Below are 288,358 nucleotides of genomic sequence, written 5' to 3' on the forward strand. Positions count from 1 at the left end.
TTTTTAAGACTAAAAATAACAGAATTTGACAGGCATAAAATAGCATTGTAGCACCAACAAGATGATTCCCAAAGAGCTTCTTGATAAAAACTTGACATATCTCATCATGGGTGTGCAGTAGAGGACAAAAGAAGAAGTGGCAGGCCTAAGATTCTACAGCATCTGAGAGTCATGGCATTAAGAATCGGGAAAAATCTCAGCAAAGAATATATATAAACAAGAGGTCTTAGCAGAGAGTGTCTACAGATGTGGTGAAGGGTCTGTCTGCATTTCAGTCAGTGATTTTGAGGGGATCTTTTAAAATTTACAGAATTATTAATGCGGAAAAATACAATCAGATTTTGAGCCACCATGCAGATCCAGACAGTACAAAGTAAACCCATAGACCACTGACCCCACCACATGCTGTTGAGAATCATTCCTCTAGAAAAAGTAAAAACAGGCAAACAGGCTGAACTGCACACCTGAGCAAGTCAAGTCAGCATCAGACACGAGTTAGAGGCAACCACATTTTTACTCTCTAGCTTTTAATTGTGACTGAGTTTTGTTTTGTTCTTTGTGTGTGTTTGATCTACTTTTTTACTATGTACAGCACTTTGGCCAACCTGTGTTCTTTTTAAATGTGCTGATTGATTGATTGATTGATTGATTGATTGATTGATTGATTGAACCATAAGATAGCTGTGGTTGATCTGCCCCCAAAAAAGTATTATTCCAAAGTATAACATGTACCTTGACCAGAGATGGGGCACAGTAGCATCTTTATGCATGGGATGGTCCAGCTTAAGACTTTAATTTGTGGCATTTCTGAATTTGAATGCATGTTTTTCCAGTAAAAGCACCAGCAGATGAACCTGACTGTACTATTTGAAATGTTGAAGCCTTAAGTTTGGCATTTTTGTCTGTTTCTCCCAGCAGTCTTTCCAAACAACCCATATTCGTTCAGACCTTTTCTAGTTTAACTGGGGCCCTCAGAAGCTGAGAGGTAGCTCTTAGGTATTTTGCAGTTTTTCTAAGCATTGCACAATCTTACCTTGGGTTGGATTTGCAAGAATGTCCACTTCTGGAAAGATTATTGCCCTGTATTTAGACACACCTGAATACACCAGCTGCTACTTTTCCTCTTAAAGTGAGGATGTGCTTAATTTTTCTAATGTTATTTTAGTAAGGACTATATATACACTGTAACCTTGGGATGCATTGCACACAAACAGATGCTAACATAGTTCGTGAAACTAACAGTTATTGAGTTGATTTTATTCACTGAGAAAACTTCATTAAGTTAACCAGACAAGCATAAAAAGATGCCGTGGCAAATCAGGGCTAACGAGACAAGGGAAACAAAACCAGATACATTAACATGAGACACGGACTTTCAAAGTAAAACAGGAAACATAACCCAGAGACGTGGACTTGACAAGGGGACACAGCAGACAGGGGAGACAGAGCAACTAAGAAACACAGACAGAAACCAGAACATTAATAAAGAAACCAAAAGACTAGAAACAATAAATAATGGCAGAATCAAAGTACAATAGTAAAGAAAACTCAAAACTCTGGGTCAGCGACCCAGGTCTCCTAACGACTGGTGACCGAGGCTACCAACAACTGCAAGGAGGCTTTGCAAGCAATTTCACCCTAGCAACCGCCAATAAACGTCACTGACGGGTATCTATGCCTGTGTGATAGGGCCCAAGTTAAAACCTGGGTAATTTATTTTTAACAATTCATTTTAAAAGTTACTTAATAACTACAGATATACTATACATCTCTGAAACTTGTGAGTGTTTTATAGGGGCTGAAGCTATTCAACTCTTGAGCCAGATAAGAGTGCTGTTCTTGCTAGAAGTAATTATATTACTGCTTATTGGAGAGGAATAACGTCACAATTTTTGCACACTGTCAACACGTTATTCTTCATTTGATGCATAATTAGCTGCCGAAGCTTGCAGGCGTGCCTCCTCTCAGTCACACGGTGTCCTTCCTCTGTTAGTAATACTGTGGGGAATTGGTGGAAATTTAATTTTCAACTTGAGTGCATTTGCAGTAACTAACTGGTGTGCACTCCCCTCCTCACACAGTCAGCTCACTGTCAGTGTGTGTACACAAAGCAGGACTCTTCATAGACATAACACTTGATAGCTCTGTTGAATTGTCATTAACAATATGATAGTGGATCTAAAAAAAGAGAAGAACTGACTGAAGTACTGCTGCTGTGGCATTTCTCACAACTTCAGAGACCTGCCTAATTAATATGGTGTGTTTCTTAACCTAGTCCACTTAGAAAACTCTAAAGAACTGCTCTCTTAATAGGCCTGACTCACTCTTCTACGCTGCTTTGCTTCCCAGCATGTGTCTTGTCACATGTGCTGGCCCAGATAGGCAGTTTACAGCTCAAATGCTGCTTATTTACTATGGCCTCTTAGAAGTGACACAGTGATGCTTTTTGAAGTTTCTCCCTGTATTTTTGTCTTTCATTCTATTGCTAATGCATTGCTCTACAGAATTTTGTACAAAAAAGTATTGGACTATAGTTGGTTATAAGAAAAAATTAAGCTCTCTTTAATTATGTGAGAAAGAATAGTTAGTTTGACAAGTTGGCCTGTGATGTGAACCGTTTCCTCCCATGAATTAATTGCTATTGGCTGAAAGCAGTGACCCACACCAAAATGGTCTGCTCCCTGAGCAAAGGGCATCTAACAAGGTGACCCTGACTCCAGGCTTCGCTTTGTGTTCATTTTCCCTTCACTACTACTCACCATGACATTTTTCTGGTGGCTGTGGAGGTCAGTCATGCATGACACAAGATGATTTCCTAATGAAAATAACCAATAGAAGCTGGGTAAAACATAAAGGCCTTGATTAGTATTTGGTGCAAAACTGGTCATCCACCACATGATTAGAACTCCATCCACTAACTGAACTATTCGTACAGCACAAATTAAGATGTATCAGACCAGGCTGGTACATTTGTCCAGTCTTCCATTATCTGGTGTTGCTGACTTTATAGCAACTGTACCTTCAGTTTCCTGTTCATATCTGACAGGAGTGGCACCTGCTGCTGTTGCCTACCTCCTTAAGGGTTAAATGTGTTGTACATCCAGGTAGGCTCATTGGCATCAATTGACTGTAATGAGTGTAGCCTTTCTGTCAGCATAAATGTGTCTCACCATTCCTCTTTCACCTCCACCACCAACAAAGAGAACCACCACTCAGTGGATATTAATCTGTAAGCCTTAAGTCCACTAAATGCATGCTGATTGGCTGTTTAAATATTTGCTGCCACAAGTAATTAATAAACTGTCTGGTGCAAGCATATTTCATTTAAAACATTTTTAACTCATTGCAATTATCTGAGATCTGTAGTTACTTTAAATGATTAGTTCAAGTACAAAACTTCTGCATTAGATTACCCAAACAGCACAGAGACCGTTTAACTGTGCTTACACTCATTCTCATGGACACAGGTGTATAAAAATCAAGCAAACTGTTTAGCAAATATCTGTGAAAGAACGGGTCGCTGTCAGGAACTCAGTGAATTCCAGTGTTATAGGATGCCACCTGTGCAACAAGTCCATTCATGACTTCTTTTGGACTCCCAAATTTGTGGGAACAGTGTGGGGCTGGCCCCTTCCTATTCCAATATGTTCCTAATACACATCAGTGTAAAAAGCAAATGTCCTTAAAGACATGGATAAGAGAGTTTGGTGTGATGTGGAAGAACTTGACTGGTCTGCACAGAGTCCTTGTCCTAAATCCGATACAGAATAACTTTGGGGATGAATTAGAGCAGAGACTGTAAGCCAGGCTTTTTTTGTCCTCATAACTTCATTATTTAAAGTTTCTGGATGCCTTCTTGACCTCATTAATAGGCTTCTGGATGAATGGTCAAAGATTCCCACAAACACACTCCTAAACCTTGTGGAAAGCTTTCCCAGAATACTAGAACCTGTTATAGCTACAAAGGGTGGCTGGCATCATGCTAAACATTATGGATTAACAATGGGACTCAAATTCTGCCACAAGCACACTTAAAATATAGAACTTGGGCTATTACTCGAATCTAGAGGAAGATAGTACAAAAGCACTGTCATAGCCTGGCTGTAGTGCAGCTTTATAATATATTTATTAATGCTAATTAGATGACATCATTATCAGAGGCAGAATTTGTAATTGTGTCCAAAGTGCAGCCTGATATTAACCTCTCAGACTAAACATTGTTCCCAAATGCTAACTGTGAAGGCTTCATCAGGAGGAGAAATGCCATCAACTTCTCAAGGTCACCTGGTAGAGCAGCGCAGGAACGCACCCCATGGCCATCAGACTGCAAATTGCCACGAAAAGTCTCCTGTCCGCATAGCAAGGCTTCCTAATGGGCTGTTTAATGAGACCATCAAATGCAAATGGGACCTTAGTTGTGAGTCTTGAGCACCCAGGCAAAGCATTCTGCTTGAGAGTGTGTGGGGGTGAATATTCCACCTCTGCAATTTTCCATTCAGCTAGTAGACATAACACTTGGCTCCAGAGTGATTACTGTGGGAAGCACAGACTGGTGTTATTGCACAATGATAAGCACTGCTGTCACAGTAATCATAAAGGAAGACTCAAATCCCAGCTGATCAATAGCTAGCATCTTTCTCAGTAGCCTATTTGCGAGAGTGTGTGTGTGTTGACTCTCATTTGTAATATTTAGCAGTGCTAATTCTTGACACAGTAATCCACCATCTGCTCACAGTCTGTTTAGAGTCAGCCTTCTATTTTTCTTACCTGGGGAAAAAATGCCTCATCGAGTCTGTATAGATAACCTCCCCACTGGAAGCTTTGCCAGGCCAGAAGCGCTTGTTCACTTCCATCATGTATGAAGACACAGACATGTATATTAATTTATTATGTTAATTATTTTTATGTTCATTATATCACTGTATATAGTGAGAGATGGCAACAACTGCTGTTCATAAAAATCAAACAAATAAAATAAAAGTTTGATTTTATTAATCTGCTGAGATGATGGTCTGTACTTGTCATGATGCCTTAGACCATGGGGGCCCCGGCAGTACCCATCTAGTACTGAAGGTTGCCTCTTGGTGTACTGGCATGCTAACACTTGCTTATTAACCCAATGTTCAATTCCATTAAATAACATTTTATCTATACAGCACCAAATCACAACAACAATTGGCTCAATGACCTTTATATTGTAAGGTAGACCCTACAATAATACATACAGAGAAAAACCCAACAATCATATGACCCCCTATGAGCAAGCACTTTGGCGACAGTGGGAAGGAAAAACTCCCTTTTAACAGGAAGAAACCTCCAGCAGAACCAGGCTCAGGGAGGGGCGGGGCCATCTGCTGTGATTGGTTGGGGGGAGAGAAGGAAGACAGGATAAAGACATGCCGTGGAAGCATACACGTGTACAGATGATAAAGCTCAGAAGATCTCTTGACGTTAGGTAAATGGGTAAAATAACACAATAACAGCTATATCCATTAAATATCGAAGCAATATTATCTTAACCTGACTTGTTATCAGCATTGCTGCTAATAATGACCTCTTATTACTTATTTAGGTCGCTCTAAATGAACAGCAGCTAATGGTTAAAACACAACTCTACTTTACAAATAACTGTGGGCAAATAAACTGATATAAAATGTATGCATTTCCAACATTTCTCCACAGTTTGTAACTATAAGCCAAAAATTGACTTTGTATGCCATGTTTCTGTCTGTATATCGACGTCTTGGCAAGTAGTGAACAAAAATGAGGTATTTGAATTAGGTTTGTACCCAGAAAACAACCTTAACTGCATGTTAATTATTGTTACCATGGCATCAAGGTAAGCTAAGTCCAACATGTTTTAGTGCATTTTCACAATTATAATTTCAGGACGTTTCAGGATACAAACCCTGACACAGGGTTATGCACAGGTCAGTCTTGGTAAACAGAACTTATTTTTAGATGTTGTAATTCTCAGTTTCAATGGTTCTTGGTCTGCAGGATGGAACTGATGACACCACTGTCATCGAGTGCAAAGATGTCACTCGACGTCTTCATGGATGCTGTAAGGAGAGATGGCCTTCGACGAGGCATATTTAAATATTAATGGCAATTAAAAGCTCCCTTTTCCCCAGCTTTCAACGTCCTCTCTTTCCCACAGCAATAATAGATATTACTGGCCTGGTGAAAACCTGTTATTTGCTGAATGAACAAGCAGGAGGTAATGAAGATGGTGCTATGTTATCAGCCTATATCAGCAGCCCTATAGTTCATTAATGGATGCTAAAAAAACAAAAAAAACAAATGGACTCTTGGAAAAATGAAATAGATTTTCTATATAATATCTGGACAAAGTATCTGCAAACTTATTCAGATGGATACCAAAAACCACAAGGCACAGCCAAGCTGACTGAACACTTATCTCATTAAGATGAGTGACAAGCATCCACCACAAGAATTCCACCCACTAAGGGCAGGAAAGGTTGAATTGTAGGACATGCAGATTTTTTATTATATTAAGGTTTGCCTTGAAAACTACATATTGAAATATGTAGATATGGCCAAAGTTGAACTTTTAAAAGCTTCATAGACAACAAATTAACTTCATTTTATTCTTAGTAATTAACTTTATTTGGTTCATTAATGGAGATTAAGACTCAACCTTACAAGTTTAACAATGGAATTGTGCCTGAACTAAAAAACCAACAAAGAAACTTACACACAGATCAGAGTGTGACCACAGGGTGCAGAGGCTCACCTAAAAGGCAACGAGCACATCTCCCCCAAATCCAAAATCTCAACAATAGCAGGGTGGTATCACAGTCTAAAACCTAAAAACGACATAATTTGGTAGTGTTATAATAAGCCAAGAGGTCACCAAAGTCAGAGATAGTTCATCTCAGGACTTCACTAAGTTCTAGAGCTATTAGGACTAGTGATAAAGTGAGTGACAAACTCACTCACTATGTTGGGGTGGGGGTGGATGAATGGGTCAACAAAACATTGAACTTCAACAGAGAAGGTGTTTGGTCTCCCATTTAATCATGAAAGCCTGTAACCTTAACCACATCGTGGTAAATATGACAACACGTGTTCAGTATCTTAACCCAAACCTTGACTGATCCTTCATTTTCTTCCATTTATTTAGGGTTATAAATTGAACAGGTGGAACATATGCCAGCTATCATGAGGCGAAAGGCAGGGTAAACCCTCAACAGGTCAGGAGTCTGTGACAAGCAGGCAACCAGTCACACGTTTATATCTATGGTCAATTTAAACTCCAATTAACCAAACTTTGATCTTTCCTTCATCAGTAACCAGGTTGCTTTTGTGCCTACAGTACTGTGCAAAACTGGACCCATCCCTCATTTTTTGATATTTTGCTAGGAAATGGGAAATACAGGGAGTGCAGAATTATTAGGCAAATGAGTATTTTGTCCACATCATCCTCTTCATGCATGTTGTCTTACTCCAAGCTGTATAGGCTAGAAAGCCTACTACCAATTAAGCATATTAGGTGATGTGCATCTCTGTAATGAGAAGGGGTGTGGTCTAATGACATCAATACCCTATATCAGGTGTGCATAATTATTAGGCAACTTCCTTTCCTTTGGCAAAATGGGTCAAAAGAAGGACTTGACAGGCTCAGAAAAGTCAAAAATAGTGAGATATCTTGCAGAGGGATGCAGCAGTCTCAAAATTGCAAAGCTTCTGAAGCGTGATCATCGAACAATCAAGCGTTTCATTCAAAATAGTCAACAGGGTCGCAAGAAGCGTGTGGAAAAACCAAGGCGCAAAATAAGTGCCCATGAACTGAGAAAAGTCAAGCATGCAGCTGCCAAGATGCCACTTGCCACCAGTTTGGCCATATTTCAGAGCTGCAACATCACTGGAGTGCCCAAAAGCACAAGGTGTGCAATACTCAGAGACATGGCCAAGGTAAGAAAGGCTGAAAGACGACCACCACTGAACAAGACACACAAGCTGAAACATCAAGACTGGGCCAAGAAATATCTCAAGACTGGTTTTTCTAAGGTTTTATGGACTGATGAAATGAGAGTGAGTCTTGATGGGCCAGATGGATGGGCCCGTGGCTGGATTGGTAAAGGGCAGAGAGCTCCAGTCCCACTCAGACGCCAGCAAGGTGGAGGTGGAGTACTGGTTTGGGCTGGTATCATCAAAGATGAGCTTGTGGGGCCTTTTCGGGTTGAGGATGGAGTCAAGCTCAACTCCCAGTCCTACTGCCAGTTTCTGGAAGACACCTTCTTCAAGCAGTGGTACAGGAAGAAGTCTGCATCCTTCAAGAAAAACATGATTTTCATGCAGGACAATGCTCCATCACACGCGTCCAAGTACTCCACAGCGTGGCTGCAAGAAAGGGTATAAAAGAAGAAAAACTAATGACATGGCCTCCTTGTTCACCTGATCTGAACCCCATTGAGAACCTGTGGTCCATCATCAAATGTGAGATTTACAAGGAGGGAAAACAGTACACCTCTCTGAACAGTGTCTGGGAGGCTGTGGTTGCTGCTGCACGCAATGTTGATGGTGAACAGATCAAAACACTGACAGAATCCATGGATGGCAGGCTTTTGAGTGTCCTTGCAAAGAAAGGTGGCTATATTGGTCGCTGATTTGTTTTTGTTTTGTTTTTGAATGTCAGAAATGTATATTTGTGAATGTGGAGATGTTATATTGGTTTCACTGGTAAGAATAAATAATTGAAATGGGTATATATTTGTTTTTTGTTAAGTTGCCTAATAATTATGCACAGTAATAGTCACCTGCACACACAGATATCCCCCTAAAATAGCTAAAACTACAAACAAACTAAAAACTACTTCCAAAAACATTCAGCTTTGATATTAATGAGTTTTTTGGGTTCATTGAGAACATGGTTGTTGTTCAATAATAACATTATTCCTCAAAAATACAACTTGCCTAATAATTCTGCACTCCCTGTAGGTGGACCTATTTATTGAAACATGTTCAAACATACATGCAAACACAGATTATCAAGCAGAAACTTCATTTAGCAGTTACTTTTCTCGGCTCCCCTAATCACAAACAGGTAGGTCTGCATGTTTCATCTGGCTGCACTTACCCTTCATGGCACAACCCCAAAGTCAACATTTGGTTTGACCACCTTTATTCTTCAACACAGCCTGAACTCTCTTAAGCAAGTAACGTGTAATTCTGTCTTGACTTTACAAAACTCTTCTTTGGATGTTGGCTTTGGTTCTGTTACCTCACAAGATGATCCAATCCTGTTTCAGTAATGTTGAGCCCCGGTCTCTGGGGTGGCCAATCCATGACCGATGTTCCATTATCCAAGTATGTGTTTACTCCATTGCCAGTGTGTTTGGAATCATTGTCAAGCCATGGACAAACAGACACTTTCCAGATGGTATTCCACAGTGGATCAAAATCTGACTGTACTCTGTGTTCCCAACTCTATTTAGAAAGGCAGCCCCAAACCATGATAGAGCCTCTACCATGCTTTACACACAGCTGTAGACTCTAACTGTTGTACCTCTCTTCAGACCTCCTCTGTACATATTGATGATAATTTAAACCAAAAAGTTACATTTGGATTGATCACTTTCTGTTACCACTGATTTTTAGTCCAGTTGCCTTTCTTAACAATTGCTTCTTGACAGCTACTTGACCACTGAGACCATCACTGATGTGGCTTTAGCAAAAAGCAGATGGATGAGTGGAAGGGCCAGAATCATCTCTTAGGTCCTGTGTCAGGTCTTTGCTGTTTTTTTCCTATTTCTCTCAGATATTGTTCTTCTGCTATAGATGTTTTATTACAGCTATCTGTTCTTCACACTGAAGACTGTGTTGACATACATTAGGTTTTCAAATAAATACTATTTAGTGGCTGTCAGACTGTGGTATCGTTGGCATATTTTATAGATACAATGAAAGAAATGGGAAACATTAGAAATTCTATTTATTTATTTATTTATTTATTGGCAGGCTGCTAGTAACAATGTTCCTAAAGATAGTAGACAGAACATTGGTCCATCCCTTGATTAAGGTGCCCTTTTAAATACTTGAATCAAGGTGGAGGGGTGGTCTTAAACCAAGTAAAGAAGGTGTTTAGCTTCTCAGTGAGTTTGAGGCTGCTTTGGAGGATGCATGGCTTTGGCCTTTGCAGTTGGTGAATGCTTGGATGCCACTCCACACTTGGTGGGGGTTGTTATCAGTGAAGAACCCCCCTGTCCTCCTCCTGTAGGCTTCCTTTGCCTGTTTAATGCCCTCCTCAGGTTGGTTCTGGAAGTGCTATACAGAGAAGTACAGTGTTTTTGCAAATAAATGTGGCATGACTCAAAACTTGCACAGTAATGTGCTAGATGAATTATAGCCACATCATTCTCCAATAGTCTTATTTTGCAGGTACGGACACACAGTCGTTCATGATTACCTAATTCTGATTGATGCACAGAGGTATGAGAGTTATAAAGTGAGTGAAAACACTGAGTAGAGCCTTAAACTAGCCCATTAACAACTTAGTTCTGTTTTTTTTCTCTTCTTTGGTCAACCAGGCTGCCCACATCTTTACAAGACAGTTTTAATTCCTCTACAAATGCTCCTATAGGACAACCTTAGTCCTCACCTTGCTCATACTGCATCAATAAGACAAAGCCGAACCCTGGGGATGAGTTTTACCTTCTCACTCACTGCTCTGCCCCTTCTCCAAATGGCTCTGCTGACAGGACTTGTGATGGGTATAATCCACTGATCTCTTGACAGACTGGATCCTGGCCTGCTCTCCCCATCTACCACCACAGAGCACAATGGGAATTTCAGTTTGATCTGCCAGCCGAGATTTTCATCACAAACCAGCGCTATAAAAACCACCTTGACTTGTGGCAACAGAGGAGCTCAATCACTACTTGTTAGATTTTCTGTCTCGGCTTCTACTTGTCCCGTGGTGATTTACAGCTGGGCTTAAGCTCACATTATGAGGAACGTGGCACATCCCTCAGAGGACGGCAGGTTAAAGTTATGATGCTGCATCAGAATCAAGCATTATCATGAAATATCACATCTTGAGTTCAACACATGCGGCGGCACACACCGCAGCTGAATTGGAAGATCTGGTGGTGACATCTGGGTATCCTGTAAACACACACATAGTCAGCAAATAAGAAGAAAAATAGATCGAGCTTGGCAGGAGATATAGAAGAGAGAGAAGCAACTGGCAGGTGCATGCCATCCGGAGCTTACACAAGAAGCTTGATAAATACTTAACTAGCTTGTAGCACATGGCATAAACCCCTGTTGGGTAACAATCAGTGAATAAGGCACGGGAGGCTGACAGCATGGTGCAGGTCAGGGACGAGGAAGAGGGGGTAATGTTCTGAGAGGTTACATCTACTGTGTCACATCCTCTGCCTGTTTGTGTCTGTGCAGAGCTTCCAGCTGTGATCTTCAGGACATTATTCTGATGTTGCATCACAGCCTCATGCCTGCACCACGATAATCACCAGATTCTCTGCAGCAGCACAAACAAACCTAACAGGTACAGAAACTAAATAAGAAAAGCCACATGTAATGATCATGTAATGTCCACTTAAAACCAAATTCCCAAAAGTATCTATCTATCTATCTATCTATCTATCTATCTATCTATCTATCTATCTATCTATCTATCTATCTATCTATCTATCTATCTATCTATCTATCTATCTATCTATCTATCTATCTATCTATCTATCTATCTATCTATCTATCTATCTATCTATCTATCTATCTATCTATCTGATCATGAGGCCTGTTGGAAATCACACATCACTCATGTGAGGGGAAAGTTAGCTCGGGGCATTGCTGTCTTGGGGAAAGCAAAACAATTCCTGGATAGCAAAACATTGTACATGTGATATTGTGCTTTACTATTACCATACATGAGTTATTGTGTAGAGGTTTGGGGAAATACATATAAAAGTAATATTCAGACTATAATCATAATGCAGAAAAGGGCTATTAGACTAATAAATCAGGAGGGGTATAGGACTCACACAAATGCACTCTTTCTTAAGACGCAAGCTACAAAATTCCAGGATCTGGTGAAGTTTAAAACAGTGCAAATAATATATAAGGCAAGGAAAGGGATGCTCCCAATCGAAATAAGTAAATGGTTCTTAGAGTGAGAAGGGTGGTATAATTTAAGAGTGAAGTGGAATTTAAAACTACAAAGAGTAAGAACAACATTGAAAAGGATGTCTGTTTCAATAGCGGGAGTTAAATTCTGGAACGAGTTAGAAGAAGAAATAAAGGTCAGTAGTGATATAAACTAGTTTAAAATAAAACTCAAAAAAGAAATTTCAAATAAGTATAAGAATGAAGAAAATGCAATTAACGCAACACAGCAGTCAAAGTGATGTTTATTTTCTTTTGCAAATCAGTAAATCAAACATATTTTTATTTGAATATGAGGAAATATTTTTGTGATGTTATGTTCTAAGTTGAAACCATTGTTTTAGTTTTGTTGTTCAAATTTAGATGATGAGGAAATAATTAAGATGTAAACAGGAAGTAGGGCTAAACACTTCTGCCTTTTCAAACAACTGCATGGAATGATATTATGAAATGTTGGTGAACGTATATGTTTGAGATAAAAATGAACTCTGTCAGGGGCTGGATCTGTGACCCAGTGTTTTGTGTTATTTTGTGTTGTTGATCTCTTGTGTTAATATTATGTTAAAATCATGTGCTAGTATTCTTATTCCTATTATTAGTTTGTCTTGGCTGAGTTTTAGACTGGTTTGTTTTTTCTATGCTTCCTCATCTATATAGGTTCCCCTTGTGCCGCTCTCCTGTGTCCCTCTGTCTCTTGTGTCAAGCTTGCGTGTCCCAGTTCATGTCTCTTCATGTTTCCTGTTTTATTTTGAAAGTCTTGTTTCTATGTTCTTTGTGCTTAGTTTTACTTTTCCCTGTGACGTCATGATTATTTGTGTCAGCTGTGTTTTCCCAGGTGTTTCCACTTCCCTTATTACCCTTCGGTGTATTTAAGTCCTCTGTCTTCCTCTGTTCAGTGTTGGTCTGTCTGCTTATCTCAGGTCACAGTAGGTTTCAGGATTGTTTTCATGCGTTTGTTCAAGTGTCATGGTCCTGGGCCATGGTGGCCCAGTATTCTTAGTTTTCATGTATTTGTGTATTGTTCCTTATTTAGGCCATGCTTCCTGGGTTTCTCTGTTACGTTGTTCCTTGTGTGTTTTCCCCTTGTGACTCTTACCCCCTGTGTGCCCCTCTGTGTATATGTGAGCCCTCGTCTCTCCTTGTGTTTTATTCCATGTTTTCCCCAGCCCGTTATGTCTGTGTTCTCCCCGTGCTCTCTCCTCCTGTCTGAACCTGTGTACTTCCTGTTTTACTTTGACAGTCTCCCGTCAGTGTTGCATTTACTCCTGCCGTGTCTTGTTATGATTATAAGTGTCACCTGTGTTCCCCGTGTGTTCCCACTTCCCTCGTTAACCCTCTGTGTATTTATGTCTGCGTCTCCCTCAGTTCGGTGTCGTGTTCTCCCTCATGACTGTGTGCCCCTCCGTGTGTTTCCTCGTAAGTCAGTTCCTTAGTACATCCCAGTTTAGTTTCATGTTATTTTGTATCGCTGTCATCTTTTGTCAGCAATAAAGCTGTATTTTGAGTTCAGTCCTGTTTTCCCGTGAGTTTGCGTTTGGGTCCTATTTCCTGCCTGCCACACAGCCTGATCATGACATCAAGTCCTTGTTCATATTTCGAATCACAGTTTTCATAGGTGCCCGTTCAGATTGACATCACGGTCATGTCAATGTGTTCATGTTGAGTTTAGTTTATCCCAGTTCAGGTTTTAGTCTTGCCTTTGCTTTAAACTTCAGTTCATCTTTCTAGTGTCTGCTTTTGGGTCTGTATCACAAACACACCGGTGTACCCCACCGTGACAAATTCAGTCTATGATCTATATTTCTTGTGTATACTACTGCTTCCAAGGAAACTGACTTTCTTGTGTTTCATGTTTACAGTGGTGTTGAGCAATAGTTCTCCAGGCTTTTATTGGCTTCTTTTTCACTCATTTTCAGTGAAAAAGTGTTTGTTTGTGTGCTTGTTTACTAAAGTGCTTAACACTGACATATGAATCATTGAAGCATTAAAAAAAATCCACTTAACTAAAATGATAAACCAGTGTTATATCTACATGCACTACAAGGATGACAGCTTAACACAGAAACAAATTGTGTCACAAAACACATCTTTTGGTTGTTGTTTTGTGGTTTTTGTTTAGCTGAATCTATAACAAATGCTGAGGGTAACACAGTTTGACAGGCAACTAACGTTTTTGCACCAACGGTGTTATTCATACATTATTGTTGTTGTATAAAGCACTTCGAATGCTCAGAGTAGAAAAGCGTTACATAAGAACTGGTCCTTTTACCACTTTTCTCCCCAAAAGCGTCTTATAACCCCACTGAGACACCGAAATAGCAGTAAAGATAATGACTAACTGATGAACATAGTCTAACATTTAGCAGCTAAAGACCTAAATTCTTTCAGGGGTTAAAAGGAAATAAAATATTGATCTACCTAGAAGCCTTACCTTCTGTATACTACATCTCCAGCACTGAAATATATGCAGAAAGTTAACAATTACTGAATGAATAATAAAGAAATTAGCATTTAATTAGAATCTGTTGTTGGCAACAGGTAATAAACTTCACAGTATAGGTCAGAGCTGTAGTACATTTGATGATTGTACCGGACACAAGTGCAAGAAATGCTGATGTTGCTTTGTTCCTGCCTAACGATAATAAGCAAATGTTGGCTGATATTATCTGCTAACACTGTACCAGTTTGATCTCACTGCTCTTTTGTGCATACTGGCATGACTTTATCAGACACTAGATGCCATTATGTCCAATGTTTCCAATCCAATGTTTCTGAGTTTATAAGAAAGAAAAATTGACTAATGGCAACAGAAAAAATCCCTTTTTTTTCACTGTCATCTCTACAAAAACACAGCTTTCATAATCATCAAAGGACTGCGCTCTTTGCAGGCAGGTTTGACAACACTTAAAAATAGCTCTTCAGTGAAATGAAAAAGCCTCTCTTCCAGAGCTCTGGTTTGTGCCATGAAGCTCCTCTGTAATCCCATTCACCACTGTCACTACAATAAGTTGCCACCATCATCGCTGGCCAGCGAAATAAGAGGCCGGCGTCACTCCTGTAAGCCCTGCTCCACTGACATTAATCTGTGAAGCCGACAAGGATGACTGAGAATATTAAAATGACCTTATGGATGTTGCTATTTTAAAATGTCAAGCTATGATTGAAGTGTGTGTGCGCGTGTGTGTGTGCGCGCGCATATGCATATTATGTACTTGAGAAGGGTTTAAGCCATTTCAGCTCGGTTATTTTCAGCTGCAGTGTGAAGACAGACAAACCAGTAAGAAGAAAACATGATTGATTTGAAAAGCAATGGAGGGTGTGGTGACTGATACTTGCTAAAAGCCCTCATATATCAGTGTAAATAATAAAAGAAGACAGTAAAGCGAAGAATCATTTGATGATGGCAAAATGTATCTGGCATTTTTAACAAGAACATGAAAATACTTTGGACAAAAATCTAAATATTTTTTAACTCTTATATAAACATTAAAAGTTCTGCCTCTTTACTTCTTCAAAAGCAGTGTTTCAGTAAAAACCTTGAAGCCGGAAGTCATTTTTGAATCTACCTCCATGCATTATTCATGGCCTGGCTGCTGCCATTGGACTGCTCGTGTGCCATGGCCTATTTAGAGCCACTCGTGAATCCATTAGCCGTGAACGGTGAAGTGCCAAGGCTCATCTATAAGCCGCCTCACAGGCACATGAATCCATTCATAGCCTCTTACACAATAACAACAATGAAGAACAGCTGGGCTTTTTTTAACCTGGCTGTGGCTGATTAATGGATCGTGTAATTATAGTGTTGATAAAAATATAAGCAAAACTCATACCAAGATTAGATCATTACATTTGGATTGCTTTTTAACAAGCAATAACCTCAGGATGAAGAAAACGTCAGTGAAACTGTAGTTCCTCAACAATTAAAACAAAACTGACACAAAAAATATAAAATTTATGCTAAAGTTTGTCCCCACAGCCAAGATGTTAAAATAATCTTTACAGTAAAAGAACAACAAAAAAAACAAAACAAAATATGCAATCTGATACAAAACCTAAAAAATCTATTTTCCCCTTCTTACAAACTGTATGTAAAATTAAGTGTAGCTGCTGCTTTTAGTCACACGTCAGCTACCCAGAACTAGCGCTACTTGATACCATCTTATCCAAATATAGTCACATTTGGTTATAAAAAACAAACAAGCAAGAAAAATAACCCCAAAAAACGATGGCAGCTCCCAAAGCAGCAAGCTGAACAATAGTAGTAGTAGTAGTAGTAGTAGTGTATATACATAGATATATATGTGTGTGTGTGTGTGTGTAAATTTCCCACTCGCCCTGTGGACGCTCGTTATCCTTCAAGCGTGTGCACTACCAGAAGCCTAATTTTATGCATACACTACCAGTCAAAAGTTTGGACACACATTCTCATTTAATGGCTTTTCTTTATTTTCATGATTATTTACATTGCAGATTCTCATTGCAATTCTTCAAAACTATGAGCAGATATGAAAGTATGTAGTAAGCAAAAAAGTGTGAAATCACGCAAAACATTTTTATATTGATATCTGTATCACACAAAGACACCTCAGGTGGAACCAAAGATCTCAAATTTGGACTCATCAGACCAAAGCACAGATTTCCACCGATCTAAACAAATCTCTTCTGCTTGTTGCTTTTCCTTAGTATTTAGCAGCTATTTGACCATGAAGACCACATTCGTCTCCTCTGAACAGTTGGTGTAGAGATGTGTCTGCTACTGGAACTGTGTGTGGCATTTATCTGGACTCTAATCTGAGGTGCAGATATGGAAAGATGGAGCGCCCCTTCCAGTTCGGGAACTAATTGCTATCCAAAGCGGAAAAGTTAAAGTATATTGAGGTCTTGTTCAAGGAATGAGGGGAAAGTGAAAAAAGAGTTTGACAGATAGAACCTGCCATTTCTGAGGCTGGTGACTTGGATGAATTTATCCTCAGCAGGAAAGGTCGACTCTTGGTCGTCCTTTCCTGGAACGGTCCTCGTGTGAGCCAGTTTGATGGTTTTTGCAACTTCACATGAGGACACGTTCAAAGTTGTAGCAATTTTCCGACTGACTGACCTTCAGTTCTTAAAGTAATGATGGACTGTCGTTTGTCTTGACTTAGCTGACTGGTTCTAGGTCATCATATGAATTCTAACAGTTGTCAAATAGGACTGTCAGCTGTTTACCAACCTGACTTCTGCACAACACAACTGATGGTCCCAACCCCATTAAGAAGACAAGAAATGCCACAAATGAACCCTGACAGGTGACTACAACATGAAGCTCATTGAGAGAAGGCCGAAGGTTTGCAGCACTATCAACAAAGCAAAGAGTCGCTACCTTGTGGAATCTAAAATATAAGACTTAGAGTTATTTATGAATTTGTTTTTGCTACATAATTCCATATATCTTGCTTTATATATTTGATGATATATTGTTAGCGAATTGTAAATATTCTAACTACAATTCTTGAGCCCAGAAGGAGCGGAAAAAATGAAGATATCCATGCAGTGCAGCACAAAATCAGGACAAGTTTTGTTTTCATCTGGTCCAGTTTGTCTTGTTAATCAGTGGAGGAAGATTTGTTTTTCTTCTTCTGCAGCAGAAAATCCAATCTCTGCATGCTACTACTGCACTACTACTACATTAATACTGGGATGTTAACTTGTTAGCAAGCATTTAGCTGTACCTAATACTACACACAATTCTGTCACAATAGAAGGAACAGAAATATATCCAAACATTCTGACTTGGAAGTCAATTTTACCCTCTTTAGAAACGTTAAGCCAAATAAAATACACAGCAACACTGTATCCGTCTACGGCTTTTCCACTGATCTTATGTGATGTTATGTGTGTTGTGTGAGTTGGATGGGCCTCTGAGGAAGCGAGGGACCACTGGATTCTAATCCTCATGTTCAATGAAAAGCGCTTCATCGGCTGGTTCGGGCAGAGCGATGTCATTGTCAGTGGCATGTGGGTTGTGGTTGGTTGGGAGAGAGTATTCTCACGCTACATCCAGAGCTGCTGCTGAACACTGCAAACATGCAGGCCGTTGTGTGCGCCATCAGGCTAAGTAAAGTACACAAAAAGGCTCCTGAAAAAGGATCTGAAAAATGCATAAGTATAGGTGCAATTTTTGAATCAACACAAAAAAGAATAAACTTCAAGGCAAAGTATAAAGCTGTGTAATGCAGGAAGTGAGTGAGGTCAGTGTCAAACAGGGAAAAATGAGTCGCTGTTTTCACACAGATGGCACAGCTGCCCACCAAGGCCTTTTCTTTTATGAAAAACATCACTTATCGTTTCAGAGATAACACCTGAGAGCACATTTATCACTGTTATTACTGCTACAAACAAAGGCTAATGATGTTCTCTGATATATTCAACGTTCAACAAAGCAGCTTGCAACATGTGCTCTCACTGACACGTGATGCCCATGGTTTGTTTTTCACTTTTAGCCATCACTGTGGTGTAAATATTGTACGAAATGGCAGTGAGTGGTGGAGGCTGTTGTGCTTACATGTCCACAATGACCGATTCAGACTGGCCTAAAGTACAGAATTCTTGTGGACTACATTTTTGACCTGAGAAAGACCAGGATCCTGTGTCTGCTTTTTTGAGGATAGTGTGGTTCTGTTGGGTTCATCTAGCCACAATGTCCAGCTGCGTGAGAAGTGTTTGGGATAAGAATTAGTACCTGGCTTGGAGATAGCGAGAGAAGCTGCGTCATTTATAAGGAACTCAGAGTCATTCCTCCACATCCAAGGTAGGTAGTTCAGGCATCTTACTTGGATGCCTTCTGGGACCTCCTAGGGTGAGGTGTTTCAGGGATGTCCTACCAGGAGAAAGTCCAGGTCAGACCCAAGCCACACTGGAAAGATTATATCTCTTGACTAGTGTTACGCCCCTCTGCAGCCCCTAATCTCCTCAGTGTGTTCAGATGGTGCTAATTGATCACACCTAGTCAGGTGTGGATAAAAGCATACCTGAAGCAGGCTTTCAAGAAGGCTCGCTGGTCTTTGCCTTGGTGGGACCAGCCATTTTAGCCAACCTGCTATGCATTTTAAGATAAAACCTCTTCTCACAGATACGCTGGTATTCGTCTCCTTATTTGTGTTGCAGCTTTTGAGCCGGGTTGTAACAACTAGCTTGGAAATGCTTAAGTGTTCCCCCAGAAGAGACTGATGAGGTGGCCTGCGTTTCTGCTTAGACTGCTGCTCCCGCAAACTAGACCCAGATAAACAGCAGCAGATGGATGAAAGTGTATTATAGTGTCCTTTAAAAGAAATCTTTTGGGATAAAATGATTCTTCTTCCCTGTATATGTACTATACACAGCAGTAATATGTGGTGCTGATATTTCAGTAATGCGAAGTTGTTAAATTTATTTTTGCAGCCTTTAAGCCAAGCACCTACATATTCAGCTGCTAACGATGGATTTGTATCTGTTTCCACAACACCCACCACGTTAAAAATAGTTCCTGCTATTCCAAACCAACACTTCTTTTTTCCCTTCTTTTAGAGTTGCTGTTATCTTTCCCTCAACCTGTGAGATAAGTGCCCATCATCAGTCACCACATACTGCATAGCGTACCACCCAAACGAGACACACGGATAGTTTAGGGGTCTGGAACTTCTCTCTATTGTATCGACACCCACCTTCTGAAACTCTCTGCCCTCCACTGCCTAAAAAAGGCTAAAATTAATCAAAAATAATATTCAGATTCTTAAATTCTAACACTGATACTGCTGAAACATGCTGCTGTTTGCTGCAGGACTGTAGAAGCGTCTGGAGCTTTGGTAATGAAAAGCTTCCCTGGTCCACAAGCTCTCAGGAGTGTCCTCTCCCAACCTTTCCTCCCACATGGATTTCCTCCACTCTGACTGAGTCATCCTGCCATTGAGCTTACAGTGTTCCACCTACAATGGCAGATCTCTATATCTTTTTAATGCAAGTAACAAACATACACTCATTCAACTGAGAATTCTGCAAAGAAAACTGTTTAAAATGGTGGAAAAATGTATAGGTTCTTGTTAATCAAGGTAACAGATGCCATAACTGTGCATAGTGCATATGTGCATAGTCAACCACCAAAGGCCCATTTTGAGCCAGGAAAAGCCTGAACACGATGTGTTGGGAAATGACCACCAGGAAACACAAAAAGACCAAAAGAGATTCACAACCTTTCAAGTGCATGCTGTGATTAATCTGCACAGATCCTATCAGCTTTTTCATCACGAGATGTAATCACAAACCTAGACTTTAAACATGGGAATCTATGCAGACTCACTTGGTTTTGGCCTTCTTGAAATCAGAACTGGATTGGCTGGATGATCCTGCGAGCCTGTGCTCTGAGGGAAGTGGTGCAAAGTACAGAAAATACAGTGGGGTTAGTTTAACTGGTAATTTTGAGTTGTGCATAAGTGTGAATGTGGGTGCGAGTGGTTGTCTGTCTCTCTGTAGACCTGCGACAGACTGGTAACCTGTCCCGGGTGTACCCCACCTCTCACCCTATGGAAGCTGCAAAAATTGCATTTGTTGAACCCACTTCTAATGTAATCCAAATTTTAATCAAAGAAAAGTTAACTGAACACTTGTGTCTTACACCTGGGACATTCCTGGTGTAGCACTGTCTGGCTCCTTGCTGTCAGCACCTCCCTCATGGACACCTGTACAGTAGTTTCATGGAATTCTACCACCTGCATTGTGCCTGTCGTTAACAGGCACAAAAAAACACCATTCTTGCAACAAGTCCACGTCTTTAGCAGTCTTTTCTCTCCTTGTATCAAACATGAAGTAATAATGATTTCACAGTCTGACAGGTGGCACCTCGCTGTTGAATATCTTAGACAGGAGAGTAGACTGAAAAGCTCACACCATCTTCTTCTTTCACAGGTTGTCAGCTTGGTGAGAAAAAGAAAGGTGGTTATGTAAACATAACTCTGTTAGTAACCATGGCACCTGGGAAATAACACTGTGCACAGAAAATATGCTCTGTGTGTATGATATGTGATATTTTTCATTCTGAAGCCAGCCAAAGCAGAACCTAAATATAAAAACATAGATACTCCATACACAGACATTGTAGTGGAATCTGGATTACATAACCGATCATAGTTCATGTTTCCGTTAAATAGACTCAAATGAAAGGAAAACACATGTTGTATATGAAGGCGTCAATTACTTTGTAGCTACTATGAGGATATTAAATACTATGAGGAGTACTACACTGCATTTCTACTGACATTTCTGCTAAAACAAGATGTTTTGCCAGTGTAGTGGGTCAGACAAAACCTTTAAGTTAAAACTTTAACTTTATTGTGTTGTGTTGAAGTAAATTAATTCCAAAGAACAAGAAATACTTGAAACAATTACTTGAAAAGTAAGTACTTGAAAAGATTATCCATGTAATTATTAAATAAAAAGCTAAGTTTAGCATTTCATGCAAGGCACACAGCTCTGGCTGTGAGCACAGAAACCCAACCCACCTGTTGTTTAAATCTTCTGTTTCCGAGGAGTGACTTAAGCCAACTTTCGTATTAGATGAAAGTTGGCTTAAGTCAGCAATTAATTCCTCAGGCAAAACTCACCCACAGTTTGCATGGGAGACGCTAACTTGTTGGCACACTCTCCAAGCTGTAGTGAAATTTGTAAAAGTGTGACAAAAACAGAAATCGAGCAAGTTCGCCTTCAAAGTAAAGCTTGTGCCTTACCATTACAACCAAAACATTTCAAAAGGTACAAGCTTTATTTTGAAGGTTCCCTGTTTCTGGTTTATGCCACACTTTTCACAGTTTCAGTACCAATTGGGGATTAATTAGTGAGTATCTGCAGACAATTCATTGTCTTGCATGCATTCTGCTGGTGACCAAAGGAATCACAAGGAAGTTTTCTGTGCACCACTGTATACTTTTTTGGAACCAATTTCATCCAAGCAAATGGAAGTCTCAGTTAACTGCAGGTTTCCCCAATCTTATAAAAAGTACATTTGCATAATGATTGAAACTAGCACTGCTGAAGGAACAGTGTACTGGGAGGTCAGTTCCTTGATCATTAATATGCAAATTCTCTGAAAACGCTACATCCAGATGAACAGAATCAACTTTTGAGCATTTACTTACCTGGATGATTGAGCGTGCATCAAGACGTTTGTAAGGAAGCTGGAGCATCCAAAGGAAACTCTCGCAGAATGGCCACAGGCAAAGAGGAGGTTAGAACCCAGAAGCTTCACATGCCAAGGTCACAGTGCTAACCCCTGCACCACTGTGCTGGTCCAGTTTAAGTTTATATAATATGGATTATTTTCAATGGTACATAATGAAGAGAATAAAAAGTTCAGACCTCTAAAGTTGACCACCTGCAGTTCTTTCAAACTTCCCAGGACTGAGTGTTTAAAAGATAGGTCATGAAAGAACACTTTGATATTTTCACCACCCCGCTGAGGATTCCTTAAAAAGATCAATACCACTCTAGAAAAAAAGTAGAAAGACAGGGTATGTTAGCATAAAAAGCATAATGGAGTAGCCTGGCCTTATTACCACATTAGTGAACATTTACATTGTACAAAATGCCAGTATGTGATTTTGTCCCCACAGCATTTCTTAGCTGATGACAAACAGTCATTTTTAGTGTTAGTGTTAGTGTGTGAGTTATACACAGAAGACTCAGTGTTTGAAATAGCGAGTTTAAAGGTGCTAGCAGGTGTACTGTTGATCTATGGAAAAGCCAAGCTAGCTGTTCCTAGCTAGCTCCGTTTATTATGCTAAGATAAGCTAAGATAATTACCTTAAAGATCCATCTCTTTGTGCTTAGATGGGAGAGCAATCTTTTCATCTAACTTACTGCAAGAAATGTAATCACATTGTTTTTTACAAAAGGAACTTAAATATTGCTAGCCTAACAATGTTTGACACCAAACTAAACACACAGATAGATGCACCGATACTTAATGATAACATGCTGTGTAATGTCTGGACAGCAGTGACAGATGTAGCTTAGAAATTTCCTTTTAGGGTCAGCCTAAACTTTATATGAGCATATGCAAACGATAACATACATCATATATTCCTGTATTTATAGCAACACAGTTGGCCCCTAAATTGGTCCAAAATGTGAGCATGCAAGAAAGGACTGTCTGGGTCGGGACAGAGCGTAACCAAACCGAGCCGAGACCAACCAGGGTATCCGATAAGGTGGCGAGGAGTCAGCATATTGTCAGCCACACAGACAGGCAGGCTGGCAACCAGAGAAGGCTGCGCTTCAAAATCTCTGAGTCATCGCCTGGCCTCCTTTGATTGCCACCCCATACACACACAGACACACACACTTCCAAACAGTACCACCACCTCCCCTCCTCCCGATCCCTCTCTGTTGTGTCAGCCATCAGTCTCACTGACAGCGCATGCAGATAGAGCTGTTAGGAGTCAGGCAGCAGCCATGAACATCAGCTAACTGGGAGAAGATTTCAGCGCGCATGAGTAGAGGAGAGGAACAGAGACAACTCTGACAGTTCAGGCAGTTCATTAGCAAGTGCAGAGTGGGCACGAGGTGAGAGGTTTGAAAGGGCACAGCAGGGATTTAACGGGCGCAAGCGTGTAGTGATCTTTATATCCTTGGTCATATGAGAGAACAGCACTCTGCAGAGAAAAGAAAGTCCAAAAGTACAGTGGAAAAATACTTGAAGCTGAATGGGAATCAGAATATTGGTGAAAAAGAGCAAGCTGACCTTTCTGTCATTAAGTAGTTCTCGACAGGTCTGCATTAAGAAATGATATGGGAGATACAAATCTGAGCAGATTCCACTTTTCTCACAGGCTGGGGCAGAAACGATGTGCAAACCCACACAAAATATGTCAACAACTCAAACACAGACGAAATCACCAGCGACGTGAAAGCGATTGGTCTATTTATAGCAGCATGCTCCATTAATGCAGCCACTGACTGCCAGCCAGGAGAAAGACGAGATAAAGAGGGAGAAAAGAAAGTGTTTACTTGGGCTAAGATTTCCCCTGTGAGAGAGTCAGACTCATATTTGTATAAGGCAAGAACCTCCAGCTTACATACCATGGAATACTTTTTATCACAGGAAATTACACATATTCTAGTTGTCAAAAGGAATGTTGCAGACGATGACAAAGCATTTGATTTTAGTGTTGTGTGACATTATGTTGCATTATGGGAATTGTCGGAGCCAGTGTTTTGGGGGGGGGAAACGAAATTCAGGATATCGTGATCTCTAATGATTTGATTTCTGACACTTTTTTTACTCCAATGAGCTTCATTCCAAATGTGTTTGCAGACAGTAGCAAAGTAATCTTTCTTTTCACTCATCACAGTCACATGTTTAATATTAGACAAACGCGACACGAGTAAATGATGTTTTCAAACTATCCAAATCTGCCCGGCGCTGTGTGAAAAAGCAATTGAGCATCTGTGTCTTTATGCATTCTCCAGCATCCTCAGAGGTTAAAATTCACCAGCCAGGCAAAATCCCATCCCGGTTGTGGACATGCAGATCAGGTGTAACACACCGTCCAAGGCCTCTGCTAAAATGCTGGAGCAGTGAAACCCAATCTGAGCAAACTGTGCAGCGTTGATGATCTCTGCCTTTACGCCAACATTAGGTCAGCTTTTGTTCTTATGCAAAGCTAAATGATGGAAACCTGAGAAAGGAGCCAGGAGTCTATTAATGAAACAGAGAGGATGACGATGTATGCAAAGATTTTGTCTTCGGTGATGTTTCTGTTTCAGCACAGGAATGACAGATGTAGTTCACGACACAATAATTATGGATTCCCTGTCGAAATGGAAGTAAAATGTCAGTTTCCAAATAGATGGCCGTTTGGCAGTGCTAGCAGCATTGATCTAGGCCTGATTAAATTCTAATAACTTGGGCATCCCTTCACTTCTTAACCATCACAACCAACAGGTCAATGCTGAACGTTTAGAGACCTATAACTTGATGGATTAGCACAGAATTAAATTCATTTTTACGCACTAATGCCCAAGACCATGGAGTTGGTGATGGGTTATAAATTTACTTCAGCTTTTTAAAGAAGTACATTGACCAGGGTTCCTGTGTCGCTGACCCAGTGTTTTCAGTTTAGTCATGTTCAGTTTATTTCTCACTCATTCACATTTCCTGTTTTGCTGTTCCAGTTGCTTCCATGTGTCATTTCATGTCAAGTTCAGCTGTTCACTCACTGGTCTCTAAACACCAATCATTCTGTGTATTTAAGTTCCTCGGTTTCATCAGTTCATTGTCTTGTCATTGATGTCGTTGTTGCCGTCGTCTCTCCTGCATGTGTGCTCTCAGTTCATTGTGTCATTATAATAAATTAAATAATGTTACATTGAAGTGTAATGAATGAATGATAATCAAATACTGTAATGCAGGTAAGTAATTTATTTATATAGCACATTTCAAATAGAACAGTCACAGTGTTTCGCATTATAAAATAAGATTTTAAGCAATTAAAAAAGTTTAAATATAATCTTACATATGAATCTGCGTAATATCTATATCATTCTTTGCCATTTCTCACCAGTGTATTTACTGTGTGTACTATTTCCATCATCTGCTATTTTGCAGACAAACTTTTTTTGTGAGCAGCGTAATGTTTTGCAGCTTCACAGCAGCTGGTGTGTGTTCATCAGCAGCCCTGTGCCAAGCAGAAACGTCTGAGTAACTTATTAGCCCGACAGCTTTCTCAGCTACTGTCAGTCCAACACGTCCCTTTCAGCAGGATAAACCTCGTCTGTGCTTTGGAGCAGACGGTCCTCAGGTGATGCATATGTTTCGCCAAACATTGTACAGTGTTGCCAGATGTCAAAGAATACATTGCATTTTGCAGGTTTAACAAACCTTTTTATTAGGTGGTGTGAGCTTAGTATGTTTTTTATGCTGCATAAAGTAAGAAATCCCAGGAAGGGTTTTGCTCGAGAGTATACTTTGTGTTCAGGGAGGGAGAGGGGAGACAGAGAGGAAGGCAGCTGTACTTACAGGGGTTCCCCAAAGCAATTCCTCTTTCTAAAAATAGCTGCAGCTCTGCCAACCTGGACAAGAGGGGGGAAATCATCATCCGAAGCATGCATTCAAATGAGAGAGAGAGGGGCAGAAGCAGGACCTGAACTCAGCTTTCATAATATTTGTCAATGAAAAATGTATATATAATATTAATCTACAAAAAAGTTCTACAAAAATGACTTTCAAATATACATATATATATATATTTTTTATATATATGTATATATATTTGGAATGTCACATTTTCTTATCTTTGCCCCAGATGTTACAGGAGGAGATGTGAAAGCTGGGATGGAGCATACAGAGGTGGTGTTATGGACAGCACTGCCTCTAGTTGCCTAGGTCACTCATGTATTCATCTGTGTGCTGTCAAGGCACGCAGGGTAAAGAAAAAAAAGAAAGAAGGAAAAAATCATAATAAAAAGACGACTAAACGCTCCACTAATCCGGCCGTGAATGAGAGCGGCTCGCTGCAGCAGTTCTTTTATGCTCTGTCGACAGCACAGGGGGATAAACACAACGCTGAGCCAGCACCCATCGCAACCTCACCAACCCCGCTGCACTGCAAACACTGCAGATTACCTCATTTTATGTCTGTTAACCCATTTAAGCCTACTGACTAGTACAGCTGCCAAAGTGGGCAGAGGGGGCTCGGGTGATGGAAAACACCCTCTGGCGGCCATGCTTGATGTCTCCCACTGCTCACCGCTTTTATTTTAGCCGTTTACACTAACTGCCTGTGTGCTGTGATACAGAGCACATCTTGTTCCAGAATGACATGAGAAAGCTGCATAAAGACTACAACTACAACTTTTTAATACTATTATTTGTGGTGTTCTTGTATTTTGAATTCTTAGTTAACTCATGAGCTTTGAGTTTCTGTTGGTTCCAGTATTATTTTTGAATTGTGCTTCTATTAGGCTTCTGCTCTTACTATTATATTATATAGATTTTTGAAATACAGTATTGGGGCAAAGACGTCTTGCTCTTTATTCCACAACACTCCAGTCGCTTATCAGCTAGCTACTAAGCTTCTTTTCATTTCTAATTTGCACTGATACTATTTGCTGAACAGGTATTTAGAGAGTTTCTACCTCCGTGCTTGACTGTGTTGTACTGTGTCATTCTCAGCATTTTTCTTCCTCCAAACAGGAGGAGTTGCTGACATCAAAGACCTCAAATTTAGTTTCATTTGACCAGAACAGATCAACGCCTTCCCTGAATCATTAAATGCTTACTGTCAAACTTAAGATGGGCTTGTAGATGGGTCTTTTTGAGCATGAGGACCGTGCAGTCCAATGCGGTGAAATGTGTTACCAATGTGGTTCCATCTGCCATCAGATCATTAACCATTTCCTCCTATGTAGTTCTCATGATCTTTCTCACCTCACGAGAGAAGATCTTGCATGTTGCTCCATACCAAGAGCATGATTTCTAAATAATTGTACCAGCAGTTGTGACCTTCTCACCAATAATCTTGCTTGGTCATGTAGCCCATTCTAGCCTTGTGCAGGTCTGCAGTCTTGTCCCTGTTGTCCATGGACAGCTCTTTGGTCTTGTCCTGTGGTGTGGAGAGTCTACAGTGGGAGAAATAGATTCTGTTGACAGGTTTGATTTAAATACATAATGGGCTGAGATCAGGAATGTCTGTAATTGATTGACGGGTTGATTGTCATCAGTAGTTCTTTCTCAGTGGCGTGTCCAACCAGACTGGCCACCCCAGGTGCCACCCCGAAGCTAAAACAATAAAATTCAATCAAATATCAAATGTACGATCATGTTTTCACAGCGATGCTCAGATATCCGAGTGTAAGTGAATGCAGCATCGGCTTCTGCACTATGAGCATCACCTTAGCAAAGGTAGGAGAGCCAAGCACGAAAGACGGTGTTCTGGGAATCCATCCTACCTGGCAAACCATCCTACCTGTGGTTTCTGCGCATGCGCACAACACGAAATTCAGTGGCAAACCATCCTACCTTTGTGAATATTAGCTAGAAAAATACTCTGACGGGTAAAATTAACTGTCAAACCATCCTACCTTTGTGAATGTCACCTACAAGCAAACTTAAACGGCTAAAATTTATTGGCAAATCGTCCTACTTTTGTTAATCTGAGCTAGAAGCATACTTTAATAGCTACATTTAAGTGGCGAACCATCCTACCTTTGTGAATATGAGCTACAAGCATACTTTAACAGCTAAAATTCAGTGGCAAATCATCCTACCTTTGTTAATAACAGCTAGACACATACTCTGACGGGTAAAATTAAGTGCCAAACCATCCTGGCTGTATGAATATGAGCTACAAGTATACTCTGATGGGCAAAGTTAGGTGACAAACCGTCATACCTCCTTAGTTGAGTTATAAGATATAATCTAAGTCGTAACATTGCTGTATGGAGCTGCAGATTTGGTTGCAGGTTAACATAGCTGGACTGACCATCGGGCATACCGGTGGGCTGATGACTTTTTTTTTTTTGTAACGGCATGAACAATGAGAGGTGGTGGATTGGCCAGATGCAGGTTGATGTGTAAAAATAACTCAGTTGTTTGGTGGTGGCTGTGGCGGACCACCAGTCCGAGTGTCAGGTGAACTGAACTTCAGGTAAGAAGTTATGACCTGCAGTCTATCTGGGTCAGATATAAACCAAGTTTAGGTGGAGTTTATTTTCATGTTGCTGACTTTTTACAGTCAGTTACAACAACTCGTACTGCTACTAGCTAGCATGACGGAGTTTCTATACAGCTGGGTGGTGCTATGACGTTACTGATAGTGAACTTTATTCATAAGGTTAGTTAGTAGAGCTGCCAACGGCTCCTTAAAAATGGAATGGTCCCTCATTCAGAGAAAATAGGACTTCAGCTACAATGAAAAAGACACAAAGCTGGATTTATTCTGTCGTTACGCTTCAGCTGCTTCTTCTCTCATTCTCTCCCCCTCTATCTCCTGTTGCTACTTCAATCATGAAACTGATCAGTGATCAGCTGATCGGCTTTTCTCTCTTGTTTGTTTATCACCTACTTTAGCCCTGCAGGTTAATACTGGCAGTGTCACCATGCCAGCTGACTGGATTTCATCATCAGCCAGTGTTGTTCTTTATACATCAATATTACCAAAGTTTACCATAAGGCAGCATAGAAAGTATTTACTTTTCTTTCAGGTTTCATTCAAATGTTAGTCTTTTCATTTGTTTCCCCACTTTTTTCCTGTTTCAAAATCAAACACCAGTTTGTGAGAAGATTATCTTCTTTTTTAAATAGGCAGATAAAGTTAACATAATAGTAAACACTGACAAAGCACTGATTGTATCTCTTGTACTTTATCAACGCAGTGTCTAAAAACTTTGCACCGTAGTGGTTAAAATCTCATTCTAATACGAGTTAAAAGCGCATTTGGTTATCAGGTTTATAGGATTATTGAATTATGGTTAACGGTTGGTAGATTTTTTTTTTTAACATTATCTGCCAATTACATCTGCCACCCTTCTCCAAATCTGTGCCCCTACCTGGCCCCCCCAACAAAAATTTTCTAGACACACCACTGTTCTTTCTAGGTTAAAATACTGGGTTCTCATACTTAATGAGATGCAAATCAACATCTGACTTTTATGCAATGTGTTTTTTCAGATTGTTGGACCCCAGTAGGACCCCAGTAACCCTATCCTGGGCGGGGTGAACTGCTCCTTTGGTGTTCTACTCATTGGGGTATTCTGAATCGCTCTTTGTCTGTTCCCTCACTCAGGACCAGTTTGCCATGGGAAACCCTACACGAGACAACGTAACCAATGGAATTCCTGGGACAAGAAAACCCTTTCACCACGATAAGGAAGCGAATTGCAGAGGGGATGAGTCGGGCATCTCACAAGGATGCCTCCTGGGTGAGGTGTTCTGGGCATGTCCCACTGGGAGGAGGCCCAAGGCCTCCTCCCAGTGGCAGTCTAGCCACTGGGAGGAGGCAGTCTAGCTCAGACCCAGGACACATGGAGAGATTATATCTCTCGGCTGTTCTGGAAATTACTTAGTGTTCCCCAAACTGGAGGAAGTGGCTTTGCAGAGGGAGGTCTGGGCTTCTGTTCTCTTAGGCTGCTGCCCCCGCGACCCGGCCCCGGAAAAGCTGAAGAAGATGGATGGATGGATTTCTTTGTAAGTAAGAAAATTTACACATTCATTACAGCATCAATTAATTCTTTTCCCCGCTGTACCTATTTTAGTGGTATTCTAATCTCAATCCAGCTAGCCAGCATTTGTACCTGACCTGTTTCACAGCACTTAGCAATGCAAAATATTACTGTTGAGTCACTCTCAGCAGCATCAGTCTGACAGCCAGTTGCCAGGAAAATGCCAAAGGGGAGGATTCTGTGCAAAGGACAAGGATGATGACTACACAAAGGCAGATTGCATAATGATAAAACAAACACAAGTTGTTTCCATTATTATTTATCACATCCCCCTCTTTCCACTTTGTTCTTTTCCCTGCTTCTGATATCACTTTACTATTTAATCACTCCTTTTTTTCCCTCCTTCTCTTTTTTGTCCTTTTGTCCTGCTCCACCTCTTACCTCTCACTCTCAAACAGGTGATGCCAAAGCATCATAATGCACGTGCTTTTTAAGACTCTTTATGCCCTCCTTCCTTTCCGATTACTCCTTCTGTTAGGTCATTTGTTCTTTCCCACGATCTTCCTTACTTTCTCTTTGTTGCTTTTACCCCTCATCTCCTTTAAACAATTATTTTTACTGCTGTCCTCCTTGCTTCTTTTCCGCCTGCAATCATTATCTGCCCTTTCTTATTCCCTCCTCTCTTATTCCTCTGAGCCTCCAAGGAAAGCACCCAGTTGCCAGAATGATGTATCCTAGCAACAGTGACATCCCACCCATTCAGCATCAAGATGAGACGAATTTAATTTTTGGATGAAGAGGGAAGAGATTGTGATTGGACAGAGTGGAAAGGAGAGTAGAGGAGGGGGGTGAAGGGATACCCATCAGCTGATAATGGATCAGCTTTTAATGTCAGTACCCCATCTTCAATCTTAGCATTCAACAGCACTGCATGGGTGGCAGCTTTACTCAGATGCTTTCATTAAACCTAGTCCATGAATCCCTTGTTCAGTATTTTGCATAAGACAGTAACCACTAAGCAAAGAAATAATTAGCTCAGAAGCATAATACCCAAAGATACTTTTTGTTTGTTTGGTTTTGCATGAACAGGAACTCCTACTGGCAAATAAACAGCTCTTTCCAAAGATGCTGAAAAGAAATTCTCACTAGCTTGAATGAGCATTAAAAATGTCCCCTGGTTGGGAAGAAAACAGAAAGGCTGTGCTAATAGAGACTGAAAGCAGTGGTGGTTCCTTACTCTAGGACTACTCTGTAGTCCAGATGTCAGTGTACTGGTAAAAGTAAAATCCATTTGAAGAAGGTCAGCAGCTTGTTTGTACATATGTGATTGTCAGTTTGTTCAATCCTAGAACAAAGAACTCTCCTTAAAAATATACAGTATATCAAACTTAACACAACATAAACATGAGCAGCAGAACTTTAGTTAGTGGTGAAGGAGGGCTTTCCTTGTTTTCCCATATAAAAAATATAGTTGGTAGGATCCAAAGACCGCTACAATGCTTATTCTCTTTTTTATTTCAATTGCTAGACTCGTAAATGTATTTTGATACATGAAAAGGATAAGCGGAAGCGAATGGATGGATGGATGGATGGATGGATATTGATATTATCCAGACACATAAAGGATTTATGCATTTAAAAAACAAAAGCAAGGTCTCCCTCACAAAGCACTGGATCATCAGTGTCTGGTGTGAGTTAGTTATAACTGTCTATCTGCTCTCAGACATGGGCTTTTGGGCGACCGTGGCTCAGGGGGTTGGGAATCGCATCTGTAACCGGAAGGTCGCCGGTTCGATCCCTGGGCTCTCCGTCCTGGTCGTTGTGTCCTTGGGCAAGATACTTTACCCTACTTGCCTACTGGTGTTGGCCAGAGGGGCCGATGGCGCGATATGGCAGCCTCGCCTCTGTCAGTCTGCCCCAGGGCAGCTGTGGCTACAACTGTAGCTGCCTCCACCAGTGTGTGAATGCGAGAGTGAATGAATAGTGGTGTTGTAAAGCGCTTTGGGTGCCTTGAAAAGCGCTATATAAATTCAATCCATTATTATTATTATTTTGGGTCCTGTTGAGAACTTTGAAAATGGTAAATGGACTAGTTCTTATATAGCGCTTTTCCACTCTTCTGAGCACTCAAAGCGCTTTACACAACTTGTGCATTCACCCATTCACACCCATTCGCACAAGCACAACTGACATTCACACACACATTCATACACATTCAATTTCGGGTTAGTATCTTGCCCAAGGATATTTGGCACGCAGACTAGGGGAAGCCGGGAATCGAACCACCAACCTTCCGATCAGTAGATGACCTGCTCTACCACCTGAGCTACAGCCACCCAAGAAAGCACAAGAAGAAAAGTAAGAAGCACATCCCATCTTTGCTTTGAAAGATGAGGTAAAGAAGAAACTTAAGAATTTGAGGAGAAAACCGTTAAAATTCAGTAGATCCTGAAGAGAAGAGAAGAGAAGAGAAGAGAAGAGAAGAGAAGAGAAGAGAAGAGTGTTCTGGAGGTACTTCCTAGAATATATAAACACAGTGTGCAGAAGGTAAATTTTTAAGGTAAATTGTAAATGGACTGTTACTTATATAATGCCTTTTTGCTCTAACAGAGCATGCAAAGTGCTTTTCCCCACTAGCCTCGTACAACCAAACACACACACACACATTTATGCAGGTGCTTGTTTCTACCCCTCAGCCCCTTGTCTAACATTTGTGCACAGATTCACACTCCGACTCTGGGTTTAGTATCTTGCCCAAGGATACTATGGCATGCAGCTAGAAGACTCAATCCACTGACAGAAGGTAAAACAGGCTGACACTGGCTCTTTTGTTGCATGTAAAAAACATAACTCCTCTAATTATCTCTGCCAATAACAATACATAGCTGGCTAATGTGTCGATCTCTTGAAGGACAGATCAAGATGCCAGAAATAATTACTTTGATAGTATTCAATATAACTTGATCAAATACGCCAAGAGGAGAGCCTTATTATGTAAAAAGTGAAGATACTGGTTGTGGTCTAATCTTGAGTCGTATTGTATCATTATATCAAGAAGCCTGTAGCTTTGTTCCACAACAGGAAGTTAGCATGGTGCTAGTAAAGCTTGGACACAAGCCTCTGATTTTAAAAGGGTGCGTCTGTTTTGCATATGTTAACAGGGAGATTGGGCTGGACAGCTGAGCATTGCAGTGAAGACTGAAGGCAGGAGGAGGGGAGCTGTGACACTGAAATGCCAAAGCCATGAATGAATGAAAGAGCTAAAGATTAGGGAAACAGTACAGATTCCATCTTCAGCTTAATATAGGTTCATATATAATATATATTGTAGAACTGATCTCAACCAGGGTTTTTTTTTTTTTTTGTTTCATTGCCTGATTTTGACCCAAAACATTTGATTGTTTGGTTGCTTCGTTTATTGTCTCGTTCTCTATATTCTTGTCTTTTGGGTAAGAAGACAACTCAAAATCTACAGCTAGGGGTGAGAAACTCCTGGTGCTGGCAGCAGGGCTGTTATGTAATTCATCTGAAATAATATTATTCACATTGTGTCAAAGAGCACTATGTCTTTAAAATGATGACAGTTTACCTGCAGTGAGAGGCGGAGCTTCACTGGAAAGAAGGAAACATGAGAACATGACTGAAGGAAAAATGAAAGTAAACACAAGACTCATCTGAACCCAAGGTGAGGCTGATTCTTACAACTCTCTGAAAAACTTCCAGTAAAGTGTCGCTGACACGACTAAATCTTCGACAAGTACGCGCAAGTAGAGATTTCTTTTAATCCAAAGAGCTGTTTAAACAGCCAGCATTCACACATATTCAGCATATTACAAGATGTGAATCTGTCTCCTGAATAGTTTTGCTTTTAAATAATTTCCCCCAGGGATCAATAAAGTATTCTGATTCTGATTCTGATTTCATTCTTAATTCAAAGAAATAAACTCATAGAATTCTTTGAAAATTATTCAACAAAATGTTGGTGCATACTTTAAAACGTTTTAAATTTACTGCTGCCAGTCACACTTTCACTTTTGCTCTCAGCGTGACACCATGGCAACCAGCTATCTGTCTGAAGATCAGTTTCTGTGCTCCATCTGTCTGGAGGTCTTCACTGATCCAGTCACCATCCCGTGTGGACACAACTTCTGCAAGACCTGCATCACAGAAAACTGGAATATTAGTCTCTGCTGTCAGTGTCCACTGTGTGTTAAGGTTTTCCACAGCAGACCAGAGCTGTGCGTCAACACCATCTTATCTGAGATGGTGGATATGTTCAAACAGTCCACCGTAAAGAAAAATGGCAGAGCAGAGGAACAGCAAGCCGAATCAGGAGAAGTTTCATGTGAGGTGTGCAGTGAAACCAAGATGAAGGCTGTGAAGTCCTGCCTGCAGTGTCTGACTTCCTACTGTAGGACTCACCTGGAGCCTCATCGCAGAGTCACAGGCCTGAAAAGGCATCAGCTGATTGATCCTGTAAAGAACCTTGAAGACAGAATGTGTAAGGAGCATAACAGACCTTTAGAGCTCTTCTGCAAGACTGACCGGATGCCAGTGTGTGAATTTTGCAAGCAGTCCAATCACAAGGGACATCTCACCATTCCTTTGAAAACAGAATATGAGCAAAAGAAGGCCGAAGTGGAAGCAAGAGAGGGTAAAATTCATCAGATGATCAGAGAAAGACAAAAGAAAATAAACAACTTCAGAGAATTGTTAACATGCAGCAAGGAAGCTGCAGAGAGAGAGAAAACAGTAAGTGAGCAAATATTTGACAGTCTGATCAAGCGTATAGAAGAAAGTCGGAATCAGCTCGATGGTGTGATCGAAGGGATGCAGAAAACAACAGAGAGCCAGGCTCAAGGCTTCATCAAAGAGCTGGAGAAAGAAGTGTCTGAGCTGAGGATGAACATCTCTGAGCTGGAGCAGCTCTCACACACTGGAGACCACCTCCAGTTTCTCCAGAGTTTACCATCCCTGAACCCTGTTCCACCCACCAAAGACTGGACCGAGGTCACAGTTCACTCGTCATACGAGGGGACTGTGAAGAAAGCTGTTGCTCAGCTGGAGCAGACACTCAGTAAAGAGATGAAGAAGCTGCACGATGATGTGGAGCTGAAGAGGGTTCAGCAGTACGCAGTGGATGTGACTCTGGATCCCGACACAGCACATCCTAACCTCGTCCTGTCCGATGATGGGAAACAAGTATCTAGTTGTAACAAAAGGCAGAATTTCCCCGAGACCCCCAAGAGATGCATTTATTATGCAAATGTTCTGGGAAAGCAGGGGTTTTCCTCAGGAAGATTTTACTATGAAGTTCAGGTCAATGAAAAAACTCAGTGGGATTTAGGAGTGGCCAACGAGTCAATAAACAGGAAAGAGAAAAAGCCACTGTGTCCCAAAAATGGCTACTGGACCATTCGGCTGAGAAATGGAAATCAGTACAAAGCTGTTGTTGGCCCCTCAATCTGTCTCAGTCTGCAAGCAGAACCACAGAAAGTGGGCGTGTTTGTGGACTATGAAGAGGGTCTGGTGTCTTTTTATGATGTAGGAGCAGCAGCTCTCATCTACTCCTTTACTGGCTGTAACTTCACTGAGAAACTCTACCCATTATTCAGTCCTTGTTTTGATGAAGGTGGTGCAAACTCCACCCCTCTGATTATCTCTTCTGTTCTTCCAAAACATTAGACGCAGTATTTATTTCTTTTTAGACAAACTACTGGTCAAAATATGTTCGTATGGCAAAAGAAGTCTGTGTGAATGAAATGACTTGGTGTGGTGGTGGGAATGTTGTGTTTGCTTCAGTGGAGTGGGCAACTTTAAATTCTGTGTTCTGTGTTTGTTTTAAAGCTGAAGCTGAACTCTTAAGTTCTGTACTAACTTATTTGTTTTCATATATTTTTGTTCAATAAATTATTCAAATATACAGTTTGCTTATCCTTGTCAGTATGCAGTATTTCAACTCAAAATGGGGAAAAGAAAAATCAACTTGTAGATCAGACAATTGAAGACACGAGAAAAGAAAAGTGTCATGGTCCGTTGGAGTGTCTGGAGGTTTTCCATCTGTGGCTGCGGGTCCTCCCCTTTTGGATGGGACCTCCCCTGCCTCACCTGCAATCCAATCTGCAAGCAATCAGCGGGAGAGCGATTTAAACCTGTGCAACCTGCCTTTCCTCGCCAGTTTATTATGCTCACTAAGGCAGTTTTAAGTTAGCACTCATAAGCCGGGAGGTCTCTTTAGCCTGGAGGCTGTAGTATCCATGTTTTCCAAGAGCAATTTTACATTTGAATTACTCTGAGCACATAACGATTTTTCACTTTGCCTCAGTCCATTTTTAAATTAACTCTGACCCAGTTAAGACATCCTACATTTTTTACCCAAATCATAAAATATGTTTCATAAAATGTGAGAATGTCTCAGTTTAAGCTTTTGATATGATTTCTATGTTGTACTTTGAAAACAAATGTTTTATAAAATCAGTGCATTCTTCTTTTATTTACATTTGACATTGCCTCCCAGCATTTTCTCACTTAGGTCTCTAACGCGATGCTTGGAAGGAAAAGTTATCTGCAACTTAGTCTATCAGTCTGGGAAGGTTTTAAAGCCATTTCCTTATAATTTAAAGTCCATCATACAGGGACAAAGATACAAGTGGAGAAGCATGTTAAATGTTAGAACTGACAACAAAATACATCTTCATACCTCCACAGGTATGTTATGTGGACCAAATGCCTTTTTCTCTAGATCCTCTATATAGCTGTTCTCACTTCCTCCTTCTAATTTCCTGCACTTCCTGATTCACCATCCTCCATCTGTCCTCTCATTTTCATCTTTTACCAGCCTCTCAAAGTACTCCTCCCACCTTCCCAGCACACACTCTCCACTCGTTAGTGCATTTCCATCTCCATCCTTGATCATCCTAACCTGCTGGACATCCTTTCCAGCCTGATCTCTATCAATGCAAGTCCCGTTCTCCTCCCTTATGGTCCAGCCTCACATATAACTCGCTTTTCTTTGCCTCCTCTCTTTGCAGAACACCTAGCCTTCCAGTACTCCCCTCTATCCTTTCCCATCTCTTTGCTTATCCTTCATATTCTTTGGCAACCTCTTTCTTTGAATGCTTTTCTGTTCTTCCCCATTGCCCCACCATGTCTCCTTGCCTTCTTTCCTATGTCCAGAGGATACATCTTGGCAGTTTACCTCTCACCTTTGTGAGGAGATTTAAATCTTCATTCCTTTTTAAAATCTGAACTCCTTTTAGTCCCGGTTTCTTAGTGACTCCCTGCTTCACTCTGACCTCCCTCCTTCCCTTCATCGACTGATCAGTGATGATGCAAAAGAACAGAGCAGAGCAGCACAGGTACAGGTTGGGGATTGATATCAGATGTTTTGCAGTTATCTGAGAGGGACAGGAAGGACAGCCCTTCTCTGTCAACCCTCACCAACGTCCTTGGAAGAGGAAATGATAGAACGGATGACTACTCAATGGAAGCGTGCAACTTGGAAGTCACTTTCAAAGATGAGGCATCTTTTTAATGAACTAAAATAAGTAGCAATCTCACACACCATTACAGAAACTTGCAAAAAGGCTTAATATAAAGCTGCTGCGTTATTCACAAGCTGTCATCACAGGAAGCAGATCTGCGTTTTGGTTTGGCAGCTGACGCAAACCCCAATGATGCGCTTCATCTCTCAGAAATGAACCGAGGACCTTTCGCTTGTTAGGCGAACGTGTAAACCACTACAGTAAAAACCCAAAACACTGCAATGAAATGACTGTTATATGTTTATGTGCCCTGTGACACATGTAGTGGCATACAGGTGCAATAGTGTAATCATCGTGATTCATTTGTTATAGCCGTGGCTTATGTTCTTTGTGATGAAATGAAACAGCCCGGTGTCAGTTCATACCTTAAAACTACTGTTGGGTAGGTGGGGTGGTTGGCTTAGGGGTTGGAGTTATGCTGGAAGGCTTTACACTGCCCTCTAATGGAAGTCCAGCTGACTTACACTGAACTAAATGCTTTCAAATCACTCATGGTAGTTTTATCAGCTGAAATATAAACCTGTGCAGACAAATCAAATAACCAGGGGATGATTTAAAAATGGGAATAAACAGAATGAATGAGGGCTGCATTCACAAATATTTATTCGTAATATTTGGACATTGTTGTCCTCGGGTGTGTGGATGAAAGGAGCATGACAGCTGAAATGACAGACTTTATCGGGCTTGTCCAGACTGGAGTCACTCAGTCCATCATGACCATATAAAAATACATGTAAACCAGTCCTCTTTGGGTTTTTTTTGCTTTGCTGATGTTATTTCGATTATTTTCTCTAAGCTAGCCGCTCAGCATCGGCCTGCATTTGGACGTCTTTGACCACACCTTCACTTCGGAGCGTTCTACATGACACATTATTCCCATCGTGAACTTCTATGCAGTAACCAAAACACACACAACATGTGATGATCTCATTAAATTCAGTATAAACACGTAAACGTCACAACATTTGGTTTTGATAATAATGTGTCTTTGCAGCAAATACAAACACCTTACGTCACTTGTCCATTTGTCTTTATTTTGTGTTATGTTACATGTGAACATAAACTTCCAAGAAGTTATAGTTGCCATGGAGACACAGTAAATATATTCAGGTACTCGGATATGAAAAAAAAACAAAACAACCCAAAGTGTGTGAGTATTCGGGGTGAGGAACAGTGGGAGCTGACCATGTGTACGCTGATGTAACGAAGAGTAAAAAACCAACTGTGTGTGAATTTAAAATCAATCAAAAAAAACAAAAACATCATAGAACAAGGAAGAAGAACAGTGACCTAAAGCTATGAGCAAGAAAAAAAGGTAAACATGAATCCAAATATAAAAGAGGAATAAATAAAATGTATTAATTTACAGACACGGCGACAACAACTGACAGCACAGATGTTTATTTCCCTCTGAATTTGGTGCGTTACAGAGCGAGAGAGACGAGGACGACAGTGAAGAGGAGGGCTCTCGCTCCCTCGCTCCCTCTCTCTCCTGTGGCAGGAATCGGCATCCGGAAACTGAAAGGGTGCGTTTCTATGGCAACGCTTCAGGAGGGGAGGCAGGAGAAGCCAGGTGGGGTGGCGACCTGTGGAGCTCATTTCTAAGGCTAAGTATGGCACATTCACTCAAACAACAGAGTCCCATTTCACCCCAACTGCACCGCTCCCTTCATTATTACATCACCTTAAAGGGGACCTATTACACCTCCTCCCAATAACAGAGGCTCATTTTAAACACGACCAATGTTTACGTAAGTGTGAGTCCACAGCTCAGACTTGAGACTGCTCTGAACACTCCCAAGTTTTCTTGAGGAGGAGGTGGGGCTTACAAACACAATGTTAGTCTGTAGAAGACAGGCGTAGCCAATCAGAATTAAATGGATGTTCAGGGAAAGTCCCAAGAGCTAAAACCAGCAGTTTCACACACACAGCAGGAAGTGAGGGACAGAGTTAAGTAGGAATTATGAAATAATTCCATTAATAATTACTAAATGTAACTATAAAATACCAGAATAGGTCCCCTTTAATACTCTGGCTATATCTGTGCCCCTTCCCCCCCAAAAAAACCCCCCACTGCTTATCCTCTTTTACCTCCACTGCCTACACTTAATCCCCCCTCCACAGTCCCACTCTAAAAGGCACTGGTATATACTTATTTCTCCAAACTCTAACATCTAGATTCTCGATTTAAGATGAGCGATTGAGGCAATGACGATGCACAAAAACACAGATACGCACACGGGCCAGCCGGGTAACTCGGGGGGGGGGGGGGGGGGGGGGGGGGGGGTAGCTGGCTCTTGCCAATGCTACCATTCCTTCTTCATACCTGTGTGGGAGTTACAAAGTTTAAATCGCTTAACAGTCTGCTGACGGCGGAGGCAATCAAATATGTAAACTTCAACAAGGCTAACATCATGACAGGCGAAGAGATTTACAAAATGTTCAGCTATGGTCCACAAAGCGGTCTGGATCTTTCTGAATGGCCTAGACTGGTCTTACTTACTAGCACCTGATACGCTGTTTGTCAGAAGGTCAGGTAGCAGGGTTCTTCATCCTCGAATCAATCACATATGACTACACCACTGCTACTGCTAGCAGATTGCTGGGAGTTGTTTTTATGTGCGGTAATGCTAAACGCAGTCCTCACAGGGCTGTAACTTTTTAAACTGTAAAGCTGGATGAGTGCGGGGGTCATTCGAACCATCTCTGAGACTAATTTCAGCATCCGCACGTCCAAAGACAAAGGCAACAGACTAGAACCGCAATGTAACTTCTACACCTCTGTAACATCGAGGTCCCTGGGATCCTTTTCGCTCTCTCTTTTTTTTAAATGGGAGTTCTAATTGTGCATCCCAATATTAACTTCTTTTTTGTATCGACCTACATGCCTGTGTATCTACAGAGCAGTGGAGAGACTGACACACAAGGTTAAAAGCAATGGTTTGTGCACAGAGCGAGTGTCTGTATTGCAAACCTCGGTGTTGAAATGCCGTCAGATATTTACACAGTGAAAAGGATCGACTCCTACGCTACACACTGAGCTTGGCTGGTACTTGCGTACGTTTGGAATGGTTTACTATGAAGACGGTTTAGGAGTCTACATCCTCCTCTTACTAGTAACTTACTAAAGAGTCTACTGTAGTTGTCCTGGTTAGTATTTGGGGCTCAAAAGCACTGGAACGAGGTGACTGATGTTCTCAACTGGACTCGTCATGAAGGCGCTGCACGAAGTGGCAACTTTGCTCAACTGTAGCCTGATCTGGAGGCTGTATTCACATATAGAGACCATTAGGCCAGCTCATGTATGCAATTTTAATATTTTCTCTGAAGGAGTAGTCCCAGCTCAGTTTGGGAAATATACCCGCTCAGTTTTTTGCTGTATGTTAGATAAGAAGATCAAATACCACCAAAGGGGGCTCTAAAGAGCTGACCAGCTCTTTGAAGGCTGGTGGATTATTACCAATTCTGAGCCACAGAAGGGAACCGCTCAGGTCCCCTGCTGGTTTTATGGACTCTTATACACTTTGGTTTTTGTGCAAAAGCAATAAGATAAAACATGTTGACTAGTGGGCTTTTCTGGTCAGACCCACGCTAGCTCTTTTTACCAAGCAGCTGCTGGCCAATCCCGTCGCTTATCTCGGCAAAGAAAGTCAAGTTAATTCCTGCGCTCTTCCATTGAGAGGAGCGACTACATCATTCAGCCTGGCTGACTCATTAGAGTTGCTAAATCCAGCTTCTTACAGTGAGCTCTCAGATAAAAACATGTCACCTGCTTTTACCTGAAATCTAGGGCAGTGATCACTGAAACGGCCAAAAGAAATGCATCTTTTTTTCCTCCTGTTGATGAGAAAGAAGTGTAAAAGCATTTTCATGTCCACAGATAAAAAGTGTATAAATCATACAAACATCTGACATTTCCAGTGCATTTGTGCCTTAAAACAAAATACAAAATACATAGGGCTAGTGTCCTAACCTTGCTCCTGTCTGTACATGCTACCTACAGTATACAATGACATTGTGTCAAATGTCTGACTTTTCTTTTAAACACTGACTTTGTATGCAAAATGTGGAGTTTTATTATACAGCAGAAATTATAGCTTTAATTCCTTACGACAATGTCCCTTGTGAGTTTTCTGTCGCAGTTGCCACTTCCGCGTGTGGAATCTCCAGCCGTTACAATAAAAAAAGTCCCACAGACTGGACTGCGTCCCCCAGCCCCGTCACCCTCATCGCTAGTTTTCTGCTCTGAGCAGACATCAACTCACAAAGGATACGCGAAGTGAAGACGCAAAAGAATAAAAACAAAAACATTAAAATCAGAGATCTATTTGTCCTCTGTTACGATCTGAGTTGTGGTCCTTGATTGTGTGGTAAACGATTACCTGTTTGAGGTGAAATGTGAACCGACAGAGTGATTTCACTCCATCAGAAAAACAAACAAACAACAGGTTAAAAATGGCTGCTGTCTCTGCCGCTTACATCAAGGCAAATCAACACGCCTCCAGGTGGCAGTCAACATTTATTCACACCAAACTCTCGCCTTTGACTTCTCCTTACCGCTGCTCCTCTCCACTTTGAAATCTGAGGATCTCTCCAGATTTTCCAAAAGACTGGTTCCAAATAAATATGTTTTTAAAAAGTCTCTCTTTGTGTTGAAGAGTCTGCTTTTCTGGATACATGTAAGTGAGTCTAATAAAGACAGAGGAGAAGAGAGTTGGAGAGGACTGTTGAAGTCACTAACTGTGAGAGGTCAAAGTCTGAGTCCGCCCCCATGAAGCTCAGAGGGCGTGTTTGTGTGAGGACATCACTGTCTCTGGGGGTATGGCTGCTACTTGAAGATGTAGTTGATCAGGACCTGAAGGAAGATGAGAAAAATGATGATGATGTAGTCACGCTGCTGGAGGAAGGAGCTGCCCTCCACCCGACTCGCGGCACGACTCCGCAGCACGGTGATGGTCCTGCAAACACACAGATGCTACGTGTGAGTGCTAAAAGGTCCAGCGTATTACCACAGTCGCCTCACAGTGTGACTTATACTTCCCACCTGTTAATGTCCTCCTGCGTCTGCTTTATGGATTCAATGGCACTTTGAAGTTCGCTGAGGTCTGCTCCTTTTTTCCTCAGCCGATTGTTATGCTTGCTTTTGTGTCCTGCGATAAAGTAGAGCAAAACAAGTTTAAAACCATAGACGCATGGGCACTTACATAATGCAGATGTATGTATTTAAGTCAGACTGCTTCTAAGCATTTGTATACATGAGTCATATGATTCATGGGTGTGTCACAAAGTCTAATTTCTCATCAGTAGCAACATCTACATATGCAAAGCTGTTGTCATCAAGAGCCTTTATTACCTGTATCACAAATTCCTCATCTAACAAGAGCAACAACAGACATTTAGATGAATAAATTCACAGCTGTAGGTATAAATTTTGTCAATGAACATTGTTGACTGACTATATTGACTGTTCAGCCTGCGTATGTGCGTATTGAGATGTGAGTTTTAGTGTGTGTGGCTCACGTTCGCTGCCGGATGAGTCCTGGTGGTCGGGTTCAGGTGAGGAGCAGCCGCTCTCTGGACTCTTGGGCTTGTCACTCTTGTGTTTCCTCTTTGGCACCGTTACCTGTCGGCACATGTGTGGATAAATACACAAGCGTGTCAGAAAAGAAGGCAAATTTCAGCATCTTGGACTGACAAATCCAAAATAAACACGCAGACAAACATGCTATTTAGTGTTGATGCAAACGGCGGTTGTGCGAGGCATGCTGTTAGGCTAATTTCAACTGGTCAACAAAAAACACATACTCAGCATCCCAAATGAACAAACCTGCCTTGAGCTTGTTTATTCAAATCATTTCTTCCACAGATGTTTAACTCTGCCAGGTAAAGATCTGGGCCATAGAAAAGCATGTCAAAGTTTGCCTAACAGAAGCGTGACTGACTCCAACCGGGGGACAGCGTCAGCCCTGTTGGACAACATTTGGCAACAGTTAAGCAAAAGCCTGAAAGCACTGATGGTGACTGATTTATCCACCAGGGACAAACTTCAGATCCTGGCAGGTGGTTACTCTGAACACATGTGGATGCAAAGAGGCCAGACTGACTGGTCCACAGAAACCTTTAGCCTCTTCTTACGACTAACTAGCGAATTTAAGAGTCCAACAAACACTGCACAAAAACAGAATGGAGTTGGGTGAGGAAGGCGTGACGATCAGGATTAGACTGATGAGGGTGAAATGGTTCTTGCTTTTGGGTGTAATGTAGGAAATGACCACTTTCACGTTTTGCAAATTTTAGAAAACTAAAAAAGTTTTTTCTCCTTTTATCTCTGTTTTGGTCTCCTCCACATCCTAAAATAAATAATTAGCCACGAATTATTACGTTAAGTTAAATGAGATTCTAACTTTTTGAGTGTTATTTGGTGCTGATAGGCTGTGCACAACGTAGCTATCAGGAGAAGTAGCCACCTACTGAAACAAAACAAAGAGCTAAATAACAGTAAAAGTTCCAGTCTGAGCTCCAGCAGTGATGTTTTGTTCATGTGGAAGAATTTTGCTGCTTTCTGTTGAACTTTTTAATACTATTCTGAAATTTCACAACGTGTGGAAGAGCCTGCAGCCAAACAATGTTTCCAAATACTGCTCGTGCACTCCTTCATGCTGAACAATGCTCGTCTCTTCAGAGTGAACAAAGGAAGAATGCCTTGTCATCCATTTACTACAGCATGCAGTCTGACAAGACCTTCCGTCGCATTGAGAGCGAACAGCAAGAAAGGTAAAAATAAAGGTGGTGGCACTAAGAAAAAAAACATCACAATAAAGTGGAGCAGAAGCGACGATGGTGGTGGCAGCACCGCGAAGACAACACAGAGAAGTCACAATGAAGGTGGTGCACAGGGTGCTTTGAGATGCATGGATGGAAGATGGCTGAGACGGCGAGATGCATTGCTTCACAGCGGTTTTCGATTTGGACAACCTACCTGGCATTTGCAATTGTCCCTCCGCGGCCCCTGGTTACTCAGACTAATAAGACTGCCAGAACGTACCATAGGGGTGCGGTGTCGGACCTTGGTCTGGATACAGCCATCTTTCTCGAACTGGATCAGGTCATTGAGTGGATCCCAAGGCCTTGTGCTGAGGAAGAAAAGGATGATAGAGACGAAGAAACACAGTAAGGATGAAAAAGAAGAGGGACAAATATAACTTTTCTGATATAAATACCGCTCACAGTTTTTCTCTTTCTCATCTAGCATACTGTATCTTACACACAAAAACATTCTCATTATAACAGTAAATAACTGTAAACTGGACATCATCTATGCATATAGGGGATCACCACTAGATGGCACCCTGCCACACTAAAAAATTCTGAGACTGAGGCAAAAAATAAAATGTGCCTTTAGAGGGAAATCTATTTAAAACCAGCTGACTGCAAATACGCTTGTAAAAGACTTCCGGAAGTGACGTCCAGTGCATGCAAATTCTGTCTCCAATGACGCCAGCAGAAGGTGAACACATCAGAACACAAGCTTAACTGTTTTTTGTCATTTTTACTACAGTTTCACCAGCTCTGCTTTGTCGGTATCTCCCAGCAGAGACATACATGAAGCTCATACCTCAGCGCTTTCTTATCTCCATTAAACACACAGTTGAATTTAATGTGATTTCAAACCACACCCGCTTACGAGCAACAGAGGAGTCACTCACTCGGCATATTTGTAATGCCACTCTCCGGTGATGGGGTCCTGCTCGAACAGGGCAGGACTCCACTCCTCACATTTGGCTTTCCGCTCACGCGCCGACTTCCTCTGAGCTTCCTCCAGTATGAACTTCTCATTGGTGGCTTCGGTCTGGTCCTTGTTGTTGATGGCTCGTGTCACGTGTTGCCACAGTCTGCCGGATTGAGAAGGAAAAACAAAGCATTAATGAAAGACTAAAAGATAAGACTCTTTGTTTCAATCAGGACCACTACAGCTGAAACAAAGCTACAGTTCCATGTGCAGTAACATGGATTTGGCTATGTAGCTCTGATCCAGAAGCAGCAGCAATACTCCGGCAAAAGGGGTTGCAAAGTGGTTTGCAGAAGCATCAAACCTTTGCACAATGTAGTAAGTGCATTTCAGATAATCTATTACATTTGACAGTCAATACTCTGATAATAGTCGAATCAAAGCTCACCTTTCTGACTCAGACTCTCCCTGCTCCTCTAGTGGGACGGTGCAACGAGTCAGTCGGCTCTGCCTCAGCTCCGTCGTGGGGTTCCAGAAAGTGTCCACTATCCCAGTCTTCTTATCATTAATGAAGATCTCACTATCCTGAGGGGGAAAGTACAAAAATAGCTTTTAACATGGTAGTTTTGAAACATTACCCAACTAACAAAGGGAAGGTTTTACTAAGAAGTTAATTTTTTCTGTGGGTATAAAGTCGTGTCTAGTTTGATAAAATCTGCCAGCTTTTCTTAAACCAGAAGAAAACACAGCAACTTGTATTACTGGTTATATATTTCATTTCTGTATAAGGAATTAATATTAGCAAAATGTCAACACATCAATCCAATAATGATTTTAAAGACACAATACAAAATATATACAGATACATGTTGTATCTGTGTTTTTTATGAAACAGGCAGTGATTACAGGAACACAGACACACGTCTTACCCAGTGTCCTTCTAGTGTAGCTAACACCTCCTTTCCCAGCTTGATCTTTCCAGAGATTTGATTAACACAGTCACTGCTGCCCAGGAAAGGCTGCAGGAAAAACGGAAACAACAGGGCGGGAAATGGAGGAATGAGAAGGAAGAGGAGGCAGAGAGGAAGGGATGGGAGAGGAGAGAGGAGAAGAAATAGGAAAGGATATAAAGCAGTTTACTTGCTGCAGTTACTGTACGAGAAAAAGATCCTGTGACTTACTATTACTCAGAGAATTTACTAATACGACCGCTTTTCATTGAAGACCAATTAAAAGAAAACAATATTGTAGAAACTGCCAATGGCAATCGCTTACATGTTTAAGGTACCAGAAGGTACACACAACCCAAGGTTCTGTTTGCCTACTTTAGGGATATAAAACTGAGGGGCAGCAATTACTAAATAAATGGATTTCTTAAACTTTTACTATCTTTACAAATTCGCTACCCTGTTTGCTTTATCATAAAAGTACCTGTCGCTAGTTGGTAAATGATGATGGAGCGAGGCGTGGTTGGAGGGGGTGGGATGTTTTTTCAGGAAGGGTGGAGGAGATATTCAGAAAAATCATGTGAGTCTGAGTTTTTTTCAAAGTCTTAAACAGCTACTACAAAATCTAGGACTTCACAAGCCTAAAGGCCTCCCCTTACACACTATTTACTACTATTAAATAAGTACTTTAGTTAAGTATTTTTTAAGTTTTTTAAACTACAGAACAAAGCCATACCTTCAGTTTGAACTCCAGCTGTGCACTGTAGCCTGTTTTCTCACAAGCAATGGTGACATGACCACCCAGCTCCAGAGTCATGGTTCCATATAGGATACCTAGCAGATTGTTTTTATAAAAGAACGCACAGGTTACAGGTAAACTCAAACATATCTAAAATAGATCAGCACCTACAAAGCAAAGTTAATTTGGCAGGTTTTTGCAAGCTAATGTGGTAAATGGACTGATTCTTATATAGCGCCTTTCTACTCTCCCGGAGTACTCAAAGCGCTCTATACAACACGCCACATTCACCCAGTCACACCCATTCTCACAAGCACTACCTCTATACTGAGCGCTTTCTAACTACACTCACACACATTCATACTCCGATGGATGCATCGGAGAGCAACTTGGAGTTAGTATCTTGCCCAAGGATACTTGGCATGCTGGAGGAGCCTGGGATCGAACCTCCAACCTTCCGATCAGCAGGTGACCTGCTCTACCTCCTGAGCTACAGCCACCCCTGTGCTTTGGATGTCCAACAGAACAGTGATGTTACAGCACTGTTCACACAGCATGAGTGACATGTGAAAGGAAAAGGATTCATTCGAACCTTTACAGTGAGCATAGGGCATGTTCATCACATAGTCCTCCCCTCGGTTGAGAAAAGTGAGGCGAGCCTCCCCGTCCAGTATAGCCGACAGCGAGTTTCCTAAAACAATGAAACAGTACTGATAGTCAAAAGTAGATAATAGACCAAAGAGCTAAAATGTCAAAGTAATATTAGAGCAGCACTAAACAGTGAGTGTGCTGTGCGTGTTTGTACCATAGAACTTGGACTTGGCGAGGATGCTTCCACTGAGGCAGAATCCGTCCTTCCTGTTACTGACATAGAAGGCCGATACTGGAGGGTGATGAGATACCTATAAAATAAATAATGTAAACTGTCAGTCATCGATTTACCCTGTCAACATTATCTGATATGTACTCCTCATATAGCCAAATTCAGTGTAACAGATGAACCTATCAGGCAGCTCTCGGTAGCAGTATTGTTGTTACCTGTTCTGCCATGTAGAAGGTCTTGCTATTGGTCTTCTGATGGAGCCACATGCAGCGGAACGTCTCTCCAATAATGGGATTGTAGGGCTTCTTCAACCCCTGTGAATTCAAAAGCACCATAAAACATGATTTTAGGGTCATGTACATACAAAACATGTGACCAACAGCTGACGCAGAAAAGCTATGCTGACCTTTGGCTTTTTGTAAAATCCAGAGATGTACCACTTTACCACCTTCTTCATCCGGTTATAGGCATTCTCTTCAATTGCAGCCCTGAGAATGAAGCAAAAGCTTGAACTGATGCTCCTCCATTACACAAACACTCTTTTTTCTCTCTTTTGAAAGTCAAAGCCAGGCCAACTTGTTTACAGTCTAATGCCACTATCTGCAGGCTGAAGTCCGATTACCATTGATTCACATCAAATTACTCCCAATTGATAAGCCTGTTTCACAAAGGTCAAGGTAAATGGAATGTCTTACTCTGACAGGAAGTCTGCATGGAAGTAGTAATCAGAGAGTTTGTCCAGAAAGGATCTTGGCTCCAGGATAAAAGTGGGTAACACAACCTTGGACAGGTCCATGCCAGGTCGAACCTGCTTCAGCAGGGTCCAGATCAGAGACTTGTTCTCCTCTGATACGGTTTCTGTCTGAGCAGCTTCACCAGCCTGAGGACACAGTCAGAAAACAGCAGACAGGTTAAGTAATTGCACGTGTCCTGTTGTAACATATATGACAGATTGACACTTGTCACTTTTTTTTTTTTAACTTTTGTTAACGCTACTTTCAAATTTTATGCATGTCCACAAGCTTCAAAGTTCACATGGCTTTTTGTGCAAATGGTGCTTTCATTAGCTCGAGTGTAAACATTTTGCTTCAGTCAGTGTTTAATTATTGAGTTGTCTCGTTTAGATTTCATCAGGACGGAAATCTGTGTTTTCACTCTCACACTTATCCTCACATCCCTCGCAGACACCCACGCACACTGCGATCAAAGCTCGTCCATGTTACAGGCTGAATAGCCCTGCAGAGGAACATGCTAATTTCTCCTCATTATGTGAGAAACTTTATTAAAAACAAGCCTTCAGATGAAGTTTTAAAGATGAAAATTGCTGCTACAAATCCTAGGAGATTGTATCCTAGTGGTACAATCACATCTCATCTGCAATGCTTTTTCTTGTTGACGTTCAAAGGAGAGCAAAATTGCAGCCTCCCACCCCCACCCCCTGTTCCATACCTCTCCTAACTCTTCCTGGGACTGTTCCAGGTATGGGGTTTCACGCAGATGCTCATTTGGGTCCAGGTCAATGTACGAGTCGTCCTGACGCTCTGATGTGTCGCTGTCACTCTCCTCACTTTTCTCCAGCCCCTCTGGATCTGACTCCTCGTGGTCCTGCTCTCCTTCCCGATCTGACTTGTCTGAGTACAGGTCCGGGTCTTTCAAATGGTCGCTGTCATTGAACCTGTAAGAAGCAGGGGAATATCATAGAAAGAATTTTTAAATCCATAAAATCAGTAATAGCTGAGCTCTACAATCTAATGTAAATGACATTTCCTACTCACTGGAAACCGTGTATGTTGTGGGCTCTGAGGAGGCTGTAGAAATTAATGGAGTGTTCCCCACCAGTGCCTACAGTGCTCATGTCATCCTTCCCCTCACGGATCATGGTCCTCTTCAGCAGGCTGGAGCACTTCAGGGCCAGCTCCAAGGCATCCATCCAGCATCGGCCTGGAAACAGGAATTAAGCTGATAAACAAGACGCAGAAACCATTTTGTGAATTATTGTTTTCATGAAATCTATTCATGGTGAATCACAACAGCCCCTCACCACACATCAGAATCAACTCTGGGTGAGTTAAAAAGCTTTTTCACTTTGGAAGTCTTCCTAAAACAGGAGTTATTTCAGCACCATGGAGAGGGACCGAGTGGATGATGGAGAGGCTGGAATGGATGTTTCAGCACCACGGACAGAGACACAGAGGACACGCTTGCTGTGTCTCCGAACAGCCTTCGATTTATCACAAAGTCTCCTTTTGTTTCATTTTCTCACATTTACACAGACATAAACTGAGATTCACATATACACACATCCGCCCTCATAACAAACAGCCATTCCAGCCTTTCCACATCCCACCTTATTCAACGTTCAACCCGCAGTTAAAGTCTCCTATGTTGGCATTAAAGCAAACAGAGCATTTAACCATATTTCTTATTGCTTCTTTATCACTACCTGGAAACTACATTACAAATTATTCTAACAGCCTGATTCAGATAATAAAGGTTAATGTACCTTTGATTAGATTGTGGCCAGAAACGCTAACGTTGTTAGGCCACGATTGCCTGGTTCCTGTTTAAAGTGGGCCCATTATGCTTTTCCTTTCTGTCACATGTACACACATTTAAATGTTGTTTTATGTTAAACTTTTTAAATAACAAAGTGAGTGTATGTACAAGAAATCACTGTAAGCTGAAAAGAGTAAAAGGAATAAAATTCTGTCTACCAGCACATAAGCCTTTCCCACCTTTTGTTCAAATGTTCTATTTTAAGAACAAAACAATGACGAAAGATCACAGGACTCGAAGGCAAACAGCTACAGATGCTTGTTTCAGACAGAGGCACCTTGACCCAATATAAGATAAATAATGATTCATTTGCACTGTGAGTCATACACATCTACTGTAGTTAAGACAAAAAGAAATATGAGGCTGGAAATGAGCAGAACAGGTCTCCTTTATCAGCGTGCCGGAGACAAAACATAGCAGATGGTTTATAAAACAAAGATGATCAGTGCCTCTTCCAATGAAGGCCACTCACTGTCAGATCATCTGCTATTCATCTGATACTAATACAGCTTTGTTAATGCCAATATTATGCAAATTGATAGTTTATCTCAATCAGTCAGTGTAAGCGGCTGCTGACAAAAGTCAGAGAAATGGCTTTAAATGACAGCCTGTCTCCTACCATCAGACTCAGAGGCAGCACGGAAAATGAGGTGGCTGCTGGGTAACGGCTGCGTGATGGAGCCAACTGCTTCTCCTTTAGGACCCTGATAACAATAAGACACAAAGAAAGGACGGGAATGCACGTTAAAAACATTCACCTAGTTACTCAGTTTCTTGATCTGTGTTTTACTTCTTCTTTTAAAAAGTCTTTCATTGTGATTTCTTTATTTTATCTCAAGTTTTTTATATTTTCTCTTTTCGTTTTACATCATTTCATGCGCAAACAGAAACAATCCAGCATTACAGATATGTAATTATGCAAATGAGAGAGCATAGAGGGCACAGAAACAGAGCCGGTGAAGTGCTTATTTCAATAGTGGAGAGCAGGAACGCTGTAATGCAAAACAAACTGGTAATTTTGATTCAAGGTTTTGTTTTTTTTATAATACAAACAAACGAAAAATGAGGCTTGAAATGCAAGGTCAGCGATGAATACTAAATTACTGGAGTGGACCGAAAGCAGGGCGAGCTGAAAACGGGGACAATGGAAAATGAGAACTGCCAAAACTGAAATAGGCTGGCTGGAGGTATAATTTTCTCTGTGTGTGTCCTAAATGAAACAAAGACATGGCTTTCATTATACAGTTAACATCCACATCTGCTTCGCTATTGTAACTGCAGGGGACAAATGAGTGTTTTTAACTGAAGGGCCCTTTCAGTCCTAATTACGTGTAAGAGTTTATTCTGCTTTGCTCATCGATGGACAGCAAGCAAAACTCTGTCTGCATAATGAACCAGTCTGGCTTTGCATTCATGATTACACTGTTATAAACAATGCGAAACAATTTCTAAGAAAATTAAGCCAAAACCAGCAGACACTGGTTTAAAAACACAAGTGTGCTGTAGTGGCACTGCTGTGGTACCACTTTCTAAGGTAAAATGATCATACGCCTGCTGTTTGACATGATAGAAAGTAGCTTATGAACTCGCTAGATGCCTGAAAATACCAGCAATTGATGACTAGCAAACAAACACATGCAGGCTTCTATGTAAAAATATATATTGAGAAAAATCATGTCATAATCAAATGCTATATGTCAACTGTTTTCATGGTGATTTTTTCATTGAGTACACGAATCCCTGTAGACCTCCATATGAAGTAGAATGCAGTCTAAGAGATGATTCCAAACGGAGCCATTTTTGAGCAAATAACTGTTTTGTAGCGTTTTTGTTAACTGTGCACTTGCTGCATACTTTAAACTAATTGTTACAATGTGTTTAACAGTGAACATGCGCTGTCAGTCTTGCCTGCTGCACAATAACATTCAATATTTAGTGTTTACTATTATTTACACTTAGCTAGATTATTGTGATGGTGTTGCGTTTATTATGTTGCTCTCTTAGTTATTTGTTAGTTTTCTAAAAAGGTGTCTGAAAATCATAATTTAATTAAAAAGATGCTACATTAGGATCATTTACATAACTGACTTAATGCTTTTTAAAGGTCCACTCTGACCTTGACAGCCCAGATGGACTGCTCCAGGGGGTGAAAGAGTTTGAAGCAGAAGCCGTCTTTCTTGGAGGGCCTCTCGATGAGCTCGCAGGCATTGAGCAGCACCGTTCCCACCCACTGCCCGTTTTTGTGAGTTTTGTAGATGAGCAGGACGCCCGGCTTCAGCACACACCACAGCTTGGTCCAGCTTTTCAGAGTGCCACGGATCTGCAGACAGTTGCAGGAAAAAGTCAGGTACTCAAAAACGCTACCAAAACCTGAAGGGATTCTTTTATTCTTTGTCTTACTGTTACAGCTGGGAACACTATTTTTCCTAATGCAAAAGTAATGTTATATTTTATGCCGGCCTAAGGGCAAGTTGTCAATGCAAATATATAGAGCACAAGGCAGACACTGAATGTGGGATGTGCCACCTTTAGCCAGTCGGCCATGACGATGACAGAAGGATCAGTGATGGTGCTGAGCAGCTCCTTGGTTGCCCTCTTCTTTTCTTCCCTGTAGTTCTTCTTCTGCACCTACAGGGAACGCAGAGGGCGGGACAATGCAAAGACATCATTATGTGGACATGGCTTCCCACTGAATTCCATTTGGCAACAAAAACTATGAGTGAAATCACACTCCTCTGTGTCCCTGTCACATTAACACCAGGGTGCTGTTCGACTGTCGAGTACACTCTTTTACATTTAATGGCTCCCTTTAAGCCTGCACATGTGCATGACACCAGTGCACCACAGGTTTAAAAATCTGTGTTTTCTATACATCATCAGGTAGAGTGTGGCCCAACATACACAACTTCCCGAAAGAAAACATTTGTACCGACTGGATTTTGATTAAAACAAACAAACCCCCCAAAAATGAAATTGATTAGAAATATTTGTCGGAAAGAAATCAATTATTAGGATCTAAAGCATCATCTTAAAAGACTGATTCTAATTAGACTGTATTTTTCCAATTAAATTAGTGCTGCAGTACACTACTGAGTAAAGAAAAAAAGACCAAGCACACATACTTTGCAATATGTTCTCACAAAATTCAGTTCCAAGCAATAATTCCTAAAGCACTTTTGCAAAAGCAATGTTTTTATGATTAAAGAAGCAATCCGTCTGACTAATGTCTACAGCTCAGCTTACAGGGAAGTAATCCGTTTCCAGAAATGAAAGCTACTACAGGTCTTTAAAGGTAGAGTTTGAGTTGCATCCACTCCATTTTCCAGTGTTGTGCTATAATCCTGTGGATAACTGATATTCTGTGTGCCAGAACAGTCAGCTGATCTCAACCGTATTGGCCTGTTGTGAGTACAGCTGTAACCTCCTAGGACCTGGCGTCCACATATGTGGACATCACATTTTTGGGTTATTTAGACCAAAATACTCAATTTTGCTCTACAAGGGCCTGATATCCACTCACGAGGACATTATGCTGCTACTGTTCTATTGAAATTTCAAACGAATATGTGGCTCTCATTATTGTTAGAAACAAAAATTAGGTAAAAAAAATAACTAAATAAAAAATCTGGTAAATCTTTATTTTTACATTCATCAGGTCCCAATCAGCCCAAATATGAAAGAGAAATTAAAAATGCATGCCGTGGAAGAGTTCGGGTCTTAGGAGGTTAAAGTGTGGAAAAAGCGCACATCAAATTAATGCAAGCTGTGGGAGCTGAAACGCATTTATATTCGGAGGTCTGCAAGACTGTGCCTGCGGCAGGTGGACTAAAGTAAAGTTTGAAGGACAAAATCATCACCTCTGAGTTTTTTTCAACATGTTTGACTACACTGTGTCCTACTCACTCTAACATTTGTTACATGAAGAAAAGTATGAGCTTTTAACGAAAAACATGACCTCTAATGGCACGCAGTTTGAATACAAACACTTTAAATCGTCATGTTGACAAGCATCAGTGATTGAGCTATATGTAACACTCTCCATGAAAGAGCCTCATTAAGACTCGTTATGCCTGCCCTTAGAATTAAGCGTCTGGATACGCAAGACTTAAGCCGCTTTGAGCTCACTTACCTTGAGGGACTCCTTTTTGGTGAGCTTCCCCCCAGACGCCGACACATCCTTGTCTGAACCATTGTACAGCTTTGTTTCAGACTGAGAACACAGGAGAGAAAAGGCAGATCTTGGAGATGTCACATCAAGATCTTTATTCTTCATTTTTATACTCAAATGAGAAAAATCTGTTCTTAAGCCACATGTTTGTTCATTCTAACGGTTAACACACCCTTGAAAGGTTGGAGACTTCCAGTGGGGTCACCTTAAAGACCCTTAGTAATACTAATGCTGGTAATCTGGGAATTTCTGTTCCAGGCAACTAAAAGAAAAATCGGTAAAATGCCTAATGTAGTCTGTAAAGTGCAAACGTAAATGTCAGCAAAGTTTTGCCTCTTAATGACAAATTGGTTACCTGAAATCACACAACCAACACAGTCTACTAAAACACGGGGACATTATTTGAGGTTAGCAGATCTTTTTCCGACCAAGCTCATGCGTTTCCATGGTAGAACCCAACTTAGCTCTGCTACTAGGACAAAGCTTAAAATTGCTGGTGTGTCTCTGCCAGATCCCGTCACATGCCAGCCGGAGCGACCTATAGTGGCCACATAGGTGTGTGTGTGTGAGCTATTTAAAGCTGTAAACACACACACAAGCAGTGTAGGTGACAGGATGGAGGTTACGTGATAGTAAGCAACAAAGCTAAAACCCTCCTTCCAAATCTTTTGTACTTTTCACAAACGTTCAGATTTATTTTGCTGAGAGTACGACTCCTGTGAGGACTGCTGTAAACCACAGCTTGGGCTTGATTCTGCATCTGAACTAGTCATCTAAGATGTCATCTGGATGTTTTTAATACACACACACATTATTTTAACTCTTGTTTTCCTCCTGGCAAGCCTCTGTGAGAGATTCTTTTAATCTCTAAATTAACCATCATGCATGGATCATCATCTCTTCATACTTCATGAAAACAATTTCATAGTGTCTGTGCAGTGACTCAGAGGAAGTCTCGAGACACCCACGTTTGCACTGACATATTTGATGAGGACCTCGACAGATAAACTAGACGAGCCTCCACGCTGAGCTCGCTTGAAAGACGGGTCGAGTCCGAATTTTAGTTGATAAATGTTTGATGTTTAGCAGCGTATGCGATGTATGATTCATCTCAATGTAGGCTCTCTCACGCCTTAGGCTAGACTCGGAAAAGGAAAGGAGATGTGCAGTAATTCCCTTATTCTCTGGTCTCATTACACACTGAAGCAACCCATCATTCCTTCTTAGCCTTTACGGTGCATCAGCTCAGTGGAGTGAGTTTTCTTACCTTGCTCTTAGATATGGAATGAGAGTCCTCTTTCAAAGGCAGTGGCAAGAGGTCCTCCTTCCCTCTCTCAAAACCTGTAACCATAAAGAAAGTCCTAAGTTCATCTGGTTCCAGCAGCACCTCCTTATTCTCTATTCCTGTTATTTTAAAACACTATCCAGGTGCACGAACCGTGGGCAGGTATGCTTGATTGCTGTCATATGAATGAATACTGAAGACTTCTCCAAATCTTATAAGGGGCTTCAGATTCCCAAAAAAGAACCAATCTAATAGTAAATACTACCAATGCCTATCAAATCACTTTCATACACATGATATCAAAATGACAAAGTCAGAATTATAGCCATGATGATGTTGTGATACAGAAATTCTGTCACAGACTTGCAGTCGGTCATCAACAATACGTCCAGTTCCAGTTGGCTTCACTCTGTATGGCATTTTCCAAATCTGTCATGTATGTTGTGCTGGTTCTTTCGGAGCATTGTTGGTGCAGCTATCTAACAAATAATATCACTTTCTTAGTGGTTAATATTCTAACAGTGTGTTCAATAAGTCTGTGCTTCAGTTCTGCTGAGTGCAGTTTTAGTGTTTTATGTGTATAATATTAGAGTTTGACAGTACTGACCGCGATTTGCCTAAAAGTCCAAAATTTTGGAAATCTGTTTATGTGTAGTTATCCATCAGCTGGTGGATTATGGCATTCAAAAGATGTCACGACAACAGGACAAGCTGCACTCTGGTGGACAAACTATGCAACGTCAACATTGATAACATGGAAGGCTGATTCTCCCATCCTCTTCATTTACCAGCAAATAATAAGTCTATAATATCAGCCCGCTGATAAATGTGTTGGACTCTACTTAGTACAAATTAACAGTTGTTTGTGTCTCACACTGCATGTCTACAGTTTACGGATGATTATAACCTGGCACTCAGCCCTCTCATCCCAGTATGGTCACTACTGGCTCCAAAGAAACAACATGACAGCAGACAAAACGCTAACAGTGAAAATAAGCTAAACAAGCTGTCGTAAAACACTGTGAGTAACACAAATCTCTAAATACACTGATAGAAATAAGTTTGGTTCAACTAATCGCTGGACGAATCAATTTAGAGCCTGTATGTTCAGACAAAGTACTGATATCGAGTGTGTTAATGACGTATCACAATAAGAGGCATTAATCTTTATCCTCTATCCAGAATGTGCTTCTTATTCAAAAACAGACGTTTAAAGTATTTGTTACACTGCTTGTTTTAGAAATCCTAACTAACCAACAAACTTGTCTTAGCTAATAATTATGAGTTGCAGCTCTTTTTGCTCTCTTTTCCAGTTTTGTGACATGGTGACGATTTCAAGTCCAAATGTCTGCCTTCCTAACTGGAATCCCATTACATAATGTCACAGGAGCACACTGTCCTTTGAAGCCACTGGAGGAAAGCCAGAGAAGCTGGATGGCAACAAGCTAGCACCGGTGACAAGAGCTTAATCTGAACTGAGCTCAAATCTGCAATAAATTAGTTGCTGAAAGGAGCTAAAAGGAGGTTCCCCGTTTCAGTCTCAGACAGTGTAGCTTTGAAAAGTGGACACAGAAAAAGTAGTAAGTTGTTGAAAGGAATGTGAGTTCACTACAGAGCTAGTGTGTCTTAAACCTACGCAGAAGGAAATTTTCTGTTTTTTATTTCAGCTCTGCTTTAGCATTTCTAATCCTAATTACTGAGCCAGCTTCTAAACAATAAGCCAAACCTCATCAACAGATTCCCCACTAAGATCACTGCAGTGTGTGGCACACGAGGTCTCAAGGTGACAGTGAGCCTGTAAATATTTTATGCTTTCCTATCTTCAGGTCATCAGTATTCAGCTGTGAGAAGGAACAACTGCAGAGCTTCATTTCTAAGTGAGACATTCATCATGTGAACAGAAGTCAGATTCTATTTGAGCATCCATTCCCTTTAATAAAAAAAAAAAGTGGGCGCGTGTCTTGCTGCAGCGAAACAGGACTGTATTCTTACTGCATGCCTCATAAGGTTTTTGTCAAACCTACTTTTTATCAGCCAGCTTTATTTGCTCTGTGTCTTCCATTTCCAGTAAAGCTTTTTAGCAGCTGCTTCCATGCTGCTGGTGCTTTTACGTGGACATAGAATACTCATGACAGCAGCAGCAGGCAAACTCCAAACCAGCATGTACCTTGAGATGGAACGTGCAGGAGTGCCTTTGTGTCTTGGGGGTGGGGAAGGGGGGTCTACTTAGAAATGTATGGCTTGGAAGGCTTTTTCTCAAACAATACATTCAGGGTACGGAAAAGGGTACATCCACAGGTCAACAAGCATGCTGCTTGTGTAAGATTAATTCAGAATCAGCAATCACAAGCAAAATTTCCCTGCATAAATCATATCCATTCAACTTGATCTCCAGTTTTCTCCTGCATTAGACATCCAGACTGAGAACCTGCAAACCTGACAGGTTGTACTTGCCTTCTCTCTCAGCCTGCGGACATGAACTGAAAACTAAACTACAAACATAAATCTTTTAGCTTATTTGTTTCGATCGGTGCAGTACCAGCAGAAGATGCGGCTGAGAGGAAAGTGGAAGATGATGAAAGAATGATAAAAGGGATTCAAACAGTGAAGTTTGAATGAGGATGTTAGTCACTCAATTTGCAATCACTGATGAACAGAATCACCGTGGGCCACTGGGATGAAGTGCCTAATTTCAATTTAAGACACCTTAATGTGCCACTTCTCCACTCACACAACTGCGTCACCATGGAGCAGCAGCAAACAGAAAGCAGAGAGGATGATTTCATTGTATTACGGCAGCTTATTTAACGATTGTGACTAAAGACTAGGGCTGCTCGATTATGGCAAAAATGATAATCACGATTATTTTCACTGAAATTGAGATCACGATTATTTGACGATATTTATTTAACCCTTTAAGACCTACTATAGAACCAAGTCCACCAGAGCTTATATTATTTTTATTTATTTTTTTTACATGCTGTAGTGCCATTTGTGGGAGCATTTCAAGTTGCTATACATCAATACAACTGTTATAGCCCATATTTTAATAATATGTATGCATTAAGTCCATAGTAATTACATAAATTGCAAAAAAGTGCAATAAACTAAAAAAAATTGAAAATCGCTTTTGTTTTGTTTACATATATTTCTACTTGGAGAAATTTAAGAGGTTTATCCCTCAAAACTTTAAATACAATAAAGTTGCAAAAAATAGTTTCCCACCACAGGAAATTTATTTTGAGTGTCTTCATAGTTTTATTTTGGAGATACAGCAATTTTTATATACTCCAGGAAAAACAAAAAACAATCCTATGATGCAAATTTGCAAAGAAAACAGCATGTGCATCATTTCACTGTGGGAAGTGTTACGAACAGCTGATAGGAACGGCAAAGCCTGTTTCTGGAATATTATGTTTTTGTTCCTGCAAGCGCTTTTTATGCAATTTTTGCAAAGCTATATGTGGAACGAAACCGTGACCGAGGACAAGCTGATGGCATCAGATGTAAGTACAACTCCTCCGGTTTCATATGCAAAACAAATTATTGCGCTAGCTTACACGGTTCAGGTTCTACAGGGATTTAAAAATAGTTACGCAAAACGGAGCGTGCTGCTCTGACCGGCTTTAAAGGGTTAACAATGACTTTAAAAAATAATATAAAATAGTGTGCAACACCACTGAAGTTTGTTTCTTTTAAACTCTTTTCAACCAACGGCAGTCACTCTCCTCTCCAAATAACTATAGCTTTCCGAGCTTCCCTCGGGTCCTCTTAATCAGCGGTCTCCACCCTTTTTTGCGCCACGGACCGGTTTATGCCCGACAATATTTTCACGGACCGGCCTTTAAGGTGTCGCGGATAAATGAGGGAGGGGCTAATAATCGGCTCAGTCATTTTTAATGATCGTTGAAAGCCCAGATCGTAATCGTGATTAAAATTCGATTAATTGAGCAGCCCTACTAAAGACAAATTAAATATTAGAGGGAAATGTGTGAAGTTTACTCCATTTTTACCTGAAAATCAGACTTTCATTTTTGAAACTTGACACTTTGAGTTAAAAAAGCAAAGATCAGCCGGAAAACAGTTGACATGCTTGTTACCATGTCACAAATGTGACAGTGACACTGCTGACAGTCACTGTCTAATGACTAAGGTTAGAGTTCCTCTTCCAGGCAGAGACTTGAGAGACTGCCCATCTGCTAATGAGCTCATGTAAAATCAACACCTTCCAGTGTTTGTGTGTTTCTTCATTAATGTCATATCATGAAGGCACGGAGCGTTGTCTGTGACATGTCCTCTGCTTTTAATCTAGACAATCTCAGAAATAGAAATTCACCCTTGGGGGAAAGGTTTTAGCCTTTTTAAAATAAACTCAGATGAGCTTTATTTTAATATAAGACACTGCAAGAAGAAAAACCTCATGATAGTCAAAACTTTTTCAAGCAGATTGCTTCAAAAGAGCTCATAAACAAAACGACTACAAATGAGAAACATGTAGAATTGATTACAGAAGTGAGATGCAAAGACAATAACATGGGAATCCCTGTTATGTATGTGGCTGGAAATCAGTGACTGTGTGTTTGTGTGTCTGGCTGAGAGTGTTGGAGACTAACACACCACTGCAGACTGAAAGGAGCTCCAAAGATCTCAGTGTGCATCAAACATCATAGACTGAAGAGATAAAGAGACAGAGCGAGTGAGAGAAAAGGGAATTAAACAGCAAAGAGACAGAAAGAGCTGCATCCTGCTAAATCCAAAGCCTTTACACTTTTCTAAAATCCCTCACTGAATGAAATGAGACTGCATCATTAGAAGCACAGTGTACGTCAGACAGCAGACGCATTAGTAAAGGGTGAGCACGACAAAAACACAGTACTTTAACCTCCCTGGTTTTGTAGTTTGCTGCTTAAATGAGGCGTTACATCAGCATTCTTTGATATCCTCCAACCTATAAAAAGTCACTAGGAATTTGACATAAGCAAACCACTCATTTTCAACTTACATCCATAGAGATACAGGTCTGGACCTGAAAGGTCCCTTCACTTCTAAGAATCATCTGCAGTGTTGGTATTCAGCACCTCAACTTGGAGCTACACCTCTGTTTAATGCAACCCTGAAGCTGCTTCTCCCACCAGAAGATGTTTTTATTGCAAGCACTTGGATTCCTACAACGTCACATTCATTAAATCAAGTTCATTTAAAGCTCATAAAACCAGATTGATCCAGGGAGTTAATCAATGCAGTCTCTAGGTTTCTTCAAAATCGGCTTACGCGCAGCTTTCTATGATGCTGCTCTATTATTCTGGTAGGAAATATGAACGCTGCCATGGCAACAGGTGAGCTAAGAACAACAAATCGAGGGGGGGGGGAGAGAGCCTGTGAGCAGAGTGATTTTTCAATTTCAGGGAAGCAAACTGCCTGAGTGTTTGCTACTGTGGGAAACCTGCCATAGCAACAGCATCTCTATGGTACTGGTGACACATCATAAAAATTGAAAGACGTCTGGTTCACTGAAAGGGAAAGAAACACCAGCTGGAAAAAGTCATGGATACTGTTTTAGTGTAATTTAGTATGCGTGGACAAATCTGTAGAGTAGCTCAAAGCAGTGCATGAATTCACGTAACTGGCAAGGTGCTTTCAGCTGCTCCCTTATTTCCCAAGGGGTCACCACAGCAGATGGATGCACAACTTTGATTTGGCACAGATTTTACTTCCTGACGCAACACTCCCATTTGTCCGAGCTTGGGACTGGGACTAGGAGCACACTAAGGTTGTGACCTCTTGATTTCTTTCCTGATCTTAGACATGTAAGGCAAATGTGTTAACCACTACAAATTTAATTTCAAATGCTCTCTGTTCCTCCACAAAGACGTTTTTGCTGCATGTAGCTGCAATTGCTTTGCGAGGAGAGGTGAGGATGATATGCAGAACCAGCTAGCGTGGATTTGAATCACTCGATGCGTGCATTCATTCAGGTTGTGTTTGATGTTGACAGAAACTGTTTTATTCCCACAGTTACTGGACCACAGATGACATTGTTCAAATGTTTTCTTAGGCCAGGTCATCTTTCCCGTGACAACTGAACTAATCCCTTCATGTTTCGAAAGGAACTCCCGTTTAAACTAAAACAAATCGGCATAACTATGCATAGACACTGTAATGTGCCACTTCCTCTTGATAATCTAAAAAGAGTATCCTATCCACCATACAATGTGCTAGGTCATGCTGACCTGAAGATGAGCAGGGACTATCTAATTATGGACCGCAGGCATCCAGCTTTTTCCACTCTCTTATTAGTTTTGCCAAAGCCAAGTTTCAACCTCTAAATCAATTTCCGCTGCACTCAATCTCTGACTACTGAGGAACTAAGGGCGTGCTCTCTCACTTAGTGATGGGCTGATGAACAATACAACGTTTCAATACAAGGTTAGAGCATTAGGTGCAGCTGAGCCCAGGTTTCTTTTAAATCTCCAGGCCTGGTTGGTGGCCTTCAAACCTGCTTATTATGCAGCCTTAGCTTACCACTGCAAAAGCAGGCACATAAACCTCTGATCCACAGTGCTGTACTTTTATCCTGATGTGAGGAGACAACAGCATATTATCTTTTAAAAAAGGTTGGTATTTCAAACAGGATGTGTATGGATGACAGAGAGGGCATTAGGCTGGTTGTATTACCACAGCTGCTGTTTTTTGTCTTGGTCTATTTATATTTCACCTGAGCTTATGTACACTGGCAGATGCTGGTACTGTTCCCCAGACCGCAGGTAATGACATTTTGGCTCGTCAGCTGATAAAGTGGGAGGAAGGTTTAGGCAGATCCAAATGTGGAACTCAGGATGGTGTCACGACTTCTAGTTTTATTTTTACTTTTTTATTTTATTTATTTTTGGGTTTTTTTTCGAGGCTTCCAAAACAACCAGTGGATATCTGACCCAAGATTTCCTGTTCCACCCACTAGCCATCGTTTACAAATAGAGATACATTAAGGAAGATAAGAAAAGTTGAAGGTTTTCTCTTAGTCACTATTCAGAGAGTTTACCTTCAGTTTCAATGAATCTATCGCCCCTTTTTAAGGTTGTGTTCTTTTCTGCTTCTAGGAAACTTCCAGAGTGTTTTTATGCTTGCCATGCATGCTGGGTTCCTCCCAGTCTGCCTCTTTCATTTTGTTTCAATTAGTGGAAGAGGACACAAAATTACAAGTATTCTCCGGATCTTCGTCCTCGCCTCAGGCACTGTGGACACCTCCACTTATAACTGCTGCTTGGTGACTCTGCCTTCATCAGCACTGATTGCCTTCAGAGTTTTGGGACAGCAGCTAACTATTTGTTTTAGCACCTGTTGTGTCTCACAAACACAAGTGTAAAGACAAAGCAGAGAAGAAAAATCTTCTATTTGACAGATTGAAACAAAGAAAGAATATTCATTAGTAATTTCGCCCTTATCGGTTTTGTTAAACAAAGTGTTTGTCATTGAAGTGGTACGGCTGCTCCTAGTAATGAAAATACAGAGCCCCAACCTCAAAAGGAAGTGAAAAGACTAAAAACACCAAGTCAGCTGGCAAGCATGTATTTCAGTGTACAAGGAATAACACACAACAAGGAAAAGTGTCTCAGAGGGTCATGTCAACTGGCAACTGGAGGAATGTGGGTGTAAAAAACAAAACAAAAAAAACATGTAGATATATTAAGAGATTGTCAAAAACACAGAAAATGAATGAGTCTACCCGTCTGCACCACATGTCTCCTGCAGCAGAATGTCTAAAATAAAGATGAATGGAGCTAAGGCTGGGAGCTGACTGTGAGAAACAGAGTATGACTCAGACGATGTCTCGTAGCTCCAAATATACACGTAGCTGCAGAAGCTGCTGTTTTAAAGGGGAAAGAAGCAGACGCAGAGCCACCCGAGGAGAGCAAGACCACCACTGTGACCATGGTACTGACATGGCTCAAAGTGCTGAACTGCGAGAGCTGCACACTAAAAAAAAACAGTAGAGGACTGAGGTCGTTGTGAAAGTCTGAATCACAGTATGATGCTGAAAAGAGTTTGTGCACAGTAGGGCCGGGCTATATCGTACCGTTCACGGTAATACCGGTGTAATTTTGGGCAACGATAGGAAAATGAAATATCGCGATAGAATATGTGCAGTGCCTATGTTTACATACGCACATGGCGGCGACTGAGAAGAGCGAAAGCGGATCGTTGAATGAAACAGATGAATCAGAACTGGTTTGTAAAAATGCTGCAGCTTCAGTGGTGTGGAACTGGTTTAGCTTTCGTCCATCAGATACACAACAAAGCACTATTTTTGGTAGCGCATGCTAGTGGGCCGTCGTTATTACCGTGTTGTTTGGAAAATACAGCACACTTCAAATCAATCCTTTGATTTTTCTGAAAGTCGACAGAGCCCCTTATAATCCCGTGTGCCTTATGTATGAACTCTGGTTGTGTTACTGACCTCGAAATGATTTTATGTACACGGCGCTCGAAAATCTGTCAAATGTTTCAGTACGACTTTGCTAAGCTACGAAGCCGCACCGCTTGATGGATTGTTGGAGCATTACGGCTATCATAGGCGGAGCCTCGCAGAGTGATACGTACTGTGCTTCAACATAATGTTACCGTATTGTGTGTGTAGAACCTCTTTTTAAGTTTTGTGGATATTATACAAGGTTATGCTGAGGATATGTCGGCCAGTTTCCACTGGGAATGCCTTTTGGTTAAACTGTCAGCGAGGAATTTGCATTTGCACTGTTACGTGTTTATATAACTTTAATGCACATAAAAAACAGCTGCTTGTTTCAGTGAAAATACATTGATGGGGTTTTTTGCACTAATAAAGTTGTGGAGTTGTAAAGTATTTTGTCTAGCGTCAATTATATCATCAGTTATATCGTCATCGCAAATTTTCAAATGTATATAGTGATAAATATTTTTGGTCATATCGCCCTGCTCTAGTGCACAGTCAGCCTTTCCTGGATTCATAAAGGTTAAAACGGTTACTTGTGAAAGTGGAACAGAGGACGTTCACTCTCTGAAAGCTCTTGCGCCTGCCAGCTGTCTGCCTCCAGGTTTACATCATTTTCAGCAGGATAAACAAAAGGAAGTGAACACAAAACTGATTTAATCCTAAATGTTCTCTGGGATTAAGTGTACTTTCAAAAATAAGGATTATCACTGCACTCTAATAGAGGTATCACAGGAACCCGCGTAAAGCTAAACCAGTTGAAGGGAAGGCTATCTCCTGACTCTGTAAATGGTTGTGTGTGTGGCTCTGAAAGAGGGGAGAGCAGGAAAAGTCCTCTAAGACAAGCATCATCTCTCAACAATGACCAAGCAAAAAAGAAATGCATACGTAGGATAAAGCCCAGTGCTGCACTCTTCAAAGAGAAACAATGCCTGTTGCGTTGCCTCTAATCTTTTGACAGCTCTGTTGTTGACAGCAACAGTGTCCTCTGCTCTCGTTGCTAGTTGATTCAATGTGCCTCAGAGCTGAGGCAAGTTTAAGTTACAACCAATCAAAGTGAGTGGCATGGTGTTTGATAATGACTTATCTTTCAACTTTGTAATCCCCTGCTTTGAACATGAAGCAGAATGATTTGAGTCTTCATATGTTTCAATTCATGTATTTGCTGAATGTTAAAAATGACTTTTTCACTGAGTCAACTGACACACTTATGCAGTGATTGTCTGGGTGTGAGAATAAAAGCAGTCGACACTATAAATGCCTTTGAGGAAAACCTAAAAGCATCAAATAATGTACCCATTTTAAGAATTCTGGTGTTTTACCCCATCCAAAAGTTTGTCTCTGCCTTCACACGTATCCCTTCGAAACACCTACAAACAAATCCTTCTATGATGCAGTCGACAGAATCGGTTCCTTTCATGAATACATCCCATTGCACAGAATTTAAGGTGGTTCTCGAAACTCTCAGGACCACAGTAAACCAATACCAACAGTACAACTACTGTATTTAGGACACAAGGCCAAAAAGTAGCAGAGGTCAGAAGTCAATCATCTGCAAACCTACTAATAAGCCTGCATCACTTCCCAGCGTTGAGCTTTGCGAGACGTTCCACGCCATTGTGCACCCACCTGGCAGCGAGATGGGTGACAGCTCGTTATAGCCCCCGAACGAGGCATTGCGGATGAGTTTGCGTCCGTCCGGGTGTGGAGGTCGAAGCGATGCCGTCCCGCCGCACGTGGAGAAACGGCGACGACTAAGCAGGCCTTCCTCCTTCATCATGGGGCCAGCAGGAGCTCCCCCGACGGGAGGGGAGGAGTGAGGGGTGGGTAAGGAAAACTTAAAGGTGGAAGGTCGAAGGGTATCGGGATACAATCCGATCTTCCCCACACAGCTAGTGTGCAAGCGAATATCCCAACCAGCAACACATACACACACAAACAGAAACACAGAGCGGTTCAGATAGCAGGCATTGGACCGGTGCAGTCGCTGCTTTCCTTTACGCTTCCTTCAGCCGACTGCTTTCTTCCTCCCTCTCTCTCTCTGCCTCCCTCTCTCTCACTCAATCTGTGCCCTGTGAGTGTGTATGAAAGCAGCAGCCTGTAAGTACTTAATAACGAATAAGCTGAGCCCCTCCCACTCCCTCTCCTCGGGATGGGTAGGGGAGCCGCATCTTAGCTTGAAAACAGCCCTTATGTTCCGCATCTCATCTTTCACTTCAGCTCAATCTCTTGCTGCGTCTCTTAGTCATTATTTCAGATTCAAAGGGACACTTCACCGCTTTTCAACCTTACTCTGGATTAGTCACTGGGGTGGCATGTCTCTGACGTCTACCATACTTATTATTGTCAAAATATTTCTCCAGCTGAATTTAGTGTCGTCGTTCAATCCTTTGACATCAGCAGATGACGGTAAATTACAGGAAGAAATATGAGGATAAGGATCCCTTCATGCCCTCACAACAACTAAGGAAGACACAGAAACAAATTAAAGGGATTAAAAATAAATGTAGTTAACATGGCAAATAATAGACTTTTATAAGGCACAGATGCCAGATGATAAGCTCAACCTCTTACCAATACTCCTGGCTAACACAGCAAAGTAGAAAGTCTTGCTGTGGAAGCAGCTGTGGCATCACTGCTGTTAGCCAGCATGACAGCCACTGCGAATGAAAAGGTGGGATTGCCAGATAATAGTTTGATTCATCTACTCTGCCAGCACTGAGGCAGGGTTGGGAAAATATTTAAACTGTTGAGTGTTTATGTTTGCCAAATTCTGAGAAGGTCAAAGCTGCATTAAAACATTTAACAGTAATTTAGAAAATTAGGGTATAAACATAGGACTCATATTCAGCTTCAGTCCATTATAAACGTATTACATGATTGCCACGTGGTCAGCAGACATCTTAGTCTGAACGTTAGAAAGTAAGAAATCAATCAGTAGCTGTTGTTTTTTCAGCAAATGTCGATTAGCCAGTTATCAAAGTTTTAATTTTTGATTTTCCTTTTGCACTGAAGCAAGTTTTGTTCACAAATGTATAAGGTCTAGAGTTTGTTCATGACCTTCAGAATAAAAAGTAAAAAAATGATGACCACGTTACTTAATCAAACTCTCCTGAAGCTGCTGCAGAGTCAGTGGCTTCTAGGATGGTTTTTTTCACCATTGCCCTTTTCTGTTTACATTTAATATGATGGGCAAATGTGAATCCAAAAAATATCTTCTTTGTTAATACTGTGATTATTCAGGCTGAATAATCATTATTCAGATGTTCTAATTCACTAACTGACCTAGCTGTGTTCCCCCCCCCCCGATCCATGGGGGGGCTAACGATTACTAAGTCACTCAGGGTACAACAGTGATGTTTTAATCACTCAGTTCTTGGTTGTTTTGATGGAGACACATGCTGAACCATTCTTTGAATGCTCCGCTATGCTGGTCTTCAAAGATTAGTAAAAGAATATTCAATTCCCTTCTCCATAGCCATCAGAGAAGAGGCAGTGTTAGACTGAAGATGGGAACGGTGATAATTCAGTCCAGCATCGAGCTAATGACTTCAAATTACTCGAAGCATTCACAGCAGTAAGCAGGCAGGGTTAATAAGAGCATGTCTGTACAGTCGATGTACACAGTGTTGTCCGGATTTGTTTAGTATGACTGAGTCAGAAAAGCTTCCTCGCTGGCTGCTGCTGCTTTAAATGGCCAAATTAATTTGCAGTGAAATGTCCCTTTTTCATTCCCTATTCTGTCTGACAACACAAATAACTACAGCTTGTAAACCATACCTGCTATGCTATAACGAGTCATCAGATTGCAAATATGCACACACACACACACACACACACACACACACACCAGATGCTCTGAGGACAGAAGGAAGTTTGTTGTCACACCACTGCTCAGACCACCCTTTTATTCCCACATTGCACAGGGAAATAAGAAAGCCTGTCAGCACTGCCGGGTTAAGCTTTAGTGTTCAAAGGCACAGAAGGCTCCGGGCTGCAGCGCGGCCACTGAATGCCGCATTGAAACATGTGCTTCTCCTGGACACAGGTACAGTAAATAGAGCTAAAACCAGGTGCATTGTCTGTGCCTGTAGGTGACACTGACTGTGAAGTGCTTTGTTGGCACACATCTGTGACACACTGAGCACTTTCTATAAATGGTACCTCTGCACCATGAATCTAGCTGACCTCTGGTCTCGTCTGAAATCCGACAGAAGCTGATACATGTGGATTATTTTAGATTTAGTTCTCTTATACACGCAGTGAATGTGTTCAGGATTTTTTAAAGGATAAACTTTTTAGGTTCAAAGCTGAAGGCCAATGAAAGATAAGTGTCATCAGTATGGTTCATATAAACACAGTCACTGATAACTCGTTTATTTATGTAAGAGCGAAGGAACACATTTGGCCTGAGTCTTAGATTTGAAACCCAACACTGAAGAACATTATCAGCTCTTGTTCCTTGCAGTCTTCTGCCACCTTTAATCTCACCCGTCCTATTCATTCTTTCATTCTAGACCTTTGCAAGGAATCTAGAAATCTGCTGGCATCTCGCAAAGCCTTGCCTGCCAGCTGTCCATGGACATTTCAGCCGAGATAACTTGTGAAGTACTTGTGAGTGTAATCCCTTCCAAAACATCTGTCCCCAACGTAGCTAATCAATCTACAGCTGATAAATGTGAGCGCTGCCTGCCTCAACCGTGCTTTAATTAATACAGCTAATTAGATGGTCTGCGTGTATAATTCACATCCTAGACCTCATTAACCTGCTTGCAGAGGAGGAAATGCCCATTTTGGTTACTCCAAAGGCATTCTGAGTCACATGATAGTCTTTTTCTAAATTTAGTCATCATCTGGGTCATTTTCCCAACTATATCCAGGCTACCCAGGGCGGACTCTTCATACATTCAAAAGAAAAGAACAAAAGCCCCACCTTTAATTAACAAGATGTTTCTGTTTTATAATCACATGACAGCCTGGGCTATTAGCTAACAGAAGCTTTTCAGTAATTTTACACATTTGTTTCTTATAATTTAAGCCTGACACTACACTTCTGTTTCCTTAAATATCTAACGGATTAAATGTGTATTTAAACTTCTTTATGTCTGTGAAGGTTCTCAGTCATCCAGGTCATCGTAGTCAAAGGAGCTTGGAAAGACTTCTTTAAGTTGCTTGAAGACGTTTCACCTCTCATCCGAGAAGCTTCTTCAGTTCTAAGGTCAAATGGTGGAGAGTCCCAGATATAAACCTAGTGGGAGTTTCCCCCCACAGAGGGACAAAAGGACCCCCTGATGATCCTCTAATCGCCTGAGCCAAGGTGTGAAACTGGGTGTGGGTCCCAATCAGCCAGAGTTTCGGGTGTGTTCATTGTGAAACCTGGCCCCACCTTATCATGTGAATTCCTGAGGTCAGATGGCCCAGGATGTGAGTGGGCGTTAAGGCGTCTGGGGAGGGAACTCAAAACTGGATTATACATGGCAGACAGTTGGTGTCGTAAACCACCGCCTCTGTTCAAAGATGGTTGCTCACAGTGGACATAGATGCTTCTTTCACTCCTCTTTCAAACCATCTGTCCTCTCTGTCCAAAATGTGAACATTGGCATCCTCGAAACAGTGACCTTTGACCTTAAGATGCAGATGGACTGCTGAGTCTTGTCCTGTGGAGGTGGCTCTTCTGTGTTGTGCCATGCGCTTGTGAAGTGGCTGTTTGGTCTCTCCAATGTAGAGGTCTGAGCATTCCTCGCTGCACTGTACAGCATACACCACATTGTTAAGTTTGTGTTTTGGCGTTTTGTCTTCTAAACTTCTTTACACTGACAAAGAGGAGTTTCACTGGTAAGGCCTACTCACACTTTTGCACTGAGGTGACAGCTGCTTTTGAGTTAGTGCTATACAAGTGACACTGAATTGAATGAAGATCAAAGTGTTCATGACACTGTACGTGGCCCACAACGTAAAATCGGTATGATGTCCTTGTTCTGTTTCGTCATCAGGAGAACTGAACATAAACCGTCTTGAAAGCCACTGAATGCTGCTTTAAATTTGGAGATAAGGATCCAGTGCAACCAATACAACCATGTATGTGACATTTACTTAAAAAAAAACAGAAAAGATATTCTTGTCACGCTCTGGGATGTTTTTGATGATTACTTGGCACGTTATGATAGGCCATCATTGAGGCACAACTTTACATTTGATCAATACTGTTTCTATTAGCTGCACATGAACTTCAGCTGAAGATGGTGAATATTCTGCATTGTGATGATAGCAATAGCACACCACTGTTAGCATGTCAGCTCGAGATGTTCCTATGGCTAAATACGGCCTCAAAGAGCCACTAAGACTCTTAGTCTTATTTGTCCAGAGCAAAGTTGCTATTACATTAAGTTGATCTGACCACTGTTGATGCTTTACATGGTGTCACGGTTCAAAACAAAGCAAAGTTCATTAACTCTCCTGTTATTCTTCACTATGTTTGCAATAAATACAGCTGTTTGTTGAGTTATTGAAAAAATAAAAGTCAGAAGTTATTATCATGTTTTGTAGTCAATCACAAAAGTGAACAAAAACCTATTGATAGAATAGTAAGACTCAAACACCTTCAAGAGTCACACGCAGTAAAACGTCTATAGTCTTAGACCCTGTAAGCCTGAGATTAGCTGTGGAGCACGGAGGCTTTTTAAATCATTCTTCTGCTGTACTCCTCCTTCCTACAGTAAATCAAACAACATGCATATCTCTTGTTTCAGTCCACATTCATACTCTGATGAGTAAAAGTGGTTTTATGTTGGTGTGAGCTCCCTTCTGTCCTCGTGAGAGCAACCTTACATGGAGTATATAAGCACAAAAGCACACAAGACAGCACAAATCACTAAACAGGCTAGCGCTGGAAGTCAGGTGAGTGGCTTCAAACTACATTACTCTTCTGCCTTCACTGTCTCCAATTCCACCAAGCACTACTTCAACTGCTGTGACAGCTTGTACTACTTAATACTATACCTTGGACTCCTTAAGGTTAAGTCTTAAAAGAAAATGTTCCAACGTTAAGTACTGCCGGCAGTTTAAGATCCCAAATCATGCTTTACACCCAAGTCATGTCAGTCCAGACAAGCCTTCAGCCGTCCGAGCAGAGCTCAGGCTGCAAGCAGACATATTCTCCATCATGTCTTCGTGTCCTCCAGCTCTCTACAGACAAACCTTGGTCAAACTCGCTCAGTGCTCTTGCCTTTCAGGGTCAGGCACTCATTGGATGAGAGCGTAGGCGGAAGAAGGGACACTGGATTGGCAGTGGCTGTTAACCCTGTCTGACGCCATAATCCCTGCGGCTGAGCTTAAATCCGCACCGACTCCACCTGCTCTGGCACTGTAGCTTAACTTCCTGCCTTTCCTCTTTTTTCCTTCTTCTACAATTCCTCTTCATTTCTTTATCAAATCTTTATCAAATTCTCTCACCATCTTATCCTCTTCATTATCCGCCCCCTCGTATGATTCACACATGCATCTCTTTCAAACTTTCCCAGTAGCAGTCTGGCAAGAGGAGCAAGTGAAAGTGGCTGTGTGAAGTTTCCTTTAGTGATGAGTTTATTTCTTTAGGGAACACACCGAGTTTGTGCGCCTGTTTTTATGCTCTGTCTCTCACTAATTAAACTAAATAATCCAAACAGCACACAGAGTCATGAAAGCAATCTGAACTAAACACAAAATTAAAACTTGCAGGTATAGTTGGATTTTTTGTCCATCTTTCTTCGATCAACAAGATTGTTGAGGTGACCCTGAATCCTCCCTTAGTTATGCTGCAATAGGTGGAGGCTGCTGAGGGATTCCCATGATGCATTGAGTGTTTCTTCTTCAGTCACCTTTCTCACTCACTATGTGTTAAGAGACCTCTGCACTGAATCACACTTGTTATTAACCTCTGTCTCTCTTCCACAGCATGTCTTTATCCTGTGTTCCTTCTCTCACCCCAACCAATCACAGCAGATGGCCCCGCCCCTCCCTGAGCCTGGTTCTGCTGGAGGTTTCTTCCTGTTAAAAGGGAGTTTTTCCTTCCCACTGTCGCCAAAGTGCTTGCTCATAGGGGGTCATATGATTGTTGGGTTTTTCTCTATTTGTAGTGTTGTAGGGTCTACATCACAATATAAAGTGTCTTAAGGCGACTGTTGTTGTGATTTGGTGCTGTGTAAATAAAATTGAACTGAACTGACTTGAAAGATTATTACAGTACATTACAATCTATAAAGTCAAAAATCATCCTTTGAAAATTCAAAATTTTAGAATTCATATTTAGAGAGCACACATGATAGTTTATGGGAAAATCCCACTTTCAAAGTGAGCTGAAACTATCCAATCAGTGATAGGAAATACATACTCTAGGTGGTAAATCAAACATCTAGTCACTTTTTCTGCAGATGCTGCAGTAATCTGGTTACCCCCAACCGTTCTAGCAGTAATTAGATTTCCAAAAAGTCAATTTTGCAGTCAAATTGGATTCCCTTTGTGTAGAAATGTAAATACACTACATGCTCACGCATATATTTGGATCAATTCATGCATCTACAACTAAATGTGGGGATAGCCGTTTAAGCACTGATCTCCCCAGCCACCCGCTCCAACACCTCCATGGGGACACCATTATGTTCCCAGATATAATCCCTCCAGTGTGTCCAGCATCTGTCCCAGGCAGGACAGAAATGCAGAACTGCGTGATCAATTACAATACAATACACTTAATTAACTTCAATGATGAAAGGTTGACAAAAGCAATGAGGAGGAGGAGCAGAAGACAGCAAAGAAGATGTAGAAGAAGATTATTGACTAGGTTGTAGCATCTAAGCAATGTATGAGGACCAATTTAATCTAGACATTCTCTGCTTTCAGATAATGTGGATATGCATGGACTGCTTTCAGTGCTGCATATCTACAGTTTTAGTAAGGAAATCAACTTCAGTGTCAAACTGACCCAATTGTTTTCAGGATCTTCACCAGTGATGAAAATCAAGCCTCAAGCTCCATACCAGAGATCTGAAAGTGGTGCATCACATCAGGAGATCAAGCACATAAGCTTTCGACAACAGAGGGGACTTCAACTAAAAACTAGAAGCCACACTGAAACGCTGAAACTTCCAGGAGTATGCAAGGAGGTGCTTTTGTGCACATTTCTTTATAAAAACAATCAAATGGTTGCTAATGAGGTCAGAATCTGCTATGAGGAAGATAAGAGGGATTTCATCCATCATGAACATGTAAACATGGAGCTTTAAGCTCTAGCCTTTTAAAACGATTACTATGTATGCAAATGTATCACGAGGGTTAGTCAGCACATCGCAGCTGGGGTACAATCAAATGTGATTATGTTTCAACACAAGTTGTTATCCTCCAGAAATCCTGCTCTGCAGCAGCGACACACCAACACAGCAATTCAAAATCACATTCCATCTTCACACCTTAGATGTGAATGTTCTCACAACTCCTGCAGAATATTCTTCCAGAAAGATCTGTACCACAGCAGCAGTCGTGCCCTCGTGTATGGGGTGGATTCATTCGTGAACTCCAATATTAAGAAACTGCCTATTTTAACCCAAGGACATCAGGCAGAATCTATGTTAACACTGGTCAAGAGAAAACACGTCAAAGCAAACACTGTCATCACTTTGACACAAGACCATCGGCTAGACGTTGAAGTCAAATCGGTTGCCATGGATACCCATTCTGGACTGCAGGGACTTGAGGGTCATATTGGGTATATATTCTTACAGACTCTTGTTTCTCTGAAGCAGTGAGGACTAGAATGTGAAGTAAGTTGACTGCTTTTATTCTGTATGCTTACACCAGGAAAGGAGAAATATTAGCCAAGGGCTGACTAAGCACTTCTTACTCCAGTATGTATACTAATACATTTCAGCTATACCATAAACACAAAACATGTATCTCATTCAACGTCTGACAAAGATTTTAATGGACCGATCCCAAAAGGCTGCTGATGTGTTGAGCCTATATCCACACAGCAACACACAGATCACACTCTTCAGCGATCACTGCATACACCTAGGCTGATAAGCCTGACACAGAGAGCGTTTCTGCAATAACAACACAGTCATTAGATTCTCTGTACCGCTTGCTCTCTCTTGTGGTAAGAAAGTGAGTTCCACCCTAGAATAATGTAGGAAACACTGACACAGAGATTCAGTTTTTCTTGTATACTATAAGCAAGATTTGCCAGAAAATATTTTTCATTTAAAAATAAAAATCCCACATTGGAACATTTTTCACTCACAGCAATAAAAACAAAGGATCTGTCACAGTTTACAGTCTCAAAATCAAAACTATCAGCCTCCGCTTCTTTGTCCTTCATGCTCTCTGTGATCTTAAGAGGAATCAAACTAAATTTTCTGATACTAAGAACACACACTGAGAACAAGGAAATCTAACAACACTCTAGTAATTTTCTAATCACAGTAAGGTGTCCACAAGAGGGCGCTGTAATACAAGAATAAGGCATGAGCAATGATGTAAGACCAATTTCCTCAAAGCTATAGAACCCCCTCTTTGATTTGTTCCTATTCTGCTGCATGGGAACTTCCATCCCTGAGCCCATCAACAGTCCTGAATGAGATGGTTTCCAGAAAGGAAGCTCAAATCTCGAGTGGAACAGGATGAGCAGGTTTGAAGTTGGGATCTCCTAAAAAGGTCTGCAGTTGGCTGGAGAGAAAAAAGAGAGAGACTAAGCAAAACCCTGATAGCTATCCTGAGGCTACAAATGGCCATTGCTTCAATGTCTTAAAGTGTCAACATAACACGCAACAGAATAAAAGAAGACAAAGGAAACAGGATTATAAGAGTTAAGAGGCTCAGCGTGTACAGTATGCAGCTCTATTTAGAACTCAACAGCAACTACAATGATTGTAATGGTCAGAGTGTGTGTGTGTGTGTGTGTGTGTGTGTGTGTGTGTGTGTGTGTGTGTGTGTGTGTGTGTGTGTGTGTGTGTGTGTGTGTGGACCTATAGTGTACAGTATATGAAGTATATGGTGTTTTTCAAGCATGTTGTGTAGCGATTGAGCCGGTGATATTTTAACGCTCCCGTCTGGGACAGCCATTCTGGATATCTAACAAACAATTAATAGTCGTGTGCTTTATCAGAGCAACTGCTGCAGAGGAGCTCAGTTCTGCATTCAGCCTCATGTGTAATGAGCTGGTTAGTGAAGAAAATGGTCAAATTTGAGGAATCACATGAAAGACATCTTATCATTTCATGCCATGTGATGCTGCCCAGAAACAAACCTCCTCTCTTTGACTTGCTGGTTGATTTTCAAAGAAATTCTTTGCTCCATCTGTTAAACAGGCGCATCAGACGGCAATCACGAGCGCCACCGCACAGTCAAAACCACGACACAATGTTTGCTACTTTGCTAATATTATCACAGGCAATATGTCATGTCAGGAGCACAAAAGTCCTGGTTGTACTGAAGAGCATATTTTATCCCTTATAGACACGATTTCTAAAAATACTGGAGAGAGAGGAATGCGTCTGATTAGTATAACTTTTCATTTAAAGGAAACAGAGAGCTGATTTTTCCAATTATAAACATGTACTTCCAAACAAATCTGAATAACTTAAACCAAAGACACACAAATGAAAAGGTCTGCTATAAACAGATATGACTAAAAACCTGCTCAATATACTGGTTAGTCAGTAGGAGTTACCATCTTTCCTGTGATGGATCTCTTATTTTTGGAATTAAACTTCTCTTATTGGTTCTTTCCTGCAGTAAAAACACATGTAGGAAAATGATAATATACTTGAACACATACACCAGACTTTAAAATGTACTTATTAGGGTGGTACAGTGACGCAGTGCTTACAGTACAGGCACACTAAGATAACTGCTGTTTTTAACTTGGCAGTGGATGTAACATTTGACGTAATCTATTTAAATGAAAATGACTTGATTGGTATAGTTTCAGTTTATATAATGCACACCTTTGAATTCATATATTTCAGTTGTATTTCTCTCAGAACTGTTGCTTAATGTGATTATTGAGGGTAAAGAATCTTCTGTTTGAGTCAGTCTTTAGTTAGTTTCGAGTTTGTAAGTTCGCTTGCTTCTTTTTTCCAGGTGAGCGTGCAGTTCAGCATTTGTTATGATGGCTGTTCTCCCCCTTGGAGACCGCGGGAGTCTCCAAAAATGTTTTTAAGATTAAATAATATACCATGTTCTGACTGAGGGATTTCTGAAAAATTAAAACGTACAGCTCTGTTATCACTTCCAACATAAATGAAGACAGAAAACTAAACAGCAGTGACTTTTGCAGGGTTACTGAAGTTGGGCTAGCTGGTATATAATGATGTGCTACATGACTGGGCTGGGCTGTAGTTACATCGTAAGCTTTAAAATGAACTCAGAGAAGATACAAAACATTAAAACATGTTAAAAACACAAAAGCCTTATTAAATGCAGAGTAGTTTTTTTCATATGTAATCAGTTAAAGATTGGATATCCCACCTGCTGTGAATGTTTTAATGCAGAACAGTTGTTATTATTATCACTCGTCACATCCTGTTTATGACAGTTAAAATTAATAAGAGTGCCTCATGTAAACTGTGTGTAGTGTTAAATAGGCCTATACTACTGTACTTTAATGTCGGTCATAAGGGTGGTACTTCAAGAGCCATGTATTTTATGCTACAGGCTACAGGAGGTCTAAGACAGAATTTCACTACAGAAATCCCACAAAGACTGGAGGAAGCACTGATTTTAGAAACTGATGTAAAGTTACTGTGGATTCCTGTGATGGCTGAAAAACAAATTTATATAAAAAAAAACATTTAGAAGCACAAAGCAGAACATGTTTGTGCAGGATTAACTGTCTGCCAGTCGTTATCAAATTTCTTGGCATAACACATCTGCTTAGAAAGTACATGTAGCAATGCATCAACAATCTGCTCAGAGTTTAAATTCAGTATTATACAGATATTTACTGCACTAGCATTAAGTACAACAGCAATAATCAGGAAAGTGCTGCATGATGACTCTGAGAGGCTGAATGGGAAAAAAAATCATGACTTGTTCAAATAGGCAGCACAGGTTGCTTTTATTATGATTGAGGACATGTAGTGATGTGAGGGGGTGTGGAGTGGGGGTGGTGTTAGTAATTTACTTTATCCTCATTACCATAGCAGCCAAAAAATAAGGAGGAGGTCAAACGTTTGCATAAACAGTGAGCAGCATGAAGGGGTTAGGGTTTGAAAAGTACACGTTTCTGCACTTTTACAACATTTGAACCAACTAAAATATCCTGACTAATTTTTTAGTGTGAATGTGATCTGAGAGCACGTCAGCACTTTTTGGGAGAATGCGTTACTACTATGACATAACGTACAGTAATGGAGACACGCTAAATCATGACCGAAAGCGCTGATCTATAATAACCATGATGGACATGATTTCATTTCAGCTGCGTGCCATAACCCTCTCTCTCTCGCTCACTGTGCACTCAGCTCTCGAACAAGAACAAAGTGCAAACTAATGACAATAATAACAAACCAGTGTTTTGGAAAGCAGATCTTACCGTGGCTGTAGCTGACTCCTGGGCTGAGGGTAGAGGGGCTGGCAAGCTGCTCCCTGTTGGGTGTTTGGAGGCCTACTTCCTTCTCCCTCTCCTTCTCCCTCTCCTTGTCCCGCTCCTTCACCTGGCGCTGGCTCATCCTGCTCGGGGTCTGTGTCAGAAGGACGGTGTCATCACCGCACACTATGGCAGCTACATAAAAGGAGAAGGAAGAAGAGGTGAGAGATGAAAAGGGAAGACATCAGAAGAAAAATCTGACATGTTGCCACCTTTCTTGAAATCAGAGCACATCCACACACAACCCTCTTGTGGAGCATCTGATAGCTGCAGCCTTCTGTTTCATAACCTATTTTGATAACTTACATAATATTTGTTTTCAACATTATCATCATGACGGTTTTCATGAGAGCTGATAACCTGAAGATGTGAGCCTCTCCCCTATTACTCCACCTTGTTTACTGAGCCCTAATGAAGCAGGCAGGCAAGTTATTGCTTAGCAATGGGAGCCCATCTCGGATGAAGTGTGACCAATCCCATTGCATTAAAAAAACAAAACAGGACTCATGCATAAGTATGAAAACACTTCTACCATTTATGGTTCTAAAAATATTTGTAACAAGAAAAAACAACAACTGCTCTGGTCTTACTGGGGTCAGCAGCTAAATGTCTCTTGTTATCCCATCTCTATTTAAATAATGTGTTTACTCATTTATCTTTACACACACCATCTTGCAACAGCAGAAGTTATTGTTTTAGTTAAAATGGTTTCAGTTGCCAGTCTTGGGCAAGATATTAAACACCTAATGGCTCCACAATTCATTCATCAGAGTAGGAAGGTGTGGGAATGTTACACAGAAAGCACCTGGGTGTAGACAAAAGTGCTTTATGGGACATTTTGTATAAAGCTCTTCGAGTTCTCAAGAAGAGTAGAAAAGCACAATATGTGAACCAGTCCATATGGCTCTGTGCTATATTTGAAAGTGGAATTTACATATTAGACAAAGGAAAGAGCAACACAATCACATCGTTTTGCTTTAACATCTGAAGTTAAGGGTGAGCGTTCTTAATATCAGTTTATATACTACATAGAAAAAGTTCATCTTTGCACTCTGTTCAAAAGAATGGACTTTGTTTGCTTTTCCAAATGCAGATACATTTTGTTGTGAAGCCATATATGAAGTGGACAGTGACACACTTTCCCAAAATACATAATTAACTAACCACTAAAACTGACTTTAAATGCTCAATACTTGGGAAAAGCAAGAGCACATGCATTCTTTTCTAATCAATTTCAGCCTAAATATCAGTCCTGGCCAGTTTGCTGACTGGGTACACTGGCCTTAGCCCTTCGTCTGAAAGGTCACTGGCTTACCGGAGGTGGCATGCTGCTCTCTCAACTCTGCGTGTTGCTAGCAGGGCGAAAGGGTGGAGATGAGGGGGAAGGGCAAGACAGTGATAGCAGATAAAAACAGAGGGAAAGACAGAAAATGAAAGGGATTGGAAAATGTGTCAGAGGATTTTGGATAGAGATTAAAGGGGACGAAGGGGTGTCCGCCATGTGTTGTTCACCAGATGTTGGCAGTGGTGGGTTTGCGGGCAGTGGGGTTGGTGTATAGTGGGCAGCATCAGCATCAGCAGCAGCATCAGCAGCAACAGCAGCAGGTGAAGCCGCAGCCGCACAGGACGACAACAGACAAACACACACACACACACACACGCACACACACACACACACACACACACACACACACACACACACACACACACACACACACACACACACACCAAAAAACAGAGGAGACAAGAGACAGAAAAAAAACACATTAGTTTAACCAAAATGTGGATGGAAGACAACTTAACATAAATCTGTTGGGTGATGGAGGCAGTGGGAGGGAGACTTGGTGATACACAGCAATGGATAAAGTTACAGCGCACACACAAACATGATGGAGAATAAATGGTCACATTCCCAATGACTACCAATCAGCGGCCCATTAATTACAACAGCTGCTGCCGGAGAATCCCAAAATAATAATTAAGGGCCATCTCAGTGGTTGATCCCACACTGCAACTAACAACTGCTTTGCATTTAAAATGTCACTGAACGGTTGTAGCTCTTTAACATTTCCCAGAGGTCGTGTCTACCAATTAGTCAAACTCAAAAGACACAGTTTTATTGATCATCTGGGTTTCAGTTAGTGTCACATCTGATATTGACTATATACCTCAAGGCAACGTGACAGTGGGAACTGATTTTGATTAATGATGAATGAAACTGGTTTTACAAGATGAGTTTAGAAATCTTCAGCAAACCGAGTGAGTGCACATTCATTTTGAAAACTTAAAAATCAAATGTAAAATTAAAAAAAAAACATGATTTTAATAAACCCAACGCTGCTTTGTGCAATGTGATAATGTCCTCATGCTAACCTGCTCTTAGAAATATTATGCACCAGCTTATTCTTACAGATTATAGTTAGCAGCTTCTGTCATTGCTAGGATATGCTAGCTGGCTAGCTATATGACTAAACCACACATCATATAAGGAGGAGACCTGACTCCTGAGCAGAAATCTATAGGAGATGGGGCAAAGAAGACAACTGTCATGTCTAAGCTCCCCAAAGAGCCAAACAACAGCCAAAGAAGCTATGTTAGCAAACATTGCGCATGCATAGTAGAAGTATAGAGCTGTGATCAGATGTTTACATACACTTATCATGAGCATGTTATGGTAATTTGAGCTTTGAGCTGCTCTTTTTCCAGGGTTGAATGATTGATTTAGCACCATACAACTTTAATAAGTGGTGCTGAAGGTTCTTCGATGTCTTTTAAGGGACAAACTCCAAACTCCAAAATTAATTCAAACTTGTGCACCCAATTCTTCAAAGAAATCATTAAAAGCCACAAATTATTTAATTAAGCAGGATAAGTAGGATAAGTGCTGGAGTAGTTTCAAAGGTTCCTGCCAAGTGACAAGAATCACTTTTAAAAGAACTTTGGCCAAATGAAACTTTCGGGATTATTCACTGGTTGCATGACATGTCATCCCTGCAGCATCAGCCTCAGAATAGCACAGGAGAAAAATATTAATGATTTGTGGATGCATCCTCTGGGTACAATAAATATCCATGTAACAGCACAACCACTTTGTTACTCAAGTGTTTTATATTTTCAGTACAGTACACCATTTACTTTGCAGGTAGTTATTAATGTAATGTCTCATAAACAGGAAGTTAATCATTACAATCAACTTAAATATTTCAACCATTGGTTTATATTTCTTATTAAGTCCTATCCGCAGAGCAATAAACATTACAGTGTAATTGGTAAGCAGCTCTGACCACAAACAACAGACACTCACCCACATGACTCCCTCCACCTGTGCACAGCGGAGAGTGGAAGCATTTAACAGCTGACCAAAAGCAACAAACAGGCTCTGATTAGGTTTGCTCACCATGGCCTCTCTTTATCTTAAAAGTAACAGCTCTGCAACAGTAAGGGCGCTGTTTCTGTTCAGTCATAACTCTGACACAGCAAATATCAACACGACTGCAGAAGATTCTTAATTTCACTACCTCCAAGATACCGTCTGGCTCAGGTTTACAGAAACCCATCATATTAGTCCAGGCAGCTGCAGTGAATAGATCTGGTGTCATGGTCACCGCCGGAGTGAAGCAGGATCCTATATAATCTCTAGTCAGACAAAACAACCATAGGCAGCTCAGTGAGAAGGAAGACGGGGAAAACAGGGCCACTGATTGGTTATTGCTCAGATAATCCTACAGATGAAATCAAATCACAAAGTTCTGATTGGTTAGAACCCAGAGACCTACTGGCTGAGAGGGCAGACGATACTGAGAGCTGCTCACAACAATAAGGGATTAGCAAACTGTCACTGAACGCCAGAGATCTATTAACGAGGCTTTGTGAAGAGGCACCAACAGAGTGCTTTCCTAATTTAATCTTGGCTCAGTGTGCTGTCTTACCATTACACTGAGGCCACTCCCACCAAGTTGCAAACAGATGACCCTCAGTCATTGGGGCAAAGAGGTCAGAGGAATTTGTTCCTGGAAGGCTGGTAGTTTTCTCTAAATACAGCACACAGTCTGATCCCAAAATAAACCACTTTTCCTCAAACTGTCTGTTCAATAAACTCACAGCAACTGTCAGCAGCTTCCGTGACTGACAGTCTTTGTGAACCCGGGGTGAATGCTGTTTATAACAACCTCACCTGGTGATTAGTGCTGATTAATTATGCAGATGAGAGTGTGGGTGGTGGTGAAGAGGCTGACAGAGACACAAAGTGAAGGGCCAGCAACAATCTCCAAGTGATACTAATAGAAAACAGAAACTGCGACAGGCAGCCCGAGAAAGAGTTTTAACAATACAGTTGAATAAAAGCGCACTTGCTGGACCACAGCAAGTGGCAAGAGCACATTAGCATTTGAAAAGCTTTTGTCACTATAAATTGATCATCAAAAAAAGGGTGGTGGGAGGTTTGCATGCACTAAGCTGACCTAAAGCATGAATCATTCAAACTCAAACTTTTTGTGACCAGGTTTTAATATTCTATAAATCCTCAAAAATAATGTCTGTTGTCAAGTTGTCTGTGAGATTTGTACAGTCTGCTCTTTTCCCAGCACAAACATTTGTGTGGAGAATGAGAATCAACAGTGTACAACCCACATCCTCACAGCTGAACTTTTAGTGTCATGAATAATCTAACACGTTCATCTTTTTGGGGTTTCTACATGGAAAACAAAGTGAGGTAGAGATGGAGGAGCACTGACTCAAGTTCAGAGAGATAAAGGATGGAGGGGATTTCACCACACATGAGCCCATTCTGAAAACTCGCAGTTTTAAAGCCAGCAGGATTTTTAGCATTTGTCTGTATTTTGCAGTGCACTGCAATTATTTTACAGATAATCCTCTGTAAAATAATATTCTCACAATCATCATAATTAATATTACACTATTACACTGCTCAAAAAACATCCCAAAACTAAAGGGACACATTAAAACCACATCAGATCTCAATGGCGACGTGCTGAATACTGATTTGGACTGAGTAATGTGAGTAATCTTGAGACTACGGTGAGAAGCAACAAATCCTCCAGCCATGGCACATTCTGATGTGCCTGGAGGAGTTGGACTACCTGTGCTGGAGTCCAGGTATCACCTCATGCTGCCAGTAGTAACACTGATATGATCCAAATGCAAAACTGATGAGGAGGGAAAAATGTCCTCCACCTGTGAAACCGTTAGTGCTTTGGGAGTAATCTCGTTGTTGCTCCTCTAGTGCCCCTGCTGTTCATTTCTTTAACACCACAAAGCAGCTTTTTTTTTTTCTACAGTGTATATTAGCAACCTAAAAATCACCTTCACTGAAGCTATGAGTGACTGTAGTTGCTGAAACACACACACACACACGCACACACACGCACACGCACAACTTGTATTAGACTTTGGGAAAGCTAGCAGCTGACAACCATGTTTGGTTTGGAAACTTTTGATACTAAATTCCATTCCCAGTCTCGTACACGTACTGTGCTCTAATGCAGCGACCCCCAACCTTTTTTTTGCACCACGGACCGTGTGTCCGACAATATTTTCACAGACCGGCCTTTAAGGAGTTGCAGATTAATACAAGAAAATAAAACCAATACCGGTATCAAAAAAAGAAGATTTATTCATAACACACGGGAAAAGACCCAGGGAAATGGAGTTAACGATTAAAAAAATAACGCTAAAAAAACGATAAAAACCCTAAATTTCACACCCAAGCCTCAACTCTCGCGGTCCGGTACCAAACGACTCACGGACCTGTACCGATCCGTGGCCCGGGGGTTGGGGACCGCTGCTCTAATGCACATTGGATTTTTGAAGCTCATACAGATATCTACATTTGTATGCCGGATATATATCATACCATATCATATATAGCCAGCAATATTTCCTCAACATAAACTTACATTAATGTAAAAAAATATATAATAAAACAATGCATACTATCCAGCTATTTACAGGAGCTCCAGTAAGAGCTCTCTGATGAGCAAACCAAGCAATGTCTGCTGCACCTCCACTGCAGTGACTCTACTCACAGGCCTGAGGAGGAACGTACTGCATATCCACTGACAACAAGATCTGCAATGAGCCTGTGCTGGTGTATTAATGTATGCATTAACATGTGCATCATAAGATGTCTAAAATCCTTCACTAAAGTAGATGGATCTTAAAAGCATGGACATAGATATGTGTACATTTTACTGTCAGTGATATTTCCCATCATTAGAGAGAATAAAAGTTTCGAACCCATCAGCCTTATATTGCAAGAGAAAAATCATCATCATAATATTTTCATGCGGGTAGTGTTTCAGTTTCCACTGACAGGTTAATCAAAACAGATCTCAGATGAGTTGAGCAATCACAATTTTGTGTGCACGATCGCAGACGCACATGTAATACTGTAAGAATCTGAAGAGTTCTCACAGTCTGAAAATAAAGAAAACATTGGCAGCTATTGCTGCAACAGCTTACTGTGTTTGATTAAGGCAGATGCAAATAAAAAGGTAAACTCCCTGTGACAGCTCACCTAGTTTGATCCCACTGTGGTCTGTTCAGACCTGCAGGCCCAAACACAATAGATGTGCAAGTCAAGCCTGTACTTCAACCTCAGCCGCCGACATAACTGGATGACACCAGACAACCTTGTTTGAATTAATGAAGGAAACAAAGACAGGGGCAACGTTCAAGGTGTCCAGCTCCCTTTTAGAGGGGGTGAAAAGCAAGGTGACATTTTACTGTCTGACTCTTTTCATCTCGTTTTCATTTCAAAGCCAGCAGCTTGCTGTGCCGATGACATGACAAACAAGGACACTGCAGCAGATGCTGTGAGAGAAAACTGAAATACATTTTAACCACAGACACAGAGCAAAGCATCTGGGCTTTTTACACTTAGCAAGAAACGATTTTGAGATTATTAGTCTTTAATAAATTAAATCAACTTTCAGATAACAGTAACAGTATGTGGTTAAAGTCTGCATAGCCAAATATCCAACATTTAAGGCCTTGCGTCTGGGGAAGAGGCACAAACTTAGAGACAACCCTAATTTTGTCCATTTCCACATTTATTCAGAACAAACCCAACTCCTACATAAACGGAGGCAGTGCATTAAGAACACTCAGGCTTATCTACACAACGCTGGGAAACAAATGCTCATCCATATTCATACAGCTATAAAAGGTGATGATGTAACTACCTAAACAGATTGAACCCAATCAGAACGCACCAAACCTTCCAAACCTAGACAGGAAACATGGCCCCAAACCCCGTCTCTGCCTGTGAAAGGATGGAGTGCTAATTCAGGATAAAATGCCATGGCATATTACATAATGTTAAAACATGACTCGCAGCAAGTTCTGACCCAGTTTCTTTTTAGCAGCAAGGAGAAAAAAATACCAACAGTTTTTTCCCCTATATCTGAAAGGCACCTTTAGTTACTAGAATCAAAATACAGCCTAAAACTCTTCTATATAATCTATATAATGAAAAAAATCCACAGCCTGTATGTTAGACGCCACAAAGGTGTTTGTCACTGAAGAAAGACACAATTACAGAGGCTAAAAATCTCAATAGGGAGCGACAGAGACAGAGCTGCAGGTTTCCAGGTGCTAGACTGCTGCTGGATGGCTGAGTCATCACTGGCAGCTATTTTTAAAGCTCCACATAGCCACTGTTACTGTATGAAACTTTGTTTATTTTGTATAAAAGCTGATATTTTGAAATGTCACATGCACAACTCATGTCTGTCGATGTGTAGCCTTTATATTGCATTTATGTAATATATATTTATATTGCAAGTGTAACGTGTGGCTCTAGAATCTCTTATGTTCCACTGTGTTGTGATATAGTTGTGATATGAGGCCATGGCAGGGTATTTACATAAACTTGTCCCGTTCATACTATACTTAACAATTCCTCTTTATACAAATATGCTGGTTTAGCTCAATAACACAATCCAGAATTCTATTCCTCTTGATTCAGCTAATATGTTATCAGACAGAGGCTTAGAATTAAACAGCACAGCACTGATTTATAATTGTGTCAGCAGGAATAATATTGTTACGATTTTAAAAGTACTGGAGATTACTAAAACTAAAACATCTCTGAGCGTTTCATAAATTCAATTGCACCATTAACATACATACACATTTTATTCAATTAAGAACGAGCTTAGCAATCGAAACTGTGAGTTTCTCCATTTGAATGTTATGCTTTTGTTTTTTCCAACAGCATTGTGCATGCTATTGCAGTGCACACACGCACACACTCCCACACAGATAGGATTTCTCTAACCCCGATAGCAGGACCGAGCAGAGACTGTCCTTCTAGCTCCTTTTTGCTGTCCACTGCTCTCCACTCACCAGCTGCCTCATATCCTCAAACCCAAACAGTAAAGCTGTGGGCTGTAAAAGCAAAACAACAAGCTGAAAGACATCAAAACAACTGATTACTAAATAATTACTAAGCACGCCAAACCTGAAGAGCTGCAAACAAAACTCATTATTTAATTTTCAGGAAAACCACTGCATGCTTAAGACATGAAGTGAAGAAAAACCTTTCATATTAGCCATCACAGCTAATATGGAACAGCAGCTGTTGTGACTCTGGCTTAATCACTACTGTTAGATTAGAAGCTTTGCCAGCTGTGTATCAAACTAATGGTCGCGTTCACACTTATACTACCCATAGTGTATATCAGCAAAGGAGTTTCGAAATGCATGTGCTAATGTGCTTTCAGCAATTCAAATAGTTTACTAACTGAAGAGTTCCTCATAAAAAACACCTCACCCTCTTTTCCCAGAACTGTGCTGTCTATAAAAACCCTCCCTCAGCCAATAAACTGCAAATAAAACTCATCATTTATTATCAGGAAAACCACTGTATGGTTATCACATTTCTTATTTGTAGACTCTGCAACTGAACAAAACTAAACAGTCTGGGAACCCAGTGGTTCTTAGTTCACTGGTTAGTTTCTTTAGCCAGTAAGAACCAAGTCTTAAAATGATTCGATTTTTATTCCAATGTAACAGCACTTTGTGTCACCTGTGGTTGTTTTAATGTGCTTTATAAGTAAAGATGGATGGATGCAGTATATCAGCAGAGCGAACAGTTCAAATTTTGTTGCAATGTGCCAGTCATCATAGATAAACTTTACCAATAAAATGCTAAGTCATCACCAGACAATAGGCAGTGGTTTCAAAATTTCTGCTCTCCACACAGACAGCATGCAAACCAGTTTTTACATAATGACATTAAGATATGCATTTTTAAAAGATTAACCTCATACAAGCTGGTTCGTGCCAAGTCCTATCCATCATAGACTGCTGTATGAAAGAATGTAAATTCAATTAAAACCTAATTCCTGACGTGATAAGCACTAACTGAAACCTCCTGACGTTCAAACACAGAGGACAGCAGGAACAGCACTGGAGCCATTTAGACTTCAGGTTCTGGGAAAGTAGAAAAACACTCCAACTGTATTTTGCTTAACAAATGACCAATTTGTTGATTAGCAAATTATATTTTTTTAATGAATTAATTAACTGCTCTAAAGTAAAACTCCCTGAAGGGAACAACCTAACAGGTTCAGGGGTTTTCTAGTAGACGTCCTGATGGACGGTAGAAAGAGTCCTGTTACATTAAACATCAAAGCAACACAGAAGCACTTATTCTAATAACAGGTTTGTTTTGTCTCATAAAATGATTTCAAAAGTGACTTTTTTTTCAGAATGCAAAGCCAATTTCACTGGATAGTTACAAAGTTAGAAAGTGCGTTCATTAGATCTGCTTACACTTAGTTTGCTCCTCGTTTACAATAAAGAGGTTTCTGGGCTGCCTCAAGTGATTGATGGAAGAAATATCTGCATAAAGAGGAGCAGTACAATAAAATGTTACATCATAACAGAGTACTTCACATCTCATTTGTGCAATACACTGTTTAATCATGTAAAATATTCTAAGCTGCAATCTAATGAAACTCAAATATCCCTTCTGCAGCAGTCTTAGTGTGAAACAACTGCAGGCAAGCACGCAGTCCTGTCAGAATATCTTCAAAGTCTGGCACATCCGTCAGAAAGTCCCTGGCTAAAGGCCGACTTCAGAGGTAGAGAGCTGCAGTATGGGATGGTGCTCATGGGTGCTGACCAAAGGGTGGCTTATTTACAACTGGAGTGGAACTACAGCAGGCATCACAAATGAAACGTCTAATGGTATGGGCTCACAGAGATCTGTATGCACTGGCCAAGATACTGCCAAAGTAAGGCAAGAGCCAAGCCCATAACCTGAATTTACAGGGTGAGCCAAGGTATTTATTTCAGTAAAGAGGGAGCAACCATCATGCAAGTCTGTTAAAAAGTGAATGGCAAATGTTTTATTGTTTCATCTGTGTCAATTCCACAGAATAACCAAAAGCAATCGGGCAGAATGAATGGTGACCGTGCAGAATTTCCTTCCTGGTCAATGATGTAATTGGAACATCGCTGCTAAAACTAGTCCGTTTTTGTTTACTGCACTTGATTTCCACATGCTCAAACACAGGTGTATAATCCTTCTGTTTAATGTTTTGGGAGAGCTGTAGGTGTTAGGCTTACATACTAGAAAGAAAGGTGTGGACAAAATGATGAACACTGCGTGCTGGGATACAGTACCAATGCAGTTTGAAACCTGTTTAAGTCGGTAGCTTTTCAACCCTGTGATAGGGAGCAGGTGTGGAGACCCACAGGGCTGCCTGACAGTGAGGCTGCTCCTGTTAATTACCCTGCTGAAACCAAGCCGTGTCATTATGCCGTCTTTAAGTACATCTCTGTGCCCTGGAAATTCTGATATAGCTCAGAATGAAATACATGCTCCTCTAATGCCTTGCCTGATGCTAATCATGTAGTGGAGCCAAGCTTTCAGACAGATGTAACAGAAGCTGCTTAGAATGGCTGTTGTTAAAGTCTGAAACTGTGGACTACAGCAGACGGTGTGTAAAAGAGACCCAAAAAACAAAACTGGGGATAAAAGTTCTTTGCATTTGGCACTTTGAGGAATGTAAATATTAAGCACAATACTGATATACAGTGGGGCAAAAAAGTATTTAGTCAGCCACCGATTGTGCAAGTTCCCCCACTTAAAATGATGACAGAGGTCAGTAATTTGCACCAGAGGTACACTTCAACTGTGAGAGACAGAATGTGAAAAAAAAATCCATGAATTCACATGGTAGGATTTGTAAAGAATTTATTCATAAATTAGGGTGGAAAATAAGTATTTGGTCTCTCACAGACCTGTAACGTCTTCTGTAAGAAGCTTTTCTGTCCCCCACTCGTTACCTGTATGAATGGCACCTGTTTGAACTCATCATCTGTATAAAAGACACCTGTCCACAGCCTCAAACAGTCAGACTCCAAACTCCGCCATGGCCAAGACCAAAGAGCTTTCGAAGGACACCAGGAAAAGTATTGTAGACCTGCACCAGACTGGGAAGAGTGAATCTACAATAGGCAAGCAGCTTGGTGTGAAAAAATCAACTGTGGGAGCAATCATCAGAAAATGGAAGACATACAAGACCACTGATAATCTCCCTCGATCTGGGGCTCCACGCAAGATCTCATCCCGTGGGGTCAAAATGATCATGAGAACGGTGAGCAAAGATCCCAGAACCACACGGGGGGACCTGGTGAATGACCTGCAGAGAGCTGGGACCACAGTAACAAAGGTCATCATCAGTAACACACTACAACGGCAGGGAATCAAATCCCGCAGTGCCAGACGTGTTCCGCTGCTGAAGCCAGTGCATGTCCAGGCCCGTCTGAAGTTTGCCAGAGAGCACATGGATGATACAGCAGAGGATTGGGAGAATGTCATGTGGTCAGATGAAACCAAAGTAGAACTTTTTGGTATAAACTCAACTCGTCGTGTTTGGAGGAAGAAGAATACTGAGTTGCATCCCAAGAACACCATACCTACTGTGAAGCATGGGGGTGGAAACATCATGCTATGGGGCTGTTTTTCTGCCAAGGGGACAGGACGACTGATCCGTGTTAAGGACAGAATGAATGGGGCCATGTATCGTGAGATTTTGAGCCAAAACCTCCTTCCATCAGTGAGAACTTTGAAGATGAAACGAGGCTGGGTCTTCCAACATGACAATGATCCAAAACACACCGCCCGGGCAACAAAGGAGTGGCTCCGTAAGAAGCATTTGAAAGTCCTGGAGTGGCCTAGCCAGTCTCCAGACCTCAACCCCATAGAAAATCTGTGGCGGGAGTTGAAAGTCCGTGTTGCTCGGCGACAGCCCCAAAACATCACTGCTCTCGAGAAGATCTGCATGGAGGAATGGGCCAAAATACCAGCTACTGTGTGTGCAAACCTGGTAAAGACCTATAGTAAACGTTTGACCTCTGTTATTGCCAACAAAGGTTATGTTACAAAGTATTGAGTTGTATTTTTGTTATTGACCAAATACTTATTTTCCACCCTGATTTACGAATAAATTCTTTACAAATCCTACCATGTGGATTCATGGATTTTTTTTTCACATTCTGTCTCTCACAGTTGAAGTGTACCTCTGGTGCAAATTACTGACCTCTGTCATCATTTTAGGTGGGGGAACTTGCACAATTGGTGGCTGACTAAATACTTTTTTGCCCCACTGTAGATACAGTGAGGAACACTGGAACTCACGTTTTGATTTTCTATTGATGCTACTGAAAGTATTCAAATTAGCTACTAGCAGTTCCTCTTTGCAATGGCTCCACGAATATAGAGAGAACCACTGCAGGAAGTTCAATTTTGAGACTTGAGTTATTCTGATTCTAAAAACATCATTAAGTCCATGTCTTAAGATGTGACTGTGTTATGATTCAGAATGAGTCTGACTTTTGACTCAGTCTTCCCCTCGCCTCAAAATCTTTCCGTCCACTTACAAGCTACAGTTACTGCCTCATATTATATGAACTCAGTGATGTAAAATAACAATTGTACGCCAAACAAATGCTTGGATCAGTGCAAACCTGACAGCTTTACGTAGTTTAAGTAGTGACAGTGTTGCAGAACGAGTCTCTTAAATGTTTGCCATTTTTAGTATTTTCTCAATATTCCATTTAAAACACTTAAATTGATACTTAGCAGGCAATGGCTTTAAATATTACTTGATAGACAGTAATTTCCAGATGGGCAGAAAACAACAACTGGCTGATCAACATAGCTTTAAGTGCTGCTTCACTCTAAATGTTGTTTATGATAAAGCAGAGTTTACAGTGTAGACTGCTGAATATATTCAGCACACCACTGGATTTTCAACATTTTTTTAGGGTCAAAATTCGATTTCCACACAAAATAGCATGCCTTGGAAGATGCTCAATTGCAATTAAATGTAAGCTTTAACTTCTACTCGAGATAAACTGAAGTAGTGTGTGACATGGAAATTGGAAGCAATGCAGGGTCAGACAGGAAATCCATACAGAGATAATTCTAAGCAGAAACACTGGAGCAAACAGGAAGAATCCCAGTGCGTTTCTGTTCATCATCCTGTCTCTCCATTCCTAACTCTAAGTATCAAGCCCAGAGCAGCAGGGAGGTGAAAGGGAGTTCTTATGATAGACCGACATAACCAGCACCAATTGATTAGTTAAGTCCTGTCATGGAACACCTAGTTCTTCACTACCTCAGCATCTTAAAAATCAGTTGTTCCAGACACAGGGTAAATTATTGAAGTTATTAAAAAAAACAGCACATCACAAACCTGAAGGAGGGTGAGGCGGACATAACTTCATAGGCCTGTTGAAAGTTGACTTAGGTAAACTGCATTTCTGAAATTGACCCAGTTCCCCTTCATCACAACAAACGTCCAGGACATTTCTACTAGCAACCACTAACACTACCTGCTTCTTTGTAAAATGAAAACGCCCCAGGACAAAAATGTAAATACAGTTTGGTAAAGCGCCTTACAATGTGAACAATGTAAATATCAATATTTATGTTACTGTATCAGGCACCATGGAGCCCAACTGGCATTAGCCATATAATACTAGAATTAGCAGCTCCACCAGTAGCGTCCTGTGTTTTTCACAGACGAGAGCAACATCATTCGGCATGACCAGTTTGGTGGTACGTCAGTGATTGTCTGGGGAAGCATATCCATGGAGGGACAGCACCCTGACTGCAGCTATCGGGATGAAATCTTGAACGCACTGTCACACAATACACTGGGCAGTGTGTTCTGAGTTACTCCTGGACAATGCCTGACCTCATGTGGCTAGAGTTCCTGGCAGTTCCTGGAGAATGATGGAATTGATACTACTGACTGGCCCCCATTAATGCCTGACCTAAATCCAACAGAACACCGGGACGTTATGTTTCAGTCCATCTGATGCTGCAAGGCTGCACCTCAGACTAGGGCTGTTCGATATAACGATATATATCGGATGACGATATAAAAACATCTATCGTTTCATTTTACGCTATCGTTTGTTTCGTGGTGTCGCAAAATAAACTGTTTACGGCAATATTTTTTCATGGTTCTGATGGACACTGTAGTGGCTATATTAATTTCTTAAAGTTCTCTTTCTCTTATATTTAATACAACCACACTACAGATGGACAAGCGCCTGTTTTTATGCGTTGTCGTTAGCAACAACGACGGTAAAACCATCGCGTGTCCGCTTGTTTATTTTCCACATAAACCTTTCACAATAAAGCTCAAGATCCTGTTGAGACTTTTCAAAATAAACTGAATCATGTGAAAGAGCAGATTATTTACGGATGAGAAGTAAAAAAGAGCCGCCAGGTGCTAAAAAAATAAACCTTAGACTCAAACGTTAGAACAGGCTTTTCCCCGCAGCACGCCGTGTAATAAATACTCACAAAGAAAACGGCGTCGTTACAACTTATGTCTAAAAATGTATCGTTTCATGCATCGGCTAAAACACTCGACTCCAGGTACACGACGTCCAGCTGGAAACACCACGCAAGTCGAGCTGCCTGAGATTCACAGATTTTACAGAAAATGTAACATTGTTGTGATTTATATCGTTATCGGACGATAGATGTCTTATATCGGGATATGAGATTTTGGTCAAATCGCACAGCCCTACCTCAGACTGTTCAGGAGTTCAGCCCTGGTCCAGATCTGGAAGGAGATCCCACCAGACACCATCCATCGACTCATTAGGAGCATCCCCAAATTTTGTCAGGCATGCATACAAGCACGTGGGAGCCATACAAACTAGTGAGTACTATTTGTTGTTGTGGCCCACTGAATTTTCATTCCCATCAAACGATGTGGCATCCTTTAGTTCCTCAAACATTACACTGTCCCATTGAGAATGGGGGGGAAAAAATCAGCGTTTTCCAAGAGTTTCTTTAATTTTTTTGATCAGTGTATTTATCTGATAACGCTAGAATTTGAGTGATTTTGGAATTGGAAAGTCACTTAAGACCTCTGTGTAATACTCGCTAAATGCGCGTTCACAATTCATTCTTTATCCTGTTTCTTTATTCTAAGATCTGGCTCCAGACGCCAGCAGCTGTTCAGAATGAACAAGCTCAGGGCTTGGCCAGTACTGTCAATCTGATTACACTCACTCCAGTCCTAGCTGCCTGCAGCCCTTGGATAGCTCCAAGACTCCCGCAGGGTTTCTTTTGCAGGAGGGGAATATAATTAAACAGAAACACAATCATTCCTGGAAAACACTGCTGTTACATAACTCTAGTGCACCAATACATAATTGGGTAATTTGCCTTTAAATGAGACACACACATGGTCAGACAATTAAGAATCTGGTCTGCCGTTTCTGCTGTTAATTGATCTGACTTAAAGAAAAAAATGCTTCATTGTGATCTCATTGTAGGCCTCATTAGGGTTTTAATTGGACTTGAGAGGGTTGCATTAAGGAGCTATTATGCTGTTATAATGTAGTTGTATTCCTGCCTGTGGCTTGCTTGCAAGCAACTAGAGTCAGCCCCCCTCCCATCATTAGGCTTGAGTGGATCCATGCTTCAGCTGCAGCAGCCTTCCTTATTCTTACACTTGAGAAGAAATCTGTGAAGACACATACTGAGCCATCTAACTCTTCATTACAGCTCCAACAGAAGCAATACAATCTGAGTTGGCTGTACCCACAGCCCTTGAGCAAAGCACGCAGTGAGAGTTGGCCTTCATTCAGTGACAACACACTAAGTAAACAAACAGAGTGGAAACAACAAGGCAGGCTCTGTGTTTTTGTGTGAAACCTTATCACAAACAGTTACATGTAGAGCTTCAAATTACTTACTCTTACTGCAGCAGTAGTTCAAAGAAACAAAGCATCTTCTAGATCAAAGCTCTTCTAAAGCGACACTGTGATCAACTGTAACTGCAACCAACCCAGCAGACACACATGCAGTGTTAAGGTTCACTTACAGAAACAAAGGAAATGCGTACCATGTGTCAGTCAGCAGAGGGATGTGAGCTTGTCGCTGCTACCACGTCTTGATCGGACTAAACCTGGTACAACAAGCCACTGAGCACAGCCCGTCTCTGTCTCCCACACACACACACACACAAACCAAACACTAAAGGGAGGAGACAAGGCAGCACCGAGAACAAGCATGCAAGAGAATTTAAGCCTCTCTATGATGAACGCCGTTTCCTCTCTTGGCCAGTCCTTTTCTTCCTCTTCTCATCACTCACAGCCTTCAGTAAAATTCTTATTGTCCCACTCAAGCATTACATCGCAGGCATTTATTTACTGTGTCATGAGTGCTTTTATCTATCCTCAAAAGCACTCATGACTGTCTCTCTTGATATCTCACCTTCCATCTTCACAAAAAAAACATGAAACAATGTTTTTACTCTCCGTTTTACAACAACGCAAACATGTTTTTCAGCCCAACATCATCTGACTGACACGCAAAGCAGCAAAGCACCCGCACAACTGCAAAAACAAGGAAGTAGGCTGTCTTCTGTTTATAAAGGACTGAACTGGTAGCCACAATTAAAACGTAGTGCGCTGAAGCAGTTATTGCAGAAAGGCATGCATCCCCTCGAGCGTGGCTACTGTAACCACACGGCTCTTCTGCACCAATAAACCAAAGTGCCGATTTCCGAAGCCATCGTGGAAAATAACCCCAAAGGAGGACGCACACGCGCATGCATGCACGCACGCACGCGCACACTCCAGTTTCAGTCTGATTGCTGTGGCATCTTCAGTAAGCGCAAATAATCTGCAAAACAAGACTCAGCCAAACAGCTTCCACGCCAGTCTCATCAGCAAACGCATTTAGACTTGTCCAGTGTCTCATGAGGTCTGCAGCGTTTACTTTATAAATACTTCGACATCTTTGCAAGTAGCCTAGAAGAAGGTTTCAAAGGTTGAGCGATGGGGGGGGGGGGGGGGGGGGGGCAAGTACAGTCAGCAGTAGCTGCTGAACAGAGCCTGTTGTGGTTCTCATCTAATCTGTTGCTAGCTAGCATGTAAACCTTACTGGTGACAGGACAATATAACATGGGAAAAAACAAACTTAATGTGGGTGGAAACTTAGATGTGCCAACAGTTTTTCCCCACCCTCTTCTCTTTGGCAAGTCACAGTGCTCACAGGCACATTTTTATTTACAGTTATTTACAGATATACCAATGTATCTGTTACATATAATATAATACATACAGTGGGGCAAAAAAGTATTTAGTCAGCCACCGATTGTGCAAGTTCCCCCACTTAAAATGATGACAGAGGTCAGTAATTTGCACCAGAGGTACACTTCAACTGTGAGAGACAGAATGTGAAAAAAAAAATCCATGAATCCACATGGTAGGATTTGTAAAGAATTTATTCGTAAATCAGGGTGGAAAATAAGTATTTGGTCACCTCAAACAAGGAAAATCTCTGGCTCTCACAGACCTGTAACGTCTTCTGTAAGAAGCTTTTCTGTCCCCCACTCGTTACCTGTATGAATGGCACCTGTTTGAACTCATCATCTGTATAAAAGACACCTGTCCACAGCCTCAAACAGTCAGACTCCAAACTCCGCCATGGCCAAGACCAAAGAGCTTTCGAAGGACACCAGGAAAAGTATTGTAGACCTGCACCAGACTGGGAAGAGTGAATCTACAATAGGCAAGCAGCTTGGTGTGAAAAAATCAACTGTGGGAGCAATCATCAGAAAATGGAAGACATACAAGACCACTGATAATCTCCCTCGATCTGGGGCTCCACGCAAGATCTCATCCCGTGGGGTCAAAATGATCATGAGAACGGTGAGCAAAGATCCCAGAACCACACGGGGGGACCTGGTGAATGACCTGCAGAGAGCTGGGACCAAAGTAACAAAGGTCACCATCAGTAACACACTACAACGGCAGGGAATCAAATCCCGCAGTGCCAGACGTGTTCCGCTGCTGAAGCCAGTGCATGTCCAGGCCCGTCTGAAGTTTGCCAGAGAGCACATGGATGATACAGCAGAGGATTGGGAGAATGTCATGTGGTCAGATGAAACCAAAGTAGAACTTTTTGGTATAAACTCAACTCGTCGTGTTTGGAGGAAGAAGAATACTGAGTTGCATCCCAAGAACACCATACCTACTGTGAAGCATGGGGGTGGAAACATCATGCTATGGGGCTGTTTTTCTGCCAAGGGGACAGGACGACTGATCCGTGTTAAGGACAGAATGAATGGGGCCATGTATCGTGAGATTTTGAGCCAAAACCTCCTTCCATCAGTGAGAACTTTGAAGATGAAACGAGGCTGGGTCTTCCAACATGACAATGATCCAAAACACACCGCCCGGGCAACAAAGGAGTGGCTCCGTAAGAAGCATTTGAAAGTCCTGGAGTGGCCTAGCCAGTCTCCAGACCTCAACCCCATAGAAAATCTGTGGCGGGAGTTGAAAGTCCGTGTTGCTCGGCGACAGCCCCAAAACATCACTGCTCTCGAGAAGATCTGCATGGAGGAATGGGCCAAAATACCAGCTACTGTGTGTGCAAACCTGGTAAAGACCTATAGTAAACGTTTGACCTCTGTTATTGCCAACAAAGGTTATGTTACAAAGTATTGAGTTGTATTTTTGTTATTGACCAAATACTTATTTTCCACCCTGATTTACGAATAAATTCTTTACAAATCCTACCATGTGGATTCATGGATTTTTTTTTTCACATTCTGTCTCTCACAGTTGAAGTGTACCTCTGGTGCAAATTACTGACCTCTGTCATCATTTTAGGTGGGGGAACTTGCACAATCGGTGGCTGACTAAATACTTATTTGCCCCACTGTATAATATGCTGAATAAACCTAATTTCTGTTTACTTAAATATATTAAAAATAACATAAAATTGAATTACTTTTGATTATCTTGAATTTATTATTAATTATTTACAAATTAAGTTAACAGGACTTCAGAGTACTTGTGTTACAACCCCAGGTACTACTACTTTACAGTCATCAGTACAGTCCACTCCCCCCTCTAAAAACGTTTATAACTTTCTATTTTAACAGTTCAAACACCAAATATATCTTAAACGATCATCCTAATGAAAATAATTATCAAACATTTTAGCTCTATGAAAATTTAAAAAAAATAAAATAAAAAAAAATCAGCAAATAGGCAAATTATCCGAGTTATGTTCCACAGAAAAATCCAGGAATAGGTGAATTCACGAATACTGAACCGCAAATCGATGGAGGTCGCTGTACAATTAAAGAAAAAAGAAAAAAGATGGCTTCTTCCTTTTTCTGTACTCTCTGTACCTCTACAAACTTAATGCATGGATGCTACATACACATGTTAACACAGTGTGCAGAGCATCATTCTTGTGCTTTTAGAATAAAAGACAGCGTTGCTTACTAGTGTTAAGATAGTATCAATAACTACCAGCCTGTCAGGACCCAACTCTCAAAGACTGGTTGGATCGGTGGTTGAAATTCTCCCCATTCCTCCACATACCTCTCTGAGGGAAGATAAGTGAGTCTGTGTCTAAGCATTTCTGAATTAACACCAGCCCAATACGGTGATTGGTCACCTACGTGGAACTGAAAAGCAACCAAGGACTGAACTTTTTCTTCACATTTGATACAGCACTATTTAGGGCACATTCTATGTGAAAGACCAGATGCCACACTGTGAATGTCTTCCAGGAGAGAGAGACGTGCAACTTATTAACCCAAAGATGTGAGGAACTGAAAAAGACAAAATTAGAGTAAGAATACATCTGCTCCGAAATCTGGAAATAACCTTTCAAAGAAAAGTGGTGCACATGAATAAAAAAAAATTTAAAAAAAGCTCTGTCATAACAGAGGTAGCTGATTGTATATGTTGGGAGTCTTAAGGAGGCAGTCAGCATGTAGCCTGCTGGGAGAGATGACTGTGATTCATAAGTCAGGGTTCAAAGTTATTTTCAGCTTCACAAAAAACGCCTGTTTCTCTCACTTTGCAGTTCAAATAGTGGAAGCAACCAGAGTCTTACGCAAAGAGCATGAACAAAGTCAACCAGCTCTATCGAACACACTCAGACACGTAAAACTCATTTGCTGCACTGGCCATTAAAATTAGACCAAAAAGTTCATCTGCAGACAGCGTTTTCTCAAAGAAGAAACAAAGCACTCTTTATACTAGAGACACGAGCTGCACTGTTAACCCATTAATATCATTTAAGAAATCTGGTTTTACAGGGTTTTTTTACTCTTTTTTTTTTTCTTAAGAAATGTTCAGAGATCGTTTTTAAAAGAAGCAGAGCTTTCTAATGACAATTTTAAAAACTTTTTTTAAAAACTCACACACATTAGTTTTATGGGTAAAGACACGATTGTTATCGGTTTGAATGTAAATCAGGTTTCCCCATTGGTGATGACTCTATATGTGGCACTTGTAGAAATCAAACATTTCAATGTTTCTCTTAGCGAAACTTCTTTATGGAGCCTTTAATGTAAATAGTAGTGACAATTCAAATATTAAATGTTTGGGTTTTTCCCACAGTGAAACTGTGAAGTTAGCTTTACTGTTTCAGTCTACTCCTTAACATGAAATGCAAGCAAGCCTGTAATTATTACTTGTTTTTGTTTTCTTTTGTTGTTTTTGTTTTTTTGTTGTTGTTGTTTTTGGGGGGGGGGGGGGGGGATTTTCTGTAACCTGTCAGAACACTACATTACTTCATGCTAACAAAGCTACTTCTTACCTGACAGTTTGCATCAAAAATAGAAAACGTTTGAACAGGATTAAGGAGTAATAGTAGCTCCAAAACTACATGCAGTCTGTGGTATATGTTCAGCGGTGTTATCAAAATTCAGATCTTAGACAAACACAGACACAAACCACTCGCTAAAGAACTCAGGAAATGACTATATAGGAAATAACAGCCCTCAGTACAACTTACTACTTACTGCTAAACTCTGCTGAAAAGCTCTGTTTGTCAGCAAACTGCGTAAGAAGGCCTGACATAGTGAAAAATACTCAACTCAGTATAAAAACAGACTGGTTAATGCTTCACATAAAACTATGCGAAAAAAATGTCTTCAAACACCGATATGACACACGAGAAACTGAAAAAAAGGGTATAATTGTTAGAGTGAATTGTTAAATGTTGTCATTTTATGCTTGCCAACTCTGATGAAAGGAATTCCACTGTCCTTCCCCCCAGATTCTCGAGGTTCTGGGTGGGGGGGGCTGTAATGTTTTATTGCAGATGCATCCTATCTGGAAGATCTGCTTCTTGTGATGTTGCTCCTGCTTTTATGACCCTTTGGTCAGCAGGAGGTAACACACACACATTCTCACATAACACACACACACACATTCGTACAGAAGTTCACACATATACATACAATGCCTCGTCTTAGAACCATGCGGCCATTGCTTTGCTGTGATGTGTTTTGTGTGAACTGTCTCTCAATAAAAGGCAGTGAGAGAAGGCCGCCGTCGGGGTCATTTTCGTGGTGGACACAGACGAGGCCTCCCTTGCGCAAGTAATCGATCGATCGACTGTCTTGTTTTCTTCATGATGAATAAGTCACTAGCATTAGCGGGGCTTGTGGAAACACAGACCCAAAAATAATGTATTCATTTAACTCTAATGAACTCTGTGAATCTACTGCTAACAAATTTTAAGCCCAAGCATTGATTCAGCATCTAGAATACTCAATAGGGAGATATTTTTTCTTTGCATGGGTCGTCTACCAATGGGAAGGTCGGCAGATCGATCAACGGCCCTTATACGATTTGCCCTGATGCATCCATTGGAGTGTGAGTGTGTGTGAATGTTAGATAAAAGTGCTTATGTATATATATAAATATATATGCACTTTGAGTGCTCAGAATTGAGTAGAAGGCTGCTATACCAGTAGCAGACCACTTATTTATAAGTAACCTTCAGTTCCTCTGATTGTTTTTCCACTTCACTTGTTCTTTGTCTGTTGAAAACAAAGGCTATAATTTGCACTTCAGTGGTCATAACAACAACGATCTGTAAAAGTGCCATGTATCATATGTGACACTACACAGGACTCCGAGGACAGCTGCCACTCTTCTAGCATCATAACTACAGCTCATGAGCAGACAATCAAGTTGAGGAAGTCGATACTCCAACAGTGGTGTTCACCTGTTTGTCAGTGTGCACACCAGCAAAGAGGAAGGGAAGCTTTATCAGTTTAGAAATCAGCTACAGCTGCCACATCATCTTTTCAAAGTTACTGTTTTTTTCTAGCTTTCAGTTTCAGTTTCTGAGGTCAACGCTGTGAAAGATGAGCTTGCTTTTCCTGTTTACTTTAACCAGTTTGTTTTAGTGGTGACAATGTGTTTAATCAGCCCACGCTGTCACCTCTGCTCTGTCAACACCACCCTCATCTACACAGTGATGCTTACAAAGTAAGGCAGCCTCAGTTCCTCACTCCCCAAGAGGAGCCTGAAGCCAATTTTCACCTCTGGTTCCTTGAAGCCTCCTGTTGCTTCTTCCTCCTGTGACATTATGTGGCATTTTGGATTTCGGTACAAAGAGTCTCTATAAGCTCTGCTAGTTGAAATCTTTTCATCAGAGCCGCTCTGTTTATTTTGCCGATACCTGGGGCAAAATAAATATTCCTGACTATTAGTCTGAACAGTGTTCTGAACGAAGCATAATCTGACTTTGAACTTGCATTTGAAGTCAGGGCTGTGGTGGGCAACTTTCACAGCTGAAAGTTTAAACAACTGAAGGTGCTGTTTACATAGGTGCTCATTCCCTTAACTTACCAAAAGGCTTTTTTTTTTTTCGACTGGTAGGAAATTTAATCAGTCAAAAGCTTCAGGATAACCTAGAACTGGAAATCTGAACGTATACATACATATAGAAACAGCTGGAAAGTGTTTCCATTGTGCAGCTAGTATCGGTACACTAATGTTCACTAATTGCAGTCAGTTACTATCTGTTCATGATAAGAGACGCATACTTGCTGGTGCAACATAATGTGCCACACAGTATATGTGACAGCGCTAGTGCTATGTTAACCAAGTTCTCCCCTGAACACCCTGCTCCCTCAAAAGTAGATCAAAGTGGTTCAGCGACTGTGCAGGGCTTCCTGACATGCATGAGAAGAGTTCACTAAGGGCTTACAGCATCTGCAGATTTTTATTATCAAAGTAAGAAACAGGGTGGAAGCAATTTTGACCGCAGTTATAACCATACATATTCACGTTGATACAGGCAATTTACTATTTATGTAGAGAAGAGGAGCAGACACTTTTGTAACTGCGCTGTAAAGGGTTAATGTTACTCTCTCCCCGTGTAAACCACTGATGGTGACTGAAAAGATGAGTCCCCTTACCCAGTGTCAGTTAAAGAGAGTCTCCAAAATTTAATTGTTCATAATTCAAACCTCTTTGCTTATTACCTTAAAGAAAAAACCATCTCACCATTTTGTAAACATTCATGTTGGAGTTGGCCTAAACTTCTAAATTGTGCATTCTCATTGGCAACTAAGAGGCTCAGTTGTGGGGGAGGATTGGGGAGTGGTGCCATGCAAGAGGCCATGAAATAAATGAGCTTTTTCTCATTCATTTCAAATACCTTAGCTGGTGATCTCTGAGCCACAGACTCTCTTCTTCTACCTCTGAGCTACCTCAAACCCATTGTTCAACTGCATAATGGTTGTTGTGCCTTTTCACTGCTGCCTATTATGACCAGCAGGTCACCAGTGCTTTCATTTCAGTATGTACAATGTAAATGACAGCAGACTGGATGACGGTGGATGTTTGAAACAGGAGGGGGTGGGCTGCCATAAACATTCCTGAAGTGTCTCCTGACTGTGAGGATGTCAGAGTTAAGGGAGAAGCGGCAGACACCCGGCATGCTTCCCAGAGCCTTTCATCTGGGGTTGGGAGGCACCCTTTTCAGGCAACAGCGGGATGAGCCTGCAGCAAAGTACATCCCACAGTTTAAGTCTCACACCATTCTGGCACTGTAGTCACTTATAATGTGTGATGAAGTGATAACACGCAGCCCCAGAAGCTCAACAAAGCAAGTTTATGCCTAAATCCCAGAGTAGTACAGATTCATTAAATTAAATTCACTTTTTAAAGAACAGCAGTTCAAAGCCAATATTAAAACATGGCTTTCAAACTAATTTATGCATCAGCAGTTTTATTATGCAGTCCCTAAAACAGGCTGTGAGAAATTAGCTTGGGCTACTAACAGCGACTGAAGGTTATCAGAGCTCACTCCCACTCTTTGCAAGAATCAGAGAAGTAAGGCAGGGCTTTTACCTCCGCTCCCATTCAGTGGCATTGTGTTTCACTGTATGTGGAGGCCTGTGGGAGAGATAGCCTCCACTCTTGTCACCCCAGTTATCTGCAATCATAATTGCCCTCCTACTGGCTGCAAAAATGGCTGCTCAGGATTATGACTAAGGTGAAATGAAAGGGCAGAATGAGAACAGAGGATAGAAGGGGTGTTTTATGAGAGCCGGGGGGGGGGGGGGGGGGCGCTAGCTACCTGACACTATTATGGAGATACAATTTTCATTGATTTTTACTGTCTCTATCAACAACGATCTTATCCTAATACACCAAACAAAAATATGTTTATGCATATGACACAAATGTATATGCATATATTTCTTCAGGCTGTGACTGGATTTCACCCTGCTTTCAAAATAGTTACTAGGAAGTTACTAGATTACCGGACTGTGATGATCTAACATCTGTCCGTTAACTAAAGCTGCAGTTTTAAAAGGCCCAGCAAATAGCATAATAATGTTTCAAGGCACACATGCATTAATATACACACAACATATCGTGGACGATGATGTGTTCTGAGCGCTTCATGACTGTATCCTCAGATGACAGCACGTTTGATCTTCAACATCTGCACCCAGCACACCACCTGTAGGCTCTGTTTTTTTTATAATGAAAGCGTGTCAGCACTCCATGCCTTGTCACCCTTGCCATATTTGAGTCCAATCATCAAGAACAAATGGACTGGGGTTCCCCTTTGACACGATTGTATATGAATTGAGTTTCACACTGCAATAACAGAGTGTGGCTGTCACAGCTTCCCACAGTACAAAAGAACTTGCCTCATCTTAAACATTTCAGAAACTATTGGAACTGGATTCAATTTCATGCAGCTCACCATAAATAACACAATTACTGTGTAACATATAAAATATAATAGAATTACTGCTTAGTGCGCAACATCTTTGGGGGAAAAATATCTAAAAAAAACAGCTGTTTGCCAACCAAACAGCTTAAATCCTTTGGCACTTGACAAGCAAACACAGTGCTGGCTTTCATGTGCTTTGAACCACACACATTTTACAAAGAACTTAAACTTAACGTCTCCCTGGATGCATTTATACTTTAACATCTAATGTTTAGATGAACCTGATGATGTGTGGCTCGTAGTACTTTTCTAATGTCCTAAAATCTCTCCTCCAAAGAACATCTAACTTGAAGTTTATATGTTACACGCTGCCACTGCTTTCCAGCTTTTTATTTTATTAACTACATTTCTGAATGTAGACCTGCTGTGTGCTCTGTTAGGAGTAGAACAAATGAAACTATAGACATAAACATCTTTTCTTCTCAACTTTAAAGCTGGATTTTTACTTTGCTACTTTCAACAAGGAACGCCCAACAGGAAGTTGCAACAGCTTTACATTGCAGCACACAACAAAGAACAAGAACTGCAGATGACCGTACCCTTTTCCTTTTCAGTAGCTGAAATCATGATTTCTGTTTGTTGAGGACATTTTAATGACTCATATCTGTGTGACCTTTAATCAAGTGTCAGTTTTGTTGAGCCTGAAAAGTCTGTGGCAGGCTGGTAATATTAGCACCTTACGCTAAGTGTAAATTGTACTTTCTGTCACATAGGCCAAGAAAACAGTGAAGCTTAAAGTTAAGGTCACTTGCCAGATTTATAATCTTGGGTGTGTCAGTTGCTTGCCACAATGTCTGAAAATATAGCACTTTTACATACTTTATTGTCCTTATTTATATTTTCGGATAATAAATCACATTAGAAATTTCGCTTAAAATGTTAAAAACACATGCCTACCCAGAAAAGTACCCACTTATGCATTATGACTTACCAAAGTTTTCTCAGGTTCCTGCTGGGACTCAGAGGAGGACTCCATGGTTGTGTCAAACCAGAGTTAGGCCTGTCAGTGCTGCTCTGAAGACTGCATATCTGTGAAGAAGAAGATGAGATCAGAGACAGGAGGACTTTACAGCAAGTGTACTAATGTGGACATGTGACTAAAATTCATTTGGGAGTTTAAAAAAAAAACGGACTATTTTGAAAGCAGTTATTTCTTCCCTTCATTTGCATGTTTCTCAAAGTGTCCTTTCACCTTATGTGGGAAGTCTAGTTTCAAGATTGGACTTATTTTCCGCATTATGCCTACTCATTTTTTTACAAGTGAGAAAAACCTGGTTGTGATGGCCATATAGAAGCAGAACAAAGGCTCTCTCTTATTTTTGCCATTGTATTCTAATGAATCAGAAACCTCCTCACCATCCACCATTGCCCTTTCCACCCAAACAAGGGTGCTATATCTCCAGGCCTTCAATAAACAGCCCGTTTCCAACGCACGTGGGGGAGGATGGAGGATTAGCTTTTCTTTCAGTTCCCTTCCCCAGAGAGCCCTGAAAAATTCATCCTTTCAATACGTCTTTTTCTGTCTGCCTTGAGCTTGTTTTCCCTATAGAAGTGTTGGAGCGTGGCATTGTTTTTAATCTTAATCTATCCAGGGGAAGGTTGTGCTGGTTACCACTTAGCTGCTCCACTGGACCAGATGGGGATTTACTCAAGGGTACATCAGTAGAGTAAGTGTTGTAATGTACTCTTTGGATTTACAGAAACTTGCTACTGCTTATATATTTGTCAAGGAGTGGGGCAAAATATTGATTTGGCAAAATATTGTGAAATGTTACAAATAACAGTGGCACATGATTTGAATAGATTTGCTGGAACGTATGAGTGTTTCTAAATTTCTAGACCACGTCTCTACATCAACCCTTCTTATGAAATTAATGAGGATGTGAATAGAAGTTAGCTAACTTGCACAGACATTATTTACGTAAAAAAAACTGATATCAAACTGTGTGAATAATGTATGATTCTGTTGTTTATTTGTAGGGTTATTTATTCTTGTTCATTCCACAATTAGTGTACTGCATCGTGCATGATTGACTTGCTTTGTATTGCACATTGCAGAATAGTAGTATCATGACAACATTGTTATCATTGATTTCTATGACACCCAATCCTGATATTTAAAGAGGTGGGAGTGGGTTAAAGTGTTTGTGTGGGTGGTTTTATTTTTTTTTTATATTTTTTTAGCATTTAACTCATTTAGAGGTAAAAAGTATCAACAATAAGTATCTATACTTATCCACCCAAAATAAATATGCGATTGATGAGGTCAACAACTGCTGTAGCAGTGAAATATTTTTCAGAAATTGTTGTAGTAGATCACATGACTAGATGCAACACTGACATTTTTAATGACATTAATAAAAAAAATGTAATTAATATGGACTTGTCTAACTAACTCTTATCTGCAATTCATCCCTAAATGGAAAACCTTGATATCGGTTTGCTTTCCACTTTGTCACTGTATCCATGCAAAATATTTAAAAACAATAATAATAAAGTCTTGCTCCATTGTATTCAGCTGTGATGCTACTGTTCGTTAAATCCTGAACATCAGTTCCTGAACAAGCGAGACCATCTGGTTAATTACACCACGCTTTTGGGGAGATGATTTTTTTTCTTTTTTTTTAAAATATCAGTCACTTACACCGATTGCCGTTTTATGTTGATATGTTAATGTTATGAATCTGTTGGCCCCACCTGAAAGAACACCTGAACACACTATGGCCAGTGGGACACACGTTTTTCTGAAGCATAGCCCTCTTTATAGCCTGATGGTCATTTTAGAAATGATTCCTTCGTTAATAAGAACTGATAGAGTTTTCACAAAGTTTGCTTCATTATCTGTTTACTTTTTGGCATATTTCAGACCAGAATACAGAACAAAATGACTGAGTTTGTATCAGAGGTTAGTGAGGGTGGTCTCTGCCTATGCAGCAACCTATGGAAAGATGCCAAAACTATTTTAATGATTATCAAACCACATTTTATTGATATATACTGAGGTATCAGTATATAGGGAAGAGGTCATCAAAATATAGGGGGAAAAGACTCAAATATATTTTATTCATAAAATTTCCCCCCAAAATGACATATGACAGAATTTTTAATTAAATCTCCATATGTGGACATCTGCAGTCAAATCCATTTTGTACAGGATGTACTGCAGATTTTTAGCAGCAGCACATGAAACGTCATCGCACACACCCGCTATTCAGAATGTCCCAGGACAGACAGCACCAACCATCTCTTACAATTCTGGGTTTTATATTGTTCCAATAGCCAGTGGGTGACATCATCCATAGTTACAACCAGTTATACAGTCTGTGAGTGCTTTATTTATTTATTGAGAAAACTGTCTGATCACATTCTTAACTGGATATATAAAGGTTAAAGATTACAATTTTATGTGTCCCTGCCTGAGAACAGTAATCAGACCATTCATCAAGAACAATCAAAGCTCAAAAGTGTGGAACAAATGCCTTCTGAGGACATAAAAGGACAGTTTCAAGCCCAATGTTAGTGAGCCAGATTAGTGAGAAACAGAATTGTGTGTAGGAAATGTTCAGGAAATCCCAAAGGCTTTCAAAAGGTGGTGCACTGCTTCATTACAGGTAATATCATAAGCATAGAATACAATTTTATTTGACCCAATTAACCACTTCCCCACATAAGCCAGCAGTTTTAGATAAATAATCACAGACTAAAAAAAGTGCTTTTTCCTACTAACATTTTGGCAAAGTCAAGTGAGCGGCTGCCAATTTTAAACCACGTTTCCTTATGAAGGTGCCAAGAGGAGAGATGAAAAAAGTACCAGGAAGGAAGGAGTCAAGGAAACGCAAATAGTACCCAATATCAGACCGAGGACAAGAAAACAGCCAGAGTACAACACGGTCATTAAATCCCACCACCAGTCGTTCAACCAATGAGACGCTCCAATGCTTCGACAGCCTCAGTTCCAGCCAGCACACACACTTCATGTGGCCTCAATTCTCAAGGACCCATCAAGCTGAGACAGATGCTTTCCACTCGTTGTCAAAGTCAGCTTTAGAAATCAGCACATGACTCAGCTGGGAGCAGCAGCTGAGGTAGGAAGAATTATTAGAAATATCAGAATGTTCTATAGCAGTGTGTAGGAGGGTTTTTTCTCTATTGTGATGATTGCTAACACTTACTGCTATTACATAGTCTGAAGCAGTAACAGGAATGGTGACAGAATTTCCCTCTGGGGTACATAAAATGTCAAATACAGTTGGCATTTTGACACTGACTTACATTTTCAGTTGATACATTCTCAATTCAACATACGCCTAGCCCATCTTGGGATTATTAAATAAACAATAGCTTTTTATTTGCCCTAGATTTGTTCATGTTGGGCCACGTAATACATCATTATACTAACTACTTTTTGTTTTGTTTTTTTATATGGTGAGTTTGCTGGAATAAGGAAGCCATATTGTTAAATATGAGCAAGTCCCTGTACCTACAGTAACCTGGTGAAAGTGGACAACGGGAGACTTTGCACTGTGGCACTCAGTGCATGGCTACTCATGGCTATGTAAAAGCTGGCACTATAAAGAATCCCCATCCAATTTCAACTTTGCATTAGTATTCTTTCTGCTAACAATACTTGTTAACAGTATTACTTACTGCCTGATAATTATTATTATCTTCAGTTAACAGCATGTCAAATTGCAGATTTATTAGAGTCAATTAATAAAACAGAAGGCACGCCAATGACAGGAACTTAATCTTCTGCTTCTATTTTCTGGACTTCGTCATATCGTTTGCTGGCACTTGTTTCAGTTGGACCACAGCAGTCTGTGAGCAAGGAGCTATGCATCATTGCCAAAGATAGAGGGCAAACACAGAGGGAATCCTAAAATTGTGGCTTGGCAGCGGGCCCCAAAACAAAGCCAGAAATACAAGCAGGGTTGGGCTTTTTTTCCCCACAGACCCCCCAAAAATGATAGTGTTGCATATTTTCAAACACTACAGAGGCTAACTGTTGGTTTTACAAGGTACTTCCAATATGATGAGGTTCTTAAAGAAAATCACTAGGATGAAATACCACTGATGTCCTTCATAGTTGGATGTGTCCCTCATACAGTTGATATGACGGTAAAGTCATGGGAAAAAGAACATTTTCAAAAGACTATGCAGTCCTGTTCTTGAATCGTTTCTTTCCTAGTTCTTATCTTGTAGATTTGCTGCTGTGTTTGCATGATAGTCTCATTTGACTCTAGAATACTAGAGTTCATGGTAAACTCAATAACTGCAAGGTGCCCTGGTCCTGTGGCTGCAAAACAAATCCCAATCATTACCCATGGTCAACATGCTAGGCAGTTGGCATCAGACATTTGTGCTGATGTGCTGTGTTCAGTTTTTGCTGTGGTGGCAAAACATCTCTACTCATCTCGTCTGGTTGTCCAGATTCAACCTTGCAAACCTAAGCAGTGCTGCCATCTTCGTTTTAGAGAGCAGAGGCTTTCGTCTAGCAGTTCTTCCAAACAAGTCATATTTTTCACTACCGCTTCTTTTGCTTCTTTAATTTCTAAACATTGCACCGTGTGACCTTTGGTGTAAATTTCCAATCCCAATGTCCCAAAGCTAAGCTGGTTGTATTGATGTTGCTGTCCACTGTCCAAAGGTGAGACAGCTCTCTGACATCTGGGGAGGCACATTTACACTGCTGTCACTGCTGAATACTTGGAAAATGAATGCCAATGGTTAAGTGACTCATACAAGTCTACCATGCTAGCTGAGAGAAACCATGTGACTATGTCATAAGTTGGGTGCTGATATTTCAGAATTCAAACAGCAAACCACAGAACAAAAAGTTTTCATATTTTAATTTTCTTTACTTATGCTTTTAGCATGTACAGCACTTTGTGAACTCTGGTTTTATGTTAAAGTGCTTTATAAATAAAGGTGGTATGGTATGGTATGGTATGGTATATTCAGTTTTTTGATGATGGGTTTAATCGCTCCATTATTTAAAAAAAAAAATTGGATTCACCGTTTGTTCATGATAGTAATGCTTTATCAAAACCTTATTATTTAAATGCTCAAAGATTAAATTATTCAGAATATAAAATACATATAAAAAGGAAAAATACTAATCCATGAAAAAAGGAGGAGGAAAATAAGAAAAATGGCAGATGTCATTTCTGGGATGGCAAATATTGTCATCTGCCATCCCAGAAAGTGATGAGGCCTGTGTAACATCGTAGACTCAGCTGTTAACTCATATTGCACAATAATAAATCTGAATAATTAAACCAGTTATAGTATTTCTGGACCAGACTGGGGAGGCTGTCAACCTTTATTTTTAAGAAAGACATTTTTGAGCAATAACTGAGCAAACAAATCGATATCGAGCTGCAAAACATATTTCAGCTTTACAATAAAGCCTAATTTAGCAGAAATACAACAATAAAATACAAATTAGTCTAACATTACGAATAGGGGTAAATAATTAAAATCTTTTACTACAATACTGTTATTGCCAACAAAATGGTATAATTGTGAAATGGAGAGGGTGGGGGGGGGGCAACGATTTAGGAGAGTCCAATTTACCCGCACAATCCACCAATATTAAACCAGTCTGTCGGTATTGGAATTTATCAACCAGTAAATGAAAATCGGAAAACTACATTACTGACAGCAAAAACAGTGTTGATACACAGTTTGGTCTGTAGGTCTCCTGTAGACGAGACCTATGCTCGAAACTCTACAAACACAACAACAGAGTTGGGCAAAGACTAAATAAGTAAGTAAAGAATGGCGCACAATAAATGTCAGGGGAGTTTACATTTCTTGAATATGGAAGGGAAAAAAGATATCTGCAAATATACTGTTAAACCACCAAATATCGGTATCGGGATTAAAAACCCTATATCGGTTAGACTGCAATAGCGCGAGTCTTAGTATCATAGGTTGATAAGAAATGAAACCTCTAGCAGGCTACCAGCTTTGAGTAAAGTACAATTTCTTATTGTTTAGATGTTTCCTGTACGAATCCTGTGTATGCACCGAAATCACCGATTCATCTAAATAAACTACTGGCACCTGCACCGACTCCACAGGTGCCATGTACATCATTTGGCTAAGGCATCCAAACAACCAGCAATTGCTAATAAAAGTCATCCAGCTGCTCAACTGTTATTGGATCCAGTGTCTTAATCTCAGTGAACCTATATTATTATATTATACTATATAAATTTGAATGCACCCTTTATTACAATATTACACACTAATTGCTGCTTCACAGTAGTAGAAGGACTCCACACTACTGAGAAATCATTCAGTACAGACATGTTGAACTCTGCACACATCAGCTTTTTAAAGCTAAAATAGCCCAAGTCTGTGTCAGACTGAAAGAGAATAAAATCATGTAGGCCAAAGAGTGACTAACATTAAACATGTAGGCACAGGCAAATGAGAATCCAGCACTTCACTCTGTCATTGTTCTTCCCCTTAGTGAGAACAGAAATACTTAAAATTCTGACAGTGTACCTGTGAAAATACAGAGAATGAAAGATAAAAAGCAGCATCTGTATTGGGCTATGAAACTAATAGTAACTTTGCACCAATAAATATCTGTCAGCCTTTCCTGTAGCACAGATTAAATCTTATCCATAAACAAAACCAATCTTATAAATATAAGAAGCCTTTAAATAGCACCTCTGTGTCCACATTTGAGTAGCTTAAACTCTTTTAAAGGTTCGACTCTAAAGGATGCGCAAGCTGATCTAACAACGAAGAAAAAGACAGGAAAATGGTGTTTACACCTCAGGTTGACTCACTAGGAAGACCTGGCTAAAAATATTCTTCAGTTTATTTCAGATTTTAGATCACCCTCCCCTCAGACAGCTCAAAATAATATGATGCGTGTCGAGTAACTACTTGTCTTTAAAGAGTCTCGGTATGCACTTTCAGTTTCTGTTAAACAGTTTGTGTCACCGATGTCAACTTTAATACCCATTTGTCTGACACAGTCTGCGTTTGTCCCTCAAAAGGACAAGTTCTGAGTTTGCAGTAGCAGCACTACTGAGTTACAAGGTCCATTAAGTTAATTTGCATTTGCTTTACCTTTATGTTAAGATAGTAGTCTGTGATACCATGGGTGCAGTGGGTTGCATGTTAGGACAGACAAATGTGCAAAGAGAGGATGCTCTCTAGATTGTTAAAATAAATATCTTTAAAGCCAACCTGAATCTTTCAATAGATGAACAGACATAATCCGATTTATGCCAAAGTGCCTCACACACACAGACTCATGAGGTGAAAATACCAGCCACTCCATCACAGCTAGTATTCAGAGCATCCAGAGCTGTAACTTCACTCCAGACTTTTTTTCTTTCTATAATCATCGCAATTACTCGTGGGAGAAAAACGTGAAGCACCATCATCAAGTGTGTGTCCTTGCATGAATAAAAGGCTTCTGGATACAACAAGGAGACTCAGCATCAGTAGTATAGATTTATCTGCTCTGTAACAGCAGCATGTGGATGGGAATGCTAAAGAATGCTCCTAGAGTGTCAAGGAGACTGTGGTGACCTCACAGCGTTAAGTGTGATTATGGGAGAAACACTGCGGCTGCCTCAGTCTGGCTCATAATAGGCAGAATAAACCATCCCTGCTACAGAGACAGGGAGAAAAATCACAGAGAGAACAGAGCCACGAATCCACTACTGAGCTGCACAAAAAATGTGTATGACGCATGCAGCTTCAGTCAAATAATGTGTGTCTGTTTGTGTGCGATACCTCTTGCATAACAGAAACAGGAGAGATGATATGAGGCAGAGATGCCGGCACATTCAGCTTAAGGTTGCAATCATTCTACAGTATATATGGAAGGATCACTAGGGAACAGACATCACTGGGGAAGTGCAGAGGCTACAGAGATGAGTGATAACCTTGTGACCCTAGAATAACCTTTAAAGAAGAAAAAAAAAGTGCAACCTGAAGATCCTAATCATTGTTTCTGCACGATCGCTGCTATCAGCAGCTTCATCTAAACGTGGAAAATCATCAGCTACCTCTATTCTGAAACTGGACAAATTCTGAGAAACTAGCTGGTATCAGACCACGTCATCAAGCTGTAGTGAGATGTGACCTCAGTACATCAGAATCTGATTTTAACAGAGCCATTCTACATATACAGAGATAACGAGATGAGGTTAATACACGCAGGAACATAACAGAATACATTTATCCTCGTGACATGCAGGTAAACTGAAACGGACAATCGGTGTGCTTGTTCTGAATCTGAATTCTGAACAAGCACACAGGGAACCACACCGATGCAGCATGCACGTGTGCTACACGACAACAGCGGAGCTGAATGGAGGACCTACCTCATGCGGCTCGCGCAGCAGAAAGCACCATCGCATTCACAACACAGCTTCTCAGAGACGGAGAGAGAGAGGCAGAGAGAGAGAGACATGGAGGTGACATCACCATATTTCTCTCCGTCTTGCTCTGAAATGTAGGCTAGTGCTGCAGGGCTGCCGGCGTCAGCAGCAGAGCAGCAGTGAGAGCTTCCTCTGTGCGTGCGAGTGCAATGACAGAGAAGAAGAGTCCGCTCTACGGAAGCTACGACTGCTGCATGTGACTTAAATATACTCAAGGGTCACAATACTTAATACCAAAGTATTAAAAATACCTGTGTAAGAAGTGCATCTGAATCAACTGAAAAGCAAATACACAAAATCACAGGTACACCCAGTCTGACTCATGAACATTCACTATCCAGCAGGTGGCTTCTACGTTTATTATTATTATTATTATTATTATTATTATTATTATTATTATTAGGGCCGTTCGATATAACGATATAAAAACATCTATCGTATCATTTTACGCTATCATTTGTTTCGTGGTGTCATAAAATAAACTGTTTACGGCAATCATGGTTTTGATGGTCACTGTAGTGGCTATATTAATTTCTTAAAGTTCTCTCTTTCTCTTATATTTAATATAACCACACTATATTAAGCGGACAGACAAGCACCTGTTTTTATGCGTTGTCGTTAGCAACAACGACGGTAACACCATCGCCTGTCCGCTTGTTTAATTTCCACATAAACCTTTCACAATAAAGCTCAAGATCCTGTTGAGACTTTTCAAAATAAACTGAATCACGTGAAAGAGTATGCAGTGTTTATGGATGAGAAGCAAAAAAGAGCCGTCAGGTGCTAAAAAATAAACCTTAGACTCAAACGTTAGAACAGGCTTCTCCCCGCAGCACGCTGTGTAATAAATACTCACAAAGAAAACGGCGTCCGTTACAACTTATGTCTAAAAATGCATCGTTTTATGGATCGGTTGAAACACTCGACTCCAGCTACACGACGTCCAGCTGGAAACACTTCATCAAGTCGAGCTGCCGAGATTCACAGAATTTACAGAAAATGTTACATTTTTGTGATTTATTGGGACGATATATCGGGAGATGAGATTTTGGTCATATCGCACAGCCCTAATCATCATTATCATTATTATTATATATGCTCTTCATATGAAAAACCTTGCTACACACATTAGATAGCACCATGTACCCCTACAGTAAAGCTGCCAAGTGAAAAAGTCAACAGAATCTGAATATTGTATTCATCACTAAGGAAATTATCTAAAGCAACAAATGCTAGAATTAGAAGAAGATGCAGCTTCAAATTGTTCAGTAATTTCTCCCTGTTCCTGAAGCCACGAGTGACATTATTTATAATAACTTGTATTGGTGTTATTACAGCTGTGTTATTGAAAATAGCAAATTCTGAAAAAAGAAAGTCACCTACAAACAGCAAAGGAAAAGGACCCGGACAGCAGCATTTTAAAAAATGTTCCTCTTGGGGAAGATGCCAAGAAATCATTTTATAGGTTTCATAGTTCTATACTTACGAATAAAAAGAAACCCAGCAGTTAACAAATCATAGTGGTTGAAAATATTTTTCGTTATCCACATCAACATCTGCTGCCCCATGTGTGAGTGACAAGAGAAGCTCAAACCTCCGGTAAAGTGATACTCCTATTACCAAGCCTTTCACTTTGGGTAAGCAGTGTTGAGGTAAGTCAACAACTCCACTGTGTAATCTAATGTTACCAACAGCCACCGTGAAGGACATGTTGACAGGGGTGATTAACTTAGTAATATCAAGTGACTGGTGTACACAAGCCAGAATTTCATTCTAATATCCTTTCATTTTACCACAACACTGAAATAGGTGAGTGTCATAGTGATGAAAGATGTCAGTAATATTCACCATTAGTTGTTCAAGTTGAGCTTGATCTTTAGACGAAAAGATTCACAGTTGCATTTATTTTGAGCTGATATTGTTCAGCTTTGGTAGAGTGTATGTGTGACAACAATAATAGGAAAAATGCATTAATTCAACATCTAACATCTTTCTTTTGTTACCAGATATTTCAATATTTTAAACTTTAAAAGAAAACTACACTTTGGGTAAACGTTCAGGTTTCTCCTGTCCCCCTGTGTTATATGTGGCTACTTTTTACCTGCATTTTGACACCAGTCTCATCTTCACGTTGATACTTTGGGTGTCAGGTCATTTTTGAACATGCCATTTGTCGAATGGAGAAACAACATTGGTGTTCATGTTCTTTAGTTGTACTCATGTGCTAGATGCATTTTTGTCTTTAGCAATTGATAACACCCTTTGGAAATAAAAAAAAAAAAGAGCATTATGGTTAACAATAAACACTCATTCATATTTGACTGGGTATTTCCAGAGCAAAACTACACTACAAAAGACCCACACGGATCACCAGAGCTGGCTATAATGACTTCACAATTGTTCTTCTAATTTCCTGGCTAAGTGGATTCAGCTTTCACCCAGAAGCCCCTCACAGGTAATACAATCTTGTGTCTCATCGCATTAAAATAAATCTTCCCAGTCTTGCCCTTATGTTGTGTTTATACACCAGCCTTCCATATGTCTGAACCCCAAAAGCTCTGCCCTGGTGTTTGCTAATTTTGGAAGAATTCTGTGGGAATCTCGTGGACACAGAGAAATAACACAGTTGGTTTGGTTATTTTAAGATTAACGTCTCAGTGCTCTGGGTACTAAAAGTGTATGCACAGCATGCAGGATGTGTGTGTTCCTATATTAGTGAGTGTTTGTGTGTACTGGTCCAGCTGTGGGGGGAACAAGCTGCTCACAAAAGCACCCAGCTGTGTGCTTCCTGAGGGAAGAACAGTCAGGTCAGAGCTGAGGTCATGACGATTCTACATGTGCAAAAAGTGAGCACACACAAACCATACCTCAGCCCTGTAGATGAAATGTCAACAGACACGCTGATCAAATGGTAAACTGTAAGAGGAAATTTGATTATTTTATCCATAGCACCTGAGAGCATCCTGAGGGCACCAGCTATTTTTAGCAAACAGAGCCATTCAGCATTGTTGACCTCTGTAGCCCTGTGACACATTTTTCAGTGAATTTACATAATTAAGTCGGAGCAACTTCATGACCTGTATTGTTCTTATGCTTGTCTGAGTGTTGTTTCCCTGAAGGGGTAAACAGTCTGGCTTCTATAAGATTACACAAATTCTCTGGAAACTTTATCAAATACCATTAAAGGGCCAGAATTTTCCTCAGTTATTACAAAAAATAAATTAAGAAAAAAAATTAAAACCTCCTTAAATAGGAGGAATTAATGAGCTGAATTACACAACTGTGTGGAGCAACAGTAACAGAAATTTGAGGGAATCTTCAGGACCTGATTTGACGCACAAATACTTTTATCAGATTCACAACTAAATATTCCACAAAAGTTCAAAATGAAATTAACCTGAACAATTTCCTGATGTATTAAAATCTTAACACACAATTAACTCTCATTCTGAAAGGATGTAAAAATTAAAAACATAAAAGCACATGACAATCACGTTTTTTCCTACACAGACACTTTCACTGGGTCCAGATAATGGTCACTCAACTCCATTCAGTGACTCGTTTTAATTCATTTTTTTAATATGGTGCCAAATTACAACAGTCCCTTCAATGCGCTTTATATTATAAGGACCCTACAATAACAAAAGAGAAAAGCCCAATATTGAAACAACCCTATATGACCAACCACTTGGCGATAGTGGGAAAGAAAAACACCCTTTAACAGGAAAAAGACCTCCATCAGAGGTTCAGGGGGTGGCAGCCATCTTCTGCGACTGACTGGCGGTGAGGGGAGGGAGACTGAACAAAGGAAAATGAACACTACCTTGACAGCTTAGCTATTACCAATCACATTTACCCAGCCTTTCCAGTCTTGTGTTTCCCTATTGACACAGTGGGCGGGTCGCTGTTGCAAGGGCCCTCGATATCAGTGAGTCTTTTTTTATTTCACAGCCAAACCAAATCAAACTCCAGCTACAGTTCTTGGTCTACTCCAGAGGTCGGCTGTGAGATCTGCTGAGTTAACCAGTCTAAAGGGAATAGCATGGTTGTGCACTCGTGCTGCACACTGTTTTGCAGAATGTCTTTCACATGTTGTAACTGTTACGCTCACCAGGGTGAAGTGTCAAAATATGTGGGACTACATTTAGTGAGCTATTCCAACCAAAGCTATAACATACGGACCTGAGTGTCAGTAAAAACTCATACTCTGTCCAATACAGCCACTGTGTATGTTTCTCATGCTGCTTTTTTTTTTTTTTTTAATCTTTGATGTTTACTTCTTCCCATTCTTGAACCGCTTCCATTGCTTTCTTTCCTGTCCACTTTCAATCATTCAGCAATCTGCACCCTTTGTGTTTAATTCACACCAAAAATCTACCATGTGTAAACAAACACAAACACAACTATGAACTAGGGCTGCCACAAACGATTATTTTGATAGTCGACTAGTCAGATTATTTTTGCGATTAGTCGACTAATCAGATCATCATCCATTGGACGTACAGCGTACAGCTTATTGCACCAGCAGCATCTGCTCTTATATAACTATCATTAGCTTACAGCCTATTAGTGTTTAAGGTGCTAACTAAAAATAAAGACAAGATGATAGTTTATTAAATTTTAATGAAATTTTCAGATTGTTTTGGTGAAGTTTAATAAACTCCTTGCTATCTAAAATATAACAGGACACCGGAGTAAATTCTGGAGCATCTCACACTTCTGATAATCAGCTGTCTGCTTGACGTTTATTCAGCTGTGTAAAAACTATAACTTTAATCTCAGCCAAACCGAACAAATAAAATACAAAAAAAAGCCAAACAATAACATTTTTAAGTTATCTAAGTGACTTATATATCATGTTTAATCTGAGTAGTGAAAGACGGCGGTGGGTTTGAAAACGACTTGATAAACTGAGCAGATATTTGAGGTTTACACAGCTACATTCCTGCCTGAAAATATGTTAAATGTTTATTTTGTGACCCAGAAAGATAACAGGAGTAATATTAAAACTAACTAGCCGCCCCCATTGTTGGAAACTGAGCTGGGCTGCCTATGAATTCTGGGACAGAGCTACTTCTTCTTCTTCGGGGTTTATCGGCAGCTGGCATCCTTGTACATGCAGTGCTGCCATCTTCTGTTTCAGTCCGTTATTACACTCTTAAATCCTGCTACTTATTCCTGCGTTTTTTGGGATCTTAGAAAGCTTCAAACGACGCGTCAACTATTAAACCAGTCGTTGACGATTTTGATAGTCGACGTAATCGTGACTAGTCGACTAATCGTTGCAGCCCTACTATGAACCCCTCTTTAGAGGGTCAGAGTTCAGAAACTTGATTCTTAAAAGTATCGGCAGAGGAGCAACAGTCTGGAGTTGCCCCTGGTGAAAGGCGGCGGGCTACGGTATGTTGGGGTTTCTCCCAGTGGACGAGACGGTTTGTTCCCTTCGCCTTTGGGTCAAGGAACGGGTCTTGACCGTTGTCTGCGCTTATGCGCCAAGCGGCAGTTCAGCGTACCCAGCCTTCTTTGAGTCTCTGGGTGGGGGCACTGGAGGGTGCTCCTCCTGAGGACTCTGTTGTCCTATTGGGAGACTTCAGTGCTCACGTGGGCAATGACAGCGAGACCTGGAAAGGCGTGATTGGGAGGAACAGCCTCCCAGATCTGAACCCGAGTGGTGTTTTGTTATTGGACTTCTGTGCAAACCACAGTTTGAGGCGACTCAGGAGGGGAAAGCAGTGCTCTACCTGGAGTGCTGCCGACTTTGACTGAGAAAATTGGCGGGCGGTCGAAGGAATACTTCGAGGACCTTAATCCCACTGGCACGTCTTCTGTGGCAGAAGCAGAGTCTGGGGACGAAGGGGATGACCCGCCAATCTCTGTGGGCGAAGTCACTGAGGCAGTTAAACAACTCCTTGGTGGCAGAGCCCCTGGGGTTGATGAGGTCCGCCCCGAGATCCTGAAGGCTCTGGATGTTGTAAGGCTGTCTTGGTTAACACGTCTCTACAATGTTGCGTGGAGATCAGGGGCAGTACCCCTGGACTGGCAGACCAGGGTGGTGCTCCCCATCTTTAAGAAACCTCAGATGCAGGAGAAACAATGCGGTTTTTGTCCTGGTCGTGGAGCACTGGATCAGCTCTCTATCCTCTCGAGGATACTTGAGGGTGCATGGGAGTTTGCTTGGAACGGTTCGCAGCTGAGTGTGAAGCGGTGGGAATGAGAATCAGCACCTCCAAATCTGAGGCCATGGTCCTCAGCCGGAAAAGGGTGGAGTGCCCACTCCAGGTCAGGGACAAGTTCATGCCCCAAGTGGAGGAGTTTAAGAATCTTGGGGTCTTGTTCACGAGTGATGGGAGAAGAGAGCGGGGGATCGACAGACAGATTGGTGCAGCGGCCGCAGTGATGCAGACGCTGCACCGGTCTGTTGTGGTGAAGAGAGAGCTGAGTGTAAAAGCGAAGCTCTAAATTTACCAGTCGATCTACACCCCTACCCTAACCTATGGCCACGCACAGTGGGTAGTGACTGAAAGAATGAGATCGCGAATTCAATTCAATTTTATTTATATAGCACGAATACAAGCGGCGGAAATGGGCTTCCTCCGAAGGGTGGCTGGCCTCTCACTTAGAGATAGGGCGAGAAGTTCAGCCATTCAGGAGGGGCTCAGAGTAGAGCCGCTGCTCCTCCACATTGAAAGGAGCCAGTTGAGGTGGTTTGGGCATCTGACAAGGATGCCCCCTGGGCGCCTCCTGGGTGAGGTTTTCCAGGCGTGTCCCACCAGGAGGAGACCCCGGGGCAGACCCAGGACGCGCTGGAGAGATTATATCTCTCGGCTGGCCTGGAAACGGCTTGGTGTTCCCCCGGACAAGCTAGAGGAGGCGGCTGGGGAGATGGAGGATTGGGCTTCTCTACTTGGGCTCCTGCCCCCGCGACCCGGCCCAGGATGCATGCATGCAGTCGCACACACCCCCCCCCACACACCTTTCCCACAGATTGAATCTAAACCTGTAGGAAACACTTCAGATTTTATACTTGCAGTCTATAACCTGACAATCTATTACTCGTGGCATCCATTAAAAGTAGGTCTCATTGTCAAGGGTGACCTGACTGCATTAATTAGAAGACCACTACAGTCAAGTTCTCCCTCAACACTTCCCTAAATCTTTGCTAAATAAGCTTTGCAATGAGAGGCTATCTGAATACATCTGACCTTGGTGGATGGTGCAAAAGTCATAGCCATGTAAGAAGATTACACCACTGTAATAGAAAGCCTTTGAAGGGTGTTAATAAGAATGCAGGCATTTTAAGAAAGAACAAAAAATGTATAAAGCAGAGTTGGTTTTCCTCCCTTTAAGCTCAGCTAGAACACTGTAACCAAAGTCTAATCAAGAACAGAGCACAGTCAAAGGCTTAACCATCCAACAATACCTCAGTTCAACTTCTCATTGTTATTGTTGCTGGCGACTTCAACCACACCAACTTAAAGTCAGTCCTCCCCAGATTCCACCAACATGTCTCCTGCCACACCAGAGGAGACAAGACTTTAGACCATGTGTATTCCAACCTGGCTGGAGCCTACAAAGCCACACCCCTCCCCCACATTGGACAATCGGACCATCTCTCCCTGTTCCTTACACCTAGGTATTCACCACTCATCCAACGTGTGAAACCTGCTGTGAGGACAATTAAAGTGTGGCCAGAGGGGACAGAGGCAGTGCTCCAGGACAGATTTAAAAACACAGACTGGAATATGTTCACCCACACAGACCTGGACCAGTACGCCTCATCTGTACTGGATTACATCTCCGAAACCACAGACAGTGTCACCACCCAGAAACGGATCACCATGTACCCCAACCAGAAGCCTTGGATGAACCGGGATGTTCGTCTCCTCCTGAAGGCCCGCAACACTGCCTTTAGGTCAGGAGATGCACACGCCTACAGCACAGCCAGGGCTAATCTAAAGAAGGGCATCAAAAAAGCCAAACACCATTACAAAAAGAAGGTAGAAGAACACTTCTCCAACTCCAACCCCCGACGAATGTGGCAAGGACTCCAGACCATTACAGACTACAGGACCACCAAACCCTCCCCCGCATCCTCTGATGTCTCCTTCCTCAACGAGCTCAACAACTTTTATGCTCGTTTTGAGCGAGGGAACCCCACAACCACAACCAAAGCAGACATGACGCCAGACCACCAACCTCTGACTCTCTCCCCCACCGATGTAGGAGCGGTGCTGAGCAGGATCAATGTCCACAAGGCTGCAGGTCCTGATGGCATTCCCGGGCGTGTTCTCAGAGCGTGTTCTGGGGAGCTTGCAGGAGTGCTCACAGACATATTCAATCTGTCCTTGGCCCACGCTGTGGTACCGGCCTGCTTCAAATCCACCTCCATCGTCCCGATACCCAAAAACTCCAACCCATCTTGCCTCAATGACTACCGCCCAGTAGCACTCACCCCCATCATCACTAAGTGCTTAGAGCAGCTGGTCCTAGCACACTTCAAATCCTGTCTCCCCCCCACCCTGGACCCCCACCAATTCGCATACCGCCAGAACAGGAGCACAGAGGATGCAGTCTCCATCGCACTGCACTCTGTCCTCTCACACCTGGACAACAACAACACCTACGCCAGAATGCTGTTTATAGACTTCAGTTCAGCATTCAATACAATCCACCCCTCACAACTCATCAGGAAACTGACAGACCTGGGCATCAGTTCCCTCATCTGCAAATGGTTACTGGACTTCCTGACCAACCGCCCCCAACATGTCCGGCTGGATAACCACTGCTCATCTACCATCACAATGAACACCGGTGTACCACAAGGCTGTGTGATGAGCCCTTTCCTCTACTCCCTCTTCACCCACGACTGCAGACCTGCTGATGGTTCCAACACCATCATTAAGTTTGCAGATGACACCACGGTGATTGGCCTCATCAGTGACAACGATGAGGCCGCCTACAGGGAGGAGGTGGATCGTCTGGCTGAGTGGTGCGACACAAACAACCTGCTGCTTAACACCGAGAAGACCAAGGAGCTCATCGTGGACTACAGGAGGAATGCTGACCCACATCCACCCATCCACATTAAGGGGACGGCTGTGGAGCGTGTGAGCAGCTTCAAGTTCCTGGGAGTCCACATCTCCGAGGATCTCACCTGGACGACCAACTGCTCCAAGCTGGTCAAGAAGGCTCACCAGCGCCTCTTCTTCTTGAGGACTCTGAGGAAGAACCACCTGTCCTCAGACATCCTGGTGAACTTCTATCGTTGCACCATCGAGAGCATCCTGACCAACTGTATAACAGTCTGGTACGGGAACTGCTCTGCCTCGGACCGGAAGGCGTTGCAGAGGGTCGTGAAAACTGCCCAGCGCATCGCCGGAGCACCACTTCCTGCCATAAAAGACATCTACAGGAAGCGGTGTCTGAAAAGGGCTGGGAAAATCATCAAAGACCCCAGTCACCCATCACATGGACTCTTCACCCTCCTGCCCTCTGGGAGGCGCTACAGGAGACCACCAGGTACCGGAACAGCTTCTTCCCCACAGCTGTCAGACTCCTGAACTCTGCCTCCTGACATCTGACCCACGTTAAACTCATGGACTGAACATACACACACACACAATGGACAACTGTACCCTCAAACACACAATAATAACATGGAGTGAACCACCACTCACAACCACTAGCACTTTATATAGCCTCTGTAGAAACTATCTACACCCTCACTTATCTTAACTGCACTACTGTATAGCTCTGTGTAAATAATCATTCTGTACATTCAATAATCTTTAATCCTACAACTGTTTACAACTTGCATAGTTCCCATTTCTGTATAGCTGTATATCTCAGATTTCTGTAAAGTTATTTATTTCATATTCTGTATAGTTTTTCATATTTATATCCTGTTCATAGCTTGTACTCACTACAGCCTGTACATACTTAGTTATAGAATATTCACAACATACTTCATACCGTGTACATTATAACATACCATAATAGATCCATTTCTGTAATATACTTACATATCTATACTATTGCTAATATATATTGTAATATACCTATATCACTAAAGCACTTCTGGATGGATGCAAACTGCATTTCGTTGCCCTGTACCTGTGCATGTGCAATGACAATAAAGTTGAATTCTATTCTATTCTATTCTATTCATTGTTGAAGAAATAACTACAATCGTCCCCCCAAAGCCTTGAAAAGAGACTCAGTAAAGGCTGCCTAATCTGGAACAAAGGTGGACGATGCCCCCACAAAGCAGCAGTTAAAGGACTGTTGAGAAGACAGACAAGCTGCACAACAAAATATTGACAATAAATAACAAACTTGACATGTAAAAATACTGACTTTATTAAGTTTCTTTGTTAAGGCCTGTTTTTTTCTTTTGTCATCACTGCATTTCAGGGAAGTCAGTGCATCTTTATTACAGCTACATTATGATGATTATGACACACTGGGGATCCAGTGCAGATGAATGACCTCTTAATAAGTTGCTCTGGATGACAGTATCAGCTAAGTTTAGCTCCTTTCTTCCTCACTGGCCTATCATGAATAGCTGTGATCACTGGTGCCGCGAAACATTAGTAAGAAAAAGCTTATAGATGTGACACTCCAAGTGGAAAATCCACGGGAATGAAATGTGATGTATTTGTATGTGAGTTTACGTCACAGCCACAACCTTTTTCTCTCAGGTCACGGCTTAGCCCGGACGGATTACTGCAGCCGGACTTGTGGAGATTTCCGAAGTGCTTCTGCCAACAGCACGAAGGAGATGCAGAGGACTCAGTGATTGATATAAATGTTTGGCAAAAGCTTAAAATAGGTAAGATTTTGTTGACTACAATAATGGGTTCCAGGATTCTGGTGTAATATAAAATTTGATATTTGGTGAACATTGTACACTCTCTGTGAACATGAGCTCAGCAAAACAATGCCTTCCCGTCCTGCTGTATCAAACAGCAACATCAAAAGCGATGCATTGTGCATCCCTCAAAGAGCTGCAGCTGTCTGCAGGACTCAAGAGTTCGGAATGTGTGAAGCAGGACACCGGAAAGCAGAGCATGCACAACACCTGTAACTCCTTCAGCTCAGTAAGAGAGATTCAACTGAGCAGACTATAACTGTGTGCACCAATAGATCATGACTGGGTTGTAAATTGTGAAACCAGCCCACTGAAGGGACAATGGGCTGGGAGGAATAATTATGATTCAGAACTGACCTCCCAGCCCATTGTCCCTTCAGTGGGCTGGTTTCAGTCATTATGCAAATGTACTGTTTATAAGATTGGGGAAATCTGCAGTCAGCTGAGACTGAAGAAGTCACTTGGATGAGTGACGAAACGTTTCTCCCACAAAACGCTACGTCCAGATGAACAGAATCAACCTTTGGAGATTCAATGAGAAGGAATCTCCTTGTGGGGTGAGCTCAGTCACACAGGTTTGATCTGACCCTGGAAACAGAACCGCCAACTTCCATGCTCTCTGTTTCTCATGAAAACGAGACACAGTGTCAACACTTGGAAGAAAGAGAAGAGAAGATGTATGGACATATTTCATGTTTAACCCTTTAGAGCCGATCGGAGCGGGAACGCTCTGTTATGCGTAACTATTTTTAAATCCCAGTAGCACTGCAACCAAGTAAGCTAGCGCAAAAAATTTTTTTGCATATGAAACCGGAGGAGTTGTACTTACATCTTATGCCATCAGCTTGTCCTAGGTCACGGTTTTCTTCCACATATAGCTTTGCAAAAACTGCATAAAAAGCGCTTGCAGGAACAAAAACATAATATTCCAGAAACACGCTTTACCGATCCGATCAGCTGTCCATAACACTTCCTACATTGGAATAGACGTCAGCGCGAACTTTTGCATTTCCGCCATTACCTGCCCGAAACCGGAAGTGACGTCATTTTCGCGGAAATGTAGTCTTTTTTGCGATCAGGGCCTCAGGGCCTCAGGGCCTATACTGCTCTTTTTAAAAGTTATCTTTGACTTTATGACTTTCTGTGTCGTTTCTGGGATGCTTAAGACTCATATTGCACTGCTGGAAATAGTTTATTTTGATGCATATGCTGCTTTATTTGCAAATTTGCAGTATAATATTTATTTTCGTTTTTCCTGCAGTGTATAAAAATTGGTGTATTTCAAAAATAAAACTATGAAGACACTCAAAATAAATTTCCTGTGGTGGGAAACTATTTTGTGCAACTTTTTTGTATTTACAGTTTTGAGGGATAAGCCTCTTAAATTTCTCTAACTACAAATATATGTTAAAAAATCAAAAACGATTTTCAATTTTTTTGTAGTTTATTGCACTTTTTTGCAATTTATGTAATTACTATGCACTTAATGAATACATATTATTAAAATCTGGGCTATAATGGTTGTATTGATGTATAGCAACTTGAAATGCTCCCAAAAATGGCTCCACAGCATGTAAAAATATAATATAAGCTCTGGCGGACTTGGTTCTATGGTAGGTCTTAAAGGGTTAATGTCAAGGAAAATAAAACACTTTGTAAACCATGTGGAGTAACTCTCATCGGTAGAAATGCGGAAAAAAATGTACACGTTATATTTTACTCAACTGAATCATTAGTCTGTTATAATCTTATGATATTTTCTCAGCTAAAACTGAAAGCTTAGCTGCCTAAATGATGACTAAAAGTAACTGACGTTTTGGTCAAAAGACTGTGACTGCTGTAAAAATGAACACTGATTATGAATCACTATATTTTTAAGTACTATTTGTAATATCAGTGTGTACCAATTGCAGGGTTTTCCTGGTTCAAAATAAGCTTTTGGGCTGATTACATATGCATGATTGATCTGCATATAATTCAGACAAAGACTCTGTTAACAATAACATAACAAAAGCCAATAATATTTTCACACATTCGACAGGGGAAAAACATTTCCAACTTGAATACATTAAACCCTACTTACAATAAGTAAATAAAGAAATCACAGTCCTGGTGATTTTCAATTGTTGAAAGACCAGAACCTCTTCGGTCGGCACCAGTTTCTCTTTCTTTTTTTATATCATGAAAAATTGTGGTAAAGGCAATAAGAACATATAGCTATATGCATCTTTTTTCATAATTCTTGCTATAATTTTCCTATTCTGGTAAATCCCAGCAGTCTAACACTAGTGTCTGCTAAGTTGGATGAAGAGCCTTGCAACTGAGCTGTGAGACGCTGGAGACTTCAGAGGTGTGGATGTCTGTGTATGCTACAGATGAAATGTCATGCTTTCAGTTGAGGACAGAAAAATTCAACGTCATCAAGGACTGCTCATATGCATCCATCTAACAGATCCTTGATGAAAAATCATGACTTTTGTTTTTGCTAATAAGAACAAGGCAATTTTGGCCTTCTTTTTTGCCTTGGTATTTTAAAAACACATCATAGCTGCATCACATTTTAAAATAGAAGAATGGAAAAGAAGAAACACCAGAAAATATGAAGTAACAACATGGAATTTAGCTTCCCGGTGGGGTTGTAAGTAAAACATGAAGAACACTGGGAACTAGGGCTGCCACAATTAGTCGACTAGTCACGATTACTTCAACTATCAAAAATTTAATAGTCAACGCGTCGTTTGAAGCTTTGTAAGACCCCAAAAGATGCAGGAATAAGTAGTAGGATTTAAGAGTGTAATAACGGACTGAAACAGAAGATGGCAGCACTGCAGTGCACAAGGATACCAGCTGCCATTAAACCCCGAAGAAGAAGCTGTGTCCCAGAATTCATAGCGCAGCCCTGCTCAGTTTTCAACAATGGCGGCAGCTAGTTAGTTTGAATATTACTCTTATTATTCTTTCTGGGTCACAAAATAAACATTTAACATTTTTTCATGCGAGAATGTAGCTGTGTAAACCTCAAATATCTGCTCAGTTTATCAAGACACCACATATTTTCAAAAGCGCTCCGACGTTTTCGGAGACGTCTGTTACCCACTAGCTCGATAGCGAGCCGGGGGCTAGGCTAACTAGAGCCGTGACAACACCGGACTCCCGGCAAACCATCGCCGTCTTTCGCTACTCAGGTTAAACATATATAAGTCACTTAGATAACTTAAAAATGTTATTGTTTGGCTTTTTTTTTAGTATTTTATTTGTTCCTGAGTAAATCGGTTTGGCTGAGATTAAAGTTATAGTTTTTACACAGCTGAATAAACATCAAGCAGATTATCAGAAGTGTGAGATGCTCGAGAATGTACTCCAGTGTCCTGTTATATTTTAGATAGTGTAGAATGTTTAGCTTATTTTAGAGTTTAGAAATGTGTTATCATAGAATGTAGAACTATTGTAGAGACATTGATACTGCCCTTAAAGTAATAAAGGCCTCACTGTGTCGTGAACTTAGGAGTAGAGTGTAGGAGGCCTCTCCCCCACTGAGTGGAAATTCCCCAGAGGATGTTTTAGGGTGGGGGTCTCAACATTTGTAACTGGATAACTGGTCTGGAAGGGAGAGGGGTTTTATGACCTCTAGGGAGTTACCTACACCGATCAAAACACACACATCCACACGCACACTCACTCATGTGCACTCACACATACACACAGGTATGCGTACACAGTCACACACGAGCACTCACATAGACACGAGGGAACGAGCACATGTAGGCATTCATGTGCTCGTGCACATAGACATAGTTTGCAGCACACCGTGGGGGGTTTTATGATGGGGTCACCTCTATAAAGCTGGCTGTAACTAACAAAGGGGTGAAGATTTAGAGAGGGACACCGGCCTCGTCTTCCCTTCTAGAAGTGCATGCTTAAATGAAGATGAATAAAGATTTTGTGAAAATGACTACTGAGTCCGGTGCCATCTCTGGATGTTCGAGGAATAAAAAGAACCGGGGTAAAACTGATTTCCCAACAATAGCAAGGAGTTTATTAAACTTCACCGAAACAATTTGCAAATGTCATTTAAATTTAATAAACTATCATCTTGTCTTTATTTTTAGTTAGCACATACCTTAAACACTTAAAGCTGTAAGCTAATGATAGTTACATAAGAGCAGATGCTGCTGGTGCAATAAGCTGTACGCCCAATGGATGCATGATCTGATAAAATCATTTTTCTCTTTGTTAGCCACTACACGTGAAAAATGTTCCAAACATTTTGCCCAAAGAGTATAAGAACAATACACCCATAGCAGTAGCAGAGGTCAATTATATAACACGTTACTGACATATAACACAGATCCCTTCTTACAGCTTTACCAGAGGATCGCTGTCATTCAAGCTGAATGTTAAAAACAGGATTCACAGGTAATCACATGTGCCTCCTGTCAACTGTTTTATCCTGAACTTTTTTTTTTTAAACACAGCTAAAACATTGTCTGTATAATGTCAGGTGTGGTCACTGGTTACACACACCTACAGCTCCACTCCCTGTGCTAAGACGAGCTTTATGCCATTCATGAGTCAACCTATGAGCTCAGACAGGGCATGTTTTTTGGAGGAAGATTTGAAGCACTAACTTGTAGATGCCAAGAAGCTGGTAGTGACAGTTCTGAAGGACATCAAGGTTCCACGGTGATCACAGTCTCACTCACTTTAATAATAATTTAACTAACAATTTTGAAATGACGCTTTATTGTCGAACACGTGGAAGTAGGGCTGGGCGATATGGCTTAAAAAAATTCATATCGCGATATAATTTGAAGCATGTGCGGTAACGATATATATCATGATATATTCTTTTCTTCTGTATAACATATTTTCCACACTAAAAATCCTTTAATTTTCTCAAAATCGACAGTGTGACTTATGTATGAATTCTGGTTGTGCTTACTGACCTCGAACCGATTTCTGCGGAAATCTGTTAAAAAAATGTTTTAGTACAACTTTGGTAAGCCGCACAGCTTGATGGATTGTCAGAGCATTACGGCTGCCGTAGTGAGGAGCTTCGCGGAGTAATCTGGGTCCAAAACTCCGTCATCTTCAGGTCCCAAAGTCAAACGAATACTGAGAGTTAAAAACGGTCCAAATTCTTTCATCTTTAATAAAATCATCAGCGTTGCTGCTTTATCGGGTGTAACAATTAAGTTTTACATCCATGCATCCATGAAAACAGAATTTATTAAATTTAACGGAGTTAGAAGTTAGCAGGAAATTAGCTCGCTAGTTTCCACCTAAACATTTCATACCATGTTCTGACAGAGATTTTTGAAACTAATTCAAACGTACAGCTCTGCTACCACTTCCAACATAAATGAAGACAGAAAACTAAACAGCAGTGGCGTTTGCAGGGTTACTGAAGTTGGGCTAGCTGGTATATAATGATGTGCTACGTGATTGCTAGCGACACAGCTATGTTAGCATAACATTAGCACAGTGAAGCTGGAGGATGAACGCCAACTTTTTTTCCACTCGATAAAAGTTAAGGTGAGGGATTCTGGTGGTCAGGGACAAATGCAGTCGCATAGCAGGATGCTGTACACGGGCCAAACGTCAGTCAGGAGAACAACTGAGATCATTCATCCACAATACGAGGTTAGTTATTAATATACTGCAACAACATGGGAACAGAACAGCTGCGAGAGAATTCAACATTAATGAATCAATGTTATGGAAGTGGAGGAAATGCAGTTTTCGGCTTTCCCCATATTTCAACAGTGCTTCATCTCCTTGCTATGACTGTCGCCCGCCATAATTTGCAGATGATAATTGTTTTAGCCGCTGCGATGCTTTCAACCAAAACAGGCGCAGCTTGATGACATCATCAACATGCGCTATCGCGAAAGAGCGATACAGTCAAAATCTCTATCGTTGGCCAAATTTATATAATTTCTATCGTATATCGTTTATATCACCCACCCCTACATGGAAGTTCCAACTGTACCCTTTTTAATGATGTTTCTCATGTTTTGCAAGAAAAAACTAACTCAATTTAAACTATGCACAAGGCTTCACCCATCACGTGTCTAACAAAACAAGAAGCAAATCTTTATGGTAAATGGCCTGTATTTGTATAGCGCTTAACTAGTCCCTAAGGACCCCAAAGCGCTTTACACAACCAGTCATCCACCCATTCACACACACACATTCACACAAGCGACATTATAGCCACAGCCACTGACAGAGGCGAGGCTGCCGGACACTGGCGCCACCGGGCACTCTGACCCCCACCAGTAGGCAACGGGTGAAGTGTCTTGCCCAAGGACACAACAACTGAGACTGTCCAACCCGGGACTCGAACCGGCAACCTTCCGATTACAAGGCGAACTCCCAACTCTTGAGCCACGATCTCCCCAGCAACACAATCAGGTGGACATTTATGAGGTCTCCCTACTTCCAAAGCTCTGCTCAAAGCCCCAGTGAGGGTGGACACTGAATTTAATTGGCTGGGACACTTAAAAAGATCTCCACAGTCCCGCTCTCTTTTGGTCAAATGACAAATCTGGCTTGGCATTGGACTTGAAGCAAGGCTGATACAAGAAACCACACAGATCTGAATCCTTTCATCACCAGAGACTAGTGCGATATGACCAAAATCCCATATCCCGATATAAGAATTCTATCGTCCTGATAACGATATAAATCACAAAAATGTAACAAGTGTTTCCAGCTGGACGTCGTGTAGCTGAGTCGAGTGTTTTAGCCGATGCATGAAACGATACATTTTTAGACATAAGTTGTAACGGCCGCCGTTTTCTTTGTGAGTATTTATTACACGGCGTGCTGCGGTGAAAAGGCTGTTCTAACGTTTGAGTCTAAGGTTTATTTTTTAGCACCTGACGGCTCTTTTTTGCTTCTCATCCGTAAATAATCTCCTCTTTCACGTGATTCAGTTTATTTTGAAAAGTCTCAACAGGATCTTGAGCTTTATTGTGAAAGGTTTATGTGGAAAACAAGCGGACAGGCGATGGTGTTACCGTCGTTGTTGCTAACGACAACGCACAAAAACAGGCCCTTGTCCGTCCGTAGTGTGGTTATATTAAATATAAGAGAAAGAGAGAACTTTAAGAAATTAATATAGCCACTACAGTGTCCATCAAAACGATGAAAAAATATTGCTGTAAACAGTTTATTTTGCGACACCACGAAACAAACGATAGCGTAAAATGAAACGATAGATGTTTTTATATCGTCATCCGATATATATCGTTATATCGAACAGCCCTACCAGAGACAGCACAAATTAAACAAATTGAAGGTGCGTTTGTTCACTTCTGTTTGATGTCTGAGCCCAATGGCAGTCAGGCAACAATGAAAGGTCCACACAGTTATGTGGTTTCACTGGAATTAAAACAGCTGTTTGTTCATGTTTTTTTTTTTTTATTGGTGAGCCTCAGATAACCTTCTTACAGATGGCAATAAAGGCTGTTGAGCTACACCCTAGGGAGAAGTATGCCAGAATGTAATCTTATTTTTGTACCGCTGATGGATAAATCCACGACAAAAAAATGAGGGCCCACTATCTCACTCTGAGCACATCTGGTATTTGTCAGAGCCAATGCATCGAATCAGCCAAACCGCATCCAGTTGCCCGGACATCCCAGCTGGGGAGATTACTCCGCTCTGATGCACTTATCCTGGCATTTCAATAACTTGAGAATCAAAGCATCATTAGTTAGAGCTCCTAACACTGTTCAAATAGTGATGCAACAATCACATATTTATATTAGACATTCATCCTTTGGTAGCCACAGTGACCTTATTCAATTCTTTTATGAAACTGATCAGGTCAGTAGTTTGTAACATTACAGCTATTTAATTACAAACACCAGTCAAATAGGCCGATGATGAAAAAATTGCCATGGGTGGTGCTTTTCATGACCACATTCTCACTTTTTTAATTTTGCTGGCTAGTTTGCAAAACTGTTGGAAAACTCTTATTGCATTTAAATTTTTTTGTTATTTTGATTTGCATCTTCTGTCTGCCGCACTCTGCATGCTCACACGGTGAAACAACGAGCACAGGAAGAGAGGAGAAACAAAGCACTGAAATGAAATCTAAAGAAAAGTAAGCCTGGGACAAAGTAATATCACTATTAGCTGAATTATTTTGACTTTTGTTTATTTGGGTTTCTTTGCTCACACATAACAGACACTTTTGTCTATCAAATGGTCAGAAATAAGGAAATCTAGATTTCATATACATATTGTGGTTACTTGTGTATTCATTCCCAAAGGAGCTTTCTGAGCTAGAAAAACTGCACAGTCTCTTCCGCACAGTGTGGAACCACGTTTATTAATTCAATACTAGTATCCAATGAGTCTTTGGTACCGGCCAACACCCAAAGCCAAGGTATCTGTATCAGGACTGAAAGTCAGATGAGTGCATCCCTACTTGTTTTCAGGTGAGTCTGTGCCTGTGAGCAGGGGAGGCTGTCGGTGATGTTGTTGCTGTGATTCCCTTTAAAGACAGTAAATATGATTAGAGCCTATAAAAGCATACTTTATTTCCCCAGGCTCTAGGCTTATATCCGGTATCAGCTGAGATAAGCACCACCTGTTCTCGGTCTACGTTACAAACACACATAGCAGCAATTTTTAACTATTTCAATTTCAAAGTTTCAAGCTGTACATTTCACTCATTCATGTGTTCACTGATTTCCTTCCTTATCCGCTTCAGGGTCAGGGGCTTGATGTCTATCCCTGCTATCATAGCATGAGAGGCAGGGTACACCCTGGACAGGTCACCAGTCTGTCACAGGGCATTTGTCTAGAAAATGTTAGCACTGCACAGCAGTATAATTTAGGAGATATGACGGGTGGGAAGCAAACATGCTATGAGTGTCATTATTTAACTGGAAAGCAATATGCTTTTCAGAGAAGTGCTTCAACAGCAAACACTAATAACAACTACAGAATGTTTGTAGCAGATGAAACGTCTGAAAAAAATAATAATTTTAGTGCATCCATAGAGTTGGCAGCTGGCTATTGGTACTACTATTCTGTGGGTGACAATGACAATGTCAGCATCATGTCAAATATACAGCAGAACCACTGACAGTTTCCTCCGTTTCCTATGGAGACTGTAGAAATGAAATAACAATAGGTGACAAAATTATGAGCCTACACTTCACAGCTCCACAGAGAACAGCTGTACAGGCGCCCTGTCCCACAAATAAAGGCTGATTTGCTTAGAATTTTAAGCATAGCTAATTTACCTATGTATTTGAATTGTGTGGAGTAGGGCTGCCACGATTAGTCGACTAGTCACGATTATGTCGACTATTAAAATCGTCGACGACTAATTTAATAGTCGACGCATCGTTTGAAGCTTTGTAAGATCACAAAGGACGCAGGAATGAGTAGTAGGATTTAAGAGTGTAATAACGGACTGAAACAGAAGATGGCAGCACTGCATGTACAAGGATGCCAGCTGCCGTTAAACCCCGAAGAAGAAGAAGCTGTGTCCCAGAATTCATAGCGCAGCCCAGCGCAGTTGTCAACAATGGCGGCAGCTAGTTAGTTTTAACTTTACTCTTATTATTCTTTCTGGGTCACAAAATAAACCTTTAACATATTTTCAGGCGAGAATGTAGCTGTGTAAACCTCAAATATCTGCTCAGTTTATCAGGACACCGCATATTTTCAAAAGCGCTCCGACGTTTTCGGAGACATCTGTTACCCACTAGCTCGTTAGCTAGGCGGGGGCTAGGCTCACTAGAGCCGTGAGAACACCGGACTCCCGGCAAATCGTTTTCAAACCCACCGCCGTCTTTTGCTAGTCAGGTTAAATATATATGAGTCACTTAGATAACTTAAAAATGTTATTGTTTGGCTTTTTTTTTAGTATTTTATTTGTTCCTGAGTAAATCGGTTTGGCTGAGATTAAAGTTATAGTTTTTGCACAGCTAAATAAACTTCAAGCAGACAGCTGATTATCAGAAGTGTGAGATGCTCCAGAATTTACTCCGGTGTCCTGTTATATTTTTGAAAGCAAGGAGTTTATTAAACTTCACCGAAACAATCTGCAAATTTCATTAAAAATTAATAAACTATCATCTTGTCTTTATTTTTAGTTAGCACAGACCTTAAACACTTAAAGCTGTAAGCTAATGATAGTTATATAAGAGCAGATGCTGCTGGTGCAATAAGCTGTACGTCCAATGGATGATGATCTGATTAGTCGACTAATCGCAAAAATAATGGGTGACTAATCGACTATCAAAATAATCGTTTGTGGCAGCCCTAGTGTGGAGCATAAACATACAACCAGATAACCACCTTGGTAAATAATATGCAAAAAAGCCTCTCTCATTGCAGAGCTCAAAATAATTAACCAGCTTCAGTAACACAAGGTGAATGTTTAACTACAGCCCGCATGTATCCAAAAAAAAAAAAAAAAAAAGCTATTAAATTTAAAATTACATCGCCATGGTAACTTATGCCGTAGATGTTTAGGTTCCAGATTAGAGATTAACAGACGTGAAATCACTACTGACCAGTATATTCTCTACAGAACATCTACCCTAAACTAAGCTTATGTTAAAATTGTGAGTTTAGATTTTATCTTTACTTCCAAACCCTTAAACAGCACCGAGTCTGCAGTAAGAGAATCAAAACTAAAACTGTCAGGAACAGGTTATGTTCCCCATTTTTAAAACACCATTTAATGCCTAACCCTTCCAAACTACACTGAAATATTTCAATTTATGTAAGCTTAGCTATAACACTTTTTCCCTTTATGGATGAAACTTTACCTTCATTAGATTTGGAAAGCTGCCCTCTATTTTTTTTTAAGTTAGATGTTAAACAGTTACAATTGCTCAACTCTTAGTATTAACAGTAACTCAGTAAAACATCTCTACTGTGGCTTTAAAACAGCCATATTGACTAATATTAGTCAGTGAAGTCTAATATTAGCAATTACACATGGTTAAAGTCAGGAACATTAAAGCAAAGTTTTTTCTGTAAATGTCATTACTCATTTTTATCCAGCGAAATTTTTTTTTTTTTTTTAACAAAGTTAAATCACTGGGAAAAAAAACACTTTTTATTTAATAAAAAAAACTTGCTTGGGGGCAGATCTGGAGCTTTGAAAATTAAATGTCAAATCAAGATTCAAGCTTAATCTAATGAAAATTCAGGTTGAGTAAATAATGACCCCAAATTAGATGCTTTATAACAAATTTTTATACTCTCACAGATGATGACAGTGTGGACAAAGCTAATAAAATAACTCCCCCCCCCAAATTTTTGAGATAAGTATCATGGTCGGGCATGTGTTCATTTACTCGCTCCGCTGGATTAAAAAAAAAAAAAAAAGGAGATTCTGTTCTTTATCTGCCCGTTGCCATGGTGAGTCGTGGTAGCAGATTCCACTCAAGATCGCTTGCTTTCGCTACTTTACGTACACACTTAACTCAAGGTGAGCAAACTCAAGAGCTGATTGAAATAACTCTGATCAGTCTTCCCAGAACAAGAAAAATCAACCCGGCATTTATTATTAGACTCACAGAGTTTGCTGAACCTGCTTCCTGGTCTCCACCCCAGAACAACATGGGTCAGAATCACACCAGACAAAAAACTACATGCTCTGACTTGAGACCACAAATATACACTGAAATGTAATAAATTAGTCAAATCAAAAATAAATGAAGGCTGCGATAACTGACAGATACACTTTTTAAGTTAAAAAACAAACTGTGAGGTCGACTTATTGCAGGGATGTCAAAGTCATTTTACACCGTGGTACATACAGCCCTACACTTGGCTCTTAAGTTCACCAGACCACTGAACCTATGTGATAAATGTGTAAAATTACAGTCACTTTTGGTAGTTCAATGCCCAAACTGTCCAATAATATCAATAATGTCCTGTAAAAAAATAATCTATATCATAATGGAAAAACAGGAACTTTTTGTCATGTTTATCTATTACTTAATTACTTTGGTGTAGTGTGAATGGTAATGGAGTGGTGTGTGTGTGTGTGTGTGTGTGTGTGTGTGTGTGTGTGTGTGTTGGGGCGAGATGGTCTTTATCAATAGGAAAAGCTGTAAAACTTCTAAAAAATATATGGTTACAAATCTATGTACTTGTTCACAATTTCTAAGGCTGTCCACTGGGCTGGAATCCTTGCCTGGCCGATTCTGGCTTCTAAGCTTCATTTTTGACATGTCTGACTTATTGAGGAAGAAACAACCACTTATTTTTTCACGCACGGAAATACACCTGTGGGAAATCATCTCGGCTTCCTTTTTTCCAGGCACTGCTGACGCTTATATCACCGTACAAACAAACAAAAGTGAAATGAGTTCTCTATTTTTTCCTCTGCATGTCAGCATTAATATCATGCCTGCGCTCTCAAAGTAGAACTAGCATTCAAACTGAAAGCCATATGTGTGCAGGGAACAAGCAGTGCTTCAAAAAAGGTCTGAGTGGAAACTCCTTTTGACTGGCAAATGAGCTGGTTACTCCCGTGACCTTGGACTGCACACCTCAATAAAGGTTTGCCATGGAAAGTGTGGGATTGCCCTTATTTACATGCACACTGGCACAGGACGGAAATATGGAAATATTGCAAATATAAATTTATGAGTGCCAGATGCCAAGTCTGGTCCCAAGATTTAGTTCCCAACATAATTTCACCATCTCACTGCATATTTTGAGTAGCAAGAAAAAAAGGAGTATGGCATAGAAAACACTGTTAAATCGCAGGTGGACACCATGACATGGTAATATCAGATATCAGACACCACGCCAGGATCCACCGGATGCATTGCTTGTCTGACACAGTTAGCAAGAGCTGCTGCTACCCTGTGATTCTCCTGTTTCAGTGCTTGTCTCCTGTCAAGTGAAAGTGGAAACAGAGCTGCAGACATCCAACACTGCAGCGAGATATGACTGAAAGGCAGCATGGGTGGGGGTTAGAAAAGCAACAACATTATCAGCACTAGACCCGCTGAAGTGGCAAAGGCTGGTGTGGTTTATAATCCACAGCTTCTCCCATACATCACCCGGATACAGCGGGCGGCAGGGAATCCAAATTTAGCCAGCCTCATCACTCAGCGCGTTGCCCTGGGGTGCATTCGCGTTGAATTAACTAACACCAACAGGCTAAATGTGGAGTTTTATTTGGGACAGATGCCGGGGGCACAAGTGCAGCGCATGAAGATGCGGGAGCTGCTACGGTCCCTACCTCTAATCCTGATTTATTACACAATAATACGCACAAACCGTCTGTAGTCACGGCTGTCAGTCAACCACAAACACAATTAGCAATTATGCTAGCCGCCTGTAATCAACAGCAGGCAGTGGGGTTAGCTTTCATTTCGGTGTTTTTCTTTGCTTGTTTGAGCTTACCTTGGCTCCACCGGAGGTCTCCTGTTATGCTGTGCCACGAAAGGAAAAGGCTGTCTGTAAATATTTAAAAGCAGTCCTCCGGGGCGTGTGTCGGTCTGCTAACAGTTAGCTTTAGATGTGTTAATGTTTACGGGTGGTACTCGTCTTTGGGCAGCGTCAGCGAGTGATGACTCGCGGTTTCCTCAGCCCGCTGGCTTCACGTAGGTCCAGTTTTAATGTCTGAAATGTTTAAAATCAACTTTGACAATGCTAACACACTTTCTAATATTTATTTACCAGCAGTCCGCGGTCTATTTGTTAGCCACCAGCGTGCCTGCACGATTCTATCAGGACTGTTTTTGTGGTAAATGAAGTAATGTAACCGGAAAATGCACGACTTCCGGACGCTGATTTCAAACTAAAAGGTATTTAAAAATTTTAAGACGTCCGCGTTATGTATTTATGTATTACGTATTTCAGTCAAAATTATCCAAATAAGACAGTTTGGGGTCTCCTATCTGTTTGATTTAATTCATGAAATCTACTTCAGTGTGGGCTTTGCTTCAATTTTTTAACTTTCACATGGCAAATAAAAGTTTATGTCTTGTCTTTATCGTATTTGTCCAGTTTTTCTTTCTAAATCACCTTCTCCTATAATGTTTTATATGTGAATAAAATATCATTTTTTTATAAAACAGTTATAGTTTATTTTCATCAAGAGTTGATCGTTTTACGTTTGCCATGGCTCTCTTTGGGACTTTATTTTGAAGAGCCAACAGCTAATATCCCGTGTACGGGTTGTTACTGGATAACTTGACCCGTCAGCTCGAAAATTCCCCTCTGCTCGGGTAATGTCTGATTTCCCCTTGCAAACGTGTCAAACGTGTAATCGCTTTGGTGCACTTTCAAACAGCTGACAGTTACAGGTGCCTCTGGTAACACTACTTATTGGAATTCGTATATATAACTCATCAGGTTATTATTATATAGTCATGCTTTTTTGCTGAGATTAAATTTGTTAAGGAGACGTGCACATTAATTAATTGTGATCAATTCAAACTTTACCTCTGCCGGGTTTTCGTGAGTCACAACTACCATGAGCACCCCTGTGTGTTTTTGGTCGACCTTATTTTTAATGTAGCTGATCATTTTTCTGCCCCCAGTAATAACTACAATGATTATTGCAGCTGCTGCAATTGAGGAGCCGCAAGTATCCATGCCTGGGTGTGCGGTGACATCTAGTGGTGGTTGGAGTTTTGGGTTCGGTAAAGGTGCACGTGACAGGTAACATCTACAGGCGCAAAGCGGTATGATGGTAGTGTCATCGATGGTTTCACATAAAAATTCGACCATCAATCAGTTTTGTCATCATGGATTTTCCCCTAAACCAAATAGTACTGGACCATTTACAACCCGGAAATTTTTTTATCTCGATTTATTAAGAATTATGTATTCTTAATAAATCACCTTTGCTGGCATGATGCCAGATCTCTCTTGGAAATTAGATTTTTAATCTCGGTGACATTTTTACCAGGATAAGCAAAGGATTCATTAAAAAATGAAATTAATAAATAACTATCTCTCTCTCTTTATACGACTGTTATGTTATAAAAATGCTGAAAACTACAATGCTCATGAGATACTGTGAGTATACCAGCTGGGTGGATATATATACTTAACTCATACAGTTGCTCAGATTTTAGATCTGATTCAAAACTAATAAGATGTTACATTGTTGGTAATATTGTAATGGCAAAAACTGAATTAATCAAACTGCAAATCAAATAAGTGGAACTAGAAAGAGTTTTCTATTTAATTAGCTGAGTCTGCAAAATCAGATTTTGCCCTAGAAGGAAACCCCCAGGGAGTTCCTTGTATTTGAACTCACCTTTCCGGAGGATGGCTTATTTACACTAGTGTGTAATTACAAATGCCAAAAATAAAGACTGTATATCCTAAAACCTGTTTTCAAATTTGAAAAGCTAACTTTCACTTCAATATACACTGCTCAAAAAAATAAAAGTGACACTTTGAAAACAGAGCGCACTGGGCGCCAGCGTTGGACTGCCAGTATCCTATAGCAAACACCAGACTGACTGCCTGGTGAGCACACAGCCCACTAAAGGTCACTGGGCCTCAGGCCACCCTCACGAAGTCTGTTCCTGATGGTTTGTTCAGAGACATTCACACCAGTGACTTGCTGGAGGTCATTTTGTAGAGGTCACTCTGGGAGTGCTCATCATGTTCCTCCATGCACTGCTCCACTGCTGATCAGAATGAAGGGCAACCAGATGTCCCACATGCTACGGAAATGTCTCCGTCATTTGCAAGCATTACAGAAACCTGGGGATCACAAAGACCTGTGCCAGTTGATGGGTACAGATGACAACAGTTAACAGTAAGTTCAAATGTTACTGTTATGTAAAAAGAAACCACATAAAAGTAAAAGGACTGCAGTGTCACCACTGTTTAACATCCTTCCCCCCTGTTGGGCCACCAGACCAGTACATTAGACATTTTACTGGCTGCTTGTATAATTTTAGTAGCCCACAAAAAAAAATCCAATTTAATAAATTTTTATCCTACTATACAAATATATATTTTACATTGTAAACCTATCTCAGAAAAAATAGTAACTAAAACATACAAAATCAATGTGGCAGTCAATCACGTGCTACTCTGCTGCAGGTACTGCTGCTGGTTTTTCCAGCAACCCTGAAAAAGATGAGAGGATGGATGGATGGAAAACAAACCATCATCCTTACACTTCCCACCCCCAGAACGAGGTACTAACACAAAACCCCCCGAATAATTTTATAGGAAACATAATAAATCACAGTAAATATATTTTTGCTGTACAACTTTAGACATCCTTTCTATTATGTGCTGTGACCTGTACATCACCAGTGTTTCTGACAGATCCTCTCTTCTCTTCCTCCCCTCCTCCTCGACTGTTCCCCCCTGCACTGCCTCCTGTTTCCCACAATGCTCAGCGAGCATCACCACCAAGATGGCCGACGCTATGGAGGAATATGAGAAAGAAGCTGGCTGCGTCCCTATTCTCCATCCTGAGGTATGGTCACTTGGGTTCACGCCTTCGGACGAACACATGAACGCAAAGTAAAGGCGTCACCTCGCCCTGCGTGCCGGTGGCTCTGTGTTTTCCCCTTTCTTTCTTTTTTTGGAAAACCCGATGCCCCCTGCAAAACCACCGGTGGGGGGGTGGCAGCCAGCTAACGATGCTAAAGGTGCTAGCGCTAGCCCCCTCTCGCTGCTGCATAGCCTTTAACGCTGGGCAGATGTTCGTGTCATTGGTAACAAGCCAGGTTGTGTTTTCCCTGGAAGTGATCGTACAGCGAGTAAACAAGCCTGTAGTCTCCGTTTCAGTTCATGTGGGAAGAAGTAAGGTTACTGATTAATCTTGTACGACGTTAGCTTTGTAGCTAAACTGACAGGACTCACGCTAGCTGCTGTGATGTATATGTAGTATAGGTGGGTATGAAGCTGTTGTGTACTGTCGGTTGTTATAATAATAATATTAATATTAATAAAGTGTGAACAGCTAAAAATGGAGATTTAAAAACTGCACTCTGTGCATACAACCAGTTAGCTAACACAGAGGTAACAGTTGTCAGTAATGGTGTTTGTGTAGGAGCGGACCACCCGGGTCACAATGCTTTCTGTCACCTAATATCATTAGACATGGTAAGTTATTACTGGGCTGGTTGTAACTCCCTATATTACCGTAAATACTGTACCTCAGTAGAGATGTGAGGTGTTCCAGTGTTTCCTTTCTGTTAATATTCCACAACAATTCAGAGGGAAATGGCACGTTTCACTTCACTACATTTATCTGACAGCTTTTCTAATGGACGAGTTTTCTTTACACAGAACATATTAAGACTTGTTGTTGTTTTATTAACTAGAGATGTCCTAATATGTGAGGCAAACACTGGTGTTGCCCTGTTGGTCAGTGTTTATTGTGTCACATAAGTTGTGCATTGATTAGTTTTTAGGAGCTATTGTATCCAGAGCCAAAACAATTATTTGACTAGTCAAACAGCTGGTTCCAAACATTTGCTGGTTCCAGCTGTCATGTTCAAAAGTTGTAGTCGAATGTCAGTTTTTGAACTGAACAGTCAGCTAATGCAGAAAGCAATTAAAAACACTTAAAATTATTAAAAAGATATATATAGTCTGCATTGAGTAATTGTTGCTCTTTGTAAGCTGTTTTTTTGGTTAATGCTTACATTTACAAGCACAGAACTATTAAATTTGTCCTTTTACTTAAAGAATCTGAATACTTCATCCGCCTATGTATTTTTGTAATATATCAAGATGAACTAATTATTATTATTTTTGTTAATAATAGAGGATAATTTGTGACATACTTGTCTAACTGAAGAAGTATTAAAGTGTTAACTAATTAGCTAGCCTGAATGCAGCATATTTGTAGAAAGTTTGTCCATTTACCTAGATCTTTAAGTTGCAAATCTATTCAAGGCCAAGGTGACCAGCTTACCATTATTTAGCATTGTAGAAAGTCACGTTTAAGGAGTGCTATATAACAATTTAACATTTCATACCTCAGGGTAGTGGTATATTTTGTTAGGTTAGCTATTGAACACAGCCTGTCATTAGTTGCCATCTGTGCTTGGCAGGTAATCTAATCATCAGGGAGAGTTTTGTTTGAATGTAATGCAGTCTGGTAATGCTTCAGTGACGGATGGCTTGCTTTTCACTCTCAACAGTTCTTTTTTCCTTTTTTTGCTGGCCAGCAGGTCAAGCAGGCTTGTTTACCCTCAACCATGCTCAGTAACTGTTAAAGCTGGCAGTGAAAAGACTTCATATCTTAAATGTCTCCAAGATGCTGGCAGGATGAGTTGATGTACTTGGGCTGGTGATCCAAATAGTAAAATTCAAGCTCTGAATTTACGAATCTTCTTCAGATATTGGGCCAGTTAGAGCTCAAATAGTAATATTGCATGAACAGGCAAGTGGCCACTTTTGAATGGGTTTGCATGAAGGAGTCAGTGTTCTGCTGTCTTTTGACTGATCCTAGGTTCTTTACAATATTAAAGACTATTTTGCCGTACACCCAGCAGTGAACTATAATACCACTTTCAGTAGTAAGAGCAGGAATGATGGCAGACTTGCAGTTTAATAAAACCATGTGGTTAATAAACTGCTTTTGGAGCTTGAAGAGTTCAACAGTGGTCTAGTTCATCTTTATCATTGGAACATAATCCCAAACTGGGGCAGAGACAGTTTTCTGGTGTACTAGTCCCATCACATTGTCCCCAGCAGCTGCGGTTGCTGTCTTTCTCAGCTGTCCTGCCTGTTTCAATAGTAGAGATTGACCTATAAGGGCCCTATCATACAGTAGTATGCAAAAGTTTGGGCACCCCTGATAATTTCCATGATTTTTCTTCAGAAATCATTGGTTGTTTGGATCAGCAATTTCAGTTAAATATATCATATAGCAGACAAACACAATGATATTTGAGAAGTGAAATGAAGTTTATAGGATTTAAAGAAAGTGTGCAATTGTTACTTAAACAAAATTAGGCAGGTGCAAAAATTTGGGCACCCCTGCCATTTTATTGATTTGAATGCTTTTAGCACTAATTATTGGAACACAACATTTGTTTAGTAAACTCATTGACCCTTGACCTACATACACAGGTGAATCCAATCATGATCAGTCAAAGAGTATTTAAGGTAACCAATTGCAAGTTTTCCTCCTCTTTGAATCTTCTCTGAAGAGTGGCAACATGGGAGTCTCAAAACAACTCTCAAATGACCTGAAAAAAAAGTTCAACTATTCAGCACAATTTGCACAAGGAGATGCTGTGTGGGAGAGTAATGCAGAAGAAGCCTTTACTGCGCACATGCCACAAACACAGTCGTTTGAAGTATGCTAGAGCACATTTGGACTAGCCACTTTCATTTTGGAATAAGGTGCTGTGTGGACTGATGAAACTAAAATTGAGTTATTTGGACATAAGAAGAGGCGGTGTGCATTGTGGAAACATAACACAGCATTCCAAGAGAAACACTTGCTACCCACAGTAAAATTTGGTGGCAGTCCATCATGCTGTGGGGCTCTGTGTCCAGTGCAGGTACTGGGAATCTTGTTAAAGTTGATGGTCACATGGATTCCAGTCAATACCAGCAGATTCTTGAAAACAATGTTCAAGAATCAGTGACGAAGTTGAAATTGTGCCGGGGTTGGATATTTCACCAAGACAACAACCCTAAAAACTGCTCAAAATCTACTAGGGCTGCCACAAACGATTATTTTGATAGTCGACTAGTCACCGATTATTTTTGCGATTAGTCGACTAATCAGATCATCGTCCACTGAACGTAAAACGTACAGCTTATTGCACCAGCAGCATCTGCTCTTATATAACTATCATTAGCTTACAGCTTTAAGTGTTTAAGTTCTTCTACTGTCTCCAAAAGGAAGTCATTTAAAATACCCAACTTTAGAGCAGTAAAAAGCATGTTTACTGCTTGTTGCAAAAATGCTTTTGCCTTAAGGATAGTTCCCCTCTTTGAGCTGTTTGGACTGACAGCTGCCCAGACACAGGTAGCTCTATCACTTTCTGCTAGGCTTTATCTCTGCTTGAATTTGGGTGAGTCACTGAGCTGGACTTCACCCCTGTGTTTCTGTGTGTGAAATTCTCATGTTTTACTTGTCTGATAATTAACAGTAATTAGCCGTGCATTACACTTTATGGATACAGCTTGCTAAGCAAGCTAGCATTTCCTCATAAGTCAACATTCCATCTTTTTGTCCAAGTATGGTTACTTTTGGCTTAAAAAAAACCAACAACATTAATGCTGAGCCCAGAACTGATAGGTGATGTCACAGTGGCCAATCATGGATGCTTTCCGTGCTCTAAATGTTGCATTTCAGACAGCTTGTTAACGCTGGATCTGTATGTTGCCATCAAGTCCAGATATCTTTAATATACCGCTCTCAGGCACACAGGTGGGGAAGAGAAATTAAATTGGCTTGGTTTGAGTGGTGGCACAAAGGACCAGTATAAGATAAATAAAGATTATTTTGAATTTAATTGGAAGCAAAGCAAAGCATAAGTATATTTGACAGTACTGAAACTCATCTGGATGTTTAATATCTCAGTGTTCTTTCACTGTTCTGTCAGACCCTATCAGATGCATTCATTGTGTATGAAAGCTGTATGGACTGGAGAGTTTATTTTAAAACTCACTAAACTGACTCAAGTATGAGCCTCCAACTCATAATTTGCAGTCTGGAGACTGCATTTATAGACATTTAAGTGATAATAGACAAAAACATCCCTTGAAAAGGTGAAGGGCAAGTGGTTTTCTCACACAAAGCAGGTGGTCTTTCTGTGTTGTCAGGATTATGTGCATCCACACCCACTGGTTCCTCCATTTAAATACATAAACAGAGTACTGCTTTTCTCCTCTTTTCCTTTCTTGTGTGATAGATTGAATGCTTCCTCTCTGTGATGGTGTAACAGTGAGCTGTACTATGCCATAATGAGCTTGCTGTTACTATTATTGCAGATTATACTTGGTAAAGATAAGATTTAAAAAATTAAAGACTCTCCTCATTAATGGAAATGAAATGAGGAGAACCCTCGTCTTATTTTCTCCCCTAACACAGTCCTTCCTGTGTGTTTGTGTGGAGTTGCCACTTTCAGACTAACTTCGTGAATAATCATTCTGTGCTCACTGCAAGTAAGCTAGCACTTTTATTATATGCAGGAAGAGAAGGCCAGCTAAAGTTCAAACCAACCAATAGAAGAGATTGCGATAGGTAAAAATGTGCTCATTACTTTTATATATTAAAGCTGATAAAGTTTTCCATTCAATAATAAAGGCAAGAACACAGCTGGGTCTCTCTTTGTCTAAACGTGGTCTTTCTCAATTCTGTGTGCCATGAATTCTGTGTTGTTTCCTGCTGCATCATTGCTCAGGAGCTGTCACAAAATGACCTTTGGCTTCACATCTACATGTCACCAGTAGTAACTCATCATAAACTGTGTTTTTCCTGTATACATAAGTAGGCTTGGCTTGAATTTGCTCCTCTCTTTAGCACAATCTGAGTCATTCTGTAGATCATGAAGAGCCGAGCAAGTCTAAATGTGTGAGACACCTGAAATCAAGCATCAAGTTTAGTTGTATACTTAGAAAGTCCTCTATTTTGCTTTTATTTTGCTTTGAACCAGCTCAGCCTGCCACTTGGAAATTTCCTCTCTTGAGGAATGTAAACAATAAAGGGTTATCTTATTTGGAAATTCAAATTAGTGTTGTTTTGTCCATAAAGCACTCATAAAGGTTGATGACATGCTCAGCTACTTGCAGTGGTAACTTGGAAAATGCTTGGAGCCTTCTTGTTATTTCTCTCATAAAAATGGTGTTTCTCCTCTGCCCCGCTTCCTGATCCATGCATTCAAACTGTGTCTTGAATATTAAATTAACTCCTTGAAATAGCTCTAATTGCAGACGAAACCCAATTGTGATCTATGGCTATAGCCAGACAGAACTCCGGTCTTGGCAAACTAGGCGTTGCAGATGCGATACAATTTTTGCCTAATGCACTTCAGATTAAAATCAAATTGCTGGCCTCATACTTTGATTTGATTCCCTTTATTGAAGTATTACTACAGTTATGTCAACTGATTTTGTTGATTCTACTGTCATAATACCTGCTTATTTTTAATAGTGATACTGTCCAAGGCACATGATCACCACCACCCCCTGTAGAACTGTTGCCATATGTCCTACCAACCAGCTCCACTAACAGAAGCCAAGTGTCCGCCCTCAAAGGATAAGGTTTCAACCTTAAATCAATGGCATTAGTGAAGTAGATGCTGTTTAACTGGTAATGTTATCCTGCCTTCCTCCTACCTAACTGTTGTATTCATCACAAGTCAGCAGGTACACAATGAGGAAGCTTAAAGAGGCACAGGCTGCAATTATCACTAGAGTCACAAATGTCATCCTCGGCTTTTTTTTTTCTGATGCCAGGAGAGACAGAGATGGTGGGGGTGGCCACAGAGACATGCGAGGGGTCAAAGGTTACTCACAAAGAAAGAGATGGTGCTGGAGAAAGTGATGTAACATCTGGTGTCTGTGAGTCTATAGATGAGCCCGCTCTTCCCGCTTCCCTCCGCTAACAGGAAAGCAGATTCCTTAACAGAATTGCACACAACTGAATATTCAGGCTTTGAGTTTCACATTTAGTATCCGGCTTCTGTTTGTCAGCCAAACAGAAAAAAAAAAGTTCAGTGCAGTCATGATCATATTTAAATAATTTTCAGCAGCTCTTTACTCCCACTTTTTTATTTCCTCCCCTTGGCAGTTGGACTAAACTGAGGAACACATGGGGTTATGTGGATTTGTCAAATGACTAAACCTTGGCAGTGAAAGTACAAATGAATTTTGGCAGCTTTGATGCTCCTAAAATAGAAAGAAAAAAGCAGCAAGTAGTCACCTTCATATCTCTGCTCCACCCTCGTCTTCTATCCTCTCCCTCAACCTGATTTACCATGTAAAACAAAGTTATAGGTTGTAGCTTGTTTTTCCTTCCCTCATCACTGTTTGAATGGTGGTCTCTCTGATGATTTGCAGTGCCTGAGATTTAGGAACCATAGAGAACTGCCTCAATCTAAAGAAAGCAACATGATTTCCTTTCCGAAACCCTAGACTTAGTTGTATTTGTTTTTAGTGCTACGTTTTTTGCACTTGATACGTATGGCTGATGTTAATATTGCTAATACTGGTTTTTGAGGCCTGGTTCGAAAAGCAGACAATGCCATATTGCTGTATGTTAAGCCAGACAAAGTAAATAATACCATTTACTGTAACAGGGCTAGAAGAAGAAGGTTCCGAGTGTTTGGAGTTTACATTTACTCGTCCTAGTTTCCTGCCACAGTCCAGAGGCACATGTGTTTGGTTAATTGCTGATTACAAATGTGAGTGAGAATGATGATCTGCCTCTTTGTGTTAGCCCTGTGATGGACTGTTGACCTATCCAGTGTGTACCCCACCTCTCACCCTGTGACAGCTGGGCTAGACTCCAGGCGCCCCTGCTACCATGAACTAGATAAAAAGCAAAGAGGTTGGATGGTTGCATTTATGCTTTATTTTCTGAAAGCCATAAGTAGGCTTGGATACTACTATGGTATACCAGGGTATTTAGAAATTTTGATGGTAAAGTTTTTAATACCATCAAAAAACACAAGTAGGGCTGCCACAAACGATTATTTTGATAGTCGACTAGTCACCGATTATTTTTGCGATTAGTCGACTAATCAGATCATCATCCAGCAATAAGCTGTACGTTTTACAATAAGCTGTAAAACGTACAGCTTATTGCACCAGCAGCATCTGCTCTTATATAACTATCATTAGCTTACAGCTTTAAGTGTTTAAGGTCTGTGCTAACTAAAAATAAAGACAAGATGATAGTTTATTGAATTTTAATGACATTTGCAGATTGTTTCGGTGAAGTTTAATAAACTCTTGCCATCTAAAATATAACAGGACACCGGAGTAAATTCTCGAGCATCTCAAAAAAAGCCAAACAATAACATTTTTAAGTTATCTAAGTCAGTGGTCCCCAACCCCTGGGCCTCGGACCGGTACCGGTCCGTGAGTCGTTTGGTACCGGGCCGCGAGAGTTGAGGCTCAGGTGTGAAATGTATGGTTTTCAGGGTCTTTATCGGTATTCAGCGTCATTTTGTTATCGTTTTTATCGTTAACTCTGGTCTTTTCACGTGTGTTATGAATAAATCTTCTTTTTTTCGGTACCGGTACTAGTTTTATTTTGTTGTATTTATCCGCGACACCTTAAAGGCCGGTCCGTGAAAATATTGTCGGGCATAAACCGGTCCGTGGTGCAAAAAAGGTTGGAGACTGCTGCTCTAAGTGACTTATGTATCATGTTTAACCTGAGTAGCGAAAGACGGCGGTGGGTTTGAAAACGATTTGCCGGGAGTCCGGTGTTCTCACCGGCTCTAGTGAGCCTTGAACCCCGGCTAGCTATCGAGCTAGTGGGTAACAGACGTCTCCGAAAACGTCGGAGCGCTTTTGAAAATATGTGGTGTCTTGATAAACTGAGCAGATATTTGAGGTTTACACAGCTACATTCTTGCCTGAAAATATGTTAAATGTTTATTTTGTGACCCAGAAAGAATAATAAGAGTAACATTACAACTAACTAGCTGCCGCCATTGTTGGAAACTGAGCAGGGCTGCGCTATGAATTCTGGGACACAGTTTCTTCTTCTTCGGGGTTTAACGGCAGCTGGCATCCTTGTACATGCAGTGCTGCCATCTTCTGTTTCAGTCCGTTATTACACTCTTAAACCCTACTACTTATTCCTGCGTCTTTTGGGATCTCAAAGCTTCAAACGACGCGTCGACTATTAAATTCGTCGACGACGATTTTGATAGTCGACGTAATCGTGTCTAGTCGACTAATCGTGGCAACCCTAAACACAAGTGCTTCTTATTTTATTAAACAGATGTGAAGATGCCATGTTGAGGTCATGTGTTGTAGTGCGCTTCATAAAAATGCCATTACCATCAACTCTACTTTGTCAAACAGTCATCTGAGCTCTTTGGGCTTTAAAGGATGGACACAGTGATCACTCAACCAAGTGCTCTGGTTGATTGGTTTTATAAGACTATCCCACCATATGTTTCATAAATGTCTGGAAGATATAAATAAATAGATAGCACTGAGTGCTAACACAGGAAAATATGTTTATTGCTCATGCAGTTCAACAAAAAGATTCAGAGAATGCTGTTCAAAAGACGATCACGTGTGGACACTTTGTACATATTTTTTGTATTAATTATACGTCGCTGCTCAGTAGTGTTTAGGGCGACTGCTGGCAGGCTGCAGTCACAGCTGTCACTGGCAGATTTACTCAGCTCTGATGCATCTAACTCTGTGGGCTAATCAAAATAAAGTAAATTGTGATTTTTGTCTTGTAGCTCAGCATGCTACTGTTTGTACAGATGGCTCTATGGAAAAAGAAGCATCTCACTGAGCTGTGTATTCTTTTTTAAATTGTTATAAACTAGTGAAGTTCTTATATTCTTGTTAAACAAACCTGTCTGTATTGCTTTTTCCTGTGCACTTTTCTCCTTTTCCCGAAGGTGGGAGACACACGGGTTCCACAGATAGATCCCTGTGACTCTGTAGGGAAGTTAAAGCTAAACACTGAACATAATCATGAGCTTGTAGTCCCTGTGGCCACTGAGATCTCACCTCAAGCTACCTAGCAGCTCTACACAGGTCTGTCGTATCCTCAGCCACCTCCCCAGAGGATGCCTCATTATTTCTCAATCTTAAGTGCGTGGCAGCAGCAGCACAGCCAAAAAGACATGAAAGGCTGTGTAAAAGTCAAACCATGGGATTTTAAGGTGGTAATGTTGCTGGAATACTGTAAGGTTGGTATCTCTTCCTGAGACATGATCGCAGTTTAGACTCTAAATTTCATACATAATTTGTTTCTCTCTCTGCCTTGTGTTTATGTCCTTTTTCATTTTAAAAGGTCTTAAAAGCAATGAAGAAGAAGCAGCTTACCCCAGTTTAACATTGGGCTCAGTGCCCACTCTCAAAGTTACGAGTCTCACTGGCTAAAGGCAGAGTGGAAGCCTCTGTGTTTACCAGATGCAGCTCTCGTTTCCGGGTGATCGAGGCTAATTGTGGTTTCTGAGGCGTTACCATGGAGGCTAATTGAATGTGAGTAGCACAGTCACCACATCCATGTGACAGAAGAGATCCTCAGCAGCTGCAGGACACAACAAGCTGGTCTCCTGCTGCTTTTATTCTCTTTTTATAATTGAATACTGTGATTAGCTATTTATATAAAAGCTGAAGTGTTCTGGAGCACTACACTGTGTGTCTGCATTTCCAGGAGCCTGTCCCCTGCAGTGCACTGCGTCCTAAACTTGTTTCTGTCACAGTGGTCTTTTCAAAGCCTTTTTGGCCTTTATGGGCCAGATATGCTTGCTGCATTGGTCACGGTGCATGCAATCAGTGACATTGCTGCAGCTCCTCAGTGTCAGTGCTGAAGGGTGCAAGTAAGTTTAGAAAATGTGTTCAAATGAAGGCCCATGCAGACACATTTTCTCCTTAAGTCATCTGTTTTCATCTCTTGTTGAAACAAATTTATGAAATGAATCTTGACTGACGTCTTTATCATGTAGTTCTGTTGCAAATGTCTACAGAACAGTTGTTGTCCTCGCTGATCTTACATGCTTACTTCATAGCATTTGGTTATAGTCATCTAATTCCCCGTCCAAGTTTTTACTCCACTGCAAGTTTTGTTCTATATGTATTTTGTCACTTGTGCCCTTGTTGACCCTGCTGTTGTCGGATAATGACCATCTGTTTATGTTTTTGCAGCTTGAACCAAGCCAAACCAAAACTGCATCTAAGAATCAGTAAACAACTGTTTATGTGTGGTGTGGTATCTTGAACGTTTTCCCAGTATTCCAACCCAGTGGGGATATTTTCTTCTTCTTTTTTTGCCTTTACGTTGTTGGTGGCAATATCTGGACTTACTTGGACTCAAACATGAACAGAAGTTTGGTGTGACTGGCAGATCACCTTTTTGGTCGTTATGACCACATTTCAAACAAATGTCCAAAGAAAATACAGTGAAGTGATGTCATTTCATTTCCAAAAAAGGCAAGTCTGGTAGTAATTCTAGATAATATTGTCAGGGTTGCAGTACACTTGATGGCCTGTGTCCTCTCATCTTTTGACAGTTTTGAATTTGACACAGTTTGTTGTCAACTTTCGTCAAACAAGTCTGTGCACAAACAATAACATGAGGCAAAATGGATCCATGCTTTCACACTCTTTACAGCTAATTCTGCTCCTGCTCTCCAAATGTTGTTCTCCGAATGTAGTCTCAGTTTACTGATCTTAGGAGTAGCACCTGATGTGTCTTCATCTGCTTCAAGGTTCATCCTGTTGTTCATTCAGAGATGCACTTCTCCATTCCTTGGTTTAACAAGTGGTTTTTTTTGAGTTACTGTTGCCGTCCTATTGGCTCAAAGAAGTCTGGCCTGCTCTGCCCTCTGATTTCTGATATTTACAAGTCTTTTTCGCCTTTACAAATACCATCATGCTACCTAGTTACTCGACTCCATGCTGTCCAAGTCCAACTTCTTAGAGGGACAAATGGCGCTCAGCCCCACGAGATTGAGAAACGGGTGGCTGTGGCTCTGGAGAGCAGGTCGTCTACTGTTCGGAGGGTTGGTGGTTCGATCCCTGGCTCCCCCTAGTCTGCATGCCAAATATCCTTGGGCAAAGTATTAACCTCAAGTTGCTGTCCAGTGCATCCATCGAAGTATGAATATGTCTGAATGGTAGTTAGTAAAACTTAAAAGCATAGAAGACAGTGCTTGTGTGAGTAGGTGATGGGTGGTATGAGCGCTTTGAGTACTCCGGAGATTAGAAAAGCACTATGTAAGAATCAGTCCATTTACCAGTTTGAGCAAACAAGTTCAAGACGATCTGTCTGTAGTCATTGATTTTTGTCAGATTCTTTTATTGCTACTGTATTGACGGTGCTTACGGTCTTTAGCTCCTTTTTAGCATGATAAGAAGAGTCACATGTTATTCTGCAGCCTTGCTTAATAGCATTGTTTTACTCCCAGAGATTCTAAACTCTTCAGCTTTTTGCTATAAAATTGTCAGTATCGTGATGTGAGCTCTGATCCCTGGACTTGCTTTTTTTTATTAATTGGAAATTTACAATTTTAGTACAAAAATCCTGTGATGTCACCTCAAACATAGGCAGGAACTTAACTGTCTTTTGTCCTCCCTGTTTACTTGTAGGAAATCAAACCCCAGAGTCATTACAATCACGGCTACAGTGAGAATGTCAGCCGTAAAAACCACGTGGATGACTACAGCACCTGGGACATTGTCAAAGCCACACAGTAAGTGGATTGTGTGTGTTACTGTTATCACACCAGTGTGACTTATGAAGGTGACATTGTTGTCTAGTTACCAGCTGGTCTAATAGGAGCCCGCATCTTTGCGTGTTTGTTTCTGTGTTTTTGTGTTGTCAACATACCGCAGGTTTTAAATCTGAAGCCCACCATGTTTTCATCTGTGGTTTTCTGATTCACTGTATGTAAAGAAAGTCATTTGCAAGGTCAGGACATGAGATGACTTATTGTTGGGAAGAGACGAAGCTTGAAAATATGTTCCTGATGGAAAAAAAGATATATATAGCTCTGAGTGGCTGTAACACTGGATACTAGATTTATGTTATTTTGATTTGAGGTTGAGATTATTCACTTGCCATTTTATGCCACAGTGTGGGTGTCTTGTTTGGGTGTTTGCTTTTTTTTATTTTCCAGTTTTGTGTGCAGATTTTCTCAGCATCTCTTAGTTTTATGTATTTCACGCTGTGTTTGTTTATGTTTGTGCATTTGTATATCTGGCATTTGTACATACTTTAATCCTCCCCCCTCTGCCTTAGGTACGGCATCTTCGAGCGCTGCAGGGAGTTGGTGGAGGCAGGTTTCGATGTTCGGCAGCCAGACAAAGAAAACGTAACGCTCCTTCACTGGGCCGCCATCAACAACAGGATAGACTTGGTCAAGTGAGTTAATTCAGATCATGTGTTGAGGTTGTCAGGTAGTCAGAGATTACAGTGTAGCTCTTTGGTCAACTCAACAAAATGTACAAGACATCTTCTGGTTTCATATAAAGAACTGAATTGAAGAAACCAAAACCAAGTTAGTCTTACACATTTCAATATTTTTGTAAAACTGTAATACTTCGCACCCAGTGAGTCAAACAATGGCATTGTTTCTATTTGTGTTGATCTCCATTCGTTCATTTACGTTTTCATCTTGCTTTTCATTTTATTGACTTCCACTTCCTTTTTAATAGTTTATGTTGATGCAGTAAAATATGTGGATATTCATTACCTGCGGTGCCATTTACAGGATTATAAACTACAACTATAATTAGTTTCAGGTATGGAGGCAGCCTTTCACAGTATATCCCATCACATTGCCATTGACCTCTGTAATATACTTCTACGCTTATTTGTCAGCTGCTTTATGAGTCTTCCTTTTTAGGTAAACTGGCATTAAAATGACAGGGAATTGTACTGGTGCACTTCCATGGACAGATGAGGCACAGATGTTGGGTTTAATGTAACTGCTCTTGACTCGGTGGCTGTGTTTGTGGTTGTGAACAGCAGGTCTCTTTCAAACTTGGCTCACCTGGTTTTCAGAGAACCCAGGTTACACCAGTAACCAAACTTTCAACTAAGAAAAATCTTTTTGATTATACTACACTGACAAACTTACAGTGTAATCAGATTAAATGCAGCATTTCTGCTTACAACAATGTGAAATACCTGCATATCTAGCAGGCTATGTAGCTTATAGACTTAAATATTTAAAGAATGACCTTTTCCTAAATGAATATAAATCTGATATTAAAATCTGATTTTATTTTTTGAAGCTTTAAAATGTGGTTGAACAGCCTTATAAATTAGCTTGTTTCTTATGAAAATTGTTTCTTTTTCAATCTTTTCGTTTAAGTGACACAATTTAAAAGTTTACGTTCAGTTTAAAACCTCACAAAAACATGTTTCAACTTGATTCTTAATAATGGAGAGATTGTCAAGATGCCAAATCTTGCCAAGTTGGTCGAGCATTTCGAGTGCCAGGTTGTAAATAAAAATAGTGAAAGAACTGTGTTGAGCAACCATAAAAGACTGAAGAGGGGATTTATATTTCTTATACAGCCACACCTATTAATAGGAGGTCCATATCACAGGTATACAAAGTGTAATGCTTCACCTGGTGATTGTGTTTGTGTGTGCAGGTACTACATATCAAAGGGAGCTATAGTTGACCAACTGGGAGGAGACCTCAACTCCACACCTCTGCACTGGGCTACCAGGTGACACGCTGATATATGCTACTCAGTGGCCTGAAATCGTCCACAGATCAGTGTTTTTATGTTTCGTCATTATGTTTTAATTAGAAAGTGACTAAATCTGACAGACACATTTTAGCTTCTCTGTGTTACGTTCAACAATGCTAGAGCTTCACTCGAACAAACATTTGTGAACTTGAGCCAAATCTATTGTTTATTCTTTTTTCTTTTTAAACCTTAGTGTTTGACAGTTAAATATCGATTTCCTTTGTAATGACCACTAATAACAGGGAAGAGCTCACATGACATCCACACCTCCTTTTCGCATGTAGACAGGGGGCTGAAGCTGTCTCCTCATGAATTATTGATACATTTAACGACAGGCATCTGCACCGTCACTGATACACTGACACCAAGGAGTCGTGTGTCACCCTCTGCTTTGACCCCCAAACCACCCCCATAGCCTCCTCTCCAGCGCCCAGTAACCTTAAAAAGCCCCCAGCCTCCTCAATCTGGATGACCTCAGAATAATAAGCAAATAACAGTCACGCTTTTGTGCAGGGAAACCGATACACACTTTAACTCTCTCAGGCAATAAAGTTAAACTGAAGCTGTGAATTTCTGTCTTTTTCACCTGTAGTTTCTCAAATCTTTATTGCCCTTTCTGGGACGTTTATATCGTAGACAGTGTTGGTCATAAAAAGCCAGTTTTAAGATCCAATATACTGTATGCAGTAAAAGCATGCAGCCACCATAGAAATAAAATGATAAGAAGAGCCAGGCAGTCAGCCTCAAGGCTTCATCAATCATGTGAGGGCCATTTGAGACTGTAGATGTTTACCTTGGTCACCAACTCAAAGCAAGTAAGGAAGCCGGGGCCTCTATAAGACACATCGTTTTATCTTGTGCATGCTAACAGCTGTTTTTATTTGTTACTTTCTCTAGCTGTGGAGTAAAACTTCAAGATCAGTTTGTGCGTCTTTTAAATGATCCCTTTATTGTGTGTTTATCTTTTCTAGACAAGGCCATCTATCTATGGTGGTGCAGCTCATGAAATATGGTGCTGACCCGTCTTTGATCGATGGCGAGGGCTGCAGCTGCGTCCATTTGGCCGCCCAGTTCGGCCACACTTCCATCGTGGCCTACCTCATTGCCAAAGGACAGGTAGAGAACGCTGCAGCTCAGTATTTTCACAAGAGCGAATGTGCTTATGTGGATTTTTCTGGCATATGTTTAAAAGTCTTGTTGCTGCCAGTGTGAGATACAGTAACATATATCCCTCCGCTGGTTTGCTTTCTGGTTGTTTGTTTGTTTGTTTGTTTTAAAGCCACTCTGAGAGTAGTCTGTATTTTAATAATGCCAGTTCTCTCCATCAGGGGGAGCCTTATTGCCTCTCTTTTGCCTCTCCATGGCTTTTTCAGCTTCTTCAGATGTGGTCATTTGTCTTCCCTCTGTAACAGGATGTGGACATGATGGATCAGAATGGCATGACTCCACTAATGTGGGCGGCTTACAGGACACACAGGTGTGTTTGTTTTAAATGTCTGTTTTTACTTTGCATCTTTAAATTTGTCCCATCGTTATTTAATCCACAATTATGTCCAAACAGTTTATTTTAACTGGCAACACTTCAGTGGTTTGTATTCCCAAATTTATTGAGGTCTTTTACAAGATGATGTCAGGGAAGCTCTGTAGCAGGACAATGGCCCTAAACATCAAACTAAATCCACCACAGAATGAATCCAGACTGAGAAAATGTGTCTTTTGGAGAGGGCCCCATTAGGAAGAGAGTCATCTCGGAGAGCTGTTGACATCAGACGTCCTTAGAATTCGCTCCCAGAGATGCTAGTGTGCTGTTATTGCTGCTGAAGGAGGTCTGCAGAGTTATTAAATCCAAGACTTTCCACCAGCAATGCAATAAAGTTCAGTAAAACCACAGAAGATTCTAATTGTTTCTGTGTTTTCTTGTGTACTTGTGGCTTATATTAAGATCAGGTCCCGTTTTACAACCAATCAATTGAGGAAAAAAACAGGAAATTCCATTGGGATTGCATACTTTCCCTTACCGCTGTAATTTACCACTGACAAGATATGTTAATTCTATAGTAGAACTTAGAGTTAGTTATAGTATTTAATAATTATATACACACTGGTCACACACAGGCGGGTTCTTCATGTTGCTACTCAGCTTCATATGAATATTCCCTAATCAGCTGTTTTTCTGGGATTTTGCATTTTAACTTCGTGGTTCATATAGAAGGAAATGGTCGCAATGTAACAGCGCGAAGCTTTCACGATTAGGAAGTGTGTAAATAAAACCATTTTTTATGAAGAGCCTGTTTGTAAGATGCCCTTTACTTTAGTTTGACTCATCTTGCCTGGATCTCCTCCTCTGTGTGACAGTGTGGATCCCACCAGGCTGCTACTCACCTTCAACGTGTCTGTCAACCTGGGTGACAAATATCACAAGAACACGGCGCTGCACTGGGCCGTGCTGGCCGGCAACACCACCGTCATCAGCCTGCTGCTGGACGCCAACGCTAACGTCGATGCACAGAACATCAAGGTAAGCCACGGTTCTCTGTGAACCAGCGTCTCCCTGTAAGCATGCCAGGCTGTTAGCCAGGATGGCAGCCTCTTCTGGATCTTCTTTCAGTGCGCACACAGCTAAAATATGTATTTTAAATGTATGCAGCAGCTGTTCTTTTTATTATTTTTCAGGGCGAAACACCACTGGATCTTGCCAAGCAAAGGAAGAACGTTTGGATGATCAATCACTTACAGGAAGCACGGCAGGCCAAAGGCTACGACAGCCCGTCCTACCTGAAGAGACTGAAGATGGACAAGGTAGAAACAGACATGGTTACGCTAGCCAGAAACCAAGCGCAGAGGCTTTGTAAATAAGTGAAAGGCACAACATCAATGCTACACAAAAAACGATTATCATTATGTAGCAGTCCAAGTCGCATTTGAAGAATAAAATCAGGTCCAGCTGTCTAAACTTTGCCATTAAAGCTCTTTCATCTTTTCATTTCCAACAGACATGCTCAGACCAGCCTGCTCAGGCTTAGCCTCTTTCTGCACTGCCACAGCATGTCTGCAGTTGCCAGAGAGTCAGATCTGTTATGATGCGTCATCATGGTCATTCACTTCCATCGTGATAAAGAACCTTTTTCTGATCAAAGTCTGAGCTTGACTGAGCCTGAATGCTTGAATGTGGGATGTGTTAAGTGGGCGTTAAAGCCAGAGTGACCTATGTCTGTGGTTAATAATTCCCACTCTCATAGAAGATACAGACTTTTTTCCCCTTTCTCTCAAGAGATTTTTTAGAACAGTGCTTAAAATTCTGTTTGAACTCTGCTTTCATTTTTCTGTTTCCATCTTTCTGTCTGTCTCCCTGGATACTCTTAGCTGATTAAGGTAAATTAGACAGAAATCTAGAACACAAACAAACTGAATATGTTTATAGATTTGAGAAGTAGAAGATAAACTCACCATCCCATTTTGGGGTGTCCACATTAGTGCAGCCTTTAGTTTCAGGCTGTGTGCTGTAGTGAGCTTTAGTTGTAGGTTTAGTTGTGGAATGCAGCTAAATTGATTAAATTGCTGCTTGAAATTGAGATATTTGCCATGGAAACCTTTTTTTTTTTACCTTCTGGTCTAAAAAGCTTTAAAGTTATGGAAAATATCAATGGAGATTAAAAAAATCTGGTCAGGCTATCAATATGGATTCATTACGCAACCCAGGATCAAAAGGTCTTGTGCATTTTTGTCAACATCAACTATCAAGGAGAGGGTCAAAGGACTTACAGCTTTGAGTGGTATAAACAGACAGTTAATTGAAAAATACACTTTGAAATCATGGCATCTGTCAGAAAAGTCAAACTTACCATTTCTCCCTCCCCCTCATTGTCCTGTCCACGTGTCTCTGCTCCTCCAGGAGTTCAGGCAGAAGGTGATGCTGGGAACGCCCTTCGTGGTCATCTGGTTAGTTGGTTTCATCGCTGACCTGGACATCGACTCCTGGCTGATAAAGGGCGTCATGTACGCCGGTGTCTGGGTTGCAGTGCAGTTCCTCTCCAAGTATGTCTCAATCACAACAGTACAGAGATTACTAAAGAGATTATTACATCATATTTAGCACATTTGTTATCATTAGGTAATTTTGTGCATTTAAATGTTGGTTGATTAGATCTCAAGTGTAGCAGTTGAACTGGAGTTCACATGAGGTGGATTTAAGAGAAAAAGTCTAACTGTTTTTTTTTTTTGCTCATAAATGTTTCTGTTGTGCTTTTAGTTTTTCACACCACAGGAAACATTGTTAGCTGCCAAAAGATTCGCACTCAGTCAAACACCTGACAAGGATGTGTCATTTTTAATAATCAGATAGAAATGTGTGTTGCACTAGGATGAGGAAAAATCTGTCTGTAGAGTTTAGTGTGACCATCGCGCACACCCAAGTGTCGTCACACTGCACATGAACAGAACAGAATCACAACTTGACACAGATTCATCTCTGTCTCATCCTTTTTCAAACGCTCGGCCCCTTCTCCGTACACACAGACACTATGTTACTCATTGTTTGATCCCCATTACCACCACCATCTGGGCCTGTTGGTAGGATTCACTGTGCCTTGCAGTTAGCTCTCTGGCTACAATAACATTCATCATCCATGGTGTCAGCTTCATATTTACTGACAATCTTGGAATTCTTACTTGGTTTAACAAATAGTTGTGTGAGTAAATGCTGTTGAGTCAAGCTGCAGTTTGTCATCAGCTAATGGCTTCGTGTATTTTTGCAGCTGTTTGACTGCAGCACAGAGAGATGAAGCGTCATACTTCCTTGAGTCCATATGTGGTCAAAAGAGCAGGGTTAAATGTGTCATTCAGTCTAGCAACAGTGAATGCATCACGCTGATGTGTTAAACGTTTGCACAAATAGCATTCATGGAAAGTGTAGTGAGGTAGTGCCGCCTACTGCTAAACAGCTTCTCTTCTCTCTCTGTAGGGCTTTTTTTGACCACTCCATGCACAGCGCTCTCCCTCTGGGAATCTACCTGGCGACCAAGTTTTGGATGTACACCACCTGGTTTTATTGGTTCTGGAATGATATCCTTTTGGTTTTTCGTGGACTCCACACTACCCAATGCACAAAATATCAAAGGAACTGAAATTAGAGCACCAAGACAGCCTGCCTTTACAGGTCATGCTCACTGAGAACATATTCAGGAAGATGAAATTAGCAATTTTTGTAAGAAGGGTAAAAACAAAGCTCAGTAAAACTGGAAACCTGATAGGTCATCACTGTGACATTGTTGACAGTGACAAAAGAGTAAATGGGAGTGATTCAAACAGCTGTCTAAAGCCAAAAAACAGAAATGTAATAAAATAATGTCGATGCTTTCATGGTCTGGAGTTAAAAACACTTCTAGAAACACTTTCTGTGATGAGCCGCTGTGCGAGGACATCAGTCTTTACTCTCTCTGAGGAAAATTTAGTATCACTCACAATATCCGTGCAAAAAAAGTGTAAAAACTGTTTTCGGAGCAGAAAGCTGTGATATTATTTGGAGACGGTCTCAAACAGAAAACTTTCCATGAACGGTTATGTTGAATTAACTCGTGTGTAGTTTTGGACTTTAGCTGATTTAAGAGTCTTTTGCAGAGAGAGAGACTTGCAATGTGGGGATTCAGTGTTTGACTCTGCTTTATTATCAGCACTGTGGCTGCTGCTTTGAACAAGCACTAAAAGATTTAAAAAATTGTCTCTGAGGATTCAGCTTGACGAATTCCTCAGCATCAACTGCTGATCTATTTGTTAAAAAAGGCGATCAGTTAGCTTCTTGTGAAGCTCTTTTCAGCCCACCGCTGTCATATTTTTCTTGGACTTGTGTGTGTGACACATCATTTAACTGTAAAAATTATTGTCCACATTTTTGGGGTTAGTTCACTTATATGTTAAAGCAGTATCTTTAATCTTGATTTACGGATAAGTCATGCTACAAAGACCCTTTCATGAATCAGTCATAAATACGAGTACATGTTTTGTAAATGTGATTGCTGGGTGTGGAGAATCTTGTACAGGGTGGGCCATTTGTATGGATACACCGTAATAAAATGGGAATGGTTGGTGATATTAAAGTCCTGTTTGTGGCACATTAGTATATGTGAGGGGGCAAACTCCTCCAGATGGGCGGTGACCATGGTGGCCATTTAGAAGTCGGCCATCTTGGATACAACTTTTGTTTCTTCAATAGGAAGAGGGCCATGTGACACATCAAACTTATTGGTAATGTCACAAGAAAAACAATGGTGTGCTTGCTTTCAACGTAACTTTATTCTTTCATGAGTTATTTACAAGTTTCTGACCACTTATAAAATGTGTTCAATGTGCTGCCCATTGTGTTGGATTGTCAATGCAACCCTCTTCTCCCACTCTTCACACACTGATAGCAACACTGCAGGAGAAATGCCAGCACAGGCATCCAGTATCCGTAGTTTCAGGTGCTGCACATCTCGTATCTTCACACCATAGACAATTGCCTTCAGCTGACCCCAAAGATAAAAGTCTAAGTGGGTCAGATCTGGAGACCTTGGGGCCATTCAACTGGCCCACGACGACCAATCCACTTTCCAGGAAACTGTTTATCTAGGAATGCTCGGACCTGCACCCATAATGTGGTGGTGGACCATCTTGCTGGAAAAACTCAGGGAACGTGCCAGCTTCAGTGCAGAAAGAGGGAAACACATCATCATGTAGCAATTTCAAACATCCAGTGGCCTTGAGGTTTCCATTGATGAAGAATGGACCCACTATCGTTGTACCCCATATACCACACCAAACCATCACTTTTGTTGCTCCAACAGTCTTGGAGGGATCCATCCAATGTGGGTTAGTGTCAGACCAATAGCGGTGGTTTTGTTTGTTAACTTCACCGTTCACATAAAAGTTTGCCTCATCACTGAACAAAATCTGATGTTTCTTCATTAGTGACAGTTTTCTTGCGTCCACATTTTGGCAAATCCAACACTGAACCAGTTTCACGAAACTTAGCAAGCAGTTTGCTGACTGTAGCATGGGAGGTGGGTGGTCTCGTAGGGTGTCTTGCATTGAAATCTGCTGCAATGACCCGGTTACTGCATTCACCGGATATCAACACGATTTCGGTCCGCTCCTCACGTGTTAACCTCTTCGACATGTCAATGGCTGTGAACAAAGAGTAACCTGTAAATAACTCATTAAAGAATAAAGTTACGTTGAAACCAAGCACACCATTGTTTTTCTTGTGACATTACCAATAAGTTTGATGTGTCACATGGCCCTCTTCCTATTGAAAAAACAAAAGTTGTATCCAAGATGGCCGACTTCTAAATGGCCACCATGGTCACCACCCATCTTGAGGAGTTTGCCCCCTCACATATACTAATGTGCCACAAACAGGACTTTAATATCACCAACCATTCCTATGTTATTACGGTGTATCCATATAAATGGCCCACCCTGTAGAATAAAGCTTATACTTTTGGCAGACGCTAACTAAAGATTAGCAGGAAAATTGCTTGTGTGAGCAGGTTACAGAGCAGTAAGTTGGAATAAAGGTGCGGTCAGAGGAGAGAGATGTTTATGCAAAGAGCAGAAGGAGCTGATTGAAAATACATGAAACAAGTGGAACCATGAAGCTCGAGCGTGTCTAAATGAAGGAGCTCTTTAGTTTTCTGCAGCTGTGTTAATATTTGTGAGAGCGTGTAGTGTAGCAGCTGGTAGGTGAAGGCTAACAGAGCGAGTGCCTGTTGCTCCCAGCACTGCTGCTTTTTTTTTTTAAATCAGTGAAAGAATTGGCTTTCTGTTCCGAAGCTGCTAATTACAGGAAATGAAAGCAGAGGTCTCGTTTGTGGACGGCATTTAATTTTCTGCCTCGTTGCTCCCCTAATGGGAAGCGAGAGCAGGATACCTTTGGCCTGAGTTTGTTGAAAAAGATAACGCTGCTCTGAAGATCGTTTTGGTTATTTTTTTTAAATGCTGCTGGTGTCCTCGGCAGATTTCTCACGCATGTTTGGTGCACTTCGATTGCATTGACCATATATTGCTGAGACAGCTCTATTAGAGCAGCAGACAAGCTCTTGAGCTGCCAGCTTAGCATGTGTGCATTCATCTTGAAAAAGAGCAAAGGTTTGCTGGTGTTTGCACATGAATCATTTACCAAAATAAGCCCTTTGAAAGATTTCAGATTTAACCATAAATCTGCATGCAGTGAGAGGTCTCTTCTGCTTATTCAGTTGAAGGGCATGCTGATTCATGTCCCAGAGTGTGTAGGCAGGTCAGCTTTTCTTGTGCAGCGCTGCAGAGTGTGGCATGTCTGCTGGAAACCGGTCAGCCTGTCACCCAGTTGTCAAGTCGACTGCTTGTTTTATACATTAGTACTCAGAATGTTTCTAATCTCATTTATGGAAATGAAGTGGTGTGCTCTCGACAACACTGGGTGGCTGTAGCTCAGGTGGTAGAGCAGATCAGCTACTAACCGGAAGGCTGGTGGTTCGATCCCAAATATCCTTGGGCAAGATACTAACCCCATGTTGCTCTGTGTATGAATGTTAGACAGTAAGCACTTAACAGTTTAGAAAAAGTGCTTGTGTGAATGGGTGTGATTGGGTGAAGGAATTGTATAAAGTTGTATGAAGCGCTTTGAGTGCTCAGAGTAGATGAGCGCTATATAAGAACAAGTCCATTTACCATCATTTATAACTAGAACTTAATGATAAATGTAATGTCACTGTTTACACTCCTGCATAGCAACAGCAGGAGACACAGAAAGGTTTTAAGTAAGCATTTCTCTGATGCTGTTAGCTAAAAGAAAATTAAGATTAAGGATGAGCTAGATGTATTGTTTGCCCACATGTGTAAAAGTGTTTAAAGCTACTCAAAGCATCTCTCGAATGTTTTCTCTAAAGCTTGCCATAAGCGCTTGCTGCTATAAGAGACTAACAGCCACAGTTTTAGCCACTCTTTCCTGGACTTTCTAACAATTTCATTGTGTTCAGTCTTTTTAATGCACAAAAAGGGGTACAAGTAGACATTCATCTCCATATTTGAGGAAGAAAGTTTAATGAAAGCAGGCTTCAAAATAAACCAGATCAACCATAAAGTCCATTTAGTGTGACATTTTTGTGTTGCTAGAGGCAGAAAATAGCAGCTGATATACAGTATATCAATGTGAAAATGTCATATTTCCATCATGTCTTCACTCCACTGACTGCATGTCTTGCTTCACCCAGCTCTTATTCCTGTTATTTATGCAACTGTGGTGGACGGAGATCAATTCAGATTTTCCAAAAAATGAGTTTAACATCGATGGGTGACTCATCTCGTCCCTCACCCATATGCTTGTCAGAAAGTTGTTCCAGCTCTATCTAGCACTTTGTTTAAGGCATACTCGAATGTCCTCTTTGTATTCTCCAGACTGTGCTGTCAGGGGAGGCATTGGCTTACCCTCTCTGACCCTGCAGGGCCCGGTTAAACAAATTGCGCACTGAGGCCCTGCACTGGAGGTTGGACGACTCCCCAGCTTCATGCATGCCTGCAGCTCAGATGGACTTGTTTTGAACTTTGACGTCCCACCACCCCCACCCACCTGATGCTGTGGGGAAATCCACAGATTCACACAGACTTGTAATAAGCAGGCAGTCAAAATATTAATGACCAGAATTGGACAGAAAGAGTTTGACAGACACGTTGCACACCTTTCTTCTTCCTCCCAGGTTTAAACTAAGAGTTCTGACCCACTTTCTGCCGTTGTGAGTCCATTATTGTTCTCAGGCCTGCTGTTGAAATGGGATCAAGTGACGTGGGTGGAGCTCTGTAAGAGCACGTTTAAGTCTTTTCCAGACTTGGATCATATTTCCCTCAGTACTAAGAAGGAAAAGAAGGGAAGACGTTTCTCCTAAGTGGGTTTCAAGCAGGTGAATGTCTGAACGTGGTTCAAATATGGCATTGAAATGGAAGGAGAGTATAGAGACTTCATGCAGATTTTTGTTTATAATCAGTATGACTATGCACCATTTATCCTGCACTTGCTTAATTATACATCCTCTGCATGCTGTCATTAGTGACATGTATGACTCTGTGTCAGCTGCCTTTCCACCGCCGAGGCCTTCTAAAGAAAAATGGCTGCTGTGGGGACATGCTGACCATCACTCCCCAAGGAAGCATTGAGACCCATTTGTCTGAGGATTGGCATTGATCACCGGCCCCTCTTCAGCATCTCCACTAGTCATTGAGTTAGTAGACCAATTATGTGGTTCAGAGAGTGTTTAACTTAGCGGGTCATCTGAGCGGGCGCAGTATCAGCACCCTGGTCTTTACAGAGACACTTATGAAGATCAATGCGGTCTAAGGGATGTATAGGCCTCTATCACTTAGTCAGTGCAGTCATGAAGGTGCTGGAGGGTTTTTCTCACCAACAAAAACCACAGTGGTCATAGTGCTTCTTCATAGCTGCTTACAATAGTGATTTGCTGCTGATCTCTGTTATCCTGAACCCTTATTGCCGCTTCAGTGTTGTCAGTTAGGAGGTTTGGTGTAACCTGTCACGTCTCTTTTTTACATGCAGCTTTTTTTGACAGAAGATTCCAGAGTTAAGCATGAAATGTTTGTGTGCATCCTCTGTGTCCAACACTTAATTTTTTAAAAAAAGGATCAGGTTGTGCAACTGTAGCCACTATTTGAGTCAGAAGATGATACAGCTTAGATGGTTACAATAAACATGTGCTTTTTTTGAAGGCCAGTAAAAAGGCCAAGCTCTCTCTTCTGGTTAAAAGGCCTAGCTTGTGGCTAGAACTGCCTGTTCTCTGTTCGGTCCATATTTCATGTACCAACTTTTGGATCAATTGCAAATTAAATTATTGTTTTTCAGTCAAGTTTGAGATTTTGAAATAGGGGATTCTGACCAAGCCAGGGGGTAGTTCTGACTGAGAAACCGAGCAATGCTCGCACAGCGGTGAATTTTCACCCACAGCATGTCAGCTGAAAATTCACCGCTACTTTATTGCTTTAGTGTAAACAGAAAATGATTTGGACCATAAACTATTTAGGAAAATCTTTATTAAGGTCATAAGGTCATTCTCTGCACTTAAGTATGTTTTTACAGCCAGAAGAGTCGCCCCCTGCTGGCCTCTAGAAAGAATGTAGGCACTTTTGAAAGTGCAATAGTTCTGTGATGTATCCTGGCGACTTTGCTGATGCTTTGACTTTTCCGGGCATCAGTGTGAGGCTCACATGAAATCCTTGATACATATTAAATATCCTTCAGGCGTTCAGGCTCCTCTCTGCTCATTTTCAGGTTCAGATCTTGGTAGATGGCTACATACCTGCACAACTCCAAGTGTTCCCATCAGCCTCAGTGCAGCTGTGGTCATGAAGTTAACTAATTTTACCAGATATTAGTGGCGCCATCATATAGTAGTATACACCTTAACCCAACAACCAAACGATCCTGTGTTTGGTCCCGGGTGGTGACAGATCTCTTGGAGGTTATGGCAGGAAGGGCATCTGCCAAATCAAACACGGTGGTCCACCCTCTGTGGTGACCCCCTGTGAATAAAGGAACAGCCAAAAGAAGCTTTCTTTCTAGTCAGCAGTTACTGTAAACTAAGATGTTGAACAAATAGTTAGCAAAACTATGTTATTGGTTATAGAATCTCTTCTTTCTGGATGCCTTAACAGACTGATACTTTATTGTGGAAATCAGCTAAATACCAAATCTAGGATCCCTGTACGTTTGGATTATAGTACACTTGAGTTAGAATCAGTTCAGATGTTTCAATTTCCCGAATATGATCTCAGCACATAAATGCAACACATTTGCCACCTTTTAGAAGGATCACCGTGATGTTGAGCACAGTTAATGTGCTGTTGATGGGCATCACAGTCACTAGTGTGAGGCCAGTTACACCAATTAAACCAGCTGCTATGAAAGAGTGTTTATATCTATAGACTGAAAATCACGTGGCTGTAGTTTGTTGAATCACTTTCTGCTTCATGCTTTAGTGTTGGTCTGAATTTTCTGGTACTTTTTCACATCTGCATGTCACTCCAGGTTTTTCTCAGACACAGAGGTGAGTATTTGGCAGTTTGGACTTCACAGTGTGACTCTGCTGTTTTCTCTGGGATTCAGCTGAGTCATGCACACCTGCAAAGCTGACTTAGACTGCAGCCAAAAGCTGGCACAGCGCACACTGTCTACGGGTAAACACAGGACCGTGAAACAGGCTGCTGATTTGCGTATTCGCCGAGGAATAGAGCATCTCTGTTATGATGAACTGGCCTTACATGCTCTTAGATGGATGTGTTAACTCAGTTATGTAATAACTCTGATTCTCTGTGAAATACATTAACTGTTTAAATCAGAAGCTGCTACGAGCTGCTTTGACAGGCTGACGCTCCCTCTTTAGCTTGGGTGGGTGGAGATGAGACAGAGCTGCTCCCTGCGTCACAGTTCACCTCGTAGTCAAGCTGCTATGACGAGAGAAAGTCTAACTCAAGCTGCCGTCAGTGTAGTAACACTTCCTGAAGCAACAGATTGGGCCGGGTGTTTCTATTCTCTTGCACAATAATGCAGTAGTTTCCAGGGAAAGTAAATTCCACGCTGCTTCTCTTATAACTCAGGAATGTGAAACATTCCCAGCTTAGAATGGGTTTCAAACAGTTTGCTGATAAAGTGTTACATCTCCAACAAGATAAATGTGTCTAGACGTGGCTGAAGCACGATGCTGTTTCTTATCGCCTTGCATCGGCCACCGGGGCTGTTACACTGGTTTAAACCGAGGAGCTCACCGTTAAAGTAACAAATGGAATCCTGTCTTCTTCCTTGACCTCATGCACATCTCCCCTTTGCCACCGTCCACGTGCCCTTCCTCATTAACACCCTGGCTCTGTTCTACAACTTTGGTAAATCCTGGAAGTCTGATCCAGGAATCATCAAAGCATCCGAGGAGCAGAAGAAAAAGGTAAAACCTGTTAATTTTTCGGGGGTGTATTTCACAGAGAGGCTGTTCTTGTTTTGACGTGTTGGTGTATGCTGGCATGAGGGCTAATGTCTCTCTTCCTCTCATTATCACACACTAATAGGAGACAACAGAGGCTCTTCTTGTTATCGGGCCCCACATCCCCATCCTGTGATTGATGAGAGCTAAATTTACCCTGCATTGTTAGCACAGTGCAGCGGCTGGGCAGTCACCTCAGAACAAAGGCTACGGAGCCCTCTGTTCCCTGTGGAGGATCCCCGTCCAACTCTTGCTGTCCTTTGATGTCGAATTTTGGATTTATTTACTTTGAGATTTGTTGTTAAAGCAAGCTGATAAAACACAAGAGGAACAACATTAGCTAACGCAGGAACTGGGCCGTAAAAAGAAAGGCATTGAAATTGAATTGAGATCTTCAATTCATACAAGCCTTTGTCCCAATTCACTGTGAGTCAGCCAAGCTTCCAGTGTGAGCTTTCAGCCTCAGCTTGGTCTTGTGTTGCAATGCCAAAGATGAATTTCTAGGGTTTTCATTCTCTCTCTCTTTCTCTTTTTTTTTTTAACCTCCCCAGACAATTGTGGAGCTTGCAGAGACAGGCAGCCTGGATCTGAGCATATTCTGCAGCACCTGTTTGGTAAAACTCTTTTGTTTGTTTGTTTTTGCCCCCAAGCATCTGTAACTTCCAGCAAAACAGATAACGCTAAAGACGTATCATTTGTTTTTCCCCGCAGATACGGAAGCCCATTCGGTCCAAACACTGCGCCGTGTGCAACCGCTGCATTGCCAAGTTTGACCACCACTGTCCCTGGGTGGGGAACTGTGTGGGTACGTTAAGAACCAGCACTGCAGATTTACGAGGATCACAACAGCACACGCACTTCCAAAGAGCTCATGTTTTTCCTCCCCACATTCACAGCTGTCTTTTTTCATTGTGTTTTATAAAAGCTACAGCGAAGCTGTTCTGACTGAAGGCTCTGCTTTCAATTTACTCTGCTGCCGCACAACAGAGAGGCAAATTAGTGTATATAGGTTTTTACTGCCACGTCGGGGAACACTAGCAGGGCCGTAGTGTAGATCGCCTTAAGGTTAGAGTTAATGCACAGCCACTAAGACAAATAAACAAGCAGGTAATAATTTGTCATAGAAAGTAAAGAACCTGTAAAAACAAAGAGTCGAGGCAACAATGACGAATGGTTTAATGACAGGGTGCAGGAAATGAAGAGGAGCACAAAGCAAACCAGCCTTAAAATGAAGTGCTAATGGGAAGTATGTGTGCTGAGGATTGTGGTGTGAAAGCAGTGTGTAGATAATAGGGGAAGGAAGGTGTGGCAGAGGGCTTGTAACACTTTGAAAGCATGCGGTCAGAATGAAGCTTTGAAAGTGAGGAAACAGTCTGAACAAACAGCAGGTCCCTCCTCCTGACAGTCCTCTCAGCCTGCTGGCACCACAGAGCTCATAAACCCAGTCAATACAATTATATACACTGAACTGAATATTACTAATATTAAAATATTGTATTTTTACCCAGAAGCTGCTGCGCAACTGTAGCGTAACAAATCATACAACATGCCTGCATACCCCCAAGTTAATGAATGTTTTCCTGCACAATAAAACTGGGTCCTTAAATCCTGAAGTGAAAGAATTCAATATTTTGATTAAACAAATGTAACCAGTAATGTCAAGCTCTGCTTTTGGCCCCATCTCTCTGAACACTGGAATAGTTATTTAAGGTTATTTTAAAGCCTGTCCTACTCAAATATGTGATTCTCATGGACATTTCATGCACAGACACTCAGGATGGTATACATGTAGGTTGAAAATGTATAAAAGCAATCAGATGATGCACCGTGTCTCTGCTGGTCCATCCATCCACATTTTAAAGTTGTTAAGAAGTATTTTAACAACATTTAACTTGTTAAAACCTGCAGATATGTGTGCAAAACCTTCAGTAAAAATGTAGCTGAACTTCAAGAGAAAAGGATGAACAGCTGATATTTTTTGTGTAGCACATGCCAAAGTTTCCTTGATCTCTGTAGAGAGTCAGAGTCCAGTATTTGGCAAAAGTCTGGGTTAGAGTTGATGTCAAGACTGTTATCTACAGAGATACAGTCCATCTTCATTTCAGAGAGAGTCAAGTGGATCAGAATGCTCTTTATTGTCCAGCACAGCACGAGTCCAACCAGGAACTTGATGCTCGGAGAAGAAAGAGACCTTAACCTGGAGCACAGGAAGTGCGGGTGAAAGTAAAGGTGCAGGTTTGGGGAAGAACAGAGCCACGTGTGCATGAGCAGCGATTATTCGAGTGACAGGGCAGAGTTTTAAGGGAGAAGCTCAAATCAAGTAATCATGTTCTTAACTTGAAGCACTGCATTAATGAATGATGGGAATTACTTCTGCATTTCTCTGTTGTCTAACCTTCAGTTCTGTTCAAACAATTAAACTGAGAACTGGACGTGTATCGCTGTGACATTAGGACACTTGCTTCTTGTGTACAGGAAGTGGGAATCACCGCTACTTCATGGGTTACCTCTTCTTCCTGCTCTGCATGATCTGCTGGATGATGTACGGCTGTATCTCCTGTAAGCAGAACATACCGCTTTTAAAAATGTTGCTCATTTCTCACGCCGCTCCTGTTTCTCTGCTAACGCCTTTGATTCTCCCTCGCTCCTCCCCCAATCAGACTGGAGGATCCACTGCGCCACCAGTTACGCCAAGGATGGTTTCTGGCTCTATCTGACACAGATCGCCTCCTGCTCCCCTTGGATGTTCTGGATGTTCCTCAACAGTGTCTTCCACTTCATGTGGGTGGCCGTGCTCATCATGTGTCAGCTCTATCAGGTACGAGTTTACGCCAAGTTTACATCGGAAAAAGCAGAGAGGTGTTGTTGTGATATAAGTGAGAACAGCTGTAATCGCTTTGACTCTCAGTAGCGAGTTACGTGCTACATTGCGGCTCACCTCTTTGCTCTGACATCTTGTAGATCGCCGCTCTCGGAATCACCACCAACGAGAGGATGAACGCTCGGAGATACAAGCACTTTAAAGTTACAGCCACCTCCATCGAGAGCCCCTTTAAGTAAGCGACCTTCATTCTCACCAGCTCACTGAAGCTGCAGCTGAGGTTAAACCATTGTCTCATCCAGCTTTGGAGCAGAGGATGCTTCTGCACAGTGAGGGGAAAAGGGAGTTTGTGGTTTTCTTACATTCTTAAAAGTTTAACGACACCAACTTCTCCCAGCGGTGTTGTCTTTTTTAAACTCACTTCAGTGTAAGCATCATTTTAAATATTATTTCCAAAGAAACTATTGAGGGTGAGAAACACAAAATTTTTTAAGTCAAAAAGTGAAAAACAAGAAAACAGAAGCAGGTTTTTTCTATTTAGTGATTTCTTTCTAAAATGGAATATTAGCAGCTGTTCAGGTCAGTTTCTCGGCTTTGAATTTCCTCAAAAAGTAAATGGTAAATGGCCTGTATTTATATAGCACTTTACATATCCAGTCATCCACCCATTCACACACACATTCACACACTGGTGATGGCAGCTACATTGTAGCCACAGCCACCCTGGGGCGCACTGACAGAGGCGAGGCTGCCGGACACTGGCGCCACCGGGCCCTCTGACCACCACCAGTAGGCAACGGGTGAAGTGTCTTGCCCAAGGACACAACGACCAAGACTGTCCGAGCCGGGGCTCGAACCGGCAACCTTCCGATTACAAGGCGAACTCCCAACTCTTGAGCCACGATCGCCCCGTGAAAGTGAAAAGTGAAAGATTTTTGGTTGTTAGTTGGTACCATAACAGGAAAATGCATCAATTTGAAATAAGGCTAAATAGATTCAGGACCTTTACTGAACTGATTAAGTTTAGGGGGAAAAACATTTCTAAACAGTACTGGCATATAGTCGAACACTAGATATTAGTACTAGATAGTGCAGGTAATTTCACTCAGATGTATCATTGTATTAAATTCGGAGGGTTGAATTTCTGATGTATAGATTTCTTTGGCCTGTATTTGTACACAGAGAAAGAATTAAGCTCTGTTTTTGTCTCAGTGTACTTAACACAGCAGTATAGCATTTTTATACGTGCAATGGTGCAGAGTGCAAAGACGTTTGAATAAATTAATGAATAAATAGAGGGCAGATAACAGGCTGCTATATGTGTATGTATAGAATGCTTAAGCTTGCAGCATTAATTCCCCTCTCATGTCTCTCTGTAGTCACGGCTGCATCAGAAACCTCATAGATTTCTTTGAAATCCGCTGCTGCGGCCTGATCCGGCCCGTCACGGTGGACTGGACCACACAGTACACAATAGAATACGACCAGACGTCTGGCTCGGGCTACCAGCTGGTGTAGAGGAGGAGGAGTAAGAGGATGAAGAGGGAAGGGGAGTGTGAGCAGAGCGTGGATGGCTAAATGGACGACCCTCACTCTCCCTCTCCACCCCTCCTCTGGCGAGCATATCTGAGTGATGGCGTTCTTGTGAGCACCTGCTTTTTGGACCATCTCTCCCTCACCGATCAAACAACAACAAAAAGAATCAGCCAGGACTAGCATGCTGTTACGGGGCAACACCACACCCACCCCCTCCCCCTGGCCTTCACCACCACCACCTTTACTACTATTACTACTACTATTACTCTACCTTTGCCGCTGACCAACTCTCTTCCTCTCTTCTCCTGAGCTCTTTGGACGGTGCGTTGCTGCCAGGCACAAATGCCGAGGAGAGAGGAATTACAAAACTTAAAAGCTCTTCTATCCGGAGACTCGACACTGCAGAAAAAGTAGAGCCACGAAGAGGCGACGCTGTTCTTTCCCCGTCCCCCACTCGATATCTTATTTATGGTGTCCCTGTCCGTGTGCCCCGTACATGTCTGTTTCTGATTGGTCCGGGCGCTCTGCCGTTCCTGTCACATTAACTGTGGTGAAAGATAAAAGAAAGTTGGTTTTTTTTAAATATATACGTGTATATGAAAAAAAGCAAGAAATCGTTTTAAAGTATGATAGAAATAAGGGAATGTCTTTTAAGGTCTTGTTTTTTGTTTTTATTCTGCACCGTGATGAGTTTCCAGCGCAGCTGATGATTTGCCAACCAGTGCTGAACTTGTCATAGGAGAGAGTTTGGTTAGAGGGAGCCGCTGCAGAAGTCCCACTTCTCACCTGCTCGAGTTAAAGCTGCTTTCCTCTCGAGACACAGGCTTAGTGCGAATAGGAGGGGTTTAACCCCAGAGTAGTTGCTGTGCAGTAAGAACGCAGGATTGGGAGCGCACGGAGAACGACTCCTTCAGCGGCGACCGCTCTAGAAACGTGACAGAAACGATCCTACAGACAATGTGATACTATGTGAGGTATATTTATTTTCAAGCTATTTATAGAGAAAGTAACTATGTTCTAGCAACATCATCTTTACATTTCAGATCAACTTAGCTGAGTAGGTTTTATGAGTTAAAAAAGGCGTGCGTACGTGTAGCTGTAGAAGATGGAGGGCAGAGAAGCTTGCCTGCAAACCCCTGTAGGCAGCTACAGCAAGTGTATTTATTACCTGCAGAGTTTAAGAGAAGGCAGCGGGAGGACAGATGAGTTTACAAGGGTTTCATTCCGTGTTTTTCTTCAGAAGCTGTACAGTCTTATTTGTTTGTCGTGTCATTTGTCTGCCTACATTATTGCACTGATATTTTTTTTTTTCAAGTTTGAATTTTTTTTAAATTTTGGCCATTACTGAACAGAAGCAGAGCTTCACGCCGACGCTTCCATTGTTTACACAGAAGGAAAAGGACGGGCCGCCTCACATCGCTTTCTGTCCGGACCCCCGCACACGCAGCCTTCTCCACAGCAGCAGGAGGATGACCTGAGATGTCAAGAATGTGCATCTGTACATAAACATCATCTCCCTCTGCTTTTTCTTTTCATCAGTGTTAGCCCAACAGTGCTCCTGGACCTTTTTTTTCTTTTCTCGCGTTTGGGGGATTTCTTCCAAACAAGCCGAAAAAGGAGAAACTCGAGTGACTATACTCCAAGTGTATGACTGTAGCTTTTAGTGATGTCCGTCACTGCTGTCTATAGGCGTTTTAACTCTTACGAAGCTCCACTGCATGTATGATGCTTGGGACAGCCGGGCTGTCGCCGCCCCTGTCGTCGTCGTCGTCTTCTTCATGGTGACAGCCAAGCGAGCCCTGTATCTGTATATAGTGAATGTTAAGTATTTGCAAGTACTTTTCTGCATTTTGTTCATTTGTCCTTTTTTAGGTTTCTTTCTCTCAAATCCAGTGTATTTAGTGAAAGTTGTCCTTCAGGTCGCCAGCTTTCCAGTGGGACCCTCCCTGTGCAAGCGTGTAATATATTTGAATGTTCCATTTTTTGTTTGTTTTATTTCTACCTTATATACCGCTGGGTTTGTTATTACCACTGGATGTACAAATTGTAAAGCAAAGACACTAGAGAACTAAGGCAGATGCCATTTTTGTTTTATTTTGGTTCTGTTTTTTAAAAGCTGAAATGTGATCATGCAATAGTTTTAAGGATAGAGGGAGGTTATATTATATAAAAGGCCTCCGAAACTTTTGAGCCTAGTGTTTGCATCATCAGAAGGGGACGGTTATGTCATCATTACATGTTTCAAGCCTCCATCTTTACTAACCACTGATGTCACTGCTGCCCTAAGAACATGACACACAGCAGCTTTGTTTTGTGTGCTTTAATGGTCAGAAGGCCCTGACCCAGCTGTACATTTCATATCAGTAACTAGCCTCTTGTGTTCTAATAATGCCTTTTAAGTGAACATAGATATATGCAGGCTAGTTTTGTTTTTTGTTTTTCTTTAGGGCGGTTCACCACTTCAGGCTCACACAGGACATGAATTCAAAGCCATCTCAGTCCTCACTAGTTCTTCCAGCAGCCTAAAAAGTCTCTTCTGTCTCCCCCCTCCCCCGCCTCTCTCACCTTCACCATGTGGGATAGTAAAAGCAGAAAAAAAGAAAGCACATAATCATATCCAGTGCCTCTCTGCCCACCTCCAGACATCACTGTTACTCCGCTTCAGATGTAAACATATGGGCATGGTTCAGTTTTAATGGCTTTAATAATAAAATACAGTCAAATGTGACCCGTTGGTTTGTTCATGTTTTTTATTTTATTTGTATCAACAGCACCTTTTAAGCATCAAAGCATAGAGGATGAAATGTGTTCATGTTGGGCAGAGTGACTGTGGTCCCACCGAGCCATCACTGAGCGTGAACCAGAGCACCGGCTCCTTGGCCATAACCGAACCCTTTGGGGCCAAAGTTCTTGGCATAACATGCTGTGGAGGGAAAGAAGAAACATCAACAAACCTCTCTACTTCTAATTGTCATTCTATTTGAAAGCTTCTTAAATCACTGCTACCAGTAAATTATTTATTGTTGTGTAAACCTGAAATGACACACAACACAAGCTAACAACACTGTGTCATGTTAGCACAACTTGATTCTTGGTGGCACAGGTTCAACAAAGTGCTGGAAACTTTCCTCCGAACGTTGATCCATATTGTTTCACAGCATCACAGTTTGCTTGGTTGCACATCCAGGTTGTGAATCTCCCATTGCACTACATCTCAGAGGTGCTCTACTGGGTTGAGATCTAGTGACTGTCAAGGCTGTTACATGCAATGAAATTATTCATATTCAAGAAACTATTTGGAGATGGTGTGTCATCCTGCTGGAAGCAGCCATCCACTGTATTCATATAGGCAGGGTCGCGGTGAACAAAGCTCATTTGATACTAATGTGCCAAGAAAATCCAAACTATTACCCCACTATGACCAGCATGAAGCGGGGATAAAAAGCAGGCTGGATCCATGTTTTCATGGTGCTTATGCCAAGCGCAGAGCCTACTGTGCAGAAATCAAGATTATCAGACCAGGGAATGTTTTTCCACGCTTCCGTTGCTCAATTTTGGTGAGCTCATGACAACTGTAGCCTCATCTCCAAAAGTTGTGTCTGTTCATCAGGACGTAGCGTTTTGTGGGAGAAACGTTTCGTCACTCATCTCAGCTGACTGCAGGTTTCCAATCTTATAAACAGTACATTTGCATAATGACTGAAACCAGCCCACTGAAGGAACAAACAGCTGGGAGGTCAGTTCCTTCATCATGATTATGCAAATTCTCATGAAACGTGTCTCCCACTGAAAACGCTACGTCCAGATGAACAGAATCAACTGTTGGAGATTTACTTACCTGGATGATTGAGCACGCATCACGACGAAACTGTAGCCTCAGACTCCTGTTGTCAGCTGACAGGAGTGGTACATGATGCTTCTGCATACCTTGGCTGTAATGAGTTGTTATTTGAGTTGCTGTTGCCTTCCTATCAGCTTAAAGCAGTCGGGCTATTCTCTTCTTTTTGGACCCTTCTCTGATGAACTCTAGAGATGGCTGTGTGGGGAAAATCCAAGCAGATCAGCAGTTTCTGAAATGCTCAGACCAGCCTGTCTGGCACCAACAACAATGCAACGTTCAAACTCACTTAAAATCGCCTTTCTTCACCATTCGTTTGGTCCATTAACCAACCAATATCATGAACCAACAGGACCTCCGTAGGTGGATTTAACCATTAACACAACTGTGTCAAGATGTCTGCTGTGAAAGCAGTTTGTTTTCCTGTCGCTTGCACTTACAGTTTTGACCTCTATGACCCAGTGACTGAGCAGATCTAATCACTGCAACAGAAACCTCCTGTGTGTACGTGTTTCCAGTCCTTTCAGTAGCAGCAGCGCCTGCTTTCCCAGCTTTAGCTGTTTATTTAACATGCACGTGTTAAGGTTCAATACCCCCGCTCTTTGGATTGTGGTAAAACAAAGACCTGCAGAATTTCCATTCTCTGTGTAGCATTCCTAGATTTCATTCAATAAACTGCAGCGTTTCCTTGAGCTCTGTCTACAAACATCGGATCTGCTGTCCACATCTGTCTTTGAAACACTCAGGCGGGGCACCGTAACAACATCCAGATGTTGCTGAAACAGAGAGCGGACATGTCTGTTAGAGGACAGCGAGCTGTCAGATTGATTGATAGCGGCAGCAGAGCTGAGGGTGTTTGTCTTTAGAGCCGAGTTGCAACATTCCTGCCCATCAGTGCACGGTTTCCTTGTGACGTACAGCAAACAAGATCTGCTGACAGTTGTGTTTACGACTGTTTCTGCCAGCGTGTATCACTCTTCTGTTCAAGCAAAGCATCCCATTGTGCTGAGAGGAGAGAGCTTGTTGTGGAGGTCAAATTGGTGAGGCTCTGTTAATATGACAGAGCCAAACCCACAGAAAACATGCGACACAACACCAGCTACAGCATGTTTCACTTCAGAAAGTCCATCCCATTTGACTTTTTGCTGATATGGTCACATTCACTGGCACAGGAGCAGAGAATAATTTGCATAATGCCGTTACTGATCTAATTAGCTGACTTTGTGTTTGTGAGTAACAAGTCAACCGTTCTGTCTCTTTTATGCGAAGGCATCATCCCTTGTGCAAGTCACAAGACTAACAGGACACACAGCACAATCTTAAAAGTGAGCAGCTTTAAATGTTCCCCTGGCTCAGTCCTGAGACTGATGTATGTAAATGCAATGGCATTAGCATGCTGCCAATAGGGTTGCCAACTCCCTGAAAAATAAATAAGGGACACCTCGTGGCCAGGGCCGGGCGACCCAGTTGTCTTCACCCTTCCCAGTGTGGTAGCTCTTTTTTTTGTGTGTAGAATTATTTTTTAACCATTTGACTTGAATTTGATTTAAGCAGATGCATATTCTTTGTGATATGACCATATGGGAAACAAATGATCATTTAGCCATTTATTTTTAGCTCACAATGACAACATTAACACAGTAAAAGAGGTCTCTTTCTTAAACAGAAGCCTGTCATGCTTAACTTTTGAGAATATAAGTAAATCTTTCTTTAAAAGAACTCTGTCCTACTTAACTTAAAATTATATAAATTAATAGAAAGCAATAGAACGAAAAATATTCTTGTAACAGTGCACATTTAGTGCATTTAGTACAATTGGCTCCAGTTGAGGTATTATTTCAGCTTTTCTAATGCTAATCAGCTGCTCCTGTTTGTAAACCCGCATGTTCCCATGATTACGCATCATAACTCATCATCATTATTCATCTATGTATTACTTTTATGTATTAGTCATCTATTTGTTGTAATCATCTATCCTTGCATTTGTTTATTACACAAAATAAATTATATTATTACACTTCTGGCCACATAGTGCTGATATTCACTGCACATGCCCATATTAACCCCAGTGTTTACATACCATATCTGCTTCTGCCGTGGCCTGGCGGACAAGAAATTGGTTAAGGGTTCCCCGAGCTTTCACGCCCCTCATGTTCTTCATGTGCCACCACTAGAAGCATGCCTATGGAAAAAGTGCGCCGGCACACAGTGCAGTGCGCTGTATAGGTGTTATCGTGCACTTTCCCAGCCAGGTGTTTCCCTTTTCCCATTCCTCCTTTTTTTCTTTCTCTGAGCGAACAAACATTGCTGCTCTGATGCTGGGCTCACACTGTGCGATCTTTGGCCCATTTTGAGACGATTTTTGAGTCGTGCGACCGATTTGGTGATCAGCCCGATTTTGGCCTTCATCGTGCGTCGTGTAGTATACGTGGGGTAACGAGAAGCGATTAACACCTCACGACCAGCTCCCGATCATCAATCGCTCGTGAGGGTGTCACCACAGCCGCTCACACTGCTCGCGCGCAAACACGTAAACGTCGGTGAAAAAGACGGAGCAGCATGGCTGTGCAGCGTGTGATCTGGACACAAGCGATGGAGGCACAACTTGTAGAACTTTGGAAAGCTCATCCGAGCCTTTTCGATGTGGCATCACAAAATTATCACGACCACAACAACCGTGAAAATAGTTGGATCTACATGCTGCTCAATCACAGCTGATCATGTTTTTCATTAGCAATTTAGCAAAGTTGATGGTGGTGGTGTGTCTGTGTGAGTGAAAGACAGAGAGAGCGAGGGAGCGACAGATTTTCTGTTATAACCTTCATTTTATGGAGGCACAGTGTGAGCACTCGGGTCGCATCAGAGCATCGGGCGGTATAGTGTGAGACCCTGCATCGTGACCTGCAACTTCTAACCCCTGCGAGTCAATCGTGCAGTTTGAGCAGGAGCTGAATAACGTGACTGAAAAAATCGCACAGTGTTTGCCCAGCTTTAGGTGTACTGTCGTCCGAGACTTGCACCGCAGTGTCGGCGTTTGTTCCCCTGTTGGCCATGCTTCTTGTTGTGGTCATCTGTTGTCTTCCGGTATTTTCTCTGTAAGCGACCTTTCCTCGACCAATGAGATGAGCGGTAATCTGAATTGTCATAAGTGTGCTGTCAGCTCATTGGTCACAAAGCAGGAGAGGGGCTGGGAATGATGTTTTCAAACAAAGTGTTAATTGCATTAACATTTATAGACTACTTTTGATTCTCACTGTATTACGGGACAAAGTGCGTCCCTTATTAGCTCAATACGGGACGAGTACTTTTGTTTCTAAATACGGGACGATTCCGTCTTTTAAGGGACGGTTGGCAACCCTAGCTGCCAATGAACATGCTAACATACTAGCATGCTAAAAAGCGTTTAACCAAATGTACATCAGAGACAGATGGAATGTTATCTGCTTTGCAGGTATTTGGTCACAAGCTGTACTGTTTCAATAATGCTGATGGCAGCAGAAAGTTAAAGGAACACACACATTTACCCCAAAGAGGCTCTGAAACCCTGTACCAAATGTCATTGCACTCCAATACCACTTGTCAGTCTTCCTGGTTAGATATTTGAGGACATGGGGAGTCCAAACAAACCTGACTCCAGTTTCTGCATTAAAGCAAATCTACCACAATCATTTCCAGCTCCATATTTTTATTGTTATTCCTGGACTTTACTCAACTTTACTCTGTGTTATTTACTTAACACGGAGCCTTGGTGCAGCTGTGTGGAAAGTAAAAACAGTTTTAGTTCTCCTCCTTTTGGATTACGAGGAGGTCCTTTTAAGCAAACTTTAATCTGACCGGTTCCCTCACACAAACAGGTTTGAACAGCAGTGTTCTCCAACATACATTTTCAATCTGACTTTCGAGCCATGAAGTGTGGTATGCCACACATTTCCTTCTCTCACCCCAACTGGTCGTGGCAGATGGCCCCGCCCCTCCCTGATCCTGTGAGAGGTTTCTTCCTGTTAAAAGGGAGTTTTTCCTTCCCACTGTTGCCAAGCGCTTGTTCATAGAGGGTCGTCTGATTGGTGGGGCTTTCTCTGTATCATTGTAAGGTCTGGGCAACTGAACTGAATTACTGAATTAAAACTGAACTCAGTTAAAATTGAATTGAATATTATTCATTAACTGATTAATGGAGTGTCGATCTATCCAGTGGGAAAATGCGCTGGTGCTGGGATTGCTTTGTAGAAGCTGTAAGTAATCTCTCTTAATTCCTGGGTGGAGTTATTATGGTAGCGGAGACGTTTCTGGAAACCTTTTCAGGAAATCTAAATTGTGTCTGAAGCACTCTGTTGTAATGCTGGAATGAAGCATTGCAAATTATTTAGATTTGTCTCACCTTTGCAGTAGATTTCTCCATCTTTCTCAGTCTGGGTGGTCGACTCCAGGCTCTTGCCACATTTTGCACAGCGGAAACAGTTCTTATGCCATGGCTGCAACGAAAAGCAGGAAGATTTGATCTCATTTGATCAGCTTATTATGCTTTTATGCCACAGCTAGATTAAACTGCAAGGCTCGTACAATGTCAGGTCAATTCTATAACAGCTGATACCTGCACAGGCTTCTTGGATCATGTATCATCAGTGCTTTTATTAAATCCAATTAAAGCAACTTGGCTTTCCCACGGCCTGGGGCGTTTTCATTACACAGAAAATTACAGGTCATGTCTTAGCCAATGAGAAGAGCCTCTCCTCCCATTAGGAAACACATTAACAGCTCTGATAACGTCACCAGCTGTTACTCAGCTCATGCATGAAGCCACAAGTGATCACTGACAGGAAATGATCCACTCCTCCCACTTTGAGAGGCAACAGAAATCCAGCACACAAATCGTTTGTCCTCCATGGACAGCTTTTCATATGAGCAACTGCTCTGAGAGTTATTGATTTCTGAAAACATCCTGCCGATACGTCCCTAGACGTAAATCAGAGCACTGACAATAGCAGGCTTAGTCCGATTAACACCAGCTGTCCGGAAGCTCCCATCCAGACTCTGTGGAACGGCTTCAATCAGAAAAACAGCATTCGCGTTCTCTCATTAGGAGAAACCGCAGCAAACCTCCAGCGTGTGGTTCAGCACAGGCAAGACCATGTGTGTTCAATCCAGTCAAACCAGTCTCACCCCTGTGGTTTGCAGACTGTGATCCAGTGGAGTTCAAGGACCTCATTTGTGCTGGGACTGTTCATGCTAAAGCTGTGTTTGATGAGAGTTGTGTAGCGCTGAGTGGAGTCTGCACACTAGAAAAGTGTTTTCTGAATAACATTAAATCACACTGCAGATTGCCATCGATCAAACTGATTTAAAGGTGTCTACAGTGCAAACAGAACAAAAACAGCACAAAGGTGCAGTTGTGTGTTCTTGAAGCAAGTCCACATTAACGTAATAATAAATTCATAACATTTTGTGCCAAGGGTAATAATTTTTGAAACTTGGCTGAACTAGTGAAAGTTAAATAGCTGACTTGGACAATGTCTTGAGCAGATGCCTCAATTCAAAGTTCATATTGGATTCATATTCAGAGATGCATCTTTCTCGTTTAAAGGGCAGCTAATATGCTGATTTCAACTCTGTTTGTTGTCATCTCAGACACTTCGACTGTAGCTTTGCATGAGCCACAGTAATCCTTGTTGCAGATCTGCCGTAAGCACTCTCTGATTGGCTGCCTATCACAAACCAGAGTTTAGTGCCTGACACGACCATATTAGGCATATCCAATGTCAGCTGAAGCCGAAGCTTTTGATTCACTGGATTGCTTGTGACTTCAGTATTGTGAACCTTGAGCAACCAACTATAAATGACGCAAAGTAACACGTCCCTGCTGTTGTGTTTTTATGTCCAAGACTGGATCGATCAGCATTCAGTGATGTGCCAGCTCATGGGGGTCACGATCCATCAAACCACACAAAACTTTAGTTCTCGTCACTACTGAGAACGACAAACGTGTCCTTGACATGAAGCATTTGTGTGATTTTGGTGAAGCCCTACAAAGTGGACACTGTGTGCCAGTTTCACTAAAGCCTGAAAAGCAGAGAGACTGAAGGTCTGTGGTGTGATCTTTAAACACACTTCAGGTAAAACTCTCACCTTGCCTGCCCCCATGATCTTCTCGGCTGCGTAAACCGAGTCTCCACACCGGGCGCATTTCTCCGAACCGCCAAACTTCTGAGCAAATTTGGATGGGTTGGGGTTGGTCGTGGGTCTGTGAGTCTGGGTCCTTGGGTGGGAAAGGGCAAATAAATATACGGCAAATTATTTCAGAGGAAAAGTTAATTTATTGTTCACATGTTCAACTCTCATTTCAGTCAGACTGACATTGGCCTGTAAATTCAAAGAGTCCTAAAATCAACATATCAGACTATTTGTGGTGCTAGTATTGAACAAAGTAGGATCCAAAACATTAAGATCCAGAAAACAACCTGACTGCTCTGCTGTCTGTTCTCTGCCAATGGTGGGAAAATGAGCAGGGCACCATGGGGCCCGGAGCAATGCTTATCGAAGGGTGACTGCCAGCCTCAGTGGCCCCTGAATGAAGGTCTTTGTGATGGAGGATACAGCAGGGTGAGCGAGATCCTTCTGGTTGCATAATAACTCTTTCATAATCGAATCACCTGACGTCTGAGGCAGGGTAATAATTATGCAGTGTAACAAAACCTCGGATGCAATTTTGCCTTAGGAGCGTCCAGAATATATCCCCAACCCATTCCCGGGCTGCAGGCTGGAAGCTTGATGGAAAGCAACGATCCTGTTCGGTTAGATGATGTTTTTCACTCTTAGATCTTTACTTTGAATTTCAGACTTGCCTCATCTTGTACTCTGGGTCCCTTTTAAAATGACACCATTTCCAAGATTCATATCTGCAGACTTCATGGCAGATGAATCAGATCTTATCAGACCTCAAAGGACAAACATGTTTCTCATGTAAAGGAATGGATTTAAACCCACTGTTACAATGTACTGTGTTGTGAGTTACTGTACATGCAAACTGTACTAACATTATAACCCAAAAAGGTTAGTGCATGGCATTTTACTGTAGCTAATGGTCGACAGTGAGAAGCCTGTATCCTCTTCAAAGACAGGTCCCAGTCTCACAGTTTTAAAGCAACCCAGCTCTGCACCAAAACCTGTTGAATCAAATGATTATTATTGGAGGTAAACACTGGTTATAGAATCTATTTCCAGAAATTCTCATTTTTAAAGACAATATTCGCATTAGTGTAAAAACAAAAATATGTTTCCATACTCTTTTTTTGTCTCTTTATCCAGATCCAAATTCTATACTACTCCTTCCATACTGTGTAGGAATCTTGTGGATCTACATCTGGGAATTGACTTAGCCAAGCTGGATTTGATAAAGAAGTGGAGTTTTGCCAGTATTCCTGTAAGGTTTCTTTCCTCTCTCAAAGCGCTGTGGTTCTTGCAGAAAAGGGCCGGGACTGTGAAGCGCAGAGGCTTGTTCATGGTTATGAAATCTTTACTCTGAACGACACTACTCGGGCAAGCTGATCTGTATGCAAACATACAGATTGTCTTGTTATTGCCATTTGTACGCATTTAAATTGCATCTGGTGATATTTTCAAATCAGGCAAAGATTCATTTTACAGGACAGCGCTCACCTACATAGCTACATAATAACCTCTATTTCTGGTTTTTGTGTGAAGTAGTTTGTGTATTTGGGATCAGCTTCAACCTCAGTTCCATAAGTACGTGCTGACAATGGCACTGTGACAGTCAGCAGCCACAGCTTATAAAGATCATTACAAATAATGCAACACTACACAGTGGCCTCGACAACCACACCGCAGCATTACATCTGTGCAATTATAACTGATGAATGATGCTTTGTTAAGATATTATAGTTTCATAGTTACTGGCAACACTGTTGGGAATTTACACAAAGTTCACACTTTTTAAACTCCCACAGAAACAATAAACATCACCAGAACTCAGACGAGAGCCAGTATACAGCAAAGTTACATCACTGCATACAGTAGTGATGTCATGAAATACCATGTGCACATGTTAACTGCAATAACCATTGTGATCACAGTTAGTCAGAGTTACGCTTTAATCATTATGTAAAGGGAGTGTTTCCCTGACTGTCGCCAAAGTGCTTGCTCATGGGGTCATTTGATTGTTGGGTTTTTCTCTGTATGCATTATTGTAGGGTCTACCTTACAATATAAAGCACCTTGAGGTGACTGTTGCTGTGATTTGGCACTCTATGAATGAAACATTCATTGAAGTCCAGCTTACTCTTCAGGCTTGATTCCCAGCCGTTCTCCCCGATCCATGTTGAGTGTTCCTGCTCCCTGTCCATAGCCATAGCCTTTAGGACCGTATTTTTTTCCATAGCACGATTTGCAGTAGATCTCCTGGTCATGACTGGCCAGAGTGGTGCTGTCCAAACCCTTCCTGCAGACCACTGTGGACACACACACAGCAGCAGTTAAGTGAGAGGAAAGGTCTTCTAAATTCTTTTCACTTGGTTACATTTACATGTATTTACTGCCTAAATGTAGCACATGACATGTCTGAAATACTATAAAGATTTTAAGTACTAGATGAAATTCTAATATTTATTATTAGACTCCTTTAGAGTAGCACAGATCCATCCATATTCAATCTTTTACTGGCTTTTAGTGCGGCCCCTCAGTTCCTCCTCCTTGTTTCTTTCCCTTTACAGTCATTCTTCCCTTAAAGTCAGTGTTCTAAAAACTGCGTCCCTCTCACAAGCAGCACACAAAGTGCAGGTGAGTTGTGTGTCTGTGGTCACCTATTATGCTAACTTCTAACTCTGTATTCTTTGGGATTTCCTAAATTAGCCATGCAGGGCTCAAATTCATTTTTTGAGTACTCCACCCAGGGTCCGAAACATGGCCCTCCAGCTCCCCTCGTAACTAACTTTGTTCTGAATGGCTAAATTGACATAATGTACCTGGAAGGGTAATTTACAGTGTCAGCTGAAAGCAGTCCACTTTCTGTCAACAACAACTGTGGGAATGAAAAGAAGATTGTTTGTAGTTTCTGTTTTATCCTCCCGTGTAACTTTAATGACCAGTTTTGACACCTCAGTATACATCAATAAAGACGCGGCTTGACGAACATTAGAATATCTCTCCCACTGAAAACGCTACGTCCAGATGAACGATATGACAGAAACAAGGGTTACTCCTAGTAGGTGTCCAAGGGGGGAAAGTAAAATATCTGATAGCCACAAAGGTCTGAAGAGCCAGTTCAAGAATGTGAACCAGCTGCTAAGAATGAGAGGTTCAAAGACCTCTGGCATTTAAAGTTCACATCTACAATAATCAACAAAACAAGAACAGATTCTTCAAATTCCAGTGTTTTCTCTTATGACTTTAACACCATTTTGATTGCAACTGCAGGTATTTAAATAACATAAAGTAAGAGGTTAAAGAAAATCAATTCCAGCTTGAGTCTGGCTGTATACCAAAGGTGTTGGAAAAATTGACAGCATCTTGGCAGGTTTGTCTTAGCAGAGAAAGCAGCGTCTGTAAAAACAAAGGCTCCACGGGTGCTTTAGGCTGCACGCTTGTGCCCACGCTGGCTGCTGGGATTAGCTGAATTCTTTACACAATGGCCTTCGCTACGAGACTGTCTGAATCTGGTTTCAGATTTCACACAACCGGCAGGAAAAATGTCTCCATTCACGTCTGCACGTCTCCCAGCCAACACTGTCAAAACAAGACTTGCATGTCCCATTGAATGGCACCTAAATCCTGACTTGCCCTCCTCAGTTTGTGATGCACTTTTAGGTTTTTTGACAGTACTTCCTCTTTGCTTCAACTACATGTACACTAGTATTCCCCATGTGTTGCCACAGGCACTGACTGTGAATAAATAGGTGAGACAAAGACACAGATAGTGTACACAGAGTCATATGAGGCTGTGTGACTTCTCTGTCAGCATAAAGCTATCTTTCTTAAAAATCAGTGAATGTCGGAAAACAGAGAATTTGGACAAAAAAGTGCCCTTGCTCATCACCTCCTGGGTCAGACAAAGCTGTCTTTGTAATAGAGCTGCTCAAAAAGAAGAAACCCGCCTTTTGTGGCTCACACTGTTTTGCTCTTTTCTTGACAGCAGCTCTATGGAGAAATATCCTGATGTCTTCGCGAGGTCTTCACTGGAACATTTTCACTGACATTTTGAGGCTGGTTTGGGGTGAGGATTAGTGAGCGAAATGTCAGAGCAAGCTTTCTTAGGTGACCCGAGGAGGCGAAACAGAGTTCAAGCGCCGTCCTGCTTCGGCGGGGTCTACGCTGATGACAGGAACGTTGCTCAGTCTTATTCCAGATAAAGTTATATTTGCATTTTGATGCATTTGATGTACTTACTGCAGAGAAAACAGCATTTATGGAAGCTCTTGCCATCACACTGCACTTCCTCCGCGTGGTAAACGGTCCCGTGGCATGCTGCACACTTGTTGCCTCCGCCCCAGTTTGGCATGGTGTTTCTGACAAGACACAGAGATGATGAGAAAGGTTAAACATCTCGTCTGTTCCTCCTCTGAACTTCCAAACACGAGTGAGTAAAAAAAAGGACAGCTGTGTTTTCTGTCATATTAAAGCACTGCAGGATTTATATCACAATAGCAATGATTCGACTGAAAATTACAGCTACAGGCCACAACGTCTATCCCAACTGCATAAACAAAGTCAGCCTTGACAAAAGGGCAGACTAATACCCAGAGGAATGCTTGCGGGCGCCATGCCTCAGAGCTTTTGTTTCCTGATGAGCTGTGGCTGAAGGATGCAAACATTAACTGCACAGAAGAAGTGAGAAATAAACAGTGTCTTGTCACACCATGCGTCTCCCTAACGTTTGTCCATTTGCCTGTAATTACAGATTAAATCCCACTAAATACAAATGCAACATTTTAAGTTTCCCCTCACATGTCAGCACAAAACAAACCTGCTATGATATCATAGTTTGGAAATTAAACTTGAAAATGGCTGTGATTGTTCATTACACTCGAGACTATTAATCTTTTCTGTCACAGGTCTCCTCCCTGTTGGATTAGAGACTGCAGCACAGGCCCCCAGCATGAGAAGGGATCAAAGCCCACTAATGCTATACTTCAGCAGCTGATGAGAAAGTCGGTGTGGAAGTGCACAGGCCAACAAGTCTGCTGGTACTGGCTGTGGAAGTGTATTCCAGTCTATCTGAGAAAGAGTCTGGGCTTTGAGATCATGGCTGGACACGAAATCTTCCAGTGAAGCAAGACTAATGAAGCTGCATGGAGCTCCTCAAGAAAGATTCACTGAACCCTTTTCAAGAGAGGAAATCTGAAACTTATTATAAAATAAGAAATTAAGTGTTTTTTCCTGCCATTTCTCGCATAGACTACAGACTGCATTGGGACAACTGAAACAATAAGGCGACTCCATAACATATCAGTGAATGGTAATGACCTTATTTTATATTATTCTGGAATATGAACATATTGAAAAAAGACAGGAGTTAAATTCTCATTCTGTCAGCCACGAGCTGTAACGTTTTTGTTTTCATTTTTACAGTGAATTTATATTATTAATAATATTGTCACCCTTACAAAAAAGCTGCAGTTAAAGTTAAAGTTAAAATCACAAAGATGCATTTGTCTGCTGGCTTTGCCCTTAAGGCACAGTTTGACCAGTTTGTGCGATACTTGATTACAACTGGCTAATGAACAGCTGAACACCGAGCAAAGAGTTTTGTATTAACGTTAGCTCACTGCTGTTTCTGGCATTGAACCTCGTTTCTTAAGTATATCTAAGTTATCAGTGAAACGCACAAAACAGTCTGCGCAAAAGTTGCCCGATAACTAGTCTACAAACATTTTGCACCAAAGACCAACAAGATTAATTCAATAATTTCTGTAATTCAAAAGTAATCTTTTTATCTTATCTTGTCACTGGAACAGTGAGTAATTCACACCGCGAACCCAAACCGGTTAAACAAAAAATTACCTTAAAATATTTTTTAAAAAGAAGAAAAAACAGCCAATATCCAAAACTGGTTGAGCTCGACCTCAGAGTCTGAATGGTATATCCAGAAACCTCCGTGGTACCTCCAGCACACACACGCCGTACTTCCACACAGCGCTCTGCTCCGCACATTTACAGAGAGAGGAGGGGTTTCACCCAGGGGCGTGAACTCAGCACTGCTGCTTTCCCGTGCGGTCGGAAGAGTAACGATTTATGTTGACACTGAAGGTAGACTGATTAAAACAAACAAACAAACAAAACGTGGGTTCAGTGACAAGCCAGCTGATAATAGTTTCCCTTCGAGTAACCAAGTTGGAAGAGGTTGTGAAAAGTGTTTAATTTGTCTTTTGTGTGGGATAATTATGGTGGCAGTAGGATTGTATAATGATGGTGGATTATTCCTATAACAAAACCCCAAAAGACTTATTGTTTTATTTTATGTCATGTCACGTACCAGTGGCTCGGATTTCAAATATAGAATTATTGTCTTATCCATTTATACTGGATCATGTGGTTGAATATATTACTACAGAGAGCATGCAGAACCACCAGCTGTGTGCCTGAGTGCAGTCTGTCTTAAAACTCATGGATTTGTGCAGGAAAAAGGAAGCTGGTCTTCCTGTTAGGATTACAGGAAAGGAGACAGAGACAATAGACTTTAGTACAATAGACAATATTATATCTCTGCATTTGCGCATGCATCCATTTACAGGGAAATCATTTGCAGTATCCCAGAAAATTTGTCAGGGCTTAAATCACCACTGCTGTAAAATTTGCTGTAATCTTGCACCCTGCTGGACACAGAATGTAAAAACCACTACCAGAAAATTGTTGTTGTTGTTGTTTTTGTTTTGTATCACTCAGGCAAGATAAAGAAAGAAATCCGTTATATCAGACACTACAGCTCTGGAGACAATGGCAGTGATGCGGCACTCGCCAGTACAACACTCTTCGATGACTACATCATAAACCTCAAACATAAAGGACCGACGATTCTTATAAATAGATACCAAACTATATATGAAAGCTAAAACTGATACAAAGCCGTATTCTAAGTGAAAGATTGACTTCAGCACAGTTCAATAAGACACACAACAGTAATTAATTAAAAAGTCAAATCACAGAAAGAATCGCTCTTGAAATGAGTGGACTTGAGTTATGCCCTTCAAAGAGGACCTGTTATCGTTTCCTGTTCTGTATTTTTTTCATCCTTATACAGTGGCTTTGCATGACTCAGTTCAAAATAATCCTCATTTATCTTGATGCAGTCTTATCTGCCTTCCCATTCCCTTATAGCATCCTTGTGATTGGCTGCCTCATGCAAACTGAAGATTTGAACTGCAGGTAAGCGGGACTGTGCTCACAACCAGCATCTGAAACAAAGCAAGGAGGGGGAACTGGAATTTTTTATGGCGTGTTATAAATGAAGTGCGTACTGGGACACCTGAAAACAGAAATCAGCTATAATTATAAAGTTGCTATTTTCACATTTCATTTATGTTCCAAGTTATACTGTCGATTGTGTGAAAATAAAAAGGTATAGTCAAAGCTACAGTTTCAACACAAAAATACATTTTACTGCTGATGTTGCCCTTTAGGCACCGAGTAGTTTTTGTGAAACTTGGTTACAACTGGCTAACAAACAGCTGAGCACTGAGCAAAGTGAGGAGTTTGACATGAATGTTAGCTAATCGCTATTCTGTGACATTTCCCTGTGTCGTTAATGAAACATCACTACTACAGTAAAGAGAACATTCTGGTAGAGCCTGCAGATAAGGTAAATGCAGAAAAGCTTACAAACCGACGAGATAAATTCCAGCTTGATTGCTTCCAGCTATACCTTACCATTAGCCCACCACAAACTTGCTACAAATAAAAAAATCCCTCCATTAAAATTTAAAGTAAATGGGAAAAACTGTTGTATCTCATTAAAAAGGCATTTCTGAAAGCTGGACAGAACTACTCGGGGCATGCTGTAATAACTAAATGAATTTTCAGAAAGTATTCAGGAATCTCAAGCTTTAGCTATAAGGTCAGGGTACCTTGCTCCACTATAAGAAACATTCTGGGTAAAAATAAAAGTAGTTAGAAAGAGGAAGGCTGGAACTATGAGTAACCAAAGGAACTAACAGGATGTGCTCCCCGAGGCTTCTGGGACAATTTTCCATGATTGCATATAGTGATAGGAGAAAAATCAAGACCCAGAATATACACAAAAGAAAGAAATGCATTGATATTATAGACTATATTGTTAAAAAACAACAACAACAAACTTAGTGAGCTGGAGGAAAGTGTACATGGAGTATGAATGATGTAAACACCTGATGTAAAACTACAAAAAGTAGCAACGTTAGTTTAAAAAATGAATTCAATAAAGAGCTCTCTGTTGTTTTGTGACAGTTTTAGGAATGTGGCAGCACACCTGGGTTTAATAAGCCTCGTGTTCAGAAAGAATTTCTAAAAGCAGAAACTAAGGCGCAATAATAAAGAACAGATTTAGGCAGGTAGAGCTGCTGCTAATATGGTCACAAGTATTTGAGAGGAGAAAAGCCATGCCCTCATAAACGGAAATGAAATGTGTTTTTCACAGCGTTAAATGTTGAGCATTCAGAGAAGAAGCAGAGAAACTTGCCTAACCCTAACCCCCTAACCCTCTCTGGAGTGGAGTGGAAAAAACAAATAACTGGCCATTAAGCTTAAGCTGGACAAGTACTTTAAAGTCAATACTATTACTACACTTTTTTGGTGGCTATACTTCCAGAGACAGAATAAAACAGGTTCAGGAATAAAACTATATGTTTCTGATTTTAAGAAAAATGCAAGAGTTAAATCCATAAATACAAATCAATAAAAACCAATGCTGATGTTACTGTGTAGCAATTTCCTGTTAAAAATGTTCAAGAAGCATTCAACTGTTTGGCGCTTTCATCTTTTAATATTTAATGTGCTCATGTACTGTGAATGGAACCTGGCATTAAGATGGGATCCAGGGGGTACGTTCTTATTAGATTTTGCCCCCTGATAGCATCCAGACAAAGAGCAATTCAGACGACCTCTTTGAAAAAGAAAAAATCAAGGGTCCAGTGTCCCCTGCCTGGGCCCCACCCTGAAGCCAGCCTGGGGAGCGAGCTTGAGTGCCCCAACCTGGCAACATGGGCCTGCCTTTGTTTGGGTCCACCACCCGCAGGAGGTGGTGAAGTGGTTGGCTGCAATGTGTGTCAGGTAGCACTTAAGGAGGCCCTGGCGGTGGGCAGAGCGGGTATGCTTGTATCATCTTGCTGCCTGTATGTTGTTTTTTTCCCAGTAGACAAGAACGTTGCTTCCTTGTACCTTCACATTGTGGATTGAGTCCTGATGTTGTTTATACGTATGTGCCAAATGACAGTTCAGGGTGCCCAGCCTTCTTGGAGTTACTGGGTGCAGTGCTGTGGGGGTACCTCACCTCAGAGGCTTCTAAGCTCACAAGAAGAACAAAAGTAAGAATAGGAGGGGTGTGGGAGATTACCCAACTAGTCTACGTGTATTTTTTTGACTATGTTCTGTGGGGGATCCTGCGAGAAGTTCTCAGATGATCTGAGAAGATCTCAGATGATCAGCCATCAGAAGATGGGTACACTGTACTGTAGGGAGATGGTCAGCAAGAGTACTCAGGTAGGTTTTGGTCTTTAAGTAATGCTCATTTAGTACCAAGGGGCTTAAAGTGTAAAAGAAAAATCCCCCTAACCATCCCACCACCAGCAACTTGAACCGTTGACAAAAGGCAGGATAGCTCCATGCTTTCATGTTGTTTACCCCAAATTCTGACCCCCACCATCCGAGTCATCAGACCAGGCAGATTCCAATCTTCTAATGTCCGGCCTGTGTGAGTGTTGTGAGATTATTACACTGTTACATTATACCTCTGATTTAAGCTTATGAAATCATTATGTAGTTTTAGGTTGCATTATACTCCTGAGTTAGAAGGTGAAATTATTAGATTGCTTAGGCTGATTTGTATTACATTAAACTGCTGATTTACTGTGAATGAATCACACTGTTCTATGGTACTTCATACTGCTGATTTATAAAGAGAATACTGTTTGCAGAGAATCATGGCCGTGCTTTTCTGATTGTAGAAAGAACAAAACATACTGCACAAGAAGCCAAGGCCGTAACCTAGGCTCACTGAGAGAGAAAGAATGTGAATGCTTAGTTCTGAGGGGGCTGAAGCTATAAGAATGTGAGAAACGGTCAGACACTTCGAGATTTTGCCGGACACCCTCCCGTTCACATCTCCCGTCCGGACGTTGGTAATGCTGAGTGTTGTATGGAATAAAGAGAATTGTATTGATTAAAGAGGTTGTTGATTGAGCATTTATACACCGAGTGTTGTTCTTCCTTCAGCCCAAAGATCAAAGAATTGGGATATTTAACAGTGGGTGTGATTGTAGCCTCGATATTCAGTTCTTATGCGGGGCACCTGGTGTGGTCTTCTGCTGCTGCAGCCCATCTGCTGCAAGGTTTGACCTGTTGTTCATTCATAGATGCTCTTCTGCATCCCATGACTTAGCAAGTAGTTATTTTAGTTACTAGTGTCTTGCTACAACTTCAAAGCAGTCTGGACTCATTAAGACTCATCAGAGCAGGAAATGTCATTTCAGTCTTGCATCATCTAATTGTGGTCAGCCTGTGAGAACTGAAGCCTCAGATTTCCTGTTCTTAGCTGACAGAAATGGCACCCACTCTGCTGCAAGCTTTGACATTTGTGCTTTCAGAGATGTTCCTCTCACCGACTGACTGTTGCCTTCTGATCAGGTTGAAGTAATCTGGCTATTCTCCTGATTTCTGGTATCAACAAGGCATTTTTTATCTTGACGACCACCACTCATTAGATATTTCCCCTTTTCCAGACCATTCTATGTAATAAACCCTTGGGATGGTTGTGTGGGACAATCCCAGTAGCTCAGCAGTTTCTGAAATACTCCAATAACCATGCTACATTCAGAGTCTTCCAGATCTTTCTGCCCCATCCTGATCCTACATTGAGGTTGTAGATAAATGCAATAAGTTGCTGCTGTGTGATTAGCTGCTGGATATTTGTGTTAATGAGCAGTTGAGCAGGTGTACTGAATAAAGAGTCATGTGAGTGTAACAATATTACCTCTTCGAGTGGAAGTAATAATTTCTCTTTTTTGTAGTGGTAATGGTCGGGGTGGTACTAACAGTAATGCATATTTAAATGCCAATTTCTTGCTTTTCCCTCTGTTTCCGGTGTTTTTGGTCAAAGCAGACACTTGGCTAAACTGTCTGTCTATTTAAAGTTAATTGTTCCATCTGCTGAGTTTTAGTGTCATAAATGCCTCACAGGGGCCAAAGAGATCCATCGAGCGCTCACTCGGCTCACTTTTACTGCTGATATAAAAAGGCTTTGATAGCTACATGTTTGTATCCACAGATGGTATGTTTTCTAATTGCTACGCACTCAGCCCGATCTGACCCTGAGATCACACTTGATGTGTTAAATGTGTTGTCCAGCATTGAAACTCCAATTCATCGCAGATAAGAATCAAAACGCCAGGTTTTTTTTTTCCTACATGTGCAGCCTGAATGTTAAGTCTGCACTGCCTCTGCTAGACATGTGAACCATTACATATATTTGGCTTTATCATACTGATTATCACATGGATCATATGTGACTGTTTAATACACAAATCAGTACAGTTTGCACCAACAGGAGTTGTGTTACAGATGAAGTGTCATCTGTCTACACTAGCATCGCTTGTTTCCATCTGCTGGGCCACTATGAATTTGAATTATTAGTGGCATCTGCACATTCCCAAATTGGTAAACTGAAGCCATCTGTAATTGTATTAACATTGGGATTCTTGTGTTAGTTTATTTCCTGCCCCTTTTGATTGTAGATTAGAAAAACAAAGCGTTTAAATCATTTTTTTTCTTCTTTGACATCCTCACGATAAAATGGAGCTGTTAGAAATACAGACAAAGACTGTAAAGCTGGTCTGAATCATTTATTTTGTTTCAAGTCACACAGAAATGTTTGGCTCTGAACTACATCGTGTGTGCAGAGTTACAATGAAAGAACAGCAATGAGTTTCCAGCTGTTGCAGCTCCTAAAAGAACCGTGCAATAACCATTATTTTTAAAATCAGGACAAAGACAAACACTGTAAATGACACTATGGATAAGTCATTAAAAATATTGACATAAACGACACACCCACTGGTTAGAGTGGATTATCTGTACAGCCTTTGGCGTGACATAGCTAAGCTCTCCTGAATAACTCCTACTATTGGGTTGTCTGGGCCTCGTTCACTGACAACCTGAGAAAATCTGTTTTGAGGCAACAACGATGTTCTCTTAGCAACATGCCCCGTTAACTAAGGCACTAGTTTCCCTGTATAAACAAAGGAGGAAAAACACTTTACAGTACTCTGATACTTTTCCCAATCCAACTGTAGCACAGTCACTAGTATTCAAGTACCTGAGAGAATTGCCACATTGTCTTTCAGCACTCAGTAACAGTGGTTACACATAAGAATGCACATAGCACCAGCCGGGTACGTCTTCCTGACGAGAACACGAAACCACCCGTAAGCATCGAGAAATATAACAACTGTTCCTTCAGATACTTGTCTGGCTGTAAACGTTTAAGGCTTTAGTGATCATTTTCTTAATGTCTAGAATGGAAGGATTGTCCAACCACCGTCATTGTAAACCGGCGTTCAGCAGCTCACACGTGTCCTTTTACACCTGTTTTCGTGTATCTAAATCTGAATGGGCCGATTACTACAAAATTACGGGTACATTCTTCAAATACTTAGTGCTAAAAACTTAATGTTTCATTACAGACCCTGTAATCGACATATTTTCACTAAGATATAAATAGCAACTGGGCTACAACAAAGGGTGAAGAATTAGCAAGGGTGTAACGATTACAAAGCAAAACTCGAAACAGTGATCGAATCATCGGCGATGCCGTGTTGCATGCCCGTTTTCCTGTGCTGTGATACCCATGCAGAGAAGTTAATGCCTGAAGTGTGGCAGTGTGGTGAAAGCTGTAACATTAAAAGACTGTTTCTGGTTATTTGTCCCCTTTAAAATAATATTATGTATGTATGTATGTATGTATGAAAAGCATAAAATGAAATGTGCTTTTGGATAATCGTTACAGCCCTTGTAAATAGGTAGCTTGATCATTCTAGGAGGAAACATAAAATGCAGCTGTGACCGGCTCCCATCACAGGAGGGCACTGTTGCATTGGTAATACTGCCTTACTCTTAAACCTAACCTTGAGGACGTCTCGATAGTTTTGAGTGTCTGACTTCACAGTGTGACACCCCTTTCATAAAACTCAGTCAATTAGCAAAATATGAGACTCTCCAGGATTTACAAGAAAACATTCGATACTCTTGGAAAGTTCTTAATTTATCTTTAGAAACATAGCACCAAAGGTTTAAAACCATATTCTTTGTTTCATTTTCGGTTCACCGCCCTCAATTTTTAAGACGGCGCGTTCAACACAAGCTCCCGTCTCTTCAGCTGGTTGGATGGTGGCCAATGTCGAGTCTCCTCTGTGCTGATCCCCTTTTTCGGACAGCTGGCGCAGCACTGACTACACTTCCCAGAGTGCCCGGGGTCTGAAAGAAAGCCTTTGAAGAAGATGCTGGGGTTTCCTTGGGCGTATGTGGAGTCTGTAAAGAGACAGAATGCATTTAGGGAACATTTAGACAACCCAACGCATAAACAGCAGCCACTGCCAGCAGTAGATGCAAGCTCACTTGCTGAAAGGTCAGTGGAAGTCAGTAGACTGAATATTATCTAAGAAAATGGGTGGGTAGACGTGACTCTACACACTGAAAGTGAGAGTGGGATTAATGCATCATTACAACGTGGTCATTAACTTGTCCTATTGTTTATAACGTCGCGTGAATTTGCTGCCCAGTAACTCTATCAGAGCTAAACCAGCATCACTACACTGGTCTTTGCAGGCAGTAAAGTTCATTCCCATTTAACAAGCTGGAGATTAATCAGTCTTAACTGCTGTGACACAAAGTGTCCAGATGAGTAAATGAGGGTAAACCTTCCACAAAACAGATGCTGCACTTGCTCTCGTGTCAAGCTGTGTTGTGACATTTTCCAGTGCCTGATACGAGAAAGGTCATGTTTCATTATGAAGGCTAATTACATTGATGTATTTTAGGGCAGACAGCTGTGTGTGAGAGAGAGCAGGGTTACAGCAGTACAGTCAGTTCTTACCAGTGGTTCTGGCGTGTTGATGCTGATGGTCTGTCGTGGTCTCGAGGGAGAATGTGGCGTGCCAGCTGACGACCTGTAAAGCCCGCTCTGTTCTGGAGTGGACGGCGGTGGAACCGGCACCACACTATACGGCGCCCCCCCCACCATGAAGTGGGCAGGTGACATCATGGCAGGCAGACCAAAGCTCAGTTTTGTGTGAGCATCAGAGCCTTGCTGCTGTAGACTGCCGGCCACCAGGGGGTAATGGGAGAGAGCAGCAGATGGTACCAGGACATAGGGCAGTGCCAAGGTGGGAACACTGCTGGGAGGAAGTGCTAGACTGGCCGCTGGTTGTCCAGCTGAGAGCAGGAAGTTGAGGCCATTTAATCCTAGAAAAGAGGACAGGAGACCGATTAAAAGGTTTGAAGGATTTCTTTTTCTTCTTCTTCTTTTTTTTTTTTTTTTACAAAGCAAAGATAAATAAAATTCAGTTCCCAAATCCTGGGAATAAAGCGCTCTGGATTTCCAGCACTGAAAGGACCTGCTGCAGGGAATATTCTCAGTAAAAGAGTGAAAGGGTGCAAATCATAGTGGCCCTCTCTTACAAGCCCTCTACTATCACAACAAATCATAGTTAACATCTTGCTCTGCGTGCTGCTAAAACAGTGCATTACCTGCATTGTTGGGGACATAAAGGTAGTGCGACGGCTGAGCGTGCTCACTGCTGGTGTTGCCACCCCCACTCTCGCCGATCACCTGCTCTCTGCAGAGGCCTGCTGCTGCTGCACCAGCTTGCGAGCACTCTGCTGTTTCCCTGCAAGCTTCAGCTCGAGTCTGGAAAGAGCAGGAATGACATCTGATGTTACAGCCTTATGATCTGCATTTGTTACAGTCCTTAAAACTCAGACTATAACACGTCTCCCCTTCTAGTAACAAAGTCAAGTCATGTTCCTGGCTTACGGTTTATTTTCTCAGGCAACCTTTTAAAAAGACCAACCTAGCATGTGACACCGAACCATCCAGTTACTTTGATTTTATGTATCCTGATTAACTGCACCAGGTTTTCAAATGATCAATTATCTTATACTCTACTGAGATGAGAAGTCTTTAATTACACCACACAAGACTTATCCTGATCAGTGAGCATGGCACATTTTCCATTTTCAGTTTAACTGTCTGCCGTGGTGAATTACTAACAGGATTTTCTGACTGTCAGAATTACGGCACCGAACCGAATAATTAGCTCGGAGTTAGTTTTTAACTGGAACAAGAATAGCAATTAGCAGCAGAAATTAAAATCCACATCGCCACAGAATACCATCTCACCTTTTCACATTTCTCTAATGCAGAATTTCCCTTCTTTTTAAGTACCATCTCCTCCTCCTCTCTTTCTTCCTTCTTCCTCTTCGTTGCCTCCAACCTGGGTGAGGTGTGACCTTCAAGCATCTGGTTTGGCGTTTCTGGCGGTCTGTACAGCATGACCACGGAGGGTTGGGACAGGCTGGGCAAGTAGGCCAAGCAATGGGAAGACGGGGAAGCAACAAACAGGTGCTCCGGGTGGGGGAGTGGTGCCAGAAGGGTGGAGGACGGGGAAAGGGCAGTACTGCTGTTGTGCATGAGCCGAGTCTGCGGTGGTGTGCCGGGTCGGTTGCTGAAAAGGGGGGGGGGGGGAAGAAAAGTAAGCTATATTTCTCCTGCTACTTGTAGACTGAGTTTTTGCCAAGAATCTGATTGAGAAACATTTGTTTATGACTACAAGCATTAGATACTGCAGTGTTCGACTAAAGTGGAACACTGCTTCTCAAGCCTTAGCTTCTAAACATTTTGACCAAATTGTTCCTGATACAGAGGAACCACAGAAAGTTAAGTCACAAATCAGTCTCTTGCACACGTCAGTAGCCCCCTATCTATCTCAGATAGCAGGCTTACATGTGCTTAGGCTTAAAACTTTCCTTTTAGATAAAGCATATAGTTAAGCTGGATCAGGTGACCCCGAATCCTCCCTTAGTGACCCTGCAATAGGCCTAGGCTGCTGTGGACTTCCCATGATGCACTGATGTGTATTATGGGAAGCCCATGGGAAGATGTGTTGGTTATGATCAATGTGTTTTGTTTTGGTCCCATCTTCCTGCCATCACCCTCAAGTGCTCACAGCGGTTGGCTGCCCCTCGCTGGTTCTGCTGGTTTCTTCTTGTTAAAAGGGAGTTTTTCCTTCCCACTGTCACCATGAGCTTGCTCAAAGTGGGTTGTCTGACTATTGGGGTTTCTCTCCATTATTGTGAGGTCTTTACCGATATTAAGCGCCTTGAGGCAACTGTTCTGATTTGACGCTATATAAATAAAAGTAACTTAAATTGAAGGTGAAGGCATATTTGTAATGGAGCATGAGCTTTACGCACATGACTAGATATTTGAAGTTAAAGGGTAAAGTGTGCAGGATGCAGACATAACAAGATGAAATAAAGTTTTTTTCTTAAAACTTTGCTCTCGCATCAGAACACTTTTTTTTGTTAAATAGCATAACATTACAGGGTCCTGGCCATAACAAAGCCTCCAGTGGCAATGAGCGAGTAAATGACAAATAAGCAGGTTTCAGCAAACTGTACAAACTGTGCAGTTTTTTAAGCACAAGCTTTATGGTCCTGAATCCTGCTTTCCATGGTTTGAAATGCAGGTAAAAAAATTCCTGACCTGATCAAAAGGTTACTGTGTTAGAGCTGGGTCTGTGTGCCCCTACAATATCTCAGCTGAAACGCAGACTTGAAACTGGCCACAGGCATAAACTTCTAGCTCTCATCCTGTGGGCTACCACTGCCCCCGGTGCACTTTTGCCTAACTTCATTTTTAAAATATTCCTTTTCAACACACACTTCCATGTCTTATTATCTTACTCCCCCACAAAACACTTAACAGCCACAGCCTTGAGGCAGCTGTGGTTTGGCCACGAGTAGTTTAGTTAATAATAGGAAACAACATGAACTACTGTGTACTCCATGTATGCCGCCAACTTATACACTCATAGGAGACAAAAACTATTAATGTCCACAGAGTCAGCTCCTGTTACATGTAGCCTTGAGCGAAACACATCAGCCAAATCAAACACTGGCACTGAATGTAAAACATAACGAATAATAGAAGGTTGCAAAATAGACTCTGTAAGGGAGAGGGCAGCATCTTTTAACCTGACAACAGAGATGACTTTGAATGTGTCATGTATAAAACTCAAACAAAAAACTTTTGGTTTAATAGTAACACTTCAGATGGAGAAAGCTGATCTTTGAGATGACCCAAGTATCTGTGTGTTAGCGTTTACTCACTCAGCATTACTTCCAAACTGCAGCTGACACGCTGCACTGTTGCTTGTAGTCCTTCTGGAATAATCCACAGGCTGGTTTTGCAGGGCTGCAGCATAGAGACAACAAACAGACAGGATATTGAAAAAGCTCTATGCCAGTGGTTCTTAACCTTGTTGGAGGTACCGAACCCCACCAGCTTCATATGCGCATTCACTGAACCCCTCTTTAGTGAAAAATAAAATGTGATTTTTTTACTGGTGCACAAAATGAGCCATGCATGTCATGGCGAAGGCTCTGCCGAACCCCTGAGACCGACTCACCGAACCCCTAGGGTTCGATCGAACCCAGGTTAAGAACCACTGCTCTATGCTGTTCCGCAGAGTCAAAGCGCACGACTTGCAGATTTAAAAAAAGGCTCGGGGACGCTTGGCCGTCTCCCGCCACCCGATTGGAAACAAACAACTCCCCCAAAAATAAAATCTCTTACCGGTTACTTCACGTCTCGGGCTGCTGGGTGCGGAGCTGACCTGCCGCTGGACTGCAACAGATGTTGGCGTGATGCTGAAGGAGGCATGACGTGCCATTTTTGCTTTTCTGAGCTCCTGTCCTGGCTGTGCAGACTCAGATGAAGCGATGGCTGCTACATTCAAAGTGTTTCCTACAGGTAGATGGATGACGACTGATTTAGGGTAAGAGCAATGATGACAAACGCAGTTCTTAGATTGACAAAGGTCTGGACTGTCTTATATTTTCAAGTTACTCTAGCAGAGTTCACTGAAGTCATCTTTAACTCTCACCAGCATTCACAGAGCTGCTGAATTCAACCGGGCCGAGCCACTTGAAGGCCGGCTTTCTGCCCCTCTCCTCTCTGACATGAACCTTCTTTATGAGGCTGAGGCTGGTCAGCACGTTGGCAATATCATACAGACGCCGCACCTTAGCTGGAGATCACACAGACACAGTGTTTAGTTTGGTGAAATACTGTTTCCTGGAATCTATACACGTCACTATACACGTTGCAGCACTTCTGGATTTCTTACTTTTGTACTTGCTGTGACTTGATGAGTCCTGACTCTCCTCGATGAGGACCTTTGCTGCTGCATCCAGGGTAACAGTCTGAGTTTTGGACACCAGGAAAAGCATGACAAACTTCTGGCTCATGATGCGCAGAGATTTGTCTTTCCTGTTGCTACCGGCTGCAAAGACAAGCAGAAGAAACGGACAGTGTAAAAAGCTACTGCTTTCTTAATTAGCAGTGAAAATCAGCCCACTAAAAACCAGTGAACCGTATGTTTAATTACATTTTATTCATTAATAACAGGCACCAAAACTCCAAACAGAAATTCAAAGTACTTGTCAACATAAACTTGTTTCTTCTGTACATCCTCAGTCTGAATGAAAACATTTCAGAGACGTGAAATCAAACCTGAAACCTCAGTACAACTTTTACAAACTAGATCTTTATTAGAATCCAGCCACATTATAAGTCTGCAAACGTACAACCTCTTAATGACAAGCTGTGAGCAGACAGAGGCAGCGTCGCTACGGTAACCAGGCTTGAATCCATTCCTGTGGGTTTAAGGCCTTATTCAGCTTTAGTGTTAAGCATTTGCCCGTGAAAATAAGCCTACACCTAAACTGTTACATGCAGGCAACTGAAGTGATACTTAGTCTAATGAAGACTACGGTTAACGTCTAATCTTTATTTGGAGCCAATATGGAAGAAAAGGCACACTCTCCTTATAGTGTTCATTTTAAACACTCAAAACTCTTCATCTCCAGTCTTATTTTTCAGTTTATTACCGCTTCCAGCATCTCCTTCCCCCCCGTCATCCTCTCGGCCCGGTCCGGTCTCCCTGGCCTCGTTGGCCTGCTCCATCTGGAGGTGGTAGCCCTGCTGTCGGCCCTCACACTGCAGCTCCTCCAGGGTGGCTTCCAGCCGCTGACGACCGTACCAGGTGTAGCTGTTTTTGGCTATCCGCCCCACAATCGTCAGGGACTCCAACACATTCACGATGTCGTAGATCCGCCGCCGTTCCACCCCTGACAGGATTATAGCAACATTTCTCTAAAACATGTGCACGATTTGAGCAGCAGTCATTCCCAAATTCAATAGCAGTATTTTCCTGGCCCCATGAAGAGTTTACAGTGAGACAAATTGTAGTCATCTCCTTCTCCTGTGTCCAACTGCTGCTGCTGCTCTCAAATTACTGGTTCTTACCCAGATTGGCTGCCACTTCATCCAGCGAGATCCAGATGGGGCTGTGAAGCGGTGGGTAATCAGGATAAAGGGCAAGGAACTTCTGGCAAAGCAGACCCAGACTTTTCTGCTTTCTGCTCGGCTTTTTCTCTGCATCGTCCTCTTCATCAGCGGCTTCAAACTGGACAGAGATCAATGCCGTTGTCTTTTGGATTAGTCAACCAATCCAACAATCCACAGCTTAAATGACTAGTCTTTAAACAGGACTTCAATAAAATATATTTTTCGGAGAATATTAATTTAAACTACAACACAATAAATCCAATCTGTGTTAAAATGTCCTTTTAAAACAAACAAACAAAACACCACACCTGACAAGAATCTTCCACCTCTGGATCCTCCACCACATTATCTGGGCTCGCTGGCTGGTCTTTATCATTCTCTATTGGTCTAAACAGCACCTTTTTCATCTCTCTGTCCCGGATGTCTGGGCTCGCCGCGCTGATCAGCATCTTCAGGTTAGCCGTTGGTGTCCAGGGTTCGGTCAGAGACGTGTGTTTGATGGGGGTAATGTGGGCGAGCTCAGAGGGAGCACCTTTTCTGTTGATCAGCAAAGTAGGAAGGGTGGACTCTGCAGATTTTAGCGGTGTTGATTTTCTCTTCTCTGCACACATGTTCTCCTGTGATGGAGACAGTTATGTGATCGAATTAGTGCAGGTTTGCCTTAATAAAGGCTCAAATATCCTCTCATACAGAATGAATTGCAAAGGGGTCATTTTATAGCAAAGAATGATGAAAGAAAAACATGTAATCCTGGTTGAATTTATTCATACCAACTCATCCACTATATAAACACACATCTCCAAAGATCCGAATAAGCCATCCATATGCTGAATCTGAGACCGGAGGCCTGCTCCTGAATCTGGAGGAATCAAGCAACTCACACTGATTTGTACAACCCTCAAGATCTTATTTAGCACTGTAGCCCACAGCCCTTGCTGCTGAAAGCCAAAAGCAATAAGCTCTCACGTGACTGAACACAGCGCTCTGATTGCGCTGATTTCAAAGCTTTCTTTCAGATGAATCTTATAAAACCTGCCTCACCTGATTTAAAGCAGGGTGCCACCTTAGCCTACCTTTTGTTCCCCGCGAGCCCCATCCTCCTCCTCCGGCACCACCGTTGAACTCTTCCTTGGACTTGAGAGGTCTTTCAGTGCGAGGCATTGAACCTCCATCTGGGAAAAATGCGTTCCAAAGTAAAGACAAATATTGAGAATGGGAATTGTAAAGTTACACTTAAAAGTAAACCCAGATCCGTGGTCAGCTGAATTTGGCGCAAAGAGCATCGGCTAACTAGCCTTCATAAAGCTAACTGCGCTGCTCTTCCTCAACCCTGTAACTTTACAGCTGAAGTGCCGCATTAACTTTTTAGCTGACAGTAATTAGTTTACAGCTACAGGTATTAATATACAACGTTAGTAGAATGTTATTTCTAAGTTGCAACACGAGTTGCGGCCGTAAATTATTTTATGCAAATGGTCCACAGCTTTAGCCGTTGCTGAGCCTGTGAATAGAGGTAAATGCGTTTCTGATGGATGTTATAAGTCAGTAAGACTTAGCATTAATTAGTTACCTAGCCAGGGACACTGTTATAGCTGTGTTGCAGAAACCCTCCGGAGGGAAATCACCACTCTTTACCTTCGCTGTTGAATGAATGAAATCGTCAAGTGTGGCTCTGCGTCCCCGTTTTACACACTTGTCAGGGCGCCGCTCCTTCAGACCGACATAGCAGTTTATTTCCCTCTTCAGAAAGAAGCAGGCAGTCCTTCTCAAATCCTTTCTTCAGACTCCTGTTCAGCTATACTACTCCTTGGAGAATCCAACATCACCCGCTCAAGCTTGTTTTCTGGCGCTCTCCTACAGCTGGGTCACTCAGCCAATCAGCGGTCAGCTGACTGACTCCGTCATACGGCTCCAGCCACTCAGTGCTATTGTACTCGGGTGCGCGCCTCAGATAATACCAATGAGGGACCGGACGTCCACGCCTCCAGATCTGTGTTGGCGGGGCAACCGGCGCGTTTATGTTCACGAAGATGGTCATAAGAAGATGTCTCACTCTAGTGATTTTATTTTCCTACATGGAACCTGAAGTTCTGGCTGATTAAATTTGAAGGTGTTTGATGTATTCTAAAAGTTTTTGTTAGGTTTTTAATTAAAAGAATTTACACGACTCGAAGTCTAGACAGCGAGTAAATTTGATGGGGAAAGTACAAAAGAACAACAACAATAATAATAATAACAATAAAAAGCCCAGCCTTCTCACTACAGTGTGGAAATTCGTGGGTACCCTGTGCTCATGGTTTGCGATTTCTTTAGTAAGTATTTGGTAATACCTAAAATTTATTTAAAATAAAAACTGACATTTATTTCAGAGCCTGTTCCTTTTAGGCATACTGTGAGTAGCCGACACTTGAGAGGTCAAGGAGTTACTTCTATAGACGATCTTTGTTTCTCAGCTGAGAAGTTTGGCTTGTCTGCGTCTTCTCCCACGGTCCTAGCAGCGGCAAGTAGAACTTTTTTTGCGCCTACAAAGGCGCTTTTAATATGTTCAGCTTAATCACTCCGGCGCTAGTCTCTGTGGACGGCTGTAATTAGCTGATCAGCTGCTGAAACAGACAGATGGGAGGCGGCGGAAGGGGGAGGAGCGCGAGTGGCGCTAACAGTACCTGGGCCATAGCGGGAAAAGCGGCGGTGGGAAAGTGGGCTCACTTTCTAGCAGCCGGGATCCCGCCCTGTATGCAAACTGGTATGCAAACTGGCAGAGGACGAGCTCTCAGTCACGAACCCCAAATGCTTGCATAATAGCCCCCAATACACACAGCATGCCGCCAGCTCCCAGTCAGATGTGAGCTACAGCAGAAAACGTGTAACCTCAAAGGTGTTTATGTCAAAGCGCAGGAAACGTGCCTGTATTTCAAGACTGTAGGGTTGCTAAATTTGAGTTATGTCTATCACAGAAAAGGTCAATGACAGTGGCTTGCAAATAATGACTGTAGCAGACTGCTTTTCTCAAGTTTGAAGAGATGAAGAGATAAAACAAATAATTTAATTACTAAACTACATGGTACATCTGGGGACAAAAATGTCGGTGTCCAATAATTTTGCTGGATTTCTAGTGCAGTGCAAGAATTTGTGCTTTTTATGCATCAATTTACAATTTGTTTTCTCGCTTTTTAAGGGAAAACATAAACCAGGTAACAATTCAAATGAATGTAACATATTGATCTCAGGCATTCTGTGGTTTCTCAAATAGTTGTTAGTTACTACTTTCACTGTCACTCACAGACAGCATGCTGTCACCAAAAAACAAAGAAGAAAATCTTGCTGTCATTCAAATTCACGTCATTCATGCATAAAAACTCGCTTTTCCTCCCCCGAGAGGCTCTAGGGCAGAGATTATATCTCTTGGGTTGGCTTGTTAACACACTGGTGTTCCCCCTAAAAAGCTGGATGAAGTGGCTGGGGAGAGGGAGGTCTGGGTGTTTCTGCTTAGACTGCTAACTCCTATCACAGGGACCTGGGTAAACTTCAGATAATGGACGGATGGATAGTTACTTGTGACAAAATGACTACTGCACACTCTGTTAATCATTTTCTTTGCAAAATGACACAACGATGATTACCTTTATTTATCCTGGTGCTACTCTGATAAACCTATTCCCTCATTTTGACTGTAGCAATGAATTGAAGGCCAACAGTAAAAAAAGCAACCAGTGTTTCTAACTGATCCAGTTGCATTCAAGCCTTTTGTTCTGCTGGTGTTTGGCTTGATTTGAGGTCAGCAAGTTCAGGCATGTTCTGTGGTGGTTGTTAATGCAATATAGTCAGAGAATTGTTTAAATTCAGTAAACGAAACAGCCCCACTCAGGACAGCATATACATTTACTATGGGAACACAGTAACCATTAGACTGAGAGTAAACAACAGGCTAGTGGTGGAGATTTCCTTTAAAGCTCAAAGGTAAAATCCGTTCTGTCGGACTCCCTCCACTTCTATCTGTTTCTGCCCTTTATTACCTTCCTCTGACTTGTTGTCACTCTGACAGACTTGTTTTCTTGTCCCAGCTTTGCTGCTCTGACCTTTTATTAAACTACTCCCCTGGAAAACTTGTTACAGTTCACACTGATCTCAGTAAAGACATCTGACACTGGCATTTAGGAAAGGTTTCAGACATAATCCTAAAAAAGCATCACCAGTAAACACACAAGAAATAATTTTGGAGAATGTTACTAATAATGGAGGGAATCACAACCTGACATGACAGGAACAACATACAGTCATGTGAAAAAAATGTTTTCACAGCATTCTGCAGTCCTGTGATAAACTAAGTACAGCTTGTTATTTAATAGCTCGTAGAACCACATTTAGCAGCAATAACCTGAAGTAACTGTTTTCTGTATGACTCTATCGGTCTCTTCAACGAGGTTTGTAGGTGTCCGTTTGTGTTCAGCTCTCGAGACTTTGACTGGATTATTGCTTCCCCTTAATTCTTTTCTTTTTCTGACATTCTGTTTTAGGTTTGCTGCTATGCTTGGAGTCATTGTCCCGCAGCATGACCCAGTTTCAGCCAAGCTTTGGCTTCACATTTGACTCTAGAATACTTTTTAATAAAGAGCAGTTTGCGATTGATGTAATGACTTCACAGTGTCCTGTTCCTGTGGCTGTAAAACAAGCCTGAATCCTCCCTTAGTTATGCTACTATAGGTCTAAGCTGCTGTTCCCATGATGCATGACGAGTGTTTCTTCTTCACTCACCTTTTTTCACACACTGTTTTCATACACCACTCTGCATTCATTCATTAGTTATTATTAATCTCTGGCTGTCTTCCACAGCATGTCTCTTTCCTGTCTTTCTCACCTCAACCCCAGCTGGTTGTGGCAGATGGCCGCCCCTCCCTGAGCCTGGTTCTCCCAGAGGTTTCTTCTTTTTATAAGGGAGTTTTCTCTTCCCACTCTCACCAGTGCTTGCCCATCAGATGATTGGGGTTTTCTCTATTTTCTCTGTATTATGGTAGTGTCTATACCTCACAATATAAGGTGCGTGGAGGTAACAGTTGTTGTGATTTGTGCTATATAAATAAAATTTAATTGAAAGTTGGTGATTTGATCGTTGGTTGCTCCAGTATGTATACCAAATTAATCTTGAGCAAACCCAAGTTGCTCTCCAGTGTGTTGCAATCTAACAGGGTGTTAATGTTAGATAGAAAGCACTTAGGCATAGAAAAACGTGCTATATACAAACCAGTCTTTTTCTAATTGTACTGTCATAACTCTAACATTGTTGTGTGTTGTGTTGGCAGCGAGCTTTTTAAAAGCAGCCTGCAAACTAAAACAAACCACAACACCCATGTAACACATTATTTTCTGACACTCTCATTAACTGATGACTGACTAGATAAATCATTAATCATCATTGCCTGAAATGGCAATGAGATACTGCTAAGATGTATTCTTTACATTAAAGAACATTTCACCCATGGACCCCAACAAAGAGCACATTTTATTTCAATTCAATTCAATTCAATTTATACAGCACCAAATCTCAGCAACAGTCGCCTCACAATAATACATACAGAGAAAAACCCAACAATCACATGACCCCCTATGAGCACTTTGGCGACAGTGGGAAGGAAAAATTGGTCTTTAGCCAGAACGTGATGTTTCTCAAACCTTTCTGTTGAATTCTCACAAATTGTTCCTTACACACACAAATCTGGCATTCATCAGTATTTGGTTAGCTGAATTCAAGAGCAATGCAAACAAATTAAGAAGTGCTTTACTCCATGCAGTACATGCAAATGTTGAAATTCCCGATGTCTTAGGAAATGGAAACCGCATTTTTAAACATTTAAAAAAACAACAACGTATATTTCATTCACTGCTTACATTTTTCTAAGATGCCAACAAAAATCCCCAAAGTGTTAAATAAGAATATGGAATTAGGAATAAACTCAAAGAACATAAAATGTAGTAGTACACTTAATTTATCCTTACAAATCGTCATGGCAACACTAACTTTTTTTTGAAACACTTGATAGCATCAAATTTAGAACAAAGAAACTTTGCACTTTCTTCGTTTCAACATTTCAGTGCTATTGTTACAATATACTGAGAAAATGTGTGTTTAAGGAGTTGGATCCTTCTGTGTTTGTGTTTTCAGCTGAGCAGGCTGTGATTTGTCCGTATTAGGCTGTCGTCAGTTGAGTTTGTTGGGTCTGTAGCGGCCCAGCGTTTCTCTCTCCATTTGCCTTCGCCGATCTCTATGATAAGGCTCACAGTGCAGTTTACCATGCTGAATTTCTCCAAAACGGAACTGGGAAATTTGGATTTGAGGTCAGGGGTTTTAGTTTCCCTTTTCATGAATATTAGGATATCATTGTTTCTATATTATAGGTAAAACGGCTGACATCCTCCCCTTTTGTTTAAAGTTCAAGTTTGAGAGTTTAAAGTAGTTTGTCCACCAGAGGGCACTCTGCAGCTTCCCTGTTGGCAACGCACCTGTTTGGACTACAAATACAACAACCAGCTGATCGGAGCAGAGTCGGATTACTCCTTTATGCTGTGCCCAAGACTTGACATTGACATTGTTGTATTGTCTTAACAAGGACCCATAAATAACTACGCATAACAAATTCTATGGAAATTTTATGCATCTGAAAGAAAAATTAAACAGATATCTCCAGACACACTGGACATTTGAATTAACCAGTCGGGGCATTGGGATGACTGTTGCATCCCAAAATCTTAGAGTAGACATGCAGTTATACAAAAATAATGGAAAGTCATCAGAGGCCACAGATGTTAGTCTTTATTGCATTAGTTCCATTTCAACTGTCTGTAAAAACTAAAACACGAGGAGGCCAGAGGCCGATTTACAGACAGATGATACATTACACAACATGAATAATAATAGATGAATGGCGTGGATAGAAAATAAACCACATCTGAGAGAGGTATTCTCTATCATGAGCGCCTTTAGTGTAAATGGTAGTGTTTGATGCTCACATCTGCAGAGGGACGTGATCCGATTCTACCTGGCAAGCAGGACAAAAGCAGCATTAGAGGAAAACAATCTGCTGCAGTTTGATGTAGTGTCGACTGGCCAGATGCTCGTTAGGGTTCATATGTGTGTGTGATGTATGGGTAATGGAGAACGTCGGACGTCTGCAGGGGGCTGAGCTCAGTGGATTCAGCACAACTCTGCAGTGAAACAGATCGTCGCACGAGGGCTCGATTTCTCAACACATTGCCTCAGCAGGGTCACCACTGAATTCCAAATGTTAGCAGGTGCTGAAAAGTGATCTGTCTTCACTGCCTATGTTTTACATTATTTATATTATCTGAGTAATTTAAAGTAATTTGTACTCCTACCATATGCTGTCAGGCTTTTAAAGCACTGGGTGCTTATGTGCATATGTGTGTGTGTGGGTATCTGGGGGTGGTCCTGGGGGTTTACTGCCACTGCCAGCAGTTACAACCTGGAGAAAGTTTGTGTCTAAATGAAATAAGACTACTTCGTTTATGTGTTTTGTTTTGGCCAAACCAAAAATTTATTCAAAAGATGCTGAGTTTAAAATAAAAATATTTTTTAACATCACTTTTGATATTTTTTTTTAAATTAAAATCACTCATTATTTTCAAAAACTTTCAAACTCTAAAGCAGGGGTGTCAAACTCAAATACACAGTGGGCCAAAATTCAAAACTGGAACAAAGTCGCAGGCTAACGTTAATATTTATTGAAATATATTTATTCCTCCAGATATAAGAATGAATCTTTTCTTATGGACTCAAACACGTTTTGCTGAAAAACTGAATATGGAACAAGCAAAGCTTAATACTAAACAATATATATATTAGCTGTATAATACCAGTAGGCCAGCTCTGATAGTAATTTGGTATGGCTTTGCGGGCCAAATGTAATTAGGCTGCGGGCCAAATTTGGCCCGTGGGCCAGAGTTTGATATCTATGCTCTAAAGCAACTGTGGAGCAACTGGACCATTCTGTAGCTGAAAAAGGAGACGGCAATTGTTGGTATTTCTTGTTATTTTGTTCTTCTGAAGAGCCACCTAAGTCTTGCTCTACTCATCTAGACAGCTCAGTCAAATTCTTTCACATATACAGTAACTTCTTTTACTATCTAAAATATATGAATTTTGCAGCATTAACAACATATGGAGGTTTTTGTCAATAGTTGTTAAAATAGGAAGTACTGCCTTATTTTTGATTAATTCCCAAAAGTGCCATTGGTCAGCATGGTGCCAATGGAAACTATGGGTTTGTGTGACAGAAGAGGATGCCAAGTATAGGTGGAGCCAGAGATCTGATGTGGCAACTTCCATGGCAACAGCTGGCATAAAAAGAGCATAAGAGCTTAGCGATGGTAGTTAAGGGGCCGGTGCAGATTAAAGGAGGAGTGGGTAAGAAAGGTAGATGAGGGTTGGAGTCCAAGTTACTTTCTCCTTCTGTGCTTCATTCACACACTTTGTATGTTGGCAGGAGAAGTGGGGGTGGGAGGTGAGGGGAGAAGGGTTGGGTAACTGTGATGGACCGAGTTGAAAAAAGCAGGAGTCATCTCAGGAATGAGAAAAATAGGGTTTCCATTTATTTAATTCTATTCCATTTCTATTTATTTAATTCTATTATTCTATTCTACTCTATTTAACCTAAAAATTATATTTACAAAAGTAATAAATGTTGAGCTCATAAAAAGAGGTCAAAGAAACAAAACTGGACTCAGGCAAAGAACTGTGAACTTAGCAAACCAAATGACTGCCCCAACAAACATAACTGACCTAATTACACAAAAGGGTTTTATAATGGCTGATCAGACCACTACGACACACGAGGGCTAACTACAAAACACAATCATAAACCACAATGATGCAGTACAGTCTAGTTTTTTAAATAAACTAAACACCGAAGAAGAAAATCAAAAACCACTAAACCCTAAACTCCAATATTTAATTTAATTACAAAAGCTTTTTTTAATTAAAGAAAATAGACATTCTCCCCATTCAGCAGGAAGTGGTGGTGCGTTCAATTATCCCTCTTTGTATTTAACAGCTTTAAGCCCTGGCCACCAAACTCAAGTGTGTTATTGTGTTCAAATGAAAAATACACAGGAGTTACCGACTTTAGACTGTGGCCGTGGGTTTGGCCATTACAGTAACAGAGAGAGGGGACTACACAACAGGAGTCTCTGTCCGCCATCTCAGTCGCTCTCTCTCCTCATTCCTCTGTTTTCTCTTTCATTTGTTACTTCTCATTTTTCTCTGCTCCTCCTTTCTTTTTTTCTCAACCTGGTGCCGCTCCTTGGCTTTTGTCTCTCATGTCACCGTCTGAACAGAATTCTTTCTCTTTGTAATTCACACGTAAACCTCTTCCTTGTATACACGGAAACACAAGTCATAACCAAAGGTCATAAAAGACTTTAATGAGTGTTCCTGTGGAATGTAGCCGATTCACACCAGGCAAATTATTCAATTCAAGTATAATCTTATGAAATATTACATGCTTTAACATTTCTGTAATACGTTTGCAAGATGAAAAGGTGCTGTTGATGTCCCAAAACCTACCTATGACAAGCATGGCCTTTATGCTGTGGTAAAGAGGTAAAAAAAATAAATAAACCTGAGAGGTCAACACTGTGGACGCATTTGAAAGAGGAACTAATAGCGTCTGATGTTGTTGCAGTTTCTGTGCCTGTGACAAAGTGGAGCAGTTGCAATGCTCTCCATTTGTCCCATATGTGTTTACCTTTTTTTGCACACTGTACACATTATTCTGTTTCTATAATAATAATGGATTAGATTTATATAGTGCTTTTCAAGGCACCCAAAGCGCTTTACAATAGGGCGATCGTGGCTCAAGAGTTGGGAGTTCGCCTATAATCGGAAGGTTGCCGGTTCGAGCCCCGGCTTGGACAGTCTCGATCGTTGTGTCCTTGGGCAAGACACTTCACCCGTTGCCTACTGGTGGTGATCAGAGGGCCCGGTGGCGCCAGTGTCCGGCAGCCTCGCCTCTGTCAGTGCGCCCCAGGGTGGCGGTGGCTACAATGTAGCTGCCATCACCAGTGTGTCAATGTGTGTGTGAATGGGTGGATGACTGGATATGTAAAGCGCTTTGGGGTCCTTAGGGACTAGTAAAGCGCTATATAAATACAGGCCATTACAATAGTGATATTACGTTCTGTATCGAGGCTTCGAAGCTTGTGTCGAGTAATTGAGGGGGCGTATCGAGGCTTGCTTCATTTATGGGAGCAGCTGAAAATGATGACGTCCGAAGCCTCGCTGCCCGGCTGTACCCGACTGGTTCATGAAGTGGTTCATGAAGTGGTTCGAACTTTGCCGCGAGATATGACAGCTAGATATAAACCCCTCAGACTTCATTCAAAGATGTACGTGTTTGATGGAGAGTTGCGGTTAGTGAGAGTTTGGAGACAGTTTGGAGATTTATGAGAGTGAGGAGAGAAAGTCAGGAGAGAATGGAGCCAGCTAATGCTGGGCTACACTGTGTGTGATATTTATATTTGTGCTTTGTCTTTATTGTCTTTCCTCAGGAGAACAATCTCAAATAGATGAAGACCTGGTTAGCATGGTGATTGAGGACTCCCAGCCATTTAGCATTGTGGAGGACAAAGGATTTAAAAAATTTGTTAAATCATTAAATCCTAGCTATGCTCTCCCCAGTAAAAAGGTCATAAAAGCAGTGAAAATTTAGTTTTTACAGAATAAAATGTGAACAGGCAGGACTGAGGCCTCAGTGTGTAGCTGTCCATACCTCAACGTTACAAAAAGCACAACCACTGTCCACACCCCAACCACACCTCACCTCACAGTAAATGATCATTTCCATTTTAAGCATTTCCAAATAATCATTTTTCATACTGCCAGTATAAATATACACAGTATACTGCCATCACTACAATATACATGTTTTACACACTCCTTTTGTTGTTGACATTTACAGGCTGTGTGCAAAAGGCCACGCTCTTCAAATTCATGCCAACTAATATTTTTACGTCCAGGTGTCCTGCTAGAGCGAATGAAGCTTCAAGACGCTTTGTGCTGGAGTGAGCCAATTGGATGAAAAGCTTCAGTGCTTCATGAAGCTTCATCTGCCCATCACTACTTTACAATGCCACTATTCATTCACTCACATTCACACACTGTATTTGCTATGATTTGCTATTTGTCAAGTAACATTGCTTCACTCACTATCCCGGGTTTGTTTGTGTAAGCGTTTTGTTGCCGGCAAATCCAACATCATTGTGAAGTTTGCAGACGACACTACAGTGGTGGGTCTTATCACCAATGGTGATGAGACGGCTTACAGGGAGGAGGTCAGCGCCCTGACCCACTGGTGTCAAGACAACCATCTCACCCTCAACGTCGCAAGGACAAAGGAGTTGATAGTGGACTTCCGGAGGTGCAGAGAAGTACACACCCCCATCACCATCAACGGCGCTGCTGTGGAGAGAGTGAGCAGCTTCTGGTTCCTTGGCGTACATCTGGCTGAGGATCTTACGTGGTCAGTACACACAAACAAAACAGTGAAGAAGGCGCAGCAGCGCCTCTTCTTTCTCAGGAGACTGAAAAGATTCGGCATGAGCCCCCGCATCCTCAGGACCTTCTATCACTGTGCCATTGAGAGCATCCTCACTGGATGCATCACCACCTGGTATGGCAACAGCACCGCCTACAACTGCAAAGCTCTCCAGCGAGTAGTGCGGTGCTCTGAACGGATAATTGGAGGTGAGCTTCCCTCCCAAGACATCTACAGGAAGCGCTGCCTGAGGAAAGCGGGGAGGATCATCAAGGACTCCAGTCACCCCAGCCATAAACTGTTCAGACTACTTCCATCAGGAAGGAGGTTCTGCAGCATCCGGTCCCATACCAGCAGACTGAGAGACAACTTCTTCCACCAGGCCATCAGACTGCTGAACACTTCATAGACACCTCAGCTTCACTACTGGAACTTTAACATTATGCACTCCATACTGTACAGTAATGCCACTGTTTTGCACATGTCTCAACTCTGTATATTTTGATATATTTTATTTATTGTTTACTCTATTTAATTTGTAAAATATGTGTATACACACACACACACACACACACACACACACACACACACACATCCAGAAATGCATATACTATTATATATTGTACATATATTTATTAGTTTCAGATGTAGCCATTATTGTATTTTGCTTGTTTACATTATTGTATTTTGCACAACTCTGTTGCTTGTGAAGCTCGCACACAAGAATTTCACTCACATGTGCTGTAACAATGTACCTGCACATGTGATGTGACAATAAAAGTGATTTGAAATCAAACATTCTGCAAATTACGCTAAATACTTAGTTACATGTTTCTTTATATTTTATTATGTTACAGATTAAGTCATTTGTTCATACTTACTTTGTTTGTCTTTTCAGTCTTCATGAGGATCAGGTGTGGGGAAACGCCCACCTGGCATTTCCTCATTTTAAAGTCCTGATGATGTCACACATGACATCATCAGGTCAAACCAAGTGGAGGGGTTTCTTTTTCCATAGAGATGCTTCCTTTTGTTTGTGTTAAGGTTTAAAGGGATTTGTTGAATGATTTTCCTTTTGTTAATACTGCCATTTAGTTGTGTAAATGTGCATATTAGAAGTGTGTAGAGGTTTTGTGTTTTTAGATAATCTGTGTAGAATTTTAGATCCCTCAGTTGAGTGAGTGGTACTGGCTGGGCAATTGGAGGGGAATTGATGGCCCTATTTAACGCCAGTCTCTACCAGATGCAGGAGAGAAAACTGTTCTGACCCACACCCCTTTCTAGAAGGTGGTGGTAAATACACCTCAAAGTTGTTTGCCAACTGTTGTTAAATTGTAGGAGAAGAAGAAGAAGAAGAAGGAGGAGTGAGGTGAGCTGAGCTGTGTTACCAGATCCATGGTCTGTTTTTTGTTAATTGAGTTGATTTGGGGCGAAGTTTTGTTAAGTTAAACATTAAATTAAGTTCACTGTAAATAAATTGCTCACCTCTGGAAATCTGAAATGTCTGCGTAGTTTGCTTCCTTGACGTTCGAGTCTGACTACTTCAGTGCCTTTTTTCAACACTGCGCTTATGATCTATAACTTGTACAAATGTGAATCAGATCATAAAACTGAACCTAACATGAACTAACATATTAGATTTATCAAAACGCATCAGATGATAATCCACCCACAAAGCTTTTGGTATGAGTGAAGAGGAAGGTGGCAGTGTCATGTTGCAGGGATGCTTGACTGTTTACAAAGTGTCACAGAGATTTTGCATTTAAGAAAAAGATTCTTTTGTTCTGAGAGTTCTTACAGTAGAGAACATCAGGCAATGGTGCAACTGGGCAATGCATGTTTTAAGCGTTATATACAGAGATGGGAAGTAACAGGTAATCCGATTACTTTTTTCAAGTGGGTAAAGTAAGGGATTACTTTTCCAAAAGTAATTAGACTACTGTTACTTTCCCGTAGCACTGAGTTACTAAAGCGTGATTTTGTTTGTGAGACTGTCTCATGACAGTGACGTGCGAGTGTGCAACATCCGTGGCAACAACAGACGTGTGTTGATCAACAATGGCTAATATGGAGTGCAGGAAAGAGTACAACCATGCAGCGTAGAAGTACTTATTTTACTTTGAGTTTGATTCTGTAAAAAGTGACAAAAACATTAGCATCCACTGGTACACTCTGCGTGGGAAGAAAACTTCTTTCTGTTAAACTCTGAATCTGAGCAAGCACCGAGCAGACAGCCACGGGAGTGTTTTACGTGCATATATTTGAAAGTGAGTGTAAACACAAAAGATTATCATATTTTATATGCTGGAATATGCAGAAAATGAGTTAAACGAACTTCAAGTCAAAGACTGTTGCGTGCAATTAAATTTTTGCTTGATGCATTGTGCATAAAGTTAAAAGATGAAAAGAAAAGGTCTGTTGCTTTTTATGTATTCAGGTTGTGTATCATGTTTTTTAAAAGTAACTAAGTAATAAAGTAATTTGAAAATAAGTAATCAGGAAAATAATGGGATTATTTTCTTGGAGAAGTATTCCATAATTAGTAACTAATTACCTTTTTCAAGTGACTGACACTTGGCATCACACTATTTTCCACATATTTCCATTTTTCTATTTTATGAAATACATGAAAGGCTAAACGTGGTATATTGTTGGTTAAGTGACAGATTTATAAAAATCTGCAGCTTCATAATTAAAACTGTTTGCAAGCACAAAGAAAAGAAAATGGCTTTTTAGATTTATAAACTGTGCAAATGTACATTGTATTTTATGTACAAGCATTTATAAATTGTAAATATGTCTCATTTCCTTTCCGATAAAGAATAGATTTGTACCTCGATTTATTTGACCTTTTTGAAAGGAAAATGAGACCTGATTTGGGGTCTAATTGGGTCGATTCTCTTTTGGATCGTGTCAGTTAGCTTTACCTCTCAGGGTTTCCCATAGACTGCTCTGTGTGGCTGGACGGCATTCTTTGTGGCACCACTCCCTTCAGTGTAGATAAACACAAGTCGCAACTGCCAGTAAAAAAAGAAAAGAATGTTCCAATGGAATGAAGCATCATCTCACCAAGCAAGTGTTTTTGTACTGAAGCAAAAAGTTTATTCCAACTGTGTGATTAAAATATTAGCCCATGTACTTGGTAAAACCTAATAAATGACACCGGTATTAACTGCACCTCACACACCCATGTCTGATCAGCAGGTGAAAAAGGAGAAAACAAGAAACTGCAGGCCTCACCTCAGTCCTTCAGAGAGTGAGGACTGGTACTTAATGCTTTTCCACTCTGATCACTCAAAGCTCTATTTTACTACAAGCCTCATTTACACAAAATCACCTTTTTCTATACCTAACCAATCTGTCTAACATTCACGTCAGCGCTCACATGTATGCAATCGGGGTTCAAGGCAAGTTTATTTGTATAGCACAATTCAACAACAAGGTGATTCAAAGTGCTTTACAGAGACATTAGAAACAAGAACAAATAAAAAGCATGATTTAAAATTGATTAAAACAAGCAAATAAACTAATTAACAAACAAACAAAACGGTATATAAAATCAGAACAGTAGATAAAATCAGTAGTTAAATGTAAGTTTTGAAATTTAAGCTTAAAAGTGTGGATTTGGTGCTTTATTCAAATGCAGCTGAGAACAGGTGAGTCTTCAACCTGGATTTAAATAAACTGAGTGTTTCAGCTGATCTGAGGCTTTCTGGGAGTTTGTTCCAGATATAAGGAGCATAAAATCTGAATGCAGCTTCTCCGTGTCTGGTTCTGACTCTGGGAACTGATAAAAGACCGGATCCAGATGACCTGAGGGATCTGGAAGGTTCATACTGGGTCAGGAGGTCATTGATGTATTTTGGTCCTAAACCATTCAGAGCTTTATAGACCAGCATCAGAACTTTAAAGTCTATCCTCTGACGGACAGGCAGCCAGTGTAAAGACCTCAGAGCTGGACTGATGTGGTCCACTTTTTTGGTCTTAGTGAGGACTCGAGCAGCAGAGTTCTGAATGAGCTGTAGTTGTCTGACTGATTTTTTTTAGGTAGACCTGTAAAGATGCTGTTACAGTAATCAAGCCTACTAAAGATGAATGCATGGACTAGTTTTTCCAGGTCCTGTTGAGACATCAGATCTTTTATCCTTGAAATATTCTTGAGGTGATAGTAAGCTGACTTTGTTATTGTCTTAATGTGTTTTTCTAAGTTTAGGTCTGCATCCATCACTACACCCAAATTTCTCGCCTGGTTTGTGGTTTTTAGATGTATAGATTGAAGTTCTCTGGTGACCTGTAATCGTTTTTCTTTGGCGCCAAAGACTATTACTTCAGTTTTGTTTTTGTTTAGCTGGAGAAAATTGTGGCACAACCAGTCATTAATTTCCTCAATGCATTTACCAAGAGCCTGTACAGGGCCTCGGTCTCCTGGTGACATTGTGATATATATTTGTGTGTCATCTGCATAGCTGTGGTAGTTTATTTTGTTGTTCTTTATAATCTGTGCCAGTGGGAGCATGTAGATGTTAAACAGAGGGGGTCCCAAGATGGAACCTTGGGGAACTCCACATGTGATACTTGTCTGCTCAGATGTGAAGTTACCTATTGATACAAAGTATTTCCTGTTTTCTAAGTATGTTTTGAACCAGTTTAGTACAGTTCCTGAAAGACCTGCCCAGTTCTCCAGTCGTTTGAGTAATATGTTGTGGTCAACTGTATCAAATGCTGCACTGAGATCCAGTAAAACTAAGACTGACATTTTTCCACTGTCTGTATTCGGACATATGTCATTAAACACTTTGGTCAGAGCGGTTTCAGTGCTGTGGTTCTGTCTAAAACCTGACTGGAAGGCATCGTAGCAATTATTCTGTTTTAAGAAGTAATTGAGCTGTTGAGAAACTGCTTTTTCAATGATCTTACTTAAAAATGGGAGATTTGAGATCGGCCTGTAGTTGTTCATTTGTGTCTTGTCAAGATTGTCCTTTTTCAGTATAGGTTTGATTACAGCAGTTTTTAGTGGTTCTGGAAACACGCCTGATAAAGAAAAGTTGACGATCTGTAACAGGTCTGACTCCAAAGTCTTTGAGACCTTTTTGAAAAAACTTGTTGGCAGGACATCTAAACAGCAGGAGGAGAAGTTCAGTATTTTTCCTGAGGATACTTCAAAGCGTGCAAACCACTGACCTTTTGGATTGGGTAGATGCCCTGCACGAGCCCCTAAGGGGAAATCTAAAAGCTTTGCTAAAACATCTCTTGATGAGCCTCATCAAAGAGGGCAGAGAGGTGGCAGCTGTGAGGCTGCCCTGAGTAGAAAGTCAGGTGTTAGAGCTTGAGTGTAACTGGCCAATGCAGTATGATGATGATCTAAAGCAGCAAATAAGATAATATGTGCTTACAAACCTTAGATCAGGCAGCACTAAAGTAGATACTACACAAGACAAAGGGTGAAAACTCCACAAAGTGTCACAGTGATCTGCAGGTATCAAAAACATTTAAATTGTGAGGAAGCTGAAGCTAGTCTTTCCTGAGAAAAAGCAGTGCTGTGCTCAATGACCGTGAAAGAAAGATATTAAGACTAATCAGACTTTTTAGTTCAGTTTTCTCTCTCACACACAGGAAGGAAGGAGCGCCTTGAGGCGACCTTTGTTGTGATTTGGTGCTATATAAATAAATTGAATTGAAGGAAGCAGATGAAGCACATATTTTCTTCAAAATCTCTTTGTGAAGGGGAATATTACTACACAAACTATATTTCAAATGTCTACAAAACCCCCCAAATACTTTTTTTTTTTTTTTTTTTTTATTGCTCCCCTGAAGTTCTACTTGTACTTATGATCCTGCAGTGCTGCTGGATCCCCCTCCTCCGTGTATGAAAATACAAACCCTTCAGCTCGAGCTACATTTAGGGAAAGTCGTCAGACTTGTAGGACAAGTTCTAGTCCTACAGGGGGCATGCTGGCGGCACCACAGTTCAGTTCATTTAAAAAAACAAAACAAAACTTGTCAGGGTGACTTTGATGGGAGCGGAGGTGTCTTGGTAAAATAAATGATCACACTGCCTGGATTCTCTTCTGCTCGTTTCTTTATCCTCGTTTGGTTGTTGGATTTCATTGTGATGCTGTGATGAGGGATATAGATATTGGAGTTTAAATACTGGGGAAGATCACATGCACGTTTTCACAAATTCCACAAAAAAAAGAAAGAAGCAGCAGCTTGTTAGTTTCACTGTTCACAGGGTTGTTGCCCTGTGAATGTTGACCAAAAGTGAACACAGCCCTTGCAGGGACTTCACATCTAGTGCCATTCTGTTTGAACTATTTCACAGATGAATTTCACTGTAAAAAAGCCATTACTTAACACTGCATCTGCATTTCTTTATTACAGTCCTTTAAATAAAATATGCGATTTGAAAGCATCTCTAGAATCCAGAACGTTTGTATGACAATTTCTCCCTATTTTTCTTTTTCAAATTCAACAAAATCAAGAGTTATGAAAAGTCTGAATTTCCTCTGGGTTTATATTGTCATGTAGTTGTACAGTATGTCAGTATGTGTGCTATAGGTCGTATATGTGAACCAATCTGGTACATTTTAGTTATATTTTAAAGAAAAAATTTCATAAAATGAATTTATCTTAAAAAAGTATAGTTTTAATTAATTAATGTTGAACAACAGACATTTGAGCCTGTGAGGTATGATACCTAACTACTCGAGTGTGTTACAAGCATGTATTACTGTTTCTTATAAATACAATCACAGACTTCCCTGTTACTAAATATTCTCTCACTGCTTGGAAAAAATACAGAGCTTCTATATCTGCTGGGAACAAAAAACAACTTCCTCCTCTTCTAGCTATTCAGAACTGCCGGAAAAACCAGTTCGGTCTCATGGTTCACATACTTTGACATGCACATAGGCATATGCATCCTGGTACAGTAGTTCAGCAAAGATGCAGAGATTTTTTTTTAGAATGTTTAGTGTGGTGGAATTTTTTCAGTTGCAGTTTTAAGACATTTAATTATTTATTTCATATGCGAACACAAACATTTGATGCTTCTTTGTACTTATTTTACAGGCAAATCTGACCAGCTTGATCATTTAAAAAGTGCAAAAGCATATCAGCATTTTTTTCCCCCTGTAAACTAAATGTTTCCCGTTTTTAATTTTGTTTTTATTGAACTTTAATGATATTTTGCAGTCTCTGTGACTGAATTCATGATTGTGTATCTTTTTCACGAATTGTGACATTTCACCGTTTTAATGCCAGAGTCTCTCGCCAACCAGCTGTTACGCCAGTAGCTGGACTCATGTGTCTGGGATCCGTGCAAAAATGGTTGAAGTTGTAACAGATGGGAGTGTCTTTGCAGTGAGTACGTCTGGTCATGTGTACCAAAGGTAAGATTGTGAGCCGTGTGTTTTACTGCCAAAATCAATAAAATTACAGTCTAGTTTCACGTTAGTGTCACCAGTAACTCTGGAGCAGGGTTTCAGTTTAAGCACCACATGTTCACAGATCCTTTTCATTTTCAGTTCGCTCTAAGGGCGATGAAGGAAAATATTTTTTTTTAGCTGTCCACACAAACACTTAAGAAGGAAACTGTGCAAACCGTGCATTACATTACATTGTCACTGGATCTGTGTTTGGCTAGTGATAGCAAAATGCAACTCTTTTCATGTTTGGCCCTGTTTTGCTGCAAATAATACACAGATTAGGAAATTGATCTGTTATTTTGCAGACTCTAAAAATACACATAAACTAATCTGTCATTATGCGGGTCATTTATCACATAATATTAAATCTGTAGAAATAATTTACAACTTAATTTGGCAAAATCAGTTATTTTGCCATGTTCTTATAGACCAGGGGTCGGCAACCTTTCTGATGGCGAGTGTCATTTAAAATTTCCTCAGAAGTCAGTGTGCCATATGATTGCATTAGCAATAAATTTAATAACGCTCTATATTAACAGTTACACAATATATAGAACCACTTTATAGAATTATATTTGTTCGCAGATGTCGGCGGCTATCAGCGAATAGTTATCAGCTATTTGGAAACAAAAAAAGACACTTTTTAATCCATAACAGCAAATGAACTGTACAACAGAAAATACAAATGCTATTTATGGTCTCCTCACAACAATGATAAGAAAAATAAACTAAGCCAATATGGCATGTTTGTTAATACAGAGACACATGTTAATGTGATCTCTGGTCTCCCACTCAGACACAGGTCTGCGAGTGTCCAGCATTCAGACGGCTACCTGAGGACTCATGTGAGAGAAAATCTGCTCACACAGATATGTAGAGACAAATACGCTGCAGCAGCATGTGAGGTCCTGCACACTGTAACCAGCAGACTCCAAACACAGCACCCTCAGGCCCTTTTCCTGATCTCTGGGGACTTTAATCACATCTCCCTGTCCTCCACTTTCCCCACCTTCACCCAGTATGTTACCTGCCACACCAGAGACAATAAAACATTGGACTTATTGTATGCCAACACCAAGGAGGCATACAGCTCATCACCTCTTCCTCCCCTGGGGGGCTCAGGTCACAATCTGGTTCATCTCCAGCCTGTGTATAAACCTCTTGTACACAGAGAACCAGTAGTGAAACGCACAGTAAGGAAATGGTCGGCAGAGACTGAAGAGGCCCTGAGGGACTGTTTCCGTTCTACTGTGTGGGACAACCTCTGCAGCCCCCTGGAGGATGACCTCAACAGCATCACAGACTGCATTACGGATTACATGAACTTCTGTGTGGACAACACCATACCCATCAAAAAGGTACGGTGTTTTTCTAACAACAAGCCATGGATAAATCCTGAAATTAAGGCTCTCCTCAAGGAGAAGAAGAGAGTCTTTAGATCTGGAGACAAACAGGAGCGGAGAGTTGTTCAGAAGAAGCTGAAATAGAAGATAAGGCAAGGAAAGGAAAACTACAGGAGGAAGATGGAAGAGCAGCTGCAACAGGACAACATCAGAGGGGTTTGGAACAGCCTGAAGACAATCTCAGGACAAAAACCGACCCCCCAGGCTGCAGGAGACTTGGGGTGGGTGAATGACCTAAATAAATATTTTAATAGGTTTGATCAACCACCCACCCCTCCCACAGCATCGTCCCCCTGCTGCAATCTCCTTCATCTTCAGGGCCTGCCTGTCCTTCATCTCAGGACTTCACACCTCTCAGCTTCACACCTCCCAGCTCCCAGTCATTACACCCACCCCTGGCTTCTGTGTACTCCAACATACACACCACTCCCCCAAAATCCACTCTTTCTATCTCAGCACTTCAAGTGAGGAACAAGCTTCGCAAGATCAAGGTGTGGAAGGCTGCAGGTCCAGATGGCGTCAGCTCCAGGCTCCTGAGATGCTGCGCAGATGAACTGTGTGGCATCCTAGGATATCAACCTGAGCCCGTCACTGGGGAAAGTACCACCGCTGTGGAAGACCTCCTGTGTGGTACCGGTACCAAAGACCTCCCATCCCAAGGACCTCAGCAGCTACAGGCCGGTAGCCCTGACATTGCACCTGATGAAGACCCTCGAGAGGTTGGTTCTAAATCATCTGCGCCCCCTGGTGAGGTCTTTATTGGATCCACTGCAGTTTGCTTACCAGCCTGGCATTGGGGTGGAGGACGCCATCATCTACCTCCTGCACCGAGCTCTGACTCACCTGAAGAAGCCTGGAAGCACTGTGAGGATCATGTTCTTTGATTTCTCCAGTGCTTTCAACACCATCCAGCCACGACTTCTGAGAGACAAGCTGGAGTTATCGGGAGTGGACCACCACATGTCCCAGTGGATGCTGGACTACCTCACAGAACGTCCAGAGTATGTGAGGTCACAGGGCTGTGTCTCTGACACGCTGGTCTGCAGTACGGGGGCCCCACAGGGAACTGTGCTGGCACCGTTCCTCTTCACCCTCTACACTGCAGACTTCTCCATCCACTCCCCACGCTGCCACCTACAGAAGTTCTCTGACGACTCTGCCATAGTCGGCCTCATCACAGGTGAGGACGACTCAGAGTACAGACAGTGGACTCTGGACTTTGTGGACTGGTGTCAGCAGAACCACCTGCTGATCAACGCCGGGAAAACCAAGGAGTTGGTGGTGGACTTCCGGAGACGCAGACCCACCACACTGACACCAGTGAACATCCAGGGAGTGGACATTGAGATAGTGGACTCTCATAGGTAACTGGGAGTTCACCTGAATAATAAACTGGACTGCAGCCACAACACCGATGCTCTTTACAGGAAGGGTCAGAGCAGACTCTACCTGCTGAGGCAGCTCAGGTCATTTGGAGTCCAGGGAGCGCTTTTAAAGACCTTCTATGACTCTGTGGTGGCATCTGTCATTTTTTTACAGTGTTGTATGTTGGAGCAGCGGTTTAACGGCAGCTGAGAGGAAGAGGTTGGACAAAGTCATCAGGAAGGCCAGCTCTGTTCTGGGATGCACCCTGGACCCGGTGCAGGTGGTGGGAGACAAAAGGACTCTGGCCAAAATAACATCTCTGATGGACAGTCTCCCACCCCATGCATGTAAATGCTGCTGAACTGCAGAGCTCCTTCAGTGACAGACTGATGCATCCTCGATGCATGAAGGAGCGTTTCCGCAGGTCCTTCCTCCCTGCAGCTGTCAGACTGTACTACCAGAACTGCTCCCAACAAACATAGATGTTCACATCTGCGCTGTAACTGCAATAAGTTAATTAACCGATTCGCACTACAACCTACTCTGCCTCTTATCTGTAGTTATTTTTATTTAATTTAACAACTGTACAATACTCTCTGTATATAGTAACCATTGTCCTTAATGTAAATATGTAAGAAATTCTGTATGTTTCTGTTCTGTGTCCTGTGTACTGTTTGTTTGTATATGTGTCTTTTTGGCTGCTGTTACAACCAAATTTCCCCTTGTGGGACAATTAAAGGATTATTCTATTCTATTCTTCTATCTATTCTAAATAATGTCAATAAGGCCTCTGCAATGTTCTGAAGACAGTTAAACTTGTCAGGTAGTGATGTCCAGCAGGTGAACATGCAGCTCCATGAACACGCACAGCTGTGGATTCCAGCTGCTTCGATGTTGCATTAACTGGCATTACCTCAGCCAGTTAATGCGAGACAAATCCAGCTGCTCATTAAAGATTTCTGGTTTGATCAGAAAAGAAAACATTGGTCCAAACGCCTGAAAGTCCCAAAAATGCATTGTCTCGAGTCTACGGATGTATCCGTGTATTTCCATGGTGCTGATGCTGTGCTGAGTGGACAGCTCCTGAAGCTTTTGAAGTGTTGGAATGTGGAAAGCTAACAACGTCCCTCTAAGTTATTTTTAGCCAATTACAAGTTGAATCTGGTAGTTGGGGTTGTTAGCTATGATACCATCATTAAGAAGCGACACAACTAATGTGAGTATGTGAGCTAATTTGCGATGTGCACCGCTGGCCCAGCCATTTATTTATTTTTTTTTTTTTGATGCACCTTCTCAGATTAATTCACTGCGTGTCGTGCTCAGGGCTGGACTGGGACACAAAATCGTTTTAATTAGAGACCGGCCCACCAGGTATTAAAGCCATAAAGCCTTTGAATGAAAGCAAATGCTGCTGTGACAGTGATGTACAGTCTTGTTGGTATATATATATATGATTTCTATACATTTTACGTCAGATAAAAACTTTGGTTGTAAGCTTCAGATAATTATTTAATAACAGCGAGACATTTTAAATGAGAATAAGAAAGTATTTCTTTGTGCCCCCCTCTCCCTGTTAATGCCCTCCTTGGCCCCCTGGCAAAACTTTGCTAGACCCACCCCTGCACAGTTACCACCTGTCAGCTACTTAGAAAAGGATCCTGGTGTTATTTGTCTCTCAGAAACCGTTCATAACTTCAACTCATCCATGTCACCTAAAAGGTAAACCTGTTTCTCCATCACCTGTTCAGCTCTGATGATTCAGTAAGGACATCTCCTGGTTTCATCTTCATGTTTCCCTCTCACCAGATATACAAACCGACATCATGACCAGCAGCTTTACAGCTGTGGCTCCAGCAAACCTCAGCTGATACTAGAAATTAATATTAAATAAATTCTAACAACAGCTGATCAAGCCTAGACGTGCTGCAGTTTAGCGCGACATCTGGCGGTTTCCTCTTTCTGGTGCAAAGTGGGCTATAAACAAAAACGAGAGAAAAGCTGATCAGCTGATCATTGATTAGTTTCATGATTGAAGTAGCAACAGGAGAGGGAGGGAGAGAATGAGAGAAGAAGAGGCAGCTGTGCAGCGTAACGACAGAATAACTGCAGCTTTGTGTCTTTTTCCATCCCAGACAAACTGCGTCCCTTCTCAGCTCAACACGAAACGTGTAATAATTTCTCTGAATACGAGACGATTCCGTTTGTACGGGACGGTTGGCAACTCTAGTAACTAACCTTATGAATAAAATAAAGTTCACTATCAGTAACATCATAGCAACCACCCAGCTTTATAGAAACTCTGTCATGCTAGCTAGTACGCAGTACGAGTTATTGTAACTGACTGTAAAAAGTCAGCACAACGAAAATAAACTCCAGCTAAACTTGGTTCATATCTGACCCAGATAGACTGCAGCTTTGGTGAGGCCAAATGGCATGACGAGATACTCGAAATGCCCCAGGTGAGTGTTAAACGCAGTCTTCCACTCATCCCCCTCCCGAATGCCGACCAGATGTAGGCGTTGCGGAGGTCGAGTTTAGAAAAAAATAACGGCACCCTGCAGGAGCTCAAACGCGGACGCCAGCAGTGGGAGAGGGTACTTGTTCTTGACAGTTATGTTATTTAACCCCCGAAAGTCAATGCAGGGGCGCAGGGTCTTATCTTTCTTCTCAACAAAGAAGAATCCCACCCCGAGGGGAGACGTGGAGGGCCGAACAATACCTGATGCGAGGGAATCTGTGATGTAACGCTCCATGGCCTCGCCTTCAGGCTTAGAAATACTGTACAAACGGCTGGTAGGTAGGGACGCTCCAGGAAGAAGATCAATACAGCAGTCATAGGGGCGGTGGGGTGGGAGCGACAGTGCTCGGTCCTTACAAAACACTGGAGCAAGGTCGTGATAATCGCTGGGAACTTTAGAGAGGTCAGGGGTCGTGGAAACCTCTGCTGGGATATTATCTGTGATGTTAGGTAATGCCGACTTTAAACATTGCTCGTGGCATTTAACACTCCATCCTGTCAAGCAGCTGTGAGACCAGTCTATTTGGGGGTTGTGCTGCTGTAGTCACGGATAACCTAATACCAGAGGTGTTTCAGGGGCTTTGAATAAAAACAGACTGATCTTCTCAACATGGTTGCCGGAGAGTAGCAATTGGATCTCCTGAGTACAGTGAGTCACTTCGGCAAGTAATTTCCCATTCAAGGCTGACACTCTTAAAAGAATGCAGCGACTGTATCTGTGCACTGTTCAGAACTTGTGGAGGTCTTGGCAATCAGATGCAGGCCGTTTTACATCCCAAGAGAGTTTACTGTGATGATCATCGTTGCTGTTTACATCCCACCTAGTGCTAGCACAAATGCTAAAGCTAGTGGAACACTCAATGAACTCTAGAGGATTATCAGTGATCTGCAAACAGCCCACCCTGATGGCTTCTTCATTTTCGCTGGGGATTTTAACAACACCACACTTAAATCAGTTGTACCCAAATTTCACCAGAACATTAACTTTGCAACAAGAGGAGACAATATGTTGGACCTTGTTTATACAAACATTAGTGGTGCAACGGATCACAGTTGATCCAAAATCCGAACCGATCCCACTCCACTGTTCAGTATGCACGTGATTCGAAAAAGGAAAAAAAAAAAAAAAAAAAAGTATGTGTATGGTGGTCAGTCTGTCAAGCGATAGTTATGGTCAGCGCTAGCGGTCCAAGTGGTGAAGCAGAGGAGTTTGCGGCATTTAAGCAGCACTTTGTTGCCCAATCCGACCGGGCTAAAGCTATTACTAACATATTGGGGTGTTTAGCTGCAGACGGGAGGCCGTATTCCGTTGTGCAAAACAAGGGGTTTAAACTGTGATGAACGTGTTTGAGCCATGCTATGATATCTCGTTGCGCGTCCACTTCAGTGTGACAAGATCATTCCGAGCATGTATGAGCAGGAAAAGTTTAAAGTTATGGCTAAACTGTCCCGGGCATCTTCTGTTGCTCTGACTACAAATGGGTGGAGCTCCAGGGCAACGGAAAGCCACGTGACCATGACCGCTCGTTGCGGAGTGGTAGATACAAAGCCCTGCACTGATTAGATTAGATGAAACTTTATTTATCCCTCAGGTGGGTTCCTCCGGGAAATTCAGTTTCCAGTAGCACAGCACCGACAGAAGTTGCAGAATGTGAGCAGAAATATACCACATATGCACATATATAAATACAGAGTATACAAAAGGGATAAATAGAATAAATAGGAATAAGAATACAAGGGAACGGCACATTTCAAGTGAGTCTATTACACCGTTGGATATTAACAAAAACGATTGCACAGTGAAAAGGCACTACAGCTTACTTGTTCCCCCCTCCTTTGTTCCCGTTTCCCCTCCCTCTCCCCTCCAGCGAGGAGTTAAACAGTTTAATGGTATGTGGGACAAAGGACTTTTTAAGTCTGCTGGTCCTTGACTTTAGGAGAAGCAACCTGTCACTGAACAGACTCCTCTGGTTGTTTATAGCCGTGTGCAGAGGATGCAGAGGCTGCCCAGCATGGTCCACAATGTCCATATTGCACCTTAATTTGTTTTTATATAAGTGTGTAGAATGAGTCTTCAGTTGAATGTTTTTAATAGGCAAAAAATACTTAAATAAGTAAATGGCGAGTCGAATTTTTGTCTTTTTTTTTTCTATTTTTGCTGATCCGAAAATTTATCCGATCCTTGACTTAAAACCGTGATCCGATCCGAACCGTGAGATTTTTGATCCGTTGCACCACTAACAAACATCCAGCATGCATACCAGGCTTCACCCCTCCCCCACATCGGACAATCAGACCACATCTCCATACTTCCCACTCCAGTCTAGAGACCCATCAACAAACGGATCAGACCAGCCTTCAGAGAAGTGAGAACATGGCCAGAGGGGGCCATACCTGTTTTGCAAGTGTAATACTCTGATAAATATCAGTGGTATTTATTTTGTTTTCATGAGAATAAGTCGAAGAGAAAATAACGGTTCATGGTGAGGTTAAGAGTGGTATAGATATGTGATATAAATGTTTGTATTAAAATGCATAAATAGTGTGTGAAAAAATCAGTTACGTTAAAAAACCATAATTTCATGGAATGTGAATGTCTGTTAAAAGAGAAGAAGTGTAACTTGTTTTGTATGCTACGTCACGAGAGGTCATGACTTGCAGATGACTTCCGGGGGAAAGAGACTCGCGAGGAAGAGAGGAGAAGAAAAGGAGGATTACTAAAATGGCATAGACGAAGCATGGACTTCGGGACTGCTTATGTCACCAAAGTTGTTCGGCAACAACATATCACCCGTCTGCGGACTTCCCGGTAATCATTCGGAGCGTTTGAGCCGGGCTTCCCGTATCTTTTGTGCTTGACTAAGCACGAGGCACATTTGGCTACGTTGGCTAGCTGGAGCTAGGCTAACGCCACGGTCCTGGCTAACGGAGATTCCGCCGGAGCGAAGAGACGGAGTTTGAGAGTTGTCTCAGGAGAGAGTCGCTAACCGTGGATGATTTGCTGCTATCTAAGGAACCGGAGATTCGTTGCTCGCTGCCGCGAGTGGAGACGGTTGCTACCACAACGAGCGAGTTATTCATCGGAGGAGGTGGAGACATCACGGATACTCGGAGGTATTGTTGTTATTATTAAGAGCTCCAACTAAAGCGCGCCAACAACAAAAATAAACTAAGAGTGCACTCTGGGGAAAGAATAACATTGGACAGGTTAAGGGAAAAAATACTAAAATCTATCCCCCGGGGGTTTATTGTATGTTTTGTATATGTGTTTTTTTCATGAAGAAAAAAAAAGGGTTGGATGTGAATTTCCTGCAATTGTTTAATACATTTTCTAACCCTGAGATCCTGTGTTGGGTTTATTGCATGGTGTCTTATCATTTGAGTATTCACATGTATTAGCCTCAATCGGTTAAGTGTATTTCCTTAGCCTCCGCTTGTCTGTGTAGACACGAGAATCATATGAACCTTAGACTGATATTTATTTTTCGAGATGTATCTTTTATCACAGAATGTTTAAGTAGAGTCAAGACTGCACCCGAGGGCATAAGGGGGGAGTCTTGTCACACGAGCCGGTGGTAAAAGTGTTACATTTTTGGGGGCTCGTCCGGGATTGTATGTAATTTTGTTATGACTGACCTGGTTTTCCGTCATTCACCAAAGAGAGGGAACTAATGTTTTTTTGAGATTGCTAAGGAAATTATTTTTATTGTCAAGTGTGGTTACATTTATTGTGAGATCTCTTACTGTTTGAGCTAAAAAAAGAAAAAAAGAAAAAAAGAAAAATGGAAGCAGTTGAAATTGAAGCTTGGTGCAAAAGGAAGCAGTTAGCTTATGGACATGCAGTTGTTTTGAGTGATGTGGACCCCGATGTCACAGATGCAGTTCTGCTATCGGCCTTGAGCCAGGTCAAAGTATTTGGAAAATCCGAGATAGTTGACCGTTGTCTTGATGTAGCTTCTAAGACACAGTTGGTACTGATCAAGACTTCAACTGACTTAAAAAATCAAACCGTACCGGATGTTGTTGGACTTCCTGGGGAGGCGGGTCCATGGCCAGCTCATGTGCTCACTGCTCCTGCAGAAAATGATGAGTTTCAATCTAAGCTAATGTCATTCCTGAATGCGGAAGGTAAAACTCTTACTGACGTTGGTGGCTTACTTCAGCCTTCACCCCTTGATGTGAACACGGCTTTGATACATGCTATCAGTTCCTTAGTGGATAAATGTAACACCACATCTGTTGATTCTCAGAGCTATCGTAAGCTGCGCATGTTCTCTGGTGTGAAACCTACGCCCAATGGGGAGGAAGAGTATGATGCCTGGGCAGAACAGACAACACATCTGCTAGATGAGTGGCAGTGCAGTGACAACATAAAGAAACAGCGAATAGTGGAAAGTCTGAAAGGTCCAGCTGCAGACATTGTACAGTTCTTGAGAGTCCAGCAGCCCACTGCAACTTCATATGACTACATGCAGGTTTTGGAGACGGCTTTTGGAACAACTGAGAGTGCGTCCGATCTTCTGGTGCAGTTCAGACATACCTACCAAAATGTGGGCGAAAAGTTGTCTACTTACTTGTTGAGGTTGGATAAACTGCTGCACTGTATTTTCAGAAAAGGAGGCGTGGCACTGTCTGACATGAATCGATTACGGATGGAGCAGGTTGTGAGGGGAGCACTGCAACAAGACATGATTGCACTTCGTCTTCGTATGACTCACAAGCTGCGGGAACCCCCTTCTTTCAGTGAGTTGCTAAAAGAAGTAAGGGAGGAAGCAGAAACGATAGTAAGAACCCAGTAATGTCACAGTCTGTAACTCCTATTTCTAAGTCGGCACCTGAACAAGAAGTTGATCCTGAAGTGGCAAAGCTGAAAAAAGAGTTAAGTGTCATGAAAGCTGAGATGCTTAGTCTTAAAGCTGCTACGGTTGCATCACATCCAGACACCCAGATTTCACAACCAGAAGTCCCTGCCAAGCCACCTTATAAAAGAAATGCTACCCCACAAAGGTCTGGCTATCAAGAGGATAAACCTCAGAATGGACAAAAACACAGAAGAAGATGCAGGTTTCACCTGCGGTGAACATCGACACTGGAGAAAGGACTGCCCTAATTGGGGTCAGAACCAGGACGGACTGAATTTTGAGCAGCAGCAGCAGCAGCAATGGTCGCAAACAAACTTAAAAAGGAGGGGGGGGCAGGACCCCAGGCCATGCTTCAGGCAGTGTTTACCCAGAACACCAGAACAGGAAAGTGATGAACACACACACACACACACACACACACACACACACACACACGTCTCCAAACACACAGATTCAGAATGAAGTGAAATACACACATGAACACGTGCACTCGTTGAGTGAGTGAGAAATGACACACACACACACAGACACACACACACGGGAATGTTGATTCACTGAGAAGTGATGCACACACATACACATGCACACGCTTGTGCAATAAAGAGTGATCCACACGCACACACACATACACGCTGATGCAATGAAGAATGCTTTGCTTATGCTGATATGCAAAATGCTGCACACAAACATCCCAATGCATAATTTTTATGAGGAGCCATTGATTTCCATTGATTACCATTGATTACTTAGAATGTGTTATATGTCACTCAGAGGGCATTTATGTAGATTTTAGGAATAAGGTCTAAAAAAGTTTGGTTATGAAAACAATGTCTGTGCGTGATGTCTGTTTATGGCTCAAGGCCTTGACTGAATTCTTTGCTGTGCTTCACACAGCCCTGATGAGGAACAGTGGCACAGAGTGAAAATGATGAATTAATAGTGTAAGTTTTAGGTCGGAGTACGGCATTTTCTGTGATTGAGTTTTAATACAAGGAGGAACAAAAGGTGTTACGGCACCTGAGGTTCTCATTCCCACACAATATTGTCCCGGCAGGAAGCAAAATGTTCCTGTGAATTTCTGGTTGATTGTTTGGTTTTGTTTAGCGCTAGCTTGATTTTATCAGTGAGCTTTGGCTTGTGTTCTTTCTCGTAAGCGAGAGAGGGATAGTTTTATGCTTGGACATGTCTGCAACGGGCCCTAGTTTGTGTTATTTTAGTAGTATTTTGTTGGTTATGTCTGTTTTCGTTTTTGTTACAGTGCACTGGAGAAAAAAAAAAAAACATCTGAGAGGTGTGATCCACCGGTGGTGATATGTTGATATTTTGTGAGTTCATGATTTAACAATCAGCTCTTTAAACAAGGCCTGAAAGATTGAAATTTAAAGCGCTATAAAATATTATTACTGTAAACAGTTGCAAAGTGTGCTTCTCCATGATTGTAATTGGCTTGGGAGAAATTCACTTATAGGGAACACTGAGAAGTTCTGAGTCTAAAAGGATTGCACCGAGTCAATCCGGCCCAAAAAACAACAAGGAATTGTTTTCCTTTAAAATGATGACGTCATCTTGCTGGTGATGGATGCTCGAATAGGTTGCGCGTGAGACTCCATTATCAGCAACATCTGGTATGAATGTGTATGGAGGTATGCATGCGAATGGACTGTGATGGACTGACGACTAAAAGTTTTGACTGACTTGATACTGAGACAATGACTGCACCCACTTTAGGATTAGTAAATGCCAATAAACAATTCATAAACAATTCACCCAGCCGACAAGAGAAGGGTGGATGCTTCGCTTTGTTTTGTTTTGTTTTTTCAGGAGCAGGAGGATAAGAGAGACTGGAGGAGGAGACTCTAGCTTCACATAAGTATGAACTGCAGACTTAACACTGTGGTTGCTGATTTTGAGTTACTGATGTTTGCATTAAGAAAACTGTGCTATATTAGCTGTGTTTTGATTAAGGTATCATGTTATATTATTGGGAATGCCAAATGCTACAGTGGAGAAGATTTTTTATACCACTCATGACTGGAATATGTTATTATTAACCATAGCAGGCCACTGTAAAAAGTCAATTAAATTTTGTTGTTATTGATTGGTGATAGATTGATAATTGGCCACATTTACAGCTGTATTGACTTGTTGTGGACGTAGTCGACTTCAGGTTTAAACACTCTAATTAACAGGGTGAAAATAGTGACATTAAAGGAAGAGTATGCAGCACCACCCTGTCAGACGCCAGTGATGGTTTTCATTGCAGGTGTAACCATGATCGTTTTTATACATATTGCAACTTGTTGCTCATTGTAGAGTTGTGCTCAAGTTAATAAGGGTTAAAGGCTACAGTCAGCGCGAATGTCTGACTGATCTATTGAGGGAAAAGGCTTCGAGCATAGAAGGCCGCACGCGCTTACAAAACACTGATATCATGTTATTCTTTGTGATCTTTTCTTAAATTATGTCTTTAAGTTTAGTTTAAATAGTGGCAGTTAATTAAACGAGATTTATTAAAATATTAAATACCTGAGTCAGAACGTTACACGCGGATCACCTTAAGAGTCTGGGAAACTTTGTAGCTGCCTAACTTTTTTGAATGTTCTAGCTCCGTTGATTTGACACATTGGAATGTGTCAAAAAAGGGGGGGAAGGTTGAGCTTTAACATCAAACCAGGATTATTTGAACATTTTATAACTTCATTTGTGTCTTTAATAATTTAGGAATGGTAAAGCTTAAGCTAATAGCGGTCCGAGAAGACGGACCTTTTAGAGAATCAGTGAAAAAGCATAAACTATCACTTTCATGTTTAATCATTACTCATTGAAATGAACTGAATAGCGTTTAGAAGATTTGTTAATTTTTTGTCTTTTGTTAAAAAGAGGGGTTTCAATAATTTTCAGACACACCTTGCAAATGTGCTTATAACGAGTTGGCACTCGGCCTTTTGAAGGTCAGAAGCTTCGTTCGGCGTGACTGTCCGGACTGATAAAGTGTAAGAAATGCCTTGAGTGCGGAGGGCGAAATGCAAACATGCTTACACACACATAGATTATGATTAGAATAGGTCCTGAACATAATATTTTAAACCAAATTTGAATCATTAGAACAACAATGGATAACAATATTAGATTATCAAGGCTAGGGAGAGAGGTGTTTTGGTTTTCTGTCTCTTGCAGAGAAAGGAACAGACACCAGACGGGGACCCGGAGATGTGAGGACCCTTCACAGCAGGGACAGATGTAGGGACTGCCGAGACAGCAACTGGGGTCAAGTGTCATGACGTTTGGGCTCCTGGAGAAGATGGATCCCACAAACACAGCAATAACCATGAAGGGGTTGGCGAAAACCAGGAACACCAGACCAACGAGGTTCGAGAGGCTCTTGGCAAAAAGGGGGACACGGCGGTGACCCCAAAATACACAGATCCTTGTTTGAAATCGCAATAATCCCCAGAACTGTGCAATGACTAAAGGGTGGTCTAACCCCGGAGGACGAAGAAAGAAGCTGAGAATCACCCAACTGGAAGACACTGGTAGCTGCAGCAATAAAAATAAAGGTTAAAAGCTCCTTAGACAGAGGTTCTAGTCTAAGTACATTTGAAAGGTATAAGGGGGCATTAAAATGGGAGTGGAAAACTGGAGCACCAAAATAAAGCTGTGGGAAAATTGGGAATGATGGGAGTGCCATCTGTAACTGCTGTTATGGTTGTAAATCTAACTTTGCTTGCATCTGAACTGCGTGAACACAGAGGTCATCCCCCATATGGTCCACCCGTCAAAAGGGGACAGAGGGCCTCAGGATCAAGAAAACCTGGACCTTGCAACGCTGAAGTGCATGTTATTAGTGATCTCTTTAATGAGAGATCAAAAGAGGGTATTGTGATATTATTCTGTTATTATATGTTACCTTATAGATGTAATCAAAATAGTTGAATTAGGATATTGTTGTAGATCATATTATACCCTTTAAAATAGAGTGTGTGATCGGTATGTAGTTTAGTTCTCATTATACTTTTGAGTTAACAGAACATATTCACATATTAGTTCATTAGATAAATGTGCATCACTCTGTATCCTTGATCTGCTGGGAATGTGTTACACTGTTTTCTTGACATGCTTAATTGTTGAATCATGAAGAGAAGGTTGTAAGCAGGAGACTCTGTGTCTAAAGACAGGGGAGATAGACAGACCACATTCCACACCCCCACCTTACAGAAAGCAGAGAAACAACTGCCGAGGTCATAACTTAGGCGCTGTAACAGAGAAAAAATGTGATGTTTTGGCTTTTACGACTAGCTGGGGGCCACTAGAGACTATAAAAAGCTGAGCAACCCGTCACCATTTTGAGACATGTGCCTGACCCTCTGGTAGCATCTCTCCCGTCCGGACGTTCTAATGCTCTTATTGTTGAATTGTATGTAAATAAATGATTGTTGATTGAGCATTGATACACCGAGTATTGTCCTTCCTTCAGCCCAAAGATTCAAAGAACTGCGTGTTTTCAACACGTTATTACAGAGTCACGCAGTCCTTATGCCTCACCCATTGTGGTCGTGAGAAAGAAGAATGGGAAAATAAGGATGTGTGTGGATTTTCGGACTCTAAACCGCCGCACCACTCCCGACCAATACACGGTGCCAAGAATTGAAGATGCTTTGGCATGTCTCAGTGGAAGCAAGTGGTTCAGTGTGCTTGACCTTCGGAGTGGATACTATCAAGTGCCCATGGCAGACTCCGACAAGGAAAAGACAGCTTTCATTTGCCCAGCTGGATTCTTCCAATTTGAAAGAATGCCACAGGGAGTGACAGGGGCTCCCGCTACATTTCAGCGGGTAATGGAACAAACTGTTGGAGACATGAACTTGCTTGAGGTGTTGGTCTATCTCGACGATCTCATTGTGTTTGGAGCCACGCTTGAGGAGCATGAGATCCGGTTGCTGAAGGTGCTTGACCGTCTAAAGGACGAAGGACTGAAGCTGTCACTGGATAAATGTCAGTTTTGTCAGCCATCGGTGACTTACGTTGGGCACATCATATCTCAAGACGGGGTGTCTACTGATCCAAAGAAGACTGAAGCTGTAACCGCATGGCCAAGACCCAACACTGTGACTGCATTACGATCGTTTCTTGGATTCTGTGGGTACTACCGGCGTTTCGTGAAAGATTACTCCAAGGTAGCTCACCCATTGAACCAACTGTTGTCTGGTTACCCTTCAACTGCAAAGAAGAAAGTAAAGGACAGACAGGATGGTCCGTACCTTAACCCTGCAGAGCCCTTTGGTGGTCGCTGGAGCGGAGAATGTGAGGCAGCCTTTGAGGAGCTGAAGCGACGACTTACCCAAGCTCCTGTGTTGGCCTTTGCCGATCCTCAGCTACCTTATGTGCTACATGTAGACGCTAGCCGGGAGGGGCTAGGAGGAGTGCTGTACCAGGATCAAGGTGAAGGATTGAGACCTGTGGCTTTCGTCAGTCGGAGTTTGACTCCTTCAGAAAAGAATTATCCAGCCCATAAATTGGAATTTTTGGCGCTGAAGTGGGCGGTAGTGGACAGACTGCATGACTATCTGTACGGGACCAAGTTCGAGGTGAGGACAGACAACAACCCTCTGACATATGTGCTAACGTCTGCCAAGCTAGACGCGACGGGTCACCGTTGGCTTGCTGCCCTGTCTACATATGACTTTAGTCTCAAGTACAGAGCAGGAGTCCAAAACATTGACGCTGACGCTCTCTCTCGCCGGCCACAATCGGGGTCGATATCCAAATCCGAGTGGGACGACGTTCCTGCAGCAGGAGTGAGAGCCTTGTGTCAAATGTCTGGGGTGATGAAACATAAAAACCCACGATCCGGAAGAGCCATTGACTCTTTTGGCACTTCTCCACAAGCTATCCCACAAGCTTATTGCAATCTGGCTTCTTTGAGTGTTAAGAATATGCCTTTTGTGAGTCTTGCTGAGTTGTCGACCGCTCAACGGGAAGACCCCGGCATAGGACAAGTGTGGACAGCTCTGAGTAATGGGAATAGTAACCAAGTTGACAAGACCAAGCAACCAACTTGCTCTTTGCTGTTGAGAGAGTGGGACAGGTTAAAGATGCAGAAAGGAGTGATGTATCGCATTGTAACTCCTCCCGGAAAATCACGCTGTTCTCAGTTGGTACTACCAGAAAAGTATAGAGTCCCTGTACTGAAATCACTGCACGATGACTCAGGTCATTTGGGCCTCGACAAGACATACGGCTTGGTAAGAAACCGGTTCTACTGGCCTCGGATGAAGTCAGAGATTGAAGAGTATTGCAAGTCTTGTGAGAGGTGTATAAAAAGAAAGACTCTACCCAAGAGAGCTGCACCTTTGTCGCATTTGCAAAGTGAGGGACCGTTCGACCTTGTTTGTATGGACTTTTTGTCCATAGAGCCTGATTCGAGCAGCACAGAAAATGTTCTGGTCATTACCGATCACTACACTCGTTATGCTCAAGCTTTTCCAACAAGAGACCAGAGAGCCTCTACGGTTGCAAAGGTGTTGCTGGAGAAGTATTTCGTTCATTACGGACTGCCACGGAGGATGCACAGTGATCAGGGCAGAGATTTTGAAAGTCGTCTTGTTCATGAAGTGTTGAGTTCGCTTGGAGTTGAAAAATCAAGAACGACGCCCTATCATCCTCAAGGAGACCCTCAACCCGAGAGGTTTAATAGGACGTTGTTGGACATGTTGGGGACCCTGGAACCGAACAGAAAGAAAAAATGGAGTCAGCACGTCGTTCATTTGGTTCATGCTTATAATTGCACTCCAAATGAAGCTACAGGTTTCTCTCCTTATTTCCTTATGTTTGGGCGTGAAGCTAGGTTACCTGTGGATTTGTGTTTCGAGACTTCTTGTGATGGCACACCACAGAAAACTTACCTCAAGTACGTTTCTGACCTGAGGAAGGAGTTAAAGGCTGCCTATGAACTAGCAGAGTCCGTCGCGGCCAAACAGAATGAGAACAATAAGCAGCGGTATGACAAAAGAATCAGGTTCGCACAGTTGTTACCTGGAGACAGAGTCTTGCTACGAAACCTCGGGTTACAGGGGAAGCATAAACTGGCCGATCGCTGGGCGTCAAAACCATATGTTGTGGAAAGCAAGATGCCGAACCTACCAGTGTTCCGGTTGAAACCTGAAGATGGTGATGGACCAATCAAGATCCTCCATCGAAATCACTTACTGCCTCTTGGGGAGAGGATATGTCTAGACTCTGCATCCCATACGGATCTCACCCCTACAAGGAGAGTCTTGCGACGGAGGAAACAGAAAGAATGCACAGACAAGCCTGGAAAGGAAAAGACACTATCGCAGAGAACGGCAGATAAAGACTCTGAAAGGGAAGGAGTCACGCCCAGTGATAAAGATGAGAAAGAGTACACTGACTCCGAAGATGAGGATTTTGGACTTTGGTGTGATCTGACTGTTGAACCTCTCAGGTGCAACATGGATAGTGATACTCTGGAACCGTTCAGTCTGGATTTGGGTATTTCCTTAAGCGACGTAGCTGAACAACCAAAAACAGTTGGGCTGGGAGTAACACAGGAATGTGTAGAGGAACCTGAGACGGACAGTGTAAATGAATCTGAGTCTGTTGAGATCACCGAAGCCGAATCACCTGATACTTGCGAGAATCCTGAGGAGGCAGGGAAAGAGAAAACACTGAATGCAGACCTTATTTCGCAAGAAGAAGATACTGGATTTAACTCTGAGACTAATCTTGATGTTGACATTAAGCCCAGACCTCAGCGGTTGAAGAGGGCTCCTTTGAGGTTAACTTATGATGAACCAGGTCATCCCAGTGTGGTAGCCGCCACAACAGTGAAATATGTCTCTTGTTTTTATAAATGGATAGGCACACCCATCTTTGCTTAGTTGTGTGTTTTACTCACCTGTTGTGCCATAATGGTTTATGTTTTCAAGGTACAAAGTCATGAGGGCATGCTTTTCTTTGGTGGGGGGAGAGTGTAATACTCTGATAAATATCAGTGGTATTTATTTTGTTTTCATGAGAATAAGTCGAAGAGAAAATAATGGTTCATGGTGAGGTTAAGAGTGGTATAGATATGTGATATAAATGTTTGTATTAAAATGCATAAATAGTGTGTGAAAAAATCAGTTACGTTAAAAAACCATAATTTCATGGAATGTGAATGTCTGTTAAAAGAGAAGAAGTGTAACTTGTTTTGTATGCTACGTCACGAGAGGTCATGACTTGCAGATGACTTCCGGGGGAAAGAGACTCGTGAGGAAGAGAGGAGAAGAAAAGGAGGATTACTAAAATGGCATAGACGAAGCATGGACTTCGGGACTGCTTATGTCACCAAAGTTGTTCGGCAACAACATATCACCCGTCTGCGGACTTCCCGGTAATCATTCGGAGCGTTTGAGCCGGGCTTCCCGTATCTTTTGTGCTTGACTAAGCACGAGGCACATTTGGCTACGTTGGCTAGCTGGAGCTAGGCTAACGCCACGGTCCTGGCTAACGGAGATTCCGCCGGAGCGAAGAGACGGAGTTTGAGAGTTGTCTCAGGAGAGAGTCGCTAACCGTGGATGATTTGCTGCTATCTAAGGAACCGGAGATTCGTTGCTCGCTGCCGCGAGTGGAGACGGTTGCTACCACAACGAGCGAGTTATTCATCGGAGGAGGTGGAGACATCACGGATACTCGGAGGTATTGTTGTTATTATTAAGAGCTCCAACTAAAGCGCGCCAACAACAAAAATAAACTAAGAGTGCACTCTGGGGAAAGAATAACATTGGACAGGTTAAGGGAAAAAATACTAAAATCTATCCCCCGGGGGTTTATTGTATGTTTTGTATATGTGTTTTTTTCATGAAGAAAAAAAAAGGGTTGGATGTGAATTTCCTGCAATTGTTTAATACATTTTCTAACCCTGAGATCCTGTGTTGGGTTTATTGCATGGTGTCTTATCATTTGAGTATTCACATGTATTAGCCTCAATCGGTTAAGTGTATTTCCTTAGCCTCCGCTTGTCTGTGTAGACACGAGAATCATATGAACCTTAGACTGATATTTATTTTTCGAGATGTATCTTTTATCACAGAATGTTTAAGTAGAGTCAAGACTGCACCCGAGGGCATAAGGGGGGAGTCTTGTCACACGAGCCGGTGGTAAAAGTGTTACACAAGACTGCTTTGAATGCTCAGACTGGGATATATTTAGAGAAGCTGCTACATACTCAGACACCGTGGACCTGGAGGAGTACACAACTTCAGTGACCAGCTACATCAGCAAATGCATTGAGGATGTCACTGCCTCCAAGACCGTCATCACCTATGCAAACCATAAACCCTGGTTCTCTGCAAAGCTACGCAACCTGATGAAAGTCAGAGACTCTGCCTGTAAGGCCAAAAATAGAGAAGCTTACACTACAGCCAGAGCAGATCTATCATGGGCCATCAAAGACGCAAAGCGGCAGTATGCACATAAGATCAACACACATTTCACAAGTACAAAGGACACTCGGCGCACGTGACACGGCATCCAAACAATCACGGGCTACAAGCCAACACCTCCAGCATGCAGCAGTGATCCCTCTCTGCCAGACCAACTAAATGACTTCTTTGCACGTTTTGAGACAGAACAAAGAGCCAGAAAGGAAGATGCCCCCCTCACCCAATGACCAAGTACTTTGTCTGTCCACAGCAGATGTCAGGATGACACTTCACAGAGTAAACCTGCGAAGGGCTGCAGGACCTGACAACATACCTGGCCAGGTGCTTCGGGAGTGTGCTGACCAGCTCGCAGGCATCCTCACGAACATCCTAAACACATCACTGAGCCCAGCTGTGGTACCTGCATGCCTCAAAACCACAAATCATCCCAGTGCCAAAGAAGTCCACTGTGTCCTGCCTCAATGACTACCGGCCGGTGGCACTTACGCCCATCATCATTAAGTGCTTTGAGAGGCTGGTATTGAGGCACATGAAAACTCAGCTTCCACTGAATCTGGACCCGCTACAGTTTGCTCATCACCAAAACCGCTCCACAGATGATGCCATCTCATCTGCTCTTCACCTTTCTCTCTCCCATCTCGACAAAAGGACACTTATGTCAGAATGCTGTTTATTGACTTCAGCTCAGCATTCAACACAGTCATTCCCCAGGAGCTGGTAAAGAAGTTGGACTCACAAGGAATAAACACCTCCCACTGCATTTGGATCTTGGACTTCCTAACTGACAGGCCATAGTCTGTCTTCATAGGAAATAAAACCTCCAAAGTCGTCAGACTGAGCACAGGATCGCCGCAGGGCTGTGTGCTTGGTCCACTGCTGTTCACCCTGCTAACACATGACACTGTGCAGTACAGCTCATTTTTACCGAAACATAGCATGTTATTTATTTGTAATTCCTAGTTATACATCTCTTGAAGATATATCCTTTATATATTTATAAATGCACCATGGGGGGCTTAGGGTGAAACAGCATTTCGGTACACTGTATACTGTGTATACTACTGTACTGACAATAAAGCTCTTGAATCTTGAATCTGAAGTAAGCCTGCAGAGCGAGAGCGAAGTGCTCTAATAGGGTGATATGGTACTACAAGGTCATTAAGATAAGATGGGGCCTGATTATTTAAGACCTTGTATGTGAGAAGCAAGCTTTTGAATTCTGGATTTAACAGGAAGCCAACGAAGGGAAGCCAAAACAGGAGAAATATGCTCTCTCTTTCTAGTCCCTCTCAGGACTCTTGCTGCAGCATTTTGGATCAGCTGAAGGCTTTTCAGCGAGTTTTTAGGACTTCCTGATAATAATGAATTACAGTCGTCCAGCCTGGAAGTAATAAATGCATGAACTAGTGTTTCAGCATCACTCTGAGACAGGATATTTCTAACTTTAGAGATGTTGCACAAATGGAAGAAAGCGGTCTTACATATTTGTTTAATATGTGCTTTGAAGGACATGTCCTGGTCAAAAATGACTCCAAGGTTCCTCACAGCGTTACTGGAGGCCAAGGTAATGCCATCCAGAGTAAGAATCTGCTTAGATACCATATTTCTAAGATTTTCAGGGCCGAGTACAATAACCTCAGTTTGATCTGAATTAAGAAGCAGAAAGTTAGCATCCATCCAGGTCTTTATGTCTTTAAGATATTCCTGCAGTTTAACTAAATGGTGTGTGTGATCTGGCTTCATGGACAGATAGAGCTGGGTGTCATCAGCATAGCAGTGAAAATTTATGCTATGTCTTCTAATGATGCTGCCTAAAGGAAGCATGTATAATGTAAACAGAATTGGTCCTAGCACTGAACCCTGTGGAACTCCATAATTAACCTCAGTGTTAAGCTTGAACATGAACAAACTGTAAATGACTTGTGGTTCAAACTAGCCTACCATCTATTACCATTAGTTCATCTATAAATTCAGCATCAAAAGTAACAAATTCTTGACTTTGACATAATTATGACATTTACGGGTCAATGTGAAGCACTTCTGTTTGAACTGAGGTGGAAAATGGGTGCAGCTACTCTGCTGTACAGGAGGAGGTGTTGTTGCATTGTGCATCTCCCATAGTGGGATTTATAATAAAAGAACACCAGAGGTCTGGACCCTGTTAAACTGGTGAATATATAACACCATCATAATCTCATGTAAGCTTGTCTACTATGTGCAATGATCACAAAGCAAAGAGCCAAAACAGTGACAGGAAAGCCAGTAGCTGTGCTGAATAAAACTTGCAAAAATAAAAAACTGAATCCAAACAGTCTCAGCGAATCAAGAGTTTATGAAAGGATGGCAGGTGAATGATACAGAAGTAAATATCTGACAGCATTCTAGTAGTTATGCATGTTGTTGCTGAATCACTTAAGATGTAATCACAATAAAACAATCAATTATTTTCCCACGTGAATTTTTCCATTGTTGACATAATGCTGATCAGTTTTTACATTGTTTTATGCGACAGAAGAGGAAAGACTACAACCACTAGCATAAACATTTCAGGATGGTCCCATAGTCAGTCACGACCCACAGATTGCCACGATCATAGCTCACATGGTTGATGCGAGAGGGCATTGGTATTTTGGTCCAGCTCGTGCCTTGTGGAGTGCTGCTGTCGATGCCTTGTCTGTAGAGAGAAGACATTGATACTTAAATCATTGGATCTGTTTTATTTGTGCAATTGAGGGTTTGGCCTCAGCTCCTCGCCATATTATCTATCCCGAGTTAAGAGTTGTAAGTCTCATGGTTGCTCGGTCTGGTGACCCAAATATAATGTTTTTGATTACTTCATGTTCTGTGATTTGGGGGTTTCTCGTGGTCTAGTCTGTTGCATTTCTAGCTCCTTTGGTTATTCCTTAGTATTGTTGGTGATTTCTAGACTTTAGATTTTGTTAATGTTCTGTGTTACATCTAGTTATCTAGGTTTCTATGTTCGTGTATTTCCTGTTTTACTTTGGTAGTCTCATGTCCTGTGTTAGAGTTTTCTGTTTTGCTTCCTTCCTGTCTCGTGTGTCAGATTAGGTTAAGCTGTGTCTCTCTTCTGTACTTATTGTGTGTTTTCCTTTGTTCTTTGTCGGGTCGTCTGCATTTCCTCTGCTCTTCTTCACTCCACATTTTCAGGTTTCATGTTTTCTAGTTCAATGTTTCAAGTTTCATGTTCACCTTTTCCCAGTTTAGGTTTTGTTAGTTTCCTTTCTGCCATTTGTTTTGTAATATTTGTTGCAGCCCTAAATAAAGGCTTGCTTTCTGTTAACATCCACCTCATTTGTTTGCATTTGGGTCCGCATTCTCTTCTCTCCACGCCGTCTGCCTTAGCAGGCGTGACAGGAAGAGGTAAATATGTTTAACAGATGTGAAAAATGAGATTTCCATGATTTCTTTTAAGTGAACACCTAAATGTATTATAGAGGAGAGACAGATCATTCAAAGAATCCACAACTGAAATCTGAAAATTCTTAGGTACTGATTTTCTGAGTTACAGAAACTATGATGATTATAAGTAAACATTACTAGTTTTCTTTTGTAGCATTTGACTGGTGATTCTACACATGAACATTGTATGGCTCAGTGATCATTACAATGAAAGTCGCTTCTAGAAAGATTTAAGCACAAATTGCCTTCGTGAGCAATTTGTTATTCATTTGTGGAGAGGTCATTCTAAGGTTGAAGAGCAAAATAGTGGTTGATCCATTGCATGGATAACAACAGAGGAGTCAAAAACACAATAACCTGATTCAAACAGAGACTGAAAGAGTCAAAGCAAAAAGAAAGAAGAAAGAACAGAAATACTGCCAGGGCTAGTTAAAATGCTTTCAGACTAGATTAAGTGTTTACCTTTGGAAGACTTCTCCTCCTCTATTTACAACAAAGACACTTCCATCAGTCCCAATTTCAACCATTACTGCAAGACCATCCACTTGTATCCAGCCACTGAAGCCACAGGTGCTCGGTGTTACTTTCTGTCATGAAAAGCAAATATGGTGAGATGTCTTGATCATACAAATAACAACACAAATGATCATTAAAATAAAAAATAATTTACTGTGAAGTAGATGTTTTGACCCGAGTTCACTCCCCAGCATCCATATTTTGTGCTGCAACTGAAATACATTAAAAGCCCAGGCAGGGTTGTCCAGCTCAGGGTGCTCTGTTCCCTGTGGGCTGAGGCAATGGTGCTTTTCAGACAGTGGATGGTGGAGTGGTGGGTAACTCCCACCACCTGACCATCACCTCCAGCATCCACCTGCTCTAAATTCTCACCTGAAGACACAGAGGTACAGATCATTCATTCAAACAGCTGCTACCGCGCACACTCTACTGTCTTAAGTCTGTGATAAAGCTCACCATAAGCATAAACAAAGCTGCCAGCTACGTATTTGTAGACGACGTTCTCGTCGAGGTCAACACCCCAGATTCCTGCAGGTCCCACTGAGACATGCTTCAGGGTGAGTGAGCCCATTTTGTACCACTGTGATCCAATCAGAAAGTATGCATAATTGTTGATGTCTGTCATCACAACGTTCCCCTGCCCAGCATCAATCTGTACAGCAGGAAACTGTTGTGGACCCTCCGTGCAAGTGCAGCCTGTGAAGAGAAAACCATCAGTCATATGAATGGAACCTTTATTTATTTTAAGGATAAAAATAATTTGCTTCTTGGTTGGTTTAAACAAATATAGTAAATGATAGTGTAGTTTTATTTTGAAAAACTGGACTTACCATGACTGACTGACAGGTAGTTTAGCATTAGCAGCAAGGCTGCGATAGCTTTCATCTTGTTTCTGAGTCTGTCTGCTGCAGGACTCTTCTGGGTGTGTTACTGGATGTTTGCTGAGCTACTGCACTGCACCGTTTGCGTGAGTGTGCATTTTATAATTTACCAATTATTGTGAAACATGAAACAGATTTTCTTTCTTTTTTTTTTCTTTTTTTTTTTTTACACAATTTAGGCAAAGGAGGAAGTTGTGAAACAGGGATTTTTTTCAAGTACAACCACAAAGCAACGACTGAGGATTCTTCCAAGATAAAATGATTTCCATAAAACATACAAACCTTCCTGGGACATATTTCTATTAGTTGGGGAAAGTTACTAGTGGCAACTTAACTTTACTTTGAAGTTATTCCATCTTATTAATTAGTATTAGGTCCAAGCTACTCATGATTCATAATCATCTTTTGGTTGTTTATATATTGAAAACCCTGTTTGTGCAGCTCTCTTGAAATATATACTCTAATCTCTGTTCCTTTCATGGGGTCTTACTTTAGATCCTGAGTTCCACCATACTACTGCAGGTAAAGTTGTTAATAGTACAACAATAGCTGAGGCTGTGATTATGACTCAATTCCAGATTCTGTAAATCCAAACCAAATCATGGCTGATTCTGTAAATGTCTTTGATTATGTAAGAAGTCTGTGTAATTTGTTTGTCTTCTGTAGAAAATAAAAAGAACAATATCTGTTTTGTCTCCTTCTGCCAAATGAACTGCTGCTCTAAAGAAAATTCAAAGAGGATGGAAACAGTTTCTTTTAAAAAGCTGTACAAATGCATTAGTTTGTCTTTTTAGAGGCTTTGGTATATTATGTATGTTATTAACTTTAGTTTTTATTTGTAAATATAATGATAATCTTCAATACTAGTTTGTGGACGGAGACCTCCTCCCTAAGGCTGAAGTTTGCCCCTGCTCACTGAGGATGAGGGTTATCCAGAGTAATGAGTTAAAAATCTAGGTATACCATCAAAGACTGACTGAAAAACACTGGTTACAAAACACTTTTAAAAATAGTTCAAAAGTGCTGTCACGAATGAATAGCACATCCCAAAAGAGAAAGCCACAGATGTGGAAAAAATTTGGATTTCTAGAATATCAGTATGAAAGCCATGAATAACTGTTTAGAACAATAGCTCATATCACGATCATTTTGCTTTGTGTTGTAATCAAAAGATGAAACAGAAGTAAAGAATAAAAGGAAATGAATCAAAGACTTTATTGAAGATATAATCAAGGGGAAAAAATGCCCACTCTGGGTCAGGGACGAGTTCCTGCCCCAAGTGGAGGAGTTTAAGTATCTCGGGGTCTTGTTCATGAGAGACCGGAGAACGACAGACAGATTCATGCTGTGGTTGCAGTCATGTGGACCCTGTACCGATCCATCATGGTGAAGAGGGAGCTGAGTATAAAAGTGAGACTCTCAATTAGCCGGTTGATCTACATCCCTACCCTCACCTATGGTCACCTAAGCTGTGGGTAGAGACCGAAAGAATGAGATCGCAGATACAAGCACAGGAAATGAGTTTCCTCTGAAGGGTGGCTGGACTCTCACTTAGAGACAGGGTGAGAAGTTCAGCCATCCGGGAGGGGCTCAGAGTAGAGCTGCTGCTCCTCCACATCGAAAGGAGCCAGTTGAGGTGGTTCAGGCATCTGACAAGGTGGGCGCCTCCTGGTGAGGTGTTCCGTGCATGTCCCACCAGGAAGATATATGTATGTGTATATGTATATGTATATATGTATGTGTATATGTATATGTATATATGTGTATATATATATATATATATATATATATATATATATATATATAAATATATATATAATTTTGTGTATCGTTGCACCCCTAATAAATATACATATATATATTAGGGGTGCAACGATACACAAAATTCACGGTTCGGTTCGGTTCGATACTTTGGTGTCACGGTTCGATATTTTTTCGATACAAAAAAAAAATGTTCATGCCTTTTTAATTTGTCATTTATTAAAATTATAAATATATATTTTAACTCAAAAGTACAGTTTTTAAATTTAACCCTAACCCTTGTGCGCGTTGTTTTTTAGCTCATCATATTGCAGCCACAGAAATTCTTTTGTCCATGAAACCATAAAGCTGCACTTTCTTTTTGCCTTATAGTCTGATTTGTCATAACTTCTCCGTTTTGTGGTAAGCTTTTCTTTGGCTGTCACTTCTTCACCCTGACCTGTCTTATTTGGCTCAGCAGAACTAAAATATATATCTGTCTGTGAAGGTTCTCAATCATCCAGGTCATCGTAGTGAAATATATATCCTGCCGCACTCACATAAGCTCAGCGATTCTCTGCGCGATCAACCTCTCACATGTTTAAGCTGCGGGAGATTTCACTTGTCATGTTTGCATAGTAAGCTAACAATTAATAAGACGATGTCAGAGGAATTGGTGCACAAATTATCATCACTCACAGATCAGTGCTGTCGCTCTCTATACACAGTTCGCGCGATTGCAAAGTGAAAGCAAAAAAACAAGCGCAAATTCAAACACGATTTCAATATGTCACATATTGACAGTGGCTCACCCAATGACATAATTACCCAGCTACATTTCTGAAAGAATGCAAAAGCATTGACATATATTTTTCCTTCCTACAATAGCCCGACAGGCAGGGGAGAGATAGCCCCGGGACGTCGGGCTAGCGATATTGCGAGCCCTGTATCTGATTGAGGAATCACTCATCTTTGGAAAAGAGAGTTTATTACAGAGAAATGTCTCTTTCCAAAATAAAAGCTATACTATCCGCTTCTTCTGGGCTATATTCTCAGCAGCATATTAAACATATCAGGTCTCCATAAGGAGAATCCTGTGCTAACAGCTGTCTAAATGACTCGGCTAAAGTTTGTAGCATGCATGCTTGTTTTTGTCTTTGCACTAGGATGATGTCGGTGTAAATGTGCAGTCATATTCGTTGTGTTCCCACTAGTGCTTTCAGGTTAATCTCGTTGAAATAACCTTAACGCCACAACACGGCAAATCTCCGTTAACGAGCTACCCTATACAGAGGGGCTAGACGGCCAACACGTTAACGAGCTAACTGCGCTAACACACTAGCTCCCACCCATGTAATTGAGCATTGCATGGCACATCCAACATACTGTTTTACTTTAGTCCATGACTCGCTTACCTTCAGGGTCATACGTCACATGAAAACCAAAATAATTCCAAACGCCAGATCTGAATGAGGGTGGGGAGGTCCACTTCTGTCTCGCTAGCTTGCCCTGCGCTCTTCCTTCTGACCATGCTGTCTGTGTTGAGTGCTCAGTGAATCTGCGTTCGACTACTCCGCCTAGGCTGCACTCTCGAGCCTAGGCGGAGTAGTCAAATGCAGATTCACTGAGCGCTCAACACAGACAGCATCGTCAGAAGGAAAGTTGATAAAATAAATTACAAATTTTGTATTGTTCTTTTTTTTTCTCCCCTTTGGTTTTCTTTCTTTCTCTCCCCCTCTTTCTTTCATTCTTTCCCCCTGTCCTATCCCACAGTCATGTCTGTCCCGTTTGCAACTGAAAATAAAATAAATTCATAATTATAATAAAGGTCAATCAAATGGACCAATATGATGATCCACTTAAAATAAATCCTCTTGGCATCTTTCTTGGCCTCAAGACAACAATTCTGATGGCTATAGATCCAAACGGGACACAAAAAAAAAAAAAAATTGAAAAAAAAAAACAATTGAAAAAAATTGTATTGTTCGATACATATGCGTACCGAACCGAAAGCACTGTATCGAACGGTTCAATATCGATACGAATATCGTTGCACCCATAATATATATATATATATATATATATATATATATATATATATATATATATATAACACACACACACACACACACATACAGTGGGGCAAAAAAGTATTTAGTCAGCCACCGATTGTGTGTCTACTCATTTTAACCCTTATAACCTCATACGTACAAGAAAGCTTTATGGTCTTCATTTAGGATTAAAAACATAAATCAATTTTGCTGATCTGTCAAAATCAAAATCACGTTTTTGGTCAGGATGACTTTTTTATGACTAACTTCAAACATCCATATCTTGGGAAACATGGATATAATTTTAGTAGCTGAATTCCATCAAATGAGTGTAACAGAAACACAGCAACAGAAATTAGCATGGCTGCTTTAGATCTTTTATTTTTGGAACCTTTTTTAAACCTTTATTACCAGCATCATGTTCTACATGTGATTCTCCACTGAGCTTATCGTAAAGCATAGAGCTGAGCCCAAGCTAACTGTTGTGTGCTGTTGAATGCAAACCGAATGACTGTCTCTGCAGTGATTAATAACCGTTCCACATGTTCACTTATTGTACACCAACCTTGTGAGATTGATCTTTTTCACCAGTGCCTCCCTGCTAGTCATCCTGCTCAAGCTGCACTTAAAAATAGGTGACCTTGAGCTTTTTGGGAGGGAAGAAACCATGCAAGAGTGTACTTGACTTACAACCACAGAAAAGAAGAAGAGCTTAATAGTAAACGTTTTTTACAATGATTTTCTATTCACAATTGTGGAAGCCAAAATCACGTCTGAAAGTAAGCTGGTTCTACCTCAACATTACAATACTAGCCATACTTGGCTTTTGGAGCAAGGAGTGATCATATATTTATATGTATTGGGGACATATACAGTGGGGCAAAAAAGTATTTAGTCAGCCACCGATTGTGCGAGTTCCCCCACTTAAAATGATGACAGAGGTCAGTAATTTGCACCAGAGGTACACTTCAACTGTGAGAGACAGAATGTGAAAAAAAAATCCATGAATCCACATGGTAGGATTTGTAAAGAATTTATTCGTAAATTAGGGTGGAAAATAAGTATTTGGTCAATAACAAAAATACAACTCAATACTTTGTAACATAACCTTTGTTGGCAATAACAGAGGTCAAACGTTTACTATAGGTCTTTACCAGGTTTGCACACACAGTAGCTGGTATTTTGGCCCATTCCTCCATGCAGATCTTCTCGAGAGCAGTGATGTTTTGGGGCTGTCGCCGAGCAACACGGACTTTCAACTCCCGCCACAGATTTTCTATGGGGTTGAGGTCTGGAGACTGGCTAGGCCACTCCAGGACTTTCAAATGCTTCTTACGGAGCCACTCCTTTGTTGCCCGGGCGGTGTGTTTTGGATCATTGTCATGTTGGAAGACCCAGCCTCGTTTCATCTTCAAAGTTCTCACTGATGGAAGGAGGTTTTGGCTCAAAATCTCACGATACATGGCCCCATTCATTCTGTCCTTAACACGGATCAGTCGTCCTGTCCCCTTGGCAGAAAAACAGCCCCATAGCATGATGTTTCCACCCCCATGCTTCACAGTAGGTATGGTGTTCTTGGGATGCAATTCAGTATTCTTCTTCCTCCAAACACGACGAGTTGAGTTTATACCAAAAAGTTCTACTTTGGTTTCATCTGACCACATGACATTCTCCCAATCCTCTGCTGTATCATCCATGGCAAACTTCAGACGGGCCTGGACATGCACTGGCTTCAGCAGCGGAACACGTCTGGCACTGCGGGATTTGATTCCCTGCCGTTGTAGTGTGTAGTGTGAACCCCCTCAGTGAGATCATTAACAAGACTGGCTACGGATACCGACTACGGAACGGAGCAGTTGTCAGCCACCTCCTGTACATGGATGACATCAAGCTGTATGCCAAGAGTGAACGAGACATCGATTCACTGATCCACACTACCAGGCTATACAGCAATGACATTGGAATGTCGTTCGGCCTGGAGAAGTGTAGTCGGATGGTAACAAAGAGAGGGAAGGTAGTCAGAACTGAGGGGATTGAACTACCAGAAGGCAACATTGCAGACGTAGAGGACAGTTACAAGTACCTGGGGATCCCGCAGGCGAATGGGAACCATGAAGAGGCCGCTAGAAAAGCTGCAACCACCAAGTACCTGCAGAGGGTCAGGCAAGTCCTGAGGAGTCAGCTGAATGGTAAGAACAAGATCCGGGCCATCAACACGTACGCCCTGCCCGTGATCAGGTACCCTGCTGGGGTAATAGGCTGGCCAAAGGAGGAGATAGAAGCCACTGACATAAAGACAAGAAAGCTCCTTACCATGCATGGAGGGTTTCACCCCAAGTCCAGCACCCTGAGGCTGTACGCTAAGCGGAAGGAAGGGGGCCGGGGACTGGTGAGTGTCAGCACCACAGTTCAGGATGAGACAACGAACATCCAAGAATACATTGGGAAGATGGCCCCAACTGACCGAGTGCTCAGTGAATACCTCAGGCAGCAGAAACCCAAGAAAGAGGAGGGAGACGAGGAACCATCATGGAAGGACAGGCCCCTGCACGGTATGTACCACCGGCAGATAGAGGAGGTGGCTGATATCCAGAAATCCTACCAGTGGCTGGACAAAGCTGGACTGAAAGACAGCACAGAGGCACTAATCATGGCAGCACAAGAACAAGCTCTGAGCACAAGATCCATAGAGGCTGGGGTCTATCACACCAGGCAAGACCCCAGGTGCAGGCTGTGTAAAGATGCCCCAGAGACAATCCAGCACATAACAGCAGGGTGCAAGATGCTAGCAGGCAAGGCATACATGGAACGCCATAACCAAGTGGCCGGCATAGTGTACAGGAACATCTGTGCCGAGTATAACCTGGAAGTCCCGAGGTCAAAATGGGACATGCCCCCAAGGGTGGTGGAGAATGACCGAGCTAAGATCCTGTGGGACTTCCAGATACAGACGGACAAAATGGTGGTGGCTAACCAACCGGACATAGTGGTGGTAGACAAACAGAAGAAGACGGCCGTAGTGATCAATGTAGCGGTTCCGAATGACAGCAATATCAGGAAGAAGGAACATGAGAAGCTGGAGAAATACCAAGGGCTCAGAGAAGAGCTCGAGAGGATGTGGAGGGTGAAGGTAACGGTGGTCCCCGTGGTAATCGGAGCACTAGGTGCGGTGACTCCCAAGCTAGGCGAGTGGCTCCAGCAGATTCCGGGAATAACATCGGAGATCTCTGTCCAGAAGAGCGCAGTCCTGGGAACAGCTAAGATACTGCAGGACCCTCAAGCACCCTCAAACAGGATAGGTGTGCGCCTCTCTGTCGTGTTGATCAAAGTAGACAGAAAATAGGTTCAGGGTTTCAGTTAGGGTGCTGTTTGAGTAGTCTGATGATGAGGGATGTTCTCGTAGCCTGTGATGCCCGGCCGCATGTCCGTGGAGTTGTTGGTCTTGAAATTCCCCTTGATGCACTGTTTGTATTTACCCTTGGCCCTTTTGATGCCCATCAGCAGGGAACACTGGTGCCCGCTGATCGCCTGCCTTGAATGCATCATTGTGTGTCTGAGCAGGGCATGCACCTCACTGTTTAACCATGGCATCTGATTCTACAATGCAGTTTTTGTTGTAGTTACAAGGATGCTGGTGACTTTGTCCACACCTGAACAGGTAGAAATGAAAGCTGCAGTGTGACTAGGGTTGCCAACTCCCTGAAAAATAAATAAGGGACACCTCGTGGCCAGGGCCGGGCAACCCAGTTCACCCTTCCCAGTGTGGTGAATTTTGTCGCTCTTTTTTTGTGTGTGTGAAATTATTTTTTAACCATTTGACTTGAACTTGATTTAAGCAGATGCATATTCTTTGTGATATGACCATATGGGAAACAAATGATCATTTAGCCGTTTATTTTTAGCTCAAAATGACAACATTAACACAGTAAAACAGGTCTCTTTCTTAAACAGAAGCCTGTCATGCTTAACTTTTGAGAATATAAGTAAGTCTTTCTTTAAAAGAACTCTGTCCTGCTTAACTTAAAATTATATAAATTAATAGAAAGCAATAGAACGAAAAACATTCTTGTAACAGTGCACATACAGTGCATTTAGTACAATTGGCTTCAGCTGAGGTATTATTTCAGCTTTTCTAATGCTAATCAGCTGCTCCTGTTTGTAAACCCACTTGTTCCCATGATTACGCATCATAACTCATCATCATTATTAATCTATGTATTACTTTTATGTATTAGTCATCTATTTGTTGTAATCATCTATCCTTGCAGTTGTTTATTACACAAAATAAATTATATTATCACACTTCTGGCCACATAGCGCTGATATTCACCGCACATGCCCATATTAACCTTAACCAGAGGGTTTAAAAAACAAACCAGTGTTTACATACCATATCTGCTTCTGCCGTGGCCTGGTGGACAAGAAATTGGTTAAGGGTTCCCCGAGCTTTCACGCCCCTCATGTTCTTCATGTGTAGAGAGCAGCCATTTGGCTTTTCTACTTATAAAACCCGGAGAGCTGCCAAATGGCTGGTAGGCTTTTAGCTAAGCTTTAGCTTCAGCCAAGTGGAAGCTAAATTGGCTAGTCATTCATATGTATATTAGGTTGTTACCTGGGAATTCTGGAGGGAGGGGAGTGGGGGTGTGTGATTGAGGGCGTGGGGGAGCTGCTAAAAGCTGTGCACTTCCTTTTGTGTTTCATCTTGATGCATTCTCAATCATCCAGGGAAATAAATCTCCAAAAGTCACCAACTTGGAGTGTTTCAGTTTGCCATCTTAGGGAGAAATCAACACACATGGGTGTATGTCCTTTGTTGCTGAGATTTATTGATAAAAACAGTACAAAAAACCAACCATTTGTACACATATTTACAAATAATAATAAAAAGTGAGTGAGTACATTTCAACATTTTGTTTTGTTGTAAAGGGTGACAGGGCTTGGCTTCCTTTTGGTAGTGGACCATTGATCAGGAAGCCAAGCCCTATATATATGATACAATCTCACTGCACTTAGCCTAATCCTTCATTGCCCTGAAGAATTCTGTGGTGTACGGACCTCCTCTCCAAGGAAAGAAAATGCAGAGAAGACTCACCACTCAGCAGGCCTTGGAAATGATCCTGAGGGAAGTCGACCCTTGTGACTCGGATGGAGAAGACCTAGAAGTTCAGCCGGATTCGGACTCAGAGCTGTCTGATCAGTCTTCCGGTTAGTTTCATTTCATGTTATTTCCTATTTCATTTCAAACAAGTAAGTGGATGTAGTTAGTAAGTAAGATATTTCAGACATTATTCTGATACAGAGGAGGAGATACTGGAATTATAATTAGTATCTATGCATGCATTTGTGATTTTGTTTGACCTTCCCATTGCTCACAATTTGAATTTGTTCACACTGCAGATGAGGAGACTGCTTCTGCACCTAAAAAGAGAGCTTGTTTGGGGACTGAGACAGCGAAACCTGGCACAGTGTGGCGTGAAGAACAGGTGGGAACCTGTCTCCCTTTCACCCCAATAGAAGCGTATGCTGCAGATGGAGAGCCAACGGCTAAGGCCAGGAGAAGTATCTCGAGTCGCCTTCAGAGCTTCCTGTGTTTCATCACTCTTGACATGCTTCATAGCATTCAAGAATGGACTATTCAACATGCACAGCAAACGGAGCATGTTCATTGGTTCATGGACCTCCCTGAACTAATGGCATTTATTGCAATTGTCATCTTGCGGGGGGTTAACAGGGTTCCATCTCTAAATGACTGCTGGTCAGCAAACCTGGGAAACCCACAGATAATTGGAACTATGGCACGAAACCGCTTCCAAGACATCATGAAACACCTACGCTTTGATGACAAGTCCACCCGCAATGATCGAGCAAAGTTCGCTGCAATTTCCAGTGTGTGGGGATCATTTGTCACCAACTGCATCACGTGCTACAACCCTGGTTTACATATCACCGTTGATGAACAGCTTTTCCCATCAAAGACTCGGTGCTGTTTCCTGCAGTATATTGCAAGTAAACCTGACAAGTTTGGGACACAAACACACAAATGCAAGAACAATCATGCCACTGTGCGATGTGTTCACTGCAACAGATACACATGTGGTAAATGCAGACTACAGATACCATGGCAGTGCCAGGATTGTGAGTGATTGCTGAAAATGTTGAAATGTACTCACTCACTTTTTATTATTATTTGTAAATATGTGTACAAATGGTTGGTTTTTTGTACTGTTTTTATCAATAAATCTCAGCAACAAAGGACATACACCCATGTGTGTTGATTTCTCCCTAAGATGGCAAACTGAAACACTCCAAGTTGGTGACTTTTGGAGATTTATTTCCCTGGATGATTGAGAATGCATCAAGATGAAACACAAAAGGAAGTGCACAGCTTTTAGCAGCTCCCCCACGCCCTCAATCACACACCCCCACTCCCCTCCCTCCAGAATTCCCAGGTAACAACCTAATATACATATGAATGACTAGCCAATTTAGCTTCCACTTGGCTGAAGCTAAAGCTTAGCTAAAAGCCTACCAGCCATTTGGCTGCTCTCGGGTTTTATAGGTAGAAAGGTAGAAGCCTGGCTTTGCAGGTGTTCGGGTTCCCCGAGCTTTCACGCCCCTCATGTTCTTCTTGTGCCCACCACTAGAAGCATGCCTATGGAAAAAGTGCGCCGGCACACAGTGCAGTGCGCTTTAAAGGTGTTATCGTGCACTTTCCCAGCCAGGTGTTTTCCTTTTCCCATTCCTCCCTGTACTTTTGCAGCCTTTTTTTCTTTTCTTTCTCTGAGCAACAAACATTGCTGCTCTAATGCTGGGTTTACACTGTGCCATTTTTGGCGTGCGACCGATTTGGTGATCGGCCCGATTGTGGCCTTCATCGTGCATCGTGTAGTATACGTGGGGTAACGAGAAGCGATTAACACCTCACGACCAGCTCCCGATCATCAATCGCTCGTGAGGGTGTCACCACAGCCGCTCACACTGCTCATGTGCAAACACGTAAACATCGGTGAAAAAGACGGCGCAGCACGGCAGTGCAGCGTGTGATCTGGACACAAGCGATGGAGGCACAACTTGTAGAACTTTGGAAAGCTCATCCGAGTCTTTTCGATGTGGCATCACAAAATTATCACGACCACAACAACCGTGAAAATAGTTGGATTTACTTGCTGCTCAATCACAGCTGCCTGATCAATGTTTTTCATTAGCAATTTAGCAAAGTTGATGGTGGTGTGTGTCTGTGTGAGTGAAAGACAGAGAGAGAGAGGGAGCGACAGATTTTCTGTTATAACCTTCATTTTATGGAGGCACAGTGTGCGCACTCAGGTCGCATCAGAGCATCGGACGGTATAGTGTTAGACCTGCATCGTGACCTGCAACTTCTAACCCCTGCGAGTCAATCGTGCAGTTTGAGCAGGAGCTGAATAACGTGACTGAAAAAATCGCACAGTGTCTGCCCAGCTTTCGGTGTACTGTCGTCCGAGACTTGCACCGCAGTGTCGGCGTTTGTTTCCCTGTTGGCCATGCTTCTTGTTGTGGTCATCTGTTGTCTTTCGGTATTTTCTCCGTAAGCGACCTTTCCTCGACCAATGAGATGAGTGGTAATCTGAATTGTCATACTCGAATTGTCATAAGTGTGCTGTCAGCTCATTGGTCACAAAGCAGGAGAGGGGCTGGGAATTATGTTTTCAAACAAAGCGTTAATTCCATAAACATTTATAGACTACTTTTGATTCTCACTGTATTACGGGACAAAGTGCATCCCTTAGCTCAATACGGGATGTGTACTTTTGTTTCTAAATACGGGACGATTCCGTTTTTTAAGGGATGGTTGGCAACCCTAAGTGTGACTGCTCATCAGTTTATTACCTGTTGATGTTTAGAGTCTAGCTGAGTTGGCTGGAGTCAGCATTTACTCAGCTTTAGTGTCACACTGGGTTCTTTGCTAGCTTAGTGTTAGCATGCTTGCAAAGAGCCGAAGTTATATTTAAACAAATATATAAGACTGCTTTCTTCCATTTGCGTAACATCTCTAAAGTTAGAAATATCCTGTCTCAGAGTGACGCTGAAAAACTAGTTCATGCATTTATTACTTCCAGGCTGGACGACTGTAATCCATTATTATCAGGATGTCCAAACAACTCGCTGAAAAGCCTTCAGCTAATCCAAAATGCTGCAGCAAGAGTCCTGACAGGGACTAGAAAGAGAGAGCAGATTTCTCCTGTTTTGGCTTCCCTTCATTGGCTCCCTGTTAAATCCAGAATTGAATTCAAAATCCTGCTCCTCACATACAAGGTTTTAAATAATCAGGCCCCATCTTATCTTAATGACCTTGTAGTACCATATCACCCTATTAGAGCACTTCACTCTCGCTCTGCAGGCCTACTTGTTGTTCCTAGAGTATTTAAAAGTAGAATGGGAGGCAGAGCCTTCAGTTTTCAGGCCCCTCTTCTGTGGAACCAGCTTCCAGTTTGGATTCAGGAGACAGACACTATCTCTACTTTCAAGATTAGGCTTCAAACTTTCCTTTTTGCTAAAGCATATAGTTAGGGCTGGACCAGGTGACCCTGAATCCTCCCTTAGTTATTGTTATGGTCTGACCAGCCCTGCTGGGCGACCTGATCATTTATGTTTGAGTTTATTTTGATGGAGCCGCGCTCCCCCGGAGGCAGGTCCGTCAACCTGGAAGTAGCTCCATTTGGAGCTTCGGCATATAACCAAAACCAAAATATGATAGTAACCTTGTTCAGCCATCGTTCCAAGTGAGATAGCTGTTAGCATTCATAGCAAAATCCTTACAGAACATCAATTTATGAAAACGCTGAAGAAAAAAGGACAAAATATACTCTGCACAAAAGCAGAACTGGCACAAACACATCGCTCAATGTCCTGAGTCAGATATTTCTTGGGCTTTGTTAGCTTTCACAACATTTTCACTTCTTCATTTCCTTCAGTTTCAGTCCTACACACACACACACACACACACACACACACACACACACACACACACACACACACACACACACACACACACACGTGTATATATATATATATGGGTCAAAAGAAGGACTTGACAGGCTCAGAAAAGTCAAAAATAGTGAGATATCTTGCAGAGGGATGCAGCAGTCTCAAAATTGCAAAGCTTCTGAAGCGTGATCATCGAACAATCAAGCGTTTCATTCAAAATAGTCAACAGGGTCGCAAGAAGCGTGTGGAAAAACCAAGGCGCAAAATAACTGCCCATGAACTGAGAAAAGTCAAGCGTGCAGCTGCCAAGATGCCACTTGCCACCAGTTTGGCCATATTTCAGAGCTGCAACATCACTGGAGTGCCCAAAAGCACAAGGTGTGCAATACTCAGAGACATGGCCAAGGTAAGAAAGGCTGAAAGACGACCACCACTGAACAAGACACACAAGCTGAAACGTCAAGACTGGGCCAAGAAATATCTCAAGACTGGTTTTTCTAAGGTTTTATGGACTGATGAAATGAGAGTGAGTCTTGATGGGCCAGATGGATGGGCCCGTGGCTGGATTGGTAAAGGGCAGAGAGCTCCAGTCCGACTCAGACGCCAGCAAGGTGGAGGTGGAGTACTGGGCCCTATTTCAGGAAGCCGGTTTAGAAAACTCAGAGTGAAAAACGATACTCAGGGTTGAGTAACCCCGAACTGTCCAACTCGGAATATTCGGTTTCAGAAAGGCTGATAACAATTAGTTCAGTCAACCCGGAGTTGCTTTAACCCCAAGTTAAGCGCGCGCACAAGGATACATAAAGCCCTGATTAGTGGAGCACAGATTAAGCGAGTCACCATGGAGACGGAGGGAAAGAAGGCGCGGTCAATGTATTTTACAGCGCTTGAGGCCGAAATTCTGATGGCAGCATATGCCGATAACATGCAAATTTTGCGGAAAAAAAGTAACACAGCCTCAGCTGCAAAAGAAAGGGAGCATGCATGGCAAAACATAGCCGACACAGTCAATGCGTGAGTGTTAATTTAAACATTGATCTAGGGATTTCCACCCATTTAACACGTTATTTTATTATATTTTATTTTATTTTTCATTTCATACATTTTATTTTGTGATGTGATGTGAGCGCAGGTGCAACCCAACAGGCCCCAAACGTTCCTGGCAGCAAGTAAAAATGAAATATAAAAATATAGTCCAAACAGGTAAGGTGTAATTGTATTATGAGCCATAGTGCTTGGTCTGTTTGTCCGATGTAAATCAATTGCAGTTAGAGGCTACATTAATTTCCCCTCTGTAAGCACTAATTGAAATTATCTGAGCACATTACAAGTACATATTTGCTTACTCTGTATGCTCAAATGTGACCCGTTATAGCCAACAGAAAAAAAAGCGGAGGCCCGAAAAACAGGTGGGGGTCCTCCACCACCACCACTCACAGAGGCTGAGCAGTTGGCTTCCACATTTGTGATAATGTTGGCAGCATCACATATGATCTTCACAGTGCAGAGAACACAAATTAGCATCCATTACTATAATGAAATAATCTGTTAGTTTGAAATGCTACAGGGAACTATGTACCTGCACATTAATGCTGTGGAAAGACTTCCTGTTCACATAGTCTCCTTCATTTACTGAAGAAGCAATGATTGGAATGTGAGTGCCATCTGTACAGCCAATCACGCCTGGGAACCGTGGGAATAAATGTAAAATTTAAGTAGTAGTTCAAGTATCACCACATCATGAATTAAGTTTTGTTCATCCTGATACCTGCAATTTTGTGGCATCCCTCTTTGATAAATCTTGTGGGTCTATGACCGGGGAACACCACAAACGAGTACACGAGACGTTTCAGTGCAACTGTAACAGTCCTGACTGCCCGACAGACGGTAACCTTGGAAACGTGCTCAGCGTCACCAATATTATACAGAAAGCTCCCGTTTGCAAAGGATGTTATTCAAATAAATTGTAGATTGTGCTGAAAAACGGTAACGTTCACACAGGAAATCATCAGGAAATGATAAAATGTCCAAAGGCGCTCTAATCACTCTCTCCCGGCGGAGAGCTCTGCGGAGAATTTGGGCTTCAACATCTACTGGCTCTTCAAGGAAGGGACACGCCGTCTGACACTTCCTACAGTCAGGTTTCCGACAAAGAGGCGGAGAAGGTCAGGGTTAGTTGAAGTAAACCTGCTAGGGGGCAGGTTAGCTTCATGGAGTGTGTCGTCATAGTAACTCACTCAGAATTAATCTAAACTCGCTTTGTGAAACCGAAAACCCAGAGTTTTCGTTAACTCAGGGTATACTTACTCAGAGTTTGCACTAAACCGGCTTCCTGAAATAGGGCCCTGGTTTGGGCTGGTATCATCAAAGATGAGCTTGTGGGGCCTTTTCGGGTTGAGGATGGAGTCAAGCTCAACTCCCAGTCCTACTGCCAGTTTCTGGAAGACACCTTCTTCAAGCAGTGGTACAGGAAGAAGTCTGCATCCTTCAAGAAAAACATGATTTTCATGCAGGACAATGCTCCATCACACGCGTCCAAGTACTCCACAGCGTGGCTGGCAAGAAAGGGTATAAAAGAAGAAAAACTAATGACATGGCCTCCTTGTTCACCTGATCTGAACCCCATTGAGAACCTGTGGTCCATCATCAAATGTGAGATTTACAAGGAGGGAAAACAGTACACCTCTCTGAACAGTGTCTGGGAGGCTGTGGTTGCTGCTGCACGCAATGTTGATGGTGAACAGATCAAAACACTGACAGAATCCATGGATGGCAGGCTTTTGAGTGTCCTTGCAAAGAAAGGTGGCTATATTGGTCGCTGATTTGTTTTTGTTTTGTTTTTGAATGTCAGAAATGTATATTTGTGAATGTGGAGATGTTATATTGGTTTCACTGGTAAAAATAAATCATTGAAATGGGTATATATTTGTTTTTTGTTAAGTTGCCTAATAATTATGCACAGTAATAGTCACCTGCACACACAGATATCCCCCTAAAATAGCTAAAACTAAAAACAAACTAAAAACTACTTCCAAAAACATTCAGCTTTGATGTCTGTGAAGGTTCTCAGTCATCCAGGTCATCGTAGTCAAAAGCGTCTGGACTTCTTTAAGTTGCTTGAAGACGTTTCACCTCTCATCCGAGAAGCTTCTTCAGTTCTAAGGTCAAATGGTGGAGAGTCCCAGATATAAACCTAGTGGGAGTGACCCCCCACAGAGGGACAAAAGGACCCCCTGATGATCCTCTAATCGCCTGAGCCAAGGTGTGTAACTGGGTGTGGGTCCCAATCAGCCAGAGTGTGTTCATTGTGAAACCTGGCCCCACCTTATCATGCGAATTCCTGAGGTCAGATGGCCCAGGATGTGAGTGGGCGTTAAGGCGTCTGGGAAGTGATCTCAAAACTGGATTATAGATGGCAGAGAGTTGGTGTCGTAAACCCCCGCCTCTGTTCAAAGATGGTCGCTCACAGTGGACATAGATGGCTTCTTTCACTCCTCTTTCAAACCATCTGTCCTCTCTGTCCAAAATGTGAACATTGGCATCCTCGAAAGAGTGACCTTTGACCTTAAGATGCAGTTGGACTGCTGAGTCTTGTCCTGTGGAGGTGGCTCTTCTGTGTTGTGCCATGCGCTTGTGAAGTGGCTGTTTGGTCTCTCCAATGTAGAGGTCTGAGCATTCCTCGCTGCACTGTACAGCATACACCACATTGTTAAGTTTGTGTTTTGGCGTTTTGTCTTTCGGGTGAACCAGTTTCTGTCTGAGCGTGTTGCTGGGTCTGAAATACACTGGGATGTCATGCTTGGAGAAAACTCTCCTGAGTTTCTCTGACACACCGGCTACATAGGGGATGACAATGTTGTTGCGTCTGTCCTTCTTATCCTCCCTCGCTGGTGTCTGGTCTTCTTTTCTGTGCCTCTTTGCTGACTTTAAGAACGCCCATTTAGGATAGCCGCACGTTTTGAGTGCTTCCTTTACATGTGTGTGTTCCTTCTTTTTTCCTTCAGGCTTAGAGGGAACATGACATCCCAAGCATGACATCCCAGTGTATTTCAGACCCAGCAACACGCTCAGACAGAAACTGGTTCACCCGAAAGACAAAACGCCAAAACACAAACTTAACAATGTGGTGTATGCTGTACAGTGCAGCGAGGAATGCCCAGACCTCTACATTGGAGAGACCAAACAGCCACTTCACAAGCGCATGGCACAACACAGAAGAGCCACCTCCACAGGACAAGACTCAGCAGTCCATCTGCATCTTAAGGATAAAGGACACTCTTTCGAGGATGCCAATGTTCACATTTTGGACAGAGAGGACAGATGGTTTGAAAGAGGAGTGAAAGAAGCCATCTATGTCCACTGTGAGCGACCATCTTTGAACAGAGGCGGGGGTTTACGACACCAACTCTCTGCCATCTATAATCCAGTTTTGAGATCCCATCCCAGACGCCTTAACGCCCACTCACATCCTGGACCATCTGACCTCAGGAATTCGCATGATAAGGTGGGGCCAGGTTTCACAATGAACACACCCGAAACTCTGGCTGATTGGGACCCACGCCCAGTTTCACACCTTGGCTCAGGCGATTAGAGGATCATCAGGGGGTCCTTTTGTCCCTCTGTGGGGGGTCACTCCCACTAGGTTTATATCTGGGACTCTCCACCATTTGACCTTAGAACTGAAGAAGCTTCTCGGATGAGAGGTGAAACGTCTTCAAGCAACTTAAAGAAGTCCAGACGCTTTTCTTTGCAAGCTCCTTTGATTCAGCTTTGATATTAATGAGTTTTTTGGGTTTATTGAGAACATGGTTGTTGTTCAATAATAAAATTATTCCTCAAAAATACAACTTGCCTAATAATTCTGCACTCCCTGTATATGTATATGTGTATATATGTATGTGTGTGTGTGTGTGTGTGTGTGTGTGTGTGTATTCCATTGATTTTTGGATTTTGGATGAAGAGACAGGCTGGGGACAGGAGGACGTGCATTACTTAACAATGTTTGTGAAGAAGTGAAAGGTGAGCTCATTATGCGTGATCTCCCTGACTCTCTTAACGAGCTTATGACTTTATGCATTAAGGTGGATGACCGACTGCGAGCTCGTCATTTGCCACGGCACTACAGTTCCCAGGAGACCATGGGGCAGCTAGTGGCTGGCTTCTCATCGGAGCACAGTCCTTCCCGGCCCCCAGAGACCGCTGATGGGGGGAGAGCAACCAATGCAGATAGGAGGCTCTCATCTTTTAGCTGTGGAACACCAGCGTCGCATCACAGCTGGTGAGTGCCGCTATTGCAGTCACAAGGGACATGTATTTGTTACCTGCTCCTCACGAGCAAAAGGTCAAAAATCTCCTCCACATTTAATGTTACCAGCTAAGGTCTCAGTCAACACTAAATGTCACTCCCTCTCGGTTTGGATTGATTCGGGGGCGGAACAGAATCTCATAGACTCTGAGTTTGTCACGGTTCTGGGTCAGTTTCGACCCAGTATTTAGAGTTTTGATTGTTAGTTTATTTTTGAATGATTGTTGTGGTTTTGGGTCCTATGAGTATTATTATTATTATGATGATGATGATGATTATTATTATTAGAGTTCTATGTTTCTGTTAATTTGTGTTTAAGATTTGTGTTCTCATGTTTTGTGTGGGTTTAGTTCCATGTGTCATTTTCTGTCTGTCTCTCAGTGTCGTGTCTGCGTCTTTATGTAGTGTTCTTGTTTCCTGTTTTATTGTGAAGGTCTGCGTCTCATGTGAGTGTGTTCAGTTTTACCTCTGTCTCGTCTTGTTGATTACTCCCAGCTGTGTTCCCCACCTGTGTGTAATCTCCCTGTGTTTCCCTGTGTGTATTTAAGTCCCGTCTTCTGTCTTTGTAGTTGCTGGTCCGTCTGTGTATCCACCATGTCTCACCCATGTGTTCTCCCTGCTGTCCATCGTCATTCTCCTCTGCTCGTTCTCATTCTTGTTCAGGTTCGTGTTCTGTAGTTAGTTTGTTCCCAGTATAGTTTAGTCCTTCCTCTGTTTGCTATTTGTCCATTTTTTAGTTTTGTGCTTAATAAACCACCCTTACAAGTGCCTGCAATTGGATCCTCCTTTATTTTTCCACACGGCCTTAATGACCTGCCTTAAGTCTTCCTCACCGCCACACACACCTGCCTCCTCCAACGAGTCACCCACGTCCTCCGACTTGTCCAATGTGCCCCCTGTTTATCGTGATCTCGCCAAAGTTTTTCGTAAGGATCGGGCTCAGTCGTTACCTCTGCATCGGCCATACGACGGCGCTATCGACCTGCTCCCCGGCGCGCTGTTGCCCACGAGCCGTCTCTACAGCCTCTCTCTACTTGAATGAGATGCGATGGAAAAATACATAACTGAGTCTCTCACCACCGGGATAATCCGCGCTTCCTCATCGCCCGTAGCAGCAGGGCTTTTCTTCATTGAGAAGAAAGACAAGACTCTCCATCCTTGCTTTGACTAATGTGGGTTAAACAACATAACAATCAAAAACAAATATCCACTCCCCCTTCTTACCTCCGCTTTTGAGCTGCTCCAGGGGCCGAATTAGACTTGAGGAACGCTTATCACTTGGTTCAGATCTGGGAGGGCGATGAGTGGAAGACGGCTTTCAATACTCACCTTGGGCACTTTGAGTACTTAGTTATGCCGTTCTGCCTCACTAACGCTCCTGCAGTTTTTCAGGCACTCGTGAATGATGTTTTGAGGGATTTTATCAACCGGTTCGTCTTTGTCTACCTCGACGGCATCCTGATCTTCTCCAAATCTCTGTCTGAGCACGAAAACCAGGGCAGACAGGTCCTGCAATGCCTGCTGGACAGCCGGTTGTTTGATAAGAGCGAGAAGTGTGAGTTTCACGTGCCCACAGTTGCCTTCTTAGGTTACATCATCGAGCGAGGAGACCTACGCCCTGAGCCGGCTAAGGTAAAAGCTGTGGTGCAGTGGCCTGAACCAGCTAACTGACGGCAGCTACAACGGTTCCTCGGCTTCGCTAACTTCTATTGGAGATTCTTCCGGGACTATAGCAAGGTAGTTCTGCCTCTAACACAACTAACCTCACCCAAGATTCCTTTCCAGTGGGATGGCCCTGCCCAATCAGCCTTCCAGGAGCTGAAGAAGTAGTTTGTCTCAGCTCCCATTTGGTCCAGCCTGATCTAACACTGCAGTTTGTGGTAGAGGTGGACGCATCTGACACGGGAGTGGGAGCTGTCCTCTCACAACAGAAGGATGGTAAGCTTCACCCTTGCACTTTTTTTCTCTCATTGTCTCACCCCCGCAGAACGGAACTAAGACGTCGGTGATCGGGAACTTCTGGCAATCAAACTCGCCTTGGAGGAGGGGAGGCACTGGTTGGAGGGCACAGCTCAACTGTTCATTGTCTGGACAGACCATAAAAATCTAGCATATTTCAATCCCCAAGGAGACTTAATGCCAGGCAAGCAAGGTGGGCTTGGTTTTTTATATGATTTCACTTTTCAATCACTTACAGGCCAGGGTCCCGCAACTTCAAACCGGATGCCCTGTTCTGACAGTTGTCCACCTCTGAGGACCAGGCGGACCCTGCGTCCATCCTCCCGGCCACCTGCATAGTGGGAGCTATCTCCTGGGAGATTGAGTCAGCCATTCGAGAGGCTCAAAGAATGGAACCGGATCCAGGAGGAGGGCCAGCTAGACAACTGTTTGTTTCCCAATCCGTCAGATCTCAGGTATTGCAGTGGGCACACACAACTCGTTTCTCCTGTCACCCTGGAATACACCGCACCATTACCTTCCTGCAGTGCTACTTCTGGTGGCCCACCCTGAGCCGGGACTCCCAAGAATACGTCTCAGCCTGTACAGTCTGTGCCCGAAACAAACCTTGAAAGCAGCCATCCGCGGGCCCCCTTCATCCCTTATCCATGCCCACCAGACCGTAGTCCCGTAGATCTCTGGATTTTGTGACCACCCACCTTCTGCAGGTAATACTGGAATACTCACAATCGTTGACTGCTTCTCTAAGGCAGCTCACTTTGTTGCTCTGCCCAAGCTGCTCACAGCTTTAGAGACTGCACGGCTGCTCACCAACCACGTCTTTCGCGTGGATCGAATACGCCCACAACAGCATGACCTCCTCCGCCACAAGGCCGCCTTTTGAAGCTTCCCTTGGATTCCAGCCACCTTTTTTCCCCTCCATTGAAGGCGAACACTCTGTGCCATCAGTCCAGGTGCCAGATCTGTGTAGGTGTCGCCAGGTACGTTATTGCGCACCAAGGACCGTAATAAACGCATTGCTGACCGCCACCGGACCTCTACCCCCGACTACGCTGTTGGGCAAAAGGTATGGCTTTTCCCACGCTTTGTTCCTGTCAGGGCGGAATCCAAGAAGCCCACCCCAACTTTATCTCAGCATTGGTTAACCCTGTTTCAGTAAAGCTTAAACCACCTCGCAACATGAAATTACAAAACATTTTTGTAGGCCCCCTTCTCCCACCCGGCTCGTGGATGGTCTGCCGGCCTACTCTATCACCCGTATCATGGATTCCTGGTGCGGGGGGCCTGGATACCAATACCTGGTGGATTGGGAAGGCTACGGCTTAGAGCAGCGCTCTCCAACCTTTTTTGTGCCACGGACCGGTTTATGCCAGACAATATTTTCACGGACCAGCCTTTAAAGTGTCGAGGATAAATACAACAAAATAAAGCTAGTACCGGTACCGAAAACAAGAAGATTTATTCATAACACACATGAAAAGACCCAGGAAAACTGAGTTAACGATAAAAACGATAACAAAATAACGCTGAAAACCGATAAAAACCCTGAAAACCAGACATTTCACACCTGAGCCTCATCTCTCCCAGCCCGGTACCAAACGACTCACGGACCGGTACCGGTCCGAGGCCCGGGGGTTGGGGACCGCTGGTACTGAACACCCCTCCACCAGGTACTGAACACCCCTCCTCCGCCGCCGAGAGTCCATAATGCACGTGATGTTAAACACCTCCTGCCCATCCACGAGCCGGGTGGGCGGAGGGGGGCTTGAAGGAGGGCACAACGGGCTGAAGAGCACAGGTTTGATCTGCGAGACATGGCATACGTTATGAATACGCATGTTGCGTGGTAGCTTTAACTGGACAGACACAGGATTGATCAATGCTTCGATCTCGAATGGACCAATGAAGACAGGTGAGAGTTGCTTGGATTCAGCACGAACGGGCACAAAAGGAGTAGAGAGCCAAACCTTCTGTCCAACCGCAAACTCTGGGGCTGGGGTCCGGCGGCAGTCAGCAAGAGCTTTTTTGGGTTCCTTAGTCCGTAGCAGGGCTGCCCGAGCCGCCTGCCAGGCCTGGCGGCACCTGCAGAGATGATGTTGCACAGAAGGAACAGTGTGCTCACCTTCAACAGCGGGGAACAAAGGTGGTTGATAACCCATGGAGGCCTTGAATGGGGACAGTCCTGTAGCAGATGAGGTAAGACTGTTGTGGGCATACTCAATCTGTCACGGCTGCCGAGGCGAGCCGTGTGGATTTAGAAGGAGGACCCAAGATGCAGGCAGTGGATGAGATACCGGTGGTTTTATTTACAGAGGTGTAGTGGCAAACAAACAGTGGGGCATAACAAATAACTAAAGACACCTAAACTGGGAGAACTAAAAATAACAGACCTGGGAGCATATGACAACGGGATGAGAAGCAGAGAGACGCAGACGAGGAACAGGACACCGTGGAACACAGGGTAACAGACTGACACAGAGTTACACAGACGAACCGGCAACAGGCAGGAGAACACACAGGGCTTAAATACACACACCAGTAATCAGGGGATGAGAGACAGGAGGGCAACACAGCTGGGAGGAATCTGGGCTGACGGGACAGGGGAAACGTAAACTGATCACACTCACATACGACACGGACCTTCACAATAAAACAGGAAACTCAGACACATGGAACCAGACAAGACATTGAACTAAACAGACAGATTCACAAACAGATGGGGTGACACCATAGACAGACAGATACAGACGCAGACTCAGAGGCAGACCGAATATAACACAGAACTTAAACAATCATCATCTAGAAAATGATAACTAAAAGCGCTGGGTCACCGACCCAGGACCATGACACAATCCAAGGTAATTTCTCGCTCCAGGTGGTTTGGTTGTGGGAGACTATGCTTCGCAGGGCCGCTTTGAGTTCCTGGTTTGTTCTCAAACAAATAAGGCCATGATTCTCTGAAAACAGTATTTCTTATGAATCAGCAGTATAATGCATCATAAACAATGTAAGTCATTCACAATAAATCAGCAGTCTGATGTAATACAAATCGGTCTAATAAATGTAATAGTTATCACCTTCTAAGTCAGGAGAATGATGCAACCTAAAACTACATAATGATTCCAGAGTCTTTAATTAGAGGTATAACATGGCATAAAATAGTACAATAATCTCACAGGAGGGCGACAAAATATGAACAGCTTTTGAAAAACGATCAACAATGGTTAGAACAGTGGAATTACCCAAGGAAGGCGGGAGGCCAGTAATGAAATCCAGGGCATGGTGTGACCAAGGTCGGACGGGCATGGGCAGAGGTTGAAGCAGTACAGATGGTGGGCGATTGGGGCGTTTCCCCCCGGGCGCATGTGGTGCAGGCGGTGACATATTCTCTAGCATCTTTCTCTAACGTAGGCCACCAAAAATAACGTTGAAGAAAGGTGATGGTACGCTAAACCCCTGGGTGGCAGGTGATTCAAGCAGTGTGATCCCACTGAAGAAACTGGGCACGGACAGCAGTAGGAACGAACAGCCGGCCAGGGGGCCCTGTACCTGGATCAGTGTCCTGAGCCTGTCGAGCCTGTCGAGTTTCGATCTCCCATGTGACTGCTCCGTCCACACAGGCAGCATGAAGGATGGGCTAAGGGTCAGTGCACTCCACAATGTTGGTGAACAGCTGGGAGAGCGCATCCGGCTTTACATTGCGGGATCCGGGCCTGTAGGTGATAGAGAAATTGAACCGAGAGAAAAAGAGTGGCCACCTAGCTTGCCGTGAGTTGAGGCGCTTGGCCGATTGGATGCATTCCAGATTTTTATGGTCTGTCCATACGATGAAAGGGTGTTCAGCGCCCTCCAGCCAGTCCCGCCACTCCTCCAGCGCAAGCTTGACTGCCACCAACTCCCGGTCCCCAATGTCGTAATTGTGTTGAGAAGCGATGTGAAAAGAAAACACAAGGGTGAAGTTTACCTTCAAACATTTGGGAAAGAACTGCCCCAGCCCCGGTGTCAGACGCATCCACCTCTACCACAAACTGCTGCTGGAGGTTAGGCTGATGGAGGATAGGAGCAGTGGCAAACTTCTTCTTTTTTTTTTTTTTTAATGTATTTATTTATGCAAGTTTCAAAATTTTTTTACACATTCACAAACAGCGGGACAGAAGAACACAGACAATAAAGACAATAACAACCAAAAACAAACAAACAAACAAACAAACAAACAAACAAACAAACAAAAAAAAAAAAAAAACAAAAAAAAAAACAGAGCAACAAACCACACAACAGGGTACATGGCCAGCACTTATTAAAAACAGCAGAGAAGCAAGCGAAGCAACTGGTATACATGTCAAACAACTCACAATCTAGTGAGCCCAATCCACAAGATCAAATCCAAAGATCGCTAGGAGGAGCTGATAACAATCATGCAAAAACAGTTATGGGCAACAGCTCAGAATGAAAGCAGTTAAAACAACGTGGTCAGGACCCAGGGCGTGGACTGTCCTTCTTAATGTGGTCTATAAAGGGCCCCCATATCTTCCTGAACTTCTCCATGGAATCAGACGTAGAGAACCGAATTTCTTCCAGGTATAGACAGGAGACCATCTCCTCGAGCCACCTCTTGAAGCAGGGAGGGGAGGCAGATTTCCACTCCCCCAGAATCAGACGTTTGGCAATCACCATACCAAACATGAGGGCCTGTTGAACAGCAAAGGGAAGTGCCAAGGAGTCGCCGGAGCAGCCCAGGATCACCATAAGACAGTCAGGATACAGTTGCCTATCATAAACAGTGCTAAAGAAACTAAAGATACTAGTCCAAAAGGCTGTAAGCGTAGAACAGGACCAAAAAAGATGGCCAAGAGTACCGTCCACAAGTTTACATTTATCACATTTGGGGGAAACGTTAGGAAAAATCTTGTTCAATTTGGTTTTGGAATAGTGCAGTCTATGGACAACCTTAAATTGAATTAACTGAAACCGGGCGTTAACAGAGCATAGTTTTATCCGACTTAACACTTCAGCCCATAGATCGTCAGAGATAACCAAACCAGTGTCCCTTGTCCAAGCCTCTTTAATATGGCAAGAGGGGGCTGCCGAAGAAAAAAGGTTGACAAGCCGAGGAATTAAGTGTTTTGAGGTGGGAGGTTCGTTCATCATATTGTAAAAGACATGCTGTATGGGGATGGTATCTAAATTTGAGAATGCTTGCTTGACATAATTCCTAATTTGTAAGTACCGAAAAAAATGACTTGTAGGGAGATTGTACTTTGTCTGAAGCTGAGCAAAAGAGGCAAAATGATTGTCAATATAAAGATCCTTTATAGCAATTAACCCTTTGACAGGCCATTGTTTGAAAGCAGCATCCATTGTACTAGGCGTAAAGCTAGGATTGTGGCAGATCGGGGCAAAAGTTGACACTACCGGGAGGTTCAAGATTCTCTTAATTTGATTCAATATTTTTATGGAGTTGCAAAGAATAAAGTTTGAAAATAAGCTAGCTGGCAAGGATGCTCCAGTGTGCTCGATAGCAGTGCTAAGCTCCAATTTGAGCCATTTAGGGCTGGACCTGCATCCCACAGTATCACCAACTATAGGCAGATTCCAGAAGACCCAGGCTCTGGCATTACAGGCCCAGTAATAATGTCTGAAAACTGGAAGGCCCAGACCACCCTCGTCCGAGGGCTTTTGCAAGTGAGACTTCGAGATGCGGGGGGGCTTGTAGGTCCAAACAAAAGGCATGATAATGGCATCCAACGCTTTGAAAAAGGAAGACCTGAGAAAAATAGGAACGTTCTGGAATAGGTACATGAATTTAGGGAGCACAACCATTTTGATTATATTGATACGGCCAATCATTGAAAGTGGGAGAAGTTTCCACCTATCTATCATACACTTGAGCTCATCAGTTAGAACCGAATAATTAAGCCTGAAGAGGAGTTTTGAGTTCCTAGGGATGTTAATACCCAGGTATGAAAAATAATCCTGGGAGACCTTAAAGGGCAAACCAGACAGGAAATCAGGGCCCAGACCAGACGACAGCGGCATAAGAACAGACTTCTTCCAATTTATGGTGAACCCTGATAAGTGGCCAAAGCTGTCAATCAGCTTAAGAAGTGGAGGAAGGGAGATCTTTAGATCTGAAAGAGCCAATATGATATCATCTGCATACAGACCGATGGTGTACTCTGACGTGCCACAATTTATACCAGAGATATGGGAATTGGCTCTGATGGCAATGGCCAACAGCTCAAGAGCTAAAGCAAAAAGCATTGGAGAGAGGCAACAACCCTGCCTTGTCCCACGGTGTAAGAGGAACGGGAGCGACCTCTCATGGTTGGTAAGGACCGAGGAACGAGGGCAAGCGTAAAGCAACTTAATCATATTCAAAAAATTCGACCCAAAACCAAATTTTTCAAGAGTAGCAAACAAATAAATCCATTCCACCTGGTCAAAAGCCTGCTGGGCATCGAGTGAAATCACCGCAGAATTGGGCAGTGTCGTTGAGTACATCGCATTTAAGAGACATCTAGTATTAGAAAAAGAGAATCTATTGGGGATAAAACCCGATTGGTCCGGATGAATTATAGAGCCTATGTGCTTATTTAACCGGTTGGTTAGGACTTTAGCAATTATCTTTTGGTCTGAGTTGAGAAGACTTAGGGGAGGATAGGAAGAAACATTAGTTTCGTCTCTGTCTTTTTTCAGGAGGAGACATATATGGGCATCGTAGAAAGAATGAGGGAATGAGCCGTTTAACACTGCTCAATTTACCATCCGAAGTAGCAGGGGAGCGATAACGTCAATATGTGTCTTATAAAGCTCTATCCCGAAACCGTCCGGACCACAAGCTTTTCCATTAGGAAAGGAGCAGATTGCATTTCTAATTTCCTCCAGCGTAAAGTCTGCATCGAGTAAGCCCCGTGCAGCCTCAGGAAGAGTCGGGATGTCTAAAGCATTAAGAAAATTAGTGATTTCAGCAACTGTGGCCATGGTACTAGATGTGTATAACTGACAATAAAAACTGCGAAATCTGTCATTCATCTGCTTGTGATCAGACAGCAACTGGCCAGTTGCAGAGAGAATTCTGTGTATCACCCTTTCAGCTTGAATGCCCTTCAGCTGTCTGGAAAGCACCTTGTCAGCCTTTTCACCAAGCTCAAAATGCTTCTGTTTTAATCGACGAATACAATTCATGACCTGCTCCCCCAACATGTGGTTGTAGTCATATTTCAATTTGAGAATGGTATTAAGTGTGTCAGCAGCCCCGGTATCGCGATACTTCTCCTCCAAGACAGCCAGCTCTGCCTCAATATTAGTACGCAGCCTGAGTTTGTCCCTCTTCTGAGAAGCTTGATAAGCAATAATATGACCTCTAATAACGACTTTAAAGGACTCCTACAAAACCGAGTCTGAAACTGCACCATTATCATTAAATTGTAAAAATTCTGCGATTTTAGTAGATAGGTAAACCGTAAAAGAGTCATTTAGATATAAAGAGGGGTTAAATTTCCAATTGTATTGGGGGGTATATAGGTTGAAGTCAATTACCGTTGAGAGAGGTGCGTGGTCCGAAACTAAAATACTGTGATAAGTGGAACTAACCACTTTCGAAATAAGCCTGGAATCAATAAGAAAATAGTCAATTCTACTGAAACTGCCATGGACAGGGGAGAAGAAAGAGTATTGCTTTTCTAACGGATGCTGGTGCCTCCAAATGTCAACCAAGTCCAAAGATTTAGTAAGAGTATTGAGTACAGAAACAGCTCTCAAGGTTGGGGCCAGGGACGCAGAGGACCTATCCAACAATGGATCGAAATAACAATTAAAATCACCACCGATAATGATATTATGGTCATTGTATTGTGAGACAAGATTGAATATTTTACTAAAGAAGTCAGGGTTGTCAAAATTAGGGGCATAGATGTTCAAGAGGACTACAGGGGTGGAGTTGACTGTACCTGTAACAAGTATGAACCTCCCACCTGGATCACATATCTGAGTTTTGAATATAAAAGGAATAGTTCTGCGAACAAGAATGGCAACCCCTCTCGCCCTGGAAGAAAAGGCGGACTGGTACACCTGTGACACCCATACCGATCTTAATCGCCTCTGCTCTGAAGGTTGGATATGGGTCTCCTGTAAAAAAATTATATCAGAAGACAGAGATTTTAAATGCGAAAATACTTTACCACGTTTAAGAGCTTTGCCCATACCCCGACAATTCCAGGTCGTAAAAGTGATGTGGCTCATCCCCAGCTTAAGTGAGTGGATGGTGTACGACGATGTGGAAGGACAAAATGAAGGCTTTGAGGTTTGACAAATAAAGAGCTGGCACTTACATCAAAAAACAAAAACGACACATATTTAGAAACATGTAGACCCCCCCCCTCCCACCCCACAAACCGCAGAAAAAAAGATAGCGGAACACCCCCAATATCCAACAGGGAGGCAGCCGGGAACCAGGGCCAGCCTGACTGAACGCTAATACTCAAAAAAATACCGTGGAGCCCCGTGCGCCCCACATATAATCTATTTAACAAACCTGAAAAACAAAATTGTGCACCAAGTACGAAAGATCCAACTCAAATATCTAGATGGATATAAAACTTTAACCGTTGCAACAAAACTGCAAATGTGCAGAAATGAGACAGAGCATACAGAAACATGTGCATATTCCCAATATCACAACGTAACACAAATACTGTAGAAGCAAAACCCAATAGGCAAAATAGGCACTGTACACCGTTTCAGTGCGGGAAAGACATGTACTCTACAGTATGTAAATCACAGTATGCAAACCAAAAAAACCTTTATATTGCGCATTGATCAGCTGAGGACAAAGATGTTGGATCAAAACATTCAACATAGCTGGGTAGAGAACATTACTGCAGAAAATGCGCAAATATGTAAACATGTCGTGAAATTAGTAAGTCACTTGTGAATTATTATTCATTTGCAGAGCCAATGGAGTCAGCAAACCGTGCAGCTTCCTCCGGCGACATAAAAGTCTTCGATGTGTTGTTATATTCGACATGAAGCTTTGCGGGAAAGCGAAGAGAGCACTTAGCACCGGCGTCGATCAGCCGCTTCCTCACACCACCAAAGGCCTGCCGCTGCGCCGAGACCTCCGCAGTGTAATCAGGAAAAATGGAAACTCTGTCTCCGCGGTACAGCAAAGGAGACCTTTGCCTGCTGAGTCGTAGTATGTCAAACACATCCCGGTCGTTGTGGACTTTAGCGATGATGACACGTGGCCGTTCATTGGGCTGTGGCTTCGGTCTCAGGCTACGGTGGGCTCGGTCTATTTTTATCGGCCTGCTGAAGTTCTCACGACCCAAAAGCTCTGGAAGTAGGTTAGCAACGAAGTCGGTAGGGCTGCCTTTCTCATCCCCTTCCTTAACTCCCGCAATCCTCACGTTGAGTCGGCGAGAGCGCCCCTCCAGATCGTTGACTTTAGCTTTGAGGAGGAGTGTTAACCACCTGTAGCTCTTTGCACGATGCTTCCAGCGCTGCTAATCGGCTATCGTTAGCGGACATAGCTTCATCAAGGTCTTCAAACCGGCGCTCAGACTCATGATATTTCTTCTGGAGAGAAGTTAGCGTTGCATCAATTGCATCGAGACGGCCCTCAACAGACTTCTTCAACCCGTCCACGAGCGAGGTTATTTTGGAAAGCTCAGCTCCATGGTTAGCGATAGCCGCTAATATGGCATCATTACCTGCCGCCGACTGGCTCGCCTTGGACGTATCCCTCTGGCTCTCATATTTCTTCGGCATGATGACAAAAGATCGGCTCCGACAGTCCGCGAAACAGATTTTAAAACTACCCAGCTAGAAATAAACTTAAAGTGCAACTTTATGAGTGAGAAGGCACGGAGAGCACAGAAAACACGTCTACTCCATAGCTGCACACGAGCGCCCCCCCCCCCCCTCGGCAAACGTCTTTTTCAGTAGGATGAAGGCTTCCTGAGCAGGCGGGCCCCACTGAAAGGGGTTTTTTAGAGAGGTGAGTTTGGTGAGTGGTAAAGCGATCTTATTGAAGTCTCTAATGAAGCGCCAATAGACATTGGCAAATCCAAGGAAGTGCTGGAGCCGGAGACGGTTGGGGGCCGAGGCCAGTCCACAACGACCCAAACCTTCTCCGGGTCAGGCTTCAGATCTCCCCGAGCGATAATGTAACCTAGGAAAGCCACAGTGTCCACATGGAATTCACACTTCTCACCCTTCACGAACAGTCTGTTCTCCAGGAGGGGCTGAAGGATCTGTTGGACATGGACCTCGTGTTCCGCCTGAGACTTGGAGAAAATCAGAATATCATCCAGATATCATCCAAAGGCACATCAATTAATGAAATCTCTTAGCACATCATTAACGAGAGCTTGGAATACTGCTGGGGCATTGGTCAATCCGAAGGGCATCACCAGATATTCAAAATGCCCAAGGGGTGTGTTGAACGCCGTCTTCCATTCATCTCCCTCACGAATTCTCACCAAGTGGTAGGCATTACGGAGGTTGAGCTTGCTAAACATGGTGGCCCCCTGAAGCAGTTTAAGTTTAAGTTCCCAAAACGACTGCTTCCGTGAGGCCCAGCGCGCTTGTAGGCGGTAGCCCACCTGGATGCATAGTGACATAAGCGCCTCCAGAGAGGAAGGGATTTCACGCATCATTATTTCAGCTTTAAGCTCCTCATTGACATTATTTAACAGAGTGGTTCTTAGAACCTCAGAGTCCCACAAAAACCAATTGAAAAGCCTACCTTGTTTTAGGTTGATTAAACGGTGGCCGGCTGCCTTTGCACTGGAGCCCTTATCAAACACTGCCTTGAAACGGGCCAGAAAGTCATCATTTCAGATTCCAGGGCTGGCTTGCAGCAGAGCCTGAGCCCAGGTCAAAGCTCGATTATGAAGCAACTGGGTCAGGAAGGAAATTTTGACCCCGTCGCTAGCGAACATATTTGGCAACTGTTGGAACTGCATAGTACACTGTGTTAAAAATCCCGCACATTTCCCCAGAAAAAGTCTCAGGTTGTCACAATCCTGGGTCTTTTGACCCAGTGTTTTGAGTTTTAGTTTATGGATGTTCTTCAGGTTTTCTAAGTTCATTTTTATCATGCCTAGGTTGTTATAGTTCTTTGACATTAGATTCCCCTTGTGTCTTCCACCCCTGTTAAGTCTCCCTTGCCATTCATGTGTTTCATGTCTGTGTCTTACGTTGTCATGGCTGTGTCTTATGTTTCCTGTTTTATTTTGAAGAGGTCTTGTGTTCCTGTGTTCATTGTGTTTAGTTTTACTCTTCCACTGTGACGTCGTTATGTTCATGTGTGTCAGCTGTTCCCCCATGTGTTCCCACTTCTCTCATTAGCCTCCTGTGTGTATTTAGTCTGTGCCTTCTCATTCAGTCTTTGTCGGATCGTCTGCGTTGTTCCCAGCCATGACCTGCGTTCAGGTTTTCATATATCCTCATCATCATTGCCATTAGGGCTGGGTATCGTCACTGATTTCTAGAATCGATTCGATTCCGAGTCACAAGGTCCTGAATCGATTCGATCCATGATTTGATTCAATTCGATTCGATTCAATTGGATTTGAATCTGGGAAATTTTGCCTCAGTCAGAAATATTATAATTCAGATCAGTACATTTACATATTTTTGTATCTATAAAAAGGAAGCTGACACTTTCGAGACTTTATCAAAGGTGTGAGCATCACAGCAGATGCCTTTGTGTCAAAGTAGCTGAAGATAAAACACAGGAAAACATGAAGGTGATTTTCCTGGCCTGGGATTTTATAAAAATATTCTGCAGTACATCAAAAACAAAAGAAAACCATTAACCAGTATATGAACATTACCTCTGAAGTTACAGAGGTTTTATTAGAGACACAACTGAGCGTTTTGCATTTTGCATAATTTTAAAAAGTTTAAATTTGTTCTGAAGCCTATTGAACGGCAGAAATTAGGTTTTCTTTTTGGAAGTAAGTAAAAGAAAAAAAAACATCGGCCGACAGCGCTGTAAACAACGGTAGACTTGTGCGTAACAAGCAAGCGAATAATGCAGAAAACAGATTTCGGGGATAGACGGGAAACTGTTCTTGAAGTACACTGAGAGAGAGAGAGAGAGAGAGAGAGCTGTGCATGAAGTGTGGTGGAAGCAAAACAGCAAAAGTCAGAGGGAATTCATGACGATGTTTATGTGAAGCGTAGTTTGGATCTTCTTTTGCTGCTGGTTCGGTCAATATTGTTTGGAGAGAGATCAAACTAACAGCTTTAGAATCAGCGCAAAACAGGCATAAACACAAAGCGCGGACCCGCCAAAACATCAGAATCAGCGAGCTGTCGGCTTTCAGCCCCGACCGTGTCCGTGCCGTCGGGTGAGAAAGGCGACATTTCACTGATTCTGATCCGCGGGTCCGCGCTTTGTGTTTACGTCTGTTACAGGAAAAATGATTCTATGTTTCTTTACCTTCTTTTAAATGTACAAAGATGCCTTTTGTCTGCCCTTTGCCTATGGTTAGATTAGTTTAGAATGATCTTTTTAGACTTTCCCAGCAAAGACATCTTGTTTCTGGGACATATTGTTTTAGATTGTTTTATCTCTCACAGCCTTCTCCCAGCTCTCTGCTGACGAGACTAGCGCCACATATGGAGTTGTTTATTTTATTTGTTTTGTATTTTCTTATCCTGTTCTCACTGTCTTTCCTATAAAAATTACCAAGCCACTGTGCATGGTGTGAGTTGTTCTTAGCAGCTCACCCGTGTACACGTTTGATAAAGAAAGTAACTTTGTCTCATTGTGTCTTTATTTCTCCTGGGTCTTTTACAGAGTTTTCCCCCAACATTTCTTGGTCCTTCGGAGCCGGAGCGCCTCCATCGTGTCCCATCTCCGTGACCAGTCCACGTTGCTCGCCTGTCGACAGCTCACATACTAGGTGTGTGATAAAAGACCAAGAGCGTTAAATTCGAGTCTTGGCCAACGTCTTAGAAAGCGACCCACGGTGGTGGGACCCGATCGAGGTGGACCAGACCCGGCGACACCGACCAGGTAGATACAGACACACTGACACAATCTTGCGTAAAAGCGCATTTTGAATTCAGGGAATTTAAAATAGCGGAAGTAGCTCGTCGACTGGTAGCTCTGGGAGCTCGTCGACTGGTAGCTTTGGAGCTCTGGGTAGCTCCCCCAGCTGGGTCTAGACTGGGTCTAGGGAGTAAGTAGCTCTGGGAGCTCCCCTTATTATAAGGGTTCCGGTCGCGCGCGTCGAAGCTGTGAGTGTGTGTGTGTGTGTGTGTGTATTGTTTTAATTAATGGAGCAAGCTGAATTTTCACGGTCCAATAAGAGACTGAGCTGCTCCTACTGTGTTTTTCTTTTACTGCTGTTCACTGACGTGCTGGTGAGTTGAGAGAACGGTCGAGTTCCGTCTCGTAAAGTTCACACCGCTTTTGGAAATAGTCCGAAAGTAGAAGGGCGTGTGAGCAACCACTCTCGTCTCTAATACCAGTGAAGGTGATAGCAGCTGTATCGTGTATATATTACTTAAACAAAAATAAGTAAATACATAAATAAGATGGGTAATCAAGCAAGTGAAATTAAAACTCACTCCTGCTGACGAGCAGTGGTGAGAAAAGAAAAGTCCAGACGCCGGACAAAAACAGTGTCTGTAAACTGAGAGATTTAAGAAAACAAAATATAAACAGTCAGAAGAACAGAACTCAACTGCCAGTTTAGTAAAACCAGAAGACGAGACACTGTGCAGTTCCCACAATCCTTTTAGTAAACCATCACTCACTCCTGCAGCCGCATCTGCAGCACCACCCATATCAGGAAGAACTTAATAATCCCTTATTAAGTGAAAACTAGAGATCACAGTAGTTTGAAGTAGTTTAAAAGGGTTGAAAACAGACCCCACTGAGTAGATATAAATATAAAAAGTACGAAATAAAGATGAACAAAGGGAAAATTAAAGTAGAAATTATCTTTAGAGTATTTGAAATTAATAATAGCAAGGATAACAACCTGTAAAGTGATATTAACAATGAAACACAGTTGGCATGATGACCATGCCCAGCATGTATAAAATGAATATAAAGCAAATAATTCACACGAAAATATTTTACTAAAATACATAAGGTATATTAAGGCTGTGTCACTGTTCAGCCAAGGACAGTGTGTGAAAAGGTAACTGTCTCCACCTTGGGAAAAGGATGATTCTGCAGGTCATCTGAAGCCCTTGATGGATACAAAATGAAATATAAATAATATATTATAATAGAACTGCCTGGTCCGCCATGCAACAGAGAGAACAAATGTGACCGCAGATTGGATGAATTCACAATTATCTGTTTGCTGAATAAGATGATCCTAACTAACAAATTGGCTCAGTAGTAGTATAATGGTACACACTGATAAAATATTATAATATGCTATTGCTGTTATATAAGACAAAGAGGATAATATTAACAATGACATAATATTAATATGAAGAGGCACCTTAATCGGTTATGTTGTGAGGTGAATAATTGTTAAGCAGTAGTCTGCATCAAGCTTAAGGTTTGCTGAAACTCAGTGTAATGACATGTGAGATGAAGACAATACGGAGAATAACTAAATTAATGAAGTGCATAGAGGCACTTGACCAGCTTGAAACTTATCATCCTAGAATGACACATTGCTGAGATATAGAGCACACCTATAATAACAACCAATAAGCAAAACCCTGTAGACAACAGCTAAAACTACAGGATTGAGAAGCTGAATTAAATATGTAGACACTGCTAAGCTGATGAGCATGTTCCACATTTTCTTTTCTTTTTATTTATTTGTTTCTTTTAGAGCAGAAGCTGCTGTAACACACCCAAAGAAAGACTGTAGGTCTGACCAACCGTCTCAGTCGTGGGCAAAAAGATGTCAGTCAATAAAATTCTAAAAGATAATTTATTGACAAAAAATATATCAAGAGATAAAAGATAAAACAGTCCAGTGTCCCACTTAAGAATTGTATAAAAACACACAGTCCCAAGGCCAGAGCCAGCTATGCCACACAGCCAAGTTGCACTCCACATGTTGCCTTTAACAGGGTTAGAAGTTGTCCTTGGAGACCCACCACCCTGCAAGCATATAGTCAGTGGTCACTCAAGCCTCTGCAACTCTGCTGCCTTTAGGCTGTGGCATATAATAGGCCCTGGACTGCACAGAGAGACAAAACGACACACTTAATATAAAATTCATAGCGCAAAACCAATCCATCCCAATCATATCTGATTTCATCACATTACATACCTGCACAGAGAGACAAAACAAAACAGCAGTGGTTGTAGTGTGGGCTATAAGTAGACCAGTGTATCAGTGCAATCAAGTACACCTGCCTCTAATTAGTCCAACCTCATTCCAGCCATTGGCTCACCAAAAATGTGACACACACAAAACCACTCCCAACCCAGTGCAACTTCACACAATAATATGGAGCTGAATTAACACAGGCACATTAGTCTAGTATGTTACAAGCTGCATGCTATTAAACGCCAACATATGCAGACTTCTGCCTTGTTCGGGTGGCAGCATTTTTTTTTTTTTCTTTTTCTTTTGTGTCCTGACACGTTTATGTTTTTTGTTTTTGTTTGATTATTTTGTTGGTTTTGGAAACGAATTTAAACGAACTTGTGACCATACTTGAGAATCACAGTGACACATAGTGATTAGGCATATGATTGAAAAATGCCTAGGTTTAGAGCTGTGAGCTATGAGCTGTGAGCAATGCAAAGTTAAATATATATATTTGTATAAATGGGAAACAACCCTAACTTGAAAGTTTGAAATGTGTGAGATCCATGCATTGTTTGAAGAACTAGAAATTATCTAAAACTGCCTTAAGTGAAAATGTAGAGTTGCATCTATTCTCCCAAACAAAAAAAACAAAAAACAAAAAAAGGGAGAAGCATTCTGTAACTTAAAAATAAGGCTGACTGTTGACAACAGACTAAAACACTAATTCGCAGGTGGCTATCAGGAACAGAGAGGCGAGCAAAGTCACAAACACCAAGGCCGCAGACAGCCACGCAGAAACAGCAGATAACATAGAGACAACGCCTGCTAGAACCGTGGAGAGGAAGGTCACTTCACACGAGATTGTTGCGCATGTGAAATACACAAAGATAAACAAATAACCATTTATATAGACAGCCAGTATGTTTTCTCTGCTGTGCATCATTTTGCAAAAAATCTGGAAAACCAGAGGAATGATTACACCAATTGGCAAACCAGCATGCCAACCTCTTACAACGCCTACTGACTCTTTCATTACTACAGGCAACAATTTTGCTGACAGAGCAGCAAAATAGGCGGCACAACAGGCAAACATGACATTGATGGCAGTAAACACACATCAGATTCCACTGGATGTGTTGAAAAATGAACAAAAAGCAGCAAGCACAGCAGAGCAGGCAAAATGGCTAAAACACGGTGCAGTTCTGACAAACGACTTAATGATGTGTTATGGCAAGCCAGTGTTGCCAAAATTCCTCCACAAAATGGCGGCATTAGTGACTCATGGCTGTACGCATTTGTCAACGGGGGGACTGACCAGTATTGTCAACTCTCATTTCTACACTGTAAATTCTACACTGTAAATTTTGAAACCTCAGCAAAACAATTTGTCAGAACATGCATGACGTGTCAAAAATATAATGCTCAGGGTAACCTGCGACCACAAAGAGGCCGTTTTCCAACTCCGCCTCATCCTTTTCACACAATTCATATGGATTTTATTGAACTAAGCGAATGTCAAGGGTCAAAATACGCCCTAGTGGTTATAGACGTGTTCTCAAAGTGGCCGGAAATCTATCCAGTGAAAAAGGCAGATGCAATTTCAGTAGCAAAGTGCCTGTGCAATCACTTCATACCCACATATGGCATCCCAGCTTTGATACGGTCAGACAACGGCACTCATTTTGTAAATGATGTCATCACTAAGGTCTCTGAAGCACTCGGTTTCAGCATAAAACACCACTGTGCTTATCACCCTCAGAGCGCAGGCCTTGTAGAGAGAACTAACGGCACTATAAAACAAAGGCTCAGGAAATGCATGGCAGAAACAGGAAGGCCGTGGCCTGAATGTTTGGGTTTAGTGAAAATGTGGATGCGCTTAACACAAGGCTCCCATAAACTAACTCCATTTGAAATCATTCATGGCAGGCCGTTTCCACTGCCTATTACCAGTCAACCAATAGACAAAGCAATCAGAGAAAACACATTAGCAGAATGGATGTCTAAGCTGTTAGAAAACAAAGAGATCATTGTACATAATCAACAACCTGATGATGTTTCTCCAGTGTCTTGCAGACTAAAGCCCGGTGACTGGGTTCTGATCAAGGTGCTCCAAAGGAAAAACTGGAGCACACCCAGGTGGGAGGGGCCATACCAAGTCCTCCTCACTACACCGACCGCTTGCAAAATTGCGGAACGACCATCCTGGATCCATCAGAGTCACTGCAGGCGAGTCAGTGAAGCCATCTAAACACAGCTGACGGCAGGCTTGCCCGCTTGTTGTGATCTCGCCCGGTGGAGGGGTCAGCTTTCCTGGCCGGGGGGTCTACTCGCGACAGGAGGGTGTGTTCCGTCGTCATGAGGTGGTGGCTCTTATCAACTGCAGCGGCCCTGACCAAGGCCGGGCTCCTCACCTTTGCTTCCGTGAGGGACAACAAGTCACGCTATGTGGAGAAAAGGCAGACACTGTATGACAAAGGAAAGTACACCAAGTTTCCCCATGGCTACGCCACTAACTTCTGGTGGCAGTTTATGAACACTACAGCTCACTTGAATAACAAAACTGACTGCTATGCATGTACCCATATGCCCCTATCCTCGCAGACGTCTGGCCTGTGGCCGTACAGCATACCTGAAGATCGCAGTTGGTGCCTGTTGGGCCTGGCAACACATCCAGGCTACGGTACTCTTTGGTCCAAAGCCAACTACAGCATCCCAGCGAAAGCAACCTGGAGGTCATCATCACTCACAAATGTGAACTGTTCCGGACAGACATACCTACTGACCTGGCCCCAAGTCTCAGACCCGCTGCCTGATGTAATTCTACTGAACAAACTGAACGCATCACAACTGCCAGTATGTGTGATGAACAATGGCTCGCGGGCAGTGGGGGAGCTGCCTACTCACCTATGTAAGCACATATACACTTTCTGCCCACCAAGGAACGAGAGGAAGTGTATGGCCTGTTCAATCAACGCCACCTGTGCCAGTAACACGACGCTGATGGGCCTAAACTGTCGCTCCGACTACAGCTACCGAATGCCACTACAAACAAAGACTCAGTACCAGACAGGATGTGCACGGACGGCACCCAGCAGCAGAGGAACCAGAGTTTTGGCTGACTGGTACTTCCTATGTGGCAACAAGGCTTATCTGTCACTCCCTGAAGGTTGGGGAGGTCTGTGCGCCCTGGTGGAATTATCAGATCACGTTTTCTTCATGCAAAGTGTTGCACATCATCCAAGCAGCCGGCAGAGACGTGAAGTGGACATCGCCTCCCCCAATTCTTTCGGCATTACTGTGGACACTGGAGTGCCGGGAGAGTTTCGCATCTGGGGAGGTGGAGTGAAATTCTTACAGAGCTTGATCCCCGGCATTGGAGTTGCCGAGGTGCGGGATCATGTGGAAATCAACCGATATGCTCTGCTACGACACATCAACTTGACTAAGACCCTGGGAACTGCCTTAGCAGGAGAACAGCAGGCCATCAGAACGATGGTGCTGCAGAACAGACTGACACTAGACCTGCTAACAGCATCACAAGGAGGAGTTTGCAAGCTGATCGGGGAAACATGTTGCACTTTTATCCCTGATGGATACGAAACTGGAGGAGACATTTATGAAGCTTTGCAGAATTTGACCGCTCTGCAAAAATATGTCACTGACCACACACCTGGAGCAGCTACAGCACAAGGCTGGCTTGACTGGCTGTTCAGCGGTTCATGGCTGGCTGCTGTAGCAAAGCCATTTTTTCTTCTAGGTCTCATCATGATAGCACTGCTCATATTAGTGTTGTGTGTGTTGCCATGCCTAAGAGTAATGATTTCAAAGATGATAACAACTACAATGACTGCTTATGTTGCCGTGCCTCAAGAAGAACAACATCCCGTTGCAATTCTGTTAGAGGAGAACTTGTACTAACTGCTAATAAATGACGTGGTGATTAAAAATGACTTGTCAAGTGATCACGCACTGATTAAAACATTAGTAGGTTATGCAGGTTTTCATCCTTTTATTTATCTATTTTTTTTTTTTTAAGTTCTCAGTTTTAAACATAAAGTTTTCATTTTAAATATGAAGTTTTCATTATTTTACATATAAAGTTTTCAATTTAAGGTTTGCATCATTTTAAATATAAGGTTTTCATCCTTGTATTTTTTGAAGTTTTCATTTTACATATTAGGTTTTCATCATTTTTTTAAATACAAAGTTTTCATTTTAGTTTTCATCCTTTTATTTTTTGTAGTTTTAGTTTTATTATTTTTTCTTGTTTATTCCACTTGTTATTTCATTTACTATGATTTTCATTTACTATGTTTTTCTTTTTATTATTTTCTTTTGTTTTATTCTTTAGACCAAATGACTGCCATTTCTGCTATGCTGACATTTTGAAAATTTTGGAAATTAAAAAAATTGCCTAAGATACTTAATAAATAACCTTCATAGACAATTGTTGTATACATTTAAAATAAGTTAAAACAGGAGGGAATGTTACAGGAAAAATGATTCTATGTTTCTTTACCTTCTTTTAAATGTACAAAGATGCCTTTTGTCTGCCCTTTGCCTATGGTTAGATTAGTTTAGAATGATCTTTTTAGACTTTCCCAGCAAAGACATCTTGTTTCTGGGACATATTGTTTTAGATTGTTTTATCTCTCACAGCCTTCTCCCAGCTCTCTGCTGACGAGACTAGCGCCACATATGGAGTTGTTTATTTTATTTGTTTTGTATTTTCTTATCCTGTTCTCACTGTCTTTCCTATAAAAATTACCAAGCCACTGTGCATGGTGTGAGTTGTTCTTAGCAGCTCACCCGTGTACACGTTTGATAAAGAAAGTAACTTTGTCTCATTGTGTCTTTATTTCTCCTGGGTCTTTTACAGAGTTTTCCCCCAACAACGTCTTTGTGCAGAAGCCGTGTTCCTGCTCTCATTTACTGTTTTAGCTGTTTTGTGGTTGTCAAAATTTTGTGACGTTTCACCTGAGATTCTGGAATTTCGGGCAAAATGCATTTATATTAAAAAATCGATTCAGGATTTTAATGAATCGATATCACGTTATCCAAGCCAGAATTGATTTTAATCGATGAATCGATTATTAAAACCCACCCCTAATTCCCACGTTTAGAGTTTTGTTTGTTTTTATGCTTGCCAGGGTTTTTCATAGTTCGTGTTTCCTTTCTAGCTTACCCAGTTTAGGTTATTGCTTAGTTTGCATTGTTTTTGCCCTTTTATTTTGTACTATTCTGTCTGCCTTAATAAATGGCTCATCATCAGTTAAGTTTGAGTTTTAGAATGTCTGCACCTGAGTCCACTCTTCACACTCCACACAGTTTGCCTCGGCAGATTGTGACAGAACGATCCGACCATTACATGGACCCAGCAGACAGTGAGCTGTATGAACGCCAGGAGGCAGCCATCGCCCAGCTGGAGGAGTTCCGCTGGAAGCTGTGGCGTGCTCCGGATTTGTGGCATATGGCACATACCACTGCGAGCAGCTCCCGCCTTGTGACACAATAGCGGCGTTCAGCTTTGTTGAAGGCCCGATTATGGTATGCCACCACTTTCTCCCTGCCGGGTGTCACCTGGGCTAGCACTGCACCAGATCCGACACTGCTGGCATCTGTGTCAAGGACAAAGGGCAGAGTGGGGTCAGGCGGAGAGAGCACTGGGGCCCCCACTAGGGCTTCCTGCAGTGAGGTGAAAGCTACCTGGCAGCCTGCTGTCCACTGGAAGGTCACACCCTTTTGGAGCAGGTGGAACAGTGGCGCGACTATGCAGGAGAAACCCCTTACAAACCGTCTGTAGTACGACGCCAAGCCCAGGAAGCTCTTTAACTCCTGCACAGATTTTGGGGTGGGCCAGTCCTTAACAGCTTGGATCTTATCATCCATGGTGCCGACCCCCCCGGCCCCCAGTCGGTGGCCCAGGAATGCAACCTCATGTCGCATTAAGCAGCATTTCTTTGGGTTGAGTGCTGCCAAAACCCTCTCCAGGACCCGTCTGAGGGCCCCAAGGGCAGCGTGGAAAGAAGCACCATGGACCAAGATGTCGTCCAGGTACACCACACATTCTCCGCGGGGAATTCCAGTGAGCACCTTATCCATGAGTCTCTCAAACGTGGCAGGGGCATTGCAGAGGCCGAAAGGAAGAACTTTAAATTGCCATAAGCCTCCGCTGGTAATAAATGCAATCTTTGGTCTGGCATCTGATGCGAGGGGTACCTGCCAGTACTCGCTGCGTAGGTCTAGGGAGGAGAACCATGAGGATCCCGCCACAGTGTCAAGGGTCTCATCTATACGTGGTAGAGGATATGGGTCCTTCTTTGTCACCTTATTCAAAGGCTGGAAATCTACGCAGAACCGCCAGTCATCCTTCACTTTCTTTGGAACCATAACAACCGGGGAGGCCCAGGGGCTGGTGGATGGTTCAATGAGTCCAGCACGCTGCATCTCTCGCAGAGCTCTCTCTGCTGCAACCTGTGTGGCCAGGGGGAGGCGTCTAGGCCTCATCCGAATGGGCTGTGCATCTCCAGTATTGATATCATGTTGAATGAGGTCAGTGTGGCCCATATCATCCTCTGAGAAGGAGAAGCAGTCCTTGAAGTCCAGCAGCAGCTGCCAGAACAGGCCCTGCTTGCTAGCAGTCAGTCCATCGCAGTTCTCCTCCCACACCCCCCTCACAGCTGAAACTCTCCTACCCTTGTCCGGCGGTTCCTTAGGGAGAAGGGGAGGGCATGAAGCAGCATGGGATGCAGTTGAGGTCAGTGTAAGTGGGTCCTTGGGGGCGGCTGGACTACCAGTCAGATCCGGGGAGGAGTCAGCTGCCAGCTCAGAAAGGGCGTGGGCTACAGGGTGAACAGGTTGGGGTGGCCGCCTCAACATCCGAACAACACCACCGTCAGGGAACGAGAGCGCCCCCCCGTGTCAATAACGCAGTCCAGTGCCCTGAGTACATCCAGCCCGAGCAGCGGACTGACGTCCTCCCCACACTCAGGGTGAGCAGTGCTTCCCCTAGCATGGGGGCCTGCTCTCCCGTCACAGTCTGTAGCTTCACCATGGTAAGGAGGATGCGATCCCCCCTTCCCACCACATCAGGTCTTAAAACTGTCGCTGAAGACCCGGCATCCACCAGGGCTGAGCAGCATAGTCCATTCACAACTAATGGAGCATACCAGCAGCTGCCAACCCAAGTCCTCATTTCGTCACAGGGTGGAGATCCATGTCTTTCTCCACACCCCCAGCCGCTGTAGAAGTCCCCAAAGAGCTCTGTTGGCCACCCGAACGGTGAAAGGATGCAAAGCCGGCTTCTCTCACCATATCCGCTGTCGTTTGTCCCCGGTCCCTGGCGGAGTAGTCGTGTCCGTGAGCTTCTGATGTAGGTTCTCGCTTGATCTTGGAGTAATTCATCGGAAGCATTCCGCAAAGTCCCGCAAAAATCTCCAGCGTCCACAGCCAATGCCGTGAGTCGGGGCGACACGAGCGCAGATAACTCAGGAGGCGAAAGCTTCACTTTCACTTCTGACAGCAGTGTAGCGTCCCTCCGACAGAAGACACAGACGATCAGCGTTCCGGTTACCGGTGTTTATTCAGAATAGTAACACGGGCTACTGTGGGCCGTAGCCAACGCCAAAACAACAGGGAAAAAGCGGGCTCTCCAGCAACAACCCCCGACTCTCTCCTCTCTTCCGCCACACACACACTCCCATTCTCTAACCCCGTCCCTCGAACACTCTCAGCCAACCACATACATACTCTTCTCCAGACTCTCTGTGGCCCTTTCTCAATATGCGTACTTGTGCGTACTTGCGTTCTCGTGTACTTGTGATACGTCATCAGTCAGAGACCAAGTACTGTTCCAATTCGAAGTATGCACAATAACCATATCCAACTTCTTAATAGCAATGAACTGGTCTGCATTGGTGCATCATATCTTTATTCTCTTCCCCCTCCTGCCCCCCCCCTCTTTCTTAAATAGATAACTATCATATCTGATATCATATCTCACAGTACAATAATATTGAATGGGTTGCATTGTTGTATTTTGTCATGTTTCTCAGGTCTTTGTCTGAATTTCTACGAACATTATTGCTAAGGATTGTCTTATTGCATTGGAGTCACACTGGGTTAAATATGTACACTTGGGTTTTAAGGGGTATTTATTATTTTCTTCTTTTTTTGGGGTTGTATGGAAGCCCCAAACACAATTTCATTGTTCTTGACAATGACAATAAATAAATAAATACTAAAAAAATACTAAATACTAA

General features: G+C 41.9%; 6 protein-coding genes across 17 annotated transcripts; 2 read left to right on the forward strand and 4 right to left on the reverse strand.

Annotated features, from left to right (window-relative positions):
* The first annotated feature begins 30,169 nt into the window (after nt 1-30,169).
* On the forward strand, nt 30,170-36,238 carry LOC113009458 (E3 ubiquitin-protein ligase TRIM39-like). The gene is made up of 3 exons (XM_026147759.2): nt 30,170-30,340; nt 33,900-34,000; nt 34,360-36,238. The coding sequence occupies exon 3, from the start codon at nt 34,369-34,371 to the stop codon at nt 35,998-36,000; it is 1,632 nt and encodes a 543-aa protein (XP_026003544.2). The 5' UTR covers nt 30,170-30,340; nt 33,900-34,000; nt 34,360-34,368; the 3' UTR covers nt 36,001-36,238.
* Nucleotides 36,239-38,872: 2,634 nt separating this feature from the next.
* On the reverse strand, nt 38,873-137,847 carry osbpl8 (oxysterol binding protein-like 8). 10 transcript variants are annotated; one of them, XM_080291321.1, is made up of 25 exons: nt 137,479-137,844; nt 132,515-132,580; nt 104,717-104,814; nt 79,507-79,543; nt 78,138-78,326; nt 56,089-56,162; nt 54,783-54,863; nt 53,180-53,281; nt 52,770-52,973; nt 51,273-51,357; nt 49,873-50,038; nt 49,547-49,772; nt 48,793-48,977; nt 48,504-48,585; nt 48,313-48,411; nt 48,080-48,176; nt 47,867-47,965; nt 47,272-47,369; nt 46,518-46,607; nt 46,037-46,173; nt 45,566-45,751; nt 44,839-44,992; nt 43,380-43,482; nt 42,904-43,009; nt 38,873-42,817 (listed from the first exon to the last, which is right to left on the reverse strand). In XM_080291321.1, exons 3-25 carry the CDS (start codon nt 104,759-104,761, stop codon nt 42,688-42,690), a joined length of 2,775 nt encoding a protein of 924 aa, XP_080147447.1. In that variant the 5' UTR covers nt 104,762-104,814; nt 132,515-132,580; nt 137,479-137,844; the 3' UTR covers nt 38,873-42,687. The 10 variants fall into 10 exon arrangements, with proteins under 10 accessions (XP_080147447.1, XP_080147446.1, XP_080147448.1 ...); XM_080291320.1 differs by lacking the exon at nt 132,515-132,580 and having other exon boundaries at nt 137,479-137,847; XM_080291322.1 differs by lacking the exons at nt 132,515-132,580; nt 137,479-137,844 and adding an exon at nt 113,145-113,164.
* Nucleotides 137,848-140,376: 2,529 nt separating this feature from the next.
* Nucleotides 140,377-172,033, forward strand: zdhhc17 (zDHHC palmitoyltransferase 17). Its single transcript, XM_026147762.2, has 17 exons — nt 140,377-140,530; nt 152,326-152,429; nt 152,978-153,100; nt 154,342-154,419; nt 155,415-155,559; nt 155,856-155,920; nt 156,799-156,961; nt 157,117-157,242; nt 158,336-158,478; nt 159,404-159,504; nt 167,272-167,396; nt 167,984-168,046; nt 168,144-168,237; nt 169,908-169,991; nt 170,093-170,250; nt 170,394-170,488; nt 171,633-172,033. The coding sequence occupies exons 1-17, from the start codon at nt 140,468-140,470 to the stop codon at nt 171,769-171,771; spliced, it is 1,869 nt and encodes a 622-aa protein (XP_026003547.1). The 5' UTR covers nt 140,377-140,467; the 3' UTR covers nt 171,772-172,033.
* A 2,492-nt stretch (nt 172,034-174,525) lies between these two features.
* Nucleotides 174,526-187,899, reverse strand: csrp2 (cysteine and glycine-rich protein 2). The gene is made up of 6 exons (XM_026147778.2): nt 187,637-187,899; nt 186,023-186,141; nt 183,921-184,089; nt 181,751-181,880; nt 180,006-180,099; nt 174,526-174,712 (listed from the first exon to the last, which is right to left on the reverse strand). Exons 2-6 carry the CDS (start codon nt 186,132-186,134, stop codon nt 174,636-174,638), a joined length of 582 nt encoding a protein of 193 aa, XP_026003563.1. The 5' UTR covers nt 186,135-186,141; nt 187,637-187,899; the 3' UTR covers nt 174,526-174,635.
* A 5,748-nt stretch (nt 187,900-193,647) lies between these two features.
* On the reverse strand, nt 193,648-204,023 carry e2f7 (E2F transcription factor 7). Of its 3 annotated transcripts, none has more exons than XM_080291326.1 (13): nt 203,877-204,023; nt 202,523-202,621; nt 201,758-202,066; nt 201,408-201,567; nt 200,990-201,229; nt 200,227-200,382; nt 199,984-200,127; nt 199,674-199,844; nt 199,208-199,292; nt 197,217-197,541; nt 196,565-196,724; nt 195,912-196,279; nt 193,648-195,346 (listed from the first exon to the last, which is right to left on the reverse strand). In XM_080291326.1, exons 2-13 carry the CDS (start codon nt 202,619-202,621, stop codon nt 195,191-195,193), a joined length of 2,373 nt encoding a protein of 790 aa, XP_080147452.1. In that variant the 5' UTR covers nt 203,877-204,023; the 3' UTR covers nt 193,648-195,190. The 3 variants fall into 3 exon arrangements, with proteins under 3 accessions (XP_080147452.1, XP_026003542.2, XP_026003543.2); XM_026147757.2 differs by lacking the exon at nt 203,877-204,023 and adding an exon at nt 203,085-203,371; XM_026147758.2 differs by lacking the exon at nt 203,877-204,023 and adding an exon at nt 203,020-203,040.
* A 38,301-nt stretch (nt 204,024-242,324) lies between these two features.
* On the reverse strand, nt 242,325-244,981 carry LOC113009468 (fish-egg lectin-like). The gene is made up of 5 exons (XM_026147777.2): nt 244,777-244,981; nt 244,403-244,642; nt 244,101-244,318; nt 243,893-244,017; nt 242,325-242,684 (listed from the first exon to the last, which is right to left on the reverse strand). The coding sequence occupies exons 1-5, from the start codon at nt 244,829-244,831 to the stop codon at nt 242,543-242,545; spliced, it is 780 nt and encodes a 259-aa protein (XP_026003562.2). The 5' UTR covers nt 244,832-244,981; the 3' UTR covers nt 242,325-242,542.
* Nucleotides 244,982-288,358: the final 43,377 nt, after the last annotated feature.

Source organism: Astatotilapia calliptera, chromosome 17, assembly GCF_964374335.1.
Source record: "Astatotilapia calliptera chromosome 17, fAstCal68.1, whole genome shotgun sequence".
Taxonomy (NCBI): Eukaryota; Metazoa; Chordata; class Actinopteri; order Cichliformes; family Cichlidae; genus Astatotilapia; species Astatotilapia calliptera.

What these genes read in the sequence shown, in the direction of transcription:
- LOC113009468 (XM_026147777.2), bottom strand. Translation starts at nt 244,831, where the DNA reads ATGAAAGCTATCGCAGCCTTGCTGCTAATGCTAAACTACCTGTCAGTC. An exon ending in CAGCTTTGTTTATGCTTATG is followed by an intron (nt 244,319 to 244,402) that starts GTGAGCTTTATC and finishes CTGTGTCTTCAG; the next exon opens with GTGAGAATTTAGAGCAGGTG. An exon ending in GTCAAAACATCTACTTCACA is followed by an intron (nt 244,018 to 244,100) that starts GTAAATTATTTT and finishes TTTTCATGACAG; the next exon opens with AAAGTAACACCGAGCACCTG.
- osbpl8 (XM_080291318.1), bottom strand. Translation starts at nt 81,591, where the DNA reads ATGGTGAGCAAACCTAATCAGAGCCTGTTTGTTGCTTTTGGTCAGCTG. An exon ending in CATGCAGACTTCCTGTCAGA is followed by an intron (nt 48,586 to 48,792) that starts GTAAGACATTCC and finishes CTTCATTCTCAG; the next exon opens with GGCTGCAATTGAAGAGAATG. An exon ending in AGCTGGAGTTCAAACTGAAG is followed by an intron (nt 46,608 to 47,271) that starts GTATGGCTTTGT and finishes TTTTTCCTGCAG; the next exon opens with CCTTTCCTGGGCAGCAGTGA.
- zdhhc17 (XM_026147762.2), top strand. Translation starts at nt 140,468, where the DNA reads ATGGCCGACGCTATGGAGGAATATGAGAAAGAAGCTGGCTGCGTCCCT. An exon ending in CTGGGTGGGGAACTGTGTGG is followed by an intron (nt 168,238 to 169,907) that starts GTACGTTAAGAA and finishes TCTTGTGTACAG; the next exon opens with GAAGTGGGAATCACCGCTAC. An exon ending in GATGTACGGCTGTATCTCCT is followed by an intron (nt 169,992 to 170,092) that starts GTAAGCAGAACA and finishes TCCCCCAATCAG; the next exon opens with ACTGGAGGATCCACTGCGCC.
- csrp2 (XM_026147778.2), bottom strand. Translation starts at nt 186,134, where the DNA reads ATGCCAAACTGGGGCGGAGGCAACAAGTGTGCAGCATGCCACGGGACC. An exon ending in TAAATGCTGTTTTCTCTGCA is followed by an intron (nt 184,090 to 186,022) that starts GTAAGTACATCA and finishes GTGTGTCCACAG; the next exon opens with TGGTCTGCAGGAAGGGTTTG. An exon ending in CTGGGAATCAAGCCTGAAGA is followed by an intron (nt 181,881 to 183,920) that starts GTAAGCTGGACT and finishes TTCCCACCCAAG; the next exon opens with GACCCAGACTCACAGACCCA.
- LOC113009458 (XM_026147759.2), top strand. Translation starts at nt 34,369, where the DNA reads ATGGCAACCAGCTATCTGTCTGAAGATCAGTTTCTGTGCTCCATCTGT.
- e2f7 (XM_080291326.1), bottom strand. Translation starts at nt 202,621, where the DNA reads ATGGAGGTTCAATGCCTCGCACTGAAAGACCTCTCAAGTCCAAGGAAG. An exon ending in AAGTCACAGCAAGTACAAAA is followed by an intron (nt 200,128 to 200,226) that starts GTAAGAAATCCA and finishes TGTGATCTCCAG; the next exon opens with CTAAGGTGCGGCGTCTGTAT. An exon ending in TCAACACGCCAGAACCACTG is followed by an intron (nt 195,347 to 195,911) that starts GTAAGAACTGAC and finishes GTCTCTTTACAG; the next exon opens with ACTCCACATACGCCCAAGGA.